This window comes from Aythya marila (genome assembly GCF_965140915.1).
Source record: "Aythya marila genome assembly, chromosome: 2".
NCBI classification, from domain to species: domain Eukaryota; kingdom Metazoa; phylum Chordata; class Aves; order Anseriformes; family Anatidae; genus Aythya; species Aythya marila.
In genome coordinates, this window is record NC_139043.1 from 80,088,039 (window position 1) to 80,376,396 (window position 288,358).

The 288,358-nt window shown below is 42.9% G+C and overlaps 8 protein-coding genes and 1 long non-coding RNA gene across 11 annotated transcripts in view; 6 read left to right on the top strand and 3 right to left on the bottom strand.

Moving 5' to 3' along the window:
- The first annotated feature begins 280 nt into the window (after positions 1–280).
- Positions 281–1,844, top strand: LOC309874573. Its single transcript, XR_014316862.1, has 3 exons — positions 281–313; positions 1,176–1,263; positions 1,815–1,844. It is a non-coding gene; the product is annotated as an uncharacterized lncRNA (long non-coding RNA).
- Positions 1,845–16,982: 15,138 nt separating this feature from the next.
- Positions 16,983–105,125, bottom strand: BCL2 (BCL2 apoptosis regulator). The gene is made up of 2 exons (XM_082752597.1): positions 102,852–105,125; positions 16,983–19,194 (listed from the first exon to the last, which is right to left on the bottom strand). Exons 1-2 carry the CDS (start codon positions 103,434–103,436, stop codon positions 19,060–19,062), a joined length of 720 nt encoding a protein of 239 aa, XP_082608723.1. The 5' UTR covers positions 103,437–105,125; the 3' UTR covers positions 16,983–19,059.
- A 5,073-nt stretch (positions 105,126–110,198) lies between these two features.
- On the bottom strand, positions 110,199–132,581 carry KDSR (3-ketodihydrosphingosine reductase). 2 transcript variants are annotated; one of them, XM_082753581.1, is made up of 10 exons: positions 132,415–132,581; positions 126,900–126,989; positions 125,721–125,777; positions 121,851–121,916; positions 121,608–121,703; positions 120,286–120,477; positions 118,724–118,807; positions 115,931–116,014; positions 113,969–114,070; positions 110,200–113,629 (listed from the first exon to the last, which is right to left on the bottom strand). In XM_082753581.1, exons 1-10 carry the CDS (start codon positions 132,520–132,522, stop codon positions 113,510–113,512), a joined length of 999 nt encoding a protein of 332 aa, XP_082609707.1. In that variant the 5' UTR covers positions 132,523–132,581; the 3' UTR covers positions 110,200–113,509. The 2 variants fall into 2 exon arrangements, with proteins under 2 accessions (XP_082609708.1, XP_082609707.1); XM_082753582.1 differs by lacking the exon at positions 115,931–116,014 and having other exon boundaries at positions 110,199–113,629.
- An 8,707-nt stretch (positions 132,582–141,288) lies between these two features.
- On the bottom strand, positions 141,289–159,446 carry VPS4B (vacuolar protein sorting 4 homolog B). Of its 2 annotated transcripts, XM_082753584.1 has the most exons (12): positions 159,301–159,446; positions 157,987–158,098; positions 156,442–156,592; positions 155,087–155,154; positions 152,150–152,269; positions 151,732–151,888; positions 150,256–150,404; positions 150,005–150,086; positions 148,291–148,510; positions 145,603–145,740; positions 143,801–143,911; positions 141,289–141,344 (listed from the first exon to the last, which is right to left on the bottom strand). In XM_082753584.1, exons 1-11 carry the CDS (start codon positions 159,325–159,327, stop codon positions 143,810–143,812), a joined length of 1,326 nt encoding a protein of 441 aa, XP_082609710.1. In that variant the 5' UTR covers positions 159,328–159,446; the 3' UTR covers positions 141,289–141,344; positions 143,801–143,809. The 2 variants fall into 2 exon arrangements, with proteins under 2 accessions (XP_082609710.1, XP_082609709.1); XM_082753583.1 differs by lacking the exon at positions 141,289–141,344 and having other exon boundaries at positions 141,375–143,911.
- A 44,876-nt stretch (positions 159,447–204,322) lies between these two features.
- Positions 204,323–228,868, top strand: SERPINB5 (serpin family B member 5; the record flags this gene model as incomplete). The annotated part of the gene is made up of 15 exons (XM_082755372.1): positions 204,323–204,490; positions 207,115–207,252; positions 208,290–208,407; positions 209,289–209,431; positions 210,899–211,066; positions 212,389–212,748; positions 216,820–216,935; positions 217,758–217,929; positions 222,415–222,600; positions 223,559–223,675; positions 224,041–224,172; positions 224,924–225,041; positions 225,450–225,592; positions 227,382–227,552; positions 227,677–228,868. The coding sequence occupies 15 exons, from the start codon at positions 204,323–204,325 to the stop codon at positions 228,076–228,078; spliced, it is 2,652 nt and encodes an 883-aa protein (XP_082611498.1). The 3' UTR covers positions 228,079–228,868.
- A 1,016-nt stretch (positions 228,869–229,884) lies between these two features.
- Positions 229,885–246,353, top strand: LOC309875699 (serpin B4-like; the record flags this gene model as incomplete). Its single annotated transcript, XM_082755373.1, has 8 exons — positions 229,885–229,930; positions 237,305–237,489; positions 237,769–237,831; positions 243,335–243,463; positions 244,195–244,312; positions 244,674–244,816; positions 245,612–245,779; positions 245,949–246,353. The coding sequence occupies 8 exons, from the start codon at positions 229,885–229,887 to the stop codon at positions 246,351–246,353; spliced, it is 1,257 nt and encodes a 418-aa protein (XP_082611499.1).
- Positions 246,354–252,394: 6,041 nt separating this feature from the next.
- Positions 252,395–257,847, top strand: LOC309874648 (ovalbumin-related protein X-like; the record flags this gene model as incomplete). The annotated part of the gene is made up of 7 exons (XM_082753032.1): positions 252,395–252,562; positions 253,166–253,216; positions 254,138–254,266; positions 255,111–255,228; positions 256,098–256,240; positions 256,465–256,620; positions 257,446–257,847. The coding sequence occupies 7 exons, from the start codon at positions 252,395–252,397 to the stop codon at positions 257,845–257,847; spliced, it is 1,167 nt and encodes a 388-aa protein (XP_082609158.1).
- Positions 257,848–267,069: 9,222 nt separating this feature from the next.
- Positions 267,070–271,582, top strand: LOC309874650 (ovalbumin-related protein Y-like; the record flags this gene model as incomplete). The annotated part of the gene is made up of 7 exons (XM_082753034.1): positions 267,070–267,240; positions 267,980–268,030; positions 268,696–268,824; positions 269,581–269,698; positions 269,896–270,038; positions 270,256–270,411; positions 271,181–271,582. Exons 1-7 carry the CDS (start codon positions 267,073–267,075, stop codon positions 271,580–271,582), a joined length of 1,167 nt encoding a protein of 388 aa, XP_082609160.1. The 5' UTR covers positions 267,070–267,072.
- Positions 271,583–284,617: 13,035 nt separating this feature from the next.
- LOC309874649 (ovalbumin-like) overlaps positions 284,618–288,358 on the top strand; it is a gene marked incomplete at its 5' end in the record, with an annotated part of 5,060 nt that continues 1,319 nt past the window's right edge. The window contains 5 exons of the mRNA XM_082753033.1: positions 284,618–284,785; positions 285,422–285,472; positions 286,047–286,175; positions 286,981–287,098; positions 288,081–288,223. Of these exons, the coding sequence (XP_082609159.1) occupies positions 284,618–284,785; positions 285,422–285,472; positions 286,047–286,175; positions 286,981–287,098; positions 288,081–288,223 (609 nt within the window). The remainder of the gene's footprint in view (positions 284,786–285,421; positions 285,473–286,046; positions 286,176–286,980; positions 287,099–288,080; positions 288,224–288,358) is intronic.

Here is a 288,358-nt window from a genome sequence, read left to right on the forward strand (position 1 = left end):
CAGGCTTTTACGTGAGATCGTTTCTATTAGTAAAATATTTATGAAGTTTTATTAACATGGTAGGAGCTCTTGCCTCTTTTACAAGAGGTAGAAATTACGAGCAGCCTGCCTTCCCTCTCATTTAATCTCCTCTCCCATCTAGTGTTTTTCTTTTCTCATCTGGACACAGATAAAATCCAACAACACTGGATATTTGTTTTGCGGTCAAAACTATCTGGAGTCAACAGTCCTGGCAGGCATTGGAAAGACTTCTTGTGCATAGAAAATTTATGAACACGCAGAGATGCTGGGTTCAGTAATCTGGCCTTAAAAGGTATCCAAACGTTTTGTTCGTGATCAAAACACATAACGCGGTGGAACGGAGCTGTTTACATCTGGGCTGTCTGGGGCTGTACGGCTGACATATGCGTGCATTGAAAGGGGAAGAGAGGCATTAAATTTAGGTGTCCGGTTCACGCAAACAGTTTGTCACGGTTTATTTTGACCTCCAGAAAAAAGAAATGCAACAGTGGCATCCTGTGGCCTGAGCGGCTCATGACAGGTGTGCCTGTCACCGAGCTCTTCCTTCACGGCGTGGGGAATGGAACAAATTATTTCGAGCAAGTTTACCAAAAAAAGCGCATAGTATTTCACGCACGTGCGCTGCAGGTTTTCAACCTGAAGTTAAGACTAATAAGACTACTAAGAGTTCTTTTTCCTTGCATCTACATCATATCCAAGGGCTCACTCCCACCTCCTGTGCGTGTGCATACGTGCGCCCCTTGAGTTTTTCAAAGTCCTAGCTTTTACTTGTTTAACTTGGACAGCCGACTGCAATTTGCTTGCCTCCTCACCAGCAGATATTGGCAGCTGTGACCAACAGGCTTTCTGAAAGCCTGCAGGCATGCCAGGAGGCACATTAATTGGGAACAGGCAGGCTCACCTGCACTCCTGTGTGGAGATGTCAGGGAAGCTGCTGAAAGCCTCATTTTTCCCTCTTCTTCTTTGATTTCCCTTCTCGAAAAGAGGAGATATTAAGATCTTGTAAAGCCTCTTCCTTTCTACTTCTTCCCTTCATATTGAGAGGTGTAAATGCTACTGAATGCTCAGCATCAGGAAAAAATGGGGGGGAAAACTGATCTTATCAGTAAATGAAGCAGCTTTCATCATTTTAATTTTGCTTTTTCTGTGCCCAGAGTGCTCCAGCTCTGCGTGTCTTGTGCAAGAAGGGAAAAACAGAGTACAGGCGAGGATGTCCACGGCTGCCCGTGCATGGGAGAACCTGTGAGCATTAAGTTTTCCATGGTGCCCTAAAGTCGCCACGATCCCATTCTTGGGGATGTTGGAGTGGGAGGCAGGGGAGCAGAAACAGCAGCGGGCAGGGGCTTAATTATTGCCTTTAATAATGACCGAGTGCTCTTCAGATTTTTTGCAGGGTTGCTTAACTGAGCTTGCACCACGGTTTCTTGCCAGTATTAATCCCTGGGCTGTCTCTTAAAACACGCGCACGCATGAAAACAAACAAATGCTCCGACTCGGCTCGCTGTGGCTCCAGCGATGTTAAACCAAGCTCCTTTTTGTCAGTTAAACTGACAACGAAGATAAGAGGAGCCGGTGTTGGTATCATCTGTTGCATAACAAACCACTCTTGACAAAAGAAGCAGCCTCCTGTCAAACGAATTTCCTTTACAACTGCCGAGGGGACTATTTTTAGTTTCCTCTGCCATTCTTTGCTCCTTAATCGGCTGTTTCGCTTTTCTGTTTTTTTTTTTTTTCTCTGCTTTCCCCTTTTCCCACCGGCTCTGGTACTTGGTACTGCTGATGAGCTGCTGCAGGGAAGGCGCTGGGCTCCTGTCGGCACCGAGGGCCTGTCCTGGGAGCGCTGGGGATACCGCCTGCCTCGCAAACCACCCCGAATCCACGTGCAGGATTTCGAAGACCAACAAGTAAATTAAACCAGCTCTTGCCAGGGAAGCGTTTTTGCTAAGGCCGCGCTCCGAAAACGTTGTGAGTTGCACGAGGGGAGCTACAAATGGTGTTTAAACATCACAGGCGCACCGCACCAGGCAGCAAACTCTTCATATTCCATTAGTGAAGCAAGGCTGAGCCTGCTTTTTCCACCACAGATAAAATTAAAGTGCTTTGGAAATGATGGTGTTTATTCCATAGGTCTTGACTCTATAGTACTGGCTGTGTTCCCTCTTGGTCTGTTTGACCCACTGCATGTTTTCGGTCCTTTGAGCAGCAGAACGATTCTTGTCTTCTGGCTGAGATATAAAACAGAAGTCCTGCCTATCTGTAATCCATTAGAGGTTTTGTGGGGCTGTTTGCAGCAGTAGGAGTGTGTGAAGGCTTTGGTTGTTCTGGAAATAACACTGCTTTGCTCACTTGCATATCATAGTTCAGTCAATCTAAATCAAGCAATCATCATCCTCTTCAGCCTCCTTCTAAAGCCTAATTCCTGTGGGTTATTTTATACTTTATACCTTCTTCCTCCACAGCATGCGAGAGCTTCATGGTAACGAGTGTTTTTTATGCCCAGGGTGCTTCAATAAGTTACAAGTCACTGTAATACTAATTTTTTTTAGCTAGATTCAAGGAGCACAGAGGCCAAGTAAATAGCCTTAAGTCAACTAGGAAGACTGTGGCAGCACATTTGTGCCTCTTTCCAAGTGAACAAAACAGCCTTGAAGTTAGCATACTAACACGTTTCAGGAAAGTGATGCAATTCTCGTGAAGAAGGAATTGATGGAAATGTCAAAAGTTTTAACCATTAGTATTTTCTTAACAAAATTGCATTTTCAAATGCTACTTAATGTTTAGAAAAAACGTCTTTTGAGAAAACAAAAACAAAAACCTTTTGTGACTTAAGACAAAATGGGTTGGGTTTGTGATTGAAATACTCCAATCTCTCTCTTTTTCCCAAGTGGAATAAAATAAAATAAAATAAAATAAAATAAAATAAAATAAAATAAAATAAAATAAAATAAAATAAAATAAAATAAAGGAAGAAAAGTGATGAGAAGAGGTAAACAGGGACCTGGTTTCTCAAATGGAATGCGAATACAAATGTATTTAATGGAAAATAAAAAGTACGCTGCTTTTTTTCTTCAGGCTTTCTCCTCTCCAGTCTTAGTCTTTTCTTTCTTCTTCTGAATATAAGTGACTAGTGCAAGAGTGACTGGTTTCCCTAACCCTAAAAAAGCATGTACCAAAACTGAACAGCGGTCCTTAGCCAAGTAAAGTTAGAGAGAGTTGGGGAGAGTTCATGTGGCCGATGACAACAGCTCCTTACGTGTTTGGCTGCTCTACTGTCTGACAGGATTGGATGGGGATCTCCTCGGCAGATTTTGCTGGCTCACTTCCTTCTGCCTCGTGGGTCTGGATTATGCTTTAGCCCCCAAATTAGTGCACCCATGCTGCGAGTCACCTGGCGTGATCCCAGCCTACACAGCAGAGTGATTGGGTGCCCCTCAGGAGGTATAATGTCAGCTGCCCTCTGTGCAGTCTACGGGCAGAGATAAAACTGTTCCTGCTTCTCTGTTCCCTTTTGTTCCATTCTTTTTATCGGTGTAACTTTTTAGTTCCTTTCAGGTTTAGTTTTGATTCTGCAGTTTTCAATCCCCTGAATTAGAGTTTGGTTTAAGAGCTGGAAGTGGGGGGAAGCACTAGAAGGTAGGCTGATTTTTTATTTATTTATTTATTTTCTGAAAATGCTTGAAAGTCTGCCAGTGAGTTGTCAGGTTAGTGATGGCTTGTGACATATCAAAGCAGACAAGCACGGGTTCATAATAATTCAAGATCTGTTGAAAACAGCATTGAATGTGGTTAGCAGTGAGGGCTTTTTAAAGAGAAAATAATCATTGTAAGTGTACTTCAACCATCACTGTAGAAAGAACCCATCATGTTAGTGTGTATCATTTGGATTTTGTGTCTCTTACTCAGATTTTCAGTGTTTTCATCCCAGTTCATCTGTCTCATTCCTTGCCCTGGTGCCTGGAGGAAACACTGCTCTTACATGTCTGCACATGGGGAATCCAGGTTTTCAGGCCACCTGTGTTCATGAAGCCTTCCTTCCAGCCATTTTATCCCATTGTTCAGGAGTCCCGTTTTTTGCCTTTGCAGACTTTTGTCATTCTACAGAAAAGGAGCGGCTGCATCTCCTGGGTCAGTGGCGTGAGAAGTAGCAATAAACTTCTTGGCCAGGAGCCTAAAAAAAAAATCATTTAGCTTCCATTGGGTGAAGAGGCTCTGGCCTTCAGAATCTCTCCCAGCGTTTTAAGAGGTTTTGGGCAAAGATGTCTGGAAGAAATGAGAATTCCACTTTTAGAATGGATATGAAATGAGAAAGCCAAAGAAAAAGACAGATTTTCCTCTCACACTGTGTAAAGGGCCTCTGTGCTGAAGACATCACCAGCTGAATGCATATAAGAAGTCGCCAGCAATCATTAAGCTCAATTAATCTTATTCTTGAGCACATGATAACAGCTGTGGATTATTTAAACAAAGCAATGGTGGGCAAGCAGGAGAGGGAAATTAAAGAAAAGAGGTTCTGCTGTAAACACTTGTACCACCATCACCCAAACTACACTGTAGTGTAGAAACTGGGTCAGAGACACCCTTCCCCCTCCAGGCTGTCAAAGTTATTTGAGCTTCTATTGAAACCATCACAATAGAAGAGTTTGGCTCATGCATTCACTGAGCAAAACTGATTTGTGTTTCTTGGTTCAGAAAAAGCTGCTGGGTAATTTTTCCGTGCAAGTACAATGCAGCAGTTCAGCTGATCCCTGAAAGCTGATTTCTTGGTGATTTGCCTTTTATTTAATAAAGCACTTCTGCTTTTATTTAGTCTTTCTAAATTCACATGCTGAATCTGTGTTTAGAAGCCTTAAACCTCTCTCCTGCCTGTATCGGGTTTAGGAACCGTACTGGTAGCCTTCATCCAAAGTTCAAAAGATTTCTGTAAGTCTATTGAGATGCCGCTTGCTCTGTTTTCTTACTGATGATATAAATCTAAGTTAATTGGTTTGTTTGCTTGTTGGGTAATTGAATTAAATGTATTGTTTAGGAAGTATGGCTGGACTAGACACAAACACAGCTCTTCTGGACTATTCCCACTCCCCTTTTTAATCCCATATTTAAGTCTTTCATCCTTGTTTACAGCTGTCCTATTAGCAGTCTCAGCCTTCTGGTGTGCTCTGTCTGCTCTGTTTTTTTGTGTGTTTTGTTTTTCTGGCTTCTTTCAGGGAGTCCCAGTGCCTCCACCTTGTCCTGAGAAGAAAACCAGCTTGCTCTTTATACCATGATGACCGGCTACACAGGTTGCCAGCAAGCACAGAACCAGGGAGTTATGCTGTCAGATATGGCATTAGTTGGCGGTGCTCACAAACCCTTATTCCAACAGATGAATGAGTGAAGTTAAACAACAGGTTCCAGAGTTTGAGCCTGTTCTCTAATGCTCAGCTGTCACGTTTCTTTCTGCTTACATGAAACATCATTTCTTTCTTTAAAATCGCCTGACACGATGCTTGGTGTTGCCAGGAGGTGTCTGTGGGACCTGCTTGGCCATGGAGCCAAGAAAGCTGTTGTTGAAGGAGCTGCACACCCTAAATAGTTGTGGCATGGTGTGTTAAGGAGGAGTGGGAGTGGTGGGGTATCAGGGGAAGGATCACCATTTCCTCGAGTCCACTCTCCAGATGAGATGCTGGTTGTTATGAAGCAGTAGTGAGAACTTTTCTACCCATCCCGCTTCCAATTCTCCATCACATTGTGTACACTAACAAAAAAGAATTGGAAAAAATCTCCCAGTCTGTGTGCTAGTTTCAATAGCATATGTCTCAGGCTACCTTGCTCCAACAGGCACACTTACTGGAGCTACGTACATTATGTCTTCTTTGCATCCTCACTACCAAGAAGAAAAATAGAAATTCTTGCCGTCCCACACAGCTGCCCGAACGAATAAACTAAAGAAATGGTTTGGAGAGAAACTCAAGCTGGGAAGCGATTTGCACCCTGAAGTTTGACAGCAGAATGCCTCCTGTTGTTATCAAGGCTAATCACTTTCCAGCCCTGTCTCTGGCAAATGCTCCATCTGCAATAATCAAGTCAGTGCATATGACATAGTTTTTTGACAGGACAATATTTCTTAATAATTTAGTAGCATCGCACACACACAAAAATAGAGTTATAATTAGCTCTCATCCCTGAAGTTGGAAGAGCTTTTCAGCTCGTTGGAGGCTGCTGGCCAATTCTCTTATCTAATTGGATGAGGTTCCTACTTTCTCCCATTTGTATGATGTCTGCTTTTACACAAGCTCATTAAGTGCAGCTGTACTCCAAGTTTATAACAACAGCCCCAGTGAAGCCTAGGCAGAAGTTTAATACCAGTTCTGTTTTCCCTTTCTCATCTGATTTCAATCCATTCTGGGGGTTGATATGTGCCCAAACATCTTTCCCTAGCACCTAATTCTCCCCCCTCCAGCTTTTTATTATGAATTATTGCAATAATTAGAAACCGGACAAATTACATTGGATTCATCTGTCTGTTTTGAAACCGGAGAGTTTACAGCTTGCTTTCAGGAAAATACATTTTAAGACAATTTTTTGCTTCCATGAGGCATACAGAAGCAATTTTTTCCCCTTTCATTTTAAAGCTGTCATTAAATTGCAATCAAATAATTGCTACACCATTATTTAAGTCTTCAGCAGCCTTGAGCTGATTATACGGGTAGAAATCAGTATGGCAGTTAACATTATATTAAACTTTTGCATTTAGATGTGTGTTGGTTTTTTGTTTGTTTGTTTGTTTGTTTTTCAAAATAAATACTTCTTTAAAAACTAATCACTTTTGTCAGTATAACTACATTTTTCTCAAGCTCTTGTGCGTAACTTTAAATCTTGAATTTCTACTTAGTAGAATATGTATAATAATAGAAAATCCTCATTTCCCAGAACTTGAATTTTTCCTACTTTATTGCCTACATATATTCAGGTTACATTTATGAAAAAAGATTCACCATCTACTTTCTGCGATACAGATATATCGGTTTTAGAAGCGGTTTTATAATTTTTGTGGATACTTTTGTTCTTCCACCAGAGAGCTATTCCAAGGTTTCTTGGGAAACTTCCCGCTTCATAATTTCCTTCCCCTGCCATGTTCCATGAGAGAGATGGAAAAGAATCACAGTGAGACACCGGGGGAGGATTCAAAAGGACTCCCTCCTAAGCCAAATTCCAGCACTAAGGGAAATTTCCATCTGCTGGTACCCCACCTCCTAGCATCTGTATTCCCTTGAGGTTGTAGTGCTCTCCTGGCTCTGAAGGTCAATGAAGGCTTGACCTTTACAAGTCCACAACATGGTTAGCTTTGTCTAAGATGTAAAGATGCAAACGTCTTGCAAAATCCAAAGCACTAAATGAATGAATAGGGAGAAGAGAATGAAGGAGGACACCCAGCACCAGCCTGACCTGAGTCCTACTTGAACTTGCCCTATGCTGTAGCCCTCCCTCGGTTCATAAAGAGGTACCGGAGTTGAATGTTTTGTTTCGATTCCTGTCAGAGTATGAAAAATGAACAGTGTTGTAACCAAGTCCATGGTCACTGCTGTCGATGGATCTTCATGACAAAGTTTGTGTGTGCAGGTTGATTGTCATTCTCATTGATGACACAAACTGGTGGTCTAATTGATCATTTTAATATAAAACAATGAGTCACAATTAGTTTTGACTGATGCTTGACTTTACTAGAAAAATGAAATCTGTTAACAACTCTTTTTTTTTTTTTTTTTTTTTTTTTGTATAGGTGGTTCCGTCTGTAGGCTATTATGTGCTCAGACCCTGTTTAGACAAATAAAAATACAAATGTTCTTCTTGTTTAGCGTCCCATTGCTTTTGCAGTTTTCATATGGGGCCACTGCCCCACGTATGCATAAGGTAAGATTGCCTGATATTTATAAGCAAGGACATTAAGTTCTCTTCTAACCAGGAGAGAGAATTTTTGTAATTGACATCTACCATCCTGTTGTCTTCAAAAAATGCAGGCTTATTTTTATGGGAAATACTTTATGTATTGGAGGGGCTAATGCAACACCAGAACATTTGTTTTTCCAGCTACAGTCGTCATGGGCACATCATTAAAATGACAACGGTAGCTGCTCCATGCTGTCTGATTCTGTAATGTTTTGACAGAATTTAAGACATGAATGAATGTTTGTGCTGCTAGTCATTGGTGAATCATACCACTTAACTGGAAGGGTCAACGAGATAAAGATACGTGGTCTTCAGGAAATGAAAACGGCTTCTTGAGTTTGTGATTCTGAGCTTGTTTGTACACTGCTTTTGTTGGAAGTAGCATCGGTTGATGGAGATTAAGGCAAAAGCAATGAGTTATTTTCCCAACCCTTGAGTGAGTGGTGATAGTTGTTGGAGGATGTGATGACAGAAGAGAAGCGGGTTTTAATTTTGTTTTTGAAGTGGGAGGGGGTGGGCAAATGGATGCTCAAGACACATTAATGAAGTTATGTTGACAACTGTTAAGTGTGAAGTCTGTCATGAATCTCATTGCAATGAATATGTCTTTATAAGCAAATTGTGCTAGAGACATCTGTGCAATTGTCGGCTGTAATTAGAGAAAAGGATGGTTCAGCAGTGGACATACAGTTGAAAATGAAGGACAAGGGTTTTTTTGTGTGTGGGTGTGTATACTTCTGTTTCCAAAAGTGACATTTTTTTTTCACTACCTATTTTCCCCAGTGTAGCTACTAAATCAAAAAAAAATATATCACAGAATCACATAGAATCACAGAACTGTAGGGGCTGGAAGAGACCTCGAAAGATCCCTTTTTAAAATTTATTTTTAAAATTTCTCTTGTAGGATAGAATTTGAACGTTTTAGGGCAAACAGGGAGCTTTTTTCATTGTGCCCTTGTTGATGGCATTCTGAAGATGTGTGAAGAAATGTGTTCCAAAAAGACTCGGGAAAACTTGAGGTAAAATGTCACTTGTCGAGTGTGCAAAATAAGCAAAGAAACTAATAATGCTTAGACCGGGGCATATTTGTGTTTGCACACGTGGTGCTCACTTGCAGTACACACTGCAGCTGTGTGTCACGTTCGATTTTCCTAATACCTTTGTGACTGTATCATGGTGTTCCTTTCAAAGGGGCTTACGTGTATTGTATGGGGACAGCTGTTTTATTGTCAGAGGAAGGGATTTGCTCCCTGATTTTTTTTTCCAGCCATGGAGCTCTCCACCGCTCTAAGTCAATTTGAGCTTAAGACAAGCAAATATATTTGAAAAAAGGCCTTTGTCTTTCTCAGGTAGTTGAATAACCTCTTGTAGCTTAAAACCTTTCTGCAGCTAGCAATGGCTCCACTTCCAGTGCACACAGTAAAAGGTCTTTCCCTGGCTCCAGCTGATATCAATGGGAGTTTTGCAGGAGTTGGCGGTGGGAATAGCTCTTGGGTTAGTATTGCACTTTGAAAGCTGTGTGATGAGAAGAGCAGTGCGGGCCTATCTGAACCCCTGATGCTGTCTCACCTCTTGCTGGAGGTATCTGTGTCATTTCTTTCTGTTTATGCTTCTTGAATATCTTTCATGACCTCTGGACTGGCCTTACTTTCCCCCTCCAGCTTGGCAGAAAGCAAGGAAGCATCCGCAACGTACCAGGACTGAAATCTAATTCCAGATCTGGAAGCTGTGACTTGGATGTGACTGGAAACAATGCTGCCTATCTGTCCTTGGTTAAACACTGATTTTCTGTCCCTAACGAAAATACTGGGAGAATGTAAAGCAGCGCTGATTTAGGTGGCCAGCAACTAGAGTTAAGGGTTTATTACATACCCTGTCTGTGAGGAGGAGGAACAAGGAGGGGCTATCAGTCAGCACCTTTGTTTAAAATACATCTGTTTCTTTCTCATGGTCACATTTTTTAAGTGTCAAATCTACCAGCTTCTTTTAGAGCTATGTGTTGGAGGAAGCTGTGCGTTCTGCTAGCAGTAAATGAATTACATAATGGGAAGAATGTTTGCAAAGCCTATAGAGAAATAACAGCTGTTTTTTTTTAAGTGCAAAAAAAAACCCAACCCTATAACATTTCAAAACTGTAGCAAGAACAAGGATTTTTTAAAGACCTGGATGAAAGAAAATCAGTAATGCGTAGGGGGTGATGAGTGGACCAGACACCTCACCTGTTTTATTCCTAGGTGCAGAGGGAATTTGGAGTTAGACGCCAGATGGAAAGCAAACTCAGAACCACATGAACTACTAGCCAGTTTCCTTCAGCAACATTAATTTACAGTCTCATGAGAGAACACCTTGGTTTTCTGCCAGCTTTGGCTTCAAGCAGGCTTGTAAGAGGACAGAGCAGAGCAGTCAGCAGTCCCTTTCAGGCCACACCGTCTGTGCGGCGAAGCAGACGGCACAGGCTCTTAATGGGACTCCGCTGAAAGAATTACAGAAAACGTCTGTGCCCCTGGTCCCTGGTGAAAAGCTTCCAAGTACGTTAATTATAATGCAGTACTGTGGCTTCTCCTCTGCCTGCCAGGCATTTTACAGGACGCTGGCATCTTTATGCTACAAAAGCTGGCTTGCCCAAACTATTGTTTCAGGTTTTTTGACATGTTTTGCATTGCTGGATCCTGCTGGTAGGTGCTTCCTTGTTCAGTGGAAAGGTGGCTCAGTGGATGTGGAGCAGGTCGGGAAGAGAGGCTTGAAAGTCATTTTGATTTGCCTTTGACAGTGCTGTGGGATCACATCACGTGGGATCACAGTGTTGTGATGCATCTCGGCCTTTTGGAGTGGTACTGCCTTGAAGGAGGTGTGTAGAAACACACTAAAAATTTATTTCCAAACTGCCTTGTCGAACACTGGGGCATCTCATGTGGCACTTCAGTTCACTTTCTGATCTCACACTGTTTTCTTCCCAAACTATCCAGGAGTCAGAGGGTCAATGGTTTTCTCCCTCCTCTCTACCTGGTAGTTCTAAGATGGTATTAGCGTTTCAGATATGTAAGATTTAAGAGATGAAAGTGCAGAAAATGCTGCTCAGTTTGAATGTTGCTAAGCATGCTTCAGACTACTTGAAGCATGTGCTGTCACATAAGTGTCTTGGAGGGCTCAACCCTAGAAGAAACCAAGAGGCTTTTTGACAAGTGAGCTATTTCTCATTTTTGTGTGTAAACTGCTAATAGTGGATGGCTATTTCTACCACAACAATAATGTATAGCACAGTTTTTTGTGCAATACTTTTTTGTGCAAATAGAAGGCAGCATTTTCTTCCTTCACAATCTCAGATGTAATTGTCCCAACAAAGACAAGGATTAAGGATCTGTCAGAGCTGTTTCCACCCCAGTGTGAATGAGTTAACCTTGCCAGTGGCCCCAGTCAATGGTCACTAATGGACTGACTGTATGCAGTGATCTTGCACAAGCTATGGCTGCTTTGACAGAAATGGGATCACACGTCTCTTCAGAAACGTGTGCAAATACAAACCAATAAATAGATTGGCTGGCTTTTGTTTTCTGCCACCTGTGGCTTTATAAGAATTTGCACCAGTACCAGTACCAGTATGGCCGCCTCAGAGGCAGTTCTTGATACCAAAATGTTACTTAGGAGCAGAAGGCTAGCGCCTGTTAGGGTCAGATGTGATGTGAAACATAAATGGCAAGCAGTTGTTATCTGGCCATTCACACAGGAATAAATTCCACTTTGTATCATTTGCAATCTCTCATTAAATATTTAATAAGCTAGAGGGACAATAGCAGGAACTACAGGCGTTGCCAGGCTGAGAGCCTGCTATTTCAGAGGGACTGCAGCACACTGAAAATGTCAGTGAAGGTTTGCAGTGCTTGAAACCATTTGTGTGTATTTTGAAAAGGGAGCTTTCTCTGGCCCAGCAAAGCTTGTTTTAAAGGTGCTCCTACCAGTATAATTTCCAGGGTGCCAAAACCCACCTCAGTTATCAGGTGTAACATTCATTTTGTCTTTATCCCAACCTCTTCTTTTCTGATCTGCTCACCGTGCTTTGTGCCAGTAAGAAGGTAGGCATTTAATCATGGGTGCTAATCTTTCTGCTTTTTACAAAAATTTGAGTCAACTGTCCAGGCAGAAAGAGGGGAGTCACCAAAGTAATTTACCCGTTTTTGCTGCCTTGGCTTGCCTTCCTAGAGAAATTTAATCACTTCTTCCTTCCTTAGCTAGAAATACAATAGTGCAGAGGATACTTTCCTTCAAGTCCTTTCAGTCTTCTTTCAGTCTCATGGAATAATCAGGGAAAAAATGGCAGTACCTGCAGAACTGCAGATTTGCTTACCTCCTGACAGTCACAAAGGAATTTGCAACCTCATCTGCTGGGCAGTTCAGTCCTGGGCCTAAGAGGACACAATCTATTAGTTGTGTTTTTCTGCTGTGGCTTCTTTTTTTTTCAGAAAGCTTCAGGCTGCCTTCCTCCACCTTCTCTGCCTTTGGGGATGCAGATGTAGGGGTAGACGTTTTTGCACGTGTGTCTCAATTTTCCTGGAAAGGCATTAAACTTCTAGCTAGCTTGAGGCACTCACTGCAGGTGCATTCATGACAGTACACTGCACATGCTAGGTTGCAAAACTCACTCCAGACGTTGGGTGTATTCATGGGGCCGTTAAATACTCATTACCTAAGCTAATCTAGCTATGTTCTACATGCAGTGCAGCGACAGAAGGTGTGTGGTAACAACTGCAATGTTGAGGGCCAGGTAATATGAACCCTTAAGAAGCAGAATAGCTAAACACCTACTGGAAACCAATCATAAGAGTAACAAACCTTTGGCAGTAATAAAAATGCTTTACTTTTTTACTTTTTACTTTTTTTTTTTTTTTCCTCAGCCCACTGAAACTTGCTGATATGCTTTCCCAGCTTCTTTCTACTAGGTTGAAAAACATTTCTAGTGAAAAAATGGAAGACTCTCACTGCACTTTCTACAAGACGTTGGATGTATGAGACAGTAGAGCGGGTGGTAGTCAAAAGACAGTCTTTCTGTCTTGAAGTATCTGATACACCTGTCTATTGTATTTCACACAGCAGCAGTTTATCAGACCTATATTAGTGTATTTTGATGCACAAAGGCCTTTGAGGAATGCTGAGGTATGTCTCTTTACAGCTTTCTGGGGAGGTTTTTGTTTTAGATAGTGTAGAATGCAGCTCCTCGGGGTTGTGCCCATGGATGCGATATTGGCTGCTCTTTTTTGGGATCCAGAGAAGAAAGAAATGCAGTAACAGAATTAAACTGCTGAATGTAAGATAAATGCCACCCTTTGCAGTTGCCAGCAGCACAGATACTTGTATATGGCTTTAGTGCTTAATTTACATAGTGTTTAAGGAATATACCTACTGATGCTCTTCCAAGTAAGTCTCATTTAGAAGTGATTTTGTCCCAAGGTCTCATTTGGAGCTTGCTGTCCTCATTGAACCCACCTGGGAGAAGTGACATGTGAGTTGACAGACTTGCTAAATCTGTGATTCCTGCCAGTGTGAGCTATGATAAAAGAAAAGCTTAGACTAAGGAAGAGTCTTCAAATAATCTCACTTGAGGTGTTGACTTGCAGACCCTACGGCTCTGAATGCTGTAGTGAGTGTGATGGGATGCTGTGAGAGGTTGTTATGCTGTGGAACATTAAGCACCTGATTAACCAGTCTCCTAACAGTCAAAGCAAGGAGAAAGCTCTCCCATCTTCTATCATGATGGCCCAGGCAGACCAAGAACCTGCCTTAGCTATTCGGAATATCACCTCTTTCCCTGACCTTATGGGCAGCCTGTGGACGCAAGTTCATCAGACCTTCAAAGATGAATTTTATAAATGCATTCTTGCACAGTGCACACTGGGTTAAATACAAACCTGCTATGCGTACAAGCTACCACACACAACTTTTGAACATTTTAATATTAGCTTGAAAAACAGCACAGCATTAATAAATAAATAATTTTTTAAAAAAAATTGTTTATGCTTCTCTGTTGCGTAAACTTCAAAGACGTAAGTTTTGTGTGTATGTGTGTTCCTAAAGCATGTCTGCTACCATGTAGTGTAGAAAGTTTCTTTTTTTTTCTTTTATTTTTTTTAAGAAAGCTCAAAGACGGTTGCATTTCCATAGTTCTAAGATCTGTGGCTTTACAAAAATCATTAAATACTTTGGATCTGGAGAAAAAGCATGGGTGAATAGTGCTTCTACAGTCTCACCATAGCCTGAAGATATTGATATCAAGCAGAACATGTCACCAGAACAATCAAGAAGGAAACATTATGTTTCATTTATAGGATTGCACTCATAATTGTTGGGGTAGTGTCTTATCAACCAATCCTAAACAATTCGAATGCAAAACAAGTAACTCACAGTGTGCTTTATTATTTTTTCACAATATTAACTAGACAGACATGGAAAGTTTAATGGCAGCATGTTCTTATAACATTTTAAAGACAAAGAACAACATAATCATATTAAATGATGATAAACTGACAAACTACATTACCATACATACATCATCCAAAGGTACTGGGTAAACGATATCTGCTTATGTACATTTATGCTGGTGATAATTAAAATTCAAATATTCAGAAGAAAAAGAAAAAAATACGCTACTTAAATTATAAAAATATATAGTTCTGTGTGGAATTTTTTAATGCTGTATAACTTGGTGAGAAAGATTTCATCATGTGATGAAGCTGCATTAACTTAGTATAGGAGTGTGATTTAAAAAAAATACAGATTAAATTGGCTCTTTTGTCTTCTTTTTGTGTAGCCTGGTTTGAAAGAGAGAGAGGAATGAAAAACAAAGCTGGGCTTTTGCAATGAGAAAGAATTTTTATGCTTATAAATCAAAAGATGTTTAATTTTTCGTTTAGTACTGAGCCATTAACTCATAATACAAATGAATCATTTTGCTAGCTTGTTTAAAGACAGAGAGAGGAAAAAAAGACAGGCTTTAAACATGCTACTTCACTACATGTTTAATTAATAGGACTTCTAGGTTTGTGAAGTTGAATGCAGGTGCACAGGTAAGCACAGTGTCATGCTTCAGGGTCAAAGCATGCAGACCTTACATATTTCTGACTCCCACTGACTGAGCTAGGGAGACTACGTGCATGCAAGGCTGAGGTGTCCTGGGTCTATATTCTTTGAACTGTACCACATCAATGTTTCCTTGGCACATCTGCTTTCAAAGAAACTTTTTTTTTTTTCAAAATTGCTCTTTATTAGTGCAACCCTACTCAGACTGCGTAATCTCAAATCACAACAGCAAACCAATGAAGTTTTGTAATGATTGGATAATTTTATAATACTTTAAATTTTTTTTTTAAGATGATTGAAAAATTTTCTTAATTATAGTCATGTTGTAGTGCATGAATTTGTATCCAGGTTTAGTTAAAAGCTATTTTCAGACCACCTTGGGTGCACTCCTGCATCATCTGAAACTTGAGATTTTCTTACATACCAGTGTCATTCTCCATATCTTCCAGCCCCCTTCCTTATCTGTATATTCTCTGTTACCTCCACAGCCTCACTCCTCCTTTGTTGGATCCAGTGCTTGATCTATTGAGAAATTTCCTTTGTGTCAGCTCTGATTTCAGAATGCTTGCAGATTTTTTTTCTTGTTTTTCCATTTGTTCCGAAGTTACTGATCTGTAACAGATCTTAGGTGATTGTAGAGTTATATTTTTTCAGAAGCAAAATATTTTCTTTCATTATTTTCTTAATAAATGGAGTGAGAAGGAATTAATGACAAATAAATTAAATACAGCCAAATCAAGTATTTCTCTCAAATTCCTAAGGATTTTCTGTTTTGCAAAAGACTGCCTTCAGAATTAATTAAGCTTTATTGTGAAGAATAATCATGGGGTCTGTGTAATTGGTTACTCTGCCTTTGTATCATCCTTTGTCAAGGGAAAGAATGAAAGATGAACAAATTCCATTTAACAGTCATCTTTAACCAGGGAGATATTTCAGTGCGCTCTCTGATTCCCTCTATTTCTTGACCTCTTCCTATGTTGTCCTCTGATCTTCCACACCTAACCAACTTCAGAAGTGTCCCTCCTTTTTTAACTTTTGCTTTGACAACTCAGGTACACGGGGAGTGACCAGCTATGTGTGTCTGCGTAGTGACGGAGGATGGATTTTCACTGAAGTGTAGTCTTGGAGCATGAAAGTCTGTAAGGCATTTTGTGGAAAAAAAAAAAAAATCTATGTGAAAGTGTAATGAAGAATAGGAAAGACAGGAATTATTGCAAAAGAAATGCGTAAGTGAGAGGAGAGGATTTTATTAAAGAAGTTCAAGCTTTTATATACATTCAATGTTTCTACTATGTTTCTTAATAAATGTATTACCAACTACTGTTATAGCTAATGCAGCCACAATACTGTACTAGTCTGCAGTCAGGATGGGAAAATTCCGTTAGCTCTTTAATAAAATAAAATCATCAACAGTCATCACGACTCCTCTTTTTGCCTGGTATTAACTAGTACACTGGGAAGTCCAGTGAGTAGACACAACAGAACACAAAATCCTCAATATTCATCTAAATGTGTATCATGTGTCTTCTTCATATTATTTCTAAAGCAGCTTTAAAAAACTTCTGCCATTGGAAGGTATTAAAAATAAAACCCATTCAAATTATCCTTGTAGTATAGCAGCACTGGAATTGATAGTTACTCTTTTATTACTTTTGACAATGTAAACCTTTAATAAAATAAACAATATTGAAACAATTCGAGGTCTAATAGTTCATGAACTTTAATGGGCGTATGGGCACAAATTGAAACGAAGACTAGATTGTGAAATGAAACATTAGCTCGATACCAGCCAATTCCAGTTTTGAAATTGGCTTCAAACAAATTCAGCTTTGTAGCCGAAAAAATACAAAGCCCACACTCAATCCGCAATACTTGGTTGCTCCCATTTAGAATGTTTTTCATATGAACCCTGGATGTATACGCTCACAGCTGACAGAAGCACTCTAAAAACATTGCAGGTGTTTCTGTTTTGATGCTGTTTTTTTTTTTTTTTTCTTTTTCTTTTTTAAATCAAGCCTAGTTTAGATCACATTTTTGTGTTCTTAGAAACATTTCCTTTACATGCTTCTATAAAATTAAAAGTAATTTCAAATTTGAAAGGTAAGCTCATTCTGTCTTTGCTCATACAAAGTGTAGGTGCCATGACTAAGTAGCAGTAAAAATGCTGAGATGTACAACTCTTAAAAACAAACAAACAAACAAAAAAGCAGCTTTGAAGACACAACATCAACTACAGCCTTAACATTGAACATATTACATTCCCAAGTTAATGGAGCTATTTTGCATATAATGCCACAAAGTTATCCAACTGAAATCTTGAGGTTGAATCTACAGTTTATTCACTGCATTTTTTTCAGCCTTATAGCACTTCTGTATTGTACGGTACGTTTTACTCAGAGCTTTGCAACCTTTTCTTTCTCTCTCTGGATGTCCATTTACCCACAAATCCCAGACTTCAAAAGTTTCATAGAAAAAATAGGAGCGCTTGATTGAAGACGGAGATTTCCACTACCCAGAGCAGTCCATGTGACACGCTCAGATTCTTCTGCTTCCTCAGCAGCTCTGGACCCCTCCGAGCACATGGAAAAGCCCTGCTCTGACACACATCGACACATCTGCTCTCAGAACACAGGTCTGTTTATAAAACTGTATATCAAGTAGTCTGCATTCATTGTACTTGAGTTGCTTTTAAAATAGGGGCAGATGACTTCACCCTCCCCTCTTCCTCCACCCTGTTTTCACTTGAAATGACAGTAGGCACCTGTGCGACCCGAGGTGTCAGAGAGTCTCTGTCCAGATAGAGGAGTTGGAGTTTCTTCGTCATCTTTTCTTCTGTAGACAGTCTTAGGAATTTGTTTCCATGAAATAATTTTGGGGGTGAGGGGCAGGAGGATAAAGCTCACTTTCTTTTTTTTTTTTTTTGTTTTTTTTTTTTTTCTTTTTGTTACGAAAATGAGCTTGATTTTGGTGTCCAGTTTGATAAACAAGGATAGTCAGAGCTAATTTGTAACTCAGCTGAGGTCTGTTTCTTGCCGAATAAAATTAAAACCTTTTTCAACTTTCAGGGACTTAGAGAACCACATTTAATTGGTTTCAAACCCCTGGAGGAGCTCCGTAAGTAAACAGGATTAGTTGCAGATACGAGCCCACTGAAGTGGGACACAGGTCAGGTTTTCAGACTCCAGCTCTGCTCTGTCGAAGCAGGCACTTAAGGTCTCCTGATGTTTCTGTGTCAATAGCCGTGAAAATGTTTTACTGCTGAGAAAATCATTGGAACAGTGATTTCCTGCAAGCCCCAAAGATTTAACTTCACACTTCTATTAAAAATTATTTCAGTTGACACACATTAGGGTACTGGATGAGACTATTATGACTATGATGTGATGGCACGACTGGTAACTTGTAAACGCATGTTTACAAGGCATAGGCAATCGTATTTCAAACTGTAGGGATAGCCAAGTGTCCTTCAAGAAGTTGCCATTTTGACTGCACGTCTGTACCATGTTGAACTGTTTACTCCGTCAGTTCTTGCTGGCAGGACAGGGTTAGAACTTCGTTCACACTGACCTTTTCTTTCAGATCCCTCCCAGCCATCCAAAAAAAATGCGAGGAAAATCAACACAATTACGCAGCCTTTAGCAGCTCAAGTAACTGCCCTCCTAAGTGTAAGCAGGTAGGTCTTTGTCAGTATATTTGCTCTTCAGAGATAAAATAATCCAGCCAGCTGCATTAATTAAAAAAAAAAAAAAAAAAAAAAAAGAACCTAAAAGACAATGGGGCTCATTAAAGTTAAGAATAACAACATGATGTGATGACAGATACAACTTGCAGAGTTTCTGAAAATAGCAGGTTAAAATGTAAATATCTTTCAATAAATAATTTTCCTGCAATGTAAAAATAAATGATATTTCCTTTGGCAGTAATAGCTGATTTAATCTTTAGCCAGGAAGTTGTTTTGCTCATAAAATACCATTGTGCTACAGAAAAAAAATATTATTTTGCTGTTTTGAAAGACTTTTGTAATCCACGATAAACTGGGTGACTCTACTTATGTCCAAGATAAGCGCCAAGAGTGATGCAAGCTCCCACCAGAACCAAACTCAGGATAGTCTTCAGAGAGATCCAGGAGAAATCGAACAAAGGCCTCATACTGTTGCCATACAACTCCACGAAGGCATCCTAGAAAGGGAAATAAAGCAATATCAGAATCCCAGTAACTTTTTAAGAGAGGGAGGGGAGCTTCTTCATGCACAGTGGTCATCCAGAAAAACAGAAAAAAAAGAAGCAAAACACACAAACCTTTTAAAATGTGGTTTGGGAGCTATGTTTTCGTGCAGTGCTTAGCGCAAAGTTCTCTTGCCTATTTCTTTACAAATATTGCTGTAATTGCTTACAGCCTGACATCTGCTATAGGCATGCACAGTCTAACAGAAAATACAGGAACAGCATTTTAAAACATGAGTACCTCCCTTTTGGCTCCTCAATGTATATATACAAAAATACACAAAGGAGGCAAATGGAACTTCATTCTCCAAACGTTTTGTTTCCACTGGACATGGGGCATCTATTTTGTTGGTCGGCATTGCTGAAAACAAGTCAGTATTTATTGGGTTCCCTAGGGGTGGGTTCAGAAGACTACGTGTGGTAGCCACTGAGATGTTTCATCTGTGTGGATTAAAGCTGTTTAGGTGCAGTACAATGTTATGCCTCATGACTGGCACCAGAAGGGGTGACGTCTCGGTCTTGAACTCCTGACAGTCATACTTTGGTCTGGCTTCAGGGTCAGTCAGGCTAACCAGCTGATCTGGCACAAGAGTAACCCAGCCCTGAAAAAAGAGTTGTTTCTCCATGTGGTTGTCTTGTCAGCCTGACTTGCCCTGGAGTTTACAGGCACTACATTCAGCATGAAGAAGAGGAGGGGGAAATAACACCAGAGGGTTGGCCACTTCTCATAGCTGCCCCCAACTCGAATTGCATGGAGGCTAAAGGGAATCCTTGCCTTGAGCCCAAAACATGTTGTGTTTTCTCCTTCAAGCTGCAGTCCTGTATTTAAGGAGAGCTGCACTGAGAGCGTCTGGAGATGCATGCAGGCACTGAATGGAAAGCCTGTTTAAGTATTAAAGTTTTTGTCGTCCATAAATGCAATCGGATTTTACTAGGCTAGTGATTAGACTGGTAACACTCCGCGGTTAATGAATTTCTTTCAAGCTGCCTGTGATTTGGAATTTATAACACTTACAAACACAAAACTTCAGAGCATTCTGAGTGGTAAATTACACTGTGTTGCATGAAAGCAATAAATAGTAAAGCTGAATGACTTTAAAAATGGAACACAACTCATAGCAGGGCTTAGGACAACTCTTTTATTTTGCAGCCAGTCCAGGCCTGCACTCAAACTACTGAGATAAACCCATGAAATAGCTATCCAATGTGGAGTTTCCCATCCCTCTTTATTACTCTAGGCTTCCTTTTTTTTTTTTTTTTGGTAAACATTCTCTATTTACGTTTTATGTTATGATGCCTTTAGATGTTTTGTAATACTACTACGCTAGGAGGTAACCTGCCTTCTAAAATTGCATATATGTCATGGATTACTGCAGGAATTAAGACAGAAAGGTCTCCACCATTCATATAAACCTTTCAGCCATGTGTATTTTCCATGAATTACATAAGTTAAATTAGCCTTCATCATTAGCGTTCTCTAGTTATTGTGAGAATAAAAGCATTTGTGGTTATACCACGAGAGGGCGTGTAAGGTTTTTTTATATTGTGCCATTTGCCTGTTCACTAGATGCTGAGTGAGACTCAAATAAGTAAAATGTATGTAATTTCAAAACGTGTCTTTACATTAAATAATATTGGTGCATATTGTATGTAAGAATGAGCGTGTCAGTAACAGAATAGCTATAGGATTTGGCCCACAGATTGACCTGAATCATGTTCCTCCTGTTATTTCTCCATGCTTGTTACTCCAGGCAATCATTTTCAAGCATGGGTATCCAAGGGTATTTTCTTAAGTGAAAGCAGCTTAACCTTTGGGGGGAATGTCTTAAAGCAAACTGTTCATTCCTGAGAAAATTTGGCAACTTTCTCGTTGCTGCCTGGTTTTTGAAATAGACATTTGCAAACTCTGGCCTTAATATTCAGCTGTGCTGTTGCAGAGCTGAAAAGCACAGAGTTTGCTGTGCAGCTCTTTGGAAAGCTTCCTTTATTTCTCCTTAAGGCTATGAAGTAACACAATATCCTAAAATGTTACAGACTGGGCTAAATCCTGTTGCCGCCAGTGCAGGCTCACTGACTTCCATGGGAGCTTTGTCTGGATAGGGAGTTCAAGATCGGGCCTTATAAAAATACAAGGGTAAAGTTCAACACTTGGTGATATTATGGGTGGAAAAGAGAGGAAATGAAAAAAACAAAACAAAACATGGAAATGCAAGTCGTGAAAATATTTTAACGTTACATTTCCATGGTTTCTTTCAGTGGGCTGGGTCTCACTTCTGTATAGTTATGACAGCTGATGCACACACACTATCAACTGCAAAATGAGTGTGTTTTGTGCCTTCTTTCTACCTCAATTTAGGAACATTCAGCCCAGTTTGGTTGGAAAGCCATTTCCAATGATTCAGTGATCTCCCGGTACTTGCTATGAGGATGGACAGAGGATTACAGTAAAATTTGAAGACCTGGCAAAAGTATGGCATAACCGATGGTTCAAAAGAGGAATGCTAAGAAAAACTGTGCAGCATGCAGTGCTTTTTCATCAGAGATTATTACAACAATAACATGAACCCAACCTAATGGTGTCTGCACTATATATTACAAGTAGCTCTTTATGATCATTCCCCCTCCCCTTCTCAAACATCCTGATTAGGCCTATTTCCGAAGCTTGTTTGAACAGCCTGTCACTATTTGTTTAAGTTTCAAACCTGTTTTAAATAAACACATGTCCATTTTATGTACTAAAACAAGGCGAGGGGGGAGGGAAGTATGACCCCTTACTGGAAACTATTTTAGCACAAAGAGAACCCTAAACAGAATCCTGACTGTTTCATAAGGTTTGCCTCCTTCTATAAACCCATGTTTTTGTCACTGGATTTTTGTCACCTAAACCGGTCTGTTTAAAATAAGAGAATCAGCTCTAAAACAAATAAGATTAGCAAAATTGCTTGAAACACTTGATGTACTCTGAAAAGCACTCTTTATAACTAAAGCAAGGGTCCCCTTGGCAAATAGACCGAGGCAAGTCCTGGCTTGGTCAACCTTTCTGGAAATGTTACACAATTGGAAAGAAAACGCTTGTAGGCCTTTATTTTAAGACCTGCCTATTTAAAATTTAATGGAAAGTTATATCCTGCATGTAAAATTATATCAGGGCAGTTAAAAGTTATACGGAAAAGAACTCTTCATTCAGCCCTGTAAGTTTTTTGAAAGTCATTTCTCTGGAAGCTTTTATGAAGTCAGATCAGTCCGTCGTTGGTTTACGGTGCAAATTCACCTTGCCTGTTTCCACCCAGCAGGAAAGATGGGAGTGTTGGAGGGAAAGATGCTCGGCCTAGGCGCCTCTTGGTACCACGCACCTGAGACGGTGGCCTCACCTTCTCGGGCCCGACTGGCAGGCCAGGGGCATGCCGAGAGCCCTGCCCGCTGAACCACCCATGGGGAGGGCAGGCCCCAGTCCTGGATGGCGTTGCATGGCTTTCCAGGGAGCCTGGGGCCAAAATGGAGTTTGTTGAATTTTGCCTGTGAGGGTGTGGAGGTGTGAGAGTGCGCTGTGTCAAGGCCATCTCGAAGCAGAGGCTCTGTCTCACACTGCCCTCCTCTTCCGCTGGCCCAAATTTGGCGGCACTGATCCACGAAACAAATGTCCTCTTTAATTACACAAACATTCTTTGCTTGCACTTGGAGTTTATTTAGTCTCGGTCCTCTTGCAGCTCGGCCTTCATCCCTGCCCGAGAGGCAGGCCCTAGCTTCCAGGCTGCAGAGGAGTAAATGCTTCCCATATGCTGCGCCCGGCGAAGCATTAATGACACGACTGCTCCCTCCTGACTATGCAAAGGGAACAGCCAGCCTCGGCATGGCATTCTGCATTTGTGACTGAGGGGGTGGCGGGGAGAGCAAACACGAGGAAGTAAAGACTTCCTTTTTCTACCTGAATCAAACAGCTGTTGAGGAAGTGACTTTATTTCCCTCGTTATCATTGGTTTGACAGGATATCCTCTTGAGCCACATTGTATTGAATGAAGAGCTGGTGAGACTTCCATTTTACTGAACGGGAATTGCCTCGCAGCTATTTCATGCTGCCCTCTCCGTGACTCCAAAACAAACAAACAAACACACACCAGCTCCACGCTTTTGAAGAAACCTGCCCAGGTTTGAATGACACGGCTCTGCCATCTGTCACGGTGGGAGAGGGAATGACATCCGCTCCGATGCCAAGATGTAGCAGCTGAATGACTTTTCACTCACCACTGCCTCAATATGAGCAACACAAACTCTCGTAAAAGCTTTCGATCCTGCATGGTAACTCGTTTCAGAGAGAGCTTGGGGAGGGAGAGAGCCGAGAGAGCTGCTTAAATTGTCCCCTGTTTTCTTTGCAGTGAAACCTCATTAAAATGTCATCTTGAAGCTAATGAGAAAAGTTCTTGGAACATAAAAAGAAAAAATAGATCTGTAGCTATTATTCTCCTGAAGCGTCCATGGGTCTTTTATGCAAGCCCGAGTAGTGAGGACATGCAAATCAGGACAGCTCAGCCACAGACGGTGGTGTGCCGAGTGTGGTGTTTCACAAGGTCGGTATCTTTAGAGAGGCCGATATCTTTTTCCGCCTGGGAGTGCTGACATGCTGGTGCTCCAGCCAGGTGCACTTTATCAAATTATAATGTGCTGGAAAAGAAGGTGTCACCACGCCACTCTGCTGACCGCTGGCAGGGAACCTGCCCAGGGACTGGCTTTAGCATGTATACGCCCCATCAAATCCCCACATCCAGGGTGTTTTTAGTTTGGTTGGTTGTGTTTTTTGGTTTTGTTTTCTGTTGTTTTGTTTATTTATTTATTTATTTTGCCCCTCACCTTTGTCGGTGGTAGAAATGAATCTATCCTGCCTTCTGTTTTCACTAGACCCTACACAGCCTTAGATATGCAGCTTAGATTAGTTGCTGCCTGCATACCCTTTTGTTTCTCCAGTGATATCTGAGGTTTCTGTCTTTGGACAAAAATGGTTCTCTTCACAGTGGTCTCACCTAAGTTCTTTGTTGTTCTTTGTTCTTGCTGTCTTTTTGTTTAAATGCTTGCACTGGTGAGCCTGTGGTCTTGGGGGCATACCTTGCAGCTCCTACCGATGCCGGGCTCTCATGGAAGGCCATGTAAATTCAAATAAATGGAAATAGTATTTGGATTATTTGCTGTCTAAACATGGCACTCAGATGGAGACATCTAAGGAGTAGAGACTACTTGCAGTTAGATTTGTTCATAAAAACTGATGCATATGCTTAGAAATATATTAATCTAACTGGTTATAGTAAAGGGGATGACTGTTCCTGTTCATACTTCTGGAGAACGAACCTGGCAGCAGACAGATTTGCTCCATAGTTTAGAGAGAGGGAGGATCAACCCAGGCTATGGTCAACCCTTAAAACATGGGGTTAGTAAGGTGTTGATTGTTCAACTTGCATGGAAAGCCATGCAGTGTTCAGACAAGGCTGCATTCTTCTTAAACCAAGTCAGCATGAGAAATGTTTCAGCAATTTCGTCTTGGCATCTCTACTTAATTCAGTTAGACGTGGCTCTGCAATATGCAAAAGCCCAGACCTAGGGGAGGCTGCCTGGTTTTCTTATTCCTGGAAAGGCCCACATTAAAATGAGGTATTTCTGGCATCAGCTGTAATGTCACTGTAGCGGCTCATTGGTGGTATTTAATGGGTGCCACTTCTGAGGGAGCAATATTAGCATTAAGGAGAGAAAGAAGGCAGTCTGAACAAAATCCTCCGTATTCAAACAACACAGTCAAACTCTACTCAGGCTCTACTCAGTCCTGGAGTCATACTACTTGGGTGGAATGCTAGAAGCTGTATATAATTTGTACACAGAAACAAATTCCATGTATTTTCACCAATCTTAGTTGCACTGAGAACCATTCAGTTTTAGGCCATCTTCTAGCCAAATTTATCAAACCACTTCTAATGAGTTTATATTTACATACAAACTTATCAAACACCCACAGTGATTTGTGGGTCTCTTTGGAGGACGGAGCAGGCATCACAGAGTTGGTAAGGGAACTCATAGTGTACCATCACACAACCATATCCTTTGCAAAGAAGCACAATGTATTGGGAACACTTACAACTTTTTGACTGACTCAAAAATAAGGACAAAATGGGTCTGAATGGCAATGCAGGCCTGTTCTCTCAAAGTGTGGTCTAAATTCTGTCTTGCTAGCAATTTACTTTCAATTTGAGTGCCATTACACTGGTAATAGCCTACCTAAATTAAAAAGCTGAATTTGGAAATTTGGACCCAGCTTGTAATTTGGCGACTGAGGGAAATATGAACACATACACCATTATGTTCCCTGCATGCTCCAGCTGCCAGTGTCTGTTACTCTCAGGCTGCTGCAAAAGAGTTAAATCATGTAACAGTCTGAGAAATGGGAACTGAAAGTAGCTGCTTGTAGAAATGTTCAAAGCGCTTTGGCACAGCTTTTGTCATCAGCCCACCACTTCAGTAATGGAGGGTTTTGTTTAATAAATGTATCCAGCTGTGCTGTGAAAGGGCTTCAGGCGCAGGTATTAGCTGAGGTAAACAGGGAAAAGAAAGACAGAAAGACCAAGGGTTTGCCAAGGAAGGGCTTGCTTGAAGAGGTCTCTGCCAGAACAGGCAGTGCATGTGAATGCAAAGGGTGAAACCGAACTAGTCTGAGCAGGCTGTGCCATCAGCTGAGCCACGAGGGACCAGTCACGCTTTTTTCTTTTTTTTTTTTTTCTGCTGCTTGTTTTAACATCTCTTAGGGAAATACCTGATCCCCTGTTTGTTGTCTAAACAGGGAGTTCTGATCCAGATACCTTTGGATCACCTGCCTCGCACTCAGCCTCGAGCTCCAGCAGCACAGAAGCATTGCTGCAGCCGTAGAGCTCCAGCCCCGTGCTGGCCAACGCTGCGCTGCTGCAGCAGCCTCTGGTAAAAGTTCAGGTGAAGTGGCACCTTCTTCAGAGATGCCATGCATTCCTCACACAGCTTGAAGCAGACTTTGGTGGTTGTTTTTTTTTAAATCTTGTGACAATCAGCTGATTTACCAGGGGAATGAAACAGCAAGGGTTACATAAAGTAACCTTACGATAAATCTGCAATTTAATGAATAAGCACAAAAAAAAACAACAACCTTGAGCCAAATAAAAAATGCTGAAGACTTACATGGGCAGCTACGCTTCTACCAGCAGCCACCTGGAACATATGAGTTTGTGCATGTATTTTCTTTGGCAAGCTACACTTCGTTAGTGGCCCAAACCATTTTTGCTCACCTGTAAAAGCCTTATTTGGGGAAGAGACGAGGTAGCATTTTTTTTTGGTCACTGCTTTCTCCTGCCTTTTCCTGAGCCAGACCCTGCATGCTGTACCCTGATGGGTGCTGTGTGCCAGCATCAGCTGTAAGGCAGGCAGATGTGCCCTGGCAGTGAGGCAGCCTGGTGGAGCAAACTGTAAGCCCCCTTCCAGCACTTAGCACACACGAGTATGAAGATCACCGGCATCAGTGTGCAGATGCACTTCTGAATTGCCCTGTGGGGCTGTTCCTGAAGGCCTCTCGGTGGCTTGTCCATGTTTTTTCTTCATTTCACAGCTAAGTGGTAATGGGAATTTAATATAAGGGGAAGTTCCTGGTCTGCATTGGCTCGGAAAAGATTGTTTTTGGTGCGGGTGCCTCCTGTCCACTCCTCCTCCTCCCTTCTGTTCTGCTCACCACTTGCACGAAACCACAAGACACGGGAGACTGATGAAGGGTGACTGGGCAGGGAAAGGAATTAGGAGAGTCTGTGCAGGCTGAGACAAATGGGAATAGCAAAGTCAACTGCCGAAACAGTACATGTGAAAGCTGCCTGTTGTCACCATGGGCTGAACCCTCCTGAGCCCATGCCAGCTTTATGAGTTGCCTTGCCTGGCAAAGTGCTCACAGGTTAGGGTTGGCTACAAAATCTTCCATTTTTCTGTTCATCCAGAAAGGCCTTTGGCAAATGTTATCAGGTAACAGGGACTGTATGAAAAGAACAAGGAAAATCAGGATGTAGGGATATGATTCACAAACAGATTGAAGGACTTTTGTTTTGCTATTCAAAGCAGCTCTTAAATTCATTTGCATGCACAGTTGTAGCCCATTAGCTATGACCGTTAGATTTATTCAAATGCCACCATGCAAAAACAAAATATGAAGCCTTAATGAAATGCAAATAATCTCTGCCCCTGCACCTCCAAAACCAACACCAAAACAAACAACAGGCATCCCACTGCAGAAGTGCTAATTCCCTTTGCCAGGCCCATCTGCTCTTTCCTCCTTCCTAGCCCTTCCTCCCCTCCAAAAAGCATCGGGGTGTTGGAAAGAGACACACTTCCCACCCACATGCATGTTTTAATTCCTCTGAAAAAGGAAATAATGCATTGCTGATACAAGAAAAGGTGCAAAGTTTGTGTGTTTCCTTTTAGTGGAAAGCTTTAAAACTGAAAAATACTAGAGACGAGTAGCGGGAGAAAAGGGGTTATTTTGTACTAATTTGAGTCTTCATTGGTGTCACTGCTCTGGCCAAATCACTTGGTGGAGACATGGCTTCTACCAGTTGGAGGAGGCTACCAGCATGGTTGAGATACCTCCCATACAATGTGAGCTACACTGGCAGAAGGACTCCACTGTTTGGTGTTAAGTCTATGTAAGTCTGCATAGTGGGGAGAGGAATCATGCCAAAATAGTTATCTTTGCAGGCTAGAGATGTGATTTTTTCCCCATGAGATAGTTATGCTGGCCAGATTTTGTCGTGTAGACCCTAGGAACTTTTATTTGCAAAATAAGAGTGTAATTTATATTAACCAGATGTTCAATATTGATCTGTGTCTGTGCATTTACAGTACGCTGTAAGTAGTTTTTACTGTGAAAGAGATATATACCTTGGGCACCGGTGAGATTTTAACAACACAGTGCTGAAACTCTAGGGTTTGGTGGGCTTCTTCTTTCCTTTTGGTGGTGATGTACAGTTCCCAGTGAAGTCAGCTGCTATCCCGGGTGTCAAGCTTTGCTCTTATCAGTCAGATCCCCTGAAGATCCTGAAAGGCAAGTCGCAGCTCTCCCGTGTATCAGACGCTCACATTAATTGTCAGAGCAAGCCACGCTGCTCCTTACAACCTTAGGGTGAGGGCCGAGGCAACCTAGGATCTCTCCATTTTGGTACAGAGCAGGAGGTACAGGTGCCAGCTCTCTGAAACAACAGATCCCTCTTTGTTTTCTCTTGTGCCTGTTTTCTCCTGAGAGGAGGCGGGGGCTGGTTCTGCCGTGGGACGATGAACACAAGGGTGGTCACACTGCTATCACGGCTGCCTGAAGCACCACTATCAACAAGTTACACATACACGTCTTTGGGAACAGCTGAGATATGGCTTAGCCCGCATTCCTATGGCCAGTCATTCAAAACAGAAACTAAAGGATTTGGTTAACTGCTTCTTTTTTTTTATATATTTTTTATTTTTTTAAAGCCTGCATGTCCTTGCAGATCCTTCACAAAGAGCTGAGCATTTATATTTCCTGTTGACATCCTTTGAAAGGGAGAACGCCAATGGAAATTGGATCTTTTAATGAACAATTTCTGTGGAGAGCAAGTCAGATGCAAATTCGTGAAGTGTTTAAATCTGTTGTTGTGACCTTGAACTAACACCACGAGGAAGGAGAAGGCCCTTAACTTAGGCAGGAAAGACTGGTAATTACTTGATGTGCTGGTGTTTCCAAGTGAGCAGAAATTTCATGCAAAAGTTCAGATACTCAAAGGAAAGACTACAAAACAAAATCAAGAATATCAGCCAAGAAAAAATAAAAGCATTACCTATGAAATCAGTGCTTGAAAGCTTTCCCACTTTCTAAAATAAATAAGACTTCACAGATTGGAAACTGCAGATCAAAACTGCTATAAGGTCCAAAACCTTGCCTTTTACTTTTTTTAAATACTTCTACGTGCAGGTGGGTCCCTATGGCAGAATGCAGTTCTGTGGAGAGGAAGAGGGAGCTGGCCTTGTGTTGAGGAAGCCAGTTCAGGGGCAGGTATTTGGGTGCAAGTCCTATAGGCACATAAGAATAGTGGCAGGCTAATTATTCCTGCTGTGAAACTTGTGCAACTACTGTTTAGATGAAGCTCAACTACCAGAGAAAAAAGAATAACTTCTGTTGTGCATACAGACTTAGAGCGCTGTCTTTTCTGTACAGCAACATGCACTGCTGAAACACCAGTCTGTCTTGCTCAGTCGCTTCAAAGTAGCCTCAAGAATTTCATTAAAACATTAATCTGCTGTTAAAGAGCTGCCCTTACTTAAGAGCCAGAAGAAGTGGTTGCAAGAGCTGAGGGATTCGTGTGTGGTAGAAGGCAAGGGACTAGATCTGGAAGTAGGTAAAGCAGTCACCTAGAGGATGACCACAAATACCTCCCATGTGCAACCACCTCCTGCATCTGTCTGTCTTTACTGCTGACCTGTGCCCATCTTGACTCTCTTTGTGTCACACGTTAACTATTGTGGTCATCCTGCTTCTTTTCCCCCAGGTCCTCCATCACTGATGTCTGCTGTTCCTGCCCCTGCGTGGGAAGGCACAAGGACTGTTTCCATCAGCTTTGCATGAGCAGGGGCTTCCCACCAGAGCAGTAATTTTCAGCTGGCAATTTTGGGCTGGAATTGAATGTATAAGCGACATAACCCACCCAGGAGTTGCCTTCAGAAACTCCTATAATTAACTGTTGCTGCTATAAGTTTAGACAAACCCAGGAAATCACATGCAAAATTCTGTCTGATTTGCTATCTAATCTTCCTCTATCTAGGTTCTTATACCACACACATTGCTGTGGTATCTGAGCATCTTGGTGCCTGGATGCAATTCAGTTAAACTCGTTTCAAGCTAGCAGCCTAAGCTGCCATCCGAACGCTTCTCCTGCACGCAGCCAACTGTTTTGCTATGAACAAACTGCAAAGAAGAAGCTTCTTCAAAGGCTCCCCCAACGTACCAGCTCCTCTCGTCTTCCTTTCCCAGATAATGTAAGATTGGGAAATTTGCCAAGCATCACGCTAAACCGAAAGAGACATTCAAATTGCTGCAAGTATAAAGAGCCAAGGGAGCCCAGTCTGCCAGAATGTTATTGCAGCAGTCTCAAGAAGCTCACGGCATTAAGACTTCATTTTCTTGTGTGCCTGCCTGTCTAGGAGATGCACCTCCGGAGGCCAGAAAGTCATTGCTTCCTCAATATTAAAGACAAGCGTCTCGGACAACTGCAAACCATTCGTTAGCTTCAAGCTTTTGAGTCAGTTTTCTTTCTTTTGAGATTGGAGGCATTTGATCCTGCGGTTACTGTTGCTTGAAACAGAACTTCTGCTTTCAAGAGGGTTTTAAATACACCCCTTTCTGGTGAGCATACATTCAAAAGCAGGAACGCAGAAAAGGGACCAACAGTCAAAAAGGTGATGAAAAGAAGCTGTGTTATTTCTGGATGAGAAATACTAGATATAGGTTTGACTGATTTAAGCCCAAGTAAAGGAAGAGAAAAGTTCAGAACTTATCTACATTTTAACAGTAAAGAAGCAATCCTCCCCCCAGGAGGAACCATTTATACTGATATCAAAGCGTATTCTGACTCATTAACTGAAATATGTTATGCTGGTGGAAGACAGTTATCTCAGCAAGATTTTTGTCTACATAAGGATTTGCACCAGCATAGTTTATATCCCTAAAAATATCCCTGAAAAAGTCAGATGCCTAACCAATGCTGGCATACAGTAGAGTGTGAACCAGGAGTGAAAGATGGGGAAAATTGGGGGTGCCAATATTTTGGGCTGTGGGTTTGTTTTCACAAATTTGTATTTCAGAAGTTCCTGTATATCTGTGATGACAACAGCTAAAATAAAAAAAGCATCAAGAAACTAGAAGAAACCTAAAGTCCCTTCCTTATTTTTTATTTTTTCGCTATTTACTCCCACAGCTTTACACATAGAGATGGAGGGGAGTGAAGGGGGGAGGGAAAAAAGCCAAGCTGAGCCTATGATCGCAGCATTAAGTTGATTTGACTATTAGAAAACTTTAATTTAAATGTTCCCCATGGGGTTTCTGGTATTTATTTCCTTATTTACTTCTTGAGCCCATTTAATACTTTGACCTGAGCGAAGAAGATTTTGCACAAGCAAGAGGATTAAAGGTTCAAATTAGTTAAAGATGAAACAAATCTACAGATCCACTGAAGCCCAGTGTTCTCAGTGACACTGATGATACTATCATATATTAAACTGTTAATATGCCTGAAGTGCAGAAAAAAAGACATTTTAAGCATAGGCTACAGGAGGCATTTGTTTCAAAAGATGTACTGCTTCACTGAATCCTTTTTGACTAATTTCTTCTGCCCCATCCAAGTGGACATCCTATATGTCTGTAACAACCATGGGATGCTCAATGGGCCTCCTGTCATGCCTGCTTGTCCTGGTGTATTGTTTTTACCAACTTTGTCATCTTTGTCCACTCCCAGATTGTACCTCTTAACTTGCACCTCTTTCGTATCTTCGTGTTTGGTTGTTTTTCGGTTTTGTTTTGTTGTTGATTTTTTTTTTTTAATTCTTTCTATGGTTATGTAACCTCCTTTCATCTATTACCTTTCTTTTTACTCTTCACCTTTATGCATACAATACTGCCTTGCACAGTTTCCGCAAAGCAAGCATGCATACACAAATTACACCTTTTCTCATTGGTATATTGCTTACTCCTCCTGCCTTTGGAGATGAAGTTAGTGCAAACACGAGACTGTCATTGTGCCAAGCTACTCGTGCTTAGGCTGTGGTCCCAGCAGGTTTTAACTGCAGCTGGCTGCCACAATGCTGAGTGCAACTTAGGTGAATGTAACTGCAAAGTCATTGTGGGCATCGTGCCAGTGGGACTCTTCAAGGTTGTGTTGTGACACAGATGGCAGCCTGCAGTGAAGACTAGCCCTGCTTAGTGCCCCGTGAGGCTGCAATGCACGTTTTGTGTCTCGAATGGAGCTAAGCTGCAGTGGTGCTCCTACAGAAGCAAGCAGAGGTGGGTAGGAGCATTTGAAACACGGCTTGGTGTCAACACCAGTTGTGGCTGATTTGCTGTGAAGCCAGCATAAAACTGTGCTCGGAAAGCAGCAACACCTGGGCACTGTGTAGCTGTAGGTGAGAAAGTCTCCCAAGGGGAGTCTTTCAGTCTCTTGAGGGGAGGAACAGCTCATAAACCCATGTTTTGTCCTTCTCCTCTGGCCCTATTTTAAGGGTAGGCTTAGGAAAAGAAAGATGAAGTTGCGCTTTGATCAATTTCTTAGATAGTAAAATATGTCCTTATGTCAAGAAGTTTTAAAGGAATTAAAGCAATGCCACCTCAGAGAGATGAAAGTTTTGATCCAGGAACATAGGAGCTGCTTTACTGAATAGCCTTGTGGTCCACCTAGACGTTAAGACTCAGTGAGTCAGCTATGATCCGTTTGTGATTAATACCTGAGTTCAGACTAGTTTCTTCCTTTTGAGTGTCATTTTTCCAAGACGCTGTTGCCTCAGGTGTCAAGAAATCTCTCTTGAGATTTCTCTGTGTTCCTCCTGATCTATTTGGCCAAGCATAGGGTTGCAGCCAAACTCCCTATCACTACAGTTTTGTTAGCAGTTGAGTTCAACATTGCTCACTCAGTTTCCTTCTCTTAAACTGGCTATTTAGCAACTAAGACCTGCTTATGTCTGTACTTTCCGAAAGTTGTTAAAATGCTGTGGAATTTCCAGTTTTGCGTTTCTTTATTTGTCTTTGGAGATTCAGTTGTGTACTGCTTCTCACTTAAAGTTCATCTAAATAGTGCTTATGCTATCCTTCTATTCGGCAGTATCTCCTCTGCCTCTGTGGACCAGTCTTTCTTTCCTGAACATGTTGTAGGTAGATAAAATGTTCCACTATGTTTCCCTCCTGCCCATTATAATTGAAATCATCCTCCATGGCAAAATACTCTGATTGTTCTTTTGCTTTTAAGCTTGTTAAATTCGTTTAAATACTTATGCTCACTCAAATCCCGTATCTGATACCTTCCCAGTTTTACTGAATTCCCTTTTATGCATTTACCAAAATTATTGCTCTCTGATGGTTGTAATTGGCATGATGCTCTCTGAATTCACAAGATGCTGCCATATATACACATGTCTTTAATAGACATATTTGACTAATACGTTCCCCAGATCCTCATAACTTCTGGCTTCTTTGCTAGCATCTACTTCTGTTCTGACCCCCTCCATTTTCTATGCTCTCCCTTCCCTGGGTTTTCTCACTCTATCAAAGTAAAATGCCATCTCACACAATCTTCTTGGCCACACTCAGGACTGTTCTCGCTGCCACGCCAGGCTTGTGTATGAAACTGGGAACGACTTAGTCAGAGCCTTGTCTCAGACCCAGAGTTTTCTATCTTGCCAAATGAAGCTAGTTCCCAGACAGTCTCTTTTACTTACTGATAGGGAAAGCTCATCCAGTGTCTCATGATATCCATATGTTGTGCTGAAATTAAAAAGCTTGCCGAGTTCCTTTTCCTTTGGACTGCATTCCCTGGGATGACTGGGGGCGTTTGCCTTGCCAGTCTCATTCTGCTTGGTGGCAAACCATCTTCAGCGATGCCATCTTCAGTGATGGCACCTTCAGAAGGGTGATCTGACCCTCGCCTCTGTAGCCAAGCTTCTTTTTTACCAGGAGACTGGCTTCTTAAAACAAAGGCTTGGTTAGGCTCTACCTAAAAGCCAACCTTCCCCTCCCACATGACCTTTCAGCCTCTGAGCTTCCTCAATTTCTCACAGACATTTCTGGGATTTCAGAACACTTGAATGTTCTTCTTAACAGAAGGTAAGATACGTTCAGCAGTTCTGTAGTCAAAATAAGAGTTGTTATCATTTTGTCTGCCTGCCTTTAGTTTTAATTAAAAGATGAGCTTTTGGTTGGGCAAAAAACTGTTGGTGGCCACCGGTGTTGTACTGGCCAAGAGAGTCCTTTCTCATTCTCATTATAATGTAACCCATTTCCCTAGATCTTCAGAAAGCATGCTTTCATGCTAGATTCCTAAATACATGAATATACACTTAAATAACAGACTGATTTTCTTCTTTTGGTTGTCTGAGGACAGGTTGGTTCCAGGCTTTGAAACTCTAAGGCCAAGTTCGAAGCTACAGTATAAATGGGGACATGATCCCAATTCTAAAATTTTAATATTGTGCCTTAATGATCATTGCACTGATAATCATTTCAGTAAAAATTGTCAGAGTTTTATAAACCTCTTCTGTGATTGAAACTGTGTTTGAAATTTCCAAACTACTCACTTAAGTGAGATCAGAGTGGAGCGATGAGATTTTAAGAACAGAAACACTTTTCAGTAGGGAGAGGGAACTGGAACTAGTCATATTAGTAAGTAACCAAATAACTGAGTGAGGATTCCATCAAATAATGAGTGACAGGGAGAGAGAACGTAGGTATGGAAACTGCAGTCCTGCCCCTCATGTAAGAAGAAGAGAGATTTCAATTACACAAGGAAAGATAGAAATTCAAAATTGGTAAGACTAAGTGTTTTTGTTCAGGATCCACAACTAGACCTTCAGTTTCACTGCTACAGGACGCTGAGACAGTGAGTTTAGCAAGCTTCGGAGAATAATAAAATATTTCTACAGCAAACAAAACCTGTCAACAGTAATCCAAAATAATGGTGATGATGATGATGATGATAAAAAATGGAAGCCTTCTGCTTGAAGGATTAAATCAGTCTCTGAATTCTTGGGATTAGTGTGAGGTCTTCACTAGGACTAGGGGGGAGCTAGGAGAGAGAAGAGATTATCCTACATCTGCTTCTTGTGGATTTTTTTGCTTTTGTCTGAAGCTGGTGGTGCTGAGCATGGGTACAGTCTCTGTTGGATGGATCACAATTTTGGTGAAGACCAATTTTTAATACTTGTGTATTAGCTAGGCAGGGGATGCTTGTGTCCTTCGATTTTTAAGATTTTCTAAATTTTTTAGTCTTTATTCAACTAAAAATGGCTTCAATTGAGACAAAACCCACGAATCTCTAAATTTAGATTAATATAGAAATTAAAAAAAAATAGGCAATATAGTAACTTTAACTTAAAAAAAAATTGTCTTTCTTTCCAGAAAACCCATGTTACTATTTCGTATTCCAGAAAAAATTGCTGGAAGTTAAATGCAAGTAATCATAAAAGGTTAAAAAAAAAGGAAATTCAGGAGAGACTTTTAAAAGGGACAAGTTATTTAATCTTAAAAGGAACACTCTCCTAAAATATATAATGAAAACTAAAAAGTAAACTGAAACAATTTGGTTTTGTCCGTGTTGTTTATCCAAATGGGAAAACTGTAAATAAACATATAATGAAAGAAAGGTAAGAGAAAGAGTCTGTATTAAGAAAAAACATAAGCATGTTCCTTATTTAATTTAAAATGAAGCAGAACAACCTGCTAATGGATTTAAACCTGCACCAGGGCATAAAATGCTACTGTTCACACATGGCTGCCTTCACGTTTTTGTCCAGCTATAGGTGACTGTTCTTTTTTTTTTTTTTTCTCTTTTTTTTTTCTTTTTTATAATTATTTTTTTAAACAGTATTCAGTACAGTGGAGGAGCAGTCTGCTCTGAAGCCCATCATTTCCCATCTTGAGAGGCCTCCCTGCACCACATGGGGCCACCAGGGGCCACCAGGCTGCAGAGATACAGGCGGGCAGAGGGCCCCAGGGCCACCAGTGCCCCCTGGGCAGCCTGGTTGATGGCACCAACTGAGGACACCAGGGCAGATTAGGATCCACCAAGCTTCAGGAGGGTAACCAGGCCCTGTAGCTGGACCCAGGGGCAGAGGGGAGGCCTGAGCATGGCTCCCTGCCAAGTGTGGGTGTCCTCGTGGAGGCCACCCGTAGGATCAGGGCCCCAGACTGTCTCCCTGCGTGTGATGGTGCTACAGAAAATAACAAAGCCATGTTAAAGCCTGCAGGGCTGCATCAGGCTTTTGCTTGTTCTCTGCTCTCCCAAGAGAACTCCTTGGTTTATTTTTATTTTTCAGCCTTCCTTGAATCTCTTTCATTTCCTCCCCTCCTCAATCCTACATCACCGTATGATGTATTTTTAGATAGATTTACGTGCATGTTTTGAACGACATGAAGTGTTTTAAGAGAAGAACAAATCCTCGCAAATCTTCTCTTAGAAGATTTTCAGCGTGCCACAGGTAACGAATGTCCTGGTGCCTTTCTCACAGTCAGCCGTGCCTCCCCTCCTCCCCGTGCAAGTACTTTCACTCACCCCTTTTCAGACCACTAACCAACCACTGCCGATCCCCTTTCACGCCCCGTCCCACCACTTTCGCTCTCAGTCACTTGCCCACTGCTGTCACTCGGGCAGGGTGCACCTCACCGAGCCCTAGCAGACGCCCACCCCTTCTTACTCACCCCTCAAATCCTTTCATGCGGGCAGCGGCACTAAGCAGCAGCTCGGCGAGAGCTGTGGGCACTGTGGTACATCCAGAAAATCTGAAGCACGCACGAGAAGAGACATGAGTGGTAGGGGTGTGAGGTGGGAAATTCCTCAGCCAGAAGTTTTGGCAGGTGTAAAGGTCTCAGAGCAGAGGGCAGGAGATTTGCCTGCTCCAAGCACTTCTGCAATGCAACAACTACACCCACAGGCGGGTCCCCCTCAGGTTCAGTAAATACAAGGACAGAGAGCGAGAAACTCCTCCAGAAGGTGATTAGAGAAGAAGGAGCCTGACGAGAATATCCCCAGTCGCCTTCTGGAGAAGCCTCTCCCTCTGTTGACTGTACAGGGAAAGTCCTTGCCTACATACCTAAGTGAGAACGCCTCACGAAATCTCTCTATCTCGGTTCATCATCTGGGGATGGTGGTCATAAAAGGCTTGACTGGGGCATGTGGAGGAGTGTTCCTGGAAGGTGAGTGTTACAGCAGCTGTGGACCTTCTCCCACAGTAGGAAATTACTAGTTTCTCTGTGTGTGCGCAGAGCTGGGAAGTCCCATGCAAAAAGGCTGCCCATGCCTGCTTAGATCGACGATATATACTCGTTTCTCTGCTTTGCTGGTAAAAAGGGTCGTCATTTTTCCCTTTGTGAGTTATATATTACAGTAAATCAGTTTTAGCTGAGTTTATCTTGGGTGGATTTATACTCCTGAACTAGTTTGCTCTAGTAAAATAAAGACTTTCATTTGCATTTGCATATCTCCTCATTTGTGTGTAAAATAATAATGAGAATAAATTTCTCAGCTACTCTTCAACCCGAACACTGCTTATCTTTTCTTTCAGCCTACTGTTGAATGAAATATCGTTTCAAGCTGAGGGAGGCATTATTTGACAGAACAATAGGTATCTCTTAACACCTGTCAAGTTAAAGAGTAACTGGAAGGTACTATATTCTGATCTATTATATTACATAAGTATTATGCAGATTCCAAACATACCTTTCTCTGCAAATAAATCTCAAGACTAAATATTGGAGATATATGTATATGTGCATGTATTGATATATATGCACATATATGTTTAAATACGTGCATTTGTATGTTTATTCCTGAACAGATTGAACAATGAAGTGAAAACTCAAGACCCATGTAAAGAAGTAATTCCATTACTCTTTTCCCAGCTAATAACCATGCTCTGAAATGTTCTGGTTGATTAGCAGTGTTCACCATCGAGTGGTTATAGATGCAATATATCCATCTTAGACATTGCAAAGGCTGAGATCTGAGTGCCGCAGCCAGCACTTTCCTAAAGCACGTGTTTCATCCACAGCTTTGAGGTCAACAGAACGAGCTCCCCTGTTTCCATGTGGCTTTGTTCAGGTGCTCAACATGCTAAGCTGAACTTTTCCAGAGTGCAGAGAAAACTCCCTCACCTGTATAGAGGACCCCAGAGCCAAGCTCCTTCTGTTAGCAGGGGTGTGATCAAACACAAAACACAAAAAAACACTAAAAGAAAAATCAGCAAAGAGACCAGGCAGATCCTGGGAGGGAATCGTCCGGAAAGTGCACTGAGGGTTTCCATTACGAGGTTTGCTTAACCAAAAAACTTGCTGCTGCAGGTGCTGGAGAGGTTTTGTTACGATTCCTAGATTCTTCCTATCTTTGCAAACATCAGAGCCCTCATGCATAATACTGGTTTATTCGAGCTTCCGCTTGGGACCATGACCTGACCCCAGACCACTGAAGAGCCAATCTCATCCAGCTAGCAATTGCCTGTGTGAGACCTTCCAGTTCTTGACCTTCACAAATACTTCTTAAAACTATTGTCAATTAGATTTCCCCAGTGTGAAGCAAAGAATGTTAGCAGCATTTTGTATGTCCACACATTCTCTAGACTGATAAAACGCTCAGTATATATTAGGAATATAAGTGCTCTCAGTCCATTCACGACACACAATAAGAGTACAATTCAATTAACTAATGCAATTCATATTTCATTAGGACAGAAGCTGTTTGTGACCTTAAACGGACAACAATTTCATGACAGCATTGCAGAATTTTAATTAGATAGGAAAATAACAGAGAAAAATGAAACAGAGGGAAAAGGAACTGCCTGGCAGAATTGTTCCAAAGACCTTAAAAACAAAAGATGCATTTGTTCTCCTAAGCCCTTCTCCTCCTTCCCCCTTACTAATGATGGAAAGAACAAAACATTATTGCCTTCCTTTGGCTCTGATTAACCATTTGTAGAGAAGGCTATCATCTCAGCATTTATGGTTTGCACCTGGTGGCACCAAAGGACACAGGACAAAGAAACGCAAGGGCCCGATGTACCTTTTGTTCATGGGGCTCTAAGTGAAGAGCAACTCTCCTAAGCAGAAGGATTTTATACCAATTTTACATCTTTTTGTTTGTGAAGGAAAGCAGTAAACCAGCAACAATGACAGATGCAATTATTAAAATTAAGTGTTAATATGGCTAGTACGAAATAGCACACGGAATCACCGTACATAAAGGGTTGTGATTAAAGTAGAGATGGATTCCAAAGTTAAGCTGCAATTGCTGTAATATTTCTTTTTGTGATACTCTTAAGAAAATGAGGAGAGATTAATAAGGTTAGCTGTTATGGTCCTGTAGTAATTTCATATTTAATCCAAAGTATTCCCATCTATGCTTGACCCCTATGTGAGAAAAATGGCTCCCTGCAGACTGTAATTCAGTTTCATTAATTATATATTGCCAAAACCGTGCCTTGTATTACAGAAACATAAAGGGAAGGGATCTTTTGTTTTTTAAATAGTGCATTTAAAGAGACGATAGAAGAATGAAACTAGAGTTCATGGTCTGTCAAACATGATCCCTTCCCCTTGCCCCTCTCCTGAACGATGAGTTTTGTTTTTAAGATAAAATCAGTAAATAAATTTTGTAGAAAGCTTGCCAGATTTTGTGTTAAAGGCAAGATGCTGCATAGGAAGCAATTGGATATGTAGGAAGATATGTCTGTTTAATCAGGATATTTGTCGATCTGGGTCAGTAACAAGATGGTTATTCGTCCCTGACCAGTGGGTGGCAATGGCAGCAAATGGCTTATAGTAGACAAGGATTGATTTTGATAAACATGTCCAGATGGGTATGATTTAAATCAGTAAATATATTGCTTTGTATAAAGAGAGATTTTTAAATTTAATTTTAAACCAATGTTTACAGTAAGTTGTTTACATCTACTGGTCACTAAACACTACATATTTGTCTTAAAATTAAATTTCAGCCAGCAATGTGATCAGTAAAGAAGAAAATAGCATCGCCTTTTCTGATCCTAACACCTCTGACATTTTTCTTCTTTATGAGATATTAGATCAGAGCCCTGTTTTCTGTACCAGTAAGTCACAAATATCAGTATTATTTAGTTGTGTTTTTCTCAAACTTACTGTGAGCTGAAGCAAATTTTACTGGAATGGATTCAGTTACTTTATTGGCAGTGTTGTCAAATAACTTTTTAATGCAATGAAAGCATCAAAAAAGTACAGCTGCTAGATGAGAGAGATCATAAAAAGGGAGTTTCCAGAACTCACTGGTATTAGCTGCTCACCCATACATTCCCTTCCTCTCAAGTTTCAAGATGAGATTATTATTAAAAAAAGGCTGATTTGTCAAAAACAAAAAAAAAAAAAGAAAAAAAAAAAGAAAAAGAAAAAGAAAGAAAGAAACTGTCTGAACAAATCTGCAAATAAACCAGCTTGGGGAATTCCCAAGTCTGTGCCTGACCTCCACGATCACAACAAGGCATCCTCAACGCGATAAAAGATTTTGCTATTTTCTCATCCTTAACTCCTACCCCGAGATGCAGTATCTGACCACTGCAGCTTGTGCTTTGCCAATGCTGAACCTGAATTGTGGTCAGACCCGTGTCCCACCAGGGGTGACACCAGCAGTGCCCAGCTCGGGGACAGAGTCGTAGCAGCAGCTCTTTGCCTGCCCCCAGCACTGGCTATTTATTTGTCAGGAGAACAGCCGTGCAGCCAGATTGCTCCGTACGCCTTCCTTGTGATCTTCCTGTTAGGTTTTTGGCTTTGCTGCTGGAGGAAGTGCGTCCCAGCAAAACTGCCTCTTGGCAGCCCTGCTGGCCGGGGGCTGGCCACCTGGGAGACACCGCACGAAGGTGCCACGTTCAGCTGGGTACGAAGCACTGCAAAGGCCCATCAACACTGTGTTCTTCAAGTCTTTTTTCTATTTAGTATCTGTGCTTTTTCCTACTCTCAGATTTCACAGTTTGATTCCCCATTTTTCTTTCTCTGAGTGCTGCAAAACTGGAGTTATTCCCAGCTGCAGCGTTGGGATCTACTCCGAACTGCCACCTATGCCGCCGCCGGCTTTCAGATAGAAGGAAACCAAGGCTAGAGAGCAAAGAATATTCCTCGCCTTGCATTGTTCTTGGAGACTATTTCTGGCACACAGGAAGGACTCACAAAATCACTGTCATACTTATTTTAGTTAAGTCCATACGTGACTTGAACTATTCCAGAGGCGTGCGTCAAGCTTCAGAGAACTGGTGGCAAATTTCGTTCCCCGGTTAGACATAGAAATAGAAGTATGGCACTCTAGGGGCTGTCTGGAAGTGCTTTATTATAAACAGGGGAGAAAACAGCCTTCAAACGCTACGAGAGAATATTAACGGGAGTGGGTCCAAATATTGTAGTCTAAAATGAACACTTTGATAATCATAACAATGTGGTTTGAAAAGCATCACTTTAAAAGGTCAGCTATACCACCCTCTGACTGCACATTGAAAGCATAGCGGATATATTGAGTCACACATATTGTTCATTGTCATTTGCATTTGGTGAAATCCCTGCATTTTACCCAATTTAGTAAGCAAGCACCGCCTTGGGCTCCCTTGGCAATACTTACATCTAAACGTAGTTACTGTTTGTTGCTCTAAAACAACATCTCGTCCCATCCCACACCAATAAATTGCTCTGTGCTCTTCTGATAAATTTTTGTCATTTACAGCATGTGGTTCATTCTGCATTAATGGAGACAGAGGGAGCGGCACACTAAAGCAATGTGGATATTTTGGGATCCACCTCTGGGATACTTCTGTGCATGTTACTCCGAACCAAGTGACCATCTATGTCGGCTTGTAGACAGCCGCTAGTGCACGACAAGGTGTTAACCTAACTTAGTACTCGTGTGGATAAAGACCTTCTGCTTAATTCTACAAACACCACACAGCCTCGTCGGGCTGTGTTTCAAGAAAAGGCCTCACTGAATTCAAATACACTTTTTGCATTCCAGCATTTTTCTAAAACTGTCCTCAGGATTTCACCTCGTGCCCTTTTCCTAACTTTTGTGTATCACCACAGCTAGGGACTGCTCAACTTCCCAATCATCATGTGAGTGATATTTCCAACCAGAATACGGAGGAAGCTGTCCTCACCCTTCCGGGGGCTACACCTGAAGAGTAAGCAAATTTTGTGGGTGTTTAAGCCTTTTTTTATTTTCTATGAGCAACGTGAAAATGACTCATTTGTGCTTCAGCTGGAATGTATAGTTGGTAAACACTGTTGGCAAGCAATCATATTTCTAGATTTGTAAATAAAAACAGTCCTGGCTGCCACCAACTCTGCAGTCACGTTACTGGTGGAAGTAACTCTGAAGCCATTTTGAATGAAAAGAAAAATAAAAGACCCCACACGTAAACGCAAAGCAACACGGAGCCCAGGACCACTGATGCCAAAGGGAGGTTCCTGTTGTGTGCGTTCTGGATTGAGCCCTGGGTGCAGGTTGGTCAACCTCCCCGTGCTCACTGTCTTAAAGTCCTCGGTTTGAAGAAGAATTTGGCCTGAATTATGGAAAAGCACGTGCACCGTGAACAAACTGCTCAGGAGAGAAATCACCTCTAAGTGCATTTGTTTCTGTAAAACACACAGTTTTTCTAGCACCTTGGAAATGATAATGTTGTTTGCAAGGATTACACGAATGCCTTCTGTACACATGTCGTATGCCTTCTCCTCGATAGGGACAGAAAGACCAGTGCTCAGAGAACTTCATTTAGACCCCTAACCCAAGCTGCTTGAGCGATTCAGAAGGGAAATTTGGAAAAGAAACCTGCTGGCTTGTTCCTTCTCTCTGCTCACCCCCCAGGAGAGCACAGTAGGCTATGGCAAGATGCCGAATGCCATCCGTGGCATTCCCATTTCCCTGGTTTTGTTGGGTTGGGGCTACTCCAAGACCAAGCCAGCGTGGCTGGCCATCCTGCCCCGCAGGCTGGGTCCCCTTGTCTCCACCCAGGCTGCAGTGACCGCAGTTCCCCCTCGCTCCCCTGCTGCTGGGCCATGCAAAGCGCGTTTGAGACCCAGCATATCCCCCCGGTGACGCCTGCTCGGAGTTACCCACTGATGAGTAATAGCATGTAAAAGTCAATTACATTCGGATTCATAGGCGCCTGCTACTTCAAATGTTAACAATGGGGAAACTTGCCCTACAGGAATGAGGATGGGGGCAAACTTTTATTAGCCCCACATGGGCTTTATCTGTTTTAAATGTTTCATTGTCACAGGCAGAGAAGTGCCATTGTTAACAGCATTACAAGCAGTCAGCTGCACTCAATTTAAAATTAAAAGGGGAAGAAGAAAGAAACGAAAAGAAAAAAAAAAGAGTCTGCCTGACATACTGCAGTATGGCAGGCAATGGTAACTTGCCCCAGAAATGCTTTATTGAATCCAGCCCTTCCATACAAAAGAATTTGTTAACCACTTCACGATGCAAAGTCTGCTAAAGACGTTACACTCCTTGGCCCAAGCGAGGCTGCTCCTGTACACCATAAGCGTTGCATTTGCTGATCAGCATTTAGTCCAGGGTTGCATCTATAAGTAATTATTATCAAGCCATGCAGACAAATTGTGCATCCCTAACAGAGGCTGTCCTACCTAGGGAAGCACAGCTGAGGTCAGGAGCAAGGGCTCAGCTGAGGCAATGGCACCTTCTGAATGCTGCAGAAATGGTGTTTGGACTGCACGAAGGCCACAGGTGATGCAAGAGACCCCTTATCCTATCTCACCCCAGCACAGTGCTGGTGCTACACAGGCATATGTGGACGCACCAGCCTGATCCCACGTGGCTGACTGTACCTGCCCCTGGGACCATAATGCAGCACGGGTCCACTCCAATAAAGCTAGACCAGTGCAAAGACTAGCAGATCCAGATGCATTCTGCATGAAAAATAACACGACATGAGCGTCATCCCTCTGTTGCTCAGGATTACCTTTGAAAATGTTCTTTTATTGGTCTTAAAAAGGTCGGGGGCAAGAGGAGCAAGTGTGACTCTGGAAACTGGCAGTATCTTCACGTCGAGTTAAGATTTCCACTCTCTGTCACACATTTTCCAGTTTGCACTTCATTGACGCACATGGTGCCGAACGAGGTGCAGCAGGGGATGTTTTTTGCTATATCTGCAGACCAGGTGGCCCCGACTGCCCGCGCAGCACTTGCTGCCTGCTCTGCGCCACAGTGCCCACCTAATGGCCAGCAAGGTTGGTGGACGTCAACCAAGCATCCCGCCGGCCTCTCCGAAACACAAAGGAGATGCCGGTGGCGGTGTCACTTGGCTTTAAATAGCCCCTGGGTCCGCTTTGTCCATTCATCCCCCTGCAGCCCTGGTGTGAATGAAAGAGTCCCCGCTGAGCAAACAGATAAGGGTTTGGAGGAACCGGTCGATATCTTTAGATAAGGTGTGACGAGAATACGTGGCAACCCCTGTCTTTGTCAGCGCCTGGGGGAGTGAAGAGTGCAGGAGGAGGGGAAAATAAAAACCCCCGTGTTAGCTGCCTCAGGCTGAGACCTTCTCTTCCGCACCGCTGTTAATCGACACCGCTGTAACCATGGAGCCGGCGTACGGTCAGGATAACGCGGTGGCGGTGGCATTATTGGGAAACTCAAACACAGAGATACAGCCGGAAAGTCCTCGGCCTCCTCAGCAAATTAATCCTTTGAGCCCAGCTCAGCCACCTGCCCTGCCACATAGGCTGTTCTTACAGAGAAGATGTTGGAAGTTTAAAAATAATTCGCAACGTGTTAGTCACGCTTGAAATGAAGATTAGAGCAAAGCAGCAAAAAAACCCCAGCATCTCAACTGAACATGAGGTTACATTAAATGGTATGTAAATATTTATATGTAATTTTATAATAGTCTGCTATACGCTGTACTTTTTTTTTTGCCCACACACTGATGCCAGCACTCATTAACTGGAATTTCCTTAATGGGGGTGAGAAGAAAAAACCTAGGACAGCATCGACTACGAAGCAGCTTTTGAGAGAAGAGCCACTTCCATGACCAAGGCTGTATTCAATTGCCTCTGCTGTTTTCTTTCAGGGAAGCAGCTGAGCAGTTTTAAATAATGGAAGAAAAGGGTTTGTTTACAGAACAAACTGGAAATGAGACTCTACCTGCATATGCAGAATACGCGGCCAAAGGCTCCTCTGGCTACACTTGTGCTTGAGTTTATTACGAAGCTAAAAAGGGCATGTTTCATCTTTGTCTTCTCTCAACTATGCATATATAAACATGTACACGGACACACAGAAGACAAAAAAGAGCGACTCGGTCTATTTAAAATCCCCTCTATCTTTAGCTGAAAATTTTTCTGCTGTGTCAAATTCAGAGCACAGTGCAAAAAACAAATCTAGAGAAGAGTATTTTGAGACCTGTTTAGTTTTCAGGGGATTTTTTTTTCTTATAGATAAACACGAAGAAATTCACCCTATGAACTTACCTGCGTCTGATGTAACAAGCTATTATCCTTCTTTCACTATGTGCTTGTAAGACAACGCATTTAGCATTGGAAATTCACCAATTATGCCTTATAAAAAGGCTGTCGCTAATTGAATTTTACAGAAAATCTTGTCGAATTGCTCGTGGGGAAAAGGAACCGCCAACATCCCGCAGCATTTGCATTTGTCCAAGCGTATCTGTTGGAAGCGCACGCCGCGTTATTATCCACTACAGAAACATCAACCAGCCCGCGTCCAAACACTGACGGGTGAGGCACGCTGACAGGTGCCTCTGTCTACTCAGTTCCTTTAAAAAAAAAAATTTAAAAAAATCTCCTCAGTACCTTATTTATAGCCTGGGCCAAATGTTCAGCTGTGGTTTTGACTTCAGTTTCCATCCACTGAGCCCCCCAGATTTCAAGCGGTGTTTTGGCCCGAGGCATGGCACCCATCCATCTCTTTGGAGGGCTTTCCAGTTGCCTCACGCAGGTAATGCTGAGCGTCTGAAGAGCCAGAGCAGGTGTGTGGACCCACAAAAAGACCCATGCGCTCACACGGGTCGCTGTCAGGATCAGGCCTTACAAGAAGAGGGTGTTAATTATCCTCGTGCTACCGCTGCGCTTTTGGGAAGAAGCAAGGTTCATTCTCCCCCTCGCTCTCTAACCTACATGACTACTCTGTAAGAGAGCAGCCCTGTATAAGTGGGTCCCTCTCCTGTTGAAGCTTTCCCATTTTCTTCAAAACATTTAAAATTAGGCGCTGGATGAGGCTGAATCCCACATCTTCCTGCTAGGCCAATAGCAGGCTGCAGTCAGCGTGCAGCAGTGTCCAATACAGCTACTGCAGGTGAAACCAAACAGCTTCAAGAGGAGATGAATTTGCTGAGGGCTCACTGTCCATGGGGAGATGTCTCAGAGGCAGCCAGTGCAGCCCCCAGCCAGCTCTCTGCGAAGACCAGCCCAAAGCACCTGGAGATGCTGCTCGCAGGTTGCAATACTTGCAGTAATTCCCAAGTCTGACATTCAGACTTGTAGCAAAAAGAAGCAGCTGATGGCCAAGCCCAGTTGTAAATGTGCTTACATTTTAGCAAAGCCTAAGTCAACTGTTAGATTCCTACAATCCAGAAAATGCTGAGCTACAATGTCCCTGCTTTGTCTGCCAGAGCCAGGGATAATGTAATAACCACGATCTTAAATGGCAATCGTGCACTTTCTTCCCCCTCACATTTGCTTTAAAGAATCCTAAATTAACTCTAGACATAATAATCATACAACCAGGTTTGTGATCACTTAGGACAGGCATATATCAGCTGTCAGAGTGTAACACTGTGTGCTTTTTTTTTTCTCCGGGTCAAGAGGAAAAAACACTTTCTAGCACAAAGTCCTGTGGAGTGACCAGCAGCTGCGGTGGGGTGGTGGCAACACTCTCTGGTGAGCAAAGCCTACCAGCTTTAGAAGCATTATTTCCAGTGAGGTGGAGATTTCTGGGGCAATCCCCATGCTGACTTTGAAACATTGGCTCATGAGAAAGGAAAAAGTAGCATCTTGCTAGCGAGATGTCGGAAATACGCAAGAGCGAAGAGAGGGCCAAGTCATCTACTGTCCCTTTCCCTGAAACCCCAAGGGCATCTCCTGACACCTCCATCCCAGCACCAACACTTGAGAAAAAAATAAAAATAAAAGGAGAAAAGCCCAACTTATCTGCATCTGCAGAGACAAAGGGGCAACTCATGTTCAGAGAACCTAAGTGTTCAAGCAATCTTGCCTCTGGAGCCCCTCTCTTCTGCCCAGGCTTTTGGTAGGGCCTCCCAGGTAGCTGTGTGTCAGTGCTTGCAGACAGGGAACACCACGCTGAAGTGTGTTTTACCTGCATATCCCAAATGCTCTGCATTTGTTCAGCTTGGGTGGATTCAGTGGTTCAGTTCACGTAAGCTCAGGCTAGTCTGAACCTGTTAAGTGCTCAATTATGCCCGACCCGCTGCACCCCTTGCTTTTATTTTCTGTGTAGCCAGATTCTGCTTTTTCCATGACACAAGCATTTCACCAGGCTTTTGGAAAAGGTGTTCAGCTGAAAAGCACGGAGCAGTAGGAAATTGTTTGCTCTCTATGCTTTGATGGAAATACAGTCAACATGATAGATTAGTACTGAGCAAGTGGAAGTTATTTTTCCCAAGATGCCACGCTTGTGCTTCAGAAATGAGCGATCTGGAGCGTCAGATAAAGTACCAGCAAAAACACTAAAATATACATCATTTACAGCAAAATAAATGCCATAGAGAAAAGTGTTATAAGCTCATGCTGAGCCATACAAAGCCCAATAAACGTTTGCTTGTCACAGGCCAAAGCAATGGTTACAGCACGCACAGGAAATTATGTCTACACCACAAGAGTGTGTGTCTGGACTTAAAACTAGGTGGACGGATCAGATCTTCATCTGGTGTAAGTCAGAAAAGCTGCAGAGATTTCAGTCAGGTTTTAGATGATTATTCCTAATGAGCTCCTGCTCCATAAATTCAGCAGAGACGCTTGGTTTACAAGGCCACTGCTTTGAAAATTCATAATCTTCCTTTTAGGCTTCTCCATAAGGAATTCCTTATACAGATTTGTTGTTTGATCCTCCACGGGAGGAAGAAAGCTGAGTAACTCCCCTCTCATTCAGCTCCAGCTGACAAATTGACATAGGCACCAAAATTAAAATTCTGCTCAATTTAATTTGGCAACGAAGGAAGAACCTGATTGGGGGTGGGAAAAAAAAAAAAAAAAAAAAAAGAAAAAAAGAAAAAAAAAAGAAAGCCCCCACAGCAGATTGCCTCTGGCAGCTCTCACACGTCCTACGAGCTGCTGTGACAGACAAAGCATGCCTCCCGAAGCAGGGGTGGTGGGGGGAGTTTCCCTCGAGGGCTGTAGCTGTAGTTTATGAACGTGCAACTTCATTAGCAGCCAGTGACCCCATTAGATGGGGTTCTTCGTGTCTGGGCTGGAACAAAGCTCCCCAGGGACCAGCACAGCTGTGTGCCACGCACAGGGACCTCGTGGCCGGGGTGAGGGAGGTGGCCTTCAAAGTCACCTTCAGGAAAGACTACGTAATTCTAAGATCATCCCTTGGACTTACAGAAAAAAAAAAACAGTGTTTTGTTTCTTTCTTTCTTTCCCCTTTTTTTTTTTTTTTTAAGAAAAAGAGTGAAAAACAAAGAAATAAAATTCGTAAGCAGCTGATGACCTGATGGGTGCGGATCAGTTACAGAGGAGTAACTGTGCTCCTCACAAAGGACTTTTGATGTAGGCACCAGGCAAGCAGTGATTTAAGATGGGCTGAGGCTGCAGGGTGGTGGTGGCAGGGGACATTTGTGGCAGGCCTGAACTCTTTGCCAATTAGCTCAAACCACCGCAGACCTCTCCGCAGGGCTCCCCAGGGAAGAGGGTGTTTGGGAAACCACGTCCAACAAGCTGGGGGACGCTGCCAACAGCCAGCGCTGCCACCTCATCACTTTACAAAGCAGAGGAGAAGGAATAAATGATGCTGATGGGGTCCTGGTGGGACAGACGCATTGAACCAAGCGTCGTAGGCACCAAGGCCTCTACCAAGATGGCAGAGGTTCAAACACCCGCTTACAGTAAAGGAGCCGTGAGAGCAGTGGGGAAGGGAAGGTCACACTGAATGTCACGTTTTTCACTATTCAAATCTGTCGGGTCACAAATGCACTTGAGCACCCTTTGGCTTGTTCGATTACGCGCTGCTAAAGCTTTGACCTGTGTTTAAATCCTGGCTGGAGACACAGATGACAGCGGCAGCACTCAGCAGAAGCTTACAGTGACAAAAAGATGTGGTGAACCCTGTGCTGACAGAGTTTCAAAAACATGCTCTGGATGCTTCCGTAGGCTTCCTCTATGCATTTGGGAGAGAAAGGGGATATAGATGCTGTCATATGTACATGCCGTATCAACTGCTGCTCCTAATGCGTTAGTCTGGCATGATTTTCTGTTCCTTTCCTTCAAATTTCCTTTTATGGCTGCCATGCAGTAGATCTGTTATTTTTAAACTACTGCATTTTTTTTCTCTGTTAATACTCATCTGATTGTTCAAAGCCCAGCCATGGATTCTCAAAATACACATCTCTGTTTTTCCACATTTTTGTGCTGAGTTCACTCTAGATTTTTATCAGCTGAAGGATTTCAGCCTGGGAGGTTTTGCAGCACTCAAGCCGGTGGCTACAGGTGGGAAGTTTTGATTCAGCCCTGAGCAAGTTCGAGGGCAGCAAAAAAAACCTTCTGCCGAGGCTCCGGGGCTGAGCAGTAAGCTAGCTGGTGTACTGGAGTTTCCAATGCACAACACGTTTCAAGAAGTATCAGCAGTTTTGAACGGCTGGTAAGAATGAAGGGTAGTTTTTAAACTGTCCTGAACTCTCCCCTCTTCCCACTTCTGCATCGCTGTTCTACTCTGGAAACTTCTGTTGCTGCTGATTTCTTCACGACGATGCTCTCATGTACGAGAGCTGCTCTTCGAGGCAGGGCCATGGCTGAGGTGAAGAGGTTCGGCTCGCTGGCTTTTGGCTGGAGATGTGCCAGCTCGCACCACCTGAGATGGAGCCCTCTGAGCACTTTCAGAATCAGATCTGCTGTATTTAGAAGCAAAAATCGATTTCAACAGTTTCTTAATCTTGTTATCTCTATAAAATCACGCAGCAGGGCAGGGAATGGCAGCTGGCAGGCATCTGTTACAGAACAAATTTTACCAGTGAATGGAACATCTCCTTAACCATCTGTTTGTAATGCGTAGAAAGAGGAATTACCATCTCTGGTGACTTCAGCCTCGGAGATATTTGCTGGATATCTCATGTGGTCATTCAAAAATACCTTAGACGGCTATGCACCCAGCATGCTTGAGATGAGTACTGACATCATTCAGATGGCCAAAAAAAAAAAAGAGTTTACAGATTTAAGAATTAGCAGGTGGCTGTGCACAAAGATGACCATATTAGGATCAAACAGAATGAAGCATCAACCGAGGAAATGTATGACAGAAACTTCAGTGGGCCTGTACCTCAAAGCTTGAAGTGTTAGCAAAGCCAACTGGCAACATGCATTAGCAATAGAAAGAATTAACAACAATATGGATTTACAATAGGGCACCCACAATTCCACAGGCAAGTTCAAACCAAACCAAATCAAACCCTAAAACTATTAGTCTAGACAGAAGGACATTTCTACTTAAAAAAAAAAAAAAAAAGAAAAAAAAAAAAGGAAAAAAAAAGAAATACAGAAGCAGTGATAAAAAACACAAGTGTAAAAGAATGTGAGGAAAAAAAAAAGCATAAATTCATTTGGAAAAAGGATGTGAAACCAGGGCCTGTTATGGAAAGCCTAATGCCTGTGAGGGCACCTTGCTCCAGGATGGGAGTGCTGAGGCTCCCGCTCAGCCAGGCAAGTAGGCTCGATGAGTTAATAGTGGCTATGCCCCTAGCCTCTACAAACCTAAGGAGAAGCCACAGATAAACACATGTAACTGCCCTCAAGCTAGCCCTCTCACGGACAGTTAGCAGGTGGCAGTGCAAGACCTGCTCTTCTTCTCATAGCAGGAGGCATGCAAAACCGCACTGTGGTCTGTCCCATGGCAGAGGAACCGCATCAGGCTTAGTAAAACCCTAAGGAATGATGGCTGGAAGGTATGTAGATACAGCTGCAGGTATCACATCATAAACAGATAAGTTTTACTTGGCTGTTTTGCAAAAACAAAGTCCAGTATTTACGAAGTGCACGTGAGCACTCCAACAAGCTCTGCTGCCTCACAAAGCCTGTGCAGGGAAAGGAGGGGATGCTGAGACTCTTGTATTTTGGAAGGAATTGCTTTCCTCTGGAAAACAAACAAACAAACAAACAAACAAACAAACAAAAAACAGAGAGGCCTGCACATTCCTCTTCCTTCCAAAATTACCCCTCTGATCTAACCAAAGGGACTCACCCCACACTGCAGGGATATGGGCAGACCTGGGATCATTCCTCCCTCAGCCTGAAGGGACAGCAGCCCGCTGTTTCACTTTGCTTCCAACTCGGCATCATGGGTTATCCTGAGGTGAAGATGCAGCAACGCCCTCCTGCTGTAGGGTTTCCACAGCTCACAGCTAATCCAGTGAGACAGAGGAGCAAGCCCTGTGATCCAGCAGCATGTGTCCTCACCCAGGAAGAACTGGGAGATCCAGCACGTAGAGCACTACAGCAGTAATGTTAGAAAGGTGCTGCCTCTCCTTACAAACCCTGCCTTCCTCTAACATCAGTGTTCACCAGGGTAGGCGGAAAGCACCAGATCTCTGCACTCCCTGCGTGGCACCTAAGGCCATAGAAATGCCACATTACCACTGGAGCAGTTCCTTTAGAGGTGTACGTGCTGTGCTTTCCTTCCTTTCTTCGAAAGCCAGCACAAACGTTTAAAGGACAATAATTCCTTTATCCTTTGCTTTTGCAAATAGGAATTAACTTGTGTATCTAAAACTTCCTGTAGAACAAACACAAGGCCTGATTCCTAAAGCCATGAAACAAGAGAAGGAGGTAAAAGAACCGAGGGGGTATGGAAACCTCTTGCAAAAATTTTCATACGTCTTTGAGAAAGAGCATTTTCTGTGTTTGTGGAATGACAAATGTGTTACGAGACAGTAGATCTGAGCAACAGGGTTCACTCTTTTTTTTTTTTTTTTTAAACAAATGTTCTGGATCTGTTGGGTCTCATGCTCCCCACTTCCTATTGCTTCACTTGGCTCGAAATTGGAGCCATTGCACTTTGACCTGGGACTGATTGGTTTTTCTAGACTGCTGCCCTAGATGTTTGTAATACAACAACCCAGGTTATCCAGTATCTAATTAAACACAGGTGGAGCTTGAATTTCTTAACAGGAAAAGAGTGGAAACCATTTTGAGCAGCCTGAAGGAGACAAGGGTGCATTAGTGGGGAAGCGTGGAGAACATGGGGGATGAAGGCAGATCACTTTTCCATTTAAAGTCAGTAACAGTGGTTCTAGCCCCTTCCAGAGCAATATGCAGTAGATTAACTTTGTCTTCTACTACCAAAAATATATTTAAATATTAAACCTGCATGTCAAATGTGTTTGTTTGGTTTTGTTTTTCTTTTCTTTCTTATTTTTTTGCTAGTATCTGTTGCATTGAGAGTTTCTTTATGGGTCAATCTGTAACCTGCAAGCATCCCAACAGCCCTCACTTACAAGACAGAGCTAGCTAATCGTCAGCACCACCTGTTTTTTTTTCTGAGCCTTGAACGAATTTTGTATTAGGTTACTGCTCCTTGTAAAAAGCATTATGTTTCCCACCTGCTGCCTGCAACTTCGCCATCAGCGCAGCGAATTTTTAGGCCGATGGTGGAGAAAGCACAAGACCAGCGAGTCCTCTGAGCTCCACTTGGCCACGCAGCTACCTTGAAGTCAGCAGTGCGGTGCCGGCCTCCAACAAGCCCGATCCACAAGAGCACTTTTATGCTCTGGCTCCAGACGCATCACACACGACTCCCTCGTCGAGGCCATCCCCATTATCCGCATGCCCTTGCCCCCGCCACAACCCTGCAGCCGCTTCCACGCTGCTTTTGCTCGGGCTGTCTCCTCGGAGGGCGAGGAGAGGCAGCAAGGCGGAGGTGAGCCTCGTGACTCGCCATCGCGATGGGAAGAGGGAACATGCCGGTGCCGAGCGGCTGCATCCCTGCAAGGAAGATGGCAGGGGACAGGGTGCGAGGCAGCGGTGGTGGTGGAGGTTTCTCCCCTCGCGCTCCCCTCCGCCCACCGCAGGAAGCCTCTCGGATGTGACGGGGATGCGGCGCCCGCCCCCGCTTCTCAGAAGCCTGGCTCTCACCACTACCGGCCTTCTGCGAGGCTGGGCGCCGTGGCCCCGCCGGCGGGCACCCGCCCCTTCTTTTCACTGGAATCCCCAGCTTTTGGCTATTTACAGCCTTTTCTTAGAGAGAGGCAGGAAGCCGAATGAATCAGAGCCATCTACGGTTACCTCCCACGCCACGTGCTCGTGCTGCGGGGCTGAGGCAGATCAGAGGGGCGATGCAGTGAAGCCTGCTCCATCCTGGGGCTGGGAACTGCAGATCCCTGGGGCAGGGAGAGGTGTGGGGCCCCCCAGCTCCTCTCTGCATCCCATGGGAGAGAGGTGCCACCTCAGGTATCTCACACGGGAGGCAGAGCAAGGATGTCCTCAAGGAGGCACCTGCAGAGAGGAGAGGTCCAGGTGTCCTCTCCACTGATTTCATGTCTTCTTCTTGGGTATGCATTAGCAAGGGAGGGAGGGAGGAAGTGCTTCAGGGTAAGAGGGCTGTTTCCACGGAAAACTAAAAAGCACATCGTTCCTCAGAACGAGCACACTGTATACACAAAAACACTGTGTATCTTGTCAGAGGAAGCATATCCTTTGCTCTCTTCTCTTGCGATGCTGGCTTTACCCACAATGTGAAATGCTAGTGAGCCCTGCTGTACATCCCTCAGGGAAGGGTCCTCTTCACACCAAAACCTTGAAGAATATGTGAAAAAGGTGGCAGGAGTTACTTAAAGCTGCTGCTTCACAGCGAAGACACAGACCAGCAGAATGAGGCCTGTGTTCTTCCTTTGCACGAAGGAATCGGGGTTACCATCTTTGCTGCCCATCAGATAGAACAGGCTCCCTTTGAACTGAAACAACGCATTTGTGTGCTCGCTTCTGCCAGCCTCGCTGTCCCCATTTCACAGATGGGAAAGCAGGCAGGGGAAGGTGAGATGGCTGAAGGGCGTCTGAGCCACAGGGAAAGTGCGCATCAGCATTGCAAAGGTGCTCGGCCCCTGCCACCCAAGCAGGCCACACACAGCTGCAGGGAGCCCTCTACCACAAGTGCCCAGCCCAGTGGGGAACCGATGCCCACAGGATTCCCTGGCCATGCAAGGGCTCAGGCCAGAAGCCTTACGCTGCCACAAGCGGCCAGGTCCCTTGTGCTAACACCAGAAACTGACTGGCATGCCAGGAGGAACAACACACCCTTTGTGCGTCTCATTTGAAACTTCAAAACAAAGAGCACATCTTTTTTGCTTAAGGGGAGAAAAGTATCCATCAGCTGTGGCAATAGGGCATCCGAAAATAACCTCTCCGATCAAAAAAACAGCAAAAATTGCAAAGGTCAGTACTCCAAAGATAGGAGGTGCCAGAACTGAGATTGCCCACTCAAACTCCAGAAGAAGCAGGCAATACAAGTGAAAGATGGACTCTGTGCCCCATTAACAGAGGATTCTCAGGGTCCTCCTTTCTCCCCCCCTTTTTTTTCCCTTTTTAGAAATAGGAAAGAGGAAAGAGAAGAAAACTATCTACTCTCTACTGATAATCTGTTATATAGAGGCATTTCACAGGAGTCACATTGCATAAAACAACATTGAGGCAATGTCTGGGTCTTCACTGAACAGATGCAGCAGAAGATGCCTTTTATTAACACCAGACATATCAAGCTATATTACTTAGAACTTGCACTTATATATTTCTGCATTGTGAATGCAGTCATAATAGCTTGCGTTGTCAACTGCTCGGCCCCAGTACTAATTCTGAAACTAAATATCCGTGCTTACAAACAAACCAAAATATTCTGGCAACCCAAACTCACGCAGCTACACGGAGTGTACACCCTTTATTTTCTTAATCTAGCCCGCCTCCTAGTAACCATCTGTTTCAGTAAAAAGGTGTCTTGTTTGGAAATTCAACGTGACTGTCCTTCTGGAAAAGCGTACATTCCATACGTGGGTCAAAGGAAAGGTTTTGAAGTTTCATTTGCTCTGTGGTTTCAGTTTATCAGAGGGTGTGATTTATTACAAAAATACAAACGGTGCTAGAAATTAAAAATTGGTGACCTTTCACTGCAAGGAACAGCAGTTTCACAATGCATTCCTGATTGGAAAAGAGCATCAACTGACCCACATGCTGGTAGCTAAGCAAATGAAAAGCTGACTCTTTGCAATCTACAAAATCATGGGATTTTTTTTTTCTCTGAAAAAAAAAAAAAAAAAAGCATACAACACCATAAACAGTCTACATTCGTGTTCCGAAGTGGAAGATGTGTCTGAGGACCTTATTTACTGACTCAGAAGCACAAGCTAATTCCTTAGCCTTGTAGCCAGTTTTAGGAACTTTCAGGTTTTTCTTGGCAAATGCTCAAATGCAACACTGATGCCTTGCTCAGGGTAGTTTTAGTCAACATGATTTCTGTTAGACTCACCTGCTGCGTGAATTGGGCAATTGTTTGGTCTTATTACTACCAAAGAGTTATTTTAAATAGTAATCCTTACAGTTAACGAAATGACAGCAGAGGCCTTGGCTTAGATATGCACCAGGAAGAGAGCATTTTCTTAGAAAAGCATAGTTCTCAGTAAATGATAAACCACAGAGCTACTGCTGTGCACATTAAACCACAAAGCTACATTCATATAGAATTAAGGGTCTTAAATCCCACCTCCAACCCTGCCCCCCAGCTTCTGCCATCCAAAAGCAAGGATTTCCAGATGCACATCTAGCATTTTGACTCCCAACACAGCCTCCTGACCCACCCTATCAGCCATCCACCTTCCAGCCATGTGGGATACAAGACCTTTTTCCATATGCCTGTTTAACCTAAGGCATCTGAAACATCTCCATAAAGTATTATTACTGATCTTCTGGATTACAGCTGTGCCAAGAGGCCCTGCTGTGCCAGCATCGTAGCAGAGTCCCTGTCTGGTAGGACAGCAGCCCAGCACGACCACAGAGACACCAGGACTCAGCCAGGGGAAGCAAGTGCTGTGACCCCAAACACATACATGGGAAATAAATCATTCACAGAAACAAGAAAGCATCCCAATGCAGAAACATGTATTTGAAATGTTCACTTTTGGCCCTTATCAGATACAGGTGGAACTGGTGAACTCCACGAGGCCTTGCTTGCTTGAGCCATGTGCTGTGCTGCTGCTGGGCTGGCAAGGCTCACCTTGGGCTCATTTGTTTTTTCCAGTGAACAGCCTGTACGGTGTGCTGGCTTCCAAAGCCAGGTCCATGTGAACTGAGTGGTTACAAAAAGCATTTGACAAAGCAGCTTCTGTTGTAGTAGGAGGGTAAGGCTCATGGAACCGGAGGGCAAAACAGCCCGTGGAGATGTTTTCCTGTGCTTTAATGCAACAAACTGTCAGTAAGGTTGCCTTCATGGGCTGTTTTCTGTGTTTCAGGTAGGCAAGAAGAAACAGGGCTTAACAGTGCTGCACCTGCACAGTGTGAACCAAATCCAAGCTCAGGAAACACAGACAGTCCTCAGGAGAAAGACACCTGTGGGGCACATCCTGCGCTCCTCCGGGCTCATAAATTTCTGTCCCCTTCCCATAGAAACCTGTGATAGGAGGAAAAGGGCACACATGTTGCCCCAGCAAGGCCTTCAGACACCATTGAGAGCCTGCTAGCATATGATCATATTTTAAGAGCAATGCAGAGCTTTATTGGTGCCTCAAAACCCTCTAAGTCTGGGTTTAACCCTGCTGCAATGTAGGAAAGCTAGATGAAGGCAAATAGCACCTTTCAGTGAAGCTTTTATTGGCAGGGCTTCTTGGGATTCAAGAGGCAGTGTGTTTCACTGAGCAAGCTCCACCATGTATCCGAGGCTGCAAGGACTTTGTCCTGCAGCTGCCAAAGGAAAGTCTGAGGAGCCCCATGTGGAGGAAGAGGCTCCAGGTGACGACAGTCAGATAGACTGTTGCCTTTGCCATTAGATGGATATCAGGATTTAGTAATTAACCCAGGAGAATTGAAAGCTGTCTCAATACTTCACCAATAAAAGCCATGATGCTCTTCACGAGGTAAGGTGGCCACGGGTGATACCAAAGCCTCAGAATGACTGCTGATGTTTTCCCTGAATGTATTTGCAGTTTTGGGCAACATCTGCTGTAAAACAACAACTGCCAACACCATATTGGTACGGAGTAACTCAGACTATCCAGGTTGTTTGTATCATGATAAGGTTGTTTGTATCACTATAAGGTTGTTTGTATCACTATCAGGTTGTTTGTATCATTTAGGGATATGGTTTAGTGGAGGGCTGTTAGCGTTAGGTTGGAGGTTGGACTCGATGACCTTGAGGTCTCTTCCAACCTAGAAAATTCTGTGATTCTGTGATTCTATGATCTAGATAGACTCTTGGCACCACTGAACTGAGTTGCTCATTACTGTCCTCCCTGGCTTCAGCTGGACAAAGATTTGATCCTCTAACCCCATTAGACTGACAGCCTGGGGGGAAAGTGGAAAGACTACAGTGCTGCCTAGGAAAAAAAAAAAACAAGCCACTGGGTGACTCACTTTTCCATATCCAATGTGATTATTTTGTATCTGTAAAGATATTTAAGCTCACAGTGACTCCTGCATCAAGTTCACTCAGTTCACAAAGCAAATAATGATTTTCCTCCTCTTAGCCCGGATGATTTAATGAGGCACCTGTTATCAAGGGAAGTCAAAACATGTGGGTCTGGGCTGAAGGTAGAAGTGGTTGTTTGACCAAGGTTGAACAAGGCAAAATGCTACGTACTGCAATTTCCAGACTGCTGAGGAGAGAGATAAACATGAGTTAAAAGTATTCAAATGACCCAGTGTGGAAATAAAAAACTAAAATTCTGGTACTGATGACTTCTGTGTTGATAATGCATTAACTGTGAGGAGGAGAGGAACATTTCCGTCACATATCTATGGAAAGTGGGAAAGCAGCACTATACTGGAAATACAAATGCTGCTTAAATAACTCTTGCTACACTTAAAGGGGTTTCTGTTTGGGCTAATTAACTGACTTTCCCCCTAGGCACTGGCTTATGTAAGTGCTTTCAATAACACGGAAAACAATGAGTGAAACAGCCATTGTGCTCTGTAAGCTCACGTGCCCTATAACCTCCTACTATGAGACATTTTGGACAAGTTTTATTTCCCAATTTGTACATGCAGCTCCCACCGAAGTCAGTGAGAGCCCCACTTACACTTCTCAAAGAAGAATTTCTCCCATAATCAAACTGCAATGAGCGTGAAACAAATCCATACTTTTAGAAACCTGGTGACTGGAAAAATGCACTCAGTATTTTTAGAAGGTAGTTTGGAGGACGCTCCAAATCTCTGGGTTTACGGTGGCTCAGCTCTAATTTATGAAGCAAGAGTCTGGCAAGAAGAACAAAAGCACGTGGATTTACCTATTGCACATCTCATGATTAGTTTTTAAATGGAAAAACAGATGAAAGATACCCAAGCTTGGAATAATACTATTCCAGTCAAGGGTTTACACAAACAGGGTTGAAGTGTTTTACGGCATTACTTAACACGAAGGAACTTCTCTAACACCCCATCACTATATATTAGACAATTATTCTTATAAAAAGGAAAATAACTGTCTTTTTTGAGAGGTTATGGTACAAGGGAACCCACAGATTCCATTTATTCAAAATAAATCAGAAGAAAAAAAGAAAACACCAAAGAGACCGGCAATTAAGAGGTGGGGAGAAGATCTCTCGCTCATGGACCCAGCATTGTGTGCTGCACAGAGCAGGCCATGGGAGCAGGCTTGGCTGCTGACAGCAGCCTCAGATGATGGAGTAACCACTTAGTGCTTGCCACTCTGATGAGCTGGCACCTAGGATGAAAAGTTTAATTGCTGCATAAAAATAGGGTGGGGGTGTTAGTTTATGCCTCTAGACTAGCTGATGATATACTCTTGGCATTTCTATAATCTCAGAAACTTCCAGATATAAATTTAATAGTGACTTAGATCTACAAAAGTGTCAAAATGCAAGTGCCTGGGGAAGTGATGAATCCCCTTTTAAGAAGGGGCTTAAGCAGAAGAAACATGAAGAAGTGTGAAAGGGAAAATACCAATGGAACTATAACGAAAACCCTGCTGATGAGATCAAGTTGGCTGCAGAAGGAGCAAAACCTCTACCACTGGATGCATGTACAATCTCGTTAGACTGTCATAGATGTCCTGCACCCTCGCTTGCAGCCATTTCTCGTTAAAGCTTTCTCTGCAAGAGATGGCATGAGGGAGCAAAGGACTGCTTTCCAAACACTCCTACTACCAAAAGGTAAGGCATAACACAGCAGGAGAGTTTTACTTCACTCTTGAAGGAGGCATGTTTAACAAAATCCACCACATTGCAAGCCTTTTCAGTGAACAGTCCTGGTTCTGCACAGAGCAGAGGAGGTGATATTACCTCTCGGTTAAGGTACCGACAGAAGGGAGTACAGGGAGAAGAGCTACAGAGATGTCTCTGGAAATTTTCATGGCATCAACAAACACTTGGTTTGATCCCACGCAATAACCCAGGCTCTGAATATTCCTTCCTTAACCTCGCTGCTGGATGTTTGATGAAAAATGCATCTCTGTGAACCGAGGCAATCAAAAGCACTGTATTTGTATTCCTCCCCCCAACTCCACTTTGCGCTGAGAATACATGGCTTCAAGAGTGTTCACGAAGGGATTTTTTTCCTCCTCTGGCTTACACAGTGAATGGCAGAGCTCCGAGTCTGAATAAACAGTGTGGGTGGTGACTGCTCTGTGAGGCCCATGTAAAGGATGCAATCATTTTCTTACTCTGTTCAGCATTAAATCATGTGAAACTAGCTTGATTACCACACATAACATCAAGTCTGTTACAGACTATAACATACCGTGTATCCTTCCCTAACTTTGCAGGGAAAAAAATAACAATTAATTCTCCTAGCTTCAAGTGTTTAATTGTGTATAAAGTTCATTGACCTCACTAGTTGCTGTCAGATGATCTTGCTAAGGCCTGTGAAAAACATCCCAGGAATGCAGTGATGTGGGCAGAAACAAAGTGAGTTCATGCCACAAAATGCTTTAAATGGAACAAAATCAGCAACCATCCAGAGAGGCTGCACTGAAAACAGGACTTCAGAATAATCACTGGTTTAACCTCACCTAAGCACTGCTAGTCCTTGAAAAGGGACGGTTATAAATCATACCCTTTGAAAAATAAATCCTTTGGGGATCCTGCATGTGACTACATGAAGTAACTTTGTTTACTGGTGAATCTCTGCAGCTGACTGGGAGTCAATGTTTTGGAATGACTGGAGAAACTGGGACATACAGGAGATAAGCTGGGAACAGGGAACCTGTTTTTACGCTCCGTCCAGTTCCCATCAAATGTGACCATAGATAAGTCACTCGGCCACCGTGAGACTCGATTTCTTCCTCTACAAAAATGGAAATAGGACTGCTTATCTACAGGCAGACTTGTGATGCTTTTTTTTTTTGTTGTTGTTGTTGTTTCTTTTCTCTACGCAGGGAAGCCACTGTCAACAGGAGGAGTTATCACACTTTTGACACATACATAAGTTTTCATGTTGCGTTGTTTTTAATGGCTCTGCTGAGCTGTAGCACAGGAAATCACCTCCTGAATGGCTCCAAAGTGGCTTATTGCAATGCCTATTTCATATACCACTGTGGAATGAATAAAATCAGTACAAATTCTGCTGTTCATGTCCATTAAAATATGCTCTGCTCTCATTACATATTTTTCACAATTGGCCTATGTGATTTCAGGATGTCACAGACTAATTTACTTGGGAAGCAGTGCATGAACCCCTGATTAGATGGCAGCTTTCCTTAAGCCTTAAATCTTAGCAAAAGTTGAAAGCACATCTGCTAAATCTCCATTAGCCAAGTCCTTGGGACAGAGACCAAGATTACCTATGGGCTTCGATGGCATCCTGATGCTCCCTGCTCCAGCCTTGGGGTGACGCAGGTGGAAGAGCAGTGCATCTCACCAGAGCAGGGCTGGCGGTCCCCACTGCAGAGCTCATGGTACTTCTGGTGTTGGCACCTTCTGCAGAGCCTGACCATGCTCAATGGAGTGCACCTAAGTGAGCTACCCAGCAGAGCACTTCTTCACCAGTGTCACCTTGCTCTCTTTCCTTCTTCTTCTCCAAAGGCTGATGGACACAAGGTGACTGCAAAGCTGGCCTGAAGAGATGAGCTAGGAAAAGGGCCTTGCAGAGAGATCTTGACAGATCAGAGGGCTGGGTGATCACAAACTGCATGACATTTAACAAGAGCGAGTGCCAGATTCTGCACCTGGGAAAGGGCAACCCGTACAGGGCTACTTTCCAGCATCTCGTCCCCCAGTCTGTACGGGATATGCTATGATTTGATGATCCTACGATCACATTGCAGTATGTTGTCTGAGAACAACCCTCTTAGTTTGCTGGGGAGACATAGTCGTTGACAGCAACTCTCCTTAGTTCGCTGGGAGCACTGTGGTTCAAAATATTTCCAATATAATTCTGATATTTTACATTTCTTGTTATGGCTACAGCAGATAAGCTCCTGAACAAAGAATTCTGGTGAGACTATGTTCCATTTGGTCATTTGGTTCATTTTGGTGGTCGTAACAGGCTTGGATTATAACTTCTACCATCTGGAATTTAATCTTCTTCACAGACAGATAAAACCAGATAATAGCCATATTAAATTGTAGATTATTATTTCTCTTGGTATTAAGTTCTAAAGTCTTACCTCAGGGGGGTACAGGATTAAGACAACCTATACTATTAAGTGCATTGGAAAAGATGTAGTTCATGATTTCTCAGCTCAGTTCTATCCGCTCATTATCAATGTTAATAGTGGCCTTAATCTTTTAAGAAAATACTCCTATCAAACTCTATAACCAAAACAAAGAGTATGTTTATGCTGTCCTTTCCTCATTTGCAAGTGTTTGGGTGGGAGAGGAGGGGGAGGTAGAAGGAGGAAAAAAAAACAACAGAAAGTGTGATGCAACAATGTTTATGGGAAAAATATTCAGAGGACAAGATATCTATGAAATCAATGGGTTCCAGGCCACAGCCAAGTATTTCATGCTTTTCACAGATGCTGACATATTGGAATGTTCTCCCAAACAACAAGACGACAAAATGGGGTTTCTGCAGCTGCAAATATGTAAGAAAACTGTAACCAAATGCCTCAAAAATCTACAAAATACAAAAGCAATTTTAAAATACATTTTAGAGAACTGTTTGAAAGAAAACTCTAACAGTTGATGACACACCATCCTTCTGGATTGTATTTTTGGTAATAATAGAGCAAAATACCTAAGTAGCAATAGTAAGAAATAGGTTTCTGAGCAACACCCACATATGTAAAGGTACAACAAAGACTTGAGTTTAGTTCAGTCATTTCCAGAGTTCAAGATAAATATTCTGTAACAAAGGACTTAATGTAAGTGCAACCCTATTTTATTATTCAGAAAACTATGCCCTACTAAAATAAACTGAGAAAGAATTCATGGGTTTATAGTTTGTCAAAAACTGAGAAGACATTAAAGTTGTCTTAGGGGAAATACACCTACATACACACATATGCATACACACACACGCCTATATTTATATGTTATATACACAGACACACTGATCAGTAGTTGGGCATAAAGATTTCCTCTTACCTGAAAATGTCATTCTCAAAAAGCAGTGTCCTGCAGTCATGTTTGATACTAAATAACACCCTGAGTCCTATCCTTCCATCTCCTGTCTGCTGTAAGAGCCAAAATGATTTTAGCACCTCAGTAGCTAAAAGTTCATTGGACTAAGCAATCGTTGCTTTGTACCATCCGTATACTATGTTTTGGACTGTATGAAGAACGGGCTGTTAGATCTAATAGTTCCTGACACAATGGATGGCAAAAGCATGTTGAAATCTGAATTAAGATGACAAATATTATCTGTATGTACATAGATAAAGACCTTAATTTATATAAGTTTAGTACCCTTAGATATTATAGAGCTAGAACATTGTTTGGATACTGTTGCAACAGTATAATCTTGGCGTTCCCGTGGGATACGGCATGTGTTTCTATCCCGGGTGATTTATGAGCTATTGGACCTTAAAACTCTCACTGCTTCTTTCCTCTAGCAACGTTTTGCTGGCACAGGTCCAGCTCTGAATATAGCAAGTCCGCAGCCTTTGACTGTTAAACATACTCCATGCCTGCTCATTTTGAGGTAATGAACTAGGAAAGCCTGCACAAGTAACTCCGCAAGACCAGCTTCTGGACATGTATGTGCGAATACAACTCCACCACGCTCAACATCACTGTACTGATTTAGACCCCTTGAGTTTCTACGCCACAATCCCATATTAAATCTTGGTACTCCTTTAACATTTTAAGGAGAAACAATCAACCCCGAATTCCCATTAAGATAAAAACATGAAATCACCATGAAATCAAGGGAGATATTGCTGTCACTTCCAGAAGTGAGGATTAAAGGACTCCTGTCTCATCAGATAAGACTCTGGATTTTCGTGTCTAGCACTCTCGTTTTAATCCATTTTCCAGTTCTATGTGAAATGAATTATGGCTAGATCTGCATAGTATTTAAGGACATAAATCTATCCTACAGTGTATTTGAATTTAAAATACACACAGTCTAATATCTTTCATGCCTGAAAAAAATGGAAGCGAAGTCTCAGGAGGAACAGAGCAATTACCTATTTCAGTCAACGTGTGAAGATTAGTCAAATAAATGGGCTAACAGGCCCACCAGCTGGAAAAATTAAACTGAAAGCCTACTTCTGAATATATGTATTATATCACCCTTAGCCAGAACGGCTTTAATTATTCTTAAATATAGCAGCGGAATGAGAAATAGGAAAATCTTACAGCCCTTCTCTCCCACAATGGAGAAAGAGATGAAAAAGTGCCATCATTATAATTTTTATTGCCTTTAGATAGATGGGTAGTCTTCTGGGTCATGGTAATCCTTCTCGGTTTCATATAACTTTTATTTTGCCTGAGGATATTTTTTTTTAATGCTTGTGAATTCTGTCACTCATCTGTCATCTGCTGGGAATATAAATAGCATTGGGCCCATTTTGCAGGTGGGAATAAACACCACTGCATTAGTCACAAAGCGTGATCGCTGGCCGCGTTGCCAATGCCGGCTCCCTGCCCTGACTATTAGTCCACTCAAAAAAGTCAAGAAATGTAGGGTGGGATTCATTTTACCTAGCCTGAGTTGTCTTAAAACTACAAGTCTAGACTGGGCTAATCACGTAGATTTCTTCCCTGGATGAATCATCTAGGTTCACCATACCTATTTTAGGACAAGATGAATCACCTTCTGAAAGTGTCTGTCTGCTGGATGCCTAATTTTTAGATACCTTAAATCCATCCTCTGCAAAGAAACACAATCATCTCTAGCTACTAAATAGTTAATAAACGTTAATATGAATCTAGTTAGGGCTAGGAACATAGCGTCTTACCTTTTTTTAATTTGAATGTCATTACAAAATACCAAGCTCTTAATTTTCAGAATCTCAAAAATCTCTCCTGATAGAAAACAAAAAAAAGCCGCTAAATTTCAACAGAATACACTGCAGAAAATATTACTTTGTCCGGCACACGACACAATTGAAATGAAAACTCGTAGTCAAGATGGCGAGGAAGGGAAAAGAAACACATAACCAGACTTCACAGCAAACTTGCCTTCTTCTGTACTTCTAGTTTTTTTAACCATGTTTCTTTCTTTCTTTTTTTTTTTTTTTAATGAGGGGCTGAAATTATGTTTGCATGTTCTCTGCAGACATTTGCTAGATGGGTTCTTCCTTGAATATGTGCTGCTAAGAGACCTAGTTTTGCCTGAAACAATGCAGCAGAGTGGGTCAACTACACCTTGATGCTACAGCTGGACACAAAATTCTGCTGTCCATATAAAATTGTGCCTGTTGCTCACTTTCTCGTGGTGTCCAAAGAAGACAGCGGAGCTCAGTACAGATCTAGCTGTAGGAATTCACTGCTTTAGGATGACAGAGATGACACAGAGTTTCCCCTCTCTGGAAAACTCCCTAGTGAATTCCCATGTGAGAGCCAAACCCATTCCAAGCCACCAGCTTAAAAATAACAAGTTGGGCTTCAGAAAAAATGTAATTCTGGGGGGTTTACGTTGCCTCTGTTTTTGACCCTTTGAGTTTGCACGGGAAGAGGAGCTTTCAGAGAACTTCTCTGCAACCAAGAAACTTCCCTGCAACCAGCTCCAGGAGCAGAGACCTTAAGAAAATCAGTCAGAGTGAGACAACTCAGTCCCGTAAGACATGGCAATACTGCCAATGTAAATGGCAGACAGAAAAGGCTCTGAAACCCAAGAGGCCTATCTGAGCAGAATTACAGACAGAATATATCTCTGATCCTGCAGTGACGAGTGCCTTGGAGATACCAATGACACTTACAACAGCAAGTCAACAGATAGACTGCATCAAATTCAAACTGATGAGTCCCCATTTCATGACTGATTTCACTCTTATGGGTAATCCCCAGGGTAAAAACTTCTCCCTGTTTAATGCCAAACTGCTACCAACAGGTTTTAGGGAGGTTCTGTGTAGCTTGGGGATTTTTCTTCAAGTATTTTAAAGCCTACATGATGAAAAGATGCAGTGACTAAAACAGAAAGCATGGGCATTCTGCACCATATGCGATTGCTTTGCCATAGAAAATTTCAGGGTCTTAGGGTTCACAGCTGGTAAATGACAACCTTCTTCCCATGAAGTTGTAAGCATTTAGCACACTCCCACTACTGCACCATTCATTCTTTGATTTCATAAGCAGAAAGAACAGAGGTGTCTTTTTTTCTTCAGTCTCTCTTCTTTTTTTTTTTTTTTTTAAACCTCTGAGCAGAAATGGATTTAGTGGATGTGCAGAGATCGCACAAGGATTTCTCATCCAGTCCCAAAGTGTAGTTTCTCTGCTTTGGGCAATCAGCTCTTAGATGGCTCGCTTGCAAAGAAAACCTGACAAATGTGAACTGATGTGACAATACTACTCTCGAGCCTGCCAGCATACTGGCAGAAAAAAAGATCAAAGTATTGTGAACTGCTTCTGTTAAGCCAGATGGACAACTTGAATGATAACAGCAGCAAATTATTGCATTGATGATAATATTAATGGGATAACCACCTGCACACGTGTAAGGGCAGAGCAGTGTTTGTGGGTAAGCTTGAATATAGCTGTACTTTTTCCAGCTGACCTCTAACCTTATAATATCTTCTCTATATAAACAACCAACAAAAATACTGAGGCTCTTGTATCTTCCTCGACTTAAGCACTGAAATCAAGGCAAGAGAGGATATAACATAGAAAGGAACTGTTTTACCATATGATGAACTAATTCTTCACACGTCCATGCCAGAAACAGGCTTACAAACTGCACCCCAACAGTTAGAAAAAAAGAATAGGGATACAGAACATAACTTACTGCTAAAGAAGTTATTTATCTAAGAAGATAGCAAGAAGAGGGTAAAAAAAATCCAAAATATGGAATGAAATTCCAAAATGTATGGAAGCAAAAAGCAAATAAAGACTGGTAAAATTGGAGGCACTTTCTCTGTTCTGGGTGACAAGATTATTTGGGATTAACTTCTGTATTGGATGGATGACTCTGAGTACACTGTGGGTTAGGAGGAAATAATACACATTTTTGTGGCTACAAACACTAAACCAAAAAAACTAAACCGTCTGGCTTTGTATTGCTAAAATGCAGAGCTGTGGAAACACTGCTAAACTTTTGTTGGTACAGACCTTCGTACTGACCTTGTCTCTTTTGCAGTTTCTTTATCTCATGCCTAATCTTCCATTATACTTTCTGCTTTTTCCCCTTTTTCCTTTTACTCCCCCTCCTCCTCCACTCCCCCTCAGTGTTTTGCTTCTTTCTGTCTCAGGTAAAGAAAGGTCAGTTAGCAAGGGCATCCTGGTGCAATCGTGATGCTTTCCTGTCACCCTTCATTACTGACGACAGCTATAAAACCATCATGAACGATATCATGATTACTAAATAATTTTTGCTCCGATTAGATTTCAATAGCCCAATCTTCCCCTTTTGTTTCACTTTTAAAAAAACACTTCCTTTTCTCGGTATGACACGCAGAGAGCACAAGAACATCTACAGCTGATTTTTGGATGTCCTCTGCTTTTTCTGCACCCACCAGGCTGTGGTGGTGGCAGCCCGTGGGGCCACCCCGGTGCCATGGGGTGCACCAGCAGGGTGGCTCACCCTCCTGTGCCCCATCAGCACTGTCCCCTCTCGCAGGACATGGGCCAGCAAGGTGAGCAGCTGCTTCCTGAAGGTCCTTTAGAAGACCTCCCATGTCCCTCTGCCTCCCTGTACCCATGAGAGGAGCAGGAACCACAACTTTGCTGCCAGCACTCAACAGAGGTGACGTCTCTGTCCCAGGATGTTGATGGTGACAGAGCTGCCTTGTTTCCCTGGGATATTTGGCAATAACCCAGACCTAGATAACCCAGACCTTAGGGCGAACTGTGGGTGGTGGGGAGGCTTTTGAAACTCAATCCTAGGCTTGAAAAAGCAAGTCCTAACATCTCCTCTCCACTTGCCACCTGTGCAAAGCCACACTAATGTTGGCAAGATAAAAGAAGCAAGGCATAAACAGACTTGGTCTACTGATTCCTCCCTGGCACGCTGGTACCACGTCCATCCTCATTTCCATCTGTGCAAACTGCATGTAAAACAACTTAACCCCATGTTGGCTAGGCACCTAACCACGAGATTTGGGCTGTTCCCAGCTTCTGTCCCTGCGTAGGCACCTCAGGAGGCCGCTGAATCGGTGCCTCTGTGTGCTGCAGGCAGGGGAAACGCAGCCCATCGGTGGACGCATGCCAGCCCCGGCTGGATGAGACCTGGCACTGTCTGCCCAGCGAAGCGTCCGCGTCGCTACCAAACACACCGAGCAAGTTTTCAATGGCATATTCAGGCCGCATACGTACTGCAACAAATGAGCCCGAGTTTCCTAAAAGCCCGCGGTCAAAATGCACAAGAGAAGAACCTGGATATCCAAGTCTGGGCAAAGAGCAGAGAGGGCAAAACTTCCAGAGCGTCCCTCAGTGCCAAGTTTGGGAGCATCCTCAGCAGCAGCACCCAGGGGTGCTCAAGGGGGATGTGCCAGGCAGGCAGTGCAAGCAGCCCAACACTTTGATGTTTAAATGGTTACAAGGCCAAACAACTGCAAACAAGTCAAAACCAAACGTATTTCTCTCATCTCCTTGTTTCCTCCCCCATGTAACAATTAATAGACAACTCTACGGAGTGGAAATACGCACACCTCCCTTGGAGAGCCTGCAGAAAGGCTGGTGTTTCAGACAGCTTACCGCTTTGTCACGTACAAATCACCAAATGCTTCTGCAGCAAATTGTTATGCAAACCAACGCTCGATGGGGTTTGGGCTAATTAAACAGTCTTATGTCAGAGGCAGGCTCACAGGAGGGCCTTATATGGGTACCGAGCATCTCGGCAAGCACACAGACCTCTGCCTTCCCAGCCCACGCTGCCCCTCACGGGCGACTTGTGACCACCACCACCCTAATGAGCCCGCAACCCCCCAGCACCTCCCAGCTAATGAACAACCAGGATGATTAGAAACAGCCAGCGAGGGTTTGGAGGGGCAGGCTGCCATCCTGCACAGCGTGGCAGGGAGAACGGGGCTGGACACACTGCAGAGGGACAAGAAGAGCCCTGCAGATGTCCCGCCGGCACAATGCTCCCCCCGTGTCCTGGCAGCCAGGGACGCGGGGCAGTTGGTGTGCATTCACTGAAATGGTTTTTGTACACAAAGAGGAGTTCAGCTGCCGCGAGGCAGATGGAAGGCGCTTTTGGCCGCGCTGAAGTGCCTGGTGCTGCCTGCGCTCAGAAGCCTGCACGGGGCAAGAACAAAATGCACTGCTGTGCCATTTGGTAAAAAAAATTAAATCAGCGCAGGGCCGACTGAACTACAAGAAAACAAGGAGAAGTGGGTGGCTTACGCTGTTGCCCCTTTCTTTCCATTCTCCTAGAAGGGAGCTGCTCACCTGGCTGGTCAGGAAGGGTGGGAGCTCAAAGGAAGGCGAGGGCAGCAGCATCATCGCAGAGCTTCTTTTTCAGAGCAGAGAGAGAGCAGGGGGAAGCGAGGAGCATCTACCTAAATTCAGCAGGGCACTGCCACCTCCCTTAGCCATCGGTAGCAGCTCAGCTCTCTGGGTCTGGGGCAGATCACAGCTCGTGCTCCCACGCTGCTGGCCCTGAGGGTGGCACAGACGCGGTCTTCAGAGAGTCTGAGAAACTCTTTGCTAGCTCATATGACGAGGGTGATTGCATCACTGAAATATCTGGTTTCCTCAAAGTTTTAATTGGGCCAGTGTTTTTCCATTTAAATTTGCAGGTCTCCGTAGATTTACCTTCCAGTACCCCAAGCCTGTTAAAAATCCTTCTCCCGGTCCGGTTGTGTATGGTGCAAACGTCAATCCACATCAAAGTCCGCAGGAATGCTACACATGTGAATCCAAGTTTAACCAAGAAAAAAAAAAAGGGGGGGGGGGGGGGGCAGAGGGGGGGCTCAGATTTTTATTACGTGAATTTTATTGGAACATTCCCTTCATGTCCCTCCATACAGAGGAGCGTCTGGATTCAGTTACAGCTGCATTCACTCCTGCACATCTGCTCGCTCATTGTTACACTTACCTTTTCTCAGGGGATTTTAAGAAAGTACAAAAAAAAAAAAAAAAAAAGCCCTTCACCTTTAGGTACACGATGATGAAGATCAAACAGCCTTCGGCATTCCTGCACCGTGACATTCGGCGTGAATTATGCTTTGATGTTGTTTAAACATTGCCCCCAATTCCTGCTCCTCTAGCTGGGCTGCCACCGTTTGCTCAGCGGCTTTCCAAAACCTGTACAAACAGCAGGCTGGTGCTGCAGAAAGGCTCTCCCTTTCTGCCCGTGTAGGTGCCCGGCTTTTGTTTATACCACACAACCAGAGCCCCGTCTCACTCCAGCAGGCGTGGGACGAGGTATGGTGCAGTGCCCTAGCAACAAACGCAGAAACACTGCGGTAAACTTTGGACGCGCCGGCCTCAATTTATGACACGAGCTGCTCCGCGGGCTGCCTCATCACAAGCAATAGGAGCACAGCCCCAGCTGGGGGCTGATCCCGCTGCCTGATGTCCATGGGCTTACAGGTAGCTGGCACAGAGAAACGCCAGGTCCCAGCGGTGCCAAAACCATATTTCAATGTATTTCGCTCGAGTGTGATGCGAGATCCGTCCCTGCTTTAAGCGATGCCTGTGTGCAGCCCTTCTGTGAGGTTTTCACGACCAGTGCAGATCAATCCCGCTCCGGCTGAAGGTAGGAGGGAAGCTCTGGTTTGTGTCAGTACTAACAAGGGTGGGCACTGAGGATCCCCACAGGGGAAGGATGAGGAGGATGCCAGGGCTGTCAGGGATGAGGCACCGCAGCAGCACGCACGGCACATCCCCTGGGAGAGGGGACCAGGACAGAGCGGGGGGTTCTTAAAAATGCCCCGCTGGAAATGCTCGTGGCAAAAGGATGAACCACGGAGCTACTGCAGTGATGACAACAGGCACGGCTGTTACTGACAGGGGCATGAAGCATGAAAAGCATAGCCTGTTCTTGATTGCTCACATAAGCCAGTTAAGGCCAGCTAGTGCATATTTGGGGTTGCAGCTCGAACTGATCTGGAGACCGGCACTGGCCATGTTTTCTGTGCAGGAAGAGCATGATCCAGGTCCCAGCAGCAGTCATCTTCACAAGGGACAGTTTAAAATGACTTTAGGACATGATGGACATGAAGAAGCAGACTGGCATATCAAGAAACATGTAACCAAAGCAAAGAGGAGGCAAAACTTATCTGAACCACCTCCTGATAACCTCAGCATGGACCACTGGGACCCACCAGGACGTGGGAAGAGGCACTGTGGCTTGATGTTGCCCTGCTTACAGGTCCAAGTCACTGTGGAGGACAACGCGTGCGCTGCCATCCCATTGCCCTGGCCATACAGTAGCAGTCCTATCCGAGCCCTGTGAGCGAGGAGAAACAGCCTACTCCCCAGCTTGTAAATTAATTTAATTCCTGGAGTGCACTTACAGAATAATGCCTGAGGCTTACAAACACAAAATGGAGCTAGAGACAGCACATTAGTCTCTGGAGAGACGCACCAGCTGTTTCACGTCCCGGCCCCTCTGATGGGGGTAGGGTGGAAAACAGGGCTGCGTACGGCCTGCACCACCCGTCTGAAAGGAGAGCGCTTTCCCCTGGCTTTCCCACACTATTTACTAATCGTGAACCTGAACAAATATAGGAAAAAAAAAGCAGCTTCGTGGAAATGCAGCACGCTTCTGGGTGACATGCTGAAAGGGCAACAGCAGTCTTTTCCTCTTACAGAGTATTACCAAGAAATAATGACTCTCTCTGATGAAGAACCAGATTAAAAGGGAAATTGAACTGCAGATTTAATGTCAATAGTCGTGCACCCTAGTGAGCCTGCAAATAAGCCAATCTGGCCATCTAAATTAGGCATCAATAGAGAATTAACGTTGAACTCCAAGGAAATTTTATGCCTTAAAAAAAGGAAAGGGTAGACGAGTGTCCCCTTTCGAGTATGAAATCCACCATCAACCCTCTCAGAAATGAAAACTGTTAGGACCTCATGGTAGGCAAATTAGATTTAAGAAATATGTAAAGGGTTTTCATCTCAACTAAAGGGCAAGTGGGGACCCAAAGCTGAGCCCCCAGTGCTCCTAAATTTTGCATTGGTCTAAATTCGTGTCCAGGCATTACGAGTAGCCCATGTATTTTTAATAAGCTTTATCAAGAACCTGCACTCGGATACCTTTCCACGCTGAGATACTCCAGACACAGAGCTCTTCTCCAGATTGCAGTCCTTTCCAAATGCTGACAGTAAGTGCCAGGGGTCCCTGCTTTGGCATTCTCATTTCTGCCTCCCAGAGAGCGGTGGTTTGCACAACACCGAGCTGGAATATCACGGCTCCAGCTTGGCTTGAACCAGTCAGGTAAGGCACAATGCTGCTGATGGGCTGGAGCACATAATTACAGCATCCCTGAGCTGCTCAGAGGATGCTGGCACTGACAAAGTGGGAAAGGCTAAAAGCATCATATTAAAATGTCATAAAACATTCATTTTGCATGATTAGAGAAACTGGTAATTAGCATTTTTCTTCTAGTGCTTGACTTTTTATTCCAGCTGCTCTAATCCAGCTTCTTTCTACAGCAATTATTGCCAGGAAAGCTGAATTTGGCATTCTTTTCATGTCCACTTTAAAACCTGTTCTGTAATCTGTCAGCTAGGCAGGCCTCATGCACAGTATTTGAAGAGAAGTGAGGGATTTTTTTCCCCGTAGTCAAATCATGTTCATAATAAGCTTCAATTGCTAAGCATTGAATTGTAGTAATATGTCCATACTGTATTAAACAAATCACATAAATATGTTTCTTCTCTGTTAGACTACACTTATTTTGCCAAGGCTGAAGCTTTGTGTAAAAGGACTGACCCCAGGAGTGCACATGTCAAGTGGAATTAAGAAAAAGAAAAAAAAAATAGAGCCATATCTAAACTTCCCAAGAATAATAGGATGTTGATTAAATTGTTAGAAAGTTAAATAAACAAGTGATTTTTTTTAACTGTCCTTTGAATTCCTCTGACTTTCACTCCCCCTAACTGTCTCTGGAGGTAGAGAGACATAGCCAGTTGCTGGAGGGCATGCAGGTTTCAGGAGGCAGTACCTTGCCAAAGCTTTTTGAGCAAAGTTGGGCAAGTCACTGAAGCCTGGGGCATTTTGACATCTCATTTCCATCCAAGTAATTGAGTTGTTGTAGGAGTAAACACAGAGCAGAGTGGGAGATGTTAGCGGCGAAAGGGCTTCACTAGGCGCGTGGAGGAGGTGCAGCACAGGGGTGCCCATTGCCCACGTGTTGCTCATGGAAAGCAAATGCCAGCATGACCCTGTCAGAAGCACGGCTACACAAGGGGGGATGGAAACTGCTGAAAAACTCGAACCATTGCCAGGTTATGGCTGTGTATCATTGCTGCTAGGTGTATCAAGTGAAAAAGACAAAAAACAGCAGGTATCCCCATTTCTGGTGGCCACTTCTGACCATAGGAGGCCCATATGCTACTTGGCACAGACTTGGGTGACATTACCATGTAGGTACCACTGACCTGAGGTGTGGAGAGGGTACCTCCACAGGCTTAAAGCCTATCCATCCCTCTCCTGCCTCTGAGAGTTTTTCTTTTGGGTATCACTTTTTGGGTACCACTGGCTTTAGGAGAGCAATCCAGGTTAACATTTGCAAATATTTGGCAGGAGGCAACTGCAAACCCTTAACCTCCGGGAGACAGATCTTGGCTTTTTCAATGGTGTCCTGTCCCCGGAGAGCCCTTGGCATCAGCCCTCGTGATGAAGGTCATGCCTACCCAGGCTCAGTGGCTCAGGCCACCCATGAGTTGAACTGCATCCACACTGTTGGAGAACAGTGTAGAATCACAGAACCACAGAATGGTTTGGGTTGGAAGGGACCTTAAAGACCACCTGGTTCCACCCCTTCTGCCATGAGCAGGGACACCTCCCACTAGACCAGGTTGCCCAAAGCCCCATCCAGCCTGGCCTTGAGCCTGGCATCAGCCACCAGCCACTGCTTCCAGGTTCTCAGCAACCTTGGGGCGACTTCTCACTCACATTTATGTGTTTTTTTGGGGGATGGGAACTGGCTCAACCTCCAAGTTGCCATTGGTGGGTAAATGGGGCGAGTGGTGGGTTGTCTGCACCCCTCCACCTTGACCAACAGACAGAAAAGCAGCGTGCATGTTTCACCATAAACACCTTTCTAGCTTGCCTCAACTAACATTTTTGTTCTCTCCTGAACCCCTGAAGAGCTATCAATCTCCTTCTGGCAAAACGTGTCAATTTTTCCACTTATAGAAAAGCTATGCGGAAACAGAATAGCATTTCTTGGCTCATCAATAATTTCAGAGAAGCAGCCCAATTTTTCCTCTCCTGTATAATATACAAATTGGTTCGTCATTTCACATTAAACATGGTACACAGGCATTAATTAACCAACTGTACTTCCCTAAAACAACACACTAGATATTTAGTTAGATATTCACTATTATTAAATATTCAATTAAATATTCCAATCACCTCTCCAGCAATTAAATCCCTAATAAAAGCAGTAACTAATAAATGCTCTTCTATAGATGCTAATAAGAAAGCTCAGTACGTTCACAGGTTGCCAGAGCTCCTTAATATTAGATAAACTTTGAAAGTTGGTTGCATTAGTTTTATTTACTTACAAAAGGATCTCACCAGTGTTTGAGAAAGAGAAACATGAAAATCAATATCAAGAAATATAAACAGAAACAAGGAAGATATTAAATTAAGCCCCATTTGAGAAGTTTCCTACTCCAATGAGTACATGATGTCCAGCCAAAAGCCTATTTATATACTACAACAAGTATTTAAGTGAGCACATCAGCAATAGGTTTCTGTGGGAACATATACTGGGGATCTTGTTTACAATGCACATGCAGGTGAAGTCAGGCTCAGGCAGCCAACTGAGCATTACGAGACACTCCTGCCTGCTGTCCACCTCCCCTGTGACACACAGCTTTGGAAAATCATTTCAGGCTGAATTGCCAGCGTTTTCAACACCTCCATCCATATGGCTGTGGATCCTCCTATTTCCTCTCTGCTTTTGCTGGACTGCAATTTCCGACACACCCGTTTTCCCAGTATTTCACCACAGCAGGCAGGCGAGAGCATTTCTTGCTGCCTAGCTGCAACTTCAACCTAGAAAGCCTATCTGAAGTCATCTCCTGATATTTTGGGAGCCCCAGCTCCACCGGCATGGGAAATGGACACGATGAAGGGCCCTCACATTCCCAACAGCTGAAATGACTCCGGTGGAGCTGGTCGCAGCACGGTGCTCAGGGGAAGGAGCCTTTCTGGGCAGATACCATCTCCTGTCCTCAGATGGTATCTAGCAGGTGATAAGGTGAAGCAGAAAGGTGGCAACGGGCCTCACAGGAGAAACTCGAAGAACAAAACTTTTCACTTTTCACTTAGGTCTGCTCTAAACCAGCCCTTTCCAGTCACTCCCCGCTCTAGCTCACAGAGATGGTGAGCTCTGTAAATGGTTTCAATAGGCTGCAATTCCTTTTGTGCAATTATAAATATTTTAACATATGACATCAGTACAATATGTTTTCATTGTGTTTAGATCTCTTTAATTAGGATGGGGCCTGAGTTCTCCTTGCTGCCTTTGGTACTTAGACTTGGCAACTAAATTTGTTTTGTCTCAACTCACTGTTCTTTCTTCCAGCGCGGGAGGAGCAATGTGCACTGCTTTTTTTATTTATTGTTCTTGATAATTGGCTTCATTTTCAGTCAGAACTGATCTGATCATCATGGAAAAAGAAATAAAACACATAAAAAAACCATTAAGGAATATTTATCTCCAAGTTAGAAGGGTAGTGAAAATAACCAGAAGGATGAGATAAGTGGTATTTCTAATCTAAAGGATAAAATCCCCACTTAAACATCTACAGACGACGATACAGCTTTCAAATGCAAGTATTTATGTCCTTTTATTTCTGGACTTTGCACTTAATATGGTGGTTAATTTATAGCAAGCAAAGGCTTAATTTACAGGATTGCAATAAGCCAGGAGCACAACCCCAGTACGGAAGAAGTCAACGACACGCCATCCATTCCCCCTCCATCACACGGGCAATAGCTGCACACACGGTCACACCTGGGCAATGTCATCGGCCACAGCCTTGGGCATTGACATTGGGGTGCTCCAGGAACCCAGCAGCCCCTTCCCTCTGGGCTACCATCCAAAAAAGAGAGCCCTGTCCCACCCTGCCCCAGCAAAAAGCCCTTGACCCTCTCCCAGCGCCAAGTTCTTCCTCCCCACAGCGATGCTAGGAAATGTTGGGATTATTCACCCCAGGGCTGGAAGGCTTGCGTGCTGCTTAGTAATGTGAGAAGTACCAGCAAAGGGTACTTTCCATTGCTTTTTTAATGTTTACTGGTAATCCTTCGCCATACAGGAGGGGACGGAGGGGCCCGGAGGCTCTGCGGAGCTGCCTGGTTACCCGGGGGCTTGGAGAGCGGCGCGGCACAGGCGGGAAATTTCTGTTTGGGTACATCCAACTACCAGAATTAGTCTGCAACTTTTGCTTGCTCATTTGTGGTCATCGAAATTGCACTGCTACACCGCATTATTAGTCAAAGCAGATACTAAAACGACCGAATCGCTAGAACATGGAAATAAGCTAGTTAGAGTGAAAGATTACAAATTACTAAAGTACACGGAGTAAGAATGCAACTCCCTTTGTAAGCCAACATGGCAAGGACAGACGTTTTTTTTTTTCCCCCCTAAGCAAGCTAATAAGGAATGTTAAGCAGGGCTCCATTTGCTCCCAAGAGAGAGTCTTTTTAAGTAGATTTAAATGTATTAACTAACATACCAAGATGCTTTATGAGAAATCCTGGTAATAGAATTACAGAGGTTGACAGCAAATTTGAAGTGAAAAATTAAATCATAACTGGTATGTCCTGTCTAATCCCATTCATTTCAATCAGTGTGAGAGCAAAACTTGTCATCGGAAGAACAAGAACTAAATGAACAAGATGCCTGGGGACTTTCTGGTTCTTTCCTTGATGTCTGTTGAGGGCATGTAGAGGGGGTTTCGTCCTATGGTTCAGCCAACTGGCCAAAGACTGCACATATAAATTCAGTACTGCATACTGGGCTAGAGCTTGATACATCCTCACTACATAAAGAGGATGGCTGGCTTGGACTCTCAGCTCTGCTGTGGGCTCCCAGTGTGACTCTGGGCATGCCAGCTTCTGGCTAGACTGAGAAAAGGCGATTGCAGCTTTTAGGCAGGACAGAGGCACAACAGGTCTCTGTGACACCCACAGTGAGACCCCACGGGCCCATCTTGGTGCCGTGTCACCCTGGAGCTGGAGGAACTTGCTTGGACACCAGTTTCACTTTTCAAAACTGCCCAACCCAGGTAGGAACCTATTACCCATGGAGCCAAACCAGCAGGGCATGCCTAACCCATGCGGAGGTCCAGCTTAATGCAGGTCCCACTTAATGCAGCTCCTTTCTTTCCTCTAAATGCACAGCAGTTGCCATCTCCAGGCTAGCAGCGAGCACTTACCCAGGAGTGGCTTTCTAAGCCTGAAGGGTTTCAAGGTTCCCACTGCCTGACATGGAAAGCATCCTAACCATCTGAGCACGGGCTGTCCTGCTTGGTGGGGGACAGAGTTCCTCATTCTTCATGCTGGAACTGCCCCAGTAGCGAGCAGAAAGCACCATGGGTACCAGGAAGACTAGAAGGGAATGGGATTTGGGGGTTAGGCAGGACAGGGTGCCCAGGTCTCCATGCCAGCATCATATTGCTTTGGGTTTTCATCCAAGATCAATTGGAGGTGCAAAAGAACACACAGTTCTGGTGGCAGGGATCGGGTTCCAGACAAATGAGTTGGCCCCTAAATTCATGGGATGGTACCCATATCACTGGGCAATTTTGTGGCAGCAGCCATCTCAGTTTGTGGACATGCCCCTGTAAGAAACAATTTGGTGGCTGGGGATACGCAGTCCTCCTTGGGCACCCATCCTTGCTCTGCTGCCAGCACAGCACGGGGGGGACCAGCTTCCAGAAGGAGAGTATGGGAAAGTGGAGAGAGTGCACGATGACTGCATGTCGGCACTGAGAGCCGAATTCTCTACTATGTACAAAGTGCTCGGGAAATCAAAAGTTATGTTGAAAAATCTCTGACTGTTGTGCAACTTACATAAGGATAAAAAATTGTATACAAGAGAGAGAAAATGTTTGGAGGACGATAACCAGGAGGAGGAGCACCACGATCCTCAGTTCAGAAAGAAGCTGTGGAGGACAGCAAAAGCAGAGCTTCCAGCGATAGTTACGCAGCAAAAATCTTCAGGAGCGCGTCTTTGAAGTACCACCGGGAAGGATCAATCCTATTACAGCCCTCCCGAGGAAGTGTTAATCTTCTAGACAAAGAAACGAAGGCTCACTCTTTGTGAACTGGCATGTATTTCTGATGGCTTCTGGCTCACTTTGTTTGTTTCGTTAAGGCACATCCAACCCAGTCTTTTTCCAAACAACTAAACCAAGCTCAAGTCAAAGGCAAGTGGAAGCTGCTAGGAAACATCAGGCCGATTTCTTCTAGGAAGGGTGAATTTATAGGCCTATACATTTAACTGTCACTGACAAAATGCTGCCATCGTGGAAACAGTAAAATATCCCATGGACAACAATGGTATTAGGATTTTATTCTTGATTTAGAAATTGCTGGCTTTTTTCTAAGAAAAAAGAAAAAACCTGCGCTGAAGGTTCAAAAAATGATGCAAGAAAAAAAGCAGAGTGGTAGGAGATAAGCTACACTGATAAAATGTAATCCTTTTATGTTGGAATTAAAAAGGATTCAAGGTTTATGTATCCAGTGCTTTAGACTATATTTATCATAAATAAGCCTAAGTTAGCATAACGTAGCATAGTCTGTTGGGAAAAATTTACAAATCAGCCCCTTTATTAGGATTACCGTTACTACTTTAAGGAAAGGCACTCAAATCCGAACTCAGGGCTTTTTTTTTTTTTTTTTTATCTTTCAGGGACAGATGAACAGCTTTTGGTTGGGGATTTCTTTTTATTTATTTTTTTTAAGTATAAAAACCAATTACTGGTCTTGACTGAAGCTGAATTCAATTCCTTTTTTGATGTTCTGCAGTGCACTTTTGAGCAGCTTTTGGAAGCTATGACTAGCGTACAGCATTTGCAGTCCCTCCAACAAAACAGAGAATATATTTGTAAGCTCATTACTACCAGCACGGACACAACTCAGTTTGTTCTTGCATTAACGGTGAAGAAAATTCCTAGTATGAGCAAGGGGAAAATCGCAGCCATCGACTTGTGATTAATTTAACCATTTATTTATTTTTTTTTAAACATTTAGGTGTAGATTCCTCGTATCGGGTGTTTTCCACCACTTGCGCCTTCTTGCTGGCAGGTCCTGGAGGGCACCACCTGGCATGACCAGCGGGCAGCATCCTACAGAAGCCTGAATTTGCCTTCCTATTGCAAGGCTCAGTGCCACATCACTTGCCATGCCGGCCCTGGCTCCTGCTGACCAACAGCTTCTGGCTTGCCTGCTGTTTTCCCCAGGCCCAGCCTCGCTCAAGGCCATACGTTGCCCTGCCTGCCATCAGACCAGCCCATGGAGAAGGGGAAAGACTTGTCACCTCCAGGCAGGCTCCACCTGGTATCTAAGGCTGGGATCGAGCCCACAAAGGCAGTGAATGCATTTGTTGTGGCGATCGCGCTGCTCTGCTAACGCACCGCAAGCTGCTCCAGTCGGATATTAAGTGGGAAAAAAAGCACCGTGGAAATTGAGTTATGGCATTAATTTGATTTTGTTGAATGGAAAAGGGGGATAAAAAGAGACATACAAGAGCAGCTTCAGACATAAACAAGGAGCGTATCCCATTTTGGACGGCCTCACGCGCTGCGTATGGCACAACACGCAGTTTTCTTCTTCTTGTTTGTTGTTTTCAGTTTAGGTTTTATCCAATTATATATCTATTGTGTGACAGGCCTGGCATGAGAGATTCCATTTACAGGAAATATTTCTGAGATCACGGGCCCTGCAGGCTAAATGCAAACACTGGAGCAGATGGTAACTGATCCAGTAGAGCCATACCTAGGGGTGCTGGAAGGGGAAAAGACTTGGAAAGTAAAGCTGCTAACAAAATAGCCTCGCGTTATTAAAACCTACAACCACATCGGTCCAGCGAGCAGCTAGGGACCTCATTAGGGGTGCCTCCTACCACCGCCACCAGCCTGCTGGTGGTGAGGGGCTGCTCTCGGAGGAGAGGCCTGAGATCAAAGTGCCAGCCCAGCCCCTGAGGAGACCCTTCCCACCCTGCAGGGCGCCGAGGTCTGTCCTGCATCGTGGCCTCAGTGTCGGGCGCGGGTGCCCCCGGGGTGCTCTCCCACATGCCATCCCTCTCTCCTTCACAGCAGCCCCGTCGGCGCAAGGGGTGGATGACCAGAGCACCTGTAGTGATATACGAGCACCAGAAGGCTCACGCAGGACAAACTCGGGAGATCCTGGGGGAGGGTGGGGACGAAGGAAGGAAGCTTGCATCAATACGCTCCCGAGCACTTTCTCGCAGCAAAAACAGCCTTTGCACGGGGCGCCTGCAATTATAAAAGGGCCGTGACAAGAAATCACAGCCCTAATGAACCGCACAGTAGCAGGAAAACAGTTCAACCACAGACCTGCAAAAGCAGGTGCTCTGCCTCCTCCTGTATTTAAGTAGCATCTATTACCGTGGATTTCCAGCCCTGATGCTATGACAGCATCTCAGTATAACGATGGTGAACACGGCTTTTAAACAAATGAGGGGAAGTTCAGGGAGGCTGGATGATAAAAGTGAGATTCCAGACCAGTAAACTGGAACAGCTGACCAAAGCCCTTGAGAAACACTGACTCATTCACCATCAGTATTTTAGAGGTTGGTGAAAGTTACATCACTTCATAAGGCGGAGTGCAAAATATCAGCTCCAGTTACTTTACCTACTTTGGTTGCTGCAAAGGAGAGACAAGCTGTGTCTGTTTACCTACATTAATTGCACTGCCTCCTCCTTACTAAGCATCTGCACAAGCTTTGTTACACTACAGGTGGTCCACCAACGGTGCCTACGTCATTTTTGACACTCCTGCTCTTGTCTTACCCCCTTCTGGCTCTGTGGCTGCCACAAGACTTGTGACAGCCACTCGTGTCCCCGCGTGTGATGTTTTTGCTCTTTGGTATGCAGCAGCAGGCCTTGATTTACACTAGCCATCCAGTTTTACCAGGATCCTCTAAAATAAACTCCCGTGCTGCTGCAGAGTCCTGTTTAAATCAAGAGGCCTTCACATGGGTGAAGACGTCTTAAAGAAAGATTGGGATGTAACTCTGTCACAGTTATTATGATTTGGTAACATTTAGCAGCTGTGTTTTTTTGCTGTAGACATCAGTTTTATAGCTGAAACTGTTCCTTTAATTTTTTTTGCAAGAAAGTTTAGCTATTTTTTTTGTCTTTGTTGTTTCCTGGACTCCTAAATATAGCCAAGCGGAATAACTAGCACCTCTGTAAACTGTTGGTTAAATGCCACAGCAAGTTTCATTTTGCACTCTGGAAGGCCATTTAAAACACATCAGACTTGTAGAGCTCAAAATTTAGGAAATTATTTACATTCTGGGAATAACTTCTAACCATTTCCTCAGGCTTTTCTGCCTTTAATACATGTTAATGCTATTCCCACCAAATAAAAACGTGGCTTGAAAAATACCAGGTGTCAAAATAAATGGCACTTCAAAGTTTAAAAAACACAATTGAAAAATGCAAATCTTGAGAGGTTGCTCTGCTGTCATGAGGTGTTTAGTTGCTGTGATGTTAAACAGCAAGTTGACCGCTCTGGACTTCACGGATAATTTCAGGCAAAGCACAAGAGGCAAGCTCACCGGCAGTAAATGAAACTGCTGCAGCACTTAACCCTATGGAGCTGAGTTCATTAATATCATCACTATTTAGCATAAAGACATACTATTTGAAAACTAAAACCATCATGGAATTAAGCGTCACATTTCTGTCCAATATGGAAGTACGATTTCCATCCCTCTAGTGTTTATATGCCACATGGGCTACGATGGTGAACGCCACTGGAGGCAAGAAATGAATTCCTCACCCCAGCCTCCCCCAAAAACCCTCACACAACAACAAGCTGAGACACAGGGGTCAATATTTAAAAGCATGTGAATTCCTTGATGACCCAGAAGGCCGTACTACATCCCTTGACTCCTAAATCACTCGAATAAAAGCCCTGGCGTTCCTGAAAAAATGAGAATGCCTGACCCACAGAGAGTAAAACTTGCTTATTTGTTCAGTTTACTGTCAACATTTCAAAGGAATTATCATCCCCATTTTGCAGAAAATAAGCTGCTTGCCTAAGGTCAAAGAGTGAATTAATGTTAAACTAGATTACAGAATATCGTGGTTCCCATTCCTGTGGTCAACCAGCTAACATCTGATTAGGTCACCCCAGTACATTTAATTTAAAAAGAATGTTGAATCTAACACTCTGCCTAAGTGCTCAGGCCTTCAATAAAAAGTCATGTGAAAGTGAGAGAGGGAACTATAAACAAGAAGGCTCCCTAAGCCTCAGTAACTCGCAGACCCAAGGAGTCAAAGAGCAATGCAAAGTAACTGTACCGAAATATCTGCATTTGCTGCAGAAAGTCCTAAAAATACTCTTGGTCTTTGGGGCACAAAAGCATCCTGCAGGATCTGTTGCAGCATGGGGTTGGAACGAGCAGCATTGGGTAGGCTCAGCAGCTGTTCTCTGCTAGCCCAAGCAGTCCCGTGAAACTACTGCCTCCTTAGCATCTGCAAAGGTATCACTGCCTGGCCATAATGAGAAGGCATAATGAGAATTAGGTATCATGGATAGCCAGTGAATAGCTGCCTGCCCAAACCAAACTGCAGCACCTCACACACAAGCACTTGTACCCCGGTACATTTAATATCCTCAAACTAACCCTCATCTCTGAATTTGTACTTTGAAGCAGTGGGGAACTTAAAAAAGTTTTTGCTGAAAATATATATTCAACATAATTTGTTGACAATATCAAACATCAAATAGCCTTCTGTACCTGTTTGGTTATTTAAACAAAGCTTGCTCAGTTTGCTTGCCAAACTAAATGTTTCTGAAGTCCCCATTCAGACAACCACTAGGTAACATAAACTGTGAAGACAGGTCTTCAGAAAAAAAATAATCAAAGCATCAGCTGACTATCAATCCAAATAAAATACCATTTAGCCCAAAACCAAGCCCTGCAGCACAACCACAGAGCTAACTGAAAGAATAGAGCTTGTCTTTATGTGGGATTGCTGAGGAGCAGCTATTTCTGAAAACCTCCATGAGTTGACACTCTTGCTCTACAATAAGTGTGCTTTGTTCCTCTTTAGCCAGAACCAACTCTGCAATATGCTAAAGACCGCTCAGGAGCAACGTGGCCTCTTTCCAAAAAAGAAAGACTAACAGTTCATGGACTCACTCCTCCACACCTGTTTCTGAACAACACGCAAGTAGACAAACCCTGGGAAATCTGTGTCACCAAAAATGTGAAATTACGGACTTATGCGAGACATTAGCCACCTACGTGCGGGTTTTTGGGTACCAAATATGAACAGTAGATGTTAAGCTAACTGTCTTGGATGGACTACATGAAAAACTGTTGGCAAATCAGCAGAATAGTCACTACAAACCTTAAAAGTCAAAAAGTGGAGTCTTTGCTGGAAGATTTTCCCAAGGGTTTCCACTGAGCTCTCCCTGTGGTACCACATACCAGCCTGGATACAACCTCATAATTGGTGAATTTCGTGGCCTCTCTCTCTGGGTACACATAAGCCATCAGGAACATGCCTTTTGACACATAAAGTGCTATTCTCAGATCAAAACCAAGCCATTTCTTTCTGCAGATAAATTCAGTCTTCATGTACAGAATTTGACATATGAACAAGCCCATGAAAATTAGTCTGGTGTTTTCTAAATTCACTTCTAAAAGTACATTGCACAAGGAAGAGCAAGAAGACAGACTGAACAACTAAGTACAATTCATACATTTTAGGACATTACTTTATTTTCGTACTCTTGCCTCTCCAGTGATCTATCCTAATCTACCCTACTTTAGTGGAGTTAACCATGTACCCACTTGCCTTCAAAACATCCCACAAAGGTCTGTGAACGTGTAATAAATGCACAAGATGCGCCTCCCATAAGTTTCATTAGTAAGGGTAGGGCTGCATCTCCATCAAAGGAATGATAATTACAACCTAAAGAAATCTTTCTTCATGGGCAAGTAGCAGTGAAAAAGAATGTATTCATTCATTTGTGCAAGGAGGGCTCTGTCCTCAAAAATCCAGTCAGGCTCAGTAGTCACACAGGGAAGGTATGGGATGCCTTTCTTCCTGTCTGCTCCTCCTTGGTTAGCACACCTCTAAAACTATCAATGTGTTTCTAGAGCTGTGTTGGTAATTTCGCCAACCAGTTTTACCAGCCCTCTCCTTTAACTCCCACACAGGAGAATTATCCAGCTTGCACCCAAATCTTGTATGTTAGCATGGAAGAAAGCTTGAGAGCTACTGCTACACCCACAGCTGTTTTCCACGAATCTGAAGAACACAATCAGCCTAATTGTTTCTTTGAAGATAGGCCATCCTTTTCCTGTGGCCTAATTTAGACTGAACATTAAAAGCCTATAAAGCTAAAAATGGAAAATCACTCATAGTTGAACTTGCAAAATGTAGAATCTATTTTTCATGAAACAATTTCAAATTTTATGTTTTCTCGTATAGACGGTTTCCTACCTCAAATGGAAAACACTACACTGATGACCTACTCCATTATGAAATCCCACACTTTTGACCTGTAGCAAGTAGGACACAACACAAGGTGAAAAAGGATGGCTTCAGATCTGATTCAAAGTGTCGCAAGGTCAAGTGAGAGTCTGCTGGGACTGGGATCGTGACTGCAAGAACTGCGGGCCTTCCGAGACAAAGGCGGTACATGACAGAAGAGCACAGAGGCAATAGCAGCAGGCCAATAAACATTAGCCTTTCTCTGAAAATCAGCAGCTGTTGGGTGTTATGATAAGCCGTTAAAATAATACTGTTTACTGCCAGTGAGTAAGCAGCTTCAGAGCTTGCTTAGGACAGGGAATATTATACTAGCAACACTAACGATTCTGAAACATGAAGCACCTTCAATTCAACAGAAGCTGAAGTTGATACGCTCAAAATCCCATTGGGCTCAGACCTTCGGGCCCAGGTTGTGTCCAGCTGGTGAGACGGCCTCCAAAGAAGGACCGGTGTGCAGGCAGCTATTAAAATGCCCCCAAACAAGAAGTCTTAATGGGTCCTCGCAAAACCCGGGAACTGTGCTATCCATTCTTCAGCACCATCTACTGGTACCGTACCTAGCATCAAACTATTTGCTTGCCTGCAGGCCATAGCCAGCTGTCTCTTGCCCATGCCAGTAAGAAAACCAGGTTCCTCACGAGGCCCAGGATCTCTTTGTCACTAACAGCAGCCTTTCCTTCATGGTGGATATGCCTCAATGATACTTCTGATGCCTACCAAACTCCTTTCCAAGCTGCTATGCCCACAGCTTAGACTTGAACCAGCTTGTATGGTACCAGGGGCCTATGTAAGGATGTTCCTGCTCAAGAAATGAAATGATGTGTTCCCACAATCAAGGTATTACTGACCATACCTGCAATTTTTGACCTATGTACACCCTCAGATCTGCCGAGCACAAGAGTGCTATTTGATGAGTGCTAGCTTTGCCCCTTTTCATGCCTCTACCACCTTTAGGGCTCTGTGGTGTCTCAGTGGCATCCCCACTTGACGACACTCCACTCATTCAAGAGGACAAGACACTAACCATAGCACAGCAGCTTCCCAAGGATGGACTGCACACACAAATAGGTGAGCTTAGCACAGGGACAATACAGAAGGTCCCAGCTGAGCCTCCTTGGAGCCGGAAAGGTGTTTGCTTCCCATCATGCAAGCTCTGGGTAGCACTCGCAAAACCAGCACCCAGCAAATACTGGAAATGCAGCTCGCAGCTGGTTAGGCTGCTTCTGGAAAGCAAAGGAGCTGAAGGACGTGTCCTCATTAATAGAAAGAGGCTTTCTGGGGCCACATGGACAGATCTGGAGACCGAAGCCAGTACAATGCCTGGCCTCCCATCCCAGCTTCTGCGTCTTCAGGGCCTATTGACTTCACTGTTTCAGATGAATGTTGGGAAAGTGTTGACAGGGGTTTCAAAGGGAAGTTTCGAGTCTAAACGCATTGTCGAGTCCAGGCCCTTGGCAGTTGCTTTGTTGCACAAGAGAAAGGGGGGAAAACACGAAGAAAGCAGCCCACTGCAGCCACTTTCCCAGGGCACAGGCGCAATCACACAGGCAGCTGAAGCCCAGCCCCGCACTGAGCACCAGGAGCTGCCGGCACCGCACCATGCTCACACACCAGCTCCTGCACACCACCCCCAAAAAATGTCAACACCACCAAAAGGGTCAGTGCCATTTCACTCATTTAAACCACGGTTGCGTGGGAGCTGTGCAGTGTTGCTGCCCGCCCAGGCTCTACCTGGTCCCACCCCTGCCAGCACCACGCAGCGCATCCAGCATGGAGCTACAGGCAATGACGGGATGCACTACTGGCAAGAAAAAACAGTGGCGAGGCCCAAATGGAATTTTTCACCCTGTTCTGGGAAGAAACAGCGCGGGCAATGACAAAAATAATCTTTTTTACCTTCTTGCATAAGAAAGCATCTTCGCAGATGCAGAATGATCTAAATTTACCAATGGGAGGAGGACCTGAATACAGATGATAACCACTGACGCTCTATTTAAATTTAATTTTTAAGTCTTGAATACAGAATTTAAATATACAATGCATACTGTAAGCAGAAATTAATTTCACCCTCTGCTACCCATGCTTTTTTTCCCATTTGGCTCAGCCGTTTAAAGGAAAAAAATTCCTCTTGAACTCTAATCACTTTTGAATGAATTATTAAAAAGCTTGACTTTACAAGCAGTTTTCCTTTTATATAAAACAGCACACAAATAAAAGAGGAAACTGATTAAACGGGGAACATGGCAGTATTCACTTGACAGCGTACTTTGTAAAAACGAATGGTGCATGTGTGGTGCATGTGCGCACATCTGCCTGGGTGAGGAGGGGTGGCTTTTTTCTGCAGTCTTCTCATTTACAATAACCGTGTGCTGTTCTGGCACTTTTAGCTTGAAAACATCAGGCTACTTATGATTTGAAGTCGGTTGCGTTTCTTTAAAGAGAGAAAATATTTTAGCTTGTATTTAAATTTATTTTTATAAACTTATTTTAAATTAACGGACTTTTCCTTGCATACTTGAAAGGCTTGCATTTCATCTCTAAAAAATCCTGATAACTCTGGAATACCTAACTTCTTTCTTCTTGTTGCAAACAGAGTCTCGATTATATTCATCATAAAAAGCAGGGGATGCTGCCAGCTCTCTTCTGAAAAGCCATGGGAATAAGACGTGTATGCTTTGCTACTTCATGTACTTGCGACTGACAAAAGACTTCTTTTGAAGTAAATTATAAGCACGTAGCACCTTGAAGTGATTAAAAAGGAGTAAAATACTCAAATATGCTTATTTTTTGTCCAAAACAATCTCTCTTGTAACAGCTAGGACGTAGTGGGAGTGGAAACAGTTTTCCCATAGCTCAACACATTAAAGCAAAACCTTTCTCAGGGTGGACGGGGACAGGCGGCTGCGAGCCTGAAACACCTGTGGGAGAAGAGGTGAGAGGGAGGAGGACATGAATTTGGCTGCTGTTGCACTGGGAAGGATGACGGGATTCCCCTTTCCCACAGCCTTGAGCAAAACCTGAGTCTGGCCACAGATTTTGTGCTCAGCTGAAGGCCATGCCCAGAGCAGAGCTCGACACGTTCCTGCGCTGCTCCTTGGGGTGCTTCTCACGCCTGCTGCCCCTCTGCCAAAGGCTTCACCCATCAACAAAAACTGAATCCATCAGGCAGCTCTTGAGCCTGGCAGATTTTTTTTTTCAGATCCTCTCTGTCCATTTCTGTGGACGGCATGCATATTCAATAACTTGGACGCTTGTCTACACTATGATACTATTAGCCTCCCACACGAATCTCATTTAAAATAATAATAATAATAATCAGGAACATGAACCTAATTAGGTTCATAATTAGCAACATGAAAGTAAGGCAGATTACTTTCAGAAAATTACAAATCCAAGCAAGAACATGACAACAAGATGATTTTGAATCAAAATATAACCAGAACAGTCTGAGCATAAGGAATGACTCCCCTGACATTAAGGGCACAAAACACCAAAGCTGACATTTTGGGTATGAATCGGACTGTGAATCTCTGGCTACCCAGAACCATACCAGTTACCCCTGGAAACTTCTCCTGCTCTTCAGAGGACCAGCACAAGCCCACGTATCACATGAAGACCAGCTCAGACTTCTTAGAGAGGAACCACAGTGATGCTGACGCCTTGCCCTGAAAGTCAGCACTGGGTGAGTGCTGCCCAGCACGCGCACTGGAGGGGACACGTTCCCAAGTGATTCACCGGATAGGAACCACGCAAATCATGCACCCTGTCGCTTGCTAACATCACAGAGGAGACAGCACGTATCCCCTCCAGAGTGTGATCCTGCAACCTCTAGTGACGCCGACATCCAAGGACTGTTTGCCAAGAGGCTGAATGCTGCGCTGGGCCCTTGGGTCGTACATCAAATGTTCACATGCACTGACAGATGTTTATGTTGGTCATCCTGATTTAGCTCCCATTACATCATTTACCAAGCTACCGATGTTATCATAAATGCTCAAACAAGCTGGCGAAGGAGACTCAAATACAAATTTGATTTCCTTGTGGTATGAGGGCATTACAGCCCAGACTGCACCTTGCTCTTAAATTAAACTGAATGACTGCACCGATTCTTTAATCCACTTGAATTCTGTATGGAAAAGAAGCTTTTTGTTTCAGAAGACTGACTTCATTCATCATTTGGCTATCACAAGATGAATGAAAGGTACTATACCATATGGGGGGGATCAGACTTTGAATCACAGACTACTGGTATAAAACTAAAAACTGTTTTGTACTTTAATTTAGGAGCTATTCGGGCTGCGATTTGCTTCAGCTACGTTAATTCCTAAACATCTATGGTTTAGCACTTCCAGTCACTTGTTTTGTGTCTGACTGGACTATTTTAACATACTGAAAATCAACTGAAAGTTGTGAGGGAGCAAAATTAATAAGCACAGGAAGTCCTCAACCTGTTGTGTGTGTGCATAACATGCTGGCCGCCTCACACAGAAGTACTGCCCTATTATCAAATGCAAGGGGTTAAATGTAAGCTCTGTGGCAGCCTCTCTGTTTGTTTGGTTGTCATAAGTGTGGGGAGGGAATAGGAAACACTTCACACATCTTGTTTTCCGCTTCTAATGTATTTCTGAGTTTTCTGCTGCAGTCTTTGCTTGGATGTGTAATCACTGTGGAATGGCTACTATACCCTTGCTACGCTGCATAATACTTTCCCTTCCTCCTTCTGTAGGATTCCTCATGAAAATAGGCACTTTGTGTTTTTGGCCCTAAGGACAGAACATAATGTACTGTCTCTAGGAAAAAAAAAAAAATCATTAAAACATTTTCCACTACTTAAAAAACAACAACACATGAAGTACTACTGTATTTCTTTCATGCACATGACCTCATAGATACATGTGTGCATCCACACACACACACACGAATGCATTCAATTTAGCTATTTATAGAGCTCTATAATTTTTCCTGGCTCGAGTTTGAGTGAGCTTCCCCTGATGGGGTTCGGTTCACACGGTTTCACGGCCCGTCATTTTGCTGCGAGTTCACATTCGTGGAACATCCCCTCCCGATCCCCGCCTCCTCCGACAATCCCGCTCTGCCGATTACACCGGCTGCTCGCTTTACTGAACTTATCAGGAAAAAACAGAGGGGTTTTTCTCTCCCAAGGAGCTGTGTGTGTTTTCTCGCTCTTTCTTACCATCTCCTAGCAGCAAAACTCACGGATACAGTCACAGCCTGTTTTGCTGATATAACCTTCGACACGCGTCAGGAGGGTCTCAGCAGAGTCATGTAAAGCCCTTCCAGGCATGCTGTCACTCCCTTGAGTAGGAGCTATGCAGATTTCAAGAACATTTGCGAGCCACTGAGCCTTGGTGGGCATCCACACTGCACTGAACTTTTTCTTGCTCCACTTTCAGTGAGATGAGCTCAGATACCTCAAGGCAGGGAAAACTTTTTCTCACCCTGGAGCTAGCCTGCCCTTTGGTCCCTCCACATTTCAGCAAACGGGCTTGCCCCAGGGTGAAGGATGCCCCTGAATGACCTAAGACAGTGGGGTCTGCTGGTACTTTGTCTCTTCCCAACCCCTTTCTGGCTCTCTGGGCTGGGGAGGGAAGGCTGAACTGGAGCGAAATCCAGCAACCTCTTACTGCAGGAGTGCCTGCTGAGAGCTAAGCACCAGCCTGCAAAACTCCCAGCTAGGCTCTACTCTCTTCTGGAAAGAAACCAGCCCCCAGCTGCACCAAGGTGGGATGCTGGAGGACACAAAACAACAACAGAGAAACAACCAAGTTGTCCCCCTTTCCACATGACAGGGCTCAGCACAGTTGGACCCGAGAGGTACAGCCTACACAAAGGACAGAGAGGCACAGCTCAGAGAGCAAAAAGCTATTAAAGCAAAAACCCATGAGGCAGATAACAGCTCATGCCAGACTTCTCAAAATTTAGGTGTTGATTGTTCAAAATTTATGTCTAGATTTTTCTTAAGAATGCAATTTCCTGGCACATGGTACAGCTCGCTGTAGACCTGCATGTCAGCACAGCAGGCATCCTGTTGCAGAGGTTATTATGGAACTATTGAATGTTTTCATGCCAAATTTGTCCAAATTAAACCAAGGGGAATGGAAATACTTTCCCTGGATAGGTGGTGGTTGTATTAGGTGGGTTTGTTTATAAGGAGAATAAAAGTTACAGCTAAATATAAAAGCAGATATATCATAATATTGTCTGAGAACTTGAATAACATGTCATTCAGCCTGCGTGCTGTGGAAAGAACATTAAGGTCAAGTCTAAAATAAGATCAGTGACTGTTTGACAATAGAAACATGTAGGAGGTAGAACAGGAGAATTTTCCACATTTTTTTAAATGACATTTTTTTGTAGAAGAATGTTCTTGCCTGTCTCGCTACGGGTCCGAGGCAAACCCCATCGAACTTGGTGCAAAACATGCTGCTGAATTCAGCATGTGTTTGATCACCCCCCTGACAAACCTGCATTAGTCATTTGTGCCAGGTGTTTACTTTTTGCATGAGGCTCAATTTGAAAATAAAAGGAGGCTCCTCTGTTGCATTTTTGTTTTTAGAGTTTCACTTTCCACTTCAGCCCTCTGATCCCGCTCCCCTGGAAGTCAATGACTTCAGTGAGGTTCCTGCTACGTTTTAAAGGTAAGGATGGTCGTGTTTGCAGTGCTGGGGATCCAGCAGAATTCCTGGCAAGGTCAAAAAAAAGGAGAGAAAATAAAAAGAAGAAGAAGAAGGGAAAAAAAAGACCCACACCAATACTTTAAGTACTTTATAAAATCAAGTGTTCCTTTTTCACTTTATTCATCCACCAAAACTTGGGGTGAAGATATGTCTCCATGGACCTGCCAGAGTGAAAGCACCAGCAGATGCCAGGTCCCTGGGCTGCAGCAGGGCAGCTCCAGAGACTAATCCAAGGCCAGCGGCTGAGGCCAATGCCCATTGCCACCATGTCACGCCTCGGGACACTCCCAGGTCTGGGGCACAAGAAGGGGACACTGCCAAAATTAGTATCACGCCAAGGGCTGGCACGCGATGGCTTTGACCCTTAACTATTCCGCTGGGAACACGGCATTGTTCTGGCCCTATTAAGAATAATTTGCATCTTGTCTAATGGCCCTGGGAGGAAAAAATAAAAGTAAAAAGGGTGGCAGGCCTTGAGGGAGGAGGAGAGGAAATGGGAGTGCTGCCATGTTCTTCTGAGAACTGGCAAAATAAGAAGGCTGACTTTCTTACGGAGCCAGAGGTAAAACCAGTCATTGCAAAATTATTTAATGTCTAACGAATCACCCACCCTTCATTGCCACAACGCAGGGTTTTCAAAACCTCTCAGCTGTACAGAAGAGCTTTTGTCCAACCGACCTGGCAGGGACCTTGACCACAGGAAGCTTATTCCAGAGAGACCCCGAGCCTCTCCTGAGGCACTGGTGGGGCCGACACCTCGTGATAAGGAGTTGCTCTGAAAACAGGGAGAGAGAAAAGGGACCTCTGCCCACCGCGTTTCTCCACCACCCTTGGAGCCCTGCTTCTAAACAGCAGAAAAACAGCATCACGTCGCCCTGGTTTCTGACATTTCTAGCTGAGAGGTGTTTCGTTAGGGATCAAAATGTCCTCAAAAACAAACAAGCTCGCTGTCCATCCCTTGCGAGGAAGCAGGTAGTTTATTCCAGCTGTCAGTGACAGCAAACCAGCTCCGCTCCCACTGTCAGTTTTAGCTCTAGGCCAGTTATTAAAATTAAACAGTTTCATTTGTGGGAATGATGTATTTGTGTCTGCAGGAGGGAGAGAAGGGAGCAGAGAGGGGAAAAAGCGAGCAAGCTTTCTAAAACAAACCCTAAGCCCATTTACACAGCGCTACGTCGTGCCAACGCTGCGTCTTCGCTCAGCCCATTAAGCTGTCACAACAGCCCCAGCCTGCAGAATGCGTTACCATGCCCCAAAACATCCTTCTCCCTGGGTTGGAAAAATAAATAATAATTAAAACCAACAAACACAGGAAAACAAGTTTTTTATTTCTTGCAAAATAAATACACTATTTCCTAGGGAAACAACCACCCTTAGCAGATGGGAAGAAAAGTACAGAGAGATGCCTCAAAAAGCTTCCCCACCCCTTGTGCCACCCAGACCAGAGAGCCCTGCTCCTCATCAGCTCATCCCTGGCTTTGAGAAACACTTTACTGGCTGAGCAGGGCCAGGCAAACCTGAGGAAGCCTTTCTGTAGTTTTCCACCGCTGCACAGACGTGCCCGAGCACCCACCACAGCCAAGCCTTTGTATGGCACTTCGTGGAGCTGTGCTGGGGCTCTGCCTGTGTGCTGCTTGCTAGATGATGCCGGACACTGCTGTGTCCTGGGGGAAGCTCTGCTGCACTGGAAAAAAAAAAGCTATCAACTGCAATCGGGCCAGGATGCCACGCATCCAGTCCAGAGCCAGGCAGGTGATTTTTCTCCTGCAGCCTTTTTTGCAGACAGCCGTGAGCTACCGCAGAAGCCTGAGTGAACTCCATGCTGGGTCATTTATTTGCGGCCTGATTGCCACCTGACATTTCAAATGAGGGATTTTATTTCCTCCCTTCTCGGTGTGCCCTGCTGCCGCATTCCAGCGCGGGAAGGAGGAAAGCATTTCCCTCTGCAGGCTTCAGAGCAGCGGCGCTATTTATTGCCGCGCATTAGTGGCTCTGGGCAAGGAAGAAGGGAACGGGCCAAGCAAGAACTTGAAAATAATACGCGCATTAGGCCTCCTTCTGGGTTATAGTCAGGACCTTTCGCATCAATCAGCAGACGGGGGATTAGATATTTAGACAGCATAATTTAGTGTGATTTGCCAGATGACTTCAGTCAAGGGTCTTTGGATGCGTCTAACTGAACTTAAATTCGCAGACACTTGGAGCACAACGTAGCGTTTACTTTTATTATGAACGAGGGAGCTTTTTACTTCAGTTTTTTTCAGTGCCATTTCTTACTTGAGCTGTGCATACATCCTTGATTAAGAAAATCTAACCGATAGGTAACACCCATCATCTTATTTTGCTAATTGAAATGCCCACTCATTTACTACTGCATATGAACTCTCCTTTGAATCGTTTTTAATTCTTTTTTACTAGTAAAAAAAAAAAAAAAGACAGAAATAGGGTCCCCCTCCTACATTTCATATTACACTCTCTGAATATATCATGAGTTTTCTTCAGAAGCAAGTTCTTCCCTTTAAAGACAAAGTTGACAGAAGTTACTCCCTCCTGAAGACACAACACAGGACTTTCTGGGACCGCAGGAGGAGGCGTTTCGTTGGCCTCCAGTCCAAGGACCTGTCCTGACTTTCCACTGAGTCACCCAAGTCTCTGCAGAGCAAGCAGTTGGAATTCTGTCTCATAAGCCTCAATGCAGAAAGATAGCTTAAGCTAATGTTTACCTCATGGTCAAGCCCAAAGGTTTGATTACTAGACACTTTTAAAAAAAATATTTTTGTTTTAAAATTGCTTTTTCTGCCTATATCTGAATGGAAGCAAAGGAATAAGCATGCACAAAGACACTTTGCATCTGTGCACATAACATAGCTTATTATTCCTTACCCTGAGGCGCCACATCAGCTGTTACATGCGCATTTTGTGGGAATGGAAAAGGAAGGAAAATCTCTCCCATTACACAAATGCCTGATGAACTGTGCTGATAGATAAAGGAAAAAAATAAAGTTGCAAGTTGCCATTCCTCATGCTGTTCGCCCTTTTCCCAAATAGAAACTACAAATCAACAGCTGAAACAAATCTTTCTAACGTTTGCTTCGCAAGTATTGCTAAACACATCCAAACAGCATATTGAAAATAGTTTAAGTCTAACTTCAATTTATTTTTTTTCTTCTTTCTTCTACCTCACCTCTTTTTGTTCAATACTGTATCTTGGTATCATGGGGGTCAACACAGTTCCCAGACCTGTAATGATGCATAGCTAGCAAGATTACCCATCTCATAGGGGGCTGACTGAAAAAGAGAGCTGTTAATGATCTGCCCCAAATCATGTAAGGGTATTCAGTGCTAGCGCCAAGGAGAGGCAGTTGAGTTTTGACTCTCAGCTGCCTTCTGTAACAACTACGTGACAGCCTCTGAATCACTATGTGGGGAAAACAGGGCCTTTTCATTTTGATTGTAGCTGGCACATATACTTAAATGACTCACTGAAGTACCCTGAAGCCCACCACCAAGCTGGCTTCGCAGACAGCAAAATGGAAACATCCTCTTTCTTCCTCCGGTAAAATAAAATAGCAATAAAATGATACATGCACTGAAAGATGTTGACTTTTTTTTTTTTTTCCTTTTAACTGACTCTAAATGTGAGAATTGCATAACAGATCCTCAGTTACTCTGTGCGGGAGTAAATTCAGTGGTGTGGGGACTCTTAAAAAATAGAAAACTATGAAATAACATGCCCCAGAGAAAGGTCTGCCCACAGCACTTAGTGTTCTAATTTCAGCAGCTAACATTAAATATATCCTCTGTTTCATCAAGGTGTATGATTGCCCTTCAAAGCAGTTTTATTTGAACATAAGTACAGATGTTCTCCTTACCCTTATAAATACCTAAACCTTCCCTGAACCCAGCTTAGTACTTCCTCCCAGAGCTCTTCCATGGAAACAGCTACAAAAGGTTAATCGTGCGTTGCAGAAAAGACTATTTTTTTTTCTATTAGTTGAAAACCTGTGGCTTTTTCATTTGATCTTATTTTTCTTGCCGCATATACAAAGTAAACACAACTACAATTGTCCAATTAAGTGCCTCTTCCTGTTCCTATTGAAGTCAATGGCAACACTTTCTAAAATCAGATTTGTTTTCTTACTCATTAGCTGTAAGATCCAGAAACCTGCAAGGAACTTTCCAGTGAGGGGAATTTAGCAAAGTCTACCAATATGCAATCATTATGACAGCAAACCAGAATTAGTATAAAATAACACAAAATAAATTCCAGACTTTTAGATGTGTTTGGAAAAGTTATTTGGTTTCATAGTCTTTCGTGAGCCAAAAAAAAAAAAAGAAAAAGAAAAAAGAAAAAAAAAAAAAAGGAAAAATAAAAGCCATCAGATTGTTAATGAAACTGAAAGCCAGAGTAAAATAAAAATCCCTCAAATCTGTCATCGGCATTCATGTTTGCCAAGAAGGCCTGGATGCTATCCGGCTGCGGAAGAGAAGATTTATGGCACCGCACACCTTCATCCATCCTATTATTATACATGAAATGGAAAATAGAGCAGGCCAGAACTGCCCTCAGAAATAATCAGTATTTTGCCGCCACGGAGGAACACGCGTTATCATCATTGCTAAATGACCAGGTACAAGCCCACTGGTAAATGCATTAAAACAAAACCCAGAAGAGCAGGGCCATGGAGGTGATGAGCCTCGTGAGGAAGGGGAGGTGGGCAGGGTCTGGCCCCACACAGTTTGGTGGGAGATCATTAGCAGCCATCCCGGAGGGTGCTGCGGGATGCTTTTGTGGGTATTGCTTGGGTGGCCTTGCCTAGGACCACGTGCCAGGCTCTGCTTTCCATCACGGGGCACGACTTGCCCACCCCATGGGGACACAGCGCTGGGGGAGATGGGGTGAGCAAGGCTGCGGCTTTGCATCGCCGCACAAGCAGCGCTTACGGGAAGGGAGGGTGAGGAAAGCTTGGGACCACCAGCTGCAGATGGGGCAGAACAACGGAATGGGCAAACAGCCAAAAAAAAAAGAAAAAAAAAAAAGAAAAAAAAGCAGCCAAATGAAAATGCATGTGAGGGGAGTGGGGAGCTCGTCCTGGTTGCTCGTGATCAGGCAGGCAGCTGTGCTTTCATCAGCGCAGTCACGTGCTTCACCTTCACCTGGGTTACTAAAAAGGACAAAAACGCAATAGTCAAAAGGCTGGAATATCTCCACCCTTGGAGATCTTCAGAAAGCATCTGGATGTGGTCCTGGGCGGACCCTGCCCTGGGTGGCCCTGCCTGAGCATGGGGTTGGACCAGATGGCCTCACGCAGTCCCTTCACACTTCAACCATTCTGTCACAAACTCATTTTATGGTCAGATTTGTTACTTAACCCCATCTATCACGCTGTGTGTTGGTTACAACTGCCCTACTGCCAAAGCTGCCAACCCACGCCGTGGCCACCTGTGCCCCACGCCAGGAGCTGCAGCGGTGGCAAGAGCAGCAGGGTCCTGTGCAGTGTGGCCAGGTGGCACTGAGACCTGCAGGCCAGCCTGGCCTGGTGGCTGTGAAGCCACAGGGAGAATAAGGACACAGAAAGGCTGGCTCACCTGCATGCCAAAAACCAAACCAGAGGTTTCAAAGCGACACTCAAGCATCGCTCCTGTCTCCCCACCCACTTTTCTCCACCATCACAGGCCCAACAGACCTTAGAGCAGTATGCAAGGATGAACCACAGGGCTTAATTTTGTTTGAGACGTGATATACAGCCCCTGTGCTGCATTAAGGAGCCCAGGCCTTGGTACCTGGCCCCTGAGAAAAAGCTCCTGCTCCACACACAGGCTCACACATCACTGCTCCAGTCTCGGGACTCTGCCCACTCCTAATTTGAAGTGACGTACGGGCAAAACGAAGCCACTTATTTTTCAGCAGAGCAGCAGCTCGAGGGGGCCTGCACTGACGCAGACACAGAGCTGCCTTCTTTCTCAATACTGAAAGTGAAGCAGAACTTTTTAATAGGATTGCTGTTTGAACTTCACGGTTCTTTGCAAGATCAAGGCAAATGACATCACCTCCATAACCAAGACCAGTGGTTCTGAAATTTTAAAGGTCACGGTTAATACATGTATTAAAAAAAAAAAAGAAAAAAGAAAGAAAAGAAAAAGACTTCTGAGAAAATATGCAACCTAACATTGTTGCAGGTTACGCGGAAAGCTGTCACATTTGAAAGGGACTGGGGAGTGAGAGTTGTTTTCTTTCTCTCCTCGTTCTTCCCTCCCTGCTGCCACACAACTTCCCCGCAGAATGAATTTCTCTCTCTTCGGCAACAGCAAAAAGAAAAATATTTTGATAATATTTTGCGAATTCGATTATAAACCCACAAAGCCACAAAAACTGGCAAAAGGACCTAGAAGGTGCAACACTTGAAACTGCCAATTCATTTATTTCACTCGGTGGATTTCAGATCGCTTCCTTTCGACAGTCAAACAGTGACTTGGGGTTAGCCCCACAGGGGATTCAGCCGTGGCAAGGCCGCCTCTCACTGACAAAACCCGCGGCGCCTGCGCTGCTGCGGGGGCACCTGACTGCCAGCATGGCCCTGCCATGCACAGGACAAGTCGACACGCAGGAAAAGTGTAGGCAGTTTTGGGAAGGGACACAGTGTCAGTCCTCATACACAGGCAGGCCCCTGCATCCCACTGGCATCCATAAGGGATAGTGCCGTCCTGCTATACGCATCCACCAAACCTTGTTGGAACGATTGGTCTGTGGATTGCCACAGGGCGATTTCTCTCTCTGTGCTTCCTTCTCCAGGTGTGCCACCAACCCAAGCAGAATAGAGGGGGAAAAAAATTAAAAAAATAAAAATAAAAGAAAGGAGGAAGCTCAGTGATCGGTGCAGTCAACCCAGGAAATGGGAAACCTGGGGTCTAGCTGCTGGTCCAAGAAGCATCAACACGTTTGGCTTTAGATAGTCACCTCAGAAAGCATGTCAGAGAGTAGGAATTGGACACTCGGATTCCTCCTCCTCCACCAAATGAAATCTCACCACTGCAGAAAGAGGAGCCCCGTTGACAAAATAGAGGACACCTCGGCAAAACCAGCTGCCATCCAGCAAACAAAGCCTCCTGAGATGTCGGAAGCACAGTAGCAGAATCCCTCAGGCTGGAGACAGACTCCTAGTAAAACCTCAGGAGCAGACTTTAACCATGAACCTGCTAGGCCAAGCAGGGGCTTATCCATGGCTACATTTGCAAGTGATAATGGTGTGCAAGTGACGATAGCCAGGCCCTGGGACATAGTGGGCCTTGGGAACAGCGTTCCCGTGCAAGGCAGGGCTGCTCCCAAATGGCTCGGGTGAGGACTTGAAGGAACCTGGGAACTTCTGCCTCCAAGGTGGCTGGTGGCTGAGGCCCACCTCAGGTGCTTAAAGCCTTCTCTGTATCTGCCCTCAACTGTGGGACAGAATAAAGAACCGCAATACCAGAACAGCATTGGACCAAAGTGTACAGCTATCACATCCCTGGTTCAACCACCAATGTTATCATTTAAAATGATGTTTTCTAAATTTTCAACACAATGAGGCTTCTCTCACCTGGGCCTCTTTACATTGACATCAAAGATCTATCTGTCTACATGTACATGACGGCACCTGCATCTCCTTCCGTAGTTCTTATGTTCTTGTGTTAAGTCTTGTTTTTTCTTGGAAAGCTCATGAGAGAAGCCCTGTGTAGGACTACAAGACCCCAAAGTGGAGCACAGCTAACAGACCTACACACCTGATGTTGAGTGCCCCAAGGGGGAACCTGTAAAACCTGTAGCTGCAAGACAAACGCAGTTATTGCCCGTATTACACCAGCTGCACCACATTTCATATTCCCTACATCAAAGTTTAAAGCCGTAACGCGTGCTAGTCCACTGCAAAGCCAGCCTTTCTGCCACTAAAACATCAGGCACTAGAAAATAAAATGAAGTCATACAGGTGCCAATCAGAAAGCATGCATTACACTAAGAATCACAGAATTGTCGAGGTGAGCTGGTCCTCCTCTTATTTCTTTTGTCACACAGTAAAGATGTTATCAGGCCAAAGTACAATATTGCGGTATCCTGACCTATGTGAAAATCTTTGAAAGCTGCATTTACTTGCCACCAGAACCACAAGCTAATACTAGAGCCTTCGAACAGGCAGTATCCATCTGTTGCTTTCTCTAAGTTTTGAGCAAAATATGCTTCATATTGCTATGCTGTTAATTCACATCCTTCTGAAAACACAAGGCCAACATGTTGCCAGAACAGATTCAGAATAGGAAGGTTAATAACGAAGACACTTCAGCCTCGCTTCAGACCTGGGTGTAAGCCCCAGGCCCATACAATAGCCTAAAAGCGCACACGCGCTGTCCAGCGTGCTTGCTGCGTAACACACACTCATGACTAACTGCAACGCTCTCTTCCTAAACCATGTCCTGATGCTGCACGGCCTCTCATTAGCCCACAAATCCCCAGCATGCCAGGAAGCTAGACATGAAGCGGGAGATGGGGCTACAAAAGCAGGCACCAGGGAGCCTGGGTGATACGGAGATGTTGCATAAGGTTACACTGAGGTCCTCCAAAGCACGGTCACCTACAAGGTGATCAGCTGCTTAGGAAGAGCCACTGACAACACTGTCATGAGCTCTGCATGCAGGGCATGGTACAAGTGCCAAGCTGAAGACTGAGTGCTTCACAGAGTTGTGTTAAAGCATGCTTTTCCACTGATGTGTCCTGAAAATTAGGAGGGAAAAAAAAAAAAAAAAGGATCCAGAGATCCACTGCCCCATGTCACCCTTGATTTCTTCTGGCTGAAGAGAGGATCCCAAGAGCTGCACTTGAAACTTCATTTAGTCTTTTAACTCCTTGTAACAAGCTAGAAGGTTCTGCCTGTGCTTAATACTAACCAAATGACTCAGAGGTACCAACCATCAGGCAAAAGCCACCGTGGCGTAGTACTTTGCACATCTTCCATACGCATGTTGCAAATAACACGCAGCAGTACGTGGCATCACACGTACCCAGCATCAGGAGCTTTTGCTTATAGGAAACCTCAATAAACAGCTAAATGGCTGTTGATAAGAAGCATCTTTGCCTTTTAAAGGCATTTAGTGATTCTAGTTTAAGTTACGTCCATTTCTAACCATCGAGAAAGCGCTGCAGCTTTCACCTTATCTGGCCAATCATTCCTGGTAACACCTGCCCGTTCACATTCTCATTTTTATTCATTATTTACGTTTCTCCTCATACACTACGCCCACAGGACAACGCATCTCCAGCGTGCTTACAGATCTGATCCAAAGCTCGCTGGAGTCAACAGGATGACTTCACTGGCTCTGCAGCAAGCTGTGGGCCCCAGCTCCACAAACGGGCTTCCAGCCTGAAGTGGGACTTACGCACAAGTTAGGCATCCCAGCCCAGAAGAGCAAGCTGGAAATCCCTAACCCTTTCGCTGCTCATGTTTTAACCAGGGAAGCTCTCCGACAGCCTGAACTCTTTACTGATTTTTTTTTTTTTTCCATCTTCCCCCCCAATTCCACCTCAGCATCTGCTTTGGGAGAAAAACAACAGCAGCAACCCCCGGGCAGTGATCTGTGACACAGGGGATCAGAGCACAGGTCTCCCTCTTCCCAAGCGTGGTCCCAACCACTAGGTGCTGGAATCACTTCCTATACATACGTGCACATGTTTACACACACACGTACACACCCACACACGCCTGCCTGTGTATATACAGACAGACAGACAGACACGCACGTGCGCGCACACATTTTTTGCTCCCCCTCCTGGCCCCACGAGCCGTGAGTTTTTTCTTTCTGGGTGGAAGCTCCAGGTCCCGCCTGGAGCGCGGCTTGCAGCCAGGGACCTGCAGCACCCTCTGGGAGATTTCGGCTGAGAAGAAGGCCCCGAAGTCTTCCTCCCTTCGCTGGGGCAGCATGCTCATGTCCTCCATATCCCCAGACACTCGTGCCCTCGGCTCAGGTGGGCTTGGCAGAGGGAAGGCAATGCGTTCACGTTTTAATAGACGGTCAACGTGGGCGGCATGCCACCGAGCGTAACGCTAAGCCAGCGAGGGACCAAACGCTGAAAATTTAACGCTTTGCAAACGCCGGGCTTACAAACTGGGAAACACATGCTGTATTTTCCATTCCTTCACACACACCTCCCCCAAAGGCATGCCATGCAACCAAGTCCTCTCGCTGCCTGTGTTTCACGGGAGACCGAGCCTGGAATTACCGATCTCCTGGCCAGCACACCTCCATTTCCAGGTGACTGATGCTCGCTCTCAGCCCGTATATAAAGTTTCTTCTTTGGTACAGCTGTTGCCTGGTCTCACCCCAACACATGAATTTCGCAAGCTTTGTGTACATTCAGCAGGTTTGGTTTGCGGGAGAGTGGCTGGGACCACATTTTGTCACAGCATGTCAATTAATACCGGAAAAAGGAAAGAAATACCCTTCCACTTCCAAATGCGGTTATTTATTTTGGAAAGAGAGAGAGAAAAAGGGAGGGTGCTTGATTGACTACGAGCGTAAAACCTGTCCATTTTCCACAAGTGGAAATCTTCCCTTTCTGGATGATGCTAAAACCAACCTCAGCCAGAGGTGCCTTCTACCCCGGAAACGTATCCGCATTTGACTTCACAACAAACGCTAAATTTTCCGGAACAATCCCACGGACCTGTCTCCCGGCACCTTTGTTTCGTGGTGAGACAAAGACAGACTTTTCACCCCAGAAACATCCTCTGCCACGGAGCCCTGTTCCAGCTGCCGCCGTGGCACCAGCAGTCACCTGCCCATTTGGTTGCCTCTAGCACCGCGCCCCCACACACGCCGTGCCCGGTGCATCACCCCAATGTGCAGGGATGTCCACATGGTCCCCACATCCAGGACCTGCCACTCCCCGTGCCCATCCCCAGCCTCTGCAATCCCTTCCCATGCTGTGTTGGAACAAGCCTTGGCCAGGGCTGATGCCACCGGTGGGTGAAGGGGATGGGAAAGCAGAGCCCTCTGATGGAGAGGGCGCCTTGCTTGGCCTTTCAGCACCTGAGGAGGGAGCTGCAGCTGCTCCCCCCCACTTAAAAACCAACATTGTTTCACTGCAGCCCCACCACGAGGTGACACCCGACAGCAGAGGAGCCAGCAGAAGGCCCACACCGGTGCAAAGATGCAGCAGGCAAACCTCACATCCCGAGGTGAGCACCGAGGTGAGCACAAGTGGACACCCGTGAGCCCCAGAGCCACCCCAGCCACGGGTCATCGGAGCAGGAAAGCAAAGCACGGGGCACGTACCCAGCCTCCGTTGTCCTGGATCCAGTTGTGCAGGTGCCGGTTCAGGTACTCGGTCATCCAGGCGGCGATGCTGTCCACCAGGGGAGACATCTCCCGGTTGACGCTCTCCACGCACATGACGCCGCCGAACTCGAAGAAGGCCACGATCCGGCCCCAGTTCACCCCGTCTCGGAAGAGCTCCTCCACCACGGCCACGAAGCGGCCTCTGGCCGTGAAGGGCGTCAGGTGCAGCTGGCCGGACATCTGGGCGAAGTCCCGCTGGTAGCGACGGGAGAACTCGTCCCCGGCCTGGCGCAGGGCGAGGTGGACCACGGGGGGCGCGGGGCGCAGCCCCTCGCCCGGGGGCGCCTCGCTAGCAGCAGCCGAGCCGGGGGGCTCGGGGTGCGGGGACAGCAGCCCGGCGGGGCGGTGGCGGGAGGGAGTCCCAGCAGCAGCAACCGCAGCAGCAGCAGGAGCGAGAGGCGTAGGCGCGGGCGCCCTGTCCTCGCCGGCAGCCCAGTCGTATCCCCTCTGCGAGAGTTTATAGTGGATGTACTTCAGCACTATCTCCCGGTTATCGTAGCCTCTTCTCCCGGGATGAGCCATGATTTCCGAGAGGGAGCAGCAAGAGGAAGGGAGAGAGGAAGAAGAGGGGCAGGATGAACCCAAAAAAGTAAAGCAGCCAATGATAATAAATTTAATAACACCAAAAAATTATAATCCAGTTACGGTAGCGGGCACGGTTTCATTCATGGTGACGTGGGGGAGTTCCCAGGGTCTCGGAGGTACGGTTGTCTTCTCAGTGTTGCCTCCTCGCTTTGAGATGCACGGTATAAATACGGGCTAAAAAAACACGCTGTAAATACTCTACTTCCAGACGCACATTTATTACTTATTATAAACCTGCTTTAGCAAACACTTCCTCCTCGGTGCGGAGACACATTTTCAAAAATCTCACACTTATTCAGAACCAGGTGCATTTTCCCCTCGGTGCCGAGCTACCGGGGACAGGGAGGAGCGGGCGAACGCACACCGCCAGGGCTGCAACTCAACGCGACCTGCAAGGCAGCCTTGGGCGAGTGCTAATCCGACGCCCTGCAAGCTAGAAACCTCGACACCGCTCTTTTTAAGTGACACCAACTAAATTTCCTCTGTAAAGTACTTACTTGGGACTATAAATATGTTCCTCTGTCAAGTTTCCTCTAAAAAAAACACCGGCAACGACACGACCCAAACATCGCCAAGTCTTCAGAAACGTTAAAGCTCCGGCCGCTCTGATGCTTCAAGTCCCCGAGGGGGTGGGAAAGGGGCAAAAAAAAACAAAAACAAAAACAAAAACAAAAAACAAGCTCCCTACGATTTCCAATGTTTTTTCCCAGACTCCCGTTTAAGAGGCATCTCCGGAGATCTGTCAAAGCTCAGCAAATCCCGCCTCGGAGCCCGGGGAGGCGAACAGCTCCGGAGAGACGGCAAATCCTGGAGAGCAGCTGAAGCACATCTGAAGGCAGGCTGTGGCCGAAGCGCTCCGTTTTTTCCCTCCAGTGCGCCGTAGGGGCATATGCATTTACATAGTTTCATTCAGACACCGATCGCAGGAGCCCGGCGCTTCCACACACATAAAAAAAAAAAAAATAATAAAAATATGTATTAAAAAAAAAAATAGAAAAGGAAAGAAATCAATTCTTTTTCACCAGCAGGAGCGTCGGGCGGTTTTGCTTTTTTAAAAAAGGAGGCGAGCGGCTGGCGAGCGTGGCCCCCGGCAGAAATAATGCCATTTCCCCAGCCGCTTTTGTACCCGAGGAGGAAGGAGAAGGCGACGAGGGGCGAGGACGGGCCGCCACCACCTCCACCTCCACCACCACCACCACCACCGCCGCCGATGGGCACCGCTGGGCACCGCTGCCCGGCCGCGCAACCTCGGCGCAAGCTCGGCGCAAGCTCGGCGCAAGGCTCCGGGCGGCTCCTCCGGGCTCCCCGCGCTGCTGCTGCTGCCGGCGGCGGCTCCGGGAGGCTCCGGGAGGCTGAGGGGGGGGTAAAGGAGGGGGGTGAAGGGGGAGCGGAGCGCAGCGGGGGCGGGGAGAGGCGGGGAGGAGCGGAGCCCCGTTGGGGAGTGGGGGGGGGGTGGCGGTGGAAGGGGGGAGGCTCCGGCCGCCGTGGGTTGCTAGAGCTCCGCCTCACGGTTCATTCAAGAAAAGGGGGAAAGGTGGGAGGGGAAAAAAAAATAGGAAAAGGGAAAAAGGGTGAAAAGGAAAAAAAAAAAAAGGGAAAGGGGGAGAGGGCGAGCAGCCCCGCGCCGCCCGGGCCCGCCCTCCATCGCGGCGGGCGCGGGGCTGGGGCCGGCGGCGGGGCGGCGGCGGGGCGGGGCGGTGGCCTCCTCCTCCTCCTCTTCCTCCTCCTTCTCCTCCTCCTCTTCTTCCTCCTCCTCCTCCTCCTCCTCCCCCGAGGAAGCGGGCGGCGGGGGCCGGCAGCGCCGCGGGTGGCTCCGCGCCGCCCCCCCGAGGTCGCTGCGGCTGCACGGATTTGTTTCCAAAGAAGAAATTAAAATAATAAAAAATTAATTAAAAATACAAAAATTATACAAAATATACAAAATAGAAAAGCTAAGGGTGGTGAGGAATAAACCGAGGCGCCCCCTTCCGTAAAAGCCCCCGGGGGCTGTCCCCGCTGCAGCCCCGGCGCGCACCTGCTGCCGCTGCCCGTGGGTAAGGGGAATTTTAGGGCTTTTTGCAGGAGGGGGCGCCCCGTGCCCCCCTAAACCCGGCCCGGGGGGCTTCGGGGGGACAGGAGGGCAAGGGGCCGAAGGGCAGGGACGAGCGGTGCCGGGCCGGGAGGTGGGGAGAAATCCCAGGGGAAAGGGGGGCGAGGAGCTGCTCAGCGCCTCCCTCTGCTGAGGAGGGAGATGCGCCAGAAGCCCGATTGAATCACCCTGCCTGGTTTTGTCTATAAGCCCACCCGGGGGTGATGGGGATGACGATCCCGTGCATGAACCCCCCCAGGAAAAAAAACAAAAACACATGAATTAAGCCTGGACCGGGCGTTTGCTCCGACGGGGGGTCCCTAGGGCAGGGATGCTGCCCCTTCACCCCCCTTTTCCCTCCGGTCTCCACTCCGAGAGCTGCCCGGCAGCAGGACAAAGCTCTTGGGGAGGGGGCTGCCGACGAGAAGCCCCCCACCCGCAGCAGGGACACCCCCTTTCGCTTCGGGGAGCCCCCCTGCATCCCCGAGCCGGCACCCTGCGGCACAGCCCCGGCGGGGTGCTGTTGCCACCCAGCGGCCGCCGCTGGCCCCCCAGCAGTATTTTTTTTTCCTCCCTCCTGCCGGGAGAGGAAAGGAAGAGTCCCCTGTGTCCCCTGGGTCCCCTCCCGGCGTGGCCAGGTGCCTGGATGCTGGGCGGCAGCCCCCCGAAGGGAAGGCTTTGGGGATGCATCGCTCCTGATAAGGAGGCGTGGAAAATGCCCCGGAATTTGCTCAGGGCATTTCGTGTGGGGGGACGTGTAAGACCATCGAAACGAGCAGAGAACATGTGAACAGGAAAATAGTTTTAGAATTTGTAACCGATTTCTGGTAGCAACAGGTACAGCAAAACTTCAGGAGATGCTCTGTTTGGAGGGGGTTTAGTAGGGATGCTTTTTTTTTCCCCCTACAACATCCAGCACTTTGCTATAGCAATGAGAGATCCCAGCCTTTCTGAAAGGCTAATACGACAACAGCAATCATGACTGACAGGAAAGCTTGCTAACACCGAACACGGCTGAGACCAAGAGATGGAAACCACACGAGAAAAATCCTAGGAACTGCTCGCTTTAAACTAGGGCATTAAGGGTGAGTCATTGGGAAACAAAACTGTGCCTTGAGGAAGGACAAACTGGGCTCTGGTGTAATAAAAAAAGAAAAAAAAAAAAAGCGCATTTAAAGTCTTTTTTTTTTTTTTCTTATTGTGTCCAATGCATTGCAGCTGACCTGCATTTATGCCTGCAATTGAAGGGAGCGGCATCTTAAACCCAATTATAACGCCACCTGAGTGGGTGATGAGCGTGTATTCAAGTTTCACAAGTTTGCATTACAGTACCGGTTTTTGCCTTGTTTGTTTGAGCTCAGCGGGATAAAACAGCAGCTAAAAAGGCATCCAAAATGCAGGCAACATGTTTTGTTGGGGGTATATAGAACAAAGCAGCGAGAGAGGCTCAGGATGTAACGAGGAACATGAAATGAACGCACAGAGTCAGTTAAGAAATCACTGCTGTGCTTTCAGGTAGCAGCATAATACGTTGGCTACCAAACATCTGATCCTGCAGAGCCTTCTGTGCACACGTCTATCTTCACGTGAGTGGAACCACTGAAGTTCATCAGACGAATAAAAAGAATCAGCTGCAGAAAAGATCGGAAGTAAATCAGGAAGATGAGCACCAGCTCGGATGAAAGCAGCTCACCTGAGCATTAACTGGGGCAGGAGCATCGACAAGGGGTATCAGCCAGGCCCAGCAGCGTAAAGGACAGATAATTTTGGTGAGCCAGCTTCCTTGCCTGTACTTGGGCCTTTATTTCCTATTTTCTGCCTTTTTTTATTTCCTATGCTCATGAGCAGGCAGGTTGCATAAAAGCAATTGCTTAAAGGGCTGCCGGAGCAGGCACAAATAAGCGGGGTGTGTGTTTGCTCCGTGTGACAGGACTCAATCCCTGGGCTGCTCCCCGTACAGCCCATGACACCGTAAATGCCAACTGGTGGTGTGTCCAGTGGGGCTTCAGCCACAGCTACGCTTCAGCTGGGTTTCTCCGTTCATGGCATTCGGTGCTTCTCCTTTCCACACCATCCCGTGTTTGCCCTGCACACCCTCATGCCCACCGGAGCTGCCTGTTCTACCGCTGCAACTTGCCCTGCCTAAAAGTAGCTATTGACTGCGTGACCTCGCGCGTTTGTTTCTGGCCATGAGACCATGACACCCACAGCCCTGCGGTGTCTTTGCCAAGCCACACAAAATGCCTTGGAAAGAATGCTCTTTTAGAGACCTGCCCGCCTGCATTTAATTCCTTGCTATTGACTGTGTAGCACCGTTCATTGCTAAGAGCACCTCTTCTGTTATGCTCGGTGCTGCCTAATGCTGCTATCCACTGTGGTACACAACACTTCTTAAAAAGGTTTTCTGCGTGCAAAATTAAAAGGAAAAAGTAGCATCCCTGAAGTTTGGATGAACGTTTTTCTTGTTTTTAACCGGGACCGCAGCAGGTTAACTGGAACAAATGAGCACTTCTGCAGAGCGCATTCCTGAAACGGGAGATTGCCTTTCATCCTCCCGGAGCTGCAAATGTTACAGGTGCGGAGCGGATCCTTTTTGTCTGCAGAGCACAGAAAGCTACTGTAAAAAGTTGAAAGCCTGCTTAACCTACAATTACAGTTTATTTCATGGGGCCTTAATTGGGCTTTCCAGGAAAGGCAGCGGCCTGAGAGGCTTAGGGTCCACACAGCTCCTGCCTTTCAGAGCCCTCTTAGAGTACTCATCCCTCACCCACCTTTACTTCTTGCCAAGATGTAAGGGGTGGAGGGAGGCAAAACAGCTGCAGCCAGCTCCCTGTAACAGGCCCGATGGGCACCGCTGGAAATCCTTCTCCTTGAAGAAAAAAGGGAAAGCATTTTTGAGTGAATGCCTTGAGATAAAGGCCAACACACTTCATTTTCACCGCTTTCTTCTAACAGGCTTTAAAAGGGGTATTTCACTACCAGGTAAATTGTGCCGAGAACCTTTCAAAGTCAAGACTTATTGTTTTACACATTATTTACAGCTGGTATCATTACAACATTTAACTCTGCTTTGGCCAAGGAAATCAATTCTCAGTGTTTGGTATCACGCCTAGTATTAGGCACATATGTGTTGCTTTACCATCTTGGGTTTATTTATATTTCTCTAGCACCACTACTACAGAATTAACTTCATAGTTAGAACTCGAAAGGTTTAAAATTAACATGGGGATTTCCCTCCAGGCTGAAAACAAACTTGTTTTCAACTTAGAAAAATAAAATTTCAGTCTGCCTGAGTGGCACTCTACCATACAGCAAGTTGAGTAGCATATTCCTCCCTTCAAAGTTTCACCAAAAGCCAACCTTCCCAAATCAGTTTTTCAAAATGCTTCCACTTCTCCAAGTTTGATATGCAGCATCAGGGGTTAAAAAAAATAAAACCACACTTTTCTACTTCCTTCAGTGCAAGTTTCTGTTCAGAACCTTAACAGTATTATTCCCCTCACCCCTTCCCACCGACAACGGATTAGTGTGGTATTTTATTTATTTATTTTTTAACCAATTTAGTGCCTGTAGAGGTTGGAAAGCAAGGAAATGATGATGGGAGGTGTGGCAGGAGACCTCATTTAGAGTTTTCTGGCTCTCATGTGAGTCTCCCCCAAGTGACAGAGGAAAGCAAGTGACTTGACAAGGTTTTATGATCAGCTCTGACAAACACCCACCTGCTCTTGAGTGTGTCTGGTACTATCTGTAGAGGGGGAAAAAAGTGGAACTACCAAGTAATTTGGCCTTTTAACTGAAATCTACCTTTAAAAAAAAAATAAAATAAAAATAAAAGCTACACTTTTACATTTTAAATTGCCTACAGGAATGAAGAGCAATCTATTTTGCCCTGATACTTTTATTGAAAGAAGCCAGCAGCTGCAGTTATGAGCAGAACTGTTAACTGCCCAGTGCTCCAAGATTAGCATCAGGCCCCTTGGCTTGAAAACACCAACACCCAGGCTTTTAAACATTTCAGATATCATAAGCTTTCCTCAATCCATTTTTGACTTTGGCTCTCTGATAATTCAGTAAGAATGACTTTATAAAAGATTGAACTACTACGATTCTGGATGTGGCAGTAACCATCTTAGGGGTATTTCTCCCTTACTTACTATTTTCTTGGAGCTAGCTGTTCACTCAAGCACTCCTAGCAGAGCTGGAACAGCAATTTTACATACAGCTGCACATTCACCAGTGGCACAGAAAGACAGCCACTGTGGACCTATTATTTCTATTGTTTTCCCACTAGGAAGGAGGAGAATCACTTGGCTCATCAGGATTGACAAGCAATTCCAGAGAGCACAAGCCCCAGTTATATGCTGGCGGCATCTCCTACAGGAAGGGCAGATTCTGTCAGTTCAGTGCCACGTTCCACTACGGTTCGATGACAACATTGAGCGAAGGAGTTTTGCATCCTTTGCCATCTGCTGTACACCTCTGCCTAGGCTGCCAAAAACAGAGGAACATATTGCCCCCCTCCGCCATCCTAGAAAATTAAGAGGATCCTGCTGAACTAATCCCAGATTAAAAAAAAAAAAAAAAAAAAAACACCAAGCCCTGCAAATGAATTTAACCATTGCTCTTCATCCCTTCAAAGAACTTCAGAGTTAGAGGCTTTGTTGATCCTCCATTTATTTTGAGAAATATAAAATATGAAAACTAGTTTACAGTTCCGGCACAAGAGTGATGAAGCAGTAAGCACAAAGTTTCTTTTTACAAATAGTACTATATATTTTTTACCATTTAAAAGTGCCTAGAGTTTTTCACAGCAAATAAAGTTTATTTACCTATATCTTTTGTCTTAGTAAAATATTAAATCTATTTAAATTGCACATGAACATCTTGGTAAAGTAAACTATACGTGAAGTTACAATAAATCTGTATTTAAAGCAGACCGTCATTAGAAACTGCATGGAATGGAAGCGACTATCGAGGTCTAAATGGAATCTTAAAGACTGACCAAGAAAACAAGAGACAAGACACCGACTGATATGGCACAAGTGATTAAATTACTGACAGTTTGACAGAAGGTAGTAGTGGCTATTTGACATTCTTCATGGATTTAATACACCGCTAAAATGTTTCGATGCAGAGGCTTGTTTAACATTTAAACTGGCAAGATAGCTTTTTTTGACTGTTAAACATTATTCCACAAGGTTACATGGCATCTCCTTCACTTAACATTGGACCTAAAAATGAGTATGATTTGTGTAAGAAAAGAATGAGTAGAGCGTACATAAGGAAGTTTTACACCAAAGATTGCTGCAGTAGACAATTTAGTACACCGTGACAATAAAACGGTTGAAAAGTTGATCAGTTGAAATGAACTGTCCTAACGTGCAACAACAGAAACCAGAACATTTGGAGAGATCATTTGTTTTTTTGTTTCTTCTGAAAGTCTGCCCGGTTCAGATTTCCAGAACTGCTGCAGGGGTTCAACCTACAGTTTTACTGCCAATACAACTACTTACACTACGCAAAATCAGGTGTGAACTGAAGCATCTCTAGAGCAGGGCCTTAACTTTCACCCAGTTTCTTATTCCTCCTTTACAAACTCTTGTACTGAGTTATACCATTCATTATTTGGAGGAGTCTTCAGTCAAGATTTCCTGAAAAGTGACTAGTGGTTTAAGCGGCCCAACCTGAAATATTTTAAAGAGGCCCAGCCGTCATAGTGTGTGCGCTCTGACCTTCTGGATTGGTTCTGAAATGCAAACACTAACATCCCAAGTTCACGATCCAAAAATTCAAGTATCCAAAGTCTTACTGGTTTCAAGACCTGACCTTCAAGCCTGTGTTGATGTAAAGTCATTTGCATAAGCATTTCTTTCAAACTATCGTGTAACTGATTCACCCCACTTTGGTATCTTCTTGATAAATCAAATACTCCTTTGACCATCTGCATCAAAATAAGAATTAATGTAGATAATCAGGTCCAAATCATATTGTTATGTTGCTTTAAGAAACATAACAATGTTGACAATGGATGTACAATAAATGCTCCATTATGTGTCATTCACATTATACAGCACAGAAAACACATATGCAGACCAGATTTCTCTGCACTAAAGCCCAGCTGTTGAAAAATGCAGGAATATACTCTATTCTCAAAATTAATTTCATAGTATAGGCATGCACAGCTTCACAGATCTGAACAAAATCAAGGGGCAGGACTGAAAACATAGGCTTTGGGAAGAATTCTACAACACCTCCATGTCTGCAATCTAACGAGGGTCCAACCACTTCAGATGAGAATGCCAGGGTGACTCCCCCGATGTGATTGGAAACCAGATATTACAGCAAGTTTAGCCTACATGAACAAAAACTTTTAAAAATGATCAACAGAATCCAGAGGGAGAATAAATAGCCTTAATAAGTTACAATTCAACGTTTTTCTGGTTAACCACCTACTATTTTTCTTCCCAGCTCAATTGATTACTCTATATACCTATTTAAGAAGAGGTATCTTAAAAGCAATCAATTTTGCTTACTTTGCTGTTAAATACTACTTTCAAGGAAGTGAAAGCGCTGAGTTTTAACAGCAATTTAGATTCAGAGTACTGACTGAAAATGGAAAAATTGACATTAAAACACAGCAGTGCTAACAAATATAAAATATGCAGCTTTTGGGAAAAAAAGCAGCTCACAAGGCACTTGCTATAGTGGTCCATTAAATAAATGGTGTATATAGTGCACCCTTAAACATCACTGTTATGCATCAAGCTTTTTCAGTGTTAAACAAAATTTATTAGAAACAACCGTTGGGTCCTATGTATTCTGAAGCAATTATGGAGCAGCCTTGATTCACATATTATGTAAATCAAACAAATTACAAGAGGGGCAGGGGAGAGTACTTTAAAACAATTCTTGTCATGTTAGAAGTTTTTCTGTTTAGTGATAAAACTCATCGTGGAATGCCATCCTGATTCCCCTCTCCACCCCCCATCCCAAAAGCTACATTCCTGCTCCTTTAAGAGCCTGGTATTTTAATTACAACTGATTCTACCATCAACTACTGGTTTGGCTCATCATTTGCAGCTTTGAAAAAAATAATGTGCATAACAGCAGCATTAAGCTGCCTTCCTTTTCAAAGCAAGAACTGGCAGATAAGAAAAAAGTAAGTAGTTGTAAGAGTTGTACTCTATTTCAATGGCTTAAAATGCTGAAAGTCAGTCACACTTGATACTGGTTTCATTTGTTGTTGTTGTTCACAACATACTTCAAGGGCCAGAAGAGCTACAGACCCAGTTACATCTCCTAGCATTTCTCTGCGGGAATGGGTTCTTCATCTCCCTTTAGAAAGTATGCATGTATTATACCATACTTTTTAATTAATCCCAGACCGAGAAAGCCTGGATCATACGTGTATCTGCCATCTTAAGGTTTCCACAATTGCATGTTGAACGGAATAAGGAAAGCTGTCGTTGACAGAAGGATCTGTAGATTGGCCGTCAAAGGAAAATGCAATGTTCTAAATTAAAAAACAGTCCCAAAAACATTAGCAAGAGGTACCAACTTGTTCAGGGGACTTCAATCTACTTCAGCCCAGTCTGACAGGTACTTATTTTTTCCATAAGCACCAAAGTAAGAAAACTTAAGCATTTATCCAGAATCACCGCACGTAGTCCATTCTCAGGTTCTACCCTACAGATGACGTACAAATTCCGCAAAGTCTCTCCAACTCAAATCACCAAAAAAAGCTAATCCTCATTCACACTTTTGCATAGTTTGGCATTTTCTGGAGTTATACTTCTGTTTTCTTTCATTGCTTTTGAGGGGACTCATCTGTCACATATCCAAGCACTTTCAGCCTAAATCCTTCCAGAGAGAAGCCGAGTCCCACTTGAGCAGCAAGCTGTTCAGGACTGCTTGACATTCTTCTTTCAATTCAAAGTTAAGGTTATTCAGTTTTATCTGCACTTTCAGATTTTTCCCTTTGCATCATGCAGCGACGAACTATGCTGTCAAAACTTCCTAGGTAAAAGAGGCCAATGATGCGAAAAATGCCCATGCAAACAACCTGGAAACAGAGAGAAACATCTTTCAATTCACTTAGGATCCCGGATTGCAGCATATTTTTTTACTTATGAAATAAAAGTTCCATGCAATATAACCAAGTTTAAAAAAAAGGCACGTGAAAACCATCAAAGCCATGTTACAGTTTGAGACTAAGAACCAGGTAGGAATCCTAGTTTTCTTGCCAACTCAAAAAAATTACTCCAGTTTCCTAAATTCAAGTCTCCATAGTGTTGAGAGACATGTGATGGAAAAAAATAATTGACATTTGCATGATGCTCTACGTATTTTATACTATTTTAAACTAAGAAGTTGTGACTATGGGACTCTTCCCAAATCTTACCTGTTGAAGACCTTCAGTAATAGAAGTGACTGGTGACATTCCACTCGTCAGTATCGACAGCATGTAACCATCGGAACCAACTGAGCTGTTAAAGTTCCCTTGCTGGATGGAAGGAAAACAGCAATTAAGGGCAAAGTAATTTATCCAGTTGTGCCAAGTCATGACGTGTCTTAATTTTACAGCTATTCATGATAATTAATGTGATGTCACTATGAATTAATATTTTGGTTAGCTGCAGTAATATTTATGTTAAAATATTAAAAAAAAATAAAATACTATACAGCAGCATTCCAAGAGGCATTCCATTAAAAATGGGCAAGGACCCTACCTTTTATAAAGCTACAGATGTGATAAATGGCTAAGTATTGCTTTATAAGCTGGAAAGGATCTAAATTTCTTCTCGAGTCGTGCTTACTAATGGAGAAAACACACGATGCTCCGTTTGTAAATATTTCAGAGAGAATTACACCCTACCTCTGTCAGATCGCCAGTCACCACTATAACTGAAAAATAAAATACTGCTTGCCTTTTGTTAAAATTAGGTTGCTGGGAGAGGTGTACTTCAGATGTTATGTAAGTAGTACTCCTTCATTTATGCCAATGATCTTGATTTATCTTGATTTGCCTCCTCAAAACTGCAAAATATATTGCCTACTAAGCAATTCAGGTGGCAAAAGAGGGGGAGACAGAGCAAGATAAAGCACCATTTATTTATTTTCACCACAAATATTGCAGCTCTATAGCTCTTGCTCCCAGCCTTCTCCCATTATTTTTTTTTTTTTTCTAGCAGATTGTGCTGGAGAACAGACTTTTTGGAGTTCTGCAGGACTACACCTATGGAACACAGAAGCACAAGGAGAAGGTGGTGTTCCTGAATCAAGGTAGAGGGTGTAAAATTTGGCTGAGCTATTACCCAACACACACCTGAGGGGACTGAGTTCCTACAATAAAGAACTACTATTTAACTTCACTTTTAGCCCCCCAGATGATGGTTTGAGTGCATAAATACCCCACCTGAACTACTAGATCATACAAGGTGCTGGAAAGCATGGTATAAAAGTATCAGATGCTTATAGAGGTGAGATTAGTTTTCCTTAAGAAACAACACAAAACACCATGTGAGGTGGTACTTGATTTTAAAACTCACCGCCCTAAAACCAGACATTTTGCACTTACGTGCTGTATTTGTGAAACTATTGTAAAAGCTTCACAAACACCTGCAAATGCAAAACACGTTGAAGACCACATTTACGGTATTTAGGACTGTAAAATAATTACAGATTTTAGGATTCAATAGCTGTACTTTAATGACATGAAATTTCATGTTTATTTCCACTTTTATTTGGTTGGAGCACCTCAAAACATCCTTGGTGCCCATTTCTTCTTATTTTATTAAGAAGGAAGCATTCTACAGCACAAATTATTATAAAAATTCCTCAAAGATGCAAAAATCCTCTTTAACTATGGCAGCCTTTTATGTATTTTAATCACTCATAAATCAGATACTTAAGACATTAAAAGCCAAATAGTCTAGAGAGCCTCCATTTATTGCAAAATCATTTTGATATGAACTCATGTTCAAGAAAAATCAGATAGTCAAACAAGCTTTTGAGGTTAGACAAATGGTATTTGATACACAAAACGTCAATAGAAGTTAGTACTTTAAAGAAAATTGTGATCTGTCTTTGAGACGTTGCATCATACGGATGCATCACTTTGTTCTGTCTAAGGAACAGCTTCGGGTACCTTTTAGTTCAAAGAGATCGTTTAAAATCATTTGTGGGCATGGTGGCAAAAGAAGAATAGAGAAAAACTTCCTGTTCAAACTAACCACCAAAGAGTACCATTTTAGCTAAACTGTTTTTTTATTTAGCTGAGCCATTTTCTTCGTCTTAAACACCCATTACATGCCATCCAAGTCTCTCCTATGAAGGTCATACTTTAAAAGGATAATTTACTTACTATGGCATCTTTGACTATAACTCTGGCGACTTGTTCTGCTTGGCAAACAGATGAGGTTTCAGAAATTAGCTTCGTCTCTAAAGGCTTTAGTAGAAAAACACCATGGTAAGTTTGACTAACACCACACAGGGAAGAAAACACAATGGTCAACTTTTGGTTTTGGGCTTTCATCATGGATGACACTGTCATTGTTAACAAGTGGTATCACACTGTCACCTAAAACGTGCACTTAAAATTAAGGGAAAAGCACTTTCAAAAATAATAGCTTAGTTTTACAAAGAAAAATGCCAATTAATATTCTTAGTTTAATACTGATAGGGTATACTACTAGAATACTGATAGTGTTCTTTCCTACAAATCCTTTCCTACAAGCCTACAAAACAAATTTATACTTAGATGTTTTGTTTGTTTCTCAAACCCCATACACTAGTATCTACTAAAATCCATCACTGTATTTCACTTCTTTGTGAGGTAAAATGGCATAAATGCTCTAAAACACTAGAAGAAAATAGTTATGGCAATTATTTTAACAACCACTTTTTTTTTTTTTTAAATCTGATCTGTTACAAGAGCGAGCAGCAAAAAGGTTTAAAAAGGATTTAGAAGCGTATTTGTCATTCAGGTACTTTTAACAAAAGAACAATGGGGCTAAATGCATAGCACACTATTTAAATGCAAAAAATATTTAGATGGCTCTGTTGATAAAGAACAAATTGCACTAAATTACAAAGAAAATTAGTTACACAAACTTGTTATAAAGGAAAATGCAGTTAAATATAAAGTTTAATTGAAGCATTCAAACCTAGTCAATACTGGAACTAGCTTAATATTCATAATCCATTGAGATTAATCCTTAAAAAAAACACACTTCTAGGGAAGAGCTGACAATGAGAGAAACCTATAATCGTTCAATCTGAAGAACTACAGAAATTCAATTCCACAGAAATAAGCCTATTTCCAAGTATGTGCAGAATTATGAATCATGATGCCCTGACTAGGCTCACCAGTTTATTTTCTTAAAATTTAAATAAATAAATAAATCGGTCTCTGTCAGAGGAAATCACATCCAAACACCTTTTACATGCTTTCCTGCAGCGATGTGGTTTCTGCCACCAAATCTCCAGCTCATAACCCCTATGTACTTTTTAGCTCACAGGTCAATATCAACCAAATCCAAAAGAGATAGAGGGGTGTCAAAACTAAGCTACAATACGACAAATTTGGAAAAAATCATCAGCTAAATTGGGAGCACCAGACTAAAGTCAATGACATGTTGAGAAAAAGGTAGGCAGATCTCAAGCATTAAATACTCCATCTGGCTAGTCAGTCAGTCAAAGCACAGTTGCCTTGCGTCAAACAGTTTTCTCAAACAGAAAGAGCTTAAACACAAGAAAAATGTATCCTCACATCTGACTTTTTGCTTAAGCTAACTATTAGTAATGATTACAGAAAAAAAATAGCCTAGCCCCAAAGAGATGCAAACCAGAGACAGATGTTCTAAACTAAGTAGCACTAAATAAATGCAACACTAACAAATGAACATCTGAACAGTTAAAGCAACTGAGTATTGCAGATATTTAAGGTGCATTATCAGTGTAGGCACAAATAACCCGAAGACTTCATGTGTGCTAAAACAGCATAAATCTGCATTTAAAAGACAATGCCTTTTCGACAAACGAGTGAAATCTCACTGGATCTCTTTTAAAGAGAAATCTGAGATTCACAGTACATTTTGCTGGTGAATATATTTCCCTGAAATAGGCTATTATGTAGAAAAAAATCCCAAAGAATGTGCAAGCTACACAAGTATCTGCAGATGTCTAATTCTGGCACTTTATGCGGATGCGTGGGAGTATGTTTAATACAGAATATCTATATCAAGAAATTATGAAGAATTGTGTTACACAATCCCTGCTGATTCTTATATAAAGGGTGAAAGACAAAACAAAATTCAACCCCAATTCCTTATTACACATGACATTAGATGGAGCATCTTGAAAATGGCTGATCTACTTAAACACCAGTTTTCTAGTTCACAGTATGCAGATAAAAAAATAGACATTTTCTCTGGTTAGCAGATACTTCAATCTCAACAGGGAGCCTGAATGTAGTCCCACCTGCGTCTTTTTTTTTTTTTTGAAAGTAGTTTTCATGTGTAGGGAAGCATCAAACGATGAGAGGCAACTACATTTTTGAAGGTCAAAACTTAACTTTAAGCTAAGCCATATGAAAAAGGCCTACCACTGACACACCCTTCTGTAAAGGCGGTATCATTTGCACTACAAACACAATGCCAGAGTTTCCTTCATACTTTAATAGTGGCTGTTACTACCTAGGATTAAATTGTGTCATTACATATATTCACACAGTAGCTGACTTGCAGACTTCATTGAAGAAACTGAGATTTATTTTCATCTGCCAGAACTATCAAAACAGCATAATATCAAAATATGCAAAATAGGTATATTATTTCTGGCTCATTAAGCTTTTATATCAAGTTATATTGGTTTTACAGTTTACTGTTCCACAGCAATATTTAGGCTGTGTATAGAAAGACTTTTCAACGTTATCCCATTCATTTAAAATGGGAACAATACACTACACAAAATTATGCTACAAGCTATTTAACTCTCAATAGCAGAGTTGATAAAATTAAAATGTTTACATACTTCTTAAAATCCTAATATGCTCTACTTTCAATGGCAGGACAGAAGTGAATGAAATCTGAAAACCCATTGCCTACTACAAAGTGAACCTTTAAAATCATTACAGTATCACTGAAGAATGGTTTACCTTTGTTTTACTTTCTTCTGCAAAGCCAGGTGTGTCAGTATCTGGAGGATAGGCCACTGTTACGTAGATATTATAGGGTTTGACCTGTATTTTACAAAAGTTAAGTGTTACCTTAATATTGACAGCTTTTCACATACCTCTCAGAACTTCATTCATTTCTCTTGTATGGAAAAATACAGCAAACACAAGTTTAAAAGGCATGTAGTGTTAAATCACCCTCATATCCAGCATTTGCAAGATTTGGAGCTTTGTCAAATGAGGAAGCAAAACAAAGACTTTCAGGAGATGGTTGTGTTGCTTTGTTTAGTAAAAAGCTTTAAAAATTCTGCATTTGATGAACATAAAGCACTTTTTAAGATTCCTAGATGGAATACAAAAGGAATTTAGCTCTACTATTCTACTGATTTAAATTTTAAAGACAACCAAAACACTGCCAAACACCAGTACCCCACATTCATAAAGACAAGACCAAAAAAAGTTTCACCTAGGCTTATTAGAATGCTTTTTTGTTATTATGTCATATTTTCACTGCTGAACAAATGCGAGAAAGAAAAAACACACAAAAAAACATAAAACTCAAATTTAGTATCTTTATCTCTAAGTATGTGACTCAAGTCACAAGGCTTTTCAACCCATGGTTTAAACATGCATAGGGCCAAAATCTAAGGAGACAAAAATAAATAGAAAGTGTGAGAAACACTTAAGTCTTGCATACCTAAATGCAATCCTTGCTGTATTTGTATCATTTACCACAGCAGCACATCACTTACTACACTACTATAATAGAAATAGCTACAATACATGTCTGTACTCCCATGCAAATAAAGAAGTTGTGAATGAATGTATTCAGAGGGCTAAGATAAAGCAAAGTGTTGTAAAGCCCTAAGCAATTTTATTTAAATTGCAAAACCTTCCATATGAAAACACTTACTGAAATACCGTGTCACAGGTCCATAACACTAATTTTTAGATTTGAGGAAGCCAGTCCTCACAAAAATGTCTGCCACCAGCCTGAAGAAAAGCCCTGCAGTCACATTGTTCTGCAGGCCAGAAGTGATCAGATGCAGTTTTACCCCACACTTTTGTCCTGAGCAAGGCATCCAACTACACTGAGCAGAACAGGGTAAGAACAGCAACAATACAAGGGTCTAGAACCAAACACAGACACTTAACTTACAAACATTAACAACTGTGTATTTACACACTTAACAGGAAAGTAAGGAATGTCACTTGCAAATCAAATTTACCTGTCTTTCTACAATAATATACTTTTAAGTCTCCTTCCATTAAATTGTGAAGTGGATGTTTGCTTTTTAGGCTTGACTTAAATTTAGATCCTTACAATATTAAAAGCTCATCTAAACCAAAGCTGAGAAGAGTAAACCACTGTCAACACAAGACTTTTGTGGGCAATCAACATATTTAAGCTTGCAAGTTTTACTCTCTCATATAGCTCACATACCATTTACTGTGGCCTCACAACCAACTTGGCAATACTTAAAATAAGCAAACAACCAACTTGGCAATAATAAGCAAAAATACTTAAATCATTGCACACACACCTCCATTTGCAGGGCTTCAGCCAATCCTCGAAGAGCAAACTTTGTTGGAGAATAAGCTGTATAACCAAAGAGGCCTAATTGCCCAGCCTGAGATGATACAAACACAATCCTTCCCATCCGTCGCTCCTTCATGGTAGAGATCACTGCACGACTCGGGTAAACACTACCCAGGTAATTAACTGCCATTAATCTCTGTAGAAATGATATTAAGATGGTATTTGATTTAGACTTATTCAGCTGTTTACTATTATTTCTCAAAAACCCTATTTCAGTTTGCATTAACAACAAAGTTCACGTGATTTGTATTTCGATCAGCTGTCAAAAGATAACTGTTTTCTGTTCCACAGCCTCATAAAAGTTGTTCTATAGCTAAAAACTTCACCTCAAGACAAAACAAATCCACTGTATATACATCTTAATGGCATTCAGGATACTTAATACTGTGATACTAATGCTTCAAGATACTAATATTGTGACCCATAATGGCCTTCACAGGAAAAAAAAAAAAAGAGTATGTAACAAAAAACCTGACTGGAACAGTGTCAAGGAAGCAATCCTTTTATGAATGATGTATGAAAGCACACTGAAATGAAGGTTTAAAGATCTTCCTAAAACAGGAAAATATCTATGTATTCATGCATTTCAGAAATTTTCATCTTTGGCAGGATAAGAGGAAGCCTTTATTTTTACTCTCTAGAAGGCCTATAATACAAGTGGCAGCCTATATGAACAATAGGACGGATGGATGATTTACATCTGCAACAAAATTCTACCTATTTAGCATTTTCGGATGTTTCAGTGATGACTTGTGGAATGGGAAGGTGGGAATCATTACAGTAACCAAAATGTAGGGGTGTTTTTTTTTTGTTTTGTTTTTGGTTGGTTGGCTTATTGGAGGTCCTTTCATTAAAGCAGCAGCTTCTCAAGCTGCACCAAGCTGCAAACAGACTGTGCATCTCAGAGTTGAACATTGACAAGACTGATTTTTATTAAGCAGATTAAAAATATGAAATAAACACCTTCATCAGGAAAGAGAGACCATGCGAAATTCTTTCACAGTGCATTAAACTATAAAAATGCATGTCAGGCTTTCCCTATCCTAGATGGAGAACTCACTGTTCTGACCTATCAATGGATCAACAATTAGGGAATAAGTTGCAATGCTTGCAAATCTAAAGATACATTCTAATTCTGACAGCTACCACTAATCAAGTGTATCACTACTCATACAGTCTGCAAAGACACAGCAATGTAATCTATTTCTTCGAACAGCTGAATACCAACTCATTCATATGATGAAATAAAAAAGAACGCTCACTCACTTCAAAAGAATTCACTTCAATAGCCTCAAATTTTCCCGTAACTGATGTTCCTGCACAGTTTACAAGCAGGTCTACTGGCCCCAGCTTCTCCTGAGCCTGGAAGAGGATAGATGTCAAGATGTTCTTTAGCATGAAAAAATATTCCTCTAGCACAGTATCACTATAAGAAATTATTTCCATTAGAAACACATCACACATAGATAAGTTTATTAATAAATGCAAGTGAATCAGTTACTTCCTCACCTGTTTTAGAACATTCTCCACCTGTTCATAATCTTTAGATACATCAACGGAAATACATAGTACAACCTAAAAAGGGAAAGTGAAAGAAAATTTTGTAATTTAAGTCCAGTAATAGTTGGCTCCAAGTCTTTCAAAATGAAACAACTCAGTGATGCATCTTTTCTAGAATAATTTTTTTTTTTTTTGACAGGAGAGTTTGTACTTCTTCCACACCGCAAAAAGTAATCCCAGCTCCTAAAGTGCGTATATTAAGAATAAACACTTCAGGATCTTCAAAGAGATACTTTGTACATGAGTAGCTATTTCTAATTTATCATTCTAAGACAGTCACAATTCCACAGTTCTGTATTTAACTTTCATAAGTGTGAAACACAAGTAAAAACCATCAGTGTGGCTTAGGTTCATCTTTAAGAAAAAAGCTGAAATGTTTTTTCCACATCATAGAAGGGCATGGTTGCCATGTCTTGCTCTGAAACTCCAACATCAGCACTGCAATAAAAATCAAAATGTATGAAAAAAGCTGCTAATGTGAGCATTTGCAATGTGCTTTTATTATTATTATTAAATTTAGCTGCATAGAATTTAATTGGAATGTATCAGGGACAATTTTTTAAAAAAAAATCTAAGAAAACTGATTAGTAGAAATGCCATACACATATTAAAAACAGTGAAATAACTGTGTATGTTTACTCCTTGCCTTGGAACAAGAGATCATGGATTTTAGTTTGAAAGATACAGGTAAATGAAAACAAACATTGGCCCAGTAGGAGGAAAAAAAAAGAGTGCTATCTAAGTTGTTGCAGCTGGAAGTTGGTATTGGTTTTCTTGGAAAGTACTTATTTTAAGTATTTATTTATATTTTCTTGGAAAGTACTGATTACTGCTAGCAACGTGATCTCAGAATCTCGGTTTTGAAGCACCTTCAGATCAACTTCCGGCCACAGGAAGCACTGCCTTTGGGGTATCACTTACAAACTGAAAGATTACTGTATATCCCTTGCCAAGCTGGAGCTTGCAAACAAGCTACCTCCTCTGCTAAAAACAAAGCAAAAAGAAAGAAGCACACACACAACAGAAAACCATCAGAGCTTTGGGGCAATTCATCATCTTCAAAGGAGAAGCAATCATGCCAGAATAAAAGTAGGGACTCCTGTATTCTTGTTCTGGTTTCTACACCTTCTTTTACTTCAGTCAATTCATTTAAACTCCACTGGGGTTGAAATAAAGCTATCACTAGTTTCTAACAAGTGTCATCATAGTTGCTTGTCATGAAATGTGGACAAAAAAAAAAAAGAGCTTACCACAGTGTAACTAACTGCTTTGGAAGTTAGTCATTTGTCAGTTTTGCCTCTGGTCAGACTGCAACACTTCGTAGCTGCATAAACAGAATCTGCTTGCCATTCCTGTGCAGCAGGTTGGCTATTCCTGCCTCCCAGCGTTGTGTGTAGTTGGACATCTGAGTAAACTTGTGGTGCAAGTTATTGATGGGTCTGCGTGCATCTCCCCTTGAGGCATTTTTTACATTTTGGAAATATTTGTCTTTTACATAAGTTTGAGAACAAAATAATAGTTGAGCTAAGACACCATTGGTTTACTATCTGTATACCATCTGTGTGTCTTTGCAAGATCAGCAAGGAGGCTAAAGTCACAATTCCATACAAAAATTGCATAGAACAGTTATTCACACTGTGAACAATACGCTTGGGAACTACTGAATTTTTTATTGGCTGCTACCACCACATTATACAATTCATCTCTTAGTTTCTATTATCACATTTTCTTTCTTCTGCTACTCTATGCTGATTACCTTTGCTCCAGCGCATGCACTGTGGATCCACTCCTAGGAAACAGATTATGCTGCCAGAAAGCCTAATATCCTCATTCCAGTCGCTCGCCTTTTGTTCTAAATAGTGCTTTCTGTCTGATCATTCATAAAGCATTCATTTCTCAATAAAAGCTCAATTCATCTCCCAGTGAAGTAACTAGGAATACTCCATATTAAGAAAGGGATTTTTTTTAATTAAAAAAAAAAAAAAAAAAAAGGATTTTGTCCCATTGCACACCTTTACTGATACAGAGTGCATTGTCAGCATTCTAAGTAAGTGACATACAAATGCCTTTCAAAGGCTGTTTGACAAGTTGAACACTGAAATGTATGTAGATACCAAAACCCTGGTTGTCAATGCAACCTGGTTTCATGTACATATCCACGAGCTGAATGTATACAGCATATAATCATGTAAACAGTGATCTTTCCCTCTTAGCTTGGCATCTAGCAAATATAACAGTCTCTGTGTATGTAATCCATGCGAGACAACACCTTTTCTCTGTACTTTCTGCGATCGCCTTGTACAGCTTCTGTCAGTTCAGCTGTCCCTGCTTGTCAGTTTCTTACCTGCTGTTCCAGTATGAGCTCTGCGCCAGACTCCCTGCTTTTTCTAATTGTGTCCTTTGCATTTAGAACAGGCAGGCTTCCCTGTCACGTTGTCTACAACCCAACAATAGGGTCACAGGAGGGCCAAGCTACCACTGTCACTCCCACCATAGCCAGATTAAGCACAGACAAGTCTAAAGCTGCTACTGCAAAAGCGGTCTTGTTAAGCCCACACTTAAACTTGCTCAGTCTTGAAGATACTTCCTGAAATTTTAACTGAAACTCTTATGGGCATGTACCAAGTACTATTCTGTAAAAACACAAAGTCCACAGCTGTCAAGCTTGGACAGATTTTTAAACGAGAACATCCTGACAGTGTTTGACAAGGGATTAACTTTTTTTTTCTTTGCCAAGCTTGGGAAACTACGAGAGCAGCTAAAGGAGAATGCTTACCAGGATTTGTTTGTTTTAAAACACACAAAATATAGGTCCTCCTCACCTCAAATGGCTTAATTTTTCAAAATAAAGTTGATCTGAGTAAGGCAACGTGCACAGAAAAAAAGTGATCATGTTGAGCCATTTGACAAAAATAAGTTAAGGCAATCTTACAAGTTAAAGTATTGAGAAAATTTAGTCTCAGAAGTCCAAACATTGGATCCAAATATTCATCTTTCTTCATTGCTTCTTTTCAAGAGAATATTCAACTTATTAATTCGCCAGACTGAAGAAGCGATGTATTACAGCCAATAGACACCAAATCCCTTATTACAAGCTATTGAATTGTTACTTTTGTGATTACAAATGCAAGCCAACAAGTTCTAGAACACGAGAAAGACAAAGACGTGATAGTCAATACCATTACCCCTCTTCCCTTGATTATTAGGAACAGTAAACAAAATTAGCATGTCACCCTGAGGTTGTGTATTTTGAACATAGCAAAAACTGACCTATTTTAAAAGCTAGTACCTTAGCAGGCTCTAGAACAGTGCCTTTAAACATGTGCACACTATTAATTCACCCTCGCTGTTTTTAGAAGTCCAAGAACTTCACAAATTTGCACATCTGTTACAGAGCTTTACCAGGAAACAGAACAAACAGCAAAATATTGTGAACTAAACCTGAAAACAAGTATGCCAAGACAATTGCCATATTTATACATTGCAAAGGACGAGAGATTTGAAAAGAGTGGGTTCTTCTACTTGATCTTGAACAATACAAACGCTTATCAAGTGACAGTAAATTGCAGCTATCCAAAAAAAGCATACCACACCTACAGTTGAAGGCATCAATCTTTTCCTCTGAGAAAAAGCAGTTAAGGTACTAGGCAACATCAAATCTAGTGGAGTTCGGAACATTGCATGTAGGTAGATTGGCATTTTTTGAATTCAAGGAAACCTTCACCTATTCTTGTCAAATGGTTTTAAGAACAGGACTAGAGACTACTCTGTAGTGACTACCTTGAAGCAAACAACAGCTGTAGGTAGCAGTGACCTTACCTGCTTGTCATTAACGGAGTACTTTTCTATTTCCTTCTTTGTCTGCAACAGCTTGTTCTGAAATGGATATAAGAACAGCTAAAACACTGCAGTTATGAGAACACGTTAGCCTTCAGTATTTCAAGAAGGCTTAGAAATATTCTCTAAAATAAAAAAAAAAAAAAACAAAAAAAAACACCTATCCTCAACTAGCAATGGCACTCTCCTATTGTCATCTTACAGATTTATGAATATATAATCAAAACATCAAGTCCAGGAACCTACCGGAACTCAGGTATTTCTCACTTCACCTACTAAAACCAGCAACAGCTTCTGTAACAGATTTAGTGGTTCTTCATGTAACTGCACAAAGTGCTTAAAACAGTAGGGAGAACCAAGATACAAAAGAAAGGACTTATTTTTATATGATATTACATAGCTATTCTGGAAACTATCATGGAATTACCATGAAAGTTCAATGAAAATCCAGCAAATGCAAATTGCCATGGTCCTATCAAGAAACTTGTGCTAATTTTGGCTGCATTCAAGGTTATGCAAAAAAAAAGAAAAAAAAAAGGACACTGAGAGGAACTGAGAATCAGAAAAGAAAACAACACAATTTAGGTGTTCTTATTTTCTTGAAGAATTAGTTTTCTCTTCGAATGAAATAGCCCATGTGAAATCTGTCATTCCAACTAAATTTTCAGTTTCTCTTAAGAAAATAAAAAGAGAGGAAAAAAAGCACAAAGTAACCCTTTTCCCTCCAAAGCTATCTTGATGAACAGCTTTTCACTAGTACGATGGAATGACGATCAGAAACCAAACTATTCTGGAATTTTAAGTACTGACTTTAATACCCCTGCTGTCACTTACTGTAGGGAAATGCTACAGTTTTAAAGAATACAGGGCTTTTTCTGCTTTGGTCCTCTCACAGATCTAAACAGTGAAATAGGTGCCGACATTAACAGAAGTGGTAGCAATGGCAGAGTTTTAAGGCAGGCTTATCAGAGGTTCCACGTTGGGCTACGCTTCCTAAAAAGGCAGCCACCTCTCCTCTGCAGATACATTAATCTTAAATGATAAGGATTGCCTTAAAGCATACAGTGAAAGATATACGAGTAATTATTATTCCAGAATATAATTCCTCGATCAAAAAAATTTCAAGAACATAGTTTAGCCAGTAAAAACACATACACTTACCTCATCTCTTGCAATCAGTGTTATGAAAGCGCCTTGCTTGTAACATTCAATAGCAATACATTTTCCAATTCCACTGGAGCCTCCAGTTACCTAAAAATTATTTGAAAAAGTCACTGTTAGTCCATTATTCTCACCCCTACTCCTATACAAGAAAAGTCTCATCAAAATTCTAAAACTAGACTGAAATTGAAGTACTACCCAATGAAGTGTGAATAAACGAGATATATTAGTTTACTTCTTTTGTATGAATGGAAAAACAAAATCTTGGTATATTGACAGGCCTCTCTCTCTTCCTCCCCTAAAAACAGCTTTACCCAGGTGATATTTTTTGCTCTTATGTCAGGCTGACTTAAACCCACTTCCATGTGTGTTCTCTCACTTGCTTTTGACAAGATTTTGTACGTTATTCCTAAAAGATGGAATTAGTTAGACTTTTGGAAATCACTATTAACGTTAGCTATAATAATGCAACTGCTTACTGTCCCTCCATACACATTTACAATAGAATAATTTGTAAAATGGACAGTTGTAAACTGGAAGTACCATGTAAACACAAATAGGATTAAAGAAATTACCTTCCTTTTTATTTAAAAGAAATCTTTAATTTGACAGCTGGCCCTCTATAGAGTATGTCTCTCAGTCCCTCAGACATCTCCAGTTTTGTGGCGATCCCAGTCCTAAGCCTCTGTAACCTTTTCTTCTTCCTCAATATCATAACTCTGACTAGCCTTACCCCAAGCAGGAAATTAGCAGTTTGTGGATAGACAAATTCAAGGCGATGCATTTGTCCCCCTGTCACCTGTTGGAGGGCACACTCTGCCAAACAGCACTCATATACAGGTGAATGTCACATTAACACCCCTCACACTACCCTCCATAAACCCGCGTAGGAACTTCATGTAGAACAAGATGCAGATGACAACCTTGACCTCTGTTTTTGACTAAAACAGAGAAGTCTCCCTGACAGTGCCTTTTAGGTGATTTGTTCCTTTAAGCCTGCTCTCAGGCAGTGTACGCCTCCAGTCCTTAAAGAAGGCCACACCTGTGTCTTCCTTACATGACTAAATTTCTTGAATTTTCTCCTAAGAGCATATTACTGAGAAAATATTGGAAAACTTCGTTGAAGTGAGATTCCTCTGAAGTTGTCGTTTTTGCTCTTCAGCAAGACTTCAGAGAAAGTCAGGTATCACCTCCCGTTTAAAGTCTGAGAAAATGACTGTGCTGCGCTAATTAGTGGAAGAGCAAAGACCTCCAGTCTCTAACTACACATCCTCATCCGCAGGTGCCTCAGAGTTCTGTTTTCATAGACGTATTATCCTGAAAATTCTTTCCTTTCCTGGAGGCAGTAAAGTCAGAAGAGTCAGAAGTGCACTCTCATGAGTCACCAAATTCTTCTTTCCTATGAGTGTTTTTATCACTAACCTTCAGAAAAGAGCTTAGCACACTAATGGCAATTGTGTAATCCCAGCAAACAAAGATTTACAACATAGCCACAGTTTTTTTTTCTGGTTTGTCTGCAGTCAGAAATGGGTGTAACTTTCACAGAGACTAATGTTAGCTTAAACTCCTTACGCTTCCTCTATTATTAGAGAAAGTTACTTCAAATTAGCTTCTAATTGACTCTGGGCAAGATTAGCTTCAGTACACTAACCTTTGAGAATGACTCCACGATGCATGTCCTGTTCTGGAGATGCTAAACCTGGCCTGTAGTATTCTCAGCCAAGGATGGCTGCTTTCTGAGTAAATTAAGACTAAACAAGAGCATTAGTTAATTATTTGGGACTTCACAAGAACCCCAGAATTCATTTAATGCTTCCTGATGGAAAGAGTTTAAGAACTCTAGTTTATTCTTATGGTGTATTGCAAAATTTCAGTACATCTCTAGGATTAAAAAGACTCTGTTTGCTATGATCAGGCAAACCTCAGTTCCACAGGACTCCTGGGCTGCTTTGACATGTTTTCAGCAGCAGCAGGTACACCAGCACAGAAACTAACGAATGTGCGTGGAACACTGCTCCAATTCCAATTTTTGGCACTGCACCGAGAGACTGATGATTGCTACCTGCACAACTTGCTGAGTATCATGAATAGGTCAACTACACCAGTGCTTGAGGAATTCTTTGAAGGTAAAGCTATTGGCACTGAGCCTCTGGCTTGTCAGAGGACGCTAACATTCCCTTCAGAAAGACGGGGTCTGAAGTCATCCAAGAAACGGGAAAAGGAAGTTTTTATTTGCAGTCACACCCGAGAGCACAGGACAGGGCTCGTGTCAGCTAGGTCAGCGACAGGAGGCAGAATCAATTAGCTGGGAACTGGAGTGTTTGGGAGGAAGGCTGTTACTAATACGTGGGAGGCTGTTACTAATACACACATCTTTCAGCAACATTTACCATGAATGCAAACAACAGTAGAAGAAATCACAACATACAAACCCTGACACTGCTGAAAGCTTTGTGCCACAAATCAAATTAGCCTAAGCAAATCTGTGAAATCTGCTAGGTTAGGTTTCTAACACAGACGCTCCGAAGGAATGCATCCATGCCATTAAAGAAAACATTATTACAACCACCCTTACGCCCAGTAATTCTTTTTATTGCTCTATTGATATTGCATTTCAGTAGTTCTGAGTGTCTGAAGTACCACCGAGCCAGTCCTTAAGTTCCCCTGTAAGCCAGCCTCAGAGGGGCTAGCAAAATCAAAAAATCATACGATGGTGACACCAAACACAGACTAATTTCTTGGCAAGACGGGACAATTAAATACCAGTATGAATTCAGATGTTCAGAGCACAGTACTAGAAGTCCTCAAACAATGTTATTAAGCTGTTTCTCTGTTTGAGAAGAACTAGTACCAATTTAGGCATTCAAAAGAAGGCTCTGGCTCCAACATCTTGAGCTATGATCCTTGGTTACAGAGTTCAGCTTCTAAGGATGTCAGGGATGCAGGAAACGTGCCTCAATTGATGACAAAGTCCAGTCCCAAATTAACAGAACTGCCATCAGAAAGTATCAAAGTTACAACCCGATTGATATGGCATTTCCAACAGGACTGATTAACTCTCACTTAGAAGCACTGGCTGCAAGCTGGCTTCATGCTTTGAGACAGCATGCTAGCAGAAGGCATTTCCACTGAAACAGAACATCCCTGTAACCAACTCTGGGTGGCTGCTGCTCCTGACCAGCGTTAAAAGGACCTCTGGCTGAACCACTCAGACGCCTCCAAACCACAGGTCACATCACTCCCCACACGTGGGCTGCAACGCTGAGACACCAAGATGGGTCAGCTTTAAGGACAGCCAAAGTCCACCACAGTTATCTGGTGGGCCCTGCACAGAAGTGTTATTTCTAGACTCATACCCGTGGCTTTGGCAGGTGGAAGAGAGCACGTGTGCAGGGCACGGATGTAACATCCCTGGCAAAGGGCAGTTAAATGTGATGCACGTGAGCATGAGGTACACAGAACAGTGACAACTGCCCTATCATATCCTCATTTTCCTGTCTACTGTTATAGCCTGCTACCAAAACAATAGCTTCCCCTCACAGAATAGGTGATGTTTGCTAGTCTGTAGCTTGAGACCTGAGGAGAAAGTTGAAGCCAAAGGCAAAAACAAACAAACAAGGTAAAAAAAAAAAAAAAAAAAAAAGCTCTTCTAGCTTTTGAAGAGAGGAGAAATTCAGCATGAAAAGCAGCAGCTCTACAGCAGAGAAATAACTTTTAGACCCTTGATTCTAGAATACCTTCCTAATCACGGTGGAAACAAAACAAGTATTAGATGTATAAACGGCATTTCTTTTTACTGACTAAGCTATGCCTGATGCTTGAGCTAACGTGAGAGCCAAGAAGTCGTTTTTATTTAATGGTGCACTCTGAGGTCACCAAAATACACAGAGAACAGGAAAACACCCCACAAGATCACACCATCACTAATCTGGAGCTCTGTGGACTTCCACTGCGACCAGCAGTCCTAGTCTTTTCTAAGTAAAAGGGACTCCTATAATCGTGATCCCTCCAGAAAGCATGCCTTGGGTGACACAGGGAGCATTTCCATCATGCAAGTGACGCTGCTAGAGGACAGAGGAAGAAGAGTCATATGTTTTCTGCTTCAAATCTCTGCCCATTTAGTTACTTAGCCACTACTCAAACATCTAACGATATTAACCATAACAGATCGGAGCAGAAAGAAATAAGTTTTATGAACAACTAAGTAGAGAGGGAAAAAATGCTGATTTAAATTGAAAATCCAACAAGTAATTGGTATGAAATGCTGTCCGGAACAGTGTCTGAAGTCACATGATGACCTTTCTTAAGAAATACAACAGATTTTCATAACAGTTTCAACAAGCTCCCAGAAAGAAGAGATAGGCCTTCCTTTTTATGCTTCAGAAAAATGAATTTATTGAGTATATCTTGAAAAGCTGTATTTACTGCCAAGTGGAAATCATTTGCCCCGCTAGGAGGACTTATCCAGCTAAATAAACAACTTACATCCTTCCTTTTGTTAAATATGTAAAATCAAACCTGCCTGAACCTCACTACATTATTTAGCCAACTGAACTAAAGGTGTGTTGAAACAGCACAGTATTTTCACAAGAAGTAAGCTTGAAGACTGGGTTTAACTGAAGCCTGACAAAGATCACCAATCATTAAGCTTTGGTGTTATCTGAATTAAGTCATATGTTTACAAGAAATTATATACCCAGCGTGCAAACAGATTTTGACATTCTTCTGTCAGAAACCATCAAAGAAGTCTTTAAAGAGTGTGATGGTCGTAAATATTTTCACGCTTTAATAACTTCAGTAGCAGAAAACACACTCCCGTCGGATGATGTGGGAATTCCCTTTACAGGCACAATGTGGAAAGCCTCCCTGAGCAAAGTTTCTGATTTACAGTACCATCATACAATATTTTTCTTTATAAAGTTAGCTAGAAAACTTGAAATCCAAAACGTGCAGGTGTCCAGGGTTATTAAAAGCATCTATAAGCCTGGGTATCACAGGATCATCTAGGTTGGAGGAGACCTCCAAGATCACCTAGTCCAACCTCTGACCCGACACTAACCAGTCCTCCACTGGCGATGAAGATTGAAACAGCCACTCCACATTTCGCTAGTTTGGACGAATACTTTAAGAGTATAGCTCAAGTCCAAGACAAACAACAGCTCCACCAGCAGCAGTGCCGATGAAGCTGATGACCTGCAGAATCATATCGCGAGGGCGAAACGTACCGACAGCCTTTACCTTTAGCAGCACTTTAACACAATAAGCTCTCCATTTGGACTTTTAACTTTAACAAGGCTCGCAAGAACACTTGTGCCAAACCCAGCCGAAATCGCTAAGGCAGGTTTAGGCGGAAAGGATATTTTATTCACGGGAACATATATATATTTTTTTAATCATTTTGAACGCGACCCAAGCGAAAGAACTCAGCTGGAAAAAAAAAATAAAATTAAAATTTAAAAACCGCGGCCCAACGGTCGAAACGGCCAGCGGCGGCGGTTAACGCCGCCTCACTCACCACGACGTGGGCGCCGGGCAGCTTGAGGGGCTTGGGGCTGATGAGCGGCGACACCATGTAGAGGAGCAGGACGAAGCCCACGACGAAGGCGGCCGCCAGGAGCAGCATGGCTGGGGCCGGTGGTGGTGGTGGTGGTGGTGGTGGCGGCGGTGGTGGTGAGGAGGAGGAGGAGGAGGCCGGGGAGGCAGCACAGCCCCTCAGGCCCAGGGAGGGCGGCGGGTGCCCGGTGCCCGCCTGCGCCGCGGCGCCGCGGGGCCGGAGGTGGAGGATGGAGGATGGGAGGGGGGCAGAAAAGAGCCCTCTGCCGCCGCTGATTGGCCGGCTCCGGCCCTCGCGCTGCGATTGGTCAGCGGCCGCCGAGCGGAGCCCGCTGATTGGCCGCGGGGCGGGACGGCGCGCGGAGATTGGCGCCGCGGGCCGTTGGCAGGGTCACGGCGGGGAGGCAAAGGGCGGAGGGCGCCCCCCCCCACCCCCCCACGACGGGCCTCTGGCCACGCCCCCTCCGGGGTCACGTGGGCTTCCCGCCGAAAGGAGGGGGCGGGGCTGGGCGCGCGGAGCCGCGGGAGGGGAGGCCCGCGCGCGGCGCCTGGCGACCGCTAACGGCTAACGCTCGGGGGGGGGGGGGGCGCTGAGGGAAGTTCCCCCCGCTGTGCTGAAGCGTTCAAGCCCTGCCCTCCTCCCTGTTCCAAATAAAATAACGCCGTACGCACGTCTTAGATATTCACCCAGTATAATCACCCGCATTCGACATTCTTTCGCCGTTTCTAACTGAAAAGAACAGCCCCCCTCGAATTCTCTCACCTTTCAGGTTCTGGTGTGACTGCAAAGAGCCCCCCTCAAGTTTTTTCCCTGTTGTTCCCATGTTGTTTCCCTAAACGTGCTGCAGGTTCTGGCTCTCAGAAAGCAGGGTACACAAAGAGAGAGAGATACTGATCGGACAAGGCAACGCTAGGTGTGCAGGAGGGTGTGAAAATAACACCGGGGATGAAATTAGAAGCAGCGAGTAGGCGGCCATGGGAACAGGGCTGTGGGCAGGGAGCAGGCGGCTCGCAAGGGGAGGACGAAGGTGCTGGATGTGGTGCAGCAAAAGGGGGAGAAACCCTGAAAAACCCTGAAAGCTGGTCCTGAAATGGGGTTGACCTGCGGCATGTCTTCGTCAGGGTGCTGCAGGGGCACGAGGAAATGAGAGGAAGGAATCGTGCCTAATAAGATGATAGCCGCCGCAATGACAACAGCGGAAGGGGGAGAATCGATTAGTGGTCCGTCTAAGAAAAGACAGGGCATTAATCACATTGTTAGCAGAAGTCAAAGTAGGATGCAGGCCAAAAAATGCAGCAAATACGTTTGTTTCCTTCTTTAGGTACAGGACAACCTATGCGTGCTATCTTCTGTACTATAATGTTGATTAAACACAAAACAAGAGATCGATAAGGTAATAACTAGACGGTATTTATAGACATCCACTGCTGAACACGGCGAGACTTTAAAAGCCCAAATGTCAGCAGTATGGAGATAAAGCAAAGCAGGTGGAGATAAATCCATCTTTCACAATACAGCACAATATCACTCTCTGCATCAATGTGGGATGAGGGCATGGATGAAAGCAATCCTCTGCAGTAAATTTCTAGTAAAATGGAGATTAAACATATTTGTTCAAGGCCTTTAAAAACCTCAAACACACGATATGGTCCTGATCAGTCACGGTTATGATCACATATGACTAAACACACTTGAAAAGCCCTTCTAGTTTAACATGGAATGCCCTCAGTAGATTTTATGAAGAAGTCTGTACAGTTTTTTCCTTTTGTTCAGGGGGCCCTTTTACAACCTTGTGGTTGACAATCCAGGTAATGTCTGCTCTCATTTTGTTCTGAGGAGAGTACAGTGCCATGATTTTATATCTGGGAAATGTATTCAAAGGTGAAGACCTTATGAACTGCATATAATCCAACAATGGATATGCATAGCAGGAGGTTTGGGATTTCAACGTATGACAACAGATACTGAATTTTCCCCTTCCTGAGTTATTTGGTTTGTGTTCATCTTGTATGACCTCATTTGCCAAGGAAATGCATTCCTGGCACAAGGGAATTGTTTACTATAAAACTGTTTTCTCAATGACCGTAGGACTGCAAACTGAACACTAACATAAACGTCAGTGCTCTCCAGTCCAAACTTCAGTTGCGCATAAAGCAATATTTAATTAATCTGACCTTCATAAGTAGCATTAAAAAGTGTAATTTTAAAGCATAAACTGACCAATGTATGCATGTACCCTGGGGATGGGGAGGAAAAAAGAATGGATAAAACATGTTAATTGCTTTGCTAATTAATCTTTAGAAGAAACTTCAATACAGCAGCGATGTATTTAGAGAGGAAAAGCAACTACAGGTAGATGAAAGCACCCAAGCTTTAGGAGCTGTTGCTGCTGTGCTTCCTCAATTTTGTTGATTTAAATCTTTCAATGGACTTTGGCAGTAACTATATTTTGGGTTGAGGTCATTCACTATGAACACGTGTGGGAGCTAAAGAATCAAAATAGCCCTTTAAACATGGAAAAAAAAAAAAGTGAATTGGTAAATATTACAACACAAATGGCTGATATCAGAAGCATCCTTTTGATCTTCTCAAAAGAAAAAGGCTCCCAAAACATACCAGGTACGTGTAGAAGAAATAGAGTCTGTTTTAAGATAGCTTTAAGATAAGACATAAAGCTTTAGAAGATCAGGTAGCAAGGTTGCAGCCCACAGAGTTGCTTGTATTGTGCCCGACTACTCATCTGCTGGATTTTCTGGTTGTGCCATCTTCAGATTAGGAAGAGCGGGGAAAAAAGACTAGCATGTGTAGGCTGCACAGCGATACCGCTGGTGACTTCTCGATGTGATTTCCAGCCAGTCAGTTCTCCTGCATTCAGAGAAAGTAGCGACAAAAGAAAAACTTCCACGGCCAAGGAAAACAACTTTTTTTTCTTCTTCTCTTTCCAAATCAACTTTATTTTCCAGCCTTCTCCCTTTTCTGTAACGTGCATAGGCGTGGTGTGCTCATTTCTTAAGAGCTCTGTTGCGTTAATGGTTACAGGAGGTTAGAGCCATGCTGGTAATTTTGGGATTCCTGCAAAGAAGGTTTTAGCATGCAACCTAGGTGAGAGGTCAATGAGCTTTCTTGACCTCTTGTATCCTGAGGAAGAGGAGCTAAAAGGAACATAGGAATTGCCGTGCTTGATCGGAAGAGGATCTGTATAATGTACATCATCAGCAGAGAAGACTCGGGAAAGAAATAATGACCTGCACGTGGTGGTGACTTAAGTAGGTGACTGAATTATGTATCACACCTCGTTGCCTGCCTCGCTGTGCTTCCCCAGGCAAACAAGCAAGCCCCCTGTCACTGGACAACAGCTTCTGTGCTGGTCATTGTGCCGGGCAGAGATCACGAGCTGCTGGGGTTGCCTGCGCATCGCAGGGTAAGGCAGCTCCCACAGCACTGTTTCCAGGCCAACTCACCCTGCGTACCTCTTCTGCTGGAGAGCCGGCGGGGTGATGGTGTGGGCATTCCTAGAAGGAGCTTTCCTGTGCTCCCGTGCTCAGCCTATCATCCAGGAAGCGCTTGCTTGCAGCAGGGACGGGTTCCAGGGCTCTCTGCAGCCTCCAGCTATCCCGCCTGCCCTTATCGCGATGAACTCAGGCAGGGCTGATGGCCCAGGGGCTTGAGGTTGCCAGCGCACAGGCAGGTGCTGCTTGTAGGAGCCCGGGCTCAGGTTGAGCCACGGCTGCTTGCTGGAGCAGAGGCGGCGGCGGTAGCTGATTCCGTGGTGCAAAAGCAGGCGGTGTGTGCTTACAGAGCCGGCTACCAGACGAGATTCCCAAAGCTTCTGCAATAATTGCGGGATGAACACACAGGAAACGAGGAGATTGCTGAAAATGCTGTTTAAATCTGATTTTTGTCCTCCCTGAGTTCTTTGGGAAAAAAAAAAAAAAAATTCCAGAAAGCTTACTCTGTGTTTTGCAGGTCTTCATCCTAAAATGGGTGCACCAGGGAAGAGAAGAGCTGCTGAGTGCACAAGGCTGTCCCGAGGGAGCAGAGAAGTGCTTTAACAGGGAGCCCTGGGCTTCAGGAGGGGGGAAGAGGAGATGCTGCCAGTGCTGAGCTTACTGGGGGGTGGCACCTACCTCCCTTCTGTCTGGCATCAGGTTAGCTGGGAAGCTGAGTAACAAGAGGAAAGGGAGAGAGTCTTACAGATCTCGGGAACCCCTCATCCCCTTGTTTTATAATACTGTGGTGCCTATAGGTAATATTTTTTTTTTTTTTTCCCATGAGAACAGCAACGTAAAGATTACCAGCGTTTCCTCTCCTTACTCCCTGCCTGCCTCTCCAGGAAGTCCACCACTGCTGTGACCAGCAGCTACCAGGTGTAAGCTCTTCTTGTAGTACCATGGCAGAGCTTTAACACAGAATTCAGTATCTGGAGAAACAAGATCCTTGGTCACTAAGCTTTTAGGTTTTCAGATTGTTACTCTTGGATACACAGCCGAGGGAGAAGGCCCTTCCTGCCTGGTTTCAGTTAGGTCGTTCAGGAATTACCACTGAAGCTAATCACGTTGCTTCAGTGCTATCTGCATCATATTTTGCTTTTCTTCAGAGGCAGCCTTTGAGCCATTAGCATCATTATTACCTGGCTGGATGCACATTCTCATGAATACTCCCACATTTTAGCCAGATGGAGCATTTTTGTAACTATACATCCAGCAGTTTATGGCCAGGTACTTTCTTCCTACCTGATTCCTGCTCAGCAATTTGGTTTTGAAGTTGCTCCCACCCAAATCTCTGTTAAAGGTACCTCAAAGGTAATCTTTGAAGACTGACAGGTCCCAAACTCCAGGAGTTTGATCTAGTTCTGGCTTAAGCTACCAGTTATGCTTCCCCAAGCCGTTCAGTCCAGCGTTTCCAGCCATATGACTGAATCTTATTGCAAAAGAACAAGTTAATGATTTGCAGTCCTGGCAAGCCTCTGGTTTCTTTTAAACTTACCTTTTGTAAGTGATGTTCTCAGGTAGTTTCCATGCTTGTAAAGCTACTGCGTTGCTCTGGAGATCTTTTTACCTCTGGTGATGACGTTGTCCATTTTTAGAGGTGCTTGGCTGCCCCCATAGCACCCTGTGGTAAAACTTTGTACTCTCCCATTGCCTTTGTGGCGTAGCCACACTCTTAAAAGAAAATACTGGAAGAACTGAAGTTACTTCCTTCAGGTTCATGCCAGGTTCTCTTCAAAGCAATTCAGAGAACTTGGTTTGCTCAATCTTTTGACACGAATTAAGTCTGTTTCCAGTTCCAGGTAATGCACTTGACATACACAGCACTGGCACGAGACTGGTGTTTGTTTCTTGGATAAAATTACACAACACGTGCCCTTGTTATCAGTCCCTGATCCATTATCTTTGGCATCTGCTGCAGAGAAGCTGCTGTTATGCAATGGAAATTCAGAAGATCTCTTGTGCTTTGCTCACTTCTCCTCTAACCCAAGAAACAAGTATAAAACAGCTCACCGAATGCAAGGAAACCACCTACAAGCTCTTCTCACCATTTCTACCAAGTACTTCAGAGCTGCTTGCACTTCTCCAAGTCTGTTTCCTTCCCCTAATGACACAGATCGTTGCCATCCTGATGACAGCCTGGAAAAGACCAGCGTGTACAGATATACCCTGTAGCTTTGAAGGGAAAAAGGGAAGAATCAGGGAGAACGTCAGCTTTTGTTCTGCTACATACAGGCTTGCTTTGGTAGAAAAGTTGAAGAAATGTAGGAATATGCTTTGAAAAAGGATTTTTAAAAGGAAACTGCTCTTTATCTTGCATTTGAGAGAAAAATGTGTGAAGGACTGAATAAGTTGGACACAAAAAAAAAAAAGGAGCTGAGAGAACTGCTTGGGCAAATAAGAAGGGAGGGGTGGAGAAAAATCAAAAACAACAGGAAAGAGGCAGGCACAGATTGCCAATTAACTTCAGATCAAAGGAAAATCCTGCTCAAAACTGTTTTTCTTCTTCTAGGAGGCATCACCCATTTCTAGTATCGGCTGCAAAGAAACGAGCACGCTTTAGATGCAGACCCAAGAGAACGAGCCTGATACCGGTAAAGCTGGCAGAACATTTTTCACAGCTGACACCCCAGGTAAGAAGAACCAGAAACCCCATTGTAGTGCAGAACATCAGCACTACGGTGGTCATTTGCTGGTCCTTTTCCCTCCTCTGTGCTGGCTACAGTAGAGCTGCAGCACAGCCCAGCATCTCTCGCCCTGTGCACTTCTCCTCAGGCACATTTCCCCCTTAAAGACTGCCCAGGAAGAACCATGTCAGTACATCCAAAACCAGCGTGAAAGCTCCAAGAAGGTGGCTCCTGGCTGGACTGAGCCCATCTAAACCTCAAACAACCGTGCACCTCTCAGTGCTAGCAGTGAAGCTTTGAAGAAATGAAGAACGCTTTGCAGCACCTACCCCTCGTCTGCTGGACACGTGGCGCGAGCCCTGTGGCTCACACAGAAGCTGTTGTGCAGCTACACAAGTTTTGCCATCAGGCCACTGTGGCAGCGGGCACGTGCACAATTGGCAGGAGGCTTTCAGGCAGGTGAAACAAAACATTTCTTAATTACAGCGGCAGAGCAAGGCTGGATCTGAACAAAAAAAAATCCATACCAAAACAAGAGCAGGTGTAGAAAGGGAAGAGAGCCATCACTTTGCAGTCTGGTTGCACACAGAGCAATTCGTGGCTGTGATTAATTCATGAAAACATCAGAATTCCAAGCGAGCGCAGGCTCAGCCAGGCCATTGCATCTGGCATCATAAGTGGCCCATTTGGAAAACACAGCCAGGTTGTTTTCCAGCTTCTCTAACCTCTAACATAAAAAAAAAAAAAAAAAAAAAAAAAAGCGCCTTGACAGGTAGGAATTTCCTGGCTACAGTCCATGCTCCAGCCTTTAAATGGGGGGGAGAGAAGGGAAATGATCATTTGTAGTTTGAATTTTAACTTTTTCCTAGCTTTCTAGCGGGCAAACAATTCACTTGACTCTTCCAGAGCCTAAGTCACAGCTATAACCACGTTCACTTAGTTCCTGTGCGAGATGATGATATTTATAGCATCTTTCTCAGTCCCTCGTGTAGTTGACTCGTTATTGCTACGGTTCTTGCAGACACCTTGGTAGAATAGTAGTAAAAGGCAACTGCTCCAGCCCAGATTTTTGTAGCAAATTACCTGTAGACACTCATCTGCCTACAACAGTATGAGTCAGAGGAAATTACTGTTTATAGTTTACAGACCACATGTGACACCGAGCATGTTTGAAAGCAAAGTCCCTGCCTTGAATAGCTTAGATTTAAATTAGCTGAGGCAGCAGAGGAGGAGGGAGGGCCAAGCAAAAGCGAGTCTCGCCAATTCATGGCACGGTGCCTGGTAATAGGTCACCAAACAGGAAAGAAAACCCTGGCTTCATTATCAACATCAGGCTAATGCTCAAGTGCCGGTGACTTATTTCCTGCAGGCGGCTCAAAACACGACCCAAACTTATTTGGACTCCTACAAGAGAACTTAGCTCCTGCTTTCATGCAGGTAGGATGGCGTAGTTTGTTTTCTCAGTGCCTGAGACATCCAGAAAAATCAGCCTTAAAACGTCAAGCTTTTCTGCAAAAGAATGTAGCAGATTGTGTACGTGGCAGGTACCGTGCGCAGCTGGTGCCAACAGATGGATGTTGGCTCCCTCAAACATTGAGTAGAGGTGGTGGGGTTCCTGTGGGGAAGGGAAGAAGCGTCCATTCATCAAGCTGGAGCCTGTTAGGTAGGATAAAGAATGAAAAAGTGGGAACGAACCGAAATAAAAAAGTTACTATCAGAAGGGTGCGTGTGAGCAGTGTGTAGGTTGGGATGCAGAATTGTAATTAGGTCGCAGGGCCCAAAAGACAAATAACAGGACAAGCTAATCTAATACCTGGGCTGTCAGTACGTAAGTGCCAGGGGATGAACAGGAACAATTAAAAGTTTTTACACAGCTAATTATGACGACAGAGGATTTGTGTAATAAAATCACTAGATTGAAATATTGTTAAAATGATATTTTGAAAAAAAAATATAGAAGAAAAAGCACAGAGACTAGGCCACAAGAGCTCCAACAGGCTCCCTGCTCAAGAATAAAAGGAATAACATTTTGATAATAATCAAGTATCCGATGGAAAAGCAGTGCACTAGGAAGCAAAGAGTGCATCCAGCTCTTGCAATAGTTTATGTAAGTTGTGGGAATGGCTTTAAGTCAACCATGATTACTAGGGTGAATCTGGTTAAGACAAAAAACATGTATGGAAGCCAAACATGAAACAAGCTTGTCATTCTGGAGGAAGGAGAGTATGCAGCAAAATAAAGGCGTTCCTGCATATTTTAATAATTCAGAACCATTAGAAAGCTTCCTGTTAAGATAATCCTCAGAAATAACATTACAAAAACCATGAAAACACCAATCTATCATCATTAGAAGCCTAAAACAGAAAAAATAGATCAAAAGTAGCTGAACAGTCAATATTCTAACAGCTTCTTTGCTTCAGTTGACAAGTGCAAACTATGATCGGACTCACCTGATAGGAGTACGAACAACAGCTGATTCGAGTATCTGCCTGGACTACACATGTCCTGCTCCACTAATTAAAACAAAGGCAACCAAAGCAAGTCAGAAGACCAGCAGATAAAACAGAAAACAAACAAAACCAAAAATTTGAAATGAAACCTTATAATTTTATTTTTATTTTTATTTTTATTTTTTTTAAGACAAAGCCAATGGTTAAATCAGGGAAGAAACAGGACTCTGGAGTTGGAGGTCAGTCAGGCCACACTAGCACATGTAATGATATGTATAGCAGGAGTGACAGAAAATCCAGAGTTTAATGTCAATGTGAAGAAACATCTGTGAAGAACAAAACAACTGATTTAAAAAATTATTTTACCCGCAGGAAAATAATTTTTCGTATTGGTTGGAGTTAGCAGTAGCACCAAAAGTTAGGAAAAAAACGTAAGCTTTGTCAAAGATGAGTCACAGCAGATGTTATGAAAAATTTACGAGTGATTTATCCAGAACTTACAGAGGTTTTGGTTATGTAAAGCAAATGTAGCCTTTCATCAACTATAAACTGAGGAACACTGCTTAGTGCGTTTTAGATTAACACTGAAAACTGAAAGTGATGTTTTTCCTTTCCACCTTGCTATCATGTATTCTGGGATAATATATTATCACAGATTCCTAGCTAGATTAACTTATTCCCATTTCACAAAAACAGCAAAACCAAAGTTGTCCTTGGAGCTGCAGTTCTAAGCAGCAGTGTTTATTTAGAATATATTTTTAAAAACAACTTTAAACATCAAACATTAATGCTTCTGTTACAGATGTCATCCCACAACTGAGCAAGCAGCAAGATGTGAGTTTAAAACATACAGTATACTTTTCTACATTGAAGATAAAGGATTACACAGTTAGGTTTACAGAAACCCATAGGACAAATCAGCCTACAACAACAAAACACAGTTCCTGAGAATTTTAAGATTTCAGTAAAGACTCTCATTTTAAAAAGGTCAAGAGACAAGTACCCCGGATAGTAGCTTCAAACCTCTAGGTAAGAGCCCTGCCAGCCTGTGGTTCACTTCTAAAGTGTACACGAAAGGCAACCAAGAAAAAAAGCAATCCTATTGCAACCAGGATTATGTTTACTAACCACAGTTGCTTGCATCTACACTGGAATTTCCCCCTCATCTTACTCAAAGGTCCACAAAAAGATTCGCAGTCCACTGATATACATTTACACACTCCAATGTAAGACAAAGGTAAAGCTGTGTGTAACTGAATGATTTTGGAAAGGATGTTTCATCATGTTAGTAAACAAAAGCTCAGCACCTCACAGATGAAAGAATTTGTAACTAAATATTTTGGTTAGCCATTAAACAGAAATCAAAGTCTAAAAAAAAAAAAAAAGCTGTAAATTCTTGGAAATAACATTGAAGAAATACTCACAGAACACAGTTGATGTTGTACATTTTACTTAAATGAATTACAGCAAATTTCACCAGTCCTATGATTTATAAAGTACACAAAATATGGACATAAAGGAAACCAAAACCCAAAGACAATCACATATGTGTGTATGTAGATATAACATACGCACACAAAATGTGCAAATTTCTTTTAATGCAAGTTCAACAAAGCTTATGCAGGATAGAGTTGTACAACGTTAGTGGGACAGAGTATTCTAGATATCCTAATGGCATTTCATATCTACAGCCAGTGCAAACTTACAAGGCACAAACTCAATGCTGACACTGTAGTGTTGGAAGTTACATTCAGGCACATCTCATCTTGATTTTTGATTTTTTTGAAGAACTACAATGGAAGTGCTACTTCTATACTAAAGTGCCAGCCTTTTCTCAAAGTTTAAGAACTAGATTGATGTAACCTACATGCAATAATGATCAATAGGGTTCTGAGTAATTTATCACTGCAAAGTCTGTGGCTAAATCACGTGAATGTGCTATTGCCCAAAATACCTCCTTTACATTCTTCAGAGATGACTTACACCTTGCCAGCCTTGGCATATGGAATCCTACTCACACTTTTTTCTGTAACTTCAGTCACACTCTTGCAGAAAGCAAAACTAGTTTTAAAAAAGAGCCAGCAAAAAACTCAAAACCTGTCAAGATACTTGCATTTAACAAATCTTTGCTAAATTGCATAGTGAGGTGTGTATCAGCTACTAAAGGGTTAAAAGCACAAGCTGTTTAAGGCAAAATTTTAACACAGCACTGCAGAAAAAGCCAAATACCAGGTCCATCAGTATTTAAACAGAGTACTGGCCCATAGAGATTTATCTTCACAATGTTTTCTTTCTTACATTAACAGCAAACCCACACTTGCAGTATGCTTGATTAGCAAATTCTGTTGCATTTTTCTAAATGAAATGAGAGCAATTAACATGTAGGCTGATTGACTGATACTGAAAACACATGACAAATAGATTTTCTACCCCTCAAAAAAGGGCTTTTTGAGCCTCCTGGGAGTTCAAAACTCACTTGTACCCAGGGCAAATATAATACCTAAAACTGAACTAATCATTTAAAATTTTCTAATACGAGTTACCACATCACTTTGCTGCCTCACCCTAAAGTTGTCTTTCCAGTATTATTTTTCAATAGAATACATTTAATAGACATCTGAGGAAGACAATACAATACAAAAGCTTAAGGGTCTTTGCAAAGAGATCTTCTATTCCTTCTGCGAAGTAAGAAAGGAGTGATTTTATTGGCATTTATTTGTAGTGCCATCAATAAAGACAAGAATACTTAAGAAAGCAAAAATAGTTCTAATGTTCCACATACATCTTTGGTTTAGCCTTCCTGACCAAAATCTTCTGTAAACTTCTTTAACTTCTCCAGGTCCTGTTCGTTAACTGTTGGTTTTGTGCTAGCTAGTGACCTAAGCATATCGTTCTGTCAGAAAAAAAAAAAAAGAAAACAAGTGTATTCAGAAACAAGCATAGTACCACTGCTAACAGTATCGTTGCCAAAAAAATATGCTTTAGAAAACCTTTTAAAACAAGATGACCATAGGAACTCTTATTTAAGCAAACCTTCAAGTAACCCCAAACATTTCTGCACACAGGCCAAATTTTTATTCTATGAAGACAGACAATTAGCAGTGAGTTTTTCAAGAATAAAACCATAATCCCAGGTTTAGGTTTTAACCTCTCATCCATTCAGCATCCACTGAAGTGTTATTCATCACTGCCTACTGGAACAAACTGAACTTCTTATTTTCTTTTTTTTTTTTTTTTTTTTTTTAATCTACATTTAAAGTACAACAGTTTAAAGTTGAAAATAATCAAATATTCCCATGTATTCTTCATAGTCCATCATGGTTAAAAAACCATGAATGAAAGGTACAAGAAAACTAATTGAGTCGTGGCCAAAAGCAACTGAAAAGACTAGATGCTCATATTACTATAAAATTGTGGGTAAAGATGAAAGTCAACGTCATGACTTTCCAGACTTGAAGTTTGTCTCATCATACTACAGATACCCTGCTCAGAAAAGATTAATGCCTGATTTATTTATTTTTAAGGGCAATAACTGCATTTGGACACTGAAACAAGCTCCTATGCAACTGTAGCACATTAGAGCCTAAGTTCCACTAGTAGCACTCAAGGAATTACTGCATTTAATTCCAGGAGAGACAGATGAAAAATCCTCTTAGACTACACAGGCAGAAGTTTTAGGCAGGCCTGCACTTGCACACATCTTTTTGTGCTTCCTTAGTATGCAAATATACACAGATAACTCATATATTATTTATATTTACAAAGCAGTACACACTGTTTTAGAGGTTTGTGATGCTCATGCAACACACTTTTCCTTCATTAATTACAAGAACTGTTGTACGTTAGAACTGATATCAGCACAAATTTAATCTCAAGTCCTTTCCTCAGTGCTCTTAAATTCTGAATCTTCGGGGTGAAATATAGAACAAGTGCCCAGGAATTTTATTCACGTATTTATTCACAGTGAACTAAAATTCCAATTTGTCTTGAATAAGGTATTTTATTCCTTAGACCAAACCAAGTATTTTAACACATACAGAAAAACAGCTGAAAGGTACTGAAAGCTAGCTGCATCACCTCTGTTGAATTTTAATCAGAACTACTGTTACATCCATCAGCTTTTTACATTTTATTGGATATACTGGCCTATATGTTGTGGACAACATTTACTTACAGCACATCATTCCCAATTTACACTGAATAAAATTTCCCACTCCTCTCTCTTCTTAATGCTATAGGACAACGGGAAGGTAACATATCACAGGGCAGGGATTTTGAAGGTTTTAAATGAATAAGAGAAATGAAAGAATAGTGAAAGATTCAGATGTTGCCTGTGGATGAAGGGACTGCAGCTGCGTGGCACCAAACAAGAACAGTAAGAAAAAAATGCTTATCTGGGATGGAGAACTGGCTTGTTCACAGCCATGCTGTACATCAGGATTCAAGTATTATCTGGTATGTCCAGCATGTCTGAAAACAAACAGCTCATCCAATTGCCTTGCATACCTCTTTGAAAATGCCTTCACTTTAAAGTCTTTTTTGAGTTTTGCAAATCAAGAAAGAAATGCCACAAAAAATACCTACCATGGAAACCTGTGGCTCCAGTAATTTATCACCTGGAACATCCATCCATGTCATTTCTTCAGCGTCAGGATCACCTGGAGAGCAAGGGGTGAACAAATCTACCATGATATTTGGATTAGACACTGACGGTCCTTTTACCTAAAAAAGAAAAACAAGAAATAAAAACCCTTTACCACTCTGCTTTATAGGAGTTTGTTTTTTTAAGTCAAGAGATTGAAGTTGAACATCATCTTTAGAGCAAAAGCATTCTCTGATTTTATGTAGATGCCCTACCCATGGGGATATCATGTCCAGCAGAAGAGAAATTGCATAAAAGTACTGGCATCATTCACTTTGAAAACACGCAGCTGCAGCCAGATACTTAAATTTACATCATGTCAAATCCTATGAGCCTCCTTCTCTTAAGGCAGGAATGTCTGTAGAAAGCTAACATGCCAGCAATCCTATTTGGAAAAGACGGCTCTTCTCAGTCCCTGGCCACTTTGGGAGTCTACTCATCACTGGTTAACAGCTTTCTAAATATTTCTCCAGAAGTTGTCCCTGAGTGCTCCTCAGGTCAGGCAGCCAGAGATGCCTTTTTAAACTTTTACGTGGTGCTCTACAAAGCTCTGTGCACCTTTTCTGACAACACTCGATAGAAAATAGGGCCATCTAGTGGGAGAAGTGAAACCAGCCTCTTTTCCAGATGTACGGACAGACCCCCAGAAGCTGCACCAGGTTTCTTTTCCCTTTCTGCAGAGCGTATCTAGGACCCACAGTTCTATTTTCTTTCATCATTATCTGAAGCATCACACATCCACAGGAACTCAGAACACATGCAAAGACTGAAAGACAACACACTAACCAGCTGCTTTTAACTGCAGAGAACTGGATTTGCCATTCCAACCTGCTTTTAAAGCACAGTGCTTTAAACACAGGTTGTAACACCCAAAACACTAACAAACCTTTGAGTTATCATCACTTGGAGCAAGCAATGGTTTACAATGAATGACTGAAAACTGAGCAAAGTGCTGTTTAGCTGGGACAAGTTCTCTGTTACTATGCAACTAGTCAATAAAGCCAAGATTTTTTTCTTACAAGAAACTGTATCCAACTGAAGTACTAACAAAACAAGTGGAATAAACTTGACTTTTGTCAGAACACTCAAAGTACTGCAGTTCTTTTTCTAGCAAAAGAGGTAAGAAGTAAGGATTGCCTTTGGTTGCTTTGAAACTGTGACAATTGAGGTTATTTCATTGTGCTGCAGTAGTCTGAGACATGCCTGGGATACTTGCAAATTTCGCTTTGAAAAGGCTAAAAAGATAACAACCCATTGGTCAGAAATGTCATTGTCATTTAAAGTCAATAAATAATGGATAAATACTTCAGGCATCTCTACTGAAAGGAAGGAATCAGCCAGAAAATCCCTGATACATCAAAATACTTGCCTTTATTTTTAAAGGAATACAATTTATGGCAGCACTACTGCTTCAAAATACTGTTTCAAAATGTTCTTTGTATTTAAAACTAGCAAAAGACTCTCAACCTTAAAGTTGTACCCTAAAGAGTACATTCTGGGGGGGAGGGCATTTTAAGGGGCAACAAAACGATGACTTCCCTTTATGGAATCAAAAACCTCTGCAGAATACCTTAACCCACCTTCACCTGCAATACACGAATTTCTGTTAAATGAAACTTTGCAGTAAAAGTATAAACAAAAATACTTTTAGTTTGGGTCTCTTAAAAAGCAAGAAGTTCAAAAAAAAACATTTAATACATTTTTGGTTTTGGAATTCTGTTTTTAGCCATTGATAACCTTAACACATTTTTTTTTGCCTCCATTGAAAGCATAATAGTTTAGAAACAATTTAAGCAACACTTGTGCAAATTCTCCAGGGAAAAGAAAATATTGCACAGATTCATTGGATTTAAATTGATCTTAAGAACTCTAGAGGGTTCTTAGTCAGATGAAATTTCTGTGATCCAAACATTTAGAAGAAATGTTTACGTTAGCATGTAATATGTAGACATCACTGCAAGATAAGCCAAACACATGTACGGTTTCAACAGCCTCTTTAGAGAGCAGCTAAATAAGCGTAAGCTAACTTTCACATTACACCAGCATCCCGAAGGTGTTTCATTGTTTGGGCAGGATGGGACCTTGCTCAGCTGTCCTGCATCTTTACTACTGTCCCAAGTAACATTAGGTTAAGATTCCAGTAAAAACAGTCACCTTAGTTTTTCAGTCTGAAGGCCATTCCAAGCAAGCAGAATGTGCATAATTATAATTCATCTGTTTCCATATTGATAAGGAATACATTTATCAACACAAACACTACAAAAACATGAAGAACCATGTAATCTGATACAAACAAAAAAAAAAGAGCACCTCTGTAACGCTCCATTTAAAGTTAACTTCAAACTGAATGCTTTTAACCTTTTAACACTAGCTAGAGATGTGAAGAGTCAGAGCTTGGATTGCACAGAACAAGCACCTAGAAACCAGCTGCATCAGACTTACAGCAGAACTTGTGTAAAAATGAAAGGAGATGATATCCATGCACACTCTTAAAAAAATAAAAGGACAGTGTATAAACATTCATAAGCATTCAGTATTACCCAAACCAAACTCGGTTTGCTTGCAAGAAATTTTCAGATCAAGATAATTTTAAGTCAAAATAGCATGAAAGTTTGTTGATTCTTACTTACTTTTTTAAAGTGAGTAGCTGATTGCACTATTCGAACAGGCTGCATCAGTGCATCGCGTACAATGATGCTTATATCTGCACCAGAATAGCCCTCCGTTCTTTTTCCAAGCTCTCGATAATCTGCTTCTGTTAGGCGATTTGGAGTTGACCCAAGGTGAAGTTTGAACATTGCAGCCCTGGCATGCTGTTCAGGTAAAGGAATATAAATACGCTTCTCAAACCTGGTTTCAAAAAGAAAGAACAGAACACTCCACAGACGCTGGCTCACGCAGGTGCACAATGGAAAGAAGCTTATGCAAATCAGCATGTAGTTTGTTCCTAAGTGAAACTGCTTCTTTCTAATATTGTATTATACACCATTAAAAAAAAATAATCAAAGGCAAATATTCAACAAGCTAGTCTCATAAATAATACTGCAGCCATCATAAGCCAACATCTAAAATATAACAAGTATTTCATTTTCAGGACAAAGATCACCTCTTCAGATTGTATTTTCTCCAGGTTCTCTTCAACCAATTTTGTGTTTTAAAAGAAAAAACAACACTGAAGACTTTTTTTTTCCTTCTGTGAAGTGCATTTGAGCAGTTTTCACCCTTACAGAAAGAACTGCCTCATAAAATGTTGACAAAACCACTATCTTTTTTAACTTCTTAGAAGAGAACTTTGTAGTTGGAAACAAATTTGAAGTCCTGCTCTCAACAGGGCCATCAGTAGAAACTGTTGGTATCTGCAGTTCTTCCTTTGTAGCAGCATCTGTTCTCACAGTAGAGATTACCTCCCACCAACTAAATGAGAATCTCAATTCTGTAGAACAGAATTAACTTGCTACACATGACAAACTGGGCCAAAACCATGACAAATTAGTTGTTACTGCCACTTTGTAGAAGTTCCTTTGAGTTTTACAGACAAAACATAGATATGCCTTCACACTGCAAAGTACAACCTGAAATTTCAGGTAACACATCCATTTCTCTATCTGTCTATACAACTATAGCCATATAGAATGGAAGCGACCTCTGGAGGCCACCTGGTCTAAATTCCCAAAGTACAGTCAGCTTGAATTCAGTATACAGGTAAGAGTCAATGGCACTGTCACAAAAAGCAATGTTTCTTTAGCCTACAAGAATGACCATTGTCCAAGGTGTGTCCTCATCACAACATAACCATACTTGTAACCGCATTTGTCCTCTGCTGCTCTGCAGCTGAAAGATCCAGCTCATCAGATACACATACAAAAGCTTCTTAACTCAAGAAAAGCAGTGAAAATACAGTCAAAGATCACACAAATTGTGTGTGACCAGTACTAAAGCTTGGTAGTTCTGCGTAACATAAAATTACATTTCCCTGAAATTACTCCAGCTATTCAATAGCTTACTACAACTGAAACAGGTAGCTTTGCCCCCTGTATCCCTTCTGAGCAGCATGTTTTGTATCTTGCCCCCCTTGCCAACCACGAAATCAAACAGCAATGAAATAGAATAGCCTTCTGCATGCCCAAGCAGAATTAGCTGACCGAGATATGAAATAACGTACAGGGTAAATACAAGAGTGAACAATCCACCTCTTAAGTGGCAAGGGGCTATTGACTCAGTCCAGTCGTGTCTGAGAACATTAGCCATGCCTGCAAGCATTAACGAGATTACTGCCTCAAATAGCCTTGTGCTGAACCTTCACAACAGTTGCAAATTTCACACCATAACAGAGCGCCATCGTACCTTCTCCTGATAGCAGAATCCAAAACCCAGGGTATGTTTGTGGCTCCTAAGACCAATATTCCTTCATTGTCGACACCAACCCCTAGATGAGGGCAGAAACCATTTCACCATTTAGAAGATAAACAAAGACTGTTTTAAAACATTGTCAAGATTTAATGGGGTGGAAGTGCAGATTTCTTTAGCGTTCTCATGCCAGCTGTACTTAAAATACACACCTTAATTCCTTTGATTCTGAAAACCAGCAACCTTACCTTGCATCTGGACTAGAAACTCTGTTTTAATCCGTCTGGCAGCCTCGCTTTCATTTTCACTTCTTGACCCACATAGTGAATCTATCTCATCAATGAAGATAATGGAAGGTTTGTTTTCTCTGGCAAGCTGGAACAAGTTTTTCACTAATCTTAAAAAAGGAAACAGCCGCAGTTATCTTAATGTAAACACCATCAAAACCACACAACTTAGGATTATGACAGTTACTTTGTTTAGAAAAAGCTAAAAAAATAGACCCCCGAAATGCATTGATAAAGCTACTCAAAGACACAACATTCTTCCAGCTCCAAGGACTCTGCATTATGTGGAGGGAAATACCACAATATATAGGGAAGTGAAGCATCTTAGAGTACTCCATGTGTGATTTTGCAGGCAAACCCTGCTAAGTTTTACCCTTCTGCAAGACAGATTTAACTATATAAAACCACCAATTTAGAAAGAATCAAAGCAAGATGGCTTTGTCTTATTTAAGATTTGCAACCGAATCTGATTTCCTCTAGAGATTTTTGAAGAAATATGTACATTCTTATATATATATATATTTTAAATAATATTACAGAAGAAGATAGTTTGCCTAAAAAATCTGAGATGAATCTTACCAACATATTATACTAAGGTAAAAAGGAAAATAAATAGCAACATGCTGGACAATTCTTCATATCACTGACACTAATAACTTTGGGAAACAGTCCCAGCCTGAAGAGAAACAAGAAGTCTTTATTTTGACTTTGACTTCAACATCAAACAGAAAAAACGTCAAGTTGGACTCCATTTTTTTTTTTTTTTAACCCTATCTCAATTCACGAAAGCCTCATGAGAACCCTAGATGGATAAATTCCTGTACTTCTAGATTGCAACAGATATCACTTCAGGCCTCCTGGTCTTGTTCACATGCCACATAGTAACAAACGAAGTCAGCATGAGGAAAGAAAATTTCATCGCTGCTCCTCACTTGCAAAAATGATTTGGAGGTGAGGAGCAGCCGTGAAGTTTTCTTCCTTCATGCTAAATTCATTTGTCTTCCAGGTTTTGTTTAAAATCAGAATGAAGGAAAATCACCTCCATACAGACAAAGCAATACCATGTGTTAGCCACAAAGCCGCTGAGACAGATGAGTGGGGAGGTGACAAAAGTACCCCAAAATTTCAGACTGATGCAGTGCACTATCACAGCTGAGTTCAGGAGGGGTTGAGATCTCCATAGTGCTCCTGACACCTTGCTGAAATAGTTTTAAAAACCCTCTTGAGCACTGAGGAGCAGTCCAGCTGCAGCAGCACAAAATGCAGCACATGATGATATATTTACCTGACACTGCAGCACGAAGCATAGAAACACCAGAAGTTTGTTTTAACAAGACATATGACCCTTCCCTCAAATTTAATTTCTTTAGTGTCTTATCTAGCTCTGTAATACTAATTTCTTCTTGCCAGTATTTCTCTGGACCTTTGGCAACTTACTTTTCGCTCTCTCCTAACCACTTTGAGACCAAGTCAGAGGAAGATACTGAGAAGAAAGTTGAGTTGTTGGCTTCTGTTGCAACAGCCTTTGCTAAATAAGACTTCCCTGTTCCTGGTGGTCCAAACAGAAGAATCCCTCTCCAGGGTGTTCTCTTTCCTGCAAGAAAGAAACCATCGTTCATCAAAAAAAAAAACAAAAAACAAAAAATAGGTTTGTATCAAAAACAAACCTATTTTTCTGACGAATCCTCCCTAATTTGTTAGGTTTTCTGTCTCTACCTAGGAAACTCCTGTCAGTCACACCACTAAGAGCTCAGCTGGAGCTACTGATACATCAGCATAACGTTCTTCTCATACTGGTACCACTCCTAACTTCAACAGTAGCATTAGAATAAGAAATAAATGCTGTAATCCTGACCTGTAAACAAGTGTGGAAATTTAATGGGCAAGATCACTGCTTCTTTAAGAGCTTCTTTGGCACCTTCAAGGCCTGCAACGTCACTCCATTTTACATTTGGTCGCTCCATGACAATAGCACCTGTCAGAAAAGATTATATAAATTAGCAACGCACGTTGTTCACCGCTTCCATTTAAAAAAAAAAACGCCCATGTTCGTAACGAGCAAAATCAAACCATTTCTAAGTAGATTTAGAGAGTAAATAGTGTTAGTCAAATGGACGCTATTCCACAGAGGTTTGTCACATTGTTTTATCCCAATAAACCATCGATAACTAGAATACTTGAGAGCGAGAAGTTCTGCAATGCCCAAAGCTAGTTTGTGACTGACCAGAAAAAAGGCATTTAGCATTCACAGAGCAGTATCTTCACTAAGGGTACTGAGACAGCATCTCTCACTGAAGCCCAGCGTTGTACTTTCCAAAAAATTTGAAGTTTCATTGTAAACAAGGAGAGAAATAATGTAGTTGCATGAGCCCAGCACTTGTAAGATCCTCTGGCAGATAAAGTAACTTGTTGGTTACTTAGATGTGCAATAGATGGTCTGAACATCCACTGCATAAGCCTTATAAAAGCTAGGGCTGAAAGCATCAGAAAGGTTACTTTTTCTACAGCTTAGCAGGCTCCAAATACCTTCCATGTCTAGCCTCTAGTCTCTAAGTTTATCACCAAGTCTTATCTCAATCGACAAGTTGTAATTTGATTTTAGCCAACTGACACGTGATTTATCCTCCTCTTCAGGCTTCGAATTAATTAGTCTGATCTCAAAAATGTTTTGTCTCCACTACTGCTAGACGGAACAACTGGAATGTGAACTAGTAATAATAGATTTTGAAATCCTAGTCAAGGCAAATCCAAAGGGCAAGAAAAATCTTCCCAGTTGAACAAATGCCAACCAACCCAATACTTTCTAACACACTGAAGTTTCAGCTGCCCCATTTCTATACCAGGAATTTTTTGTAAATTCACAATTAGCTTTCACCAGTTGTTTTCTTGACTCCTTAAACTTATGCCTTCAGAACTCTGTAAATTGATTTTGTTAAGGCTTTTTTTTTTCTTTTAGAGGATTGAAAATTTACTGCTACTCATCGCTAACAGAAAGCAAATAACACTTGTTCAGTTTTTCAGCATCTCTGTTGATAATTTTCTTTTCCCATGTCTTTTTCATGAGATTGAAAGGAACATCTTTTGTTAACGACTGGAATTATTAACAATATGAAATCTGGAGTCCAAAAAACATCATGTTGTTCACTGTGTTAAAAGCACTAGAGTACAAGTTTGCAATCAACTTCCTCTCTATACACTGAAATTCAACCACTCATTTTCAATGCAATAAATCCTTCTGCGAGGTTAATTATATCTCAGTTTTTCTTAAAGTACACAGGACTAAGGGCTCCATAACTAAAATAATTAGTAGAAACGGTAGGAAGAGCAAATTATTTCCAAGCTGAAGTATCAGTTATCTGCCCCAGACACGCCATGATAACTGAAATTACCGCACTGTAAGAGATTACCCACACCAAGACACAGATGGAACTGGACATTGTAGGCTTCCTAATTTTGTAGGTGTAAATGAATAGCTGGAAGATTAAGCAATAGAGTGCAAAAGGCCTTTAAAATTCTAAACATGAGTACATGACAATAAACCCACAATTACTATCCAGTCCGAATGGCAGTGGCCACTTCTCCCACAGTAAGTCAAGTTGCTGCTATAATTAAAACCTTGAAAACAGACACAGATTTGGGAAAGTTCCATAAGGCAAAGACAGCTAAAGAATAAAAAGGCAGTAAAATTAAATACAGGAAATATTTGTGGCTGTTGTGGGAAGCAAATTAAGATGAGTAATGTGAAGACTGCCCAGAGTTTATACGCTATTGGAGTAAGAGACTCTTACGTTAAGGTTAAAGACATCAAGGATCTCACATCTCAGACTTCCAAAGCATGAAAACAAATAAGCAATAACCTTGCCATTTTATAGAAAAGTCTTAAAGAAGTGCTAGGTGCAAGACACTGTTTCTTGAAGACTGAAGGTCAGATTCATATGGGAAGAAAAAGTGTTTATAGTGAGAGATAGGGGTAAAAGTCCAATGCTCGTCATTTTTCTGTTGTTTTTAAATACAGGAAATTGTCCCTTAGAACTACACACGGAGTTAAATAAAGGTGTCAAGAAGTAGCAAAAGCATTGCAGTTTCCAAACGTCATACAATAGCTCCTGAAATTATACAAGCTGAGAAATCTGTTAAATGCATTTGATCTTTTTTACAATGAAGTTCCTTCAGATTTTTAAACAGCAGCTGTCAGGAAAGCTCTGAACAATTCTTTACAATTAAAAAGTAGTTAGCACCGAGCAAAGACACTTTTTTACTGTATAAAAAACTTGCGCTAGCTGCCATATGTTGCATCACTTAACATACCAAGCATTTGAGTTCAAAAACCCAATTCTGTTACTCAGCTGAGTATCACTTCTCACAGCAATGTGAGGAAACGCTACAAGAACAAGAATCCATCTTCTTGACTTCTAAACTCCAGCGCAAGCTTTTTGTATTTGTATGATGTCTGTTACCTAAGGCAATAATACCCCAATGCACAAGAGTAAAATAGTGATACAGTTTAGCAAGTAACTACATGAAGTGTTGCAACTGTTCCCTTTGGAAAAAGCTTTCTTGAAAAATGACAGAATTCAAGCAGGAAACACAAAGGACAGGAGATGAACTTCAACATATTCACAGCACACAAACACATAGCTCCACAAAGACTACACTTTTGTATATGAACAGTATACACTAACTGAGCCACTTAAAGACAACAAACTAATCCATAACATATATGTGCCAGTAATCTAGAAATTCACTTGACTGAAGTCATCTCTATTTAAAGAAAGGGAGGCTTCAGAGTTACCTTGAAGTTGATTCTGTAGCTTCTTTTTCTCTGGATTCTCTGACTCTCCTTCCCCATCACTTTCGTTCCTTGGAAACAAGAAATAAAATACTGAAATACATTGAGACACTGCTGTCTTAGATTAAAAGGCAAAAAGCAGAAAGACAGCACTCTGAGGAGAAAAAAAAAAAAAAAACAACTTAAGATTTTAGGCTCTTTCAGATCTCTACAAGCTTAGATCATTGTAGTTCTGTTTTTCCACACCACACTCTTTCTAATCCCCTCTCCTAACCATTTCAACTTCCTCTTACAGGTCTGATCCCTCCTCCACTTAACACACTTTACATGCCTTGAGCCATCCTCTAGGAAACAAAACCCCTTGCATTGAGCAACATGGAAGCACCAAAACGGTTCAGCTGTGGATGTTGGCACTTATCCCCTACCTGGAACTGCAGTTGGGCTTGGTCAATTCCGTCTGGTACTATAAAAACTCTACACCCACGTCTTGTCAGAATAAAGGGAACAGGAAGTTACAGAAGGAAAAAAGTAGACTAGGGAGAGAACAACGGGAGGGGAGGTCATGGAGCCATGTAGCCTCTGTGACAGTAACGATCCCTTTTATTATAAACCAGCAGAATGCAGCGCAGCTCCAAAAAATAAAACTAATGAGATGAGTAGACAATGAAGGAGACTGAAAGGCAGGTGAAGTTTCAAGAGACAAGTGAGCAATGCTTGGTGTTCAGCACTGCGAAAAAGGGCAATCTCACCTGGAGATACCTTCCTGAACCCTTCCCCTCCCCTGTCCCCATAAAGCCATCAGCAAATGCACAAGAGACTCTGCTTGTTCAGGAGGTCTGATTCAGCTCTCTGATATGTAAAATGAAACACAGATCTAATAAAAGGAAAGCAGTGGAGAGGCTAGGCAGCAGCAAGGCACTGCAGTGATTCAGGCCACCTTATTGAACATCACCCTACAACAAGGCCTTTTGCACCTCCTTACCATGTGAGACAGGTAAAACTTAGGCCACAGTAATCATCAATTTGAATTTATTTTCTACTTGGCAAGCATTCACATGCAGAAGAATTGCGTCATTGGGCTCACTGATGTTTTAAATCTGATAAGAATGTGTTAGTCTGAACCAGCTTTCATTCTTCAGTGAATTTCCCATGCAAATATTCAATCATCTTAGTAAGCAAGCACAGAAAAGCCTGTGATACTAATTCACGCTATTTTTCTTTTATTAGCCCACTGTACTTCAACATTAGTAGTCACCTGAAGCATTTCAAAGCACTAGTGAAAATGATCTGTGAAAAGCTGAATTTTAGAGTAAGTTGAATTCAGGAAGTATTTTGCTTTACCTTCTCCCAAAACATACCCTTTTCCATCAGCAGGACCAGACTCTTTAACTGGTTTTGGTGGAGAATTTTCTTTCTTTTTCAGATACTCTTTCAGTTTTTCTGCTCTGTCCAAGTATTCCGCACATCTCAATCTAATGCTCTGTTTTGCTTTATCGCCCTGCGCTTCATCTAAGAGTTTGAAGAGAAACAAAGTTTTGTTAACAGCAAACACATGCATCAATCAGAAAACAAGACTAGATCTGTCATCTTTACGTCTTATGCATACACCTCTCTTAGCGCTCACCACATAACCAAGTTCTTCAACTACTTATTTTTCCCTCTATACCCTGGAAAGAAGGAGTGACAGGAAGAATCATCTACCAAAGATCAAACACACACCTGAGTATTGCTTTGGCTTAAAATCCAGCTGAACAGGGTTAAGGACAATGGCACTGGAAGTTTTTTCTGTCAGCCTATCAAGCTATTGTCCAATATTTTAATAATTTATTTTCTAAATTAGCTCATCAAGAAGATGCTTGTGCTGAGCAATTTTTTTTTTTAGCCTGGAAATGCTTTGCTTTTCCATAGCCTGCTAATTTTAGAAGTCGTTCTCATCAAAGAAAAATGACATAAAACAACTGTAAAAGACAGGTGTGTTTCAACAGCCACACTGTTCTCGTAGTCATTATTATTGTAGTTTAAATCAGCAATCAAAATTTAAAATATTAGGTTTAGATGCTAGGTTTAACAATGCCAATATAATTTTGGAAAAGCTCAAAGTCATAATCTGTCGAAGTCCGTAAGATTTAAGTCAAGTCAATCTCTGTTTTTATCAATTCCTTAGTGACTTTTTCGCTTGGCTCAGTGGTTTCTTCCCCCAAATTACAGAGATATGTGAGTGCACTTATCTCTGGCTAGCAACCCTAACCTGCTCAGTTTATGACTGTACATTAAGAGAATCCACTCTGCATATAAACACTGGACACAAGACAGAAAGTACAAAGAACTGTGAAAGAGAAAGCATAAAATAATTATGAGGGTATGGAAACCGAAGGAAAATGAGAACGTAAAAATCCATCGCATACATTTTGTTGGTCAAGGCGATGAGCAAAACAGACAGCAAGGAGCAAAGATGCCAGCAGAAACACAGGAAAGCGAGCGGCATGAGTAAATAAGGAAGAAGTGCTCCGTGGATACCACAAAGAGTTCTTGCGTATGATATGGTTATCTGCACAAGAGAAGTACAGGAATCCCCGTACTTCTGTCACGTTTCCTCATTTGCAGTGGCCAGCCTGAGACACTACAACAGAAACCCAGAGGGCAGACAGTAAAACCCTCTGTCCCTCTCTTAAAAAAAAAAACTAATAAACACTCAAGAGAAAAAGAAAATCTGTTTTCTTACAAGAAAGGAGCAGCATGTAGCGAAGGCAAAAGCTGAATAACGCATGACCTCAGTCAAACTACAGATAGCAAGTGTCAGCTGGTAATGAAAGTCAGATTTTAAATACTGATGTCACCATAAGAGATTACTCTGACAAATTGGCTATAAAACCCTACGTCATGACCTAACACATTGCACTTACATTTAATAACGTGAAGAAAATACTGGACAGCATGCTGGTACAAGCGGAAAGCTTCCTCGTAGTTGCCTGCTTTGTCTTCCTGTGCTGCCTTGCTAGCAAGGTCTATTGCTTTCTGTAACAGAAAAAAATAATTAAAGTAAGTGCTGTCTGGCAGCATTTTGCATAATCAGAGAGATTTTAAACTGTTGCTCTGACTTATTTTTGATGTGTAGCTTTTCTGCTCTTTAATGTTTACCCCAAAAGGCTGAAAGCAATTGATTGCAAGCCTTTGATGGCACATTATATACAGGACATCTATACAGGACATTCCCATCCTTTCATGAACAGTGATAAGCACAACTTACCAGCACACAAACAAGCAGTAAGTGACAAGATTAATTTTCGGTGTAGCAACTATTACTGATTTGTCTATGCAAGTTTAATCACCAATCTCTTGCATTTATTATGGAAAAGTTTAGAAATACATTTCATGTTTTTTCGTCACAGACGATTTCATCCATGAGTCATGACATCAGAAAACCTACTGACAGCAGAGCCCATATAGGAAGTACAGAGCGCTGAAACCAGCACTATCGCTGCTCCAACCCAAAGCCGGGAGTTAGTTCAAAGACTGATTATTTGTTTGGCTGCTCTCGAAGGATTTAGGTTCTTGATATCCAATTAAGAAATTCTAATCACTGCTCTGGGAGGGAGCAGGGTGAAAGGAGCCCACTAGGCAGAAATCAGCTAAGTTATGAGCACTGGAAGAGTTCTATTAAGGAGAATTTAGGGCTGAATTTTTAACTTGTTTGCTGAACTAGTTTCAAACAGAACTGGCTGTAATCCAAGCCACCATACTGCAAACACTGACCTGTGGATTTATTGACACCACTGTTATTCCTGTGCTCTCAACTGTTTATTACCTCCTATCATGCTTGGCTCCTTGGCCGTGGCCTATCCCACTTCAGGGCAGCTATAAATGACAGTCTGAACGCCGGGCTTATGGAAGCCCAAAAAGGACCAGTTAAAAAAAAAAACAGAGGTCGCTAACACTACCCAAATCTCCTCTAGCCCCATACGCATTTTTCCACGTACAGTCCATTTCTTCTCCTAAGCATAACACAACCCCTGTGAGCATACTAACTAACCTCAGGCAGCAAGGCGGAGGCGTCCAGAAGACCTTTCCACAGCCATTCCCGTGCACGTACACTCACCAGTCCCCAGTCACACCGAAACCGCCTTCCCCCCGCGGCCCAGCCGACACCCGGCCCGGCACCGCCCGAGCGGCCCAGGCCTCCCCAGTGCCCGGGCCGGGCCTTTCCCTCGGGGCCCTACCTGCAGGTTGCCGGCGTTGCCCGCCATGGCGGGGCGCTGACGGGGGTGTGAGGGGTTTGTGTGTGTGTGTGGGGGTGCCGCCGGCCGCAGCCGCCCCGAGCACCAACCGAAACCGCAGCCCCTCCGCCGGCTGCTTCCGCACTACAGCGCCGCTTCCGCTTCCGGCAGCGCCTCGCGTGACGTCAGCGCGTCCCCGTGACGCCAGCGCCCCCCATCCGTGACGTCACCCGCCTCACCGCCTCTGAGGGGGTGGCTGCGGGTAATGGCGGCCGCCCCCCCCCCCCCCACCCGTTTTGGCGGGAGGGGGCGGGGGGGACAAAATGGCGGCCGCGGCACCCTGAGGGCAGCGCCCGCGGCTGGGGAGCTATGAGGGGTTTTGCTTCATAAAACTCCTCCGTGTTGCTCAAAGTGTGTCTTTGTCACCGCCAAATAAAAGTTTCAGCTTCTGGCTTCATCTTCACATCGTTTCTTGAAAACATTAAATGGTTGCTTATATATATATATATGTATATATATATATAAATGTTTTTTCCCCTGTGCCTCACACTGCAGACCGAAATAAAGTCTCAACACCTTTGCCCTGCTCTGTCCCGTGGCTCGCTTGTCCCCGTATCAGTCATGTGCCCCCTTTCCTGTCATATCAGTGCCGAGTGCTTTAATTTGCAGAGCCGAGCCTTAATGAGTTCTGACACCCGTCACACGCAGGTGTCACCAGTGTTGGTCACCTGAGGTTTAGCAATAAAACCCGGGTAACGTGCAATGCCTGCAGTGAATGAAGGAGGAAGTGACTCAATGCACAGCAAGTTATAAACCAGTTTTGTAGAGTTCCCTTGCTGTATGGACCTCAGATTTATGAATTTCTGCTAAGTCAGTGCAGTGCTTCTGCTAAATTAGTGCCATATCCTCCCCTGTGTTTCTGTAATTCCATCAGGTACAAAAGGAATATCTGAGAAACTCTTCCTTAGATTCATAAACCCCATTTTTCCAACTACCCCCACTGCAAGTTTGGCCTATCTGAATGGTAATTTCAGTGTCACTTCATTATTATTGTTCTTATTGTTTTTAATAAACTACTTCACTGAACCTTTTCAATACAGCCAGCAGGCAGGCTGTTCGGGGCAGAAGGTAAAAGGCACTAACACAGTCACCCCTATGCCTAGGGATGTTGCAGTAATCTCTCCCCCAGACCCTTTGGTCGGCAGTTTGTTTTGCTAAGTGTCTTCATACATCCAAAAAAAAAAAAAAAAAAAAAAAAAAAAAAGTGATGTAGCAAAGATTAAGGCAAGTAATCAGGCTCTGTGAAATGAGATGGTAGAGGGAACATTGGACCTAAGAGAGATGTTACAGGAAGTGTGGTTTATTAAACATCCACCAATGACTCTGTCACAAAAGGCAACTGATTGGGCAAGTGATGGGAGAGCTGAGTATTTCTAAATACTCAGCCTCTTGTGCTGTAATCAGGATGCAGGCATAGCATACTGTGGTGTGAAGTGCTCAAGAAAACTCAGTTAAATCACATATATCCATTTCTTTCTTCTTCCAAGTGTCATTTCTCAAACCATGAGATAAAAACATTTTTACCTTTTCACTATGGATTATGTCATCTTGGAGCCTTTGGTATACTGTTTACCTCCTTTCTATTTACAACACTTTAATTTCTTGCAGATGTCATTTCTATTCTCTCAATTTACCCTGTTATTCTGATTGCTGTATCAGAGTATTCTTAGATACATCTCTGCTAGTAATATTTCTGTCTGTGTCATCTGTACCAATGATTTTCAAATCTGTAATGCTACATTTAGCTTTTAAACCTTGGTCTAAAACAGTACGTTCACAGGTGTGTAAGTAACAAATGCCTCAGCAGTCACACTGAACAGGCTTCTGAAGCTCCAGATAAAAACTGCGTTATGTGAACGTGAGCTAGATAGAAAATCAGGAAAGGCATGTGTAACTTTATAGATAACAGGCACAATCTTGTACTTCTTACTTAAGCCTTACTCATAGAGTATTTCTACTATGATGTGACTTTGCAGCTAGTTTTGCCTGAGGAAATACTGTCTGAATGCTGAGTAATGATGTCCAGGCTAACTCCTGAGAAGCAAATGAAGCGTCATGCCAAGGATACCCTGATTTGAAAGACAAGTGTGGCCACATTATCGAATGCTTCCCATTGCTGAAGTTCTTGTGTCACCATGTTCTCAGAATCCATATCATAGCTGTACTTAGTACAACTAAGTGTAATGAAAATAAAATATATTAATGATGAATGTAAGTACCTATTGGCCTTAGCCACATCTGCTAATTGTCCAGGGTACTGTTAAATCACATCGCTATGACACTAGGTGGCACAGGCACACATGATCTCCATGATCCTGAAGGCTGAGCAAATCGTCTTGGAGAATGTTTCCTGTTATTGTCTTTTGGCATGGAAAGAAGGGGGCCAAACCACATGTTGGCTGAACACCTCCAATAGATGGATGTGTCATCAAAATGAGTCATGTCTACAACACAGGTAGGCCTCATATCAGTGATACTCCTCCACTGTGGTAACTGGCTATAGATATGGCTAATATTAGTGTGAGAGCGAGACTTTGGGATTAGACGACACAAGAGCCACGCAGTGAAGGGAAATCACTGCTGTAGAGATCCTAACAGTGCAGATAGGCAAGAAGAAAGGTGGGAGAACACAACCTCTGTTTTTCTTTATTTTTCTACCTGATGAACTGCTGCAGAAAGGTCGTTTTGACCTAGGTAAAAAAGGCTGTCAGTAAGAAGGCTAGAAGGTAAAATTCAGACTGTCCAAATCCCATTGCACTACCTTGATCCTGTTCAGATTTTGTTCAATGAGCTCACCTGCCCAAGACAGGTCCTCCAGTGGCCACTCTGCTCGGTCAGTCTGGCCACGTAGCCTGCCAGTCCCCCGCCTCTGCAGTGGGAAACGCGGTGTGCCAAAAAGCACGAGTGCTGCTGCTGTCAGAGACCCCGGCCACAAGCTGTCCTCAGGAACATGTCTCTCCGTAGTGTGGTGCCTTGGGGAACACTGCTCATGCAGTAGTCCCAGATGGGTACCTTCCCTCTGAAATTGCTTTTAATTGCGCTGGAAGCACGCCAGCGTTGTGGAGGAGGGCTGTATCCCTAGAGCCCTTGTTCTGAATGCACTCAGGACTCTGGATGCAGAGGCAGGGTGTTGTGGCTACAGAGCCCAGGAGGAAAAAGGTTAAAGCCGTACTCAGTACCAGGGAGACTGAAGCCAAAATAAAGCCATGATGCACCTATAGTACTACATGCAAGGGTGAGCCTCAGGGCAGGACCTGCTGCATGTGGGTTTTAAGGAGTAAGCGGTCCTCAGACTCCGTGTCAAGGGGGTGTGCTGTAGTCCTGCTGTGTCCTACCCCATGGCCTGAGGTGTCAGTGCAAGTGTCTCCAGGATGGGTTAGGCATCCTCCTCCCAAAGCCCTTGGTGTTTGCACCCCTTTCTTCTGCAGCTGTGGCAGCAACCAAAGGAAATTGAGGTCCTGCTTTGAAAGCCAGACCCTTCCAGCTGTGACTGGACCCTTCCCACCCTGTTCCTGTGGGGTACCATCAGCAAGTGGGGGAGGCAGTGTCTTTCTCGGACAAACCCAGCCCTGCTAGAAGAGCCTCAAGGCACGGTACAAGCTAAGAATCCCGAGGGGCTAGAAATAATGCAGTTTTAGAATAAATCTGGTATAAAGTGAGTGTCCTGAGGATTCTGAGTACTCCATTTCCATGGCCAGACCAACAGAAACTCCAGGGCAATAGTAAACAACTTTATCTCTCTTATTATAAATTTCTCCACTTGTTATCTCCTGACCAGCAATTGACTAAGTTACAGGAAAGTGAGGGAAAATATTTGAACTATTTATACACCAGTGAAGGTGGTGCCATGTTAACTTCATTCTTTTGCAAGATCCTGCTTGCTAACAGCAAGTTATGGCCCCTAGGGATGTTTTACCTTGAGGGAGGGAATGGGGGCAAACTAAAACAAGTAGAACAAGCAAAATACTGTGGGGTGGAGCACACAAAAAAAAAAAAAAAAAAAAAAAAACACAAAAAAAAAAAAAAAAACAAAAAACAAACAAACAAACAAACAAAAACAAAAACAAAACAAAACCAAACCAAAACAAAACAAAAAACTACCACCACAGACCACCCAGACCGCTGATACCATGCTTTACATACTGAAGTGAGGAAAGAGCATAGCATCCTTGCAGTAACTTCATGCCTCAAAACCCTCCTCTGTCACTCTTCCTGCACTTCTGTGACAGTTGCTTGCAGGTCTGTTTCCTTTCTTATTTCAGGACTGGAAGAGGACTGGAAGACGGCTTCATGGACAAAACAGACTTGGCTTGGGGAAGAGTAATTGAATTTATTGCCAACTGATCACAAAGCAGAACAGTGAGAATTTAAAAACTTTAAAACAAACAAACCAACCAAACAAACAGAAAACCACCTCCCCACACTACCTCAATCCCAGGCTAAACCTCAGTCTTGATTCTTCTATCTATTTCCCACAGAGCAGTGGGGGGTGGTTGGAGGATGTCGGGGAATGGAGGTTGCAGTCAGTCTACAACACTTTGTCTCTGCTGCTCCTTCATTGTCACTCCCCCCAGACCCCCTGCTCCTGCGGGGGCTCTCCATGGGCCGCAGCCTCCTCCAGGCCACATCCACCTGCTCCACCGGGGGCTCCTCCACCCACGGGGGGGCTGCAGCGTGGAGATCTGCTCCATGGGGGACCCATGGGCTGCAGGGGGACAGCCTGCTCCACCGGGGGCCTCTCCCTGCACAGCCCGCAGGGGAACTGCTGCTGCCTGCCTGCAGCACCTCCTGCCCTCCTGCTGCACTCACCTGGGGGGGCTGCAGGGCTGCTTCTCCTCTCTTTCCCCCTGTGAAGCAGCTTTTTTTTTGTTATTTTTTTTCTCCTTTCTTAAATATGCTCTCACAGAGGAACAAACGACATAGTTTCTTGGCTTGGCTCTGGCCAGCAGTGGAGCCCTTGTCTAACATGGGGCAGCTTCTAGATTCTTCTCACAGAAGCCACCCCTATGGCCCCCTGCTACCAAAACCTTGCCACGGAAACCCACCAGAGCAAGTCTTTCGGTGAAGAAATTTTTCGTAATAACCAACCGAAACGTCCCCGGTACAACTTCAGGTTTTTTGTTCTTGTCCTGTCACTTGGGGCTTGGGAGAAGAGAACGATCCCCACCTCTCTGGAGCCTCCTTTCAGCTTACTGTAGAGCACAGGAAGGTCTCCCCTGAGCCTCCTTTGCTCCAGGCTGAACAACCCCAGCTCCCTCAGCCGCTCCTCACCAGACTTGTTCTCTAAACCCTTAACAAGCTTCAGAGCCCTTCTCCGGACACGCTCCAGCACCTCGAGGTCTTCGCTGAACACAGTGCTCGAGGCGCGGCCTCACCAGAGCCGAGCACAGAGGGACAACCGCTTCCCTAGTCCTGATGGCCACTCTGTGTCTGATACAAGCCAGGTGTATATCTATTTATGTGCATATATATGCAGCACTAGTACATGTTCCTTGGAAAACCGGTCAAACTCTCTTCAAACTCCATAAATTGATGATTTCCTCTAACTTGCACTGACGCTTCAGCTGGACCCTCTAAATCCCATTTTACTGCTTCTGCTTCCTAAGCAGGTGACAGAAACTCCTAACTGGAGAGCGGAGGAGTTGTAGTCCTGTATACAGAACCACAGAATCACAGAATTTCTAGGTTGGAAGAGACCTCAAGATCATCGAGTCCAACCTCTGAGGCAATATTTGCAAGTTTTGCAGATGCTTCCCTTGCTCAGCTGCCATCCCTATGTTAATCAGTCACCCGATCTTTGGCCTTCCAGCAAAAGTCTTGATGCAGTTCTTAAGGAAAGTTACTTCTGAAAATCCTCAGCCACCTCTGTGCACGCCAACCCTTTCATGGCACCGTGCAATGCGCGGATGGCAGCGATAAATCAGGTTGTGGAATGAATGGCAACGTGTGGGGAAGGCATTTGCAGGTGGCTTCGCGCTGTTTCGCAGGTCCCTGAATTAGAGATAATGAGGAAAGGAGCGGGAGAAACAAAACCTTGAGCAAGGCTGAGATCAAGAATTGGCCACAGTGTTAAAGAGGACCTTTGGGCAGTGGGCAATTGCTGGCTGGCTCCAGGCGCGTGTCTGAGGGTCTCTGACCAACTGTATGATAGATTCGGGCACGTGGACAGCACGTGGGGCTACGGGGAGAGGACTTGTAGGAGTGAAAAAGGGCAATAAACGCCTCCTGTTCAAGAGCTATCAGGAGTCTGTGTCTTGCGTCCCTTCAGCAACACAAAGATTTGGCTCCAGATCCAAAATGTCATGTATTTGGCAATTTTATTTATTTATGGTAGCATTCCCCACCCCTCCCATCCCCTCTTTTCCCATCCCCCCACTCCCCTCCCCTATGCTCCCTGTCCCTACACACCCCTACACTCCCCTTCCCTATACTACCCTACACTCCCCTTCGCTACACTCCCCTTGTCCACACTACCCTACACTACCCTATGCTCCCCTCCCTTACGATCCCCTCCCTTATGCTCCCCTACACTCCCCTCCCCTATCCTACCCTACACTCCCCTAAACTCCACTCCCCTACACTATGCTACACTACCCTATCCTACTCTCCCCTAACCTCCCCTACACTATCTTCCCCTCCCCTCTTCTGCCCTCCCCTCTCCTCCCTCCCCTCCCCATCCCCATCCCCACCCCCATCCCCATCCCCATCCCCGTCCCCGTCCCCGTCCCCGTCCCCATCCCCGTCCCAACCCCATCCCCGTCCCCGTCCCCGTCCCCGTCCCCGTCCCCGTCCCCGTCCCCGTCCCCGTCCCCGTGCCCGTCCCCGTGCCCGTCCCCGTCCCCGTCCCCGTCCCCGTCCCCGTCCCCGTCCCCGTCCCCGTCCCCGTCCCCTTCCCTTCCTTCCCCTCCCCTCCCCTCCCTTCCCTTTATTCCCTCCCCTTCCCTCCCCTCTTGTCTTCTTCTCTCCTCTCTTCTTTCTTTCAGGTAGCTTCAAATCGCTTCAGCCGTTCTCGTAGCTCCTATCCCTGGCTGATTCACGGGAACCCATCAGCAGCAACCAGAAGCGCTCCAGCTGCTGTGTCAGGAGGTGAGCAACAGTCTCCAAGTGGGAATTGCTGACTTCGTTCTGTGGCTCAGACAGGTGCCTTTCAGTTCCACCGTGGCCTGGACGTGTGCTCTTGCTGGGTCCCCACCTACAGCGCAGTTCTGCTTAGAAGCAGCAGCAGGGTTTGGAAGTAGTCCCACTCCTTCCCTTTTCAATGGTTTAGCTTGGCTAGCCGGGTGGTGTCTGTCAATAGAAGACAACAACGAGCTTTGGGTTCGAAACAGCTAACTGAGTAGTTCCTTTCCACAAGGGCGAGGAATATTTACCCCTTCCTACTGGAGGCTGCAGTGTCAGAGATAACGACAGGTCCTTCAGAGAGCTTTGAAACATCCCTTGGGGATGCTGAGTCCAGAGGACCAGAGCAAACCTGTCTAAAGTACACCGTGGAATGACTCGGAATTACTTCCTAGCAGAAGCATGTGTCCGATACGGCTTCAGCTGGTTTCAGCGTTCTTCTTCACCTCGTACCTAAATTAAGATGAGAGATCTCAGTGAAGATGGAAAGGTTGAGAACTAGAGAAATCCCTGATGTGCTTTGAGAACTTCTAAGAACTGAGTACTGAATCAATCCAATGTTGTAACATTAAGGATTGGTTAGAAAAGCAAACGTTAAAAACAAGCAAAGGGGAAGAACAAGTCAGCTTTCTTAAAGTATCTATTCTATTCAAGGTATCTTTAAAGAAGTAAATAAGTAGTGAAATATATGTGCAGATAGAGAGAGAGAGAGAGAGAAATATACAGAAACCTAAGAAACTGCTGTGCAGGTTAGCTTCTTGCTCTCTTTTCTAAAAGTCACAGTGAATACAGCATCTGTGTGCGTTACAAGCATTACCCTCAGTCCACCAGAGGTACACACGAGAGGACAGCCTGCAGGTTGCGGAGGCAAAGAAACTGCTCTGGCTGGATGTGAAGAGCCAAGACAGAAGTTGCTGTCAGGGAAAAGACACACAGAGGGGATGAAAAAGATGGAGTGTGCTTCCGACCTTCACAACTTCTAAGCAAGTGGAGATGAGGTTGTGGAAGAACCAAATAAGCTGTTGATCTAGAAGCAGCCTGAAGATTGTCCTTAAGCAGGGCCTTGCATTCTCCATTTTTACAGCATTGCTTGCCTTCAAGTGCACGATCATGATTTTATTAACTTTCTACCGCTACAGAAATGCACCGGATTCTTCCACAAAACTTACGGGTGGTACTTGGAAATATTGGTCAGCATTCTCTATTTCCTTCTTCATCTCAATTCTCTTTTGGCCTGTGAAGCTTTCCAGATCAGAGGAGAAGATCCGCTGTAATACAGAGCTTTGGAAGGAAACTGCAAAGGAAACGAAGAATCGTACTGACAACTCTTGTCAACCTCACCTGCAACCATCACAGAAAAGAATACCGAAAGAGCACCGCTTTATCATGGGAAGCATAAATTGGAGCCTAGGTGTCCTATAGCTGAAGCGAGGTGAAGCAGGTTCCACACAAGGTGAAGGAGCACACCCATAAGCATTTCCATAAAGCTGTGTTTTCAAACAAAGGGCTTAAAGACTTAGATTTTCTTACAAGTGAAGAACGAAAAAATAAAAAGAAAGAAAATTACCAGGACGTACCGTTTTCCTCTAGCTTGCTTTGCTTCCTTCAGAATCTGAGTCTGGAGTGACAATCAGGGAGCAGCATTGTGCAGAAATGCCAAAGCCTCCCCAGCTTGCTGTAGCTTCATCAACAAGGGCTTTGATACTGCTGCCTCCTCAGCAACATCAGCAATTTCCGAGGAAAGACGGTGTCCATCAGGTCAAATAGGACTGGGAAATCCCTCTTGCCACAACTTCACACTCACACCAGAGTTGGCAGGCAGGCCGATGGACAGAGAAGCGTCTGGAAGAGTGTTAGAAAACAGACTTTAGATTTCCGTCAACCCCGGAAAAATTACTTGCTCATCCCTTCAAACTGAACTCTGAGTAGCAGAAGTAGGGGATCCCAAGCCGCATTCCTGACATCTATGCTGCAAAGTCATCCAGTGTGACATGTTACTGTACCAGCCTGTTACGAACAGAAACAGGACTTTGAGGTCATGCTGTTTGATTCGAATTAAGCTCAAAGAGTTAGTCCTTTGACGTGTTTTTGTCTGCAAGTGTTTTCACTGTTTCCCAGACAATGTCTCCAGCAAGCTAGCTGCTTGCTTCATTTGTTCTGTTCTGTTCCATTCAGTTGTGTTTTGTTTTCTCAGGAAGGATTCTTAGAGAAATTAAAGTGATCATATTGTATGTCCATCCCTCCCTCCCTCCCCTTCGCTTGTCCAGAGCTTTTACCTCGTCCACCAGCTTGCATGAACTCGGTCATAGGCGCGGTTGTGTCCAAGCCATTCTGTTCCTAGACGTGTTGTGAGAACAGACAGCTCAGTAGTGGGGAGAGGACGTGCTGCTGTCTGCAGTGTGACCTCAGCGCTTACCAAACAGTAGGGAATACACAGGGAAGGGCGTTAGCAGAACTTCAAGCACCAGATACGTTTTATGTGGAAACCGTATCTCCCAAGATAACCCTGGACACAACTCCATAATCAAAATGGATTCATTTCTTGGTTCATTCAACTCTTAGGTTTTAGTTTTAAAACGTGTCTGTCTTGGCTTAAAGCACTCTTCCAATCTCTATTTCCAGTTACTATGATTTCCTGAAATAGCGAATCCCACTTTTTCCTTTTACAATCTCACAGTCTCTTCTTTTTGACCTCTCCCCAAGAAACTTAGCACTGCTCTCTTCATACTTGACAACTAGATATGGAGCTGTATCAAGCAGAAGGAAGGTTCCTTCACACCTTCCGCTTCTTACGGTATCTGGGCTCTTACCTGTACTCTTACTCGCCCTTCCTACATTAGCACAAAGACAGCTGTTTTGGAGATCTGATGTCTTGTTTTCCAGAAGCTGCCCTGAATCACCTTTACGAGAGCTGTCCCACGCTGTGAGCATAAGTCTTGCAGTCTGGCCAGATATTTGCCTTCTAAGTCAATAACCAGATCTGTTACAAAGTTAAGAACATGTAATTAATGGAAAGGAAATCCTTTTATTTGGATCCCAGTTCACTTTTGTGTTTTTTTTTTTTTTTTTGTTTGTTTGTTTTGTTTTGTTTTTTTGTTTGTTTGTTTGTTTTATTCTAGACCAAGAATGAATCGTGGAGAACCAGCAAAACTCAGGTGACAAATGAAATGAAAAATGTTAAGGTCAGGCAGCTTGCCCACTGCCATTGCTACCCTGAAAGCAGATGGAGTGCATCTTCATACACCACAGCCTGAGACACTACTCGACAGGCCAGCCCATGTGATGAAGTCCATTGCTGTCCTGAATTTTAACGTGACGGGGACACTTAAGCCTCTTGTTTATGCTTTAGTACTTGCGGTCTATGGGAGGACCACAGCACACTCTTCTCTGTCTACCCTTATTTGTTGGTCGTCTGTAGGAAGAAGAGAACGTGCAGAGGCCCTCACCCGTACATTGGGTCTGTTCTCACTCTGTGCAGCTCCATCATTGAGCAAAGTACCAAACTTGAGGCTTCTGTAAGGACTTTACACAAACTACAGAATACTAAAATGAGGCATTCACAACAAAACCACATTTTTTTCCTCAGCCAAGCATCACTTACAGAAGGGCATGGGCCCTCTCCGTGCGCCTCAAGGGGAGATCCACAAGTCCTCACGTGGTTTCATCGCATCCAGCACCCTTCTCTGTCCCTCCCAGCTAAACGTGCACAGAGGCAGCTGTTCCCAAAGTGCTGTGGTGACATGATTCAGTTCTGTTTCTGAAGTCATCACCGCAGGCGCCTCGCAATGACAGCACAACACTCTCAGTTGCTAATGCGTATGTCTCAGAAACAGCTGGAGAAGCACCACTGTGCCCAAACTGACTTTAATTAGAGTAGTTCCGAAATTATTCTCTGGACCCATACATCTGTGGAAGGTGTGTGATCAATCTTTTCCTTGAGAAAGGACTACAGACAAAAAGAGCTTGATTCTGATACGTTGCCCGTACTTGTAGAGCAGCTCACCTTTTATTTCCATGTAAGAAAAAAGAAGGTGAAATCAACAATTCCCTTCCTCTGCTTTGGGAATAGGAAAGAACCCCAATTCTCCAGGAAGCCTGAAAAAGGAAACTGTGCATTTCTTTGTTAAACACCTTGTTTAATTCCTTTAAAGAAATCTTTCCCAGGACTTTGCAACTGTGGTGGTCTGAATCGGGTGGGCAGCCGAGTTCCACCACGGCCGCTCTCTCACTCCCCCTCCTCAAAGACAAAGGGGGAGAAAATACGATGCAAAGGGCTCAAGGGCTGAGATAAGGACGGGGAGATCGCTCAACAATTATCGTGACGGGCAAAGCAGACTCAGCAGAGTGACCCTCAGGGTCCCTCCCTGCCCCTGCTCCCCACGGGGTCCCTCCCACGGCATGCCGTCCTTCCCCAGCTGATCCCACACGGGCTGCCCACAGGCAGCAGCTCCTCAAGCACTGCTCCCACACGGCTCCGTCCCACGGGGTCCATCCATCCATCCCCCAGGAGCAAACTGCTCCAGCACGGGTCCCCCACGGCTGGGCGGCAGCTCCCCCCAGACCCCCTGCTCCTGCGGGGGCTCTCCATGGGCCGCAGCCTCCTCCAGGCCACATCCACCTGCTCCACCGGGGGCTCCTCCACCCACGGGGGGGCTGCAGCGTGGAGATCTGCTCCATGGGGGACCCATGGGCTGCAGGGGGACAGCCTGCTCCACCGGGGGCCTCTCCCTGCACAGCCCGCAGGGGAACTGCTGCTGCCTGCCTGCAGCACCTCCTGCCCTCCTGCTGCACTCACCTGGGGGGGCTGCAGGGCTGCTTCTCCTCTCTTTCTCCCTGTGAAGCAGCTTTTTTTTTGTTATTTTTTTTCTCCTTTCTTAAATATGCTCTCACAGAGGAACAAACGACATAGTTTCTTGGCTTGGCTCTGGCCAGCAGTGGAGCCCTTGTCTAACATGGGGCAGCTTCTAGATTCTTCTCACAGAAGCCACCCCTATGGCCCCCTGCTACCAAAACCTTGCCACGGAAACCCACCAGAGCAAGTCTTTCGGTGAAGAAATTTTTCGTAATAACCAACCGAAACGTCCCCGGTACAACTTCAGGTTTTTTGTTCTTGTCCTGTCACTTGGGGCTTGGGAGAAGAGAACGATCCCCACCTCTCTGGAGCCTCCTTTCAGCTTACTGTAGAGCACAGGAAGGTCTCCCCTGAGCCTCCTTTGCTCCAGGCTGAACAACCCCAGCTCCCTCAGCCGCTCCTCACCAGACTTGTTCTCTAAACCCTTAACAAGCTTCAGAGCCCTTCTCCGGACACGCTCCAGCACCTCGAGGTCTTCGCTGAACACAGTGCTCGAGGCGCGGCCTCACCAGAGCCGAGCACAGAGGGACAACCGCTTCCCTAGTCCTGATGGCCACTCTGTGTCTGATACAAGCCAGGTGTATATCTATTTATGTGCATATATATGCAGCACTAGTACATGTTCCTTGGAAAACTGGTCAAACTCTCTTCAAACTCCATAAATTGATGATTTCCTCTAACTTGCACTGACGCTTCAGCTGGACCCTCTAAATCCCATTTTACTGCTTCTGCTTCCTAAGCAGGTGACAGAAACTCCTAACCGGAGAGCGGAGGAGTTGTAGTCCTGTATACAGAACCACAGAATCACAGAATTTCTAGGTTGGAAGAGACCTCAAGATCATCGAGTCCAACCTCTGAGGCAATATTTGCAAGTTTTGCAGATGCTTCCCTTGCTCAGCTGCCATCCCTATGTTAATCAGTCACCCGATCTTTGGCCTTCCAGCAAAAGTCTTGATGCAGTTCTTAAGGAAAGTTACTTCTGAAAATCCTCAGCCACCTCTGTGCACGCCAACCCTTTCATGGCACCGTGCAATGCGCGGATGGCAGCGATAAATCAGGTTGTGGAATGAATGGCAACGTGTGGGGAAGGCATTTGCAGGTGGCTTCGCGCTGTTTCGCAGGTCCCTGAATTAGAGATAATGAGGAAAGGAGCGGGAGAAACAAAACCTTGAGCAAGGCTGAGATCAAGAATTGGCTACAGTGTTAAAGAGGACCTTTGGGCAGTGGGCAATTGCTGGCTGGCTCCAGGCGCGTGTCTGAGGGTCTCTGACCAACTGTATGATAGATTCGGGCACGTGGACAGCACGTGGGGCTACGGGGAGAGGACTTGTAGGAGTGAAAAAGGGCAATAAACGCCTCCTGTTCAAGAGCTATCAGGAGTCTGTGTCTTGCGTCCCTTCAGCAACACAAAGATTTGGCTCCAGATCCAAAATGTCATGTATTTGGCAATTTTATTTATTTATGGTAGCATTCCCCACCCCTCCCATCCCCTCTTTTCCCATCCCCCCACTCCCCTCCCCTATGCTCCCTGTCCCTACACACCCCTACACTCCCCTTCCCTATACTACCCTACACTCCCCTTCGCTACACTCCCCTTGTCCACACTACCCTACACTACCCTATGCTCCCCTCCCTTACGATCCCCTCCCTTATGCTCCCCTACACTCCCCTCCCCTATCCTACCCTACACTCCCCTAAACTCCACTCCCCTACACTATGCTACACTACCCTATCCTACTCTCCCCTAACCTCCCCTACACTATCTTCCCCTCCCCTCTTCTGCCCTCCCCTCTCCTCCCTCCCCTCCCCATCCCCATCCCCACCCCCATCCCCATCCCCATCCCCGTCCCCGTCCCCGTCCCCGTCCCCATCCCCGTCCCAACCCCATCCCCGTCCCCGTCCCCGTCCCCGTCCCCGTCCCCGTCCCCGTCCCCGTCCCCGTCCCCGTGCCCGTCCCCGTGCCCGTCCCCGTCCCCGTCCCCGTCCCCGTCCCCGTCCCCGTCCCCGTCCCCGTCCCCGTCCCCTTCCCTTCCTTCCCCTCCCCTCCCCTCCCTTCCCTTTATTCCCTCCCCTTCCCTCCCCTCTTGTCTTCTTCTCTCCTCTCTTCTTTCTTTCAGGTAGCTTCAAATCGCTTCAGCCGTTCTCGTAGCTCCTATCCCTGGCTGATTCACGGGAACCCATCAGCAGCAACCAGAAGCGCTCCAGCTGCTGTGTCAGGAGGTGAGCAACAGTCTCCAAGTGGGAATTGCTGACTTCGTTCTGTGGCTCAGACAGGTGCCTTTCAGTTCCACCGTGGCCTGGACGTGTGCTCTTGCTGGGTCCCCACCTACAGCGCAGTTCTGCTTAGAAGCAGCAGCAGGGTTTGGAAGTAGTCCCACTCCTTCCCTTTTCAATGGTTTAGCTTGGCTAGCCGGGTGGTGTCTGTCAATAGAAGACAACAACGAGCTTTGGGTTCGAAACAGCTAACTGAGTAGTTCCTTTCCACAAGGGCGAGGAATATTTACCCCTTCCTACTGGAGGCTGCAGTGTCAGAGATAACGACAGGTCCTTCAGAGAGCTTTGAAACATCCCTTGGGGATGCTGAGTCCAGAGGACCAGAGCAAACCTGTCTAAAGTACACCGTGGAATGACTCGGAATTACTTCCTAGCAGAAGCATGTGTCCGATACGGCTTCAGCTGGTTTCAGCGTTCTTCTTCACCTCGTACCTAAATTAAGATGAGAGATCTCAGTGAAGATGGAAAGGTTGAGAACTAGAGAAATCCCTGATGTGCTTTGAGAACTTCTAAGAACTGAGTACTGAATCAATCCAATGTTGTAACATTAAGGATTGGTTAGAAAAGCAAACGTTAAAAACAAGCAAAGGGGAAGAACAAGTCAGCTTTCTTAAAGTATCTATTCTATTCAAGGTATCTTTAAAGAAGTAAATAAGTAGTGAAATATATGTGCAGATAGAGAGAGAGAGAGAGAGAAATATACAGAAACCTAAGAAACTGCTGTGCAGGTTAGCTTCTTGCTCTCTTTTCTAAAAGTCACAGTGAATACAGCATCTGTGTGCGTTACAAGCATTACCCTCAGTCCACCAGAGGTACACACGAGAGGACAGCCTGCAGGTTGCGGAGGCAAAGAAACTGCTCTGGCTGGATGTGAAGAGCCAAGACAGAAGTTGCTGTCAGGGAAAAGACACACAGAGGGGATGAAAAAGATGGAGTGTGCTTCCGACCTTCACAACTTCTAAGCAAGTGGAGATGAGGTTGTGGAAGAACCAAATAAGCTGTTGATCTAGAAGCAGCCTGAAGATTGTCCTTAAGCAGGGCCTTGCATTCTCCATTTTTACAGCATTGCTTGCCTTCAAGTGCACGATCATGATTTTATTAACTTTCTACCGCTACAGAAATGCACCGGATTCTTCCACAAAACTTACGGGTGGTACTTGGAAATATTGGTCAGCATTCTCTATTTCCTTCTTCATCTCAATTCTCTTTTGGCCTGTGAAGCTTTCCAGATCAGAGGAGAAGATCCGCTGTAATACAGAGCTTTGGAAGGAAACTGCAAAGGAAACGAAGAATCGTACTGACAACTCTTGTCAACCTCACCTGCAACCATCACAGAAAAGAATACCGAAAGAGCACCGCTTTATCATGGGAAGCATAAATTGGAGCATAGGGGTCCTATAGCTGAAGCGAGGTGAAGCAGGTTCCACACAAGGTGAAGGAGCACACCCATAAGCATTTCCATAAAGCTGTGTTTTCAAACAAAGGGCTTAAAGACTTAGATTTTCTTACAAGTGAAGAACGAAAAAATAAAAAGAAAGAAAATTACCAGGACGTACCGTTTTCCTCTAGCTTGCTTTGCTTCCTTCAGAATCTGAGTCTGGAGTGACAATCAGGGAGCAGCATTGTGCAGAAATGCCAAAGCCTCCCCAGCTTGCTGTAGCTTCATCAACAAGGGCTTTGATACTGCTGCCTCCTCAGCAACATCAGCAATTTCCGAGGAAAGACGGTGTCCATCAGGTCAAATAGGACTGGGAAATCCCTCTTGCCACAACTTCACACTCACACCAGAGTTGGCAGGCAGGCCGATGGACAGAGAAGCGTCTGGAAGAGTGTTAGAAAACAGACTTTAGATTTCCGTCAACCCCGGAAAAATTACTTGCTCATCCCTTCAAACTGAACTCTGAGTAGCAGAAGTAGGGGATCCCAAGCCGCATTCCTGACATCTATGCTGCAAAGTCATCCAGTGTGACATGTTACTGTACCAGCCTGTTACGAACAGAAACAGGACTTTGAGGTCATGCTGTTTGATTCGAATTAAGCTCAAAGAGTTAGTCCTTTGACGTGTTTTTGTCTGCAAGTGTTTTCACTGTTTCCCAGACAATGTCTCCAGCAAGCTAGCTGCTTGCTTCATTTGTTCTGTTCTGTTCCATTCAGTTTTGTTTTGTTTTCTCAGGAAGGATTCTTAGAGAAATTAAAGTGATCATATTGTATGTCCATCCCTCCCTCCCTCCCCTTCGCTTGTCCAGAGCTTTTACCTCGTCCACCAGCTTGCATGAACTCGGTCATAGGCGCGGTTGTGTCCAAGCCATTCTGTTCCTAGACGTGTTGTGAGAACAGACAGCTCAGTAGTGGGGAGAGGACGTGCTGCTGTCTGCAGTGTGACCTCAGCGCTTACCAAACAGTAGGGAATACACAGGGAAGGGCGTTAGCAGAACTTCAAGCACCAGATACGTTTTATGTGGAAACCGTATCTCCCAAGATAACCCTGGACACAACTCCATAATCAAAATGGATTCATTTCTTGGTTCATTCAACTCTTAGGTTTTAGTTTTAAAACGTGTCTGTCTTGGCTTAAAGCACTCTTCCAATCTCTATTTCCAGTTACTATGATTTCCTGAAATAGCGAATCCCACTTTTTCCTTTTACAATCTCACAGTCTCTTCTTTTTGACCTCTCCCCAAGAAACTTAGCACTGCTCTCTTCATACTTGACAACTAGATATGGAGCTGTATCAAGCAGAAGGAAGGTTCCTTCACACCTTCCGCTTCTTACGGTATCTGGGCTCTTACCTGTACTCTTACTCGCCCTTCCTACATTAGCACAAAGACAGCTGTTTTGGAGATCTGATGTCTTGTTTTCCAGAAGCTGCCCTGAATCACCTTTACGAGAGCTGTCCCACGCTGTGAGCATAAGTCTTGCAGTCTGGCCAGATATTTGCCTTCTAAGTCAATAACCAGATCTGTTACAAAGTTAAGAACATGTAATTAATGGAAAGGAAATCCTTTTATTTGGATCCCAGTTCACTTTTGTGTTTTTTTTTTTGTTTGTTTGTTTGTTTTGTTTTGTTTTGTTTTTTTGTTTGTTTGTTTGTTTTATTCTAGACCAAGAATGAATCGTGGAGAACCAGCAAAACTCAGGTGACAAATGAAATGAAAAATGTTAAGGTCAGGCAGCTTGCCCACTGCCATTGCTACCCTGAAAGCAGATGGAGTGCATCTTCATACACCACAGCCTGAGACACTACTCGACAGGCCAGCCCATGTGATGAAGTCCATTGCTGTCCTGAATTTTAACGTGACGGGGACACTTAAGCCTCTTGTTTATGCTTTAGTACTTGCGGTCTATGGGAGGACCACAGCACACTCTTCTCTGTCTACCCTTATTTGTTGGTCGTCTGTAGGAAGAAGAGAACGTGCAGAGGCCCTCACCCGTACATTGGGTCTGTTCTCACTCTGTGCAGCTCCATCATTGAGCAAAGTACCAAACTTGAGGCTTCTGTAAGGACTTTACACAAACTACAGAATACTAAAATGAGGCATTCACAACAAAACCACATTTTTTTCCTCAGCCAAGCATCACTTACAGAAGGGCATGGGCCCTCTCCGTGCGCCTCAAGGGGAGATCCACAAGTCCTCACGTGGTTTCATCGCATCCAGCACCCTTCTCTGTCCCTCCCAGCTAAACGTGCACAGAGGCAGCTGTTCCCAAAGTGCTGTGGTGACATGATTCAGTTCTGTTTCTGAAGTCATCACCGCAGGCGCCTCGCAATGACAGCACAACACTCTCAGTTGCTAATGCGTATGTCTCAGAAACAGCTGGAGAAGCACCACTGTGCCCAAACTGACTTTAATTAGAGTAGTTCCGAAATTATTCTCTGGACCCATACATCTGTGGAAGGTGTGTGATCAATCTTTTCCTTGAGAAAGGACTACAGACAAAAAGAGCTTGATTCTGATACGTTGCCCGTACTTGTAGAGCAGCTCACCTTTTATTTCCATGTAAGAAAAAAGAAGGTGAAATCAACAATTCCCTTCCTCTGCTTTGGGAATAGGAAAGAACCCCAATTCTCCAGGAAGCCTGAAAAAGGAAACTGTGCATTTCTTTGTTAAACACCTTGTTTAATTCCTTTAAAGAAATCTTTCCCAGGACTTTGCAACTGTGGTGGTCTGAATCGGGTGGGCAGCCGAGTTCCACCACGGCCGCTCTCTCACTCCCCCTCCTCAAAGACAAAGGGGGAGAAAATACGATGCAAAGGGCTCAAGGGCTGAGATAAGGACGGGGAGATCGCTCAACAATTATCGTGACGGGCAAAGCAGACTCAGCAGAGTGACCCTCAGGGTCCCTCCCTGCCCCTGCTCCCCATGGGGTCCCTCCCACGGCATGCCGTCCTTCCCCAGCTGATCCCACACGGGCTGCCCACAGGCAGCAGCTCCTCAAGCACTGCTCCCACACGGCTCCGTCCCACGGGGTCCATCCATCCATCCCCCAGGAGCAAACTGCTCCAGCACGGGTCCCCCACGGCTGGGCGGCAGCTCCCCCCAGACCCCCTGCTCCTGCGGGGGCTCTCCATGGGCCGCAGCCTCCTCCAGGCCACATCCACCTGCTCCACCGGGGGCTCCTCCACCCACGGGGGGGCTGCAGCGTGGAGATCTGCTCCATGGGGGACCCATGGGCTGCAGGGGGACAGCCTGCTCCACCGGGGGCCTCTCCCTGCACAGCCCGCAGGGGAACTGCTGCTGCCTGCCTGCAGCACCTCCTGCCCTCCTGCTGCACTCACCTGGGGGGGCTGCAGGGCTGCTTCTCCTCTCTTTCTCCCTGTGAAGCAGCTTTTTTTTTGTTATTTTTTTTCTCCTTTCTTAAATATGCTCTCACAGAGGAACAAACGACATAGTTTCTTGGCTTGGCTCTGGCCAGCAGTGGAGCCCTTGTCTAACATGGGGCAGCTTCTAGATTCTTCTCACAGAAGCCACCCCTATGGCCCCCTGCTACCAAAACCTTGCCACGGAAACCCACCAGAGCAAGTCTTTCGGTGAAGAAATTTTTCGTAATAACCAACCGAAACGTCCCCGGTACAACTTCAGGTTTTTTGTTCTTGTCCTGTCACTTGGGGCTTGGGAGAAGAGAACGATCCCCACCTCTCTGGAGCCTCCTTTCAGCTTACTGTAGAGCACAGGAAGGTCTCCCCTGAGCCTCCTTTGCTCCAGGCTGAACAACCCCAGCTCCCTCAGCCGCTCCTCACCAGACTTGTTCTCTAAACCCTTAACAAGCTTCAGAGCCCTTCTCCGGACACGCTCCAGCACCTCGAGGTCTTCGCTGAACACAGTGCTCGAGGCGCGGCCTCACCAGAGCCGAGCACAGAGGGACAACCGCTTCCCTAGTCCTGATGGCCACTCTGTGTCTGATACAAGCCAGGTGTATATCTATTTATGTGCATATATATGCAGCACTAGTACATGTTCCTTGGAAAACCGGTCAAACTCTCTTCAAACTCCATAAATTGATGATTTCCTCTAACTTGCACTGACGCTTCAGCTGGACCCTCTAAATCCCATTTTACTGCTTCTGCTTCCTAAGCAGGTGACAGAAACTCCTAACCGGAGAGCGGAGGAGTTGTAGTCCTGTATACAGAACCACAGAATCACAGAATTTCTAGGTTGGAAGAGACCTCAAGATCATCGAGTCCAACCTCTGAGGCAATATTTGCAAGTTTTGCAGATGCTTCCCTTGCTCAGCTGCCATCCCTATGTTAATCAGTCACCCGATCTTTGGCCTTCCAGCAAAAGTCTTGATGCAGTTCTTAAGGAAAGTTACTTCTGAAAATCCTCAGCCACCTCTGTGCACGCCAACCCTTTCATGGCACCGTGCAATGCGCGGATGGCAGCGATAAATCAGGTTGTGGAATGAATGGCAACGTGTGGGGAAGGCATTTGCAGGTGGCTTCGCGCTGTTTCGCAGGTCCCTGAATTAGAGATAATGAGGAAAGGAGCGGGAGAAACAAAACCTTGAGCAAGGCTGAGATCAAGAATTGGCTACAGTGTTAAAGAGGACCTTTGGGCAGTGGGCAATTGCTGGCTGGCTCCAGGCGCGTGTCTGAGGGTCTCTGACCAACTGTATGATAGATTCGGGCACGTGGACAGCACGTGGGGCTACGGGGAGAGGACTTGTAGGAGTGAAAAAGGGCAATAAACGCCTCCTGTTCAAGAGCTATCAGGAGTCTGTGTCTTGCGTCCCTTCAGCAACACAAAGATTTGGCTCCAGATCCAAAATGTCATGTATTTGGCAATTTTATTTATTTATGGTAGCATTCCCCACCCCTCCCATCCCCTCTTTTCCCATCCCCCCACTCCCCTCCCCTATGCTCCCTGTCCCTACACACCCCTACACTCCCCTTCCCTATACTACCCTACACTCCCCTTCGCTACACTCCCCTTGTCCACACTACCCTACACTACCCTATGCTCCCCTCCCTTACGATCCCCTCCCTTATGCTCCCCTACACTCCCCTCCCCTATCCTACCCTACACTCCCCTAAACTCCACTCCCCTACACTATGCTACACTACCCTATCCTACTCTCCCCTAACCTCCCCTACACTATCTTCCCCTCCCCTCTTCTGCCCTCCCCTCTCCTCCCTCCCCTCCCCATCCCCATCCCCACCCCCATCCCCATCCCCATCCCCGTCCCCGTCCCCGTCCCCGTCCCCATCCCCGTCCCAACCCCATCCCCGTCCCCGTCCCCGTCCCCGTCCCCGTCCCCGTCCCCGTCCCCGTCCCCGTGCCCGTCCCCGTCCCCGTCCCCGTCCCCGTCCCCATCCCCGTCCCCGTCCCCGTGCCCGTCCCCGTCCCCGTCCCCTTCCCTTCCTTCCCCTCCCCTCCCCTCCCTTCCCTTTATTCCCTCCCCTTCCCTCCCCTCTTGTCTTCTTCTCTCCTCTCTTCTTTCTTTCAGGTAGCTTCAAATCGCTTCAGCCGTTCTCGTAGCTCCTATCCCTGGCTGATTCACGGGAACCCATCAGCAGCAACCAGAAGCGCTCCAGCTGCTGTGTCAGGAGGTGAGCAACAGTCTCCAAGTGGGAATTGCTGACTTCGTTCTGTGGCTCAGACAGGTGCCTTTCAGTTCCACCGTGGCCTGGACGTGTGCTCTTGCTGGGTCCCCACCTACAGCGCAGTTCTGCTTAGAAGCAGCAGCAGGGTTTGGAAGTAGTCCCACTCCTTCCCTTTTCAATGGTTTAGCTTGGCTAGCCGGGTGGTGTCTGTCAATAGAAGACAACAACGAGCTTTGGGTTCGAAACAGCTAACTGAGTAGTTCCTTTCCACAAGGGCGAGGAATATTTACCCCTTCCTACTGGAGGCTGCAGTGTCAGAGATAACGACAGGTCCTTCAGAGAGCTTTGAAACATCCCTTGGGGATGCTGAGTCCAGAGGACCAGAGCAAACCTGTCTAAAGTACACCGTGGAATGACTCGGAATTACTTCCTAGCAGAAGCATGTGTCCGATACGGCTTCAGCTGGTTTCAGCGTTCTTCTTCACCTCGTACCTAAATTAAGATGAGAGATCTCAGTGAAGATGGAAAGGTTGAGAACTAGAGAAATCCCTGATGTGCTTTGAGAACTTCTAAGAACTGAGTACTGAATCAATCCAATGTTGTAACATTAAGGATTGGTTAGAAAAGCAAACGTTAAAAACAAGCAAAGGGGAAGAACAAGTCAGCTTTCTTAAAGTATCTATTCTATTCAAGGTATCTTTAAAGAAGTAAATAAGTAGTGAAATATATGTGCAGATAGAGAGAGAGAGAGAGAGAAATATACAGAAACCTAAGAAACTGCTGTGCAGGTTAGCTTCTTGCTCTCTTTTCTAAAAGTCACAGTGAATACAGCATCTGTGTGCGTTACAAGCATTACCCTCAGTCCACCAGAGGTACACACGAGAGGACAGCCTGCAGGTTGCGGAGGCAAAGAAACTGCTCTGGCTGGATGTGAAGAGCCAAGACAGAAGTTGCTGTCAGGGAAAAGACACACAGAGGGGATGAAAAAGATGGAGTGTGCTTCCAACCTTCACAACTTCTAAGCAAGTGGAGATGAGGTTGTGGAAGAACCAAATAAGCTGTTGATCTAGAAGCAGCCTGAAGATTGTCCTTAAGCAGGGCCTTGCATTCTCCATTTTTGCAGCATTGCTTGCCTTCAAGTGCACGATCATGATTTTATTAACTTTCTACCGCTACAGAAATGCACCGGATTCTTCCACAAAACTTACGGGTGGTACTTGGAAATATTGGTCAGCATTCTCTATTTCCTTCTTCATCTCAATTCTCTTTTGGCCTGTGAAGCTTTCCAGATCAGAGGAGAAGATCCGCTGTAATACAGAGCTTTGGAAGGAAACTGCAAAGGAAACGAAGAATCGTACTGACAACTCTTGTCAACCTCACCTGCAACCATCACAGAAAAGAATACCGAAAGAGCACCGCTTTATCATGGGAAGCATAAATTGGAGCATAGGGGTCCTATAGCTGAAGCGAGGTGAAGCAGGTTCCACACAAGGTGAAGGAGCACACCCATAAGCATTTCCATAAAGCTGTGTTTTCAAACAAAGGGCTTAAAGACTTAGATTTTCTTACAAGTGAAGAACGAAAAAATAAAAAGAAAGAAAATTACCAGGACGTACCGTTTTCCTCTAGCTTGCTTTGCTTCCTTCAGAATCTGAGTCTGGAGTGACAATCAGGGAGCAGCATTGTGCAGAAATGCCAAAGCCTCCCCAGCTTGCTGTAGCTTCATCAACAAGGGCTTTGATACTGCTGCCTCCTCAGCAACATCAGCAATTTCCGAGGAAAGCCGGTGTCCATCAGGTCAAATAGGACTGGGAAATCCCTCTTGCCACAACTTCACACTCACACCAGAGTTGGCAGGCAGGCCGATGGACAGAGAAGCGTCTGGAAGAGTGTTAGAAAACAGACTTTAGATTTCCGTCAACCCCGGAAAAATTACTTGCTCATCCCTTCAAACTGAACTCTGAGTAGCAGAAGTAGGGGATCCCAAGCCGCATTCCTGACATCTATGCTGCAAAGTCATCCAATGTGACATGTTACTGTACCAGCCTGTTACGAACAGAAACAGGACTTTGAGGTCATGCTGTTTGATTCGAATTAAGCTCAAAGAGTTAGTCCTTTGACGTGTTTTTGTCTGCAAGTGTTTTCACTGTTTCCCAGACAATGTCTCCAGCAAGCTAGCTGCTTGCTTCATTTGTTCTGTTCTGTTCCATTCAGTTGTGTTTTGTTTTCTCAGGAAGGATTCTTAGAGAAATTAAAGTGATCATATTGTATGTCCATCCCTCCCTCCCTCCCCTTCGCTTGTCCAGAGCTTTTACCTCGTCCACCAGCTTGCATGAACTCGGTCATAGGCGCGGTTGTGTCCAAGCCATTCTGTTCCTAGACGTGTTGTGAGAACAGACAGCTCAGTAGTGGGGAGAGGACGTGCTGCTGTCTGCAGTGTGACCTCAGCGCTTACCAAACAGTAGGGAATACACAGAGAAGGGCGTTAGCAGAACTTCAAGCACCAGATACGTTTTATGTGGAAACCGTATCTCCCAAGATAACCCTGGACACAACTCCATAATCAAAATGGATTCATTTCTTGGTTCATTCAACTCTTAGGTTTTAGTTTTAAAACGTGTCTGTCTTGGCTTAAAGCACTCTTCCAATCTCTATTTCCAGTTACTATGATTTCCTGAAATAGCGAATCCCACTTTTTCCTTTTACAATCTCACAGTCTCTTCTTTTTGACCTCTCCCCAAGAAACTTAGCACTGCTCTCTTCATACTTGACAACTAGATATGGAGCTGTATCAAGCAGAAGGAAGGTTCCTTCACACCTTCCGCTTCTTACGGTATCTGGGCTCTTACCTGTACTCTTACTCGCCCTTCCTACATTAGCACAAAGACAGCTGTTTTGGAGATCTGATGTCTTGTTTTCCAGAAGCTGCCCTGAATCACCTTTACGAGAGCTGTCCCACGCTGTGAGCATAAGTCTTGCAGTCTGGCCAGATATTTGCCTTCTAAGTCAATAACCAGATCTGTTACAAAGTTAAGAACATGTAATTAATGGAAAGGAAATCCTTTTATTTGGATCCCAGTTCACTTTTGTGGTTTTTTTTTGTTTGTTTGTTTGTTTTGTTTTGTTTTGTTTTTTGTTTGTTTGTTTGTTTTATTCTAGACCAAGAATGAATCGTGGAGAACCAGCAAAACTCAGGTGACAAATGAAATGAAAAATGTTAAGGTCAGGCAGCTTGCCCACTGCCATTGCTACCCTGAAAGCAGATGGAGTGCATCTTCATACACCACAGCCTGAGACACTACTCGACAGGCCAGCCCATGTGATGAAGTCCATTGCTGTCCTGAATTTTAACGTGACGGGGACACTTAAGCCTCTTGTTTATGCTTTAGTACTTGCGGTCTATGGGAGGACCACAGCACACTCTTCTCTGTCTACCCTTATTTGTTGGTCGTCTGTAGGAAGAAGAGAACGTGCAGAGGCCCTCACCCGTACATTGGGTCTGTTCTCACTCTGTGCAGCTCCATCATTGAGCAAAGTACCAAACTTGAGGCTTCTGTAAGGACTTTACACAAACTACAGAATACTAAAATGAGGCATTCACAACAAAACCACATTTTTTTCCTCAGCCAAGCATCACTTACAGAAGGGCATGGGCCCTCTCCGTGCGCCTCAAGGGGAGATCCACAAGTCCTCACGTGGTTTCATCGCATCCAGCACCCTTCTCTGTCCCTCCCAGCTAAACGTGCACAGAGGCAGCTGTTCCCAAAGTGCTGTGGTGACATGATTCAGTTCTGTTTCTGAAGTCATCACCGCAGGCGCCTCGCAATGACAGCACAACACTCTCAGTTGCTAATGCGTATGTCTCAGAAACAGCTGGAGAAGCACCACTGTGCCCAAACTGACTTTAATTAGAGTAGTTCCGAAATTATTCTCTGGACCCATACATCTGTGGAAGGTGTGTGATCAATCTTTTCCTTGAGAAAGGACTACACACAAAAAGAGCTTGATTCTGATACGTTGCCCGTACTTGTAGAGCAGCTCACCTTTTATTTCCATGTAAGAAAAAAGAAGGTGAAATCAACAATTCCCTTCCTCTGCTTTGGGAATAGGAAAGAACCCCAATTCTCCAGGAAGCCTGAAAAAGGAAACTGTGCATTTCTTTGTTAAACACCTTGTTTAATTCCTTTAAAGAAATCTTTCCCAGGACTTTGCAACTGTGGTGGTCTGAATCGGGTGGGCAGCCGAGTTCCACCACGGCCGCTCTCTCACTCCCCCTCCTCAAAGACAAAGGGGGAGAAAATACGATGCAAAGGGCTCAAGGGCTGAGATAAGGACGGGGAGATCGCTCAACAATTATCGTGACGGGCAAAGCAGACTCAGCAGAGTGACCCTCAGGGTCCCTCCCTGCCCCTGCTCCCCACGGGGTCCCTCCCACGGCATGCCGTCCTTCCCCAGCTGATCCCACACGGGCTGCCCACAGGCAGCAGCTCCTCAAGCACTGCTCCCACACGGCTCCGTCCCACGGGGTCCATCCATCCATCCCCCAGGAGCAAACTGCTCCAGCACGGGTCCCCCACGGCTGGGCGGCAGCTCCCCCCAGACCCCCTGCTCCTGCGGGGGCTCTCCATGGGCCGCAGCCTCCTCCAGGCCACATCCACCTGCTCCACCGGGGGCTCCTCCACCCACGGGGGGGCTGCAGCGTGGAGATCTGCTCCATGGGGGACCCATGGGCTGCAGGGGGACAGCCTGCTCCACCGGGGGCCTCTCCCTGCACAGCCCGCAGGGGAACTGCTGCTGCCTGCCTGCAGCACCTCCTGCCCTCCTGCTGCACTCACCTGGGGGGGCTGCAGGGCTGCTTCTCCTCTCTTTCTCCCTGTGAAGCAGCTTTTTTTTTGTTATTTTTTTTCTCCTTTCTTAAATATGCTCTCACAGAGGAACAAACGACATAGTTTCTTGGCTTGGCTCTGGCCAGCAGTGGAGCCCTTGTCTAACATGGGGCAGCTTCTAGATTCTTCTCACAGAAGCCACCCCTATGGCCCCCTGCTACCAAAACCTTGCCACGGAAACCCACCAGAGCAAGTCTTTCGGTGAAGAAATTTTTCGTAATAACCAACCGAAACGTCCCCGGTACAACTTCAGGTTTTTTGTTCTTGTCCTGTCACTTGGGGCTTGGGAGAAGAGAACGATCCCCACCTCTCTGGAGCCTCCTTTCAGCTTACTGTAGAGCACAGGAAGGTCTCCCCTGAGCCTCCTTTGCTCCAGGCTGAACAACCCCAGCTCCCTCAGCCGCTCCTCACCAGACTTGTTCTCTAAACCCTTAACAAGCTTCAGAGCCCTTCTCCGGACACGCTCCAGCACCTCGAGGTCTTCGCTGAACACAGTGCTCGAGGCGCGGCCTCACCAGAGCCGAGCACAGAGGGACAACCGCTTCCCTAGTCCTGATGGCCACTCTGTGTCTGATACAAGCCAGGTGTATATCTATTTATGTGCATATATATGCAGCACTAGTACATGTTCCTTGGAAAACCGGTCAAACTCTCTTCAAACTCCATAAATTGATGATTTCCTCTAACTTGCACTGACGCTTCAGCTGGACCCTCTAAATCCCATTTTACTGCTTCTGCTTCCTAAGCAGGTGACAGAAACTCCTAACCGGAGAGCGGAGGAGTTGTAGTCCTGTATACAGAACCACAGAATCACAGAATTTCTAGGTTGGAAGAGACCTCAAGATCATCGAGTCCAACCTCTGAGGCAATATTTGCAAGTTTTGCAGATGCTTCCCTTGCTCAGCTGCCATCCCTATGTTAATCAGTCACCCGATCTTTGGCCTTCCAGCAAAAGTCTTGATGCAGTTCTTAAGGAAAGTTACTTCTGAAAATCCTCAGCCACCTCTGTGCACGCCAACCCTTTCATGGCACCGTGCAATGCGCGGATGGCAGCGATAAATCAGGTTGTGGAATGAATGGCAACGTGTGGGGAAGGCATTTGCAGGTGGCTTCGCGCTGTTTCGCAGGTCCCTGAATTAGAGATAATGAGGAAAGAAGCGGGAGAAACAAAACCTTGAGCAAGGCTGAGATCAAGAATTGGCTACAGTGTTAAAGAGGACCTTTGGGCAGTGGGCAATTGCTGGCTGGCTCCAGGCGCGTGTCTGAGGGTCTCTGACCAACTGTATGATAGATTCGGGCACGTGGACAGCACGTGGGGCTACGGGGAGAGGACTTGTAGGAGTGAAAAAGGGCAATAAACGCCTCCTGTTCAAGAGCTATCAGGAGTCTGTGTCTTGCGTCCCTTCAGCAACACAAAGATTTGGCTCCAGATCCAAAATGTCATGTATTTGGCAATTTTATTTATTTATGGTAGCATTCCCCACCCCTCCCATCCCCTCTTTTCCCATCCCCCCACTCCCCTCCCCTATGCTCCCTGTCCCTACACACCCCTACACTCCCCTTCCCTATACTACCCTACACTCCCCTTCGCTACACTCCCCTTGTCCACACTACCCTACACTACCCTATGCTCCCCTCCCTTACGATCCCCTCCCTTATGCTCCCCTACACTCCCCTCCCCTATCCTACCCTACACTCCCCTAAACTCCACTCCCCTACACTATGCTACACTACCCTATCCTACTCTCCCCTAACCTCCCCTACACTATCTTCCCCTCCCCTCTTCTGCCCTCCCCTCTCCTTCCTCCCCTCCCCATCCCCATCCCCACCCCCATCCCCATCCCCATCCCCGTCCCCGTCCCCGTCCCCGTCCCCATCCCCGTCCCAACCCCATCCCCGTCCCCGTCCCCGTCCCCGTCCCCGTCCCCGTCCCCGTCCCCGTCCCCGTCCCCGTGCCCGTCCCCGTCCCCGTCCCCGTCCCCGTCCCCATCCCCGTCCCCGTCCCCGTGCCCGTCCCCGTCCCCGTCCCCTTCCCTTCCTTCCCCTCCCCTCCCCTCCCTTCCCTTTATTCCCTCCCCTTCCCTCCCCTCTTGTCTTCTTCTCTCCTCTCTTCTTTCTTTCAGGTAGCTTCAAATCGCTTCAGCCGTTCTCGTAGCTCCTATCCCTGGCTGATTCACGGGAACCCATCAGCAGCAACCAGAAGCGCTCCAGCTGCTGTGTCAGGAGGTGAGCAACAGTCTCCAAGTGGGAATTGCTGACTTCGTTCTGTGGCTCAGACAGGTGCCTTTCAGTTCCACCGTGGCCTGGACGTGTGCTCTTGCTGGGTCCCCACCTACAGCGCAGTTCTGCTTAGAAGCAGCAGCAGGGTTTGGAAGTAGTCCCACTCCTTCCCTTTTCAATGGTTTAGCTTGGCTAGCCGGGTGGTGTCTGTCAATAGAAGACAACAACGAGCTTTGGGTTAGAAACAGCTAACTGAGTAGTTCCTTTCCACAAGGGCGAGGAATATTTACCCCTTCCTACTGGAGGCTGCAGTGTCAGAGATAACGACAGGTCCTTCAGAGAGCTTTGAAATATCCCTTGGGGATGCTGAGTCCAGAGGACCAGAGCAAACCTGTCTAAAGTACACCGTGGAATGACTCGGAATTACTTCCTAGCAGAAGCATGTGTCCGATACGGCTTCAGCTGGTTTCAGCGTTCTTCTTCACCTCGTACCTAAATTAAGATGAGAGATCTCAGTGAAGATGGAAAGGTTGAGAACTAGAGAAATCCCTGATGTGCTTTGAGAACTTCTAAGAACTGAGTACTGAATCAATCCAATGTTGTAACATTAAGGATTGGTTAGAAAAGCAAACGTTAAAAACAAGGAAAGGGGAAGAACAAGTCAGCTTTCTTAAAGTATCTATTCTATTCAAGGTATCTTTAAAGAAGTAAATAAGTAGTGAAATATATGTGCAGATAGAGAGAGAGAGAGAGAGAAATATACAGAAACCTAAGAAACTGCTGTGCAGGTTAGCTTCTTGCTCTCTTTTCTAAAAGTCACAGTGAATACAGCATCTGTGTGCGTTACAAGCATTACCCTCAGTCCACCAGAGGTACACACGAGAGGACAGCCTGCAGGTTGCGGAGGCAAAGAAACTGCTCTGGCTGGATGTGAAGAGCCAAGACAGAAGTTGCTGTCAGGGAAAAGACACACAGAGGGGATGAAAAAGATGGAGTGTGCTTCCAACCTTCACAACTTCTAAGCAAGTGGAGATGAGGTTGTGGAAGAACCAAATAAGCTGTTGATCTAGAAGCAGCCTGAAGATTGTCCTTAAGCAGGGCCTTGCATTCTCCATTTTTACAGCATTGCTTGCCTTCAAGTGCACGATCATGATTTTATTAACTTTCTACCGCTACAGAAATGCACCGGATTCTTCCACAAAACTTACGGGTGGTACTTGGAAATATTGGTCAGCATTCTCTATTTCCTTCTTCATCTCAATTCTCTTTTGGCCTGTGAAGCTTTCCAGATCAGAGGAGAAGATCCGCTGTAATACAGAGCTTTGGAAGGAAACTGCAAAGGAAACGAAGAATCGTACTGACAACTCTTGTCAACCTCACCTGCAACCATCACAGAAAAGAATACCGAAAGAGCACCGCTTTATCATGGGAAGCATAAATTGGAGCCTAGGTGTCCTATAGCTGAAGCGAGGTGAAGCAGGTTCCACACAAGGTGAAGGAGCACACCCATAAGCATTTCCATAAAGCTGTGTTTTCAAACAAAGGGCTTAAAGACTTAGATTTTCTTACAAGTGAAGAACGAAAAAATAAAAAGAAAGAAAATTACCAGGACGTACCGTTTTCCTCTAGCTTGCTTTGCTTCCTTCAGAATCTGAGTCTGGAGTGACAATCAGGGAGCAGCATTGTGCAGAAATGCCAAAGCCTCCCCAGCTTGCTGTAGCTTCATCAACAAGGGCTTTGATACTGCTGCCTCCTCAGCAACATCAGCAATTTCCGAGGAAAGCCGGTGTCCATCAGGTCAAATAGGACTGGGAAATCCCTCTTGCCACAACTTCACACTCACACCAGAGTTGGCAGGCAGGCCGATGGACAGAGAAGCGTCTGGAAGAGTGTTAGAAAACAGACTTTAGATTTCCGTCAACCCAGGAAAAATTACTTGCTCATCCCTTCAAACTGAACTCTGAGTAGCAGAAGTAGGGGATCCCAAGCCGCATTCCTGACATCTATGCTGCAAAGTCATCCAGTGTGACATGTTACTGTACCAGCCTGTTACGAACAGAAACAGGACTTTGAGGTCATGCTGTTTGATTCGAATTAAGCTCAAAGAGTTAGTCCTTTGACGTGTTTTTGTCTGCAAGTGTTTTCACTGTTTCCCAGACAATGTCTCCAGCAAGCTAGCTGCTTGCTTCATTTGTTCTGTTCTGTTCCATTCAGTTGTGTTTTGTTTTCTCAGGAAGGATTCTTAGAGAAATTAAAGTGATCATATTGTATGTCCATCCCTCCCTCCCTCCCCTTCGCTTGTCCAGAGCTTTTACCTCGTCCACCAGCTTGCATGAACTCGGTCATAGGCGCGGTTGTGTCCAAGCCATTCTGTTCCTAGACGTGTTGTGAGAACAGACAGCTCAGTAGTGGGGAGAGGACGTGCTGCTGTCTGCAGTGTGACCTCAGCGCTTACCAAACAGTAGGGAATACACAGGGAAGGGCGTTAGCAGAACTTCAAGCACCAGATACGTTTTATGTGGAAACCGTATCTCCCAAGATAACCCTGGACACAACTCCATAATCAAAATGGATTCATTTCTTGGTTCATTCAACTCTTAGGTTTTAGTTTTAAAACGTGTCTGTCTTGGCTTAAAGCACTCTTCCAATCTCTATTTCCAGTTACTATGATTTCCTGAAATAGCGAATCCCACTTTTTCCTTTTACAATCTCACAGTCTCTTCTTTTTGACCTCTCCCCAAGAAACTTAGCACTGCTCTAACAGTTCAAACATTGTAGTAGGCAATCAGAGCAAACAATTTAGTACAAACACATGCTCTTTTGCTGTTTTGAACCTGCTGATCCAAGCATCAGGCTCTACAGCCAGTGTGCATGCCACAATCCTGCTGTGTCCCACCCCATGGCCTGAGGTGTCAGTGCAAGTGTCTCCAGCATGGCTTAGTCACTCTCCTCTCAAAGCTCTTGGTCCTTGCAGCCCTTTCTTCTGCAGCAGCAGCAATGAAAGGAAAATGGGGTCCTGCTTGGAAGAAGCCCCTTCCAGCTGTGACTGGAGCCTTCCCACCCTGTTCCTGTGGCAGTACCATCAGTGGGTGAGGGTGGCAGAGGCTTTCTTGGACAAACCCAGCCCTGCCGGAAGAGCCTTCAGGCACGGTACAGGCACAGAGGAGGAGAAGTGGCTTGGAGGCAGTGATTTACTTCAGGCTCTGCTCATCCCCAGCCTGAGTGTCTCTGGTGCTACCTAGTGGCCACATGCTACCAAAGCCCATACCTGTCTTTAAATGCTATTGAGAATTTGACCTTTGATGAATCATCTACCTTGGCAAAACTGACACTCAGAAATTAATATTTCGTCTTCCTTCTCCTACTTTTACACCCTGGCTCAAGAGAACATGAAGCCCGATGTGTAGATTGGTCTTATTGATCCATTTTACTTGGAAAACATTCATGGTCTGTGGTGGATGGTGGCAATATGTTTTCTGACATAATACAAGAACAAGTACATAGTACAAGGGCCTGGCTGTACCTGTCTGGAAAGAAAAAAATAAGTTCATGCATTCTGAGCATTGGATTTATTTGTTTTGTTAATTTTTCTTTCTACTTCTGTATGAATGGATTCACTTTCAACCTGAGAAACTCAAAGTATGTAAATGCTCAAAAATTCACTATGATTTTTATTCAGGTGTTTGTATGTATGAAATGTGTTATCTTCTGGACCAAGTTACCTTACTCTAGAAATGGGATGACTCCAGATTTATACTCCTGTAGTTCACAGTGAGATTAATCCAGTATGTCAGGAAAATAGCCTGAGAAAATGATTGCTGTTATTGCTGAGGATGGATTTTGAAACTTTGACTTTGATCTTTTGAAAAAACACAGAAATAAAAATGTAGCTTTTCTTAAATTGTGCAATACGTGGTCCACTACTTTTATGTATTTTTGAACATAATTTAGCATAGTGAGTGAGTCTGAGGATTTTTCTACTGCTGTGTGAGTAGCAGCAGAAATTGTCAGGAAAGAAAATTAAATCTGAAACAATATTTTTCTTAGCTTCGCCTGTGTTATCTTCAAGGGTAATAGCTGCCCTAAACAACATAAGTCTGGTGATTTCTGAGCCTTTCTTCATCACGAACTCACCAGGCAGGGACACTCGTATTGACAGTCTGTACAGGCCAAGGACAAAATTTGCACCTAAGTTTTCTCTTCATAGCATTTCATATATTAGGTCTTGCTAATGCATCGAGATTAAATGGAATAAAAGCTGTTAAATGTTGACTTCATGCATGACTGAGTAAATGTGGCTTCAGGGCTGTATTGTTTGATTCATACCATCCAATTTTGCCAACTGCAACTCACAAGTCCTCTACCCAAATATGAGTTCAGGAAGGAGTTTTGTGCTATGCATTGCTGAGTTTGGTGTAGCAGCATTTTTTAAAAAATGTAATTACAGCTGCAATGCTTAAAAGGCCTACAGCCCTACTCACTTCAGAGATTTTATTGTATAATAATAATAATAATAATAATAAAAATAACAATAATAATAATAATAATAATAATAATAATAAAATCTGTTCCTCAGCCAGTGTTTCTTCAAATGTAAAAAGCTTTGAGTTTGGACCATACACTTTTGATGGCTTCACACGGACTTCATTTAAGATTTGGATGACCTATAGAATACTTGGAACAACTCCTAAGAATATGGTAGATGCTCTCATCTCCCGAGGGTCTTTTTTAATCACTGCCAGATTTTCCAAAAATGTATGCTGCAATCCAAACAGAAATTGTGGGTCTAATGGAATCAGTAGATCAGGTTCTACAGTCTGTGAGGGTTCAAGCTAGCTGGTTGTCATGACTTGTGTCTCACACATAAAAAGACACACATCTGTGAGCTGACACAGCTTTTCTTTTTGTCAATCTGCTTTCCTGTGCAAAAGAAAGCCTGTAATTTTTGCTTGTTGTCAGAGTACCAGAAATTTAAAGTGTGGAGTTAGATAGTGAGAAGCAGAAAAGCAGTTCTGTTCAAGTAGGTATGTTTGAAAGGATTTCCAGATTCTTCAAGACAGATGACAGGGGAATAACTTTTGTTATTCCAATACACAATAGAATAACTGAACTTTGCTGTTGCAAAACAAAGAGTCACACTGCATGAGCAAGTTTTAAAACTGACTTGCTTACCTCTGACGCTTCCAGCTGACACTTGTGTTCTTGTTAGATTCAGTGTTTTTTTTGCCTGTGTGACTGTAGGGAGCAGTGTTCACAACATAACTGAATGCTGTGCAGTCTGAGTGGAGCAGGAGATGAAGGGAAGAGAACTGACCTGGCATTAGGTGATAGTGCAACTCCTTTATTTTTTATTTTAATTTCTGAATTGCAGTTTGTTCTGTCATTTTCTTCTAAATGTTATTTTAAGCAATAAGAGTTTAAATGTGCCCTCTGCTTCAGAACTGCAGAAGAAATTAACACAAAACCCTCACTGTTCTTTAATTCATGTGAGGGAAGGTGGAATTGGGGCCATTCAAGGTGTCTTCCAACCAAGATATTCCTTCTTTCCACTGTGCAGAAGATGCAGTGTTGGTGTTGGGGGTAAACACCACAGATGTCCAACTTGCTGTTGGATTTCTCCCTTATGCAGGCCAGGGAGAACACAAAGAAGTCCTGCAACAACCAAAGGCCAGTGACTATACTAGGAGCAGCAGGCTGTGCAACTACTGCAATCTCGTCTGCACTAGATTTCTAGGCTAGCATTTCCCTCCCAGATCCCTCCTTATTAATCCCAAAGCCTTTTAATTAGCTCTTGTATGGAAAGTAGCAGAAACTGGATAGAGAAGTCATTTATCTTTCTTTTCATCCAAGCCACTCTTAGCAGAATAATTTTAATTTTAAGCAGGAAGCTCTTTGAGCCAGGCTATTATTCTACTGTAAGCTGTCTATAGTTCTTGTACATGTGCAATACTGTGTCCACATCTTTTAATACATATCTCACGAACAAGTCTGTTGCTGTATTTTATCCAAAACCGACCGAAGTTGGTAGCCACCTTTGCAGTGGCCTTTGGATCTGGACCTGAGACAGACAGATGGAGAGGTATTTGCCGTGTCACAAGTTCCTGTAGACCTAATTACAACTTTCTAGGTCACCTATTCCTGTTATATAAATGTTAATGTTATTGTGAAGTTTATTAGCTCACTGGAATATGCATGTAGTTTCCCCATCAAGCTTAATGGGACCATTAGATCTTAGAAGGACTGAAGAAAGAGTTTTCTGAGTAGGTTACCTATTGCCTGGGTGAATGTACCTAGGAAAGAGAAAAAGAAGTATTCTATTATCAATTCCTAGCACTTTCTTTTGTAAAATATAATTTTTTATAATTCAATTTTTTTCATACTTTTCCTTTTTAGAGCTAATATATTCTTTTCTGTGTGTTTTATCATGCAAGTCTAGTGGTCCTGGGTTAGTGGTGACATGAGCTGAATCAACTGACAAGTATGGGAAGAGCTCCCTTGCTTTCGTGGGTGCTAATCAGCTTACTTTAGCTGAGGTTCAGGGCGATTATTTGTGAATTTTACAGCTGGAAGTCAAGATGGGTTTGCAGGTATAACTTCTATAAATGACTGATGATACAGAGAAAGCATAGGGCAGGGTGTGTTACTTCAAGCAATGAATAAGAATGCACTCTGATTTTGTTGCCTTTAACAGACCTGCCAAATACCAACTGGAGAAGCAAGAATTAACATGTTCATGCCTCATTTTAGCTGCATTCAGGGACAAACTAAGGCCTTCACTCTCTCTTCCTCTGAAAACACACAACAGGAGAAAATTCAGATCATGCAGGCAGGCCTGTGGCCAGTGAAATCGTCAGCATATATTGATTCTAAGCCTTTTTTGTCCTTTAATATGCATGTATTCAGGCTGCGAAACTGCACTAAACAACTCTGGGAAGGCGTGTGCCTTCACCCAAATTAATCACCCAGACATATTGTAACGACTTGGATTACAGAAGAAGGTGACTCATCTACTGATGACACTAGATAAAACAAAGAGGGGAAAAAAAAATCCCTAATTCTCACACCTCCTTCCTCTGTACATGATGAAGAGGTGCTTAGGAGAGGAATACAAACACAGAGCTGGAAGGGAAGCCATGTGTCCGAGCCCAGGTCTGCTACTGCAGGCTGTGAAGCTCATGTAATTCCTGGTAGTGTCAGCTGCTCATGCTCTGACCTGAAACTAGTTTAGTGGTTGAGGGAGAGATCTGACGGTCTCCTTGCTGCTCAAGGGAAAGGTACTTCTGCTCATTTACCTTATGCCAATGTAATGTGCCTTGAAACTTCAGGGCAAAGAAAGATTTGAAAGTATCACTAACAGGTTAAAAAAAAAAAAAAAAAAAAAAAAGCTGAGGAAACATGACAAACCAGAGTGTGCTTGCATTTTTTTTCTAGGACAAGTGTCAGGCAGATTGTTTCAAGTCTCAGTTACAGCCTGGCAAAAGGAAGCAGGCGTGATAACTGCAAGCACCAGCGATGAAGGAAAAAATATTGTCCCTGTCCCCATGAGATAGCACCCTGAACCACCAGTACACACAGGGGTGGGTTCACAATGCTTTCTTCCTGGAAGGACTGGATCACGGGTCCTTCACTGAGAAGTAATTAATCCAAAACATTGCCTCTCTCTGCTGATGATTTATTTGTGTTGCACCAAGCATCATGATAAGTGTTGGGAGCAATGTTTTTAGGGAAAATGGTCAGACACTAAATGACCTGATTCCAGCACACAGGGTCATCCATTTCCTGTTCACCACGATAAAGGCTTTTTTCTTTCCAAAAGCTGACAGCTGTTTGGTCACCTAATTTTTATTTTTATTTCTATTTTTATTTATTTATTTATTTATTTTTCCTGATGAAGTGTATGCTCCAATCAAGAACAGTTTCAATTAAAAAAAAAAAAAAAGTGGGAATAGGCAAGTATGAGAAATTAATTTCCTGTCCGTTATTGGAAGTAGTCACTGGTGAGCAATACTCCTACGTCAGCAGACATGCCTGCAGAAAGCTGGATTTGTCACTGTGCATGTTGAAGCAGTGTGTTGGCATGTGACACCCTCCTTTCTGCACATCAGTGTGAATGCCTTGGGAAGAAAGAGAAAAAAAGAGGGGACCAGCTTGGTACTGTTCAGTTTTTGTCTCTTTCAATGGAACCATAGAGTAACACTTTATTATTTTAAGTGCTATTTTAGTTGCAGTTTATCTTGTGGTTTGTAAGTGTCAGTCTGATCTTTACTAGCATTTCTTGAGGAAAAAAAAAAAAAGGCAAGACAAAATACTACAGCAGACTCTGAGAAAGAGCTGAACGAGTTCACAACGCTGTATTAAGCAGCAGGAGCGTTCCCTGCCCTGAATGAGTACGTTCAAAGAGGGGAGGGAAGGAGGCTGTTTGTTTTCTCTTTCCAGCAGCAAGTAGGAGCAATGCTCCTGGGAGGCACTCGGCGGGAGTGGCAGGGAGAGACGCAGGATCTGGGACAAAAAGCAGGCTGAGCAATGGGAGCGTCACCCGTCCAGCTGCGTCCCTTCTCAGCGGAGCCTGGCCAGCTTGCCCAGACACGGGTGAAGGCAGCCGTGTGTGACTGCTGCGTCCCCCTGTCCAGCAAGGTCTTTGCTCGTGTTTTCCCTTCGGCTGTTAAAGGCCTGAAAATGTTGGTGGCCTGGAAAAGGAGGGACTAAGCTCATCTGTTGCTTTGTCAATATGCTGTAACTTGGCTGTGTTAGGAGGCTTTGGACTTTAATAATGAGAGTGTTACACATCACACCCTCCTTGTTCCTACTTTTATTTAGTCCCTGTCCATTTTCCGAGACCATGACATGACAGGAGGTGTCCAACCCATGGGGGGCTTTAAAATAGGTGGTTTATTTATTTATTTGTTTGTTTGTTTATCTGTTCATTCATCCATCTATTTATTTATTTTTGAGGAGGAAAAATCCTGTTACTGGTTCTATTATTTTTGAACTCAGTGATACAAATACAGGTCGCGATAGGTGTGTGTAAAAAATCTGGGAGATCAAATTGAACAAGTCTAATTTAGTGCCAGGTAAATGCAGGAGATATATGAGCTGATGCAGTTAGTTGTCATTCAGTCAGGCTGAGAAAGACTGTCTTTGGACTGGGGGGCCAAGCTTCACTGCTTGTCCCTTGCAAACCTCAGGTACTTGAAGTTAAGCATCTCCTACTTTTCAAATCTGCTTCTTTTGCTTTTCCATTTCTTCCTGGTTGGTCCATAAGTAAGACCTAGGTCGTGTGCCAGGCACACCCATAAATATTATGAAGATACATGTAACATAGACATAAAATAACATTTAAAATTATTTTAACATTATCTCCAACAGCAAATGAATCTTAAATATTTGTTCTCAGGGGAAGCGGGACTGCCCTGTGAGCCACTCAGTTACCAGTGCCAGCGTGGTCTCCTTCATTTGAAGCATGACAACTCACCAGTGTTTATTACTTTCATGGCACCACGACCAGAAATCATTCATTTCTCAGCAGCAACTAGGTCAGGCTGAGGGATTCTGCCCAGCTACAAAGTGCCAGACCTCAGCTATCAAAGAGAAGTTATGGCTTTAGATTACCCACAGACATCTGAGAAGAGTTTGGCAGCAAACACTACTGTGGATTTTCATCAAAATTTCTCTTATAGCATAATTAGATACATAACAACAATTGCATGGATCATACATTTTATCCAGCTACCCTGTATCTTTTAATTACTTAAACGTATCCACACCCTACGTTTGTTATGAATTCACTTATGGCAAAGCATACAAATATTGCATTCACCGTCTGGTAAATGAGTGAAGGTGATCCCCATCTGCATCACAGCAGAAAAGAAAATATGATTTCTTTCGGGTAATAAGAGGTGAAGAGCCTTTTGGAAAACATCAGTGGGATCTGATCAGGAAGGCGTGGTGAGATTCACATCCAAAACAGAACAGGAATGTGTCGTTCCAGAAGAAGATAACAACTCCCAGTTGCCACTGTCACCAAGGAGACACAATGTCAGGAAAAACACATCCTTTGGTTTCCTAGCCTTTTCATTTGGGCAGCCGGGCATGCCAGCATGTCAAACTTGAAAGCAAGCTCAACTATCTTGTATTTGCCTTTTTTTTGGGGAGCACACTAGTGGTCTAAAGGCATGCAGGGCCCTGGAGGTGATGGAAAGGAGCCATGGCTTTCTTTTTCCTCCCACCTCTGGGGACAGCAAGCAGTGGTGCAGCAAACTGAGCAGGGATGTCTGCTCCTGTGCAGAGACAAAGACAACATTAAAGCACTGTTTTAGTGCACACATAGACAAGGTGTCCAGCCATGCACTACTACACGTTTTTTTACCTTCCCTCGGTGTCTTTTTCACAATTAAAATTTTCTACAGATAGCAACAATCCCCATGTAACCTGGAGCACTGGTTTTAGTCAGAAGGTCTTTCAGTTGCTCCTTCTCTCTACCTTCTGTTTTGGAGCCTTCACTCTTTCTTGTCTTGTGCCTTTTGCAGGGCACTTGCTGAAGGCAACATGCCGAGGCTGCTGTTTCCTGCCGGAGCATGTTGTTTGCTCAGTAGCCGGGCAGGCAAAGACAACTCTGGTGTGAATCATATTGCTCCTCCAATGAAGAATGATTAAGGGGAGGGAAAAAAAAAAAAAAAAGAAGAAAGAAAGCGAGAGTAAGAGGTAGTGTGTGTGCGCAATTACGGTTGGGAAAGTGGGAGTGGTGACAGCGAGCAGGCAAGCTAACAGACTCTTCTGCTCGGCAAGGTTTCACTACAGGTTGCTAGTTCTTCGTGCTGTTCCCATTTCATTGATTACCAGGATTATACCCTTGAAAAGTAAGTACAGCACTTTTTCTTCCTCTGATGCCAAAACTGATGCCTAACTAATAGCTAATGTGGAACATGGTTGCGTAGAGGGAATGGGAAAAGGGAGCTCATTCAAAAAGATAGCATGTGAAATTGAAGGTGGGAAAAAGCCCTCCCAGATTAAAACATTTTGGTTTCATCCTGATGTTGCTGTATTTGTCAAGCTACGTTTCCTCTCCCTGGAAAGATTCGTTGCAAATGGTGAGTAGGGTCTCTGGCAGGTGAGGCTGCAGAGACATTAGGGATTATTAGAGTATGTGTATCTCCTGCTGTCCATTGCAAAAGGCTGTTCTTGTGTCAGAAAAAGCAGGTTGTATACGATGCCATGAAAATGCTCCATGTCTCTCAGTAGTACCTAGGCTGTTTTGGAAATTTGCAAAGGAATATTCCTCTCATTTTCTGCAGGGGTGTGTATGCTCTGCTCTGTTTGCTTTGACTTATTAATCAAGTGACTAATCCTTACTTGTTTAAAGTGAAGGATGGGAGCTTAAGTCTACTAATTACCAATTCATCTTCAGCGTGACCATTCAATTTGAAGAATTCACTGGCTGTTGAGGCACAACAAAGTATATTGTGGTGGCTTGTTTCTCTCTTTAATTCTTGGCGTGTCTTTCCGGGCTGCGCTGCTGACCGTGCTTTTCCACAACCCTATGGATGCTCTGATCCCACTGAAGTAAAGCATCAGTCTGGCGTTGTGTGCTCCTCAAAGAAACGTCTGTTCAGAGGAAATCATGTCCTTGTTACATAGCTGGGTAGCCTGATCAGTGGAGAGTTGTCATTTGTGTACAAATAGGAGGAAAAGGCTCACTGGAATCTTTTAGATCATTTATGTTTTGTGTTTTCCGAGCAAGAGCTGACATGGGGTCATATTAAATATTGAAAGAGCAGGTTTCAAGGGTGAATGCCTCACCTTTGGGTTGTTTCACATCATTTATCTTCCCAGTGCACAGCCTTGAGACCAGCCCAGCACTGCACAGCCACCACTTCTCACTCTCTGTCTGCCACGGGCGTGCTCTCCTGCAGGGACTCCTTAACCGAGACAAGACTAAAATAAGTACTTGTGCTGCTTTATCAGATTGTACCTGCCATATAGCTGACGTGACTTGTTGGGTTCCCACACAGGCATTGCTACTCTCCTGATTTTTTTTTTTTAGAAGATAAGCTATATTTAGCTTTTCTCTTAGCAAGCAAATAGTAAACAAAGCCTTTTTCTCTAGATTTTTTATTTTTGGTTGCATTCAAGAAAAACTAAGTAAAAATGGTGTCTCTTACCAATAAACATTTTTTTTTTTTTTCCAAGCTGGTTCTAGAACCTTTCAGCTGCCTTCTGCATCAGAGTGCATTTCTCTAACGCCGTGGCCTCGTCACAGTTTTAAGCAAAGCTGGGTGGATCACAGGCTACCTGTGCTTAGAAGGTGCCACAGTGCCGCGGGCCTCTGTCAAAATGCTGACATACCGCTTTCCTGGGAAAGGAGGGACTCGGGCAGAATCCATGCAGCAGGCCTTCTGAAAATTTCATCTCTGATTTTTTTTTTTTTTTTTTTTTTGACTCCTCCCTGTGTGAGGGTTCCCTGTGATTACTGACTCAGGAGCTGTGTCTGGTTTCTGGGACTGCTCATTGGGCAGCTAATCGGCTTTCCTCCTGATTGGAGCCTCAGCCCTTCTCACCTGGCTGGAACTTGCTTTAATGGCCACACTAACATGGCTTGGGACGCACAGGGCTTTAAAGAGATTCTGGATTTTGTAATATTTAATACAGTGAATTTCTTTCAAGAGTATGAATGTCATGAGCTCCTAAATATCATACATCATTAACAAATGAAATGAAATGAAATGAAATGAAATGAAATAAAATAAAATAAAATAAAATAAAATAAAATAAAATAAAATAAAATAAAATAAAATAAAATAAAGAGTAGGTGCAGTTTGAAAAGATGGTGAGATAGAGATTATTCTTTGCTATCCAGCCCTCATTCAAGCATAAGTGTGAAACTGAGATTTTTTTCCACCAAAATCCCCTGAATATGCATTATTTCAGTAGTACTGCTAAAAGAAGGAAATGGTAAAATGGAGAGCCTTGACACTTTGCTACCAGGAATAGTTTCACTCAGCACAACAGAAGCTTTGAGATTATCAGCAGTTACTGGGTGAACAAGAGGTTCACCACAGGATACCTCTGCCTTTCCTCACTGAAAAGGAGCATAGACACTTTGTAGAAAAGGATCCAGCTTGAGCAGTATTGGAGTTACCAATGAGGACAGAAGACATGAGCTTCTAAGTCCTGGTACAGCTTTTCACTCATATAAAGAAGAATATCATCTATTTTTTCAAGATTTCTGTTTGATTTCCGTACTCTCAATCTCTTGCAACACAAGAGAGTGAAACACAGGTAGCACACGCACATTTTAATATCACAGGAGGCTTGTTTGCCGATATAACTGAAAATGTTAATGTTAGAATGGCGGGATTGCATTTGTAATATGAGGTGAGAACGGAACATGCAGTGTTAAAATGGTTATGATTGCATATTGTTACTTAGTCTGCAAGGAAGATCTGGGAGCCAAAATAAAGTAGTATCAGTCCAGTCACCACTGAAGAATGGTATTCTACCCCACTAGCAACCAAAATATTTCTCAGGTACATTGCATGCATAATTCTGCATTGTGAAACTCTGCATTGTTTGTCTTCACGAGAGTGGTAGATGTTGAATGACACATTCCTGGTTCTTTGCGTAATTTTCCAGTGTCTCCTCAGTAAGAAGTGACTGGGAAGCTGGTACTTGTCCCAGTTCTTCAATTCTTACCTGAGGTTGAGGAGGGAGGGTGAAGAGAGAGAGAGAGAGAAGGAGACCGAGAAAGGAGACCGAGAAAGTGTATGCGTGGATTTTGTACTCATGGCCCATTTGTGGGCCCTTAAAAAGGTTGAGTTAAAGGGGAAAAATAAAAGATGCAGACTATCTAAGCAAGTTTAAGACATATGGAGACATGAAGGTGCATATCAGTGATGAGCAAGTGCAGAAAGGCATTCAAAGGATGATTTTATATTTATTCCTTTGCCCCTCTTCCAAGTGACTCCCTCAGCACCAGTCCCAGGCCTTCATATTTGTTTTAACCTGTCTTTTGACACTGTTCTCCCCAAAGCTCTCTCCTCCTTTAGAGTATGCACTGAGCCCATAGTTTCTAGCAAGCTTGACTTTTCTGGTAATCAGCCGCTTTTATGTGTGAGAAGTTGTGACTATGGGAATGAGATGGGTGCTTTCAGTGCTGGGATGGCACTTAGTTCTCTACTTTACACCCATAAATTCTCTGAGACACATTTTCCAAACCTCACTCTGATACCTGCTTGATGCCTGGTGAGACTGTAAAATGGGATCTCACGTGGGTAATCTCTCACTAAGAAGCAGCTCTAGATGCTGCCAGGCTCCTGGAAAATGAGCAGACCCTTTCTGAATGAAAAGCCTCAAAGCAGGGTCCTTGCAAAACCTCCACATGTTGCAAAGCATCCTCCACCTCATTTTTGTGTGAGGAGAATGTTCTTCAGTGATATATATTTACTGTTTTCCCTCCTCAAGATGAAAATTATTTTTTTCATATTGGGAGAGGATTAGCGAATAGTTTGTTGCTAATACCAAAAATCAGAGCACTTCGTGAGAGTGCAGTGCTGGGTAAGTTGCTCTGCAAACATGGATTTAAAAAGCCTTAGTGTTATGCCAGTGTCTTTTTGTCACTTAATTAGGTTGTGCAGTGCATTTCAATAACCTTTTGTACAGGAACTTTCAGCCCCAAATAAACTTTAGAAAACTTTAGAAACTTTACCAATAGAATAGATGCATAAAGAATTAATTAAAATAAAATTAAAGACATTCATTTTGTAAAAGAAGTTTTCTAATCAAAGTTTTATGTACCACGTTGCAGGCAAATACTAACATGTTCTGTTATTTTCATAAAAATTTATAGATACCAGAGATTATTTCAGAAGTCACTGCTGTCAACTAGCAAAACTGTTCAATACTGTCAAATATTCAGCAAAGTTTGGGTAGTATGACACGTGCACCTAAATAGGAGATTTTTCTCATTCAAAATGCCACTCCAAACAGGCACAAGAGTGACTGGTCAGAAAAGGTAACTTATGGAGACAGTTTCCTGCCCACGTGTCCCCTTTTCCCATTTCTGTCTTCTCATACCTCACTGTTTTCATTTGGTGAGATCTTTCCTGCCTAGGAAGCAAAGGATACAAACTAGGTAAGTAAATGTTTGAAACCACAGTATTAAGTAGTCAGTCATTTGAGAGAAATACCTGACCTTAAGGTGTTTCTCAAAAGATCAGTAAACCTCTTAGCAAGGTAATGCTTCAAAGAAATAACTGACTTTCCTGTTCACAGTAGGATAAAATGGAGCCCCTAGATCTTCAGGGTCAGACTCTGAAATACATGTATGAGCATATATACGTGTTTAGATAAGAACGGAACCTTCTAAATCATCCTTCTGTGCCATATTAATTCCAATGGTTTACCATTTTTCCTGGAGAGAGCAAGTGCTGAAGACTCTTTCTGGATTCCTTGTGAAATCTTTGCTCTTTTGAAGCATTTCCCAGTATTTGTCTTTTCCTTCCTGTCCTTTCAGTAGCTTTGACAAAGTTGTTCAACACCAATTTATCAGATTACCTTTCTTTAGGGACACATGATATTGGGGGCAGGACACTGTCAATCTCACTATGCCAAAGGAGTCATTATGTGTGTACTTGCTGGTCTAAATCCAGACATGCTATTGACTGGAATTAGGTGATTAGGTTGTTATCTTGAATCTACACAAATCGACTTACACCAAAGTACGATTTCAGATATCTGAAAGCAGTCTGGAAGATGGGAATACTTCATGGCTTTCCCACAACATGGACTACTATGACTGTCCCTTGGGCACCACCCTTTCCATTCCTGCCTGCACAGATCAGCGAACAGCCCTGTGGCAACTGCAGTTACTAAGAAATGCTAGGAAAGAATTTGCAGTTAAAACATTGTAAGTGATGAGTGGGCACACAGCAGTATTTGTGTAGGAGGCCAAATCCCTGAAGTTTCTGGGGCAATCTCATCCTACAGGACCAGACAGCTTTCTGGAGACTTCTAGCGAGGCTAGGGAGAATGGGGAATCATCCCTTGGAGGAAGGACAAGTACCAAAGCTAAAGCTTAATGAACAATTAGCCATGAAGCAAGAGACAGGAAAGATTATGACTATTAAGAAAGACTATTAAAGGCCTGCCTGTGTGCCAGGAGAGCCCAGAGCATAGGCAAAGTACCTTGTAGGTCGGCACATTTTAAGAGTATCAATTAAAAACAGATTAAATTCATATGCGATCCAATTTGACTCCATGTGCGTGGGTCACCCTAACCAGGTGCGTCTGGTAATACAGGCTCCACATAACACGTGGCATTGCCAGCTGTCACTTGGTGGTGGCAGCTTTTACTGAAGCACTTGTATTACTTCAGTTCATCACGGATGAGACTTTCCCAGCTCCTCAGGAGCTGCTGAAACTGGGCAGGCTTGGTCAGGCCGTTTTTAATTCTCCCTGTAGGCTCAAGCTGCCCCATCCCTGTACTGGTGTCCAACTTCCTTCAGCAAAGAAACCAGTGACCTGGCCGGCAGGAGCTGACTCTAAGTCATCTTTGTCTTTTTCTGTTTCAGGATGACGATGGATGCTCTGCAACTAGCAAACACTGCCTTTGCAGTTGACATGTTCAAAAAGCTATGTGACAAGGACAAAACAGCCAATATTATTTTTGCCCCCCTGTGTACCTCAACGTCCCTGGCTCTGGCGTATAAAGCTACGAAAGGTGACACTGCAGACCAGATGAAACAGGTGAGACACTGGCATCCCGCTCTGTGGCTGCAAAATTATGTGGCTGATGAAGATGTTTTTTTTTAATTATTCTTGAGACTGTAGTACAGAAACAGGCTGCAAACTGTTCACTTGAAATTCCTGAATGGTCCCACACTGTATGGTCCCACACAATCAAAAAGATTGAAAATCACTGGGGTAAAGAGAAAGGCTTTCTCAAGCATGTACAAGGTGGAAAGTGACATGGTAGAGCCCTCAGCAGTTTTGTTAAAGCCTTGACTCCTTTCAGCGCATTATTGATTGAGGCTGCAGGTCACTGCCAAGATCACTGCATTTTCTGGATAATTTTTTTTGGTGATTATTCAGGAACGCTTAAGCTTAACAGAATCGGAAATAATTTTGCCATTACCAAGCATTCTTAGCTGCCCTGTCTGTGACATTTCCCCTTTGTCCTGCCACACAGCTACGAGGAAACAAATGTAGTCGAAGAAGGCACAACTTGAGCCGTGTTTTGCCTTGCAAGCAGCTTGTGGTGCTCGAGGGGTTTACAACACGATGAAGCAGCATCATGGTGATGAGGCAATCACTTGATCGAGGTCGCCCTGTGATGCAGGAAGACTGCACGGCTGCCTTTGCGAGAGCTGGGATTTACATAGCTACTTTTTATCCCAGTGAGGGTGCCCACAGTCTGTGCAGTTAGCCAGAGGTGAATGAGAAGCAAATTCAGCGTGCATTTATACTCTGATTATCACCTGGCTCTGAGGGACGTTCTACATATTTGAATATATTTTCCCTCCTTTAGGAATTTCTCCCTGTGCTTTCTCATTCACTGATGGCACCTAGCCTGAGTGCAGCCTCATGTGCCCCCTCACATCCCACAGATTACAATGAGCCTTGTCCTATTTGCACAGCTGCACAGCAATAGACCTGCAAAGGTCTAAGAGTATTGCAGATTTTTCCAAACTTTTTTTTTTTTTTTTTTTTTTTTTTTTTTTTTAATATATTAAAAAAGAACTCTGGATTTTTTTTTTTTCTTTTCTAGTTTTTAATTTAATGACACACCACATCTTTCTCACTATTTCAAAATTCAAGCACTGTCTTTATAATGGGAGAGTTCAAAATATTAACCTTTGCTTAATTTCGTTTTCACTTGTGTCTGCAATTTGCTTTGAACCATCTCGTAATAACTTAATATCCATGTCTACAAATGCTGTTCTGTTACACAAGTGCATTTTTGTTTCACATTTCTCAAGTGGTATATAAAAAGTGCTGACTACAGATACAGATGAGAACATGTATTTTACGTTACGTTACGTTACGTTACGTTACGTTATTTTATTTTATTTTATTTTATTTTATTTTATTTTATTTTATTTTATTTTATTTTATTTTATTTTATTTTATTTTATTTTATTTTATTTTATTTTATATGTATTATCTTCTATTTTCCACGTGTATTCTAGCTTCTGCCTGTCCATGAGATTATGCTTGGGTTTTAAACACTGGATACAGAAGCAGTGAGATTGGCAGTCTCACTCTGGAATATCAGTGAACAAACTTGTGCTAAAAGCTCTGCCAGGCAGACAAGTTTCAGTAGCAAAGATGTCTTCCCAGACATAGTTACCAGACTCAGAGTCACAGAGTCATCTAGGTTGGAAGAGATCTCCAAAATCACCGAGTCCAACCTCTGACCTAATACTAACAAGTCCTCCACTAAACCATATCACTAAGCTCTACATCTGAAAGTCTTTTAAAGACCTAAAGGCTTTCTGCACGTAACATATGAAGAAACAAAAGTGTTGGAGGAGAGGGAAGTAAGTTGAGAAAGTCATTTATGAGAAAATTTTCGTGGAGTTTGGCTGTTGCTGTGTGCTTGGGAACTTATTTCCTTCTGCTCCCATGAGCCAGGTGAGGAGAGGACACTGAGTGGTGGCCAAGGCACAGCCACCATCGAGGACCTTGCAACAAGCAGGCACCTGAAAGCAGAGAGTTTTAGGTCATCCCAGAGCTTCCTAGAACTGGCCCTGCAATCCCCAGGAGCTGGCAGGTGGCCAAGTGTGGGTCAGCAGCCCCACCTCCATCTCATTTTCTGTCTGCCAACACACACACAGATATCTGATCAGTTTTTGCTGAAATATCATGTGATGTCATGTGGTAGTCACAGATATCAGAAAATCTGGTGATCTGGTGAGCATTTTTTAAAGGGGTCATTTACTTCGAAAAAGGAGACTAACTAGGACCCTTATTTGTCTGGCCTATAACCTCCAGAGTTTTGGATAGGAATGTGAGATTGGTGAAAACATTATGACTCCACTCTGCAGTTGTTTGATCAACTAAGTCACATTGCTAGCATGAACAGCTCTATGGATTTCTTTGGACTGCTGGCAGGAGAGAAGCATGTTTGGTTAAAGCTTTGGTAGGTTCAAGTTTTTAGATATTGTGAGGACGTCAACTAAATGAATGGTGAGTAATAAATAACAGTGAGAAGCCTGTGTTGTTCACTTAAATACAAAAAGCCACAGCTCTGGTCACAAACTGGCATTGATCATTGCCAAGCTGTTAGGAAAGTTTAGAGGTCACCAAAAAAATAAAATAAAATAAAATAAAAATAAAAATGCTCAGTGTTTTATTATGTTCATTAACAGGTGCTCCATTTACAAGATGTCAAAGATGTTTCTTTCGGGTTTCAAACAGTAACTTCAGATGTTTCCAAGCTCAGCTCTTTCTTTGCACTGAAAATGGTCAAACGGCTCTTTGTAGACAAGTCTCTCGGTCCAACCACAGTAAGTACTGCAGAAAAGAACTTGAATTGCCTGGCCAACGTGTTGAGGCACTATGGTGTCAGGCTTCAATCTCATTCAGAATAGATTATCTCACTTTTGTCTGTTACTTTACTAAACTCAGATGATGAACAACATAATATTCTCTGCTACCATAAAAGTTTGTAGGAGGGTGAGTGAGCTGCTTGACTTCAAGCTACGCAACTATTACCACACTTGCAATGCTTTCATTAATATGCTTTAGGTCAGTAGGCGCAGTAGGTTTTGAATGCAATATAACTTCTATGCCACATCAAGGTCTTTACATTGTAAGTATGACTGAAAAGGAGTTTAAAAGGAAGGTGATGGTGCAAGTGTGTGTCTACTTCACACACCCAAGTAATTACCACATAAACTGTAGTTTTAATCTGTCCGAGGAGGCAGAAGACTGGCTACTGAAACAGCACAAGTGATGAAGGTGTTATTTGACCTTGTAACTTAAGAACCTTGCAAACAACTGAGAAGAATGTCATGTCTGTTTTCTCAGGGTTGAGTAGGGCCCCAAGCAAGGGTGACTTCAGCCTAAAAGAGATGTTTCAGGAAACTTGCAACCTGCTTAAATGATGCTATAATCAGATTGCCTGTCCTTCAGTCCCTGCTACAGCAAAGGTCAATTCCCATCCACTGCAATAAATGTCTTACCCGACAAGGACAGGCACGATGTGAGCAGCCTTTGGCCTTTATCTCAACACTTTCTCTTGCTTAGGTCTGGACTGAAGGCTGCCCTGTCCTTTCAAACTTGGGCATCGTGCTCTCTCCTGCAGTATCAGTTACTTTAGCAGCTGCTGTAATGCAGGACTAAAGACAATCTTGGGAGCAATCTGCTGGATGTGTCTGTGCATCCTGGTTGTCACCCACTGTTATTTATTAGGTGTCCTTTCTAGTAAACTCTCCAACTACCCCGTGGTGAAGCTCAGGATGCTGATGTGGTGGGCTGTGTAAAGAGCTGTTGAATAAACAGCATTTAACCAAGGTTGGCTTTGATACCTTGTCTCTTTCAGGACTTCGTCAACTCTACAAAGAGGCCTTTTCCATCTGAGCTGGAACTAGTGGAGTTCAAAGAAAAAACTGAGGAAACCCGACAGAAGATCAACAAATCTCTCTCAGAGCTAACTGATGGTGAGTATGGCTTAACCTCAGGGATGCTGCTTACCTCTTTGAACAAAGAGATCCTTATCCTTGTGACATCTCTTGACTAATGCTTTTAGAAATAAATATATAGTGAAAGCAGTGGGCCTACACCTGTTATTTGGATTAATGAGGATTAGCCATGTTACCGTGTTTTGAAATCATTAACTTTACTGCTGCAGCATTTCTGAAGGCAAAAATGTGAGACAGAACTTGCATTAGCTTTGGGCAAAGCTACTGCTCATATGCTACTTCAGCAGGACAGTTTGGGAGAACAACAGCTCCTGGCTGTGGACCTTTGCAAACATCTGACACCAGTGCCTGTGCACAGCCTGTTCGCAGGTAGCTCCAGGGGCGGTTGCTGCCTATTGCCCTCGTGTGGTGCAAAACTGAAAACATTGGTGTGTGGGCCACGTTTGGTCTGTCACAAACTGGCACAGGTGGCCATGGGGAAGTACGTTGCACTGCCTGTGCAATTCATGCGTCAAGCAGGACTTGCATCCCCAGTGCTCTGAATTCAGTGTCTTTTGTGTCAGTGTTTGAAAACAAAACAAACTAAAACAGAGCAAGGAGGGGAACAATTGCTAAGTACTAAGCAAAAGCAATAGATATATTTCTGATTCCATGCTACATAAGCCAAGAAAAAAAAATGATTTGGAAGATCTGTCTTGATCCAAAATTCCACTTTATGCATTCAGCTGCAGTGGGAGGACTAGGTGCTTTTTTGGGGGATTTCTGTTTGCATTAAAGTTCTTATCTGCGAGGTGCAGTACACAAACAATTTAATTCAGTAAAGTGTTTTCATATTCAGGCAAAGCAACTTATATGTTGATAATGTATTGTATTAACAACAAGCTTAAACATGTTCACAGGCAAGATGGAGAATATTTTGAATGAGGATAGTGTGAGTGACCAGACTCAGATCCTCCTAGTTAATGCAGCTTATTTTGTCACAAACTGGATGAAGAAGTTCCCAGAAGCAGAGATCAAAGAATGTCCTTTTAAAATCAACAAGGTATGTTCCAAAAAAATAAAGACTACTGTTTCCACTCAAATAAATGTTTGCCAACCTTGAGCTAAGGAAATCCCAGCAAGAGAAAATGAGAAATGTTGATTATCACCATGGCATTCCTAGACTTTCTATCAAAACCTATAGGATGTTGTAAGAGTAGCTAAACCAGTTTTCTAGTCATGTTGCTTTAAAAGTTTGCTGATGCTTTTACATCCATCTTTCAAAAGCATAATGTGAAAACAGACCATCCCGTTAGTGCATTTAAACAATAGCTGCCAAGTACAAGTGATCAGAAGCAGCCACTGCTTGCAACAAGGAGATGCATGTTCTCACAGGTAGATGCTCCCTAGAGCCTGTAGCCTGTACCAGATGCTGCAACCCCAAACTATCAGGGGAAAAGCACTAAACATTTCATTTCTCATGGCCACAGAGTTAGTGAAAAATGTACACACAGCATAGGCCTTCTTAAGTGCATCTCTTAGGTGTGTGGCTGCATGCCCACCTCTACAGGGATAGATCCTCATCAACCTCCCTCTTTCCAGTCAGGCTCAGGACTGCAGCCCTCTGCATGTCAGCCCTGCTTAGCCTAGGTCCAAATGGGTGCAGCACACGGGGCTCTTGCATTTAAGAATCTGTGAGCAGCAATGAACATTTTGATCAGGCAGCTTGAAACCAGGATATAAAACTGGACAACATTTATGAGACAAAGAGACGGTTCCAATAATATATATATATTATATGCATGAGAAGAGTTAGTTTCAGTTTCACTGAAAACATTCATATGTTTCCACATCAGACAACAGCTTCAACCAAAAAAAGTTTTTCAGATGATAAAATTAACAATAAATTTTAAAAGTGAAACATCTTATTTTTTTTTCTAAAACATTTTATTTTTTTTTCCTATTGAATTTGAATTTTAAAATGAGTCTCCAGAAACAAAACAGTTTGCAAATCTTCCTTGTGAAATAAAGTTTTGTTTTTGTTTTGTTTTGTTTCATTCATCGAAAACAAAAGCATTTGGCTTTAGGTAAGCCTGAAATTTTTTCTTATTGTGTTTCAGCCCCTAAACAAAAATATCAATTACTTGTATTGAACAGCCTGACCTTCACTGTTAAGATGTGCCCGCTGCTTTGTACCCTGTAGGCAGCGTAATTTGTAGCTTTCAGTGAAACAGGCAGGAAGGGCCACTGATATTAGGTAGATTTATCTTTTAAGGCACATCCCCTATTTGTTGTTGTTGTATTAAGTAGAATTCTGTTCCACTTTGCTTTGGAAAGCTGTCACCTTTACAGAGACAGCAGCTTTTACTGGAAGGGTTTCATAAAGCTGATATCATTACTTATGATAGTCAACAGATTCCTTGATGGTGATTCAATGTACCTCTTCCATGCAAGCTTGCAAACTTTCCTCTGTCACGGTCTTCTCTGTAAATTAAAAGGAGTGCTAGATTGTCTCCTCTGTGTTTTACAGACTGAAACTAAACCAGTTCAAATGATGAATCTGGAAGCTACTTTTTGCCTGGGCTATGTAAAAGAATTAAATGTTGCTATTCTTGAACTTCCATGCCTTAACAAACATATAAGCATGCTCATTCTGCTGCCCAAAGACATTGAAGACGAGACAACTGGCTTGGAACAGGTGAGAATAAAAAACAGTACTGATAAAATGCTTGTAAAAAAAATGAATAATAAAGAAAGCTATGTAGAAGGAAACCAAAACTAAGTTTCCCCAGAATTTACCTTCTCATTCTGCTTCGTTTTCCCTGATATCATATTTGTAATATCATCATTTCTGCTTTGGACAAGTGTGAGACCATGACGAAGGCTTTGTTTTAGATAGAGCATGCAGAGAAGACAATATAAAGTACAGAAGTTGCACATGATGAACTTTACATAAATACAGATTCCTTGAAAATCTGGCCTAAAGATTTAATTTTAAAGATTTTTTTTTTTTCTTACAGTGCTTTAAGTCATATTTACTAGGTATTCAGTAGTGCTGTCTTTATTTACTTCACTGTCCTCATTTTTTCAGCTGCCATGTATCAGTGATTTATTTTACTAAGACCTTACACTTTTCTAAATTTTAGTTTGAGCAGAGGTGTCTTTAATGGAGCCCTTTTAATTACAATTGCACAATAAATTTGAAAGAGAACAAGTCATTCCCTAAAGAACAAATATTTCATGTATCATTTCTCTGTGAATATCATAGAACATATTTTCATCTTTCTTCAAAGTTTAAGGAGCAAGACAGATGATTGCACAAAGCTCCTTTGTAAGTTGCTACAACAGTCCATGCATTTTCAAGGCAGGAGGAATCTGTCTTTAGAGCTGTAAGATACTTTTATATATAGGAATAAATTACAGATTATGCATATTTTAAAATCCAAGTGAGACCTTTCCTGATAGCAATTTGTTGTGGCCCCAAATTCTGCCTCCTCTTTCCCCAGCTTTAAAAATTGTTCAGTCAGAAGCATCATAGATCAAGAGCAGGCTCTGTGTTTGGACTCATTTTCTGTCCCAAATACCAGAAATTTCATTACTCTGTAGGGTCATAAACTGAGACTTTTGGATCTGCCAGTCTGCTGTGTGTAACCTGGGTAGGGACTGTCTTTCTTGGATTCCTTCATGTGGCTGTTGAGATGATTGCATAGCAAAAGTTTGTATGGGGCACATTCAATAGAGTTGCTCTGGAAGCCCATCCTATGAATTAAATCATATTTACAATAATATAACTGAGAGTATAAATTAATCCTGAGTGCTACCATTGCGAATTCAAAAACAAAAGTTGCTTTTTTTTGTTATCATTTATTTTGTGTGTGTGTGTGTGTGTGTGTGTGCGTGTGTGTGTTTGGTTTGGTTTGGTTTGTGTGTGTGATAGGAATGGTGAGTTCAAGAATGGTCTTTTTGTTCTCATTTTCCTTAGGCTGCATATTAATTTCTTTTGTTCCTTTATGTCTTCAGCTGGAAAAGGCACTCACCCCTGAGACACTATTACAGTGGACCAATCCCAGCATGATGGCCAACACCAAAGTGAATGTATTTCTTCCAAAATTTAGCGTGGAAGGTGATTATGACCTGAAGCCACTTCTGGAAAGTCTAGGCATGACAAATGTCTTTAATGAGAGTGCATCAGATTTCTCTGAGATGTGTGAGACCAAAGGTGTGGTTTTGTCAAAGATCATCCACAAAGTCTCCTTAGAAGTAAATGAACAAGGTGGCGAGTCTCTCGAGGTACCAGGATATCGGATTCTGCAACACAAAGATGAATTCAAAGCTGACCATCCGTTTATCTTTCTGTTCAGGCACAACAAAACTCGCAACGTGATTCTTTCAGGCAGATTCTGTTCCCCTTAAGGAGGGCATTTTAATTATGAAAAAGCACAATTACATTTATGGTGATGCATGTTCCTGTAAAGCTTGGTGTCCTGACTATCACCTTTGAAAGGAAATCTAAGAGGTTTATATATCAGCAGGGTAATGCTATGTACTCTACATATGCAGCACAACTCGTTTCTCTATTTTTGCTTCATCCCCTTAAGCTGAAGGATTCCCACTGTGGAGAACACATGATATTTTACCAGGTATCCCAGCCTCAGCCATAATTATATTCTGTTCCTCTGACATCTTTCTCTCAAAACAAAGTGAACTGAGAGCCTACTTTTGAAAGACTGAGAGTTGGAAGGGGCTCTGGGAGGAAGAGCTTCATTCCACTCTCCCTTGAGACCCACACTGTGGATTCCTACTGCCAAAAAGGGGAAAACGTGGACACATGGTGTGATAGCCCTCCTCTTGTACCTGGCTACAGTCTGGTGGTCCAGGGTGCCCTGCTGGACCCTGCTAACATACAGTGAAGCAGTGCAGCTAGCACCAGAGATGGCATCTGTGAAACAGCAGCTGCACCTATGGATGCAAGAGGCAATGAGAATGTACACCCAGAACACTCTTCTGCATGAGCTCCATCTGTTTATAGGCTGGAGAGGTTGGACTCTACTTTGTGGGACTTTTTCACTCATTCTCCTTCAGACATGGCAGAGGGGACCTGTTCACTGCAGCTAAGAGGAGCCCTGTTATATATATCCTGAGAAAAAGAAAGTTATGCAATTCTAGCATAGAAATTGGATGGATTAATACCAGAAGTGCCACAATTTTCAGGCACAGATTATCTGTCAGTTCTAGTTCTGGATTCAGCATTAAAGGAGGCTCCACACAATTACTTAACCTCAGAGGTTACAAGAAATAAGGACATCGACCTGAGTGAGATTAACATGGTAATTACCAGTCTACAAATTCCACATGATATCATGGTAATTAGATTTCATTTCTATCTAAAGACTTCCTGCTGCATATGTTCAGTACTGATTTACCTAACCACTGTTCAGAATAAAGCACTACAAAACCTGTGTCAAATGTCTGCAGTACCTCCAGTGTCAGCCTGTTGTCATTTACTTTTGACCTTAAATAAATAATAGGAACTGAAATGAACAGACTTGCTTAGCACACCAAGTCAAGATAAAAAAAAAAAAAAAAAAAAAAGAAAGAAAACTAAATCTGTGTCTGGATTGCCCTTTTGGACCACATGATAATAGCTCACAGTAAGGAGTATGTTACTAACTGGTCAAAATATATAGTGAATTCAATTACGTTTCCTCCAAAAGGGGTCATTTTAACTGTGTATTCCTCTTGGTTCTTTTGAAAGAAACTAGAAAGAGATTTCTAAATGGGAACATGCAACCTCTAGTACATATTCCTCTATTCTTTCACCAGAGAGCAGCACAGTGGCTATTATGAATTTGGAGAGAGTTCTGTTTGCTGTTTGACCCTACCAAACCATGAGTAGCCTTTAGTGACAATGATTAAACGCTTTCACCAGTTTGCTTCCTGCAGGCCTTTAATGGGATCTAACACATTTTAATATTGGAGGGTTAACTGGAGTCATTAACCTGTATCTTTGAAGGTACTGAGGGGACTAATTCCTACCAAAAACAATGGGAATTGAGTCCATGCAGACATTTGGGGGTCTTCACTGATGTTTATCAAGTGTTCCAAAACATGGATAGAAATCAGAGGCAGAATCCAATAAATAACAATTAGTTTTCAGTCCATTCTGTCTAAGAGGGAATTGTCTGCAAATATCTTTACTAGCTCAATAGCTTCAGTGATAACTAGGTGTCTGGAAAGTGTTTTATATGATCCATCATAGTCTGATCTCTTTTAGAGGATGGGATTGAAGTTATGTAGAGTTGTCATCACTGTGGTGTCTACTGATTCTCCCATAGGTCAGGGCATCACGCGTGGGGTTGGCAGTTGACTAGCAGCTTCACAGGCAGTCTGTACGTAGGTGAGGTGGACTACTTGCCTGCCATCTGTACAGTTTGTCTGTATTTGGACAGTGACCTGTGGTCTAGTAGTTCCAGGTATCCAGCAGGCTGTATGCCACTTACTGCTACTATTGCGAGACTGATGAAAACCTCTGGCAGATCTTCCCATCCCTCTTTTTCTGCCTGGATGAGATTTCCTGAAGGAGAAAAGCCCAGATATCACTCTCTCAGCTTTTCCAGATTCTGAAAATATTCCAGCGCAGGAGCCAGTCTTCATTCAGTGCAGCTCATACTCTTTAACAGCTGATCAGATCGCTTACTGCATCCACTCACATTTACGTAAGCATATCTCAGAGAGCTCCTTGTCGATGCCTTTGCCAGGAAGGGCTATCCCATGAAAGCACACAGGAGCGCTGCCTCAAGGTGTGGCCTATCTTTCTTCAGCTCCTGACTAATGCCAAGGTATCCCAGCCTATGCAAGGCAAGCAGATATTTCAGATAATAAGCTGTCTTAGCCTACAGAAGGCAAACCCATTTATTGGTCATGAAAAGCTCTGGCTCACTTTCCATTCTGCTTCTTCTCTCTACGTCTTTCCATATTTCCTTTTTCCTACTAGCAGGCCCAAAGGGGCCTAGATTAATGTTTAATCATGCTTTGTTAATACTATATAATATGCTAATGCCTAGTAAATGTATTTGGATAAGATGTTAGGCTTGCACCACAGCACTGTCTTAAGCATAGACAGTGACCAGATGAGCTGCAACACAAACTAGGGCCAAAAAGCCCATGGTGGGCCAGAAAGTGCAGTTGCAGGTAGAGATGTGATGTAATCTGTGTTCACGAGCCCCCGAAGCCTCATGCTTTTAGTGTACTGGACCTCGTATAGCCAAAAAGAAGAGCTGTGCAATCCTTGTTCTATTTAGAAATTGCACTCTGGTGTACCAGTCCTGTTTCCTAGACCCTTCCTGTCCTATGGAAATTTAGGAGACCCAAGGTAAAACGTATTTATGTGAGGGGGAGGTATCAGAAGGGCTCCTGCTGATGTGAAAAATGCCATTATGGAGCATTGCTCAGTTCTGCCCATTCTGGCCTCTGGGCCACGGGCAAGAAACTGCATGGGAGGACATGGGAAAACGTGTGTGGGAGCTTGTGTATAGAAATGCTTACGTGCTGGAAGGCGTTGGCTACGATGGAGAAAGTGAACATAGGTGAGGGCTTGCTCAGGTTGCCAAGTTACTCCACCTTACCTTTCAACACAGCATTGCTATCCAATGATGGGTGGCTGGCCTGATGGAAAAAAGCAAGCCACAGCTGGCTTTTGCAGGCAGTTGCAAACTGCGGTGTTATGTGTCTAGTCACCTCACCACTTGCTCAGCTGCATAGTCATTGCTCACTTCCTGCTCCCAGCGTTTTGTAGAAGAGAGCCGATACATTTCAGTGTGTTGCGGTAGCAGGAATTGTCTACAGGGAAGGGCAGTGGGTTTGGGAACTTGAAAAATGCTGTGTACAAACAACTGGAGTTTCCTTACTGGAAAGGCCGTGCAGTTTTGAACTCCCAAGGGCTTAGAAAAGACAGAATTTGTTCATACGGTGACATGTCAAAGTGGTTAAGCAGATGGCAAGGGAGTTCTGAGGGAATATACACAGTAAATAAAAGCAACAAGTGGAGGAACAGTGTTATTAGAAGAGGGACGGAGAAAGCATAGGGGCTGGAAGAAGGAAAGTAGTGAACAAGACTCAAAAATAGTTAGTCACTGGAAAATAGCTAGGACTCGTAAAGGCAGAAGATAAGGGATGTGGAGAACAGAAGGGGTAAGGCAATATATGGAAAGAAATATAAATAAATTCAAAAAAAAAAAAAAAAGAAAAAGAAATGAGCAAGAAGAACAAAAGAAAACAACAAACAACAACAAAGAAAAACACTACAGAAACATGAATTTTGGAAAAGCAAGCAAAGAAGTGCATACCAAATGGAATCAAATAAAAAAGTGTGGAAAATAATACAAGAGAAAGAATGCCCATTTTATTACCATATTTCACATTATTTATGAAGCCTTCTTTTCTGTTGGGCAGTGGAGCCTTGGCAGCTGGGCTGAGACCTTGGCAGAGAAGCAGGGAGGAGCAAAGCTGGTGGGAGCTGGGCTGGAGGGAGAGAGTGGTCCAGCTTCAGCCCTGCACCTAGAAGGGCAGTATGGGAAGGGCAAGACAGGGCTGGGAGATCTTCTTCCTTATTTCTCCTTTCCCTTACCATGTCTGATCCCTCATATATCTTACGAATCTGGAAACAATTTTATGCTTGATAGGAAAAAGGGTGAGAAAGGAAAGAGAGAAAAAAATCGGGGTTGCAAAGCCACATACAGCCTGAGAGGACTTCATCTTGACCCCTGAATCCTGCTGCCCTAACCCAGTGCTGCAGCAGAGCTCAGTGGTGCTGGTGAGGAGACATCAAATACTTGTGCAGCTCCATGCTTCCCATCTCTTTGCTTGCGTCTCACTGCATGCTGGGGACATAACCTATGTGATCAGCCTCTCCTGGCTTGCTTTCGTTCTTAGCTCCAGAGATTTAAAAGAATACCCCCTGGCTGGGGATTCCTGTTACAGTTCAAGGAAATACTTCTTCCCCTCTCTAATTAAAATCCTTCCAAACACATAAAGCTGGCTCTGTACCTGAGAGAGAGAAATGGCTGCAGGCAACATAAAGCTCACGTGTTTCCCATTCATGTGCTCTGTGTCTGCCAGCGAGCTCAGCTCCAAACACGGGTTCTCTGAATCCTGCCACGAACCCTGCACATCCCAGCGTCCAGCCCAGACCCCACCACATCCACAGGGGATTCTATGCAGCATTACAGACATGGATCTCTAGCACTAATGCTCAGTGTGCCAGCTGCAGATGACTCGGCTCTGAAGTCAGGAGATGTTGCCCGTAGATATCTCCTGCCAAACTCGTCGGGCAGCTTCAAGAGGAGTGCTGTTAGCATATTGCTAGAGATAGGTTTCCTGGTCTTCTGCAGGAAACTGCACGATGACATTTGCATTAAATTGCAACACGCTGCAGTTATCAACAATTGGTTAGAGGCTGAACTTTCCCACAAGAGAGTGGGAGAAGTTTATAATACGATATTCACAGGGACGTGCTCCAGATCTCAGCTGTCGTGCTCTTCATTTAACCTCTTTGGCAAGAAGGTAAAAAATTATTTTTGCTTCAATAACTTGTGATTTTTTTTTCCTTTGGCAGATCCAAAGCAGTCTAAAGGTTGGTAAAGTAAGCATAACGTTTACAGATGGGACAAAGAAGGAGATATTTTTACAGGCTAGAGGCAGCAAAAAGCCAGTGCTAAAATTCAGGTGACTTAAGAGCTACCACCAAGGGAGGTGGTCCTCAGTGGGTGGTAGCTGGGAATTCAGAAACATATTCCCAAAGCTATGAATGTAGAGCTGCCTGCTTCAATTTCACAGACTTTTGAATATAAAATTTCCCCAGGGCCTCTCTGCCTGGTCAGAGAGCTATAATTGCCATGGGACCGAACAGCTAAGTGGTTTATACCAGGAGCAGGTGCTTTTCTGCCTAGGTCTCCAGAAGGGCTGAGGAGCAGGCTGTTTCAGAGCACCCCTGCCCGCTCTGGTAGGAATAGGCTTCCCAGGAAATGATGGCACTGATGACCTGAGCAACCTCACCTGCAAATTAAGAGGAACAGATGAATTTTCCCTCTTTGCTCGGGTTTCCGTGGCACGAGAAAAAGCCTTGAAACGTTCACTAGACAAGAGAGGGCATGCAAGTCTTTGGCTGGGTGCTTGGGTGTTTCCTCTGTACCCTGGTCCCTGCTGACAGGGTTGTTTATGTTCTTAAACAATGACTACATAAAATAGGGAGGGTGGAGTGTTTGTGTGTTTTGGTAATGGGGATGCTAGTCTCCACTATCAACATATTCACTCCTGGCTTTGGCGGTGGTGTTTAAAAGCCTGCTGAGAAGCTATGCAACTGCACACAGGCATAGCAAACAGCTTGCCACTGGCCCATAACAGGCCCATAACATACAGGAATCATTGGCCTAGAAAGAAGTAGAAAAGACACATCCTGGAGGTACAGACGTAAAATAATAGAAGCAGACAGAAAAAAAAAAAAAAAAAAAAAAAAAAAGCCCTTTCAGGTATAAAAGCAGCAGTGTTATGGGCTAAGATGCTTGGAAAATGGACTTGGTAACATTTCCCTTGAAAAGTTTTTTTTTTTTGCTGAAATGTGTTGGTTTATAATTTAAAGCATGTTACTTTGGGAATGTTTTGCGTTGCATGTGGATGATTATAATTTCTGTATTACAGGAAATTTCATTTTTCTTGTGTGTTGTTTGTCCCTTTAACTCCAAATGAGCAGACATATACTTGGAAAAATTTTTGTATGAATGGTCATGAAAAATTATAAAGTAACTTCTACCAATCATAGATTTTGCAAGTGAGGAGTCTGTATTCTCTCTCATGTTCTCCTTTTCTAGGAGAGACACGTAATTTCTGCCAATTCTCTCTTCCTTTGCTTATGAGAAATAAATGTGCATTAAAGCACCTTCATGGGAGGCAGAGAAAATAAGCACGCAATGGGAATTATCATGCAGCGCCAGGGAAAACAGGTTCCTTCTTTCTTTACCTTGTATTAAATATAGAATTACCTTAAAAAAAACAACAGGCTACCACTCTTCTAGCATCCACACCTTATTTACTGCCTCCTCCTGCTGACTGCATAATATACTCCAATATACCTGTTAATTATGACAGTTTTGAGCACAGCTTTTCATTCTTTGCGGATTTTATTTTTTTCTTGATTTCATCTACTCTTAGCTTAAAACAAACTCTAAAGAGAGAACAGAGTGTGAATAGCTGTAGAAAAGGAGTGTTCTCCATTTCAGAGCCATGGAAGAACTTTTGTCACCTTTGCAAAGCTTCTGGTGTGTGGTTGTTTCTTCAGATGGAGGCTCTTTTCCTGGGTAGATTTTTGTCACGTATAACAGCGCCAGCAATTTCCATCTGCTGGACTATGCTAACGCTAATGAGCCATCATGCAAAGCATCTCCCTTCATCAGCTGTAAAGCTGCAGCCCTGCTTGCTGTCTCTGCACTATCACTATTGTCCTGTGCAAACTTTTTGCAGAACTGCAGCTATGATTTTCCTGGAACATTTCTTTTGATCTTACATTTTCTCTCCTTCCTACTCCAAGAGCTTTTCGGGGTAACATTTCCATCAGTTGCCCAACACATAGGTGTTCTCCAAACTCCACCGTCCTTGTGGTAGCTCCAAAGCTCTCACTGACTGAATGATTACACAGACTATGCACATGGCTTAATGATGTGAAATTGCACCCTCCCCAAATTTACATTAGGAAAGTTCTCTAGTAAGAAAGCACCTCCTCCAGCCCTCACCCCACACTGTTGTGTTGGCTTTCCAGGGCAGCCCTGCAAGGAGTTCACAGCTCAAAGCTGTGCAGTTGGCTGTAATGTTTGTACCTGGACATCACTCTCAAGACAGTCTGCTGCTCTTTCTAAATGAACAGACAGACACCTCTGTGTGCCAGGTGCTTGCTTTTAAAACCTGTTTCCAGCTCCTAGGCTCTCCCTCTGTGCTTGGCAGTCGGTGTTCTCCCTGCAGGGTGGGGTGGAGGTACCTCCCTCCTGCTGAGGAAGTTCATTAACTCTTGTTGTCTTCTTGACTCCTCCTGAGGTCTGGACACACCTACGGTATGCATCATGACCTACATTCACAGCAAACATTTTCACAGGTCCATTTTAGATCTTTCACCGGCTGTGAAAGCGGAGCAATGCAAACTTCAACACCAGAGAAGTGCTGAGTTTTGTTTTCAGAAGGTTACAGGTAATAGTTAATGAAGGTGGAAGAAAAGAGATATTATTGCTGCAGTGCCTTTTTCTTGTGGTAAGATGACTATGCTGTTAAAAGGAAAATGAAAACAGCATTTCATCCTAGGCAGCAAACAGAGCTAGTGTTCTACAACAGCTGTTTTTAGACTTAATGAGATATAACTCATCTTTAATTTTCTTGTTCAGAGTATCTGTTTAGTGTTTCTCCTCTGTTTTGGCCATTTGTATTAGGTCTTCATACAAAACACTTCTGGACTTCGGGGTAAACCAAATGTCTCAGTATGAAATGTGTAAACTTTTTATTTCAACATCACAGGTTCCTTCCACAGAGCACCAGTCAGAAACATGGAGAAGTGCTTATTATCTCCACATTTGCCACATGTGGCACCTTCACATATTCAGCAACTTGACTTTTCAGCTCTTCCAAGCCACCACAGCAATTTTCTTTGTGGCTGAGTTCTTTCCCCTTGTCTGGCACTTGCTGCGAGCTAAGATAGTTTGTGCAGACAATTGCTGCAGCTCAGCTGAGCCACAGCAAATTGTTACACCCCGGTAACTTCTCCTGGTGCCTGAGCCCTGGCCTCTGATGAAAAGTTTGTGTCTGGCTCATGACTGAGGTAGAGTCAGCATGCGGTCTGCATCCTTGGCACAGGACTGAGAAGGAGCACCTGCTGTGCCATGGCTTTCTGCAGGGAGTGGGCACAATCAGCTGGCTGTGCACTCACCCACCTTTGCAGCTGAGAGGAGCTCTGGCAACTTGCTGTGGACCCATACCCAGCTTGTCCCAAAGCAGGCTGAAAGCTAAAGCCAGCCAGACCCGTGTTGTGGGAGACGCGAGGGCTTTCTCTCCATACTGTGGCTGGGTACTTTCCCCTAAATAACGTATCTTTCTGTAACACAGGCCACAGCTACTTATCTCTATGTCTGCAAGCAGGCATGAAGATACTTTGCTTTCCACATTTTTCTGGTGTGCTGTCCAGAATATCACTTGCTGGACTCTAAAACTGATGTGGTTCTTTTTTTTTTTTTTTTTTTTTTTTTTTTTCAGTAGTATTTTGAGAAAACTTGTGTGCTCCCACTGGTATCCACACAAAAGCTTCTCAGTTCTTTCCCCAAAGGACTAATAAGCGCTTTCGAAAACCCTCATTTCTAAAACCTCCATCATTTATCTGTCTGAAACTGTGGTTCCTGTCAAATCTATAAGGACAGAAAAAGTGTATTGCAAACTGTTCATGTTTCCATATGTAGTATAGTCTCCATAGCTGTTAAGGACTCCACATATGAAAACCTTTAATTCACAGCAATTTTATTTTTATAGATCTGTTGTTTGAATCTGTCATACTGCAGCTCAGGTAAAAAGACATGGTTATACACCTGGATAATTTCTGTCACCCTAATATATCACTAATCATTTGTTGTTACAAGAGGAAAGAGTTGATAGGACTGTATACATCAAACCAGTCTGTAGAAGGACAATCCACAGCTGACTGATTTCAATACTGCAACCTCTCTCTTACAGAAGAAATAAGATACACCAGGGGATAGGAGAGAAAAACAGTCCTTTCTAAGTGTGGATCCCTTTCCCAGACCCTGGTGTGTCCGTGTGAGCATGGGCTGGCAGATGTGTGAAAAGTTACCTGTTTCAGAATTTAGCAAACTTCTGTTATGTAGCAACCAGCTATGGGATGATCTTAGGGCAGACAGATGCTTTGCGGTGTGATCTAGCGAAGATCTAGCTAAGCAACAAGTGCATTACATTTCTCCTTTCTCTTTTTTTCCTTTTTTTTTTTTTTTTTTCTTTCATTCCCAGTCAGCTGCTGGCTTCACAATGAGCTCCATTTCTAGACCAATTACTGAATTTTGCCTTGATCTCTACGATAAATTCAACAAAACAGAAGAAGGCCAAAACATCCTCTTCTCTCCAACAAGCATCTCTGTAGCCCTTGCCCTGATCCATCTGGGGACAAGAAACAACACTGCCGCTCAGATAGAAAAAGTAAGTACCAATGAAACACTCTGAAATGCTTCCACATGGCTTGCTGTTCTCTTAATGGAAATGCTGGGCACTGCAGCATGACGTGTGCTTAGGAAAGAAGCATGAATACAAGCTCAGGTGTTGTCTTGAAGTGCCACGATCCCTGCCATCTGCCTGTATGAGTTGCCGCATGCTCCTGTGCAAATTCAGGAGTGTGGGGTAAGAGAGGAGGTGGTACACCACAGCTGGACACTTTGGTCTTTCCCCAGCCTTGGTTTCAAAATTTCGGGCAGGTGTTTTCTCTTGTGGTTGCTGTGAGATCCCTGGAAGTGTGGGTGCAGGCAGGCAGGCACAGTCTGACCACTGGGTCACCCGCAGCTAAGGGAGATGTGTCCTCCTTATGAGGTTCCCAGAAACTTCTGCTTAAATGTTTAGGAAATCAATGGAGATCGAGTATTCCCCATAAAAAGCTTCAGACTTTGTATGCTGCAACGTTATTATTACGGAGAAGTACCTGGAAATTTTTCAGTTAGATGTTTGCACAGTAGAAACAAGGAGCGGTTTCCATCAAGAGCACTATGGCTTCGGTACATTTCCTAAGCTGATGAAAAGAGTATAAATGATTGTAATAGGCCAGTTTTGTGTGCAAAGCAAAGCAGCTTTGTCTCTCTGCCTGAGGCAATTTTTCGTTTTGAAATTTTAGGTAACTGTAGCAATAAAAATGCAAATCACACGTAAACATTTTGAAGTGGAGGACAGTAGCATTTGGGGGGACTACATGCATGTTTTTGTTGGTTCATTACTAGACATGTGAATTTGAATATGAATAAATGGACAATTTCAAGTCTGTCTTTTCAGCCTGACTGAAGCTGAGAAAATATCTTTCATAAATCACCGTGACAGCACAGAAAATCTTTCAAACAAGGACAAAGCATTTACCCCAGTTACAATTGCCTTAATTTGGCCTCTTCAACTGTAGGTGCTCCACTTCAGCAATGCTGCGGGAAGAACGAGCCTTGGGTCTGAGCCTCAGAGTGCAGTCCCAGAAAACAAGCCAAAACGAAGCCAGGAAAGACGGTCTTCCCTCTCCTCCCAGGTAAGTCCCGAGATGTGTATCACAGGAGCCTTTTCTTCACTTCATGGTAACTAGATATAAAGCACCAGAGACTTCCACTGGAGGGAGTCAAGATCACACGCAGAAAGTCTGTCTGATCCGCTCGGAAATGGCTGACACAAGGTGTTTCCTTCTTACGGGCCAGGCCTGCCATGAAGTCAATACAAGAGCCTCTGGACAAAGGAGGATCAGGCTTCAAAGTTTAGATTAGCTGAGTATAGATTAGCTGGATTTAAAAATCGATATAACAGTAATTGGCCCTATAATGTAACCTAACTAGGATGCAAATTAACAACCAAAGCTATATTGAGGAATCTTTACAATTACTGTGTTTGAAATATTCCTAGTGTAACAGAGACGGGAATCTTAACCACGAAGCTTTCCATGCACTGCTTCTACAACTACAAAGCCTTGGCAAAAACTACGTGCTAAACCTGGCCAGCAATCTCTTTCTACAAGAAAAATTTGAACCGAAGCAGGTAAGTTACCTACATCTCATGACTGCTGTGGCCTGACCTCCAGCTTCCCTGTAACCATAAGCCTCACTGTTGCTCCCTCATGCGTGTTTTTGAGCACCCGGTGTGCTTTTGGAGCTGTGCCTCTTAGGGCTGTTGGGGAAGGAAGAGACGAGAGTGTCAGTTTGCAAGGCTTCTGTTTAAAAAATAAAATAAAATAAAATAAAATAAAATAAAATAAAATAAAATAAAATAAAATAAAATAAAATAAAATAAAATAAAATAGAGCAGGAGGCTTTTCACTTTTGACATATGTCTACACTCGGCCAGAGGTATGACTATGGCCCAAAATGGCCTTTTCAAGCTATCTGTGAGCTGCTTAGGGGATATCTTGCTCTTTGCTCTTTATATCTTTGCTTCATTGTTTTTTGTTGTTGCTTTCTGCTAAATGATTTGGATACAGAGCATCAGACAACACATCTTGCACTTTCTCTATTTTTTTTTTCTGGACCTTAGCTATGCAGTTTTCCATGGGAAGACTTCTCATGGCTTTCTTTTTATCTATTTGCATTTTTTTGCCTATGCATTAGAATAATTATCTCTTCTTCAAAGATTTTCTGAATAAACTTCTGATAATTGAAGTTTCCAAAGCAAAATTTTGTTGTATGGAGTCCACAAGACTGGCCCCATTTCTAAAATAGTTCTTAATCATTGATTTGTTTGGAAAGGGAAAAAATGCTGAACAGATTTGACTAACTTTTATTTTGTTTTAAAGGAATATCTAATGTGCAGCAAGAAATTGTATGGAGCAGATCTGCAAACAGTGGACTTTCAAATGCATCTTGAAGCAGCCATACTAAAAATTAATGCTTGGGTTGAAAATAAGACACAAGGTAAAACAAAGCAAGACCAAAAGCTATGCTATCAACGTCTGTGCAGAGAGTCAAAACTCCACAGCTGAGCTTAGTGCAAAGGGAAAGATACCCTCATGTAAACAGAAATCAGTGATGTCTTCTTTCCAATGGAAGGGTGCCACCTGGTATGTATATATTGTTACTGATGGCACAGATTTGGGCAGGACGGTGGTCCCATGCCCCTTCCTGCTCCAAACAGGCCACTGCCAGGTAATGTTGCTGAGGAATTTGCCATTTGTTTGCCTATGTTGTCCCAGTCCTTTAAACAAACAAACAGTTGGTTTTCTAAGCTTCTCCAAAGCTAACTTCACAGACAAGTAATTAAATCTCAATCCATAGTCTTAACAATGGCTAACAAATACTTGTGTTTTCCAAAATTTCCTTTAGGTAAAATCAAGGAACTCTTTGCTTCTGGAATGATTGATGTGGATGCAGTTCTGGTGCTGGTGAATGTAATCTACTTCAAAGCATCCTGGGAACACAAGTTTGAAGGAAAAAATACAGTTCAGAGAGACTTTAAACTAAATCAGGTACATCTGCCTCCTGTAAATCTCAACTTTATTTACCCTAAATACTGTGAGCATTGTCGTAAGCATAACCAAGACACACAACTTCCAGGGGGTTCAGCTGTGCTGTGAGGAAGGTGTGAGTGTGCTGAGAACTTAACCTGCCTCTCCTGTTGGGCAGAGATAGCAGGAAGGATTTTCACAGTAAAACAAAACCTTTACTGAAAAAAATGTGCAAGCCTCAGAAATTGCAACAACTCAGGATTTTGCTTCAACAGCTGGCAAAACACATGTGTAAGCCCTGATCAGCAATTTTGAACCAAGTAGTCATTACATGGATGGAAGCCAGTTCTAAAATCCTTTTTCATACTGGCTCCAAGGGGTCGTCCTGGCTTTAACAAGGATTGGCCATCCTGGTTCAATACATTTTAACATGAGCTATGCATTTGATAGGTTAAAACAAACCAAAAAAAAAAAAATAGGCCAGATATTAAGAAGCAACAAATATGCAGACTGAATTTAAAGATAGGAAAAATTCTCCTAGAGTATTTCATTTATTGTATTTGCAATGTTTAAAAGTTTATTTTCAATATATTTTAATTTTTAGTCCCCTTTTCCATTTTTTAGTTCCTTATGTATGTCATCAAAGCATTTGCTGTTTAACTCAGGTATTGTCAATATGATTGCCAAGCAAACTCCTTAACAAGCACATTCTTCCAAGTATTGTGCAAGTTAAGTCTAACAGATGTCTTCAAAAAAGACATTCAGCCCTTTTCCTTTCATTTCATTCAGTTTTAATTCTTTCCATATGTCTCACTAATATTTTGTTAGTTCTCATCCCCAACAAACACAAACAAAAAAAACCCCAAACCAAACAAACCAACAAAGAACACACATTTAGTTTTGATCTTATGTTGAAGAGCTTTGTATGGTTAAAAGTGTCTTTCATGTGTTCCTTACTTATCAAAACAAAAGGCCAGGAAAACACATATTGCTATAGTGTTGCGCAGCATTGTTAAGAGACCAGTAAGAAACCGTAATATTGGCGACTTACATTTGTGACATATTTGGAAATATTTAAGATGTGGCTTTAAATACAGAAACTGAAAATGGCATATAGCTGAGAACATGTGGAGCACTGCTGTAGTCAGAGGAACTATGAGATAGAGAGAAGCTCTATGTATTTTTCTTCATATGCTAATCAATATTAACAGGATTTTCTTCTGAAAATGTCATCTACTCATATGCTTCTTTGACTGCTTTAGAAGCTAGATAAGAAGTTAACTAACAGTAAAATGATACCTGAACCTTTATACATCTTTTGAACAACCCCATCACACACATGCACACACATACACATATGCACAAATAATAAAACAAACAAAAAAACCTATGATTTTGCTCTTAACCTATTACTTCCTACTTCCTGCCTAAACAACCTACCTGATAAATGCCAGCCTGATTCTTGTAGTGCTATTTATTCTTTATCCCATTCCAAACTAAGACTTGCAAATCCAGTTAGCATCAGCTTGTTTGGCTGGCCATACAGTGACTATATTAAGCCAATTCAGTAGCTCATCAATTGCAGAAAAATGTGTTTTCTTGTTTTCTTTTTTTTCTTTTTTTTTTTTTTTTCTTTTCTTTCCTTTTTTCCCCCCAGGAGAATTACCCCTTTATATATACATGTCAAAGCTGATGTTTTGTGTGACATTGTAGATGCAAGAAAATAAAGAAAAACATTGTGCCTAACAATTACTGCTGCAAACAAAGACTTAAGCTTTCTTTTAAATAGAATTATTTTTCTTTTAAACAGAATGAGAGGAAGCCTGTGCAGATGATGTATCAGAAAGGCATGTTTAAATTAGGTTATATCGAGGAGCTGGGCACTCAAGTGCTTGAACTGCCTTATGCTCAGAAGTCACTGAGTATGATCATCCTTCTGCCAGGAGACATGGCTGATGGATCTGCTGGTGGGCTGGAACAGGTAAGGCTGTGGACTATGGCTAAACTGGCCCAAAAGTTGGTTGTCTGGATTAAAGCTGGGCAAGAATCTAAACTTTTCAAAGCTGCTTACCTACTCTAAACTCTTTAATTTCCTTGTCTTCTAGATTGAAAGCGCAATGACCTATGAAAATTTAATGCTGTGGTCTTCTTCAGAGCATATGTTTGAAACAACAGTGGAGGTGTACCTTCCCCGTTTCAAGCTCGAAGGCACCTTTAACCTCAATGAGGTATTACAAGCGATGGGAATGACTGACATCTTCAATGAAAAAGCTGATCTTTCTGCATTGTCACCTGTGAAATCTCTGGTGCTGTCAAATGTTGTCCACAAGACGTATGTGGAAGTCAATGAGGAAGGCACCGTAGCAGCTGCTGCTACAGGAGCGGTCATTGTGAACAGGTCTCTTCCCCTCACAGAGGTGTTTATGGCTGACCACCCTTTCTTATTCTTTATTAGGCACAATCCCACCAATACTATTCTTTTCTTTGGTAAACTCTGCTCACCTTAAAATCAGGACCTTTTTCTAACATTGCAAGAAACACCTGGATGAAAATCAGAAATACTATTTTTTCCCCAATGTGTTCTTAGTCCTATGACAGCTAGCTTGTATTTCAAAGTAATTACTGCAACCAGACCAGTTTATCTTACAACTGGCAACGGGCTGCTCTACTGCTACTCTTAATGAATGGCAAATACTGATCTGAATCCAGAATAGGAGTAAATTTTCCCTTAACCTCACTGGATATCACGACCAATTTGTTTCCTCAAAGTCCACATATAAAGCTCCTGTATACGTTAGAGTTCTCCAGCACAGCCGTGTGGTGTAGTACAGCACCTGCCTGGCAAAGGTGGGATTGGTATGCTGCTGCCTGAGAATTGTCTGTAACGATTATCAGTAACTGCCATTAAAAACAGAGTAGCCTTGCTCTATATTTTTAATTCCTGTCCTGGTGGGTCCTTGTGAGCAGAGAGGTGCTTTGAAGATGCTTTTTTCTTACCTACACACTGTGGTGAATCCTTTGCACAATGGAGATCTCACTTTGATAAAAACCTTTCCACAACAGTCACAAACAACTAAGAGATACTTATTTACAGCAAATATACATATTTACTGATAACAGTACCACTTTCTCCCCTGTGATGTATGCTGGATCTATCTTTGTGCTATTCTGTGCTATATAAAAATGTCATGCTAGAAGCAGCTTTGGCTTCATTTATTTATTTAGATATAAGCCTACACCTATAGTGCCATTTTACCAATTAGAATGATGGTATGTGACATGGACAGCTTACACAAGCCCTGGATTTTATCATGTGCATTTCTATTAGGATCATTGCTTTTTTATAACAGTAGGAATACTCAGGGAAAAGACAGGATTACGCCATCATGGATACCTCTAGAAGAGAGATGATTACAATGGCAATCATGTATGCAGGAAGGCAAAACTCGGTTCCTCTTTTTACAGGACTTTTTCTGTACTCTTTTTTGAAAAACAAAACAAAACAGAACACACCCTTACAGAATTGCAACATGGTTGAAGTTGCAAATGTCCTCTGGAGGTCATCTTGTCCAACCCTCCTGCTCATGCAGGGTCACCTACCTACAGCAGGCTGCTGGGGTCCATGTCCAGAGAGGGCTTTTGAAAATCTCCAAGCACAGAGACTCCACAACCCCTCTGGACAACATCTCCTAAGTTCCCCATGTCCTGAAATGACACCAAAGAGCATAGTGTCTACAGGAATGAGGTATGAAAACACACACATTTCTGAAGAGGATTAATTATTTCCATAGTAAAGAAGACTGCATTCTATTTGGAGAAATATCAAGTGATTTCAGTACCAAAAAATAGGATAAAAACAGTCTAAAGCACCTCCCTGAAGTTACTGATGTGGAAAGCTGTAGCCTGGAACTGTTGAGAAATTTGTTTTCTTCCTTGTGTACTGCTGTCTGGTGAATTTTAATGATTCATTTATAGAGAAGTTCCTCTCCTGCTCTGAGGAATCAAGTTTTGTGAAGAGCAATGTAAATCCAAGAAATCACAGTTAAACTTAACCTGGAAAAAAATTTAGTTTGTGGGACAACTACAGAAAAACAGAATTTGCTGATGACTGATAGGGAGACATAACTGTTAATGTGCTCATTTAAGATGAGTAACATCTTCCTCAGAAAGTTTCTATATGAGGTTTAACAAATTACCATTTGCAACTTGCTTTATGACCCATAAAAAGGAAAGTATGCATTAGCCATTAGTCATATAATTGAGCGTACAGCACTCTAACGTTCTGCATTCACGATTACCACAGTTTACGTACCATGAATTACCTGGGGCTCTTTGGACAAGAAAGTCTAGGAAATAGGAGTGAGTGATGTTTGAGCAAGAACAGGCCAATAATAGAGTTAAATAAACAAACTATCCTTACTGTATAATCTGAAGGTGTGGTACAACGTAAGCAGTGGTTCCCCAGGTTGCATTCACGTTTCTGTTCAGGAGGCTGATGGCACAGATCGCCTACTAAACTATGTTTTTATTACCTAAAGTTGTCATCATGGAGTATTTACATACCCTGAGGAAGTTCTGAGCACCACAGCCTCAAACATTGATGATGTTTCTGAAAAGGCAGGGGCAGGGATTCCCATGATGAAGTGTCAAATGCCACAGGGAGAAAAAAAAATAAATCCCTTTATTCCAGTCTTTTCTCAGAAATGAACACAGTTTTAAGCCCCCAGCATAACCTTTTTCAGCATCCTTGATTTTCAAGAAATTAAGCTGAAGTTTCCAACAACCCTGTATGTGGGCAGAGGGAATGGATCTGTGTTCGCTGCTATTTGAAAACACAGGAGCTTAGTAATAAAAGTGAAAGAAATAGAGAGGGACTTTGCAATAAGATTCCTTTTAGTACCAACTAAGCAGGTGCATTTCTGGGCTGGGCAGTGGGGCGAGCCTGTTGAAGCAAGGGTCTGCAGCTGGGCTGTTCCTGCTACCTGCAGTAGCAGCCATTTTACTGCTGCCACAATCTCATGAATTTGGAAAGGAAGGCTAATTCCCTGAAGAAAAAAAAACACTTTATAGCCTTTTGGCAGCTTGAAACCATCTGTTTGGGATGACAAAGTCCCTCTATACAGTGCCTGGCCTGTAGTCCCTCTATATAGTGTGCCTGGCCTGGGCTGGCTGCTGCCAGGAGACCCTAGCCCTGAAGCCTTTCTGCAGCTGCAGGAATGGGCTCTGCGCTGGGCGAGGGGCACAGAGCAGGATCCAGAGGGGCAGGCGTCCCCTTTGCAAACAGCTGGGCTCTGGCCTGTTTGCTGCCCTGCCCTGAGCCCCACGCTGTGGATCAGCATGCCACCCCTCAGCCCCAGGTCCCCACAAAACCTCTTGACCAGGGGGCCCATCCTTTCACTCAGCATGTGCAGCCAAATACACATTAATTCAAAAACACAGCCACAAAAGTCACATGGTGGGGGCCGAGGTGGCCAAAACTGTGGTTTGAGCAAAACAGAAGGGAAACCCCTGCCCTGGTGCCCCTTCTGCCCTAATCCTGTCTGGGGTGCTAGGACGGGGTCTGGCTGCCAGGCCCTGCCTGGTCCACCAGCGGAGGTCCTGGCCCCCACAGAACCCTGACCTCCTGTGATCACATTTCACTAATTCTTCATGTTAGATCAATGCTACCACCACCCCAAACAAATACTTGCTTAGTCTGGCACCTGTAGCTTCTAAAGGCAAAAGGTGAGGAAATGGAAAGGAATGTCTTTTTGTCAAACAAGGTATCCAGTGCCAGGTGTAGGTTTATCTTTCTTGAGGCAAAGCATCTCACTGCTGGGCAGACAGCAAAGCATTATTTAAGAAGTCTCTTAGGTATTTAAGTTAAGCTACTCCATTTTGCTTGAATATACATTGATCTGCCATGGTGATGTGTTGCATTTTGATTGCACGTAGTTTTCTGCAAGCAGTTATTGCTTTCTGTACGCAAATGATTGATTAGTGTGAAACAACCTACTTGTGTTTCTGCAAATCGAACATGTTGCTTTGCAATGTGCATTTTGCATTGTTTATTTGTGGAAGTGATGGTGTAAAAAACTGAGCCTGCAAATGTACCTTCTGCCCTATTACAAGGTGCTATTCTGCTCCATCTGTAGAGTTAATCACACAGGAAAGGCATTGAGGTAACCTTGACTTATATTTTCCATATTTATTAAAAATTTGTCTCTTAGTAAATCCTTGATTCTATTTTCTTGATAAAGTGCACTTGTTTTCTATATGGTATTATAATTGCTTCTAGCAGGTACTACATCATAGTATTCATAGTATTTTATGAAAACCAGATTCAGAAATCACACTTCCTGACTGTAGTTTTCCAGGTATATGTAATGGAGAATTAGTGAAGAACATGTTTAATATGCAGAATTATGGATGACTTCAGAAAGGAGAATCTGAATACTCAAAATAAGAATGTGGCTGTCCTAAACAAAACATAGGCTGGCTTTAAGCGTATATCTCCAAAAACCCATCTAAATGAAAATTTCTCTTTTACCGTGCATGTGTAAGTATCCAAAATTTGTAGGCATTTTATTTTCACCTTTTGTAAATTCTCTAGCAGCTGGCGTTTTCCTTTGCTTGCTCTGAACTGCCTTGATGTGAGCAATGAGGTGCTTTCCCCATGCTGAAATCCAGGAACAAAATGGACTGAAGCACAGGTCTCTGGAGATGTACTGGGTCTGGCTGGAATGTTAACTTTCCCGGCAGCAGCCCATTCAGTGCCGTACTCTGTACTTGTAGCTGGAACAGCAGTGTTATCACACCAGTGTTGTGTCTACTGCTGAGCAGCAGTGGCACAGCATTGGGCCTTTCTCTAACCCTCCTAGGGGGTGGGCAAAAAGTGAGGAGAGAAACATCCCCAGGGCAGCTGACCTAAACCAATCAAAGGGATATTCCATACCATGTGGTGTCACACTCAGCAATAAAAGGTGGAAACAGGAAGAAGAGGGGAGGGGTGGGCTCTCGTTGAGAAGACGTCGGTCCTCCTCTCGAACACCGGCTGCGTGCGTTGAGGCCTTGCTTCAAGGACGTGGTCAATCATCGCTCATTTGTGGGAAGTAGAGAGTGATTTCTTTCCTCTGCACTTCCATATAGCTTTCATTTATTTTGTTTGTTTGTTTTCCTCCCTTTTTCCCCTTTCCCTTTTATTTCCCCTTAGTTAAATTGTTTAGTTCATGGTAGTCTTTATTTAATTATTATAATTATTTCCCTTTAATTAAATTATCCTTATCTCAACCCGTGAGTTGTTCTTTGCTTTACTTCTCCCCCTCCTTATCTAAAGGAGGGGGAGTGAGAGAGCGGTTGTGGGGTTTAGCTGCCCAGCACGGTAAAACCACCACAGGAGAGCATCTAGTAAATGAATTCAAAGCATACCTATTCAAAGAAGGCTCCCTGAAAATGCCATTAGATCAGACTTCATGTTTTTAAGTGAAAGTGGTACATAACTTCTACAGTGGAGAAATCACGTGGCTCAGGAGGTGAATGACCTATCTTCAGTGAATCCCATATCCTTGATAGAATTCAAGCCTGCATCTTCCAGAGGAATGCACCAAGCACTGTCAGGCACTGGGTTTTAGCGTAGACTCAGTGGAAAAAATACATAGAAATACACACCCTGCTTTTGAAGTTCTGCTCTAACTTGAATGAATGAAACTTAATGACACAAGTGGGAAATTCAAGGACTGATAACTTTACAGTTCAGCAACTAGGACATCTTCTATGTGAGTTCTGGTTTCCAGTCTCTGCTCCTAGGACCATTGTTGTAATCCAGTAATACTTTAACAGAAAAAAAGTATCCATATAGGTCAATATCCTAACAATAATAGAGTACTATTTCACAGAATCACAGAATCACAGAATTTTCTAGGTTGGAAGAGACCTCAAGGTCATCGAGTCCAACCTCCAACCTAACGCTAACAGCCCTCCACTAAACCATATCCCTAAGCTCTACATCTAAACGTCTTTTGAAGACTTCCAGGGATGGTGACTCCACCACTTCCCTGGGCAGCCTGTTCCAGTGCCTCACAACCCTTTCAGTGAAGAAGTTCTTCCTAACATCTAACCTAAAACTCCCCTGGCTCAACTTAAGCCCATTCCCCCTCGTCCTGTCACCAGGCACGTGGGAGAACAGGCCAACCCCCACCTCGCTACAGCCTCCCTTGAGGTACCTATAGAGAGCGATAAGGTCGCCCCTGAGCCTCCTCTTCTCCAGGCTGAACAAGCCCAGCTCCCTCAGCCGCTCCTCGTAGGACTTGTTCTCCAGGCCCCTCACCAGCTTCGTCGCCCTTCTCTGCACCCGCTCAAGCACCTCGATGTCCTTCTTGTAGCGAGGGGCCCAAAACTGAACACAGTACTCGAGGTGCGGCCTCACCAGAGCTGAGTACAGGGGGACGATCACCTCCCTAGCCCTGATAGCATGACTCCCTAGCCCTGCTATTTTGCTCTATATCTTTCTGATAGCATGAATCTTGCCTTAACTTCTTAATAACACTCATAATACTTCTATTATGAGCTTCTTTTATACTCTTCAGAGGGTGCTGTGGTACTACTTTTTCAACCAAATCCTCAGGCATGAAATGATGTGTTCTTAATTCTGAGACAGCATGTCACTGCTTTTGTGTAAGAGCACTGTTATCTACACAGCTCCCACATTGTTTCACACCACTCCCTCACTTGACTGATACAGTTTAGAGAGTCCAGCTTTTCCAAACATGTCCTATCTATTTTAAACATGATGGGAAAGGTCCTACAGAAGGTGCTCTTTTGCATATTCTCATTAACGTCTTCTTATCTTGAGCAATGCCTTGCGAAGAAGCTGTGCTGAGCACATGCCCTAGGTACACAAGATACTAAAGTATCTCAGTGCTTTTCCATCTCTTGCCATATGTCTTGTGCCTTGCCATTCTAGTGCGTTATATGTCATTCATGAACTAAAAGCACAGGGCAGGGTAATGCAGCACCCCCACCAGGAACTTACTTGTCCTACAGATTTATTTATCTCAATCTGCCTTCTAAAAATAGTATCAGATGGAAAGTTGTGGGGCTTTTTGTGGGTGGTGTTTTTGTTTTGTTTCTTAGTATTGCTGAAAAACTTTTCAAGGAAAGCTCTTCCCCAAAGCACTAGTGTTTGAAATGTGGATGAACAGCCACACTCCTTCAAGACTGTAAAATGTTTGGCTTGGAGAAAGATTTTTCTATGTCTGTAATGCCTCCTGCTTCCATTCCTACAGCCCTCATTCTACAGAGGGAGAAATTCTCTTAGTGAGTGACAGAGGGCTGACCACTGAGGGGAAACGCTTTCTCAATCCAGAATTTCATGACGGGGGAAGTTCCCTCTTAGTACCATATCCACCAGCTCCTATTTTCTGAATACATCAGTGTGATGACCATGTGATATCTATACTGGAAATTAGCTGCATTTTGCTCAGTTAAGTCAGCTGCTGGTCCCCTGTGCGAAATACACTACTACGCCTGGAGCACTGCTGAGCACAGATGCATGTTGGCCTAAAATAAATGCAACACTCAGACCACAACCAGCCTCTGGACACCTGGTGGAGGGAATAGTATAAATACCACTTTTGCTGCTCCTGAAGCAGAACAGCCTCTGGGACTGAAAGCTAAGAGGAATTGTTTTGCTAGTGTGGTGTTTGTTTCCTTGCTCATGAATGACAATGATTAGGAAGGATCCTGGAAGACATACCCAGGGGCCTTTGGTGTATCTCCTGTGCCTCCAGCCAGGAGCAACTCCTCCTTGATGCCTTTTTGGCTTGTTGTTTTGTGCAAGCCATCCAAGACGTTTAGATTTAGAGCTTAGTGATATGGTTTAGTGGAGGACTTGTTAGTGTTAGGTCAGAGGTTGGACTAGATGATCTTGGAGGTCTCTTCCAACCTAGATGATTCTGTGATTCTGTGAAAAGTGCAGTGACAATGACCATGGAGATCAATAAGAGCCTGATGCATTTCAAGCCCAAGGCAAAACCACATGTGCCTCAAGCTCCCCACATACTTCTGCTAAAAACTGTGGTGAAAATCTAGTGGGTGGGAGTCTAAATCCATAGCTGGAGTACAGCAGCATACTTCCAGAGCTGAGCACCCCAGCTGCAAGTGCTCTGATTGCAGTGTCCATTTCTCTTTGGCATCATGGGGAAAACCCATGTGCTTCCTTGGAGGGGCCTGGAGCACTGGTCTGAATTTAAGAGCTGCTTCAGCACAGTGCTCTCACTGTCTTCAGGCAGAGAAGCTGCTGGATCACCATTGGGAATGTTGCACCTCTCTGGGAAGGCTGGGGCTAAAGAAGAAAAGCATGTTGTACTTATAGTTCCATCATCTGCCACAAGAGGATCAGGGCTTCCTGGAGACAAGGTTACCATAAACACACAAATCCTTCAGTGAGAGGGAGAAGTGCCCCTCTGAATGCTGTGAGTCACTTTTATATATATATATATATATATATATATATAGACACACATACATGTATATATATACATTCGGTTTCTCTCTTCCTGTTATTGTATGCTTCCTGCAGATACTTGGCACATCTTTGAGACGATTCAGCAGTGCACACTAATGAGATGCAGCCACATCTATAGGGTGCGTCATCCCTGGGAGGAGAAAAACATTTTCCTTCTCTCCCCACATGTTTCAGAGGGTGAAAACCAGAAGATTCTGGATCATGACTTCCACTCTGTTGTGGTACAGGAGAAGCCAGGCTCCTGGTACCCTGGCTGCCAGCCCTTTATTTCCCCAGGCACTCTCCTTACTCAGAAAAACCTGCGCAGGGAGCCTGACTACGTGGTGTTGTTTTCCACCTAGTATGAGACAGGCCACCGCCCTCCTCACCAAAGAAGCAGCCAGAGTCAGTTCTTCCCAGGAGAAGGTAGCTCTCTCAGCTCTCACTCTCCTCGGGGTAGGGTCAGGACTGGAAGGAGACCTGGGACAGGATCAAAGCGTGTCATAGTGATGCACGGGTGCAGGCTGCAGGACTTGTTCTCACAGGGACAACTTCTACGTTTTGTGCGTGTGGAAAGTCCAGGCTGTAGGAAGCCAAATGATCTGCTTCAGTGAATAACTTCATCCATCAGCAGAAAGGAATTTGGTAATTTCTTTCCCTTAAAAGGCAAAAGGAGATAAATGGCAAGGCAGCAATCTTAGAATTGCCAGGCAGCTTATGAAATTGCCACCTCAGCCGTGGGAGGCAGAAGAAGGCCTTTCCATATTATTGTATGGCTGAGATTGAAAATGCAATTTTCTGGCCTCTCTGTTGCTTCTTTTTATACAACATGCTTCATGTTTTATGCAATAATCAAAGGGGAAAAGGTTTTACACAATCGACTTCAAAGAAGTACAGTGTCTGAAGGCTGAGTAATGCTACTAAACTGTGTAGTAGTCCTCAAAGAAAAAGGTGTTGCGTACAAAGCCATATGACCAGAGTGTTCAGCCTTTAGAAGAAAAATTAAGGGCATGTATGTGGGTATAGAGCAGACCAGGGTAGGTCAGGTTACACCTAGGAGGGAGATTTGTCCAGAGATGGATGTTGGGGTCAGGGGGTGGTTTGCACTTTGCTCTGAAGTGCTAAGTGTGGTCTGAAACCTGCTTCTGGAAGCACGTGGGTGCTTGAGGTGCCTGGGAGAGGCTCCCCATTTCCAGCATGGTGGCTTTGGACTCTGTTGTGAAATTAATTCCATGGCTGTGCTGTTGCAGGCCTTGGCCTTGTCACAGTGGGCACACTCAGTGCAGCCAATGCCATGTTCTGCCTGGACTTCTTCAAAGAACTGATCAAAGTAAAAAGAAATGAGAATATCTTCTTCTCCCCACTGAACACCTCAGCTGCCCTGAGCATAGTCCAGATGGGTGCTGGAGACAACACAGCAAAAGAGATGGAGAAGGTAGGTTCTTTGCCTTTCTTCCAGGAGTTGCTAGTGGGGGGTTCCATGTAGAAATGAAAAAAGGCCTGGAGCCTTCTTTCTGTGGTAGATATCTCCAGACCATACTCTTCAAACAGAGTGAAGCAAAAGAGGCAGGTGGCAGCTACGGGTCTCAAAGCTTTTCTTTCCATACACACTTGTGTGATCTGCAGCATCTGTGAAGCGTCTGTGTAGCCTTGATACCTTCTCTGTGTGTTCTTTTATCTGATTACATAGATTTACACTACATTTACATTGTAGGTGCTTCATCTTCATCAGATGCTAGGCACAGCCAGTCCAGGAACCAAGAACTACACTGGAAATGTGAGATAATATTGGAAGCATAGACTAGACTAGACTAGACTAGTTCAGCTGGGAGGGACCTTCAAATATCATCAAGTCCACCTGCGTGATCAGAGCAGGGGTAACCAAAAGTTAAAACAGATATTCATGAGGGCATTATCCAAATAAATCTTGAACACTGACAGGCATTGGGCATCAACCACTTCTCTAGTGACTTTTTGGTTCCTTCAGGTAAGTGACAACTACTCAGCACAAGTTTTTATGATTGGGAGAAAGCTTGTCTTCCCTGGTTTGTAGCAATACCTGGAGTTCACTAGGGCCCTGTACCATGCAGAGCTGGAAGCTGTGGACTTCATTTGTGCTGCTGAAGCCTCTAGAGGGAAGATGAACTCTTGGATGGAAAAGCAAACAAGTGGCAAGGAGAAGGCCCATGCTTGGCTGCCCGGGCAGGGTGCATCAGGAGTGAGCGGGAAGTCACTAACTGGTGTCTGATTCTCTCCCTTTTCTGGAGACATCCATTTTGCTTATGTCTCCCTCTTCCTGAATCAAGAAACATTCAGAAATGCTGTGGAGTGATTCATTTTGCTTGTGGCTACCATAAAACCAGCTTGGGGCATAAGAAGGTCCCTAGTTCCTGGGAGATTTGACTCCACAAAAGCTGCAGATCACTTCAGGGCATGGGGGCCCTGTTTATCCAAGACAGGACCCCTTTACCCTGTGGACAGAGTGGGAAATAAGCATCTTCTTCCCAGGCATCTCCATGACAGAAGTCATGTGAAGGCAAGCTTTGGTACCTCCTTAAAGAGGCCAAGTTAGAGAGAAGATTTTGCTGAGGGCACACCAGCCTTTGCTGAATCTGGCAGTGGAGATAGTCATTATCATCTAGCAAAGAGTAAAAGAAGCAGCAAAAACTAGAGTGCAGAGAACAAGAAGGCCTTAGAGCGTCTGTTACATCTTTCAATGAGCTTGAACCAATGCCCTGAGCAGAAGTATGCTGTGGTTTGAGGAGCATTCACGGAAAAAGAGCAAGACATTTCAAACAGGTTGGTCCCATGGGGTTTATTACCTGCTTTGTTATATTTTTTCCCCCTCTATTACTGTATTTTAGAAAAAGCACAGGAATATACTATACTAACCCACTCTCTAAGCTGCATTTTACTTACCTAGAAGGAACAGGAAGTATCAGGAGACTACAAAAATAGCAAAAAAATATTCCTTTCTGGGAACTAATTCCAGTTCATCTCTTTCATTAATTATAATTGTAAGCACTGACAGAAAGTGGTCCACTTAAAATGATCCATCACTACATGGAGCAATTCAAACTGTAAAGGAAATAAACTCATGAAAATTTTACAACTGATTTGAAACTGCCTTCAGAGCTTCCTAAACAGAGAAGCCTACTATCTGATTGGGTTGATACCTAAGTATATGTTAGTAGTGATAACTAAGCACTTCTTAGAAAACACTGTTGTAAGCACCTGTGCTTGCACACACACATGCAAATACTTACCCACCCACACGCCATATCAACATAAATGTGAAGGAAGACATTTTTTTCAGGAAAATAACCCCAGAAATGTACTACTTCTTATAATTATGTTGCTCTGTCCGTGCTGCATATGCCTTGCTGAAGCATTGTAAGGTAAGGACCAGAATTCCTCAGTCACTGATGAAAATGAGGAGCAATGAGAAGTCCTGGGTTAAGCTTGGCTGACACATCAGTATTTTGTGGAAAGCCTGCCTGGACAAAACTAGTCCAGCTTTTTTGTAAGCACATCGGCAGCATGCAAAGGTTTGAAAGACAACTGTGCAGACAGAGAGAGCTTTCCTATGTTTTGCCTCTCATGCCATGAAAGCCTTCCCCATTTACAGCAGAAACATCAGGAATCCCCAGCAGAGGAACAGACCTGGAAAAACTAAGGAAGAGCAGTTGATACATGGGGAGTTCCTGCTGCAGTGTCTCTGCAGGAAGCACAGCATCCCAGGTGTGCCTGGGTTAGTCTGCATGTGACATGAACACACATGGTCTGAGCCACATCACTGCAACAACTGCAAAGTGCTCGGCTGCAGCATACGTAACATGCTCACGTGGCATTGTCATTCTGTGCACACACCATGCCTGTTCTTCTAGGGTGTCATGCAAATGAAAGCAAACTACTGTTTTCCAACCTGTTAGGCATTCAAAAAATTCTGGAACAAATGGCTACATTCCTCTTCTCCATGAAGGACAAGGAAGAAGGAATTTCCAGTTGAAAAAGAGAACAGGTAGGTAAAACTCCCTGGAAGGCATCTTCAAGAAAGAAGTCTTCAGAAGCATGGAACTGGAGCAAGCAAAGGGAATTCCCCTACCTCTCTTCTAGAATCATTGCCTTATGCCACAATTGGCCAAATAGGTACTTCAGTAATTCATATTCTGTATTTTTGTTTCCCTTCCTACTGTTCCACCTGCAGAAACTTTAATAATTAATTTCCATTACATAAACATCTGTGTTTGAATTTGGTGGTATGATTTTTAATAGCAACATGCATCAAAGTTTTTAGAATTTATTTTTACAAGTAAAATGTCTGAAAATTCCTTTGTTTCTAGTAGTTTTCTTTGAATAAGTAGGTATTTTATTTTATTTTTAATTTATGTAACTATGCATTTAAAATTGTGACTTTTTTCTGAATTCCTGGAGATAAGAAAAAGTTCAAGATCCCACTAAAGGTCCCCTAATTATCCTAACCATTTGCAACAGACAGGAATGTGATTTGTCATGAATGGAAATTATGCTGCCACTGGGAGTGGCAATGGCTTTATATTCTATTGCTCTAGCAACCCTGACATCAAGCCTTACAGTCAAATTGACACCATCACTCCTGAGGAGAAGGTAACTATCTCCCTGACCTTTAATTCTAACCTTCACATTGCAGATGATATGTCGAGGACGTGTCTAAAGATTAATATATACATTAGTGATGTACACATCTGCCTAGCATAAATATATTGTATGTATCACCTTGAAGAACTAAGAATATTTTCAAGATGCTATGCAATGCTTTGGATTGTATTAAAATTTATGAGTTGTGTGATAAAGCTATGCTTAACTTGTACCAGGTGTGTTTCTAAAGAAGATTAAAACCAAACCATTTCTCACTTTTTCTGCATGACCCAGGTTGGTAATTTATGAAAGTATAATCTTTCTATACTGGGCTATATTATAAATATATACACTGATAACTTAATTTTTCCTGTGGAAGAGGGGAAAGGTATCTTCTGCATGGGTGGAGAAAGTTATTCAGATGCAATAACAATGAAAACAAAGGGACCTAGAATAGCTGGAATCTATAAAATGCTGGACTGAATTTCTCAGTGATCAGATATCTCTAAATCACATTACTGTATGAAAACAGAGGGAAAAGACTTTCATAAAAATGGGATCTACTCTATCCTGGGTCTAAGAATGTGAAGCAAAGAGTACATTCAAGAGTTCCTCCTAGTAATAAGTTTGATTGTAACTGAACTATATATCAAGGAAAAATGTTAAAGCGTCAGGTGAAATAAAGTATATGACTGGGATTTTCCAATAATGCATAATATGCCTTTGTTGAAAATATTGCTAAGTCAGCTTTTCTGTAGTTCAGTTTTCTGTGGAATGCTTTTTGAGCAACCATTCTCGTAAAGACACAGCATGTGAGGCACAGTTGATTAATATGCACAAAGTTTTTAGAGAGATACAGAGCATAAGGTGTCATTAAGGAGAGTAATTGGTAAGTACTATGCCTACATGACTTGAGGCAAGAAAGCTCAGGCCATAAAGTGAGCTGGCACTGTGGTTATGACAAGGTTAGGCTTAATTAAAAGAGTTATAACTATTGCCTGGGATAAGAAACAGCTGAACCTAGAATACTGTTTCTATAAATATGTTTCTTCTGCCATTCAGGCTGCTGATTTTCAGATAAACTGCTTCAAACTCAATTTCACTGTGAAATCCCAGACATGGCTAGTCAGGAATCTTCTGTGAGCAATTCAGCCGAGCTACTCCAGAAAACCCTTCTATGCTGTACCACAGTATCTAACATTAACAGGCATAAGGACTAGAAAACTAAATATTTGTTTCCCTTGTTGCAGGCATTGACAACATCACGATGGGCTCGCTTTGTGCAGCCAATGCCAAGTTCTGTCTGGACTTTTTCAAAGAGCTGAGCAAAATGAAAAGAAATGAAAACATCTTTTTCTCACCACTGAGTCTCTCAGCTGCCTTTGGAATGGTTCTTCTCGGTGCCAGGGGCAACACACTCAAACAGATAGAGAAGGTGGGTTTGCTTTGCTCTCCTGGCACTCTTGGCTGATAGTGCAGTCTGATACAGTTCCTAAGCTTCCAAAGACACAATGTGCAAGCACACACAGTGCCTTAAAAAAAAAAAAAATATATATATATATATATATATATATATATATATATATATATATATATATATAAATCTTGTGGTATTCCTAATAGTATTTTTATTTTTTCCAACTAAACTCTGTTATAGCAACTGCTCAGTCAATGAATATATTAGTGATAAAACAAAAACAACATAGAATCATAGAGCATCTCAAAAGTATTTTGAATGTATCACTCAGCTGTCCAAGGCTCAGAAGTGATGGTTCCCTTTGGTATGACCTTCTAACTTTTCTGCCCAAGAAGACCCAAGTTCTTCTTTCCCAAGAAGAAAGATTGTGAAATGTCATGAGTTCACCCTCTAAAAATATTGTTCATTTGCAAGGACCTCATCATAAGGGATGAACTGGACTTTCCCCACTTAATGTGTCTGGGATAGGTCTGCAACTCTCTCTCAACTTTGAGGTACCATCCTGCAGTTGCATTCACCCAACATTTACTTGGCAGGTATTTCATTTTGGTGAAGTTTTGAGTGATACAACCCAGAGAACCAGATATCCTTCTGAGAAGGTAAGACAGTGGTGGCTCTGAGATGAAACTACAGGTGCTGGTTTGTCAGGTGTCTTCCATGCAACCCATCTCTTAATCAGAAAGCACAGCAGGGCTGACCAGCCTCTGTCTGGATTCTCAGAGCTGCTTATTAAAGTTCTTTCATTATTTATATAAGAGGCCTTGTGAAATCACACTTTTCAACAGTTAAGCCTACTCATTACAGGTTTCTAACAACAACAACAACAATATATATATATATATAAGTGCTTAAATAGCCGGCTGCAAAGGTTTGTCTACAGGGCATGCCAGAGGCACATTGGAGCTTGCTCCTCTCAGGCTCTAAGCTATCAGATTTTTGCTCAGTGTGCACAGAGCGATCACTGTACAATACAATGTGATTTGGAAGTGGACTAGCATGGGCCTGAGGAGGCATCATTTTGTCACTCTGTAAATAAGGTACAGGGTTAGAGGTGGTGTCCCGATTCATTTATTCCAACGCCAATATCAGGCTTCTCATACATGGAGAGGCTACAACTCACCCGCAGGTGCAGCTCTTCACTAGGAAGTGCAAACCTACTAAGAAACTTACATTTTCCTGTTTGAAGTGTGAAGAAGCTGGAGGAGTCCATTCCCAGTTCCAGGCACTGTTAGCTGCAGTCGGTGAACCCAGCCCAGGATGCTTTCTCACCACTGCCAACAGGCTCTTTGGAGAAATCACTTACCCGTTCTTCCAGGTGAGTGGCTGTACTGTCCATTTTAGCAGCCCAGAAATTTACTGGGGAACACTGACAGTCCAAGTAGTGCAACTGCATACAGACAATTTCCTCAAGAAACCAGATCTGAGGTGTTTGTGAGTGTGTTGGTAGGAACAGCACTGTTTTAGCTCTGTAACCACCTTTCTGCTTTCAAGTCAAGACTTTATTTTGCTTCCAAACTTTTGCTTTCTAGGCATGGGGAGAAATTTCAAAGCCAGAAGAAGGTGCCGAGCAGCCTGGAAAAGTTTTATAATTAATACAAGATATAAGTTTTACCATGTATATACCTATGCAGAGTAAAGCATATTTCATTGTGATGTTATACATCGTGGTTAATTTTTCCAAAATAAGACATTTTTTTTTTTTAATTTGTGAGGTGGGAGAAGACAGGCAACATAACAATGATATATAAGCTTAAGGAAAGGTACCAGGCTTTGGTTTTAGGTATTTTTTACTGTGATGAGACATTTCTGCTGCTCAGTACAGATTGAAAATACAGAAAAAATATATTTGCAAGCATGGTTTATTGTAAATAATATCTCTCTAAAAACTGTATCTTGAGTTAATTCAAAGATTTTTTAATTTATATGCCTTTTTTACTCATTTATTTCTTGTTGATCTACAACACATAATTATCTTGAAGCCATGAAATTATCAATCTTATAAAAATTATCATGTCGTGATGAAATTCTACTATTTCTGCTTTCCAGCAATATTTGGATTCCACAAAGAAATTCTATAGAGCAGAGCTGGAAGCAGTTGATTTTAAATATACTAAGGAAGAAGCCAGAGAGAAAATCAACTTCTGGGTGGAAAATGAGACAAAAGGTAAAGAATGTGTGCAAGTTGTTTGGTTGCACACAAACCATTAGGAGTATTGGATCTAAATTTCAGTTTCCATCTTTTTTTCCCCAAGGTAGCCATATTTTTATATATTAAACACTTACTGCATCATTTATTTATTTGTTTATTTGCTTAATAGGAAATAAATATAGGAAGAAGCACAAAAATGCCTTGAGTTCCTGGCTTCAGGAGCTCTACATAAACTTTTTGTTATTTATTTGAAGCCACTATACCACTTATCAGTTTTATGGGAGTAATTAATAGTTAAATGCAACTGATTGCCTGAAACAAACAAACAAACAAAAAACAAAAAGTAAAAATTCTTCCTAATTCATTATTTTTAAAGGTAAAATCAAAGACCTATTTGCTGCTGGTTCTATTGATCCCTCCACTGTACTTGTGCTGGTCAATGCCATATATTTTAAAGGAAAGTGGGCAGTAGAATTTAAGAAGGAAGATACCAAGGAAACATATTTCAGACTGAACAAGGTACAGTATGGGCAGGAAATGAAGCAGCTGGGGGATGGAAGTCAGATGCCTGTCTTCTATAAGAACAGATGGAATCTTTCCTCCTCTTTGTTTTCTCAAGACAAGACATTATTCTTCAGCTAAAACACTAGAGTCCTATGCCTTCTCTCTGGTTCGAAAATCAAGTATGTCATTTTTTTCTATCAATTCACATCGGAAGTGGTTCTTGCATAGATAAGATCCCAACTGTGTCAAAGTCACTGAGTACATGCTCTGGCTTTGTTGGAGATTTCACAACTAAAAGCTATTTCAAAATAGCTTGCTTTTGGAACTGAATTCGATGAATCTATTCTTCTTTTACTATTTGCAAACAACAAAATGTTTGTTTTCAGGAAAAAAGAAATGTCTAGAGTCAAATAATCTCAGAGTTCATGAAGAATTTCAATTATTCATGAAGAATTTCAGTTCATATTTGATACAATTAATTATTTTATTTTAATCCAAAGGACATTTTCAATAATATTCATGGATTTGTTTCTCATTTGACATGCCAGAAAAGAAGAAAGTAAAGAGAGTTGTAAGTAAAGTAAACTGTCACAAGTACAAATGGAAAAGTAGTTTTTACACTGTTTAAATTGGATAACTTCTTTGGAGCTACAGTTCAGAGAGAGGAACATGTCAATTCTACAAGTACAATAAGCTCTGGTCAGAGTAAACAATGTTTTCTGTACTGAACTCTAATTTCAGTACCGAAAGCAATCACAACCAGGGTGAACATTTCTGTATTTTCTGTTTCATCTGTTTTTTGTGTTCCAGAATGAGAGAAAGACAGTGCAGATGATGTTTCAGGAAGGTTATTTTAAGCTGGCCATCGTAGAGGAACCAAAAATTAAAGTGATAGAGCTCCCTTACTTTAATAATGAACTAAGCATGCTTATTCTTCTTCCTGAAGTTGTGCATGAAGACTTTACTGGCCTAGAACAGGTAATGCCTTCTTTACTTTCTAGTTACATATGAAAAGGGATGAATACAGAGCAATACTTTAACATTGCTCCAGTATGGTCAAAAAAATAATGGGGAAAACAGAACCTTTTTATCTTTTCTTTTCATTCATTGCAGTGTTATTGTTATTATTATCAATAACCCCCTACAGCTTGAAAACACCCTCACATATGAAAAACTAGCAGAATGGACCAGCCTGGATAAGATGCAACAGCTGACAGTGAAGGTATACCTGCCCCAGTTCAAGATGGACGAGAGTTACGTTCTCAACAAAACTCTCCAGAAGATGGGAGTGATGAATGTTTTTGACTGGGGAAAAGCAGATTTATCAGGAATCTCTACAAAAGATGGCCTGGTTATGTCCAAGGCCATTCATACGTCATCTGTGGAAGTGAATGAAGAGGGCACTGAAGCGGCTGCTGCCACACAGGTTGTTGTAATGCCTTTGAGTCGCCCAATTTCTTATGAGTTCAAAGCTGACCACCCATTTCTTTTCTTCATCAGACACAACCCAACCAACACCATTCTCTTCTTTGGCAGATACTCCTCTCCTTAAATGAAAGTTATTTTGGAAATTAGATCTTTCTCCCCACTGACATTCCCATTGGCAATTACCGAGGACAAAAGAGGACCCATGCTCACAGATTTTGTAAGGGAAACATTGGAGGTCAAAACCTAAGAAGTTTTAACTGATAGATTCTTAATATCAACTCCAGGTATGATTTACTTTTAGGAGGGACTTAATAAATCAGAAGGACAAGCTAAAATAGCCTCTACCTTAAAAAGCAATTGACATATCTTTTCTATTGTTGAGCTTTCCCCTTCCCTAATGTAGTATTCCTACAATAAAGCCATGATTTTAGTGCCCTAAAGACAGGTGATAGATTCTCAAGCATGAAGCAGACAAGAGGATAGGGATCTGCATTAGAAGGATATCTATATGTAATTAGGTACTCAATCTCTTTTGGCTTTACCTACATGACCTTTGTGTAGATCTAAAGAAAAATGCCATTTTGTATGGGAGTAGCATAGTAGCACAAGTTTCTTGTTTGTTTTATCCCTCATCAGAATAAAATAAAAATAAAACTTTTATAGTGATGGCATTTAGGTGGATAGCCTGTATTTGTTCTATTTTTAATAATAAAACCACTGCAAAGTAATTATTAAATGTAGTAGTCTGCAGAACTAAGTGGACAGGCGAATGTTCTATTAAAGCAAGTAAAAATAACGGCAATCATTTCTAAAGTGTCTAAGTAACACTGTAGTCTACCTCCAATTTTTAAATATTCATTGTTCTGAGTATGGGCACAGGACGACTCAACATTAGGACAGGTAAAACCTGAGCCTCACCTCCTATTTCTCTCTTGTATTTGATTTTATGAAGGAATTAAGAGTGCAGTTTTAGGACATGGATGAGCCAGTCTAAGGCAATTAAGGGGATGATGATGCTCCCATTGTCTCCTTCCTTCCATGTGTTTCTGCTCCTTCCCCTATGCTGTCATTATTACTGGGTGATGAGCAATTCACTGGGACCTAAATCAAGTGGAAAATTTTTGCTAAAGTAAGCTTGCTGATGACATAGTCCTCTAAACCACCCCTCAGATGTTGTGGAGTAGGTGGTGGGAAGGCATAGCCGAGGGATTGTGGAGAAAAAAGCAGCCCATCCAATTTGGCATCACATAATATCCAGAATCCACAGACCCATAAAAAAAATATATTTTTTAAGAAAAAAATTTTCAACCCTCTGATGACTCACCTTGCTTTTCCTCTTACCCTTTTTTTGGGAAAAAAGGTAACTACTGGGAACATACTAGTGTTATTTCAGAACTGCAGATTGAAAAGCTTTCCCAAATGCTGAGATATGCATGAAAAACTGTAAATTACAGAACCATGTGCTTTTAAAATTGCTAAATAAAGCAGGCTCATGAGGTGTCTTGCAATTTCAGTATGAAATACCATCTGTTACAGTAAAGTTACTGGCAGAGGCAGAATTTTCATACTAATTAGCTGGTAAAAGACAAGAATGCCAAATACAAGCTGTGGATTCTTCTGATGAAGAGAGTATGTGAAAAATAGCCATGTGTGTTTTTCAGCAACTACCGTAGGTATTTAATGTATATCTGGTTTGACTCAAACATGTATTACTTATGCTAAAAAAAAAAAAAAAAAGGTGAAAAAGTGCCTGCCTATATATACTAGTTTGTATAACCAGATCTATTTTAATTCAGATAAAACTTCAAAGAAAACAACATTTGTGGCATGTATGATGAGGGCAAGTGCTGTAAAATATTATTTTGAAGAACATGAGTCTCACAACAGGAAAAGGAATTTTGTCTGTGCACAAAAGAGAAGTATGACTGAAACAATGGTTGCCACTCACTTTACTACAGCAGAAGTAATCACTTATGATCTTTGCATTTTTTAAACCTTCTCCAGGTATATCTAGATAATCTCAAAACCAGGAACAAAACACAATATAAAGAAAAATTATATTTTCTCTTCACATAATCTTTTTTCTTTTTTTTTTTTTTTTTTCTAGTTGCCTTCTTAATTTAAGAAGAATAACAAAGCATTGAAACAATGTGAAACTGTTTTACTCTTGGCTTTATTACATCAAACTGAGCTGTTTCTAGAGCCAGCCAGCTATGAAGGGGCATAACGGACTGGTAGATGTGCTTGGCCTCCTCTTGCCTCAGGTTGCTGTGCAAACACAATACACATTGACATACCAGCTACTATGAGCTCTGAAGGGCAGCTTAGACATTAATTTTACCCTAGGCCAGACACACTGACTGTCTGAGAGGTTTAATACAAGGGGCTGGTTGACTTCAAAGTTCTAGCACCAATACCAGATGCCTCTGACTGTGTGTGTGCAACAGAGAGCTGATCATCTTCATCACAACAAATACCATGACAGAGTAAAAAGCATCTGAAATCCTGTAAATGGGGCTGTTCTGGCCACATCTTGGTTCATTAAAGGCCACTGAGAGATGCCATAATAGCCTCTGCTAAGTGTGACGCAGATGACCAAGTTATGGCATGAACAAGTCCAAGCATAAACAAACATTACTCTCAAGCGCATCACAGTATCTGCTGAGCAACCACAGGAAATGAAATGTGAAAATCTGAATGGTTGGAAAGGGCTGCTTTTTCTGCTGCTTAATATCTCCTTGATGAAGCCAACATTAGGAAAGAAAGGCAAACCCTATGATCTGGTTTAGGAGCAGCTCCACAATGGACTGCCTGACAGAGGAAAGGGCATCAGAGTCCTTGCTGACCTCTTTCCTGGGACAAAAACAGATCCGGAATGGAGTTTAACCTGTTTGTCTTGCTTACACTCATAGCTTTTCCATTTCAGGAGGCACCTCTGACTTCCCCTGGCCCAATGCCCTGTTTAAAGTTACAAAAAAGCACTTGTCCATTGGTGACTACACATGGATAGCCCATTCTGGTCAAAATTTTTGGCTACTCACAGGCTGCTTCTGCAACCAGTTTTGCACTAACATTCAGTGTAGAAAAAATGCAAAACAAATCCAAGCCTGTGTAGTGGTAGACTACTCTCTGGAGAAGGTATTCTGCCCTGTCTGTGACCACTTGTAGAACCAAACTTCATCTCCGTCATCCTCTCATTTACTTTGGGTGTTTTAAGCTATCTTGCCTGCCTTGATGAAATAGTTTTTCACATGAAGAAACCTAGTGTCATTCACAAACAGGGAAATGGTACGTTATCAGATGCTCATCCTAGGTGTGTGCAAAACTGTTGTAGTGATTGTTCTGTTGCAGAGGTAGAGTTTGCAAAGAAGGCAAATATACTGGCTGGGAGAACACGTCAAAAACACTCTCATGCTCTATGCTAGAGGAGATGGTGCAACAAAATGTTTGTGGAGAAAATCTTGGACATCAGTCAGAGGTGAAAACACTGGCCATCTGTGCAGGGCTGGTTGTGTCCTTCAGGTGCATGCTCCACAGATGCCCACAGAGGACACAGACACTGAAACCTAGCATACAGAGGAGTGTAGGTACCCAGAAAAGCTCTCAAGGAAGCCTTGAAGACATGTTTGAATAACCTGTGGCTGGAATTCTAATGTGAATATGGAAGCATAAGAGAAGACACACTATGCACTACAGCTATTTCCACACAAAACTTGTGCTCTCAGGCAGGAAAAGTTTGACAGGACAAAGTTAAATCCATAGAACAGAGACCATTGAACAAGATGGGAGGAAAACCGCTTACTGTCTGTAGATTTTCCCATCCCATGATTGCTATAACATCTTCAGATGAAAAGCTCATTCTGAGCTCAGAAACTGAAAGCTACCCCAGTTATCAGGGTCTGCACAAACATGCCTGAACTCCAGCAAAACAAAACACACCACAAAGGGTAAAGTGACTTCCTTTCCCCTTCACCAGTGGTGCAACTACCTCTGCCTTAATATGTAAACTCTCTGCCTTAATATGTAAAAATTTGGGTCTTCTATTATTCCCTCCCATGGCTTTTACAGAGGCTGGATTCATTTCTTTAGTGCTCATCTAGTCTATTTTTTCAATAAAGAGTAATAGCCTTTTACAATTGAGTTATACTTGATATTGTGCATTATAATTGTCTAACAGACCATGAATGTACCTTCAGACAGTAGTTTATTTACCTGTCATAGTTAAAAGGTAGGTATAGAAGATATATGAGAATGGCCCATGCACGTACAACGGGCCTTGTTTCTGTGACCTGTGGAGAATGAAAACTAAAAGCTGACCTCCAATCATCCTTTAAATTCTAATGGCTGGTTATTTCTGAATATCTGAATACTCTGGGATCTGACTTCATAAAGCAGCAGACACTTTTTGACTGTTCCTCAAATCTCTTCCTCTGCCATGCCTACACTGTCTTCTAATTCATCTCAACACTGCTGCTCTGATTTTTTTCATCAGGATGAATTTTCAGCAAAATGTGCTTTCTCCTCACACATGTATGCTGTATAGCCTTGAGCTTATATCTGATACAGTTTTACTTCAAGTGAAAAATGGAGTGAAGAACAGTCTTTTCTCAGCTTTAGCTGCAGGTGTTCGTTGATGATGAACTCCGGTGTCCCTTTCCAGGAGCTGGAACTGATCCTTTAGGGTCCCTTCCAACCCAAGCCATTCTACGACTCTATGATAACTACATCTTATTTTCTCATAATATTTTAGGATCCTTAGATTCATCTGAACGTGAGAATCTTTCACTCTGGTTTTATAGCTAAGTTTATTAAAAATGTATTATGCTTTGCTAAATAACTTTGCAACGCTGTTTTTCCTCTTTTCCTTATTTTTAATTCATTAGTCATTTGTCTCTAGTTACCTCTACGTCTCAATCAAATTAATGTTTAACTTCAAAGGAATAACACAAAACATGCTTTGAGACTTGAACTCCACTTGCCTTGTTACAGCCTTGTAAGATACAGAAAAAGCTTGAATCATTCCATTATTTTATCAGGTTTTACTCCACTAATATACTTCACTAAAGTTTGGCTGGCTGCAAATATAGCACCAGTCTAATGTTGGTCTACTCAATGGTTTGAAGGGCAATGAATCAAAAAGCAGTGACGAAGGGTAGTAACTCAAAGGATGACTCTTTGAAGGCTAACAGGGGGAGTGTCCCAAATGGTACTGTATATATCACCAAGAGCTCAGAGAATCTGCGTAGATTCAGCTGGCAAGCTGGATTATTACATGCCTCTTTGAAGATTGTGGGGTAAGTATTTCTCCAAGTGTAACTTCTAATTTGTATTCTTTTATATGAAAAAAAAAAAAAGAAAAAAGAAAAAAAAGAGGAACATTATGTTTAAGAACTTTAAGGTAGGTATAAGACAGATATGGAAAAAAACACAAGTGTATATAGTAATTTTACATTGCCTTGTCAATATGTTTTATACTGTTTGACTGTCAAATAGTTTTAGGTGTGCAAAATCAGTGTTTGTATACCATAGTTTAAGTAGGGATGCCTCTATGTTTTGTTCAAAAATCTGGTGTCACATTAAAGCTGTTCTTTTATCTTTTTAAGATTTTTTTTTTTTTTTTTTTTTTGACTTAAAGCATTTTTTTCTCAATCCCACTCTGTGGAGAACTCGGGTGAGGTAGAGTAAGATGATTCACACAGCCCGTGGTTCCACAGTCATTAACACAAGACACCTCTCAGGTCACATAGTGGAACACGTACCCGAAACCATGGATATGCTATTCCTCCAACTTTAACTATTCTAGAGAGAGAAAAACAATATACAGCTTTCTTGGTCTCAGACTCAAAAAGAAAGAAAGAGAATGACTGTAGATTTCAATAAATACTCTGAAGGAATAACCTTAACTTGCATGGGTAGGACATTTATCTGATTGAACTAATGCAGCTGTATAGTGCATCAAGCTTTACAGCCAAACCCTGTATTTATGGCATATATGCATGTGCTTTTTCTCCCTCTCAAAAAACAAAACAACACAAACAAACAAAAAAAGCAGAGCTTAAATGAACAAGATAGTATTTGAATGATGAGCCAGTATCTCTTTCTGAAGCCACATATCAACAGCACACAGTCATATTTCTGTTTGTTTCAGATAACTCTGATTTCACAATGGGGTCCATCAGTGCAGCAAATGCAGAATTCTGTTTTGATGTATTCAATGAGCTTAAAGTTCACCATGCCAATGAGAACATCTTGTATTCCCCCCTGAGCATCATTGCAGCCTTGGCCATGGTCTATCTGGGAGCCAGAGGCAACACTGAGTACCAGATGGAAAAGGTAAGTTACATAAAACAGATGCAAGTTCCTTTTTATACTGTTCAACACAACAACAGATCACCCATCAACGTCTTTGGGACTTCTCAAGTTGCAGGACCAGCCATAATCACATTTACCACTGGATTCAAACTTGGGTGGAAGAATGGCATTCAGCCATTCAACCAAACCATGTTTGGATCGGGAACTAACTTTTCACTTATCATTGCTTTTCACTGTGTAGGGCAAGAATGACTTCCATTAAGGAGAAGTCTTGAAGAATGGTTAAGGCAGATCTCCTCAGTTTATATTATCTCACAAACTAGCCCCCTTCCAGATGGGATGGACAATTTGTAATATATAAAAGATGAAAGCAAGAGTCACAGTTATAAATAAAGTATGCGTGTAGCTGGTTTCTAGACTGGAAAATAAGTGATCTAAACTGAAGATTGTACTCACAAATTTTTGAAGTAGTGCATGCAGTAAAAAAAAAAATATTTCAAGCTCACATGAGACCCAGTGTTAGTCAGACCCAGTTATTCCAAGCCCATAGTTTAAACACAAATAGCAGTGACTCTGAGTGGACTTCACATACTTCATTTCTTCTGCTGTTACTTGCCATTGCAGGTTCTTCACTTTGACAGCATTGCAGGACTTGGAGGAAGCGTTCAGACCAAGGTACAGAAACCTAAGGTACATTAATTTCTCTCTCCAATTTTTCTCCTGAGAATAGAAAATAAAAGTGTTCTGGGTGTGCTTCAAATAGGTCAATTCCCTTCCCAAATCTTAGCTAGTTCTCTCAGTCCAAGACATGCAAGTGGAAAACTCAAGTTTGTTCAAAAAATATCCCTCCTCTCCCCAAAACAAACAAACAAACAAACAGAAAAATAAGGCAGGTTGCATATGTTGCACCAGAAAAAAAGTGATAGAATAGGGAAGAATGTATTACCTTCCTGGATTAATAAGAGCTTGCACACCTGCAGGTGCTGCTGGGGGACAGCACATGAAACACCTGTGTGCTTTCCTCCATGTTCATTTGCTGCAGCTGCAAAGATAACATGAGCCATTCTCCTAGGCCTGTCCCCATCCATTTTGGATCTCCAAAAACAAGGTTGGACTTGAAGGACGAGAAGACTATATGACTATACTATAAGACTATACTATAAGATAGTTCTCAACTCCCTTGTCACCTATCATTACTCCTATCTGCAGCTTCAGCACAAAGGTGCCATGAAAATGAAAGCAGAAGGAGGGAACTAGACATTGTATGCAGGACAACTCACCAAATGTAATCAGACACCTGATTTTTTCTTCAATTATCACTTTTCTCCTCAGGCATGTGGTTTCAGATTCATCTGAAATTGCTATATATATATATTGCTATAACCTAGGCTAAGTATCACTAGATGCTATGAATTGTACATCATTAATTGCTTAAAAGAACATCCCTCCCATGGAGCTTTTATACTCCAATACATTTGTTTGCAAATGTCCTAATACTGTGTGTTTTCATGTGTGATTATAAGTAGCTGTCTTTCTAGTGAAGTAAGCTAACATCTATACTTTTTTTTTTCTTTTTCTTTCTCATTAATAACTCAGTGTGGCAAGTCTATGAACATCCACATACTATTCAAGGAACTTCTCTCTGATATCACTACACCAAAAGCCAATCATTCAGTCTACCTTGCCAACAGACTCTATGCTGAAAAGTCATGTCCAATCCTACCGGTAAGTTGCACTTCAGAGTGATTTATTTCTAAGCCTTGCATAAATCTGCAATCCAGGAGTACTGCCTGGAATAGGGGATCTGTTAATCCAACACTCCTCACTGGACTCCCCCAGCTTTTCCCTTTGCCCCTGAAAATAGCCTGCATGGGAAGCAATTCCAGGGGAAAAAGATGACCCTATTCAAAAATAAATGGAGTTAATAAAGAAAACTAACTGGGAATGTAATATTTCCCTCTCCCTGCCCCACAAATTCCTTTCATTGTAACAGCTTTCTCTTCCTTCTTCCCTCCCTTCTCTTCTTTTCCTCTCTCCTTCCTTCTCTCCCTCCCTCCTTCTCATTTTTTCCCTGTAGGAAATAATTTGATTTCAGTATGTTTCTTCATTTGAAAACCCCACCTCAAAAAAACCTTTTTGAAGTGTCTAAATCATTTAGTTGACATTTTCAAAATAAAGCATACAAATATTCTAAATCAAATAAATTTCTTATCTTTAAAAATAAGGAAAAATAATTCAAAAGAAAGAGTGGACATAGTGATAACAAAGCACTCTCCAATGGACCTGAAGCTGATTTTGGATCAGGCTTTCTTCAAGAAAATATTTCTGCATTTCTAGTACATACTCTTAACTGGTCAAGTAATAAAAATGTCAGATATGAAAATGTTATGCATCAGAATAACTTTTTTTCTGGCCCAGTTTTAACTATTTTGTCCAGAAAACAAGCAATGAGAGCAATCTAGCTATGGCATCACTACAAAAATTGAGTCTGTTTATCTGTATTTTATTTCACCATCATAGTCTTTTTACAAACTGACTGGTTTGGTGGCTACAACTGCTGTCTTTACAGATATACTTAAAATGTGTGAAGAAACTGTACAGAGTAGGTCTGGAAACAGTGAACTTCAAAAAAGCATCAGATCAAGCCAGACAGCTCATTAATTCCTGGGTGGAAAAACAGACAGAGGGTAAGGTCAGAGAAGAGTTTGAAATATAATTTCTCATTACGACTGTGCTTGAACAACTTCTGGAAAGACTAAACAGTAGAGGAGAAATTTCTTCTTTCCATCCGCATTAATGGATATTTCCTGTGAAAATATCTGTTAATATGGATTAATACGGAAAAAATAATATTTCCATTAATATGGAAAAATATAAGACTATATTCCACCTGTGTGGCAGTGCATTTTAAATCTATCTAGCAAAAGCAGAGGTGCCTGGGCATGCACAGTTTCTGTGCCTGCAGAGTGTAACTCTTGCAAGACTAGCCCCAGCTTCCCTAACATATTGGCATCATTTTACAAGTGTGTGCTGAATGGGTAAAATACGGCCTTCCGTGGAAGAAAGTAATGCAGCCATTAGGGTGGTGGCAGTAGAAGAATGATTAAGGCATGTGCATATATTTATCAGGGCTCAGATGAAAGGAAAAATAAGAGTGACACATGAGAAGGAAGCAGTGGGATATAGATTTTCTGTCTCCCTACTTCCCTCTCCTGTTCCTTCTTATCTGTGCAAGTCTTTTTCCAAACACTTATTTGAGATATTCCTGGGATGTGTACGAATCCTTAAACCTTCCTGTCTTCTTGCAGAAATGTCTGACCAAGTGTTAGTTGTTTTGTATTAAATCATCCTCAGGAATCTGAATTCCACACCCTGTCATTTGAAGAGGAGAAAGTCAGCTCAAGTAACAGCATGTTGGTTGACCTCTAAAATGCAAGACTATGGCTACAAAAACAAAACCCCTCAAAGAAGCTCCCTCCAGCCCCATGCCCTTCATTGCAGGCACCCAGGAAAACCAGAGGAGGTGTGTTTCAGCACTCTTGCTTCCTTCTTACAGGACGCATCCAAGACTTCCTGGTACCAAGCTCCGTTGATCTCAATACTGCGCTGGTCCTCGTTAATGCCATATACTTCAAAGGCACGTGGAAGAGAGCCTTCAAGGAAGAAGACACTCGGGAAATGCCCTTCAGCATGACAAAGGTAGGGGCACAGGCACAGCGTGTGGCCAGGACAGCTGTCAGCTTGCACGGCCAGCAGGCTGCGTGCCACAGGCCCCATGCACTGCGGCCATCGGCCATCAAGAGATGAAATGGAGGCACGGCCTGAGGATCGAGCCCACTTCCTTTGAAAGCTTGAACATATACTCAATTAAAGAGAAAATTGCTCCCTGCTCATGCTCCTCACCTCATGCTTCTGTTTTGCAGCAAGACAGCAAGCCTGTGCAAATGATGATTCAGAACAGCACGTTTAAGGTGGCCATGGTGGCTGCGGAGAAAATGAAGATCCTGGAGCTTCCATATGCCAGCGGAGAGCTGAGCATGTTGGTGTTGTTGCCTGACGAGGTTTCTGGCCTGGAGCAGGTATGGCCCTGTCAGGGGAAGCACAGGAGTTATCAGTGCAGTGGCAGCTGGCTGCCATCAGAGCTTGTGCTGTCCTCTGACACCATGAGGGGAGCACACCAGCTGCCCAGGTGCTAGCAGGTGCTCAGGTAGACACTGGCCTCTTAGGAGGGCCTGGCACTCAATCTGAAAGAACAAAGAGCATAGCTAACAAAATAAAGGTAAAGGAGTGTTGTTAAGTTGTAGCCTTGCAGAAGGTGATGTATGTATGGGCAGATTTTTCTTCATTGAGAGGTTTAGATGTAGAGCTTAGGGATATGGTTTAGTGGGGACTGTTAGCGTTAGGTCAGAGGTTGGACTCGATGATCTTGAGGTCTCTTCCAACCTAGAAATTCTGTGATTCTGTGATTCTGTGTAATTTCACCCATCCCCCTGTATGAACTGTTGAGTATATGTTGTTAGAACTGATGAGGTTCAGGAATCCCTTATGATTTATTTGAAAAACCCTCATCAGACATTATAAATAAGATGCTCTCAGAACACTGTAGAAGTTTTGTAAGTGTTCTTTTTTGTTTGGTACTATTGACTGTATATAAATTTTCATGGCATTTTTTGCAATCTTTTTTCACAAGCTGGCTGCTATGTTGTGCCACCTCAGACACAAGATTAGTTGTACAAAAGGGGATGTGTCAGATGGGTAAGGAACTGAAAAGGGGACGGTGACACAGGTAGTATTAGAGAAGCAAGTGATAAACTAGAATGATGTTGATACTCTTGATTAAAATAAATGGTGGGAAGAAGTTGCATTGTCATCACAGGTATTTCATTTGCTACCTCTCTTTGCAGATTGAGAACAAAATCAGCTTTGAAAAGCTGACACAGTGGACCAATCCCAGTGTGATGGAAAGGAGGGTAGTGAAAGTGTACCTCCCTCGCATGAAGATTGAGGAAAAATATAACCTCACATCTGTCTTAGTGTCCTTGGGAATGACAGACTTGTTCAGCCCCTCAGCCAATCTGTCTGGTATCTCTTCTGCAGAGAACCTGAAGATGTCTGAGGCTGTGCATGGGGCGTACATGGAAGTCAATGAAGAGGGCATGGAGGTGGCAGGCTCAATAGGGGTGATGGGAGACATCAAGGACTCCTCTGAGTTTGAAGAGTTTAGGGCTGACCACCCATTCCTCTTCTTGATCAAACATAACCCAACCAACAGCATTGTCTACTTTGGTAGATATTGTTCCCCCTAACAAGAGAAAGAGTTGGAAATAACACATGCCTTCCCCTCCCTCAGAAAATCCCTTTACTGTAGTATTGTATCATAATCTTATCTCTTCAGTATTTTCTCCAACTGGAAAACCTGATCTAAGAAATGCCTATTTTGGAAGCTTCCGTAGCAAAGACATACCCTCAGGTGAAGACACAGCAGCAAACATGGTTACTACTTCTTTTCTCATACTGGTTACAGAATGGCTTGAGCTAAGCGAAGACTGAGCCAAAAAGAAGGTGAGAATGAAAGCACTCATCAGCCAGGAAAGGGCCAAGTGATTTTCACTCAAGGAACAAATTGCAGGCACGACCCCAAGTCACTGGGCACCCATCACATAGAAAGCCATGGGCTGTAGACATCCCAATCCCCTGCAGAATCCTGCTGACAAACCCATGTTGCCACTCCTAAAAGTTGGGCTTTGAGATCTCCAGTCTGGAGGAGATGTTTGTGGAAATGTTTCTAGTGTGCACATTATTGACTGGTGGCTACGTAAATTTTAAGTTTTTTACTTAGCTATTGGGAAATGTTGTACATGTTCACTGTTACCAGAGCTGCCCTCTAACCATGAGTTCCTCATGTAATTTTGAATTTCTTGCAGAGGTTATCCAATGTCATGAAGAGTCTCCCTTCTGCTTCAGAAAATGGAACTAGATCTAATTTTGTATAGGTACAGTTATTACTTTTCACAGAGTGTAGATTCAAAGCCTGAACCATGGAGATCCAAGTGATCCTCATAATTCAAAATTTAGTGAGAACCACTGGGCAAAAGAACTGTCTGATTTTTTGTTTAAAACTTTGGAAGAAACTTCAAATTTGAGAAAATTGTGGTTTGTCTGTTTGTGTATGTGTTTCTAAAATCCTGCAGATTCTGTAAAAGAATATGATTTCTCCATATGAAAGAAAACACTTTTCAAAATTATCCCTGTCTCTGTTGAGTTTTCTTAGCTAGTAATCTTCACTTATTCTCTAGAAAGCCCTCAGGTGGAGTTCAAAACTGGAGCACAAAATTTTTCCATGAATATATCTGGGCTTCTATGTTCCTGTGATCACATCTTCGAAGAAACATATGAGAATCCTAATATTTTCTGTCTTTTCTTCCTATGTGCAAATTGCCGTCTGCAAATATGGATCTATTGGCTCAATATTATGTTTTCATTCTAATCGCACATTTTTGATTTTGATGCATAAAACTGATTTTGTTTTTGTTAATATAATAAAAGAGACACTATGAATATTTGCCATGTGAATGATATTAACTTTATGAACAACACACTGAAAAATACCATTACATTTGAACAGCTGTGAGTAAAATGTAATTTACTACAAAATCATATTTTGAGAATGAATAAAGGATGTAGATCTGAAGCTTCTTAGGTATTTATGAAATTTTTAGGAGTTTTGATCTTCAAGTAGAACTCCATGAAGTCCTACAACCTGCGTTTTATTCCTCTCTGTATTTCAGATTAACAAGAAATAACACAATGGAATACTGATTTATTCATGTGTATTTTTCTATGCAATTCCAACAGGTATTAAAGATGCTCTGACAATTTCTTCGGAAAATATTTCAAGGAACAACTATTTTAGCAGTTTTGCCCTTTTAGATGATGAAATCATCTGAAAAACTGTGGCCAGATTCAAGGCCAGGTTAGATAGGGCTTTGAGTAACTTGGTCTAGTGGAAGGTGGATTGGAGTTAAATGATCTTTGATGTCCCTTCCAACCTAAACCATTCCATGATTCTATGATACAACTTGAAAGGCATAAGAATAAATAGGTCGAAAACTATTAGGCAAAGCATTTCCATGTCTGGTTATTTCCACATTAGCATTACCACATTAGTGGGGTGTGATAAAAGCAGATCTGTAGAAAAAAAAAACCAGCTGATGCTTGTGGTGGTTTTACTGTGCTGGGCAGCTAAACCCCACAACCGCTCTCTCACTCCCCCTCCTTTAGATAAGGAGGGGGAGAAGTAAAGCAAAGAACAACTCACGGGTTGAGATAAGGATAATTTAATTAAAGGGAAATAATTATAATAATTAAATAAAGACTACCATGAACTAAACAATTTAACTAAGGGGAAAATAAAAGGGAAAGGGGAAAAAGGGAGGAAAACAAACAAACAAAATAAATGAAAGCTATATGGAAGTGCAGAGGAAAGAAATTACTCTCTACTTCCCACAAATGAGCGATGATTGACCACGTCCTTGAAGCAAGGCCTCAACGCACGCAGCCGGTGTTCGAGAGGAGGACCGACGTCTTCTCAACGAGAGCCCACCCCCCCCCCTCTTCTTCCTGTTTCCACCTTTTATTGCTGAGTGTGACACCACATGGTATGGAATATCCCTTTGATTGGTTTAGGTCAGCTGCCCTAGTGATGTTTCTCTCCTCACTTTTTTGCCCACCCCCTAGGAGGGTTAGAGAAAGGCCCAACGCTGTGCCACTGCTGCTCAGCAGTAGACACAACACTGGTGTGATAACACTGCTGTTCCAGCTACAAGTACAGAGTACGGCACTGTATGGGCTGCTGCCGGGAAAGTTAACATTCCAGCCAGACCCAGTACAATGCTACATTATTTGTATATTATCAGGATATGCTTAATACAGACCCATTTGTTTCTCAGTGGTAAAAACAAATATTTTACCAAGTAAGCTTTATTTTTTGTTCTTTAGAAGTGGAAGCAGTGATATGAACAGTTGCAAGGGAAGAGAAATTTCAACATCTCAGTGTTTACCATAAGCATTTGCCTTTTTCATCTTTTATAGCCAGATGCAGTTGATCCAGTCTTCTCAATGTAAAAGCCAATATACATAAACAATACGAGCACTGACAAGCATTTTATTTGCAAGTTAGCCTTTCCATGATTATTAAACTAGGAAATGCTTGAAGGGCAAAGATATGCCTCAATGACCTACACTGTTTCCAGAATGACAGCGAAGGTCAAAATGAAGGAATGGGAAAAAATAAAATAAAATGAAGGTTGCTTGCTTACAAGCAAGTACAAAACTTCCTCTTTTTCAAGAAGGAAAACAGAAGATGAGAAAGAGTGTAAATTCAGCAACTGCAACAAAATACTGATGGCTGGGCCCTGGCCCTGGCCATCACTGACCATGTAGGAGACACATATTTAAAGGTCAGGCTAAAAGTGTTTCTCATGAAAGGGGGTGGCAGGCCTGATGGGTGGGATGATGAATGCCTGCTGTGGCCTCCAAGCTCTGCAAAGTTCTGGGGAGATTTGGGAGAAGCAGCCCTTCCCTTGCCCCAGAGAAACGGGTTGAGCTGCTTTACCTTGCTTGCTGAGCAGAGTGCAGGTGTTCCTGGAGCACTGAGGGACCCCCGTGCTCTGCTGGAGCACCTCTGTGCTTTAGTCTGGCAGGTTTCAGTTCCCAGGCCTGGTTGTGGCTCTCATGCCAATAGACACCTAAGAGTATTTCTGTTTTTTAAAAAGGCTGAAGTCTTAACAGTGTTAGACTGTTTCAAAAATGTTAACTAAAAAAGATAAATTAAAAAAAAATATATCTTGAAAACCTACCTGATGCTACTGGAATTTCTGCCACAGTAGTCTCTGCTTAAATAACAGGCTACTGGCCTTTTGTGCTTTCTGAAGAATTAAGACCCTGTTTCTCTGAGGAACTGTTGTGCAGCACCTGACAGAAGGGTTGGCAGGAAAGACACGGGAAGTGATACGAGGCATGGTATTTCAAGTTGTGCCTATTCCCACTTGCTGGTCCACTGGATACCACTGAGAAAGTTTGGCTCCATCTTCTTTACTCACACCCATCAAGCATTTATACAGATGAGTAAGATCCCTTCCGTGCCTTCTTGCCTCCAGGCTTAAAGTCAACCTGGTGTCCACCAGGACCCCCAGGCTCTTGTCTGCAATGGCAACATGATGGTTTTGAGTCCTGTACAGTGGAATTTCTTCTTTTCTACAGTAGTCCTTTCCTGCAGGGGCCAGGAAACACGACAGGAATATTATGAGGAATCTCAGGAGGCTACCAGTCAGAAAAAGAGGAGAAAGGCTTTATGGAAAGATAGCTGTGCTGGAACAATCCAAGAGATTAGTTTATCCTATTTTGTGCAAAAGAAAAATGCCATTATTTCTAGAAGGATACTCCAAGACAACCAGCATGCTGGGCAGCCTTCCAGTGAGTGGTAGAAGCTGAAGTGACAGGCATGGTAACACAGGCAGGGGACGGACCCTGATGCCAGTGGCCAGCTCATGTACAGCAGGTGTAAGGGCCTGGTTACCACGCTGCCTCCCTAGGACTTGGTGAGGGAAGACCACCCATGGCTTCATCCTGGCTGTTGGCTGATCCCAGGGACTTGAGGAACGGACGAGGGATTTTGGATACTCTGTGGTGACCAACAAAGGGGGTGCTGTGTGGCCTAGACCAGAATTGGTGTAACAGCAGCCCCTGGACACTGTGTGCTTGCTATTAAGCAAACGCATTGAGTAGGTGTGAGATACTTGTGGCCAAGGCCATCACAGGATCCTTCTGAAGGTGCTTTCGCTGGAGAATTCCATGCTGCCAACACTGAAATACACACTTTTGACATCGTCTGTGAAGGAAAAAGGCAGCACTGCAGGCAACAATTTCAGTCTCTTCAAAGTGGCACAGTGCTGCTGCAGAAAGGTGCCAGGTGGGCTGTGAGCTCATGTCCAAAGCAGTTTGACCAGACACGTCATTTTCTTTGGTCTGGGGAAACAACATAATCCCACAGAACAACTGAGAGAGAAACCATCACTGATAGCTACAGTGCCAAGGTTTGCAACCACAACTAGCTAAAAAATCTCTGGCAGTCATCCTGGACATGAAAAACACACAAAAATACCAATATATTCCTTCTTGCTGGCAAAAGAGTGAAAGCATAGAGGAGAACAAAATCTCTATCTGCATAGGTTTTTGTGATAGAATGAGAGATTTTGGTGTGTGAGTTGACCTGGACTTCATATTCTTTTGGAAAAGATCAAATGTCCAAGAATCTGTTAGTTTAGGTACAGGCCCACAATGAAATGCCTGGCAGAGCAAAGGGCAGCGAAGTCTTACCTGACCTCTTTCTTGTGACAAGCATTGTCGAAACAAGGACATGTGACAAAATACATCCTTTTGTGTTTGTGGAACATTACACAGTTGTACTGGACAGGGCAATCCATTATCAGTTATTCCAGGAAGCATTTCAGCTATAGGAAGGTGTGCTTCATCTCACTAGTCTTCATGGAAGATCTAAAGTTGATGAGTGGACTATGCATGACCTCTTATATTCTGATGATTCTGTGCTGATGGCTGACCATGATCAAAGTTTTTGCTTACTGTGGACTGATTTTGATGTTTCTGCACCTTCCTTTAAATTAACCATTCATGTGACCAGAAAAACAAACAAAAACAAACAAACCAAAACAAAAAAAAGGAAAACATCACCTAACAGCAACAGTAACCTGGGATGTGCAATAACATGCTTCTGGAGGAATTTCTTGCCCCTTCTTTATCATAAGACAAAAAATTCCTCTCATCAATGAGTATATTTAACTCACGTAGTAGCAGTGACTCATATATTGTAGTGACTCACCGGATGTCTTTGTAGATCCTGAGTTACAGGCTGTCTATGATGAGCCAAACGTGATTTGGGCAGATGGTGCAGAAACGATAAGGTGGCTCTTGTATGGTGAGCTGGAGCGTACTGCTAGACAATTTGATAGTCAAGGAAAAAGGTTCAAGGCATACTCAAAAATTAGAAGTGACAGGGTACAACATATTGGATATCTTTTGATATCTGAGCTATAAAGTATACCATAATGGATAGTGGCAGTGAGTGTTAAAGCCTGCTTGAACAGAAACAAAGCATTCTTAAGCAGGAAAGGCAGAAGGGGTAGCAGCCACAGGAACACCTTGCAGCAGGAGCACTCCGAATTGTGTGATTTAATGTGTTTACCATACACAGACGCATTCACCCACTTGACCTGTCTTTTCACCAGCATAGTGATACCATCTTCACCTAAATGGGGCTCACAACAGTGGTGACTGTTTTAAGTACTGTTGAAGCAAGGAAATAGCTCATTCTCTTTAAAATAGGCTTAAAATAGATTCAAAAGTACTGCCACCGAGTAGCAATGACTGTAGCAGATTGGCCTAAGCTATAGACAGTGCCGTGTACAGTATTAGCTGTACTTACATGCACCAGACAAGATTGAGGTCTTCACTACTATTATTGCTCTAGCATCTTTGGCTGAACAAGACTAATAAGGACTGGATTAAGCGGAGAGATATGGACCGTTCAGAATCTTTCCACTTGCACAGACAACTGAAAGGGTTAAGAGGTCCACCTCTTCTCTGCAGAAAACATAATTTGTTCTAGACAATTTCAGAGGCATTTTGTGTATTGACTTTGGATTTCTGTTGTAAAATCACATGGCATACAGAGAGGTCAAAGTAATTTTTTTGTTGTCTGTTCATTCTTTTATTTCAAAGGAATTATGAGATTGCATTATTCTCGCTATTGTATATTATGACTGTCCTGCAGACCATGAATGTTTCACCTGATGTGCCATGAAGTTACTGGTGGAAGATCTGAAAGAATGGTCTATGTATTTACAAAAGGCACTTTTAGAACCTAGCATCTGGTGCTGTGACCTGTGGAGAAGGAAAAGAACAACTCATCTTAAATCACTCTTTGAAATTTTAGCAATGAGTTCAAATTCTTCTTTTGCAGCATCTGACTGGGGTCTGAATTTCCTAATGTCTGAATTTAAAAAGCAACAAAAGACTCTTCCCTGATCAACCCCTCTTGCCACAACACATACTTCTTCAGCTCTCTAAATCTTCCCAATGCAGATGCTCTGAATACTGCTTTCAAAATTAATTTACATTTATACAATACACTTATAGTTTCCACTTATAGTTCCACTGACAATCTGCACAGAGCTTATCTCTGGGTAAGTTCCCTGAGCTAGACTGCTCTAGGATGAAACTTGGCTCTGTGAAATGCGATGTCTGTGACTGTCTGGGGGAAGGAAGACTAATGATAGTGATAGTCTGTCCAGCCAACACCAAAGAGAGAAAACTTGCAGTAAGTGTAGTGTGGGCATACCACAGCAAGCAGTCCTGCATGAGCTGCATTTTTTTTATGTTCACAGAATGGTGACTCTGAGAGGGATCTGGCCTGCCAGTACTCCTTACAGAGGAAAGATAAGGAAAGTAACTCAGAATTCCTTAGAGACATTGTGTATGATTTAATTTCACACGTTTTTTTGTTTGTTTTGGTTTGGGTTTGCTTTGTTTTCACTAGCTATGCCATGCTATTTGCTTCTGTAACCTAATCATACTCAGTATTCAAATGTCAATGAACAGCTTTTACCATTATTTTTGCTCCAGTCTTTTCAATATGCTCTACCATTTTCTGAAAGGTGCTACATGCTATTAAGGGAATCTTTCATTCTGGAGATTTTAGGCTTTCATTTAGGGATTATTATTACAAATAATGGGCATACTCTCAGTAAAACTGTGTGCCTGACATTGAGCTCCATCCATCACTTGATTTGGCAAACACAGAATGGGCAGCATGGGGCGTGTCATGAAATTACACAGGATATAATTCAAGGAGTTCAACAAGTCTGTCCCAAGTGCAGCTGAGAAGCTGTGCTTTTACCATCACAGCCGAAGCTGATAAGGTAAGCATTTCTTTCAATTATGATTTATGTTCTAGCCTGCAATTTTTAAAAATGATCTTATAACTTAGAAAAAGATTGATGGAGCTTCATGTTTGTGATCTTCCAGATCAGTTGAAGATACATACCATTTAAGGGGTGGCTTCTGAAAAAAACTCATCTCACCTTGTGCTGCATTACTGTACTGTTTCACAGTCTAATATGCATAAAGTCAAAGTATTTGTTTGTATGAAGTAAAGCTTTGTTTCCTAACACTTTCATATTGAAAATCTGGTGCTATGTTAAAACAGTCTTTCTGCCCTTTTCCTCTATCCCTTTCTAATTTAGAATTTATATACAATATTGAATTTGTTTTAATTCAAGAAAATGGAATCAGAGCTCAGTTGCAGGGATTAATGAACATGTTCTCTGAATGAAGTTAAGGAACGCAGCTCAATCAAGGTGGCAACAGCACACTGCAACTCAGTGTTATCTTTAAATTTTACATTTTCTGAAACTAAAAAAGACCTATTATTTGCTTCAAGAATATATTCCTTCAACAAGACCATAAATGGAGCTTAAAACCTAAAATATAATACCTTGTGGAACTAGTAAATAATCCAAAAATATGCTTTACATCACCTACACAAGTGGTTTAAAGGTGAGATGGAATATGCATCCAGGGGAACAGCTGGATATGCTGTTCTTCAAATTATCCCAAATTAAGGGATGACTGTCACATGAATATGCTGATTCCACGTGGAGAGTGATGCATTTGGCAGAGTATCCTGGATTTTCCCAGCACATGGAGAAATTTCACCTTAAAAGGTTCTTTCTGCTTGTGACAATATATGGAAAGATATAGATGGTATAAACACCCTACTGCTGCATTAGGCTTTACAGTGTTGCTGTTGCAGGGACAATTTTAGAATAGTGTCAGAAAAAAGGCAGAGAAAATGTTTAAACACTGCAGATGTGAACAATCTGCAAGCTAAACACAGACTAAACAAGCCCTTTTTAATTAAAAGGTGGCTTTTATAAAAAAAAAAAAAAAAAAGAAAAAAAAAAAAAGGAAAAAAAGTAATGATGCTAACTTTTGAGACCTCTGATGAAGTAACCGGTGTTAGAACACATTGATTTTAAAAGTGACATTAAAAACTGTAGTGAAGAACCTGGTTGGAGTCTCACATGAATGAAGAATCTGAAAACAAAGCTCTGTGTCATTTTTCCCCTACAAAATACGAAAAGATTATCAGTGTGCTTCTTTCAAGGTAACTAATAGACTTTGCAATATTTTCAACAATATAGTATACATGTACAGAGGAGGACTCAAGTTTCAAACAAAAGAATCACCAGCCTACACATAACTGGTAGCTATCCAGCATTTTGATCGCACACCTGCCTTTTAAATACACACCACTGTATTCTGTTTACTCAAAAAAGTTGAGCACCATGTATGGGGGTTCAAGTGCATTGACTTTCTTGCATCGCAATTCATATTTCATTTCAATGTAGTAAGTCAGACTGTTTCTGTTTGCTTTAGACAACAGAGATTTCACAATGGGCTCCATCAGTGCAGCAAGTGCAGAATTCTGTTTTGATGTATTCAGGGAGCTGAAAGTCCACCATGCCAACGAGAACATCTGCTATTCTCCCCTGAGCATCATTTCAGCTCTGGCCATGGTCTACCTGGGAGCAAGAGGTAACACTGAATCTCAGATGGAGAAGGTAAGTTACTTACTTGGGGTGTAAAGTGGCCTCTACTTCTGCTTGTCGATCCTTCTAAGTAACATCACTGAAATATATTATCCACTGATGAGGTTCTCACATTTTAATGCACCAGAAATAAGCTAGTCACAAAATGGAGATTGGAGATTATTTAAAGCTGGAGAACATTCTAAAAGATGTGTGTGTGTATTTTCAATATAGGTGGTGATTAGTTTCAACTAAGAAAAAAGAAATATCAAGGACAGTAACTAAATGGATCACCAGTCAGGAAATTTTACTATATTATTTTTTTCTAAATTCTGACATCTTCCAAATTATGTGTTTTTTTCTAGTTGTTGTTGTTGTTTGTTTGCTTGCTTGGTTGGTTTTCTATTGGTATAAAAAAAGATAAAAGAAAGGAAGAGAAGTAATATTATATATAAATATATATAATATGAAATGAGAAATAAAATGAGAAATAATATGCAACTAAGTTAATTTCTAGATGTTCACTGAAAAAATTGTTACTTAAGAAAAGGGTGATATTCACAATTTCTCAGAAGTCTACTTGAGGTATAAACCAGTTACAAGATCACTTGTAACTTTTCAGTTCATCTATGTTCTCAGTCAGCATTTTTTGTCTGTTTCTGTTTTTGTTTTCTGAGCCAACAGGCCTACCTCAAACATCATGTGTAAATTTTAAATGCATAACATTTTTGGTCATGCTTGTCATTTCTCCCACTGACATTTTCTCTTCCAGGCTCTTCACTTTGATAACATCACAGGAATGGGAGGCACCACTGACTCCCAGGTAAAGAAATAGGTTATCTCCCTTTCTGCCCTATTTTCTCCTCCAGACAGAATGAGAATTACTCTGCGCTGCTCCAGGCAGTTTCAGATCATGTCAAAAATGACAGAAATTCTCTCAAACCAAGCAGGTCTGTGGAGGGAGGTAACTCGTTACACCTGTAACTCATGTTTAAAGCCAGGGAAAGAAGGAAGGTTGCACAAGTTGCACCAGAACAAGTGACAGGATGGGGCAGGATGCTTTGGGCACCAGGATGCCTTCCTATGCAGGGGAGCATGTATATGCCTGCAAGTAGTGCTGGAGGACAGCATGTGGAAGGGGCTCAGCACCTGGAGCCAGCGTATGGCAGGCAGACTGCAGCGGAGAGTCTCCAAAGCAGGGCAAGAAGATGGTGAGCAGGAACAGCCCAGAAGACTCAGTGACAGGGAAACGACAGCACTCTTGCAAAAAGTGTGTTTCAGGGGATTTACCTTGAGAAAGGTGTATTTGTCAGTTCAGTGCACCACCATCATGGCAGCTGCTGTCACAAAGGGGACAGCTCCAGGTCTGGGGCAGGGATTTCACAGTGGCCTGGCTGTTACTACTGGTGGAGACGGTCCCTCAGGGTCTGATTTTCTGGGTAAGAAACTAACATGATGTATTGCCTTGTCTACATGTCATCCCCTCAGTGTGGCCCTTCTGAACACATCCACGACTCATTCAAGGATCTTCTCTCAGGCATCGCCATGCCAAATGCTACGTATGTACTCAAGATCGCTGACAGGCTCTACCTTGAGAAAACATACCCGGTTCTTCCGGTGAGTTGTGGTACAACCTTCAGCAAGATCCCCCCTGGGGAAGCACCACCAACAGTAGTCTGCTGGCTGTTGATGAAGAGGTTGCTGTTAGCCACGAGGGGAATTGGTTCTGGCCCCAGGAACAGTCCAAACCTTTCTGTAGCTTTTTGGGGGAGGCCAGGCAATGGTATAATGGCAAAATATGTGCCCATGCTGCAACAGCTACAGGGAGTAATCCATATTGCTGTTTATTCATTAAAAATGCCTTTTAATGAAAAATGCAGCCTTCAAGGGAGGAATCTAGAATACGTGATGTGAAAGAACAAAGACCAAAACTGTCAAAAATATTTTTATCATTTTTTTCAAAGCCAGATATAAAATATTCCCAGTGAAAGAAAGCTTTGGTTTTGAAATCAAAAATAGGAATGTACAGACACAGAATTCAAAAGAAAAAGCAGGCACGAAGAGAAGGAAACAAATATCATCTGTCCTTAATAATGCTCACTGAACTGGAAGTGTAATGGTAAAATGAAGAAAATATTTCAAAATTTGAACCTAGAAACCTAAAAGTACCAAGTCTAAATATGTGAAGTAGCCTTTCTTGTCCAGCTTCAAGATTCAGTTACAGGAAGACAGATGATTGACATGCTCAAGCATGTGATAGAAGTTCGTATTTCTTTTAACCAATGATTCTGCTTCATTTAATAATTTTGCATTTTGCATTCATATGCTTTAAAGTTCTTAACAGTCTGACAAATGCAATTCTTCTGTTTACAGGAATACTTAAATTGTGCAAAGAAATTCTATAAGGCAGGGCTGGAAGAAGTTGACTTCAAAACAGCTACAGAAGAAGCAAGACAGCTCATTAATTCCTGGGTGGATAAAGAGACAAATGGTAATGACTAAAGATGTGGTAGCGGATGTTTGCCTGTACCTACCATAATCTAGACCCTTGTCTTCCTCTCCTCATAATGAGAAAAAGCAGATCAAGCAACACCAGGTTGACGGATGCTATGAAAGCAAAATCCCCCAGAGCACCCATGAAAACCAGAGGTGTGTCTCAGCACTCTCTGCCTTGCTTCCTTCTTACAGGACGCATCCAAGACTTCCTGGTACCAAGCTCCGTTGATCTCAATACTGCGCTGGTCCTCGTTAATGCCATTTACTTCAAAGGCATGTGGAAGAGAGCCTTCAAGGAAGAAGACACTCAGGAAATGCCCTTCAGCATGACAAAGGTAGGGGCACAGGCACAGCGTGTGGCCAGGACAGCTGTCAGCTCGCACGGCCAGCAGGCTGCGTGCCACAGGCCCCATGCACTGTGGCCATCGGCCATCAAGAGATGAAATGGAGGCACGGCCTGAGGATCGAGCCCACATCCTTTGAAGGCTTGCACTCAATTAAAGAGAAAATTGCTCCCTGCTCACATCATCTTATGCTTCTTCTGTTTTGCAGCAAGACAGCAAGCCTGTGCAAATGATGATTCAGAACAGCACGTTTAAGGTGGCCATGGTGGCTGCAGAGAAAATGAAGATCCTGGAGCTTCCGTACGCCAGCGGAGAGCTGAGCATGTTGGTGCTGTTGCCTGATGAGGTTTCTGGCCTGGAGCAGGTATGGCCCTGTCAGGGGAAGCACAGGAGTTATCAGTGCAGTGGCAGCTGGCTGCCATCAGAGCTTGTGCTGTCCTCTGACACCATGAGGGGAGCACACCAGCTGCCCAGGTGCTAGCAGGGGCCTGAGACTCAATCTGGTAAAACAGAGTGCAGTGCTGCTGTAGCCCTGCAGAAGGGGATGTTGGGATATGCAGTGATCTCCACCAAGTACCAGAGACAGGTATGCTATCAGGATTTTTTTTTAACATATATTTATTTTTGAGAAAGATTTCAATTTCCACTGATAAAGTAGAGCTCAAACGCTGTTAACAAGTCATAGGGACCATTTGTCCTGTTAATAATCATTACCAGATTTTTTCATAAAACAGTGAAAGGATTAGATTTAGAATTGGATTTTTGTAAACGTGAGGGATATTATAAAAGATCTTGTCTCACTGAAAGGTTAGCTGTATAAATCTTCAAATGGTCATATATCTGATTTAATATTTTCAAGAACTGCTTTTACACAAAAACATTTGATCTCATTGAGAAATTTTCAGATGACAAAGTTTTGGAAAACTTCATCAAGACAGATGTCATTTAGCCAATAGTCAGGAGGAAGCATACAGGACAAACAAATACATTTAAGATTGTCAGTTCTATTTTGTACACAAAATAAATGAAAAAAATAGCATCAAATGGTATTAAAACAGCTATAATGTCCATTGTACTCTTACCTTAGGCATCTCACTTTCTGCTTTTTTTTTTTTTTTTTTTTTTTTTTGTAGATTGAGAACACAATCAGCTTTGAAAAACTCGCACAGTGGACCAGTCCTACTATGATGGAAGAGAGGAGAGTGAAAGTGTACCTCCCTCGCATGAAGATGGAGGAGAAATATAACCTCACATCTGTTTTCATGGCCTTGGGAATGACCGACCTGTTCAGCCCTTCAGCCAACCTGTCTGGTATCTCTTCCGCAGAGAGCCTGAAGATGTCTGAGGCTGTGCATGGGGCGTACATGGTAGTCAATGAAGAAGGCACAGAGGTGGCAGGCTCAACAGGGGTGATGGGAGACATCAAGACTTCCCCTGAGTTCGAAGAGTTTAGGGCTGATCACCCATTCCTCTTCTTGATCAAACACAACCCAACCAACACTATTCTCGTCTTTGGTAGATATTGTTCCCCCTAACAAGAGAAAGAGTTGGAAATAACACATGCCTTCCCCTCCCTCAGAATTTGAACCCTTTTACTGTAGTATGGTAGGATAATTTCATCTCAATATTTTATCAAAGTGGAAAGCCTTTAATATCTAGGGAGATATTCTTGAAGAAGCATGTGAATTTTCAGATCTTTATGTGCAGATATTTCTGATCAGCTTGGATTCAGGACTTACATCCAGAGCTGAATGAAAATTTCAGCAGGTAACTTAGGAAGATTTCCCAATGTCCTTGACTAACTTGGGAAACAGGGCCAGTGTTTTGACTTTTTGTGAGAAATCCTGCCATTGTTACTGAGATCTGATTTCTCTATAGGAGCTTTGAGAAATAAACACTGCTTGCAGTATAATCCTTGTCCTTTCTGTTGAACTTGCTGGGCAACCATCCTTGAATTGATGCCTGGACAACTTTCAGATGAAATTCTGAACTTCAGCAGATCATTCTTCTTCCAGCATTTGTGTTTCTTTGTGCTGCACATACTGTAAGGCCATGCCACTTTTTCTGAGGGAGCATACAGATAGTCTACCATTTCTTCTTAAATAATCTCCAACCAAAACATCTTCCTGATTGATATTATTGTCCTTTTTCATTTCAGTGACATATCATTGATTTTTTGAATGTACGTGGGTTGTCCTTCTATTTATTCTAATAAAAGCTTTGCAAACTAAGCATGTCATTACCTATTTTGGGTTACTGCACCACACAACTTGAAAAATGTGTTATAGTGGGTAATGATTATTGACGGAAGTAGTTTAGAGTGGTACTTTTCTAATTTTGAGCTTAAGCAAGGTAAATCCTACAGCTCCTAGTCTTACTTTGAGCTTCTCTCCAGATAGCACATCAGGTAACTAAATTCTTTGAATTTACCATTTTATTTCTGCATAATTTTTACAGAAAGTCCATAAGGGTGTCAATAAATATATCAAGGAGATGCCTGCAAGATACAACTTAAAAATCATGAGAAAAGTAGCAGGAAAACACATTTTTATAACCACTAGCAAAGTCTATGGGAGAATTGTAATTATTGGTCTTCCCAAGACAGTCATAAAGGATTAGCTATGGTTAACACAAGTATTAAAGCAAAACAAACAAGCAAACAAACAAGCAAAAGGTATCTCAAGAGATATGAATTCTTAAGTTTTAATCTGTACGTTATGTTTTTCTTCACTTATAACTGCAGACAACACATTTTTGCTATACTCCAAACAAAAAACAACCAAACAAAAAAATCAAGACTCATAAAATATTGTCCTGGAAAAGAACATCATGACAGAAATGATAAGTGGCTTCATAAAACTACACCCAAGAGAGATTTTCAAGACACGGTCCACCTAATACCCTCACTGTGAAACAGAAGCATTTGGCTATTGTTTTAAAAATGGCCCATTAGGTGTCATTATGGATACAAAGTAATGTTTATCAAACTTCTGAAAGACAGACATCCGTTGAAAGCTATTTTTGGGTGCTTAATATAGGTTCCAATTTTGTTCTTATTTTCATTTTTGTGCAAGTGGGTGATTCTGGTCTGTATATTGGTCTGTATATTGAAAATGTAGATCAGTGGAACTGTGCTTGGAACCAAGTGATTTTCTTGGGAGAAGTCAGAGGTATTATTTGATGAAAGTCCAGGGGCATTTTAAGATGACAAGCCTGTGAGCGTCAGAGTAGAATAATATAGAAGAGAGAATTATGAAAGAGAAAACTTCCTCTCTCTCTCTTGAGGCTAAAACGAGGTAAAAATACAGATTCAGAAAAGATGAAAGAAATCTATCCATTGTATCAATGTCTGGGCCCAGAACTATACCTGTGCTTTGCTGGTCTGGGCCAGCAGGACATCCTGTAAAGGAGCTGGCACAGCAAGTGCCACAACACCCCATTTTCTCTCCTTGCTGTGTTGTTTTAGATATGCAGTACTAAATGGAATGAAAATAGCCAGGTGCAATCACACTCCTTGTAATGTCTCATGAGAAGCACTCTGTGGACTGAGTGTACCTTTCCTTCTCACATCATTTAGAGAAGGGACCATCACAAAATCATTTGGAGACCATCCATGAACATTCCACATCTCTGCACGTTTCACTGTCTTCTTGTAAGCAAACCAAATCCACAGGTGAAATCAAGACTTTGCAGGCAGTATGCTCTAGTCATAGTCACCAGAAGAAGGGCACTCAGAGAACACCTTGAACTCAAGTGAGAAAGCTCTTCTGGGCTCCCAAAAGATACTTGAGAAAGCATAGAGACACTACAACCACAAGTCAGGGATCCCCAATCAAGTCTGTAATGGTGAGGTAGGTCAAAGATCAAGCCAGAAGGTTAAGACCATGGGTCAGGGTCTGTAGTGGTCCTAACCTGAAGTGTTATATGCTTAAGAGTTAGAGGCTCACATAAAAGTTGACCTGATCAAGCACAGACCTGTGCTATACTATGCTGTGTTATGCTGCCCTCATTGCTTGTCCTCCAGGCATATACTCTGCTGAAAGTATCATGTGGCTGCAGGATAAACTTTTAGCCTACTAATCATAATGGAGGATCCTGTAGATGTCCCCAGACTGGCACCTGTTGATGATGCTACTGGAATATCTTTGTCTTCATCCTGAAGTGAAACAGCATGTGTCCATCCAAAATACATTCTTGCTCAGCAGTAGAAATGATCAACAATGTTGCTTACTTCTAAGAACACCCTAAAAAAAACCCTGTCTCTTTACAGTGACAGTGAACCTTTCTATCAATGGGATCTGCACAATGTGCTGTGCCCTGACTAAAGGTTCCTCCAGTGCTGCAAAGCTTAGAGTTCCAGCATCTGAAGGGATGTGAAGTTATCTGTACTATCTCCATTTTTCCTCACCTTAGCTAAAAGTATTAGCTAGAAGTAGTTTAATCTCATCTAAAAGTATTTTAATCAATACCTTATGAAGTCTGAGTGTCTTTCCTACTGGTACCCAAAAGGAACTCTTGCAGTGGTACATTACAGAGTCCAGCTCAGCGAGGTTCATGGCCAGGCACAGACATGCAAGGTAGCTTGGGCAAGAAGCACAATCAAAAGGTGCAGTTTAAATGCTTCTTCCAAGTGAGGGGAACATAGACTGTGACGTATGCACCCTGTACTAAGTGATCTTTGTGAGAGGAGGCCATGGACTGCCCTGGGCCAGTCACAGCCGGTAGCAGGTGTCTCTGTAACTCATGAAAATAACTCCCTGCCAGTCAGAAAAGCATATGGCATCTCTGCTCAAACATAGCTAAGGAAAGGTGGTAGCTGCCAGGGACAGGAGACATGAAGAGACACAAAAAAAGGAAGACTGAAGAGTCAGAAAAAGGGGACACATGCGGAGAAATGTGAGATGATTTTGGAGAAACAAAACAGAGGAGACACGTGGAAGGAGATGTTGGGAGCACAGGTAGAGACACACTCTTGGGAGGAGGTACTCCATGACAGAGGGCAGACATACCTCTGAGGCACTGTGGCCATGGGCAACACATGTTAGGCCAGTGACACCCTGGAGGGACAGCAGCCTGCAGGTGACTGACACTGGGGTAGGGACGCCACTGAAAAACTGTATAAACAAGTAACCAGCAACTACTGGCAGACAGAAAAGATTATATACTAACCCCAACATCTTACATTGCTTCACTGAAGAGAGTGCAAGAAGGAGGGTAAAACCTAGGAAGCAAGGAAGGAAAGGTGATGAACTGAAGTTGACTGTGAAGAAGGGCGAAGAAAGGTTTGAATGTCGATTTCATCGCTTGTTGCATTGATAATTTTTTGGGGTCCATTCCTGAATTAGAAATTAAAATTATGCTAAATAGCAAGAAATTAGGTGAAACTCCCCCAGTCAAGACCGTTGCCTACAACAGAAGCCCACTTCTGAGCCTTAGTCCTTAGGCTCCTGCCTCAGGTACACTCTAGGTGTGCCTGTCTCCAGGCCTGCCTCCTGATGGACCTCAGCCCCAAGCTCTTGCCATGTCTCCAGTACCATCTCCTTTGTTCCTGAATGGGTGACAAAGCCCTGCGTGCACTAACAAGCCTTTAATGGCTGTCCTGTCACACGTGGAGCCTTTACCCATACCTATGCACCCAGGAGCTCTATCTGATCTCGGTGAGGGGATCTTGTGCATCCTCAGTAAGTTTGCAGATGATGGGTGAGAGTGTTGGGTAGGAGTGTTGACCTGCTTGAGAGCAGTAAGGCCCTACAGAGGAATCCAGACAGGCTGGATCACTGGGCTGAGGCCAGTTGTATGAGGTTCAACAAGCCTGAGTTTTGAGTCCTGCACTCGGGGCACAACAACCCCACGGAGTGCTACAGGCTGGTGGAAGAGTGGAAAGCTGTCCGGAGGAAAAGGACCTGGGGGTATTTGTCAATAGGTAGCTGAATATGAGCTAGCAGCGTGAAGCATTGGAACAGACTCCCCTGGGAAGTAGTTGAATCACCATCCCCAGAGGTATTTAGAAGACATATACATGTGGTACATAGGGACATGGTTTGGTGGTAGAGTTGGCAGCGCTAGGTTAACAGTCGGACTTGATGGTCTTGGAGGTCTTTTCCAACCTAAAGGATTCTATGACTTAAACTCTGCCCTGGGCCTTTGGTTCTTCCCTGTGTTACGTTAGATGTTCTAGTACAGTGTTTACTAGTCTGCAGTTCAAACACAGCTGTGCCAATAGCTGGCCAAGGACTCCTAGTGTGACCTGGGCCATGACTTGCCAGTAAGAACCTGCCAGTCATCACTGGATTCAATCCTAACTCTGATCTGTGAATGGACTTCTTGGCTTGACTTTGGATGTGCCCCAGTTCCATGATACTGCCTTATAATTTGGACTCATGGTTGAAGCTGGCCATGTTCTCTGAGCTAGCTCCAACCGTTCTTTTCTAGATCTTGCTGAGGTTTTGTGGGACTGGGCCCTGTCTGGTGAGCCTTCTGCCCTGCTGGCTGTGTGATCCCTGTTGCCTCCTGGCTTGTTGTGCCCTGGGGAGAAGCTAGCCATCACTGCTCCCTCTCTGAGCCCTGTGCTGAGTTCTGAGGATTTGTCTCTGGCCATACAGGGCCTTATTCCTATAAAATTTCCTGTGGGACTGGCCTAGCTGTGGGCTGTGACATCCCCACAGCACTCACCCTTTACTCAGCCCAGGATCCTAATTAAGCCCCCTTCCACCCTGCCAGGTCCTCCTTTCCACAGCCAGCAGGGCCCCACAGGACAGCATGACTCCCTCACTCAGCCCAAGGCCACTCATGCCATGTCCCCATACAGCTTGCTGTCTCTGCTTTGGCTCTATGTCCCCTTAAATAACCTGCTAACACCCACAAACAAAGCATCACTCTACACTACGCCCCTCCTGGGCACAGGTCTCTGTGAGGAGGGAGGATGCACCTTGCTCAGAGAGAAGGGAGGATGATGTGTCTGAGCCCTGAGGGCACTGACAACTCCTTCTGGTGCTGACCTCCCAGAGGGTATCCTTTACCCAAAAAGTCAGTTCTGCCCCCTGCCCATGGCCCAGAACCCCACTTCAGCCTCCCCGGTCCTGTCAGGCAGCCCCTGACACAGTAAGGTGGTAGCAGGACTGGTGTCCAGACCCCCACATCCCTGTCCTGCTTGTCCGTGGGGCCTGTTGATCCCAGCTTGCAGACTTATTTCCCTGCTTATTTCCTCAGCCCTGCCCTGTCACAATGGATCTGTCTGGTTGCATTACATTCCCGTGGCAGGATTCTGGAAGCAGGGAGGCTGCATGTGTGGCCTTTGTGAGAAGAGATCAGAAGTGAGAAGAGATCAGAAGCTGCCCCATGTTAGATTAGAGCCAGCTCCTGCTGGCTCCAAAAGGAATGTGCCACTGGCCAGAGCTGAGCCAGTAAGTGATGCTGGTTGTGTCACTGTGAATGCACATTTAAGAAAGGAAAAAAACCTGCTGCACCACAGCATCTGGGAGAGAGGTGTGGGCAAATGTGAGAGGAAAATCCCTGCAGACCCCAAGGCCAGTGCAGAAGAAGTGCAAGACGTGCTCCAGGCACCAGAGCAGAAGATCCCCCACAGCCCATGGACCGGTCCCTGGCGGAGCAGGCTGTTCCTCTGTATCCCGTGGTGTACCACATGGAGCAGATCTCCACACTGCAGCCCATGGAGGAGCCCACGGTGGAGAAGGTGGATCTGGCCTGAAGGAGGCTGCAGACCATGGAGAGGAGTACAGGGTGGAATATGAGGTTTGGTGAGAGCTGCTGCTCTTGGGGAACCCACGCTGGAGCAGTCCACTCCTGAAGGATGGACCCTGTAGTACAGACCCATATTGGAGCAGTTCTCAAAGAAGTGCAGTCTGTGGGAAGCCCCCACAGGATCAGTTTGGGAAGAATGGCCTCCTGTGGGAGGGACCACATGCAGGAGCAGGGGAAGAGAGTGAGGAAGGAGTGCCAGGAATGAAGCATTATGGACTAACTTCAAGCCCCATTCCCCACTCCTCTGTGCCACACAGAGGGAGGAGGTAGAAGGTGGGTACCAAGGGTATTGAGAGAACTGGCGGAAGAGCTGACCAAGCCGCTTTCCATCATTTATCAGCAGACCTGGCTATCAGGGGAGGTCCCAGTTGACTGGTGGTTAGCAAACGTGATGCCAGTCTACAAGGGCTGGGGGGTGGTCCCATGAATCCTATAGGCCTGTCAGTCTGATTTCGGTGCTGGGGAAGCTCATGGAGCAGATTATCCTAAGTGTCATCACGCGGCACTTGCAGGGCAAGCAGGCGATCAGGCCCAGTCAGCATGGGTTTATGAAAGGAAGGTCCTGCTTGACGAACCTGATCTCCTTCTATGATCGGGATTGGTCTGTTCTCCCAGGTGCCCAGTGACAGGAGAAGGGGGAATGGGATAAAGTTGTGCCAGGGGAGGTTTAGGTTGGATATTAGGAAGACCTTCTTTACTGAAAGGGTTGTTAGGCATTGGAATGGGCTGCCCAGGGAACTGGTTGAGTCACCATCCCTGGAGGTCTTTAAAAGACTTTTAGATGTAAAGCTTAGTGATATGGTAGTGGAGGACTTGTTAGCTTTAGGTCAGAGGTTGGACTTGGTGATCTTGGAGGTCTCTTCCAGCCTAAATGATTCTGTGAATCTGTGAATGAGGGGAAGTTGCTTGTAGTTTGCTTTTAGTTCTTACTGCTCTAGTCTGTTACCAATAGGTAATAAATAATATTAATCTCCCTTATCCTGAGTCTGTTTTGTCCATGGTGAGTGATCTCCCAGTCCTTATCTCAACTCAGAAAAGCTTTTTCATTGTATTTTCTCCCCATCTCTTCCTGGAGACTTCCTGTTCAAAGGAAAATTACCAGACATGTCATTTTCTGTGGTTTGGAGAAACAACATAATCCCACAGAACAACTGAAAGAGAAACCATCATTGATAGCTACAGCACCAAGATTTGCAATGGCAACCACTTAGACAGTCATCTGTAATCTGGACAAGATGATTTCCCTCTGTGAATGGCTGCTTCTGTCCCTCATGGAAAGGCAGTTTCCATATTCATAATGTGGGATGAAGACAAAAAAAAAAAATAATAAATAAATTAACATGTTTCTGCCTGCTGGCAAAATTTCAGTAGCAAAGAGAACAAAATCTCAAGTTCTGCATAGGTTTTTGTGATTGGATAGGAGGCTTTGATCTGTGAGCTGACCTGGACTTCCTCTGCATTTGCATAGAAAGTGTCTTTTATACTTCCAGGTGTCCAAGGCTTACTTACTCAAGAGTCTGTTGGTTTAGGGACAGGTCCACAATGAAATGCTTGGCAGTGGAAGGGGCAGCAGAGCCTTAGATGACCTTTTACTTGGTACAAGCATTGTCAGGGAAGGATGTGTGACAAAACTATTTGTACTGCTTTGCACAGCTGTGCTGGACATGGCGAACCATTGCCAGCTGCCCCAGGTAGCCTTCCAACTGCTATGAGGTTTGCTTACTCTCTCTAGACCACATGCCAAGAAGACTATGCAAGACCTGTTGTGTGTTGGTAATGCTATGCTGATGGCCTGTTCTGATCACTATCTTCATTTGCTCATGGACAGTTTTTGCTGCTTGTAACTGGCCTTCTGTCAACTGGCCTTCCAAACTTAACTATCAGTTTGAGCACAGCAAACCAAAACAGACATCTGGGAATACGTGTAGAGTATCTTTCTCACCCACTATCAAGGCAGAACTTTTTAAGTTCTTCCTTAGGGTAATCATGGTTATCTAAGAAAGAGGCTTCAGGGACAGTTTGAAGGAAGATTTGACTGAGTCAAATGTACAGGCCAAGTCTTATATGAAGAAATGGAAGACAAATATGTGGAAATATAAATACCTGTGAACACCAAGTGGTCCTGAACAGAAAAGGGATAGGAAGCTAAAACAGTGGTACAGATCTGAGGTTCAGTATGAACAATATGAGACACCACCTTATTAGCTGTAGACACATCTGCCCACTTTGATATGTCTTCTTCAGACTTCTAATCTTCAGCTTTGAAGGCCTCCCGATGACCAGAATTTTGTGGACACATAGCTTAAAAGGAAAGCAAGGTCTGATATACTTCTTCTGACACTCACTGTCCAGGCATATGTCCCAGTATTTTACTATGTGCCAATTTTTCATTTGGACACCTAGTACTGGAAATCACTTCTGCCTTTACTGATGCTTGGGGTATCACCTCACCTCTGTGGTGGTTTAGCGACAATGGGAAGCTAAGCACCACCACACTCTTTCACTCTCTCTCCTCAGAAGGACACAAGGAGAAAAAATAATGCAAAAAGTTTGGGGGTTGAGATAAGGACAGGGAGATCACTCACCAGTTACTGTCATGGACAAAGCAGACTCAGCATAAGGAAGATTAATATTATTGATTGCCTATTGATAACAGAGTGCCGTCCTCCCACCACTGGCTTCTTCTATCTCCTCTCCCTGCATGGCACATAGGAGTGGGGAATGGGAGTTGCACTTGTCTAAGTAGGGGCAGCTTCTGGTCTCTGCTCATAGAGGCAGCCCTCCCACTCTCAAAAACTTGCTACACAGACCCAATACAACCTCCTGAGCTACAGAAATGAAGTTCTGTACCCTCTCTGCTATTGGATACGAAAGAGTGAATGTGCCTACTTGCGTTCAGTGCCCTGGCTCCCAGTATACCAAACCGTTGGGTAAACAGCACCCTGTTATTCACTACTCTTAAGACAAGTTATGGCAAAGCCTTAATAAACACATTTATTCATACCATTTTTTATTCATAAAACTTTTACGTATTATAAATAAATATATAAATACATACAGTTTATTATATACACCAGCATTACTTTGGAAACACCTCACCCTTTCTGACCTGATCTGCTGTTTGCTCAGACAAAATGGATGACAGTTCTGGCCATGGTAGGTACCTGGTTCCTTATCTGTAGCAGAAACTTCTCTAAACAGAAGTTATTAAGGATCCTGCCTGACAACTCAGTCAAGAATAGAGCTTCTCCTAGAGAGTTTTCATTAAAAAGCACTTTATCCTCCTTGTCTCACAAGGCTTGTTAATTCTTACAGCTGATCTCCCTTTGAACACAGTGGATGGTGAGCTGGCAGCTAAGGTACTGGCTTAGCTGCCTGCTTCTCTGGATATATCTACATGACATGCCTCCGAACAGAAAGAAATTTTCCCACTAAAACGGCCTCTTTACTGCCTCCTTCTTCAGGAGATCTTCAGCCATTCTTCTCAACTATGGTAGCACTGTCCCAGTATCTCCAAGAATGTGGAAGCATCTTTTTGAAGATGGATGTCCTCTCCAGCATCAGCCTTACTGAGTTCCTTGCCTCAGTAAGAGACAAAACAGACCCTCTTTTCCTTGTTATTTCATCAGGATGTTTTATTGTGACAGGGCTACTTGGTCTATGTCTTTCTATTAAGAAACACATAGCAAGAGTAGGGTATATGGTAGCAGGATACCTATACACAATTCATTATTGGTGTTTGATTGACACCAGATGGAGGAGATTTTGGATTAAAAGTGCATCTGGGGAGACTTATTCCCAATCTCCTTTCTCTATCAGCAGACTAATACATATTTTATAGTTAGAGTTAACACTTTAAGAAGCAGGTCTATCATTAGAAAAAACAGACAAGGGTTTTAGACTTTCTTAGGGGCTTAAATAGAAGCAGCAGTCTTGCTTACAAACTAAATGAAACAAAAGCTTCAGATGGCACTTGTAGATATCTAGCAAAAAATAACATTTCCACTAAAATCTTTTCTTGCTTAAGTCCTAAGACTTGGCAAAGAAAATGTAGATTTCTACAGTATGTTTATTTTGACAAAAGGAAGCAGACTAAAGAAAAGAAAACTGCATGGTCTAAACTTTTGCTAGTGGTATAGGAACCTAACTCTTCTCCTTAACAGAGATTACAGCAATCCCCACATACATTCTGATGAATTATGTTGTACTAACTTTTTTTTTTTCTCTTTTTAAATCACACAATGCTTTTCAGAGGTCAGAATGGTTTCTTTACTGTTTGTCTTCTATTATTTAGAAGACAATAGCTTCTATAACTGAAATATATTTGCTATTGTATATTATGATTGTCCCTTGGACCATGAACACTCCTTTAGCTAAATTTTACACTTCTTCCGTCATCTGCCAAGCCATTAAGTTATTCATGAGAAACATGAGAAATGCATACCGTAAACACATTTGGAATTGAATACTTTTTGCTTTCTATGGAGCTATATTTTTCTATTACTCCCTGAGAATAAAAATTGTTTATAAGGCCTTCACACCCATCAAAATATCTTTTTCTAAATATTCCAACTCTCCAAAGAAAATGTGTCTGCTTTTCATTCTCATCTCAGTTGGTTTTCTCACATGCACACTACTTCATTTCGTTTTGTTAGGAGAAAATTAGGCTAAGTCCTGTTCTCACTTATCTCCTGTCTAGCATGGCTCAAATGTGTGTTGTACATTCAAGAAAGACCAACTGAAATAGAGTTCTGTTCTGTTACTATAACCTAATAACAAGCAGGTTAACTAATAATTGCTAATTATGTTTTCCATTGCAAAGTTTTTCACTTTTATTTTTTTTCTTTTTCTTGTTTTCATTAACATCCAGCTACCTAGTTGTAACTAAGACTTAAAGGAAGGTGACCAGTATCTCCCAGTCTTCTGTCCTACTCAACAGTCCTGATGGATTAGCAGAACTGGCAGGAAACACTTTGTTGCCCAGAATAAAAAACTAATATTTGCTCTCCCTTCAACCCAGAATGGACCCATTGAAAGTAAATCTGACCCAATTCCATCAAATGATTTTATGGTGTCAAAGGTCAAACTTCTGAAAGGCACCAGCGGGTGGGTCCAAATTCAGACTGTATAAATTCTCCAGGGCTCAGCCAGTCTCTCAACATACAGCTGGAAAGCTGTATTACCTTTGGTGCTGAAGCTCAAACGGTAAGCGCTTCTCTAGGAAAATTTACCTTTCCACTATATTTGCTCTTGCTTGTACCTAAACTTAAAAAAATAATAATTATTGTCTTATGCTTGGTATCTTTAAGGTCAGGATATTTGCATGATATTCTCTACAAAAACTTCTCACCTGTGTGTATGTATTCTGCTCTGTTTTATTATGTGTAAAAATTATGTGTTGGTTTTCAGGAGACTTCTAAAACAGTTATTCTTTGCGCTTAAAATATGTTTTTATTTCAGAGCACCTTGTTGTATTGTTCAGTATCTTTTAAATTTTATTTTTTGCAGTTTGCTTGATTGACTTCCAGTTCAACAGAATGCACAGAGAGCAACACTGTGGCATTCAGTGAATTTTTAGGGTTATTTTAGTGTAGGTGTATAAACTTATATTCTTACAATAATCTATAAATGTTAATTTGTATACAGAAAGGAAAGTGAGAGAAATATGTGGACGTGTGTGTTTATTCACATGCATGGTCACTAAAAACCTTGGTGGGGTTTAATATGACAAAGACAAACTTCAGCCTCCAGCATTAGCACCTATATAAGAGGCTGGATTCTGAAAGACAAATAACTTTAGCAATTTCTATAAATTACGGGAAGAAAACTAGGTTCATGCTGACCTCAAAAGCATGATCTTTATATAAGCATACTGGCTATACAGGACTTGTACAGCCTGGCACTTTATAGTAGTTCAAGAAAGAAACAAATATAAAGATCCTACTGCTTTACACATTCATTTGACAGTGCTGTATTATAGTTGCTAATTTATCATGTCTGCATTCCTCTTCTGTCTGAATGTCGCTAACAAAATTTAACTCCTCAGAAAGGTTATAGTAGAGGATATATACATATAGCTTGCTTCTTTCAAGTATGTCTGAAGGCACGATAGGGTGGAATTGAATATTCATATATATTAATTATGTGCATCAGTCTCTCTCCTAGACTAGATGACCTTAGACAAACAATGTTCCCTATCTACTCTTCCATTATAGAAACAAGAGTAGGAATGCAAGCCTTTAAATATCCACTGGCAGAAGGTACAATGGAACAAGTAGATATTTTTCTGCACTTATTTATTTTTAGAATATAAAAACAGCAAGCCTCTGCTTTCACATTTATCTGTCCGAACCTACTGAAATTTGCACTTTGAAGTTCCAGCTTTGCAAGTCTATCAAACAGGTCATATTTTCTTGTTTTTATCAGAGGAATTCTATCTTTCACTGAATGAAAATATGTACAAACAATTGTTGTTTGACTGCTTTTAAAAGGTAAACAGAAACTATATATGGAACTAAGACTTCTGAGAAAATTCACTGCTAAAAAGGCAACTGAATGCAAATGCAAAAAGAAATAGATTTATGAATACAGTTTTGAACATGCAGGAGAGGTGGGTATTGCAATAGGCATGATAACAATGAATGACTTTAAAACTATTTGTTGTTTTATTTAATGGCCTAAAAACTACTGGTACTTTAAAGGGGTAGATCACCACAGAAAATCCTGCATCGCACTGTGTTTGCATAGCATTCCATCATTACATTGTCATTGTGCTTCTGCTGTTTGCTCTAGACAACAGGGATTTCACAATGGGCTCCATCGGTGCAGCAAGCACGGAATTTTGTTTTGATGTCTTCAGGGAGCTGAAAGTCCAGCATGTCAATGAGAACATCTTCTACTCCCCCTTGAGCATCATTTCAGCTCTGGCCATGGTCTACCTAGGTGCAAGAGACAACACCAGGGCCCAGATAGATAAGGTGAGATTACAGTTAAGGATGAAAACCTTTGTCCCGCTCAATGGAGCCATAGCAGTTAATTATGTGATAATGTGCCCTGGAACTTGCATAGATCAAAAATCCGTAACCAGAGTTATCTAAAGCTGTCATCACCTCCAACTCCCAGAGTGTTAAACAAATGCACCAGCCAGAAATCTTGAAACTGTATTTTAGTTTGAATTTTATCATTGTTAATAGTAGGATTCTCCAAAAGAACATGGCATTCCACTGGCTCTTTGCTTAGAGCAAGGAAACTAGATAAAATCTCCAGAAAGAGCCAAAACCCATCTCAAGTTTGCAAAATGTATCACGTATTTCCTACAGCTCTCGCTTCCTTCATAGAGGAAGGTTGAATTGTTACCTGGAAGAAATTTAGTCTTAATAACAGCATGTAACGGAGCTGATTTCCGTATGTCTACTGTGGGAAAAAAAAAGAGATCATCAAAGCAGGCAATATTATGAACAGATATTCAGAGATGGTACAGCTAGATTGACACTTTTAGTCATATAGACACCCAGTTACCCAACAGCTATATTTCAAACGTCATGTGTTAATCTCAGTTGCATAACCTTTTTTGTTATACCTGTTATTTCAGCTACTATTATTTTCAATTACAGGTTGTTCACTTCGATAAACTCCCTGGATTTGGAGAGAGTATGGAAGCTCAGGTGAAGAAAAAAATTCATCTCCTTCTCTATGTCTAGTAGATAAATCTCTAGATAGAGTAGGTAGATTTCTCAGTTCCAAGCCCTTTCTGATGAGCATCTAGTGCTCTGCATCCAGCAGTTGGGGGAATTCTTTGTTTGTACGAATCGAGAAAGAAGGGAGGTAACAGGGGATTCAGAACAAACAGAAGATAAAATCCAGGACCAAAATACTGAGCAAATACACAAAATTGTGGATACTTGCATGCTTAGGCAAGGTAGTTGGATGATGGTGATTAAATGGGTCTGGTTGGGAAAGATGGAAAGACTACATGATCTGCTGGAGCTAGATTATTGCAGAGGGCAGTTAAGAGTCCTGTAGAGAGAAGTATGAGGAAATTATGGAAGAAAAACAGCACAAAATGTGTATATACTAGAAAATGACTACACCAGTATAGTTATTAGGAGCAAGAAAGATGGAACAAACTTGTTTTGTAAGCAGAAATATCTGAACTACTTTACTCTTGTCATACACTATTCAAAACCTACAAAGCACTAAAACTAGAATAACATCCCTTTTCTTTTTATTTGTATTCAGTGTGGCACATCTGTAAGCGTCCACTCTTCACTTAGAGACATACTCACCCAAATCACCAAACCAAGTGACAATTTTTCGCTCAGCTTCGCCAGTAGACTTTATGCCGAAGAGACATACGCAATCCTGCCGGTGAGTTGCTCTAAAATCTGATCCGAGACTTTTCCATGTCAAAGCCCTACTGTTCTGTAATGCTAAAGCACTGTCAGAAGTCTAGGCTCTGCTAAAGAAGTTTTCTTGCATATGGAAGGCAGTATTCATGACTTCTTTATATCACAGCCCTAAACCTCTACAATCTACAGAGAATATGTGCCTAGACAAAAGAATGTTTGTGCAAAGTACAGTCATGATCCAACCGTGTCATGGTATAAGTAAAGTAAAGGTAATATCAGTAATATCAGTAAAGATAATTTTTGTTGGAAAGAGTTAAATCCAACTATTATTTCAGATTGTAAAACAAACATGGAAATAACTTCAGGTTCTCTAAATATTCCATAGGACACGTTCAGACCAAAATATTCCGATTTTCCAATTGAAAGAAGCATTTCATTTGGAAATTAAAGGAAAACATTTTCAAAATAAAAACTGACAACAAGCATACTTCGACTGAAATGAATCAACATTTTCAGATCCAACTCAGTGCTGGAAAAGACTTGAAAAAATTGAGCATATACTGTTGCTTGAAGCAGTATATGCCAAATATTAGAATGTTTATGAGGTAGAATCATGTCTTATTGCTGCGACTGCTTATTAAGGCTAATCAATACAGCTACAGCATATTACTCTATACTATAAGGCATAATATGTAGTAATTTATAGTACAGAATAGCATTTTACACTAGTATATTATTCACATCTGTTAATTTCAGTCTTGCACTTCACATTTGCAAACTGTTTTGAAATTGTGATCTGAAAACTGCATACTCTTCCTTAACAGGAATACTTGCAATGTGTGAAGGAACTGTATAAAGGGGGCTTGGAGTCTATCAGCTTCCAAACAGCTGCAGATCAAGCCAGAGAGCTCATCAATTCCTGGGTTGAAAGTCAAACAAATGGTAAGGGCAAGCAAAATGTCAGCATAGGTATTTTCCCTTCTGCCAACATATTTGAACAGCATAGGAGAGCACTTAAGTCTTGAGAGATAAGTACAAAACCTCTCCTTTTGTTCTTGCTGATTTCCCTCAGCCAGTATGTTTTCCTTCAGGCTTCCCAGAGATGCTGTGTACTTGTTAAGTAGGGCATGCAGTCAAAAGGCACTTAAGAAATCTTAACAGGTAAAGGCAATGTAAACCCAGAGTTAAGGAATGATAGGGAGGTGTATGAAGGGAGGTGTATCATGATTTCTGCCCTAATGCTTCTCCATTTTTTTCTAGTCTCTTCCTCACCTCCTTAAAGCATTATTTTCCCCTTGCTTTAAACACAGATAAAAGACAGTGGATTCTAAATGAATTCAATTTCTAATGAGGTGAAAACATTGACAACCATGCAACTTCTGGTGTGGTATCATACTTTGAAGGAAAAAATCAGGCGATTATTAAGTTACTGGTGGAAGAGGACTACATGAGGAGCTTACTAAAGCTTGCATGTTCCTATTTGCAGAACAAATAGGAACAAAATATCAGAAGAAAACAGAATAAAATTCTGTTTTCCTCTCCTGTTATATTCTTTATGTAAAATCTCCTTTCAACTTTGGTTTGAAGCAAGTAATGTTTACTGGTACTGTTCAGGGTGGGGACTATCCGCAGATAAAAGAGGTTCTAGTGGTTCTTCTCCTTAGCATAAATTTTACAGATTTAGTTATTTTGTAACACATAAATTTCTGGGTCCTACAGCTCTTACTGTGACTCTTTACAGAGAGAAAAGCAGCTATTGTCAACACCAGCGAGCAAGTCAACCTTGGAAGTACAAGATTATAGTTGCAGAAACAAAACAATGTCCTTGCCAATACACGCTCTTCCCCACAAATTCTACAACCTGTATTTAACATTGTGATTGTCAACGTATTATACAATTCTCTTTTCCCGTTCATTCTTAAAGGAATCATCAAAAATATCCTTCAGCCAAGCTCTGTGGATTCCCAGACTACAATGGTCCTGGTTAATGCCATTTACTTCAAAGGAATGTGGGAGAAAGCATTTAAGGATGAAGACACTCAAGCCATGCCTTTCAGAATGACCGAGGTACATGGGCATGCCTCACCTTAAAGATGTCACCTAGAATTTGTGAAGAGAGTAGTCACCTTGTTATTCAGACACTACATTAAAATATCTGCTCATTTGTCTACTGGTCTTTGTTAATCACAGGGAGTTTTCCCT

What these genes read in the sequence shown, in the direction of transcription:
- BCL2 (XM_082752597.1), bottom strand. Translation starts at nt 103,436, where the DNA reads ATGGCTCATCCCGGGAGAAGAGGCTACGATAACCGGGAGATAGTGCTG. An exon ending in TCCAGGACAACGGAGGCTGG is followed by an intron (nt 19,195 to 102,851) that starts GTACGTGCCCCG and finishes TTCCCTTTCTAG; the next exon opens with GATGCCTTCGTGGAGTTGTA.
- KDSR (XM_082753581.1), bottom strand. Translation starts at nt 132,522, where the DNA reads ATGCTGCTCCTGGCGGCCGCCTTCGTCGTGGGCTTCGTCCTGCTCCTC. An exon ending in CTGAAGCCCTGCAAATGGAG is followed by an intron (nt 118,808 to 120,285) that starts GTGTGTGTGCAA and finishes TGTAAAATACAG; the next exon opens with GTCAAACCCTATAATATCTA. An exon ending in TTACTGAAGGTCTTCAACAG is followed by an intron (nt 113,630 to 113,968) that starts GTAAGATTTGGG and finishes CTCTGTTTCCAG; the next exon opens with GTTGTTTGCATGGGCATTTT.
- VPS4B (XM_082753584.1), bottom strand. Translation starts at nt 159,327, where the DNA reads ATGGCGGGCAACGCCGGCAACCTGCAG. An exon ending in GGTCCTGCTGATGGAAAAGG is followed by an intron (nt 155,155 to 156,441) that starts GTATGTTTTGGG and finishes CTTGTTTCCAAG; the next exon opens with GAACGAAAGTGATGGGGAAG. An exon ending in CAGCTACTCACTTTAAAAAA is followed by an intron (nt 145,741 to 148,290) that starts GTAAGTAAGAAT and finishes TTTCTTTTTTAG; the next exon opens with GTAAAAGGACCGTCAGTGTC.